The sequence below is a fragment of the Ursus arctos genome, unplaced genomic scaffold (genome assembly GCF_023065955.2).
Source record: "Ursus arctos isolate Adak ecotype North America unplaced genomic scaffold, UrsArc2.0 scaffold_5, whole genome shotgun sequence".
In the NCBI taxonomy this organism is placed as follows: domain Eukaryota; kingdom Metazoa; phylum Chordata; class Mammalia; order Carnivora; family Ursidae; genus Ursus; species Ursus arctos.
Window position 1 is genome coordinate 67,355,547 of NW_026623067.1, and position 288,358 is coordinate 67,643,904.

At 34.1% G+C, this 288,358-nt stretch overlaps 1 long non-coding RNA gene, 1 other non-coding gene and 1 pseudogene across 2 annotated transcripts; 1 reads left to right on the top strand and 2 right to left on the bottom strand.

Annotated features, from left to right (window-relative positions):
- Positions 1 to 10,431: 10,431 nt before the first annotated feature.
- On the top strand, positions 10,432 to 46,694 carry LOC113254976 (40S ribosomal protein S20-like; annotated as a pseudogene).
- Positions 46,695 to 80,423: 33,729 nt separating this feature from the next.
- LOC113255402 (U6 spliceosomal RNA) lies at positions 80,424 to 80,528 on the bottom strand. The gene has a single exon (XR_003316279.1). It is a non-coding gene; the product is annotated as a U6 spliceosomal RNA (small nuclear RNA).
- Positions 80,529 to 93,473: 12,945 nt separating this feature from the next.
- LOC130542787 (uncharacterized) lies at positions 93,474 to 235,712 on the bottom strand. Its single transcript, XR_008957602.1, has 3 exons — positions 235,649 to 235,712; positions 110,685 to 110,835; positions 93,474 to 96,294 (listed from the first exon to the last, which is right to left on the bottom strand). It is a non-coding gene; the product is annotated as an uncharacterized LOC130542787 (long non-coding RNA).
- Between the last annotated feature and the right edge of the window lie 52,646 nt (positions 235,713 to 288,358).

The following is a 288,358-nucleotide window of genomic DNA, read 5'->3' on the forward strand; positions in this document are numbered from 1 at the left end:
AGAATTTAAAAAATTGGGTTTCCAAATCCCACCTGAATTTCTATATATGCTACAGTGTTTACTCTTCACATATTTTAGTCAATGCATTATTAATTACTGCATCACAAATTACCTGATAATATTACTTTTTAAAACAATGAACATGACCTTACAGTTTCTGTGGATCAGGGATTCAGACATAGCTGAACTGGGTCCTCTGGTGCAGGATCTCTCATGAGGCTCCAGTCAAAGGGCTGGCTGGGACTGCAGTCATCTCAAGGCTTGCGTGAGAGAGGATCTACTCCCAAGATCACTTACTTGTTTTTTGCAGGACTCAGGTTCTCACTAGCTGTTGGCCAGGTTCACTTGCCCCATGAACCTCTTTATAGGTAGCTAACAACACAAAAAAAGGTATATTGCAAGAGAACTGGCAACCTATCACTTTTTCCCATATTCTATGCATTAGAAGTGATTTTCTAGGTCTCTCTTTCACACAAGGGCAGAGGATTGCCCAGATCATGAAATCCAGCAGATCAAGCCGATTGGAAGCCATTTTAGATAACCTCTAATGGGGTTAATCATTTATCATTCATTAGCCTTCTAACAGCACACATATATTTTATACACCACGGACCAATTTTTGAGCACTACAAGCTGCTTTAGGTCTAGGGGATACAAAGTTGCATAGCACCTGCCTTAAAATTCTATCTAGACCTTAGTTATTAAATGATTCCTCCATGTCAATGAAGATGAGGGTATGTGAGACACTGGACTAGAATCTGCTCTTCCTTTGTTCCTCTTTCTGTTTTTCCTTTCCCTCTCTTTTAGTCCTAGAAGTTGCCTGCATTCCTTGACTTGTGGGCCCCTTCCATCCTCAAAGCCAGCAATGACTAGTTGAGTCATTCGCACACTGTGCCGAAGTGACACTGACTCTCCTACTTCCCACTTTCACTTATAAGGACCCTGAGATTTTATTAGGCCTACCCAGATAACCTAGGATAATAGCCTCATCTCAAGGTCTGCTGATCAGCAAACTTAATTCTGTCTGCAACTTTCACATCTTCCCTTCCAGAGCATACTCAGGCCTCCTCAGCTCATGCAACTTTAATCCCTATCTCTTCTGCTTTCCATTTGTCTTTTACATATTGTCAGAAGTAAATTTTCAAAATTCATATATGATTGTAATGATCTACTTAAATTTTATCAAGGACACTCCATTTATTATAAACTCCTGAGCCTGGCATTTAAGGCTTTTCACAATTTTACTTGAAACTACTTTTTTAGACTTCTTTGCAATTGTTCCTCTGGATATATCCAGATATATATCTGGAAATATATTCTAATCCCCCTGATTCATTTGCAGTTTACACAGCACACACACGTACTTACATGTCTTTATTCAAGGCTGTTATTAGGTATGCCCTTCTTCTCTTCTGCTTCTTAGGTTCCTATAATTACCCAGGAAAACTGTGAATTCTCCTCAGCTTCCCTTACCAGCTCCCAAACTTGCTTAAGTAAAATCAATCCCTGTCTTGCTATTTCTTCCACATCTATTTAAAAATCTCTATTATAGCAATGGTCTTCCTCCCTCCCTCCCTCCTTTCCTTCCTTCCTGTTTGGCCAAAAAATATTTAGGCTGGTATTTAACTATCTTGCATTGAGCTCCCTGATTTGAACTCAAATGGTACCCTGAATATGTACATATACAGTGTGTGCATGTAGATATCTAAAATTACACTCAGCTTGGACGAAAAGAGCACTGAGTAGTGGGAAGAATTCCCCTTCCAGGGATGTTATACATATGTACATAGCAAGGTCTGGACAACCCTTTATGTTTTTGAGCTTTTTCATCTCCTTGTCACTCTCCCCAAAATAAACCCTCAGGACATCCCTTCTCTGGGACAGATGCTCCCCTGAGAGCCCGGAGACTCCTATCATCAGTGTGATATAGCCACCCAATGCAGATTTAATAAATGTGCAAATAAATGACATTAAATGAAAAATAAAGCACCTTGGCTTTAGTCTCTTCTTTGATGCTTTTCTCCCAGATGTGCACTGACCCATTACTTACATCAAACTTAGACTATAAATCTTGACATTTACATATCTTTGGAGTTCTGTGAGTCAGACTTCACCTGAATAATTTTAAGAGGCTCTTGGGGACAAAAGAGATGGAAAGTTACATGTTCATCCAGAGACTAGATTACATCAATTATTATTACTGGGCTCTATTATCCTGCTACCTGTCTCCCCTCTGTGACCATTTTTATTACATTAAGTTTTTGTTACTATTATTTTTTAATTTGTGGGTACTAAGTGTGCACTATGGTGCAGTACATGACACAAAGAAGTCATCACTCTTTTTCAGGGTTTTGCAAAGCAATTAATCAAGTTCAATATTTAGGCATTAGTGTTATTTTAGACACACACATATATACAAATATACATACTACACACACACAGATATATATGTCAATAAATGAACTGAATGAAAACCCATGTGCTAATACAAAATGATTATTAGCTGCCTGATAAGGACAATTTAAAAGGAAATATATATGACAACTCACAATTTTAAATGATAGTAATTTTTTCATTTCTATGTTTCAGATAGAATTCCAAATAATTAATTTCATGGCACATTCTACAGATGGCCTTTGGCACCATTACCACGTATTTTCAAAGTACCCCATATATTCTACAGTCTCCTCTCAGAGCTTAAAGCTAGAAGATGTCTCAGGTGGACATATCAAAGTCATTTAGCAGATAGTTGAAAAGGATTAGAAAACTAGTCTACACGAATTTCATGGAATCTAGATGTAGGAAGAATCATGGTTATTAGAGGAAGAGTATTTGCATAATTGGTTAGAAGGCCAAGAAAATATGCCATTTGGTGGACCTTTTACACCTTAAGTATGCTAGTGCAGGAGCTCATGACTGGTGTATCTGCCCAACTGCATGCTTTACCTCCAGTGATTAATAAATACAAAAGGACATACTGCAGCAAGTTTAAGTACAAATCAAAAAGGGAGAAATACCAGGCTGTAGCAGTTGTAGGAGTAGATGGAGACAGAAAGAATGTGAATCACCAGACTGGTGATCACCAAAGCCAGATCCCTGTTTTTTTCTGTTATGGTTTCCTGAACTAAAATCCAATCCTGCTTGAGGCCTGGCTTGTGACTACTGAGACATTGTGATCTACTGACCTAATTCCCCCAGAAATCAGTGTCATATGCCTTCAATACTTCATGTATTCTGAATATGTCTCTATTTACAACATGAAGAAGCTAAAGGCAGGAAAAGTAAGAGATGAGAGGTTGAGACAGGAGAAGAACATAAAAGAGGGGAAAGGATGGACAGAGGGAGAGAGTGGGGAAATGAGCAGGAAGGCTGAGATATGGGGGTTTGGGAGAGTCCGTCAATGGAATTAAGAATGTATAGTTATAACTTGGGGGTACTGATTTATTTTTATTACACAGGTAATTTTCAATATATTTTTAACAAAGTTTTGAAAATAACAAAATATTACCTCCAAGGTATTTTTTTTAATTGACTACTTTTTGATGAATTTTAGGTTCCTAGTAAGCTTGTTCAGGAGCCACAATGTTTCCATAAACCCCCACCTGACACATGGTTATTGCACAACCTCTCCTACTATGGACACCCACGCCACAGGGGAACATTTGTTATAGTCAATAAACCTATACTGGCACATGATTATCTAGATCTTTATACTTGTTTCCATAGGCTTGCCTCTTCCAGAATGTCATACAGTGAGAACCATATTGTAGGTAGCCTCTTCAAATATGTATTACTGTTTTATGTAAGAAAAATATATGTAAATTATATGTATTCTTCTGAAACATTTTTTTATTTCAACCTAATACTTACAATTTTTAAAAAAGATTTTATTTATTTAATTTGACAGAGAGAGAGAGACAGCAAGAGAGGGAATACAAGCAGGGGGAGTGGGAGAGGGAGAAGCAGGCTTACTGATGAGCAGGGAGCCCAATGCGGGGCTTGATCCCAGGACCTTGGGATCATAATCTGAGCCGAAGGCAGACACTTAACGACTGAGCCACCCAGGCACCCCATACAAAATTTTATCCATCTTATCCTTCCAGTATGTATATCTGCTTCATACTTTTTAACTCCTGAAGGAATTGTAAGTATTAACTGTAGGCTGGTCCATTCACTTTGAGGGACAACTCACAAATATTAACTACAAATTTTTTCTCTTGAATGTTTCAATCTACTCATAGAACAATCTTCCAATTTCTTTCTGAGGGGTATAAGACAGTTGCCATCCTTATAGGAACCAAGCGGTAAGAGATAAATAGTAGGGTGTCTTCAACCAGTACACAGAATTTCTCTGATTTCTGTATGTTACTCCACCTGGCCTAGTGTCTTGGAGACCACTTCTTCTAGGACAGGAGTAGTTTTCCAGGATAAAAGCTTCCAGGCATCAGACATTAGAGGGTTAGTTACCTGGAAGTATAAAGTCAGGAATATGTGTGGAAGATTCTGGTTTCTTCAGCCATCTATTTTCCGAGGCACTTCCTCACTCAGAACTTTCTGCCGGGAGAACTGCATGAGAAGTCTGTGCTGTAGGCACTTAGTTCTCAGCTTTCTCACTTTTGTATCCACAGGTGTTATCTCCAAAATGTAGCCATCCCTACCTGCTATTTTTCTCCTGTTTTCTTTATCTATATGGGTTCATATTTTATTACTACTGTTGCTATGATTGTTATTATTGCCATTATTGTTATTTTTATTTATTTTCTGTCAGTTAAGTAAAGGTTCTGGGAAAATTTGAAATAAATAGGTTATCATAGTCCTCTGGTGCTATTTTTAAAGGTAGATAATGAAGACATTTTAATTTTTCTACAACAATATTAGTCTGTTTTGTTTTTCTATTTATATCAAATATTAAAATAACAGCATTTCTAAAAATTCATTTATTTCATGAAGATCTGAAAGCTTTGTCAAAATAAAGCCACTTACATTATTTCATTCAGGTATTCATTTAACCAATATTGATTTTGTATCTATTATAGTCTATGCTCTGTTCTAGATACTTAGCATATGCCAGTGAACAATGCATATAAAAATCTCTGCCTTCATGGAATTTTCCTTTTGGTGGAGAAGGGATGAATAATAAGCAATAAAAATAATGAGTAAGTCAATTACATAGTACCTCATGATGTAGTAAATATTATGGCAAAAAAGAACAGTTTATGGCAAGAAGGTTGCATTACTCATTTTATATATAAATATAAATATAAATAAATAGAAATAGAAATAGAAATAAAGAGATGACCAATAGAACATACATGCTAACCAGTTATGTTTATAATTATTATTTATTGAGTATCCATTATGTGATATGTGATACATGTAATGAATCTATGACTAAAACTGATTAGAACAGATTTCATTAAAATCCAATTTTATAAACACATGTTACTATTATAAAATGAACCCTTCAAAAATAACCACAGAATGGCCCTAGTTACTAAGTATACTTTTTAAAGAGTAACCTATGCCTTAACCAAAATGCAAAGAAATGTGAATAACTCGTAAAGTATGGATTTTGTAGTTTTGACTTGGATTCAATCAATTAACAATTTACCATTTTTATAGTGAAGGCATTTTTATAATTTATTTGAATGAGTTAAATGTTAGTCACTTCATATTTGATACAACTAAAGTAGCTTCAAATACTTCCAGCAAAAAAGAGAATCCCAAACAATGTTTTTAAGGAACGAAAACATACGAGGCAGAGTATAATTTCACCTATTTATCAGTAGATGGAAAGTTACTTTTATAAATTTTGTTTGATATATTGAGTGAAAGTACACCTAACTACTTCAACTCAGAGCTCCTAGGGGAAGTCAGATCACTGGATATTCATATACATAAGTAAAAAATATTCAAACACACTTACACTAATAGTATTAGTCTGTTTAAAACATTTGTTAACAACAACAATAACAAGAACAAAACATTTGTTAACAAATAACTTCCTTTGCCACTCTATTCCTCACAGCACCTAATATCATAGGGTGGCTTTATAAAGAGATTGCTGAGTGTAGCTGTATGTGATATGACCTCCATTTGATGTAACTAGCAATTTCTTTAATGGAAAAGTGCTTAGAATTGCACAGCAATTGATTTGTTTTTTTCCTATAGTGGCCAATAAGTGTGCCTACTTTGATTATTGTTGCATCATAAACATATTCAAAACTCCTGAGAAAACAATGGCAATAATGAGAATCACAATTTATCTTTTACAATAGTAAGTTGCACACTATACATATGCATACATATTATACATACCTATGCACAATTAACATAATTAAAATAAGATTTAAATTTTACTTTGAAAATTGGCCCAAGATTACTTTCTATCCAAGAATTTCAAGTGAATTCTCCATAAAAACTTATTTTTATTCTTTCAATTCTATGCTTTATAAAATGGCAGCAAAATTCTACAAGACATACATTACATTCAAAATAAATATTTAAAAAGTTGTAAATGCATATTTTATATGCCTTAATGACTACATGAAGACATTTCTTTCGCAGTGTTTGGCATTCACATCATATAGCTATGCTCCATATATTATTCAAACATTTTAAAATTACAGTTAGTTGATTTCTGTTCTAAGATATTTTGTTCTGTGTAAGTGCTGAGGGTATTTCAAAGCTCAAGAAATGTTGCTAAATACTCATTTTTATAATAAGGAAGAATTAACTTAATCACTGATATAATTATATATACATATGTATATATATTCACATGCATAAATATGTCTGCATAATTATTAATATAATTCAAGACTGCACACAATTTTTAGACAATAACCTTGTGATCTTTATATAGCATTCCTGGAAATAAAAGAATCATTTTTTAAAACTCACAAATGATATATTTTAGATAAACAAAAATAGATTATTTTGGGGTTAAAATTTCACTTTTGAAAGAGTAGCCAAACATTTAAAAAAATTATTTTTAAGTAAGCTCTATATCTAATGTGGGGCTTGAACCTACAACCTTGAGATCAAGAGTCGCATGTTCTACCAACTGAGCCAGCCAGGAGCCCCAAACACATTTTTGCTCCAAATAAATCTATCGATTCATGAAACAGTAGTTAAGGAAAAAGTAGAGATTTTAAATCTAATTGGCATGAATACATTAATAAAGAAAGCACTTCATTAAATAAGTGGCTACGAGAGAATAAAAATAAACTTTCCAGATGTGATAACCTTAATGAAATTATTAGAGGTAGTGCTATTATCACATCAATCTATGTAATTTTTACATGTAAAAATGTTTTTCTTTTACACAATTTTCCTACTCTCTAGGGTTTTTAATACATAAAATGTTAAAAATTTTAAGAGTCTCAGCTTTAATTTCTCTTTGTATTTTTGTCTTAAACTCAGTTATTAACATCGAACCAACACTGTATGCACAAAAAAGCATTTATTTGCCATCAGATATTGGTTCTGGAAGATTTCCATTGCAACTTCACTTGATTTGCTTTTGAATGATGATAACAGTAACAATACCCACCAAACGTGTACAAAACCCCCGGTCCCCAGTTTAGGTGTTTGTATGTGATATTTTATTTAATCATCATGACCACCTTTTTGGGTGGGTATTATTATTAGATCCACCTTACACAAGTGGAAACTAAGCTATAATTATGTTAAACAACTTTCCAATGTTTCATATCTAACAAATGAAGTAAGGAAACTTCAGTTCCAATCTATGGGGTTGCATCAACTATTTTCTTAAAAATACTGAATCTACCTTTATATAAGCATGCGTAAATAATTCCAGACAAATCACTGACTACCTACAATGCGCAAAGGCACTCATTTTATACAGATTCAACATAGCTGGGGAAATGTTACATCGATAGTTAACACTGGAACTTGAATTAAATCCAAATTGTCTGTAGCACATTTAAAAATGTTTATTATATAACTCAAAACTCAAATTTTCTTTGTTTTTATTAATAGAAACTTGCTTGAACACTTTGGTAGAGTCGATTAGCCAGTAAGAAAAAAATAGATCATAAAAAAGACAAACGATTCTAAATATGTTGATCATTTTTGATGAACAAGTATTCATTAGTCAGAACATGTTTTATGCTTTTAAAAACTACTACCTACGATTGGAGGGTATACGCCACTATGATTTTTAAAAAAACTGCTTATGATTTTTCTGTAGGTTTAATGACAAATCACAACATATTTCCTGACATTTTAATCATTATGTATGCTAAATTCATAATTGTGGGTTATATGTGCCAGTGAATCAAAGAAAATATTTAATCCTTAGTTTATTTCATCCTTTCATTTATTCATCCATTCATTGGACAAATAACTTTGAGCATCTACTCCTTCCTATGATTATTCTGTCTGCTGAGGATATATTATGAAAAAGACTGGCTCCTTACACTTAACAGAACTTACATTTTAGTAAGTGAGACAGGCAATGAACAGGTAAAGCACTAAATGAAAGAAATAAATATGATACTGCTTTAGAAATCAATGGGTTATCTGTAAAGACCTTTCAGAGAAACTGACATTTTGAAGGGAAGTAAAGATAAGAAAGAATCTACCAGAAAAGCAATGGTGGGAAATCTATTTCAGGAAATATTATGCTCAAAGCCTCCCAGGTGGAAAGGACTTGGTGTTTTCCAGCACCGACAGAGGACCAGAGCGATGCTGTAGAGGAAGAAAGATGGAACATGGTATGAGACTTGCTGGGGAGAAGGCAGGAGCCTGTCAGGCTAAGATTTACAGGCCAAAGTAAGTAGTGTGAACAGAAGCCACTGATGGGTTGTTAGTAGGGGAGTTATACATTCTGGTTGATATTTTATATAGATAACTCTGGGTCCTATGTGAGAATGGAAGGGAGAGGAATGGGGTAGAAGTGGGGAGGGGATGGGGAGCGATTCAGAGTCTATTTTGATGGTTTGTTTCATAAAATGGCATTTGGACAATGGTGGAGGTAACGGAATTATGAAGTGGATGCATCTGAATTTGCCTACCTTTCCGGTGCAGCTTTTGATCTAATGACTAAAAACATTGCACTCTAGGGAAGGTCAAGGGGAATTCTGGCTGCCTCAGCACCCCATAGCATATGCTGGCTTACTATTCTGTCCACTGCTTAGTTTAAGTGACTGCATTTGCCTGGTAGCTGTTGAAAATAGATGCAATAGTCTGAGAAGCGGGCGAGGAGGAGGGGGGCTTGTCCTGTTTGGCAGAGAGCCCTCTTTTTGCCAACGCTCCTGCTGTCTGCCTCTAAGGCCCAGATCCCCCCGCCAGGCCTCTAGAGTCCTCTAATGAGTACAACTCCTAATAGAAAGAAAAGGTATCTGGGCTGAGATGCATTGAGAATGTCCATTTTCTAAGAAAAATTAAATGATGGCTATGGCTGTTGAAAGAGAACAAGTTCAAGAAATACTCATTTCCTTTGAGGTTCATTGTATCACAACTTTCTCCCATCCCTCTAACTGCTTTTTTTCAATTTCCTTTGAAGGCTTTTTCATCTACACTCTACCTCTAAATATTAAGATTCCCGTTCTCAATTCTAGTTACCCAACACTCTGGCCCTAGGACTTTTCACTCATTTCCAATGCTTCAAATATTTATAAGCAGTAAATGTAATATATCTCATTCAGAGTCATCTGAGTTCCAAATGAGTTTATCCTGTCTCTCAACACCCCCTTCTTAGAAACATCTATAATATAATATAATATAATATAATATAATATAATATAATAATCTGTTCAAAAATAAATTCTTGCTTTTCCCCTACACTGGAGTGATTTCTTCTCTCATTAATGATACTTCCATCCTTCTATGTTTCTATTCAAGTCTGATGTATTAGTTTAAATCTCAGGACTTCCCTTTCTACTACTCAAACATAAAGAAACCATCACCAAATCGTGTCAATTCACTTACCTTAATGTGATCTATAAAGGTGCTCTTGGCCCCTGCCCACCTCTATGGCTTCATCTTGTCCAACTCTCTCCCTCACTCAAATCTTTCCAGCCATCTGGTCTGTGTTCTGACCTCCAATTCTTCAAGCACTTTCATGACTCAGGGTCCTTCCAGAGGCTGTATTCTCTGCTTGGGGTGTTCTCTCCCTCTGCCTTCTTGCTTCTGCTTTGATAAAGGTTAATTTCTACTCAATGTCCATATTGAATTATAAATGTCACTTTCTCAATAAGGTCTTATGCAACATCTTCCTAGTCTAAATTATGTTTTTCTACTACATTTCCCCAAAGCACTTACCACTTTTTTTCCTACATAACCTTTATCATGGTTTGTTATGACACTTTTGTAATTATGCCTAGTTTAACATAATCTCAAACACTAAACCATATGCTCCGTGACAGTATGAATCTTGTCTATTTGCTAACTACTATATCCATGGGTCCTAAAGCTGTTAAAGATTTGGACTTCCAAGGTAAGTACAATAAGAATGCTTTGCTTGTTTTGTTTGTAATGTTGAGAAAATCTTATTTTAAAGAATAATTTCTAATAAGCAATATGAGATAAATTATATTTCAGAATTAACTACATTTTCAGTTAATAAAGAAAAGTAAAAATTAAAGCAGCTTCAAAACATGAACAAATTGTTACAAAGTACAGCAATATAGCATTATAATACCTGTGATTATTGTAATTTTTGAAATTTTAGTCACTTTTTTTAAAGACTTCACATGGCAGGGGGATTATTAAAAATCAATAAGAAGATTTGTAGTCATTGCATTTCCTCACTTTTTATCCTTTTCAAAGTATTTCATGCAAATATGTGTATTTTTCCACTGCCATACCTTTGAGCCAATGGTTGTTTACTAACAAAATGTCATTTCTTTTGTGGTATAGAAGGCACTGAAATTCAGAACTGGATACTTAAAAAATTTCAAGAGCACAAAAATTTTTGAACTTTTGAAAGTTAGCACTATAGTAAGTTGGGTTAATCTTAGGCAATTATTAGATAAACTATTCAATAGGTTATTTAAATAAAACATTTTTAAGTAAATGACAATAAAAGGAATAAGCAGAAATATTGAGACTATCTACTGAAATATTATTTTCAGTAATTCTATTTTTTCCTAAAATTATACAACACAATTTTACTTAAAACTATATTATTTAAACATATTCTAAAGTATGTTGGGATTTTTATCATACTAAATAATAATCATTGATTTGTGATTACCAGATAATAAAGCTTCTAACTTAAAAAAAAAAAGAAAAAAAAAAACAACTAGTGATATTTAGGAGGGTATATATTATCTTGTTTTAGGGAACAGTTTGCTTATTGGTTGCTTTATTTATTTTGCTTTTAAGTAACCGAAATGGAATACTTTTATGCAAATCCAGGGTTATACATTTAGTATGCAAAACTTGGTAGATGAGAAAATAAGATATTCAGAGCAACATTTTCTCATCAACTTAACCTTTATATTTTTCTTTTCTTATTAAGTACATTTAAAACTGCATGAAATCTGAATTTTTTTGTAATAATTTGAAAATGTGGTTTGGAAAATGAACAATACACCCATGATTATATGATTGTGACTATGCAATTCTTTGTAATTTCCTGTATATAATTTACTCCTTTCTTTATAGAATTTATTTCTAGCTGGTTCAGTTTCACTAAAGGAGCATCTGAAAAAAGGAAGATTCTTTACGCTTTCTAATGTAGCAGGAATATCAGCCTTGATAACACCGTGATAGAAGTTCTAGGACTTAGCTAAATGCCCTACTATTGTCTTCCCCTCCTCTCCTCCTGTTTTCCTACAAATTAAAATCCAGTTGCTCTGTCTGTAAAGCAGTTTTCCAGATGTCTCCAAGTCTAAGTGAAAAAACGACAGATGAAACATAAAAACTGAAAAGGCTTAAAAAATGAAAGCCAGAAAAATGAACCAGGTTGGGCTCAGTGTAGTGTGTACAGTCTTGCCTTAATTTTCTTACCGACACCTGTTAGGATCAATATAAATGATAAAACTCAGATCATTAGTCTTAAAATGAAATTCTATTAAAGAAAATATCACACAGTGTAGCTTTTTAAATGCTCACTCATTCAATTTTGGCACTGCCAAGTCATTAAAAAATAATTTTATAGGTCTGTGCAAGCTGAGCCATGGATATTTGTTTTTCCTAAGATCTTAAATATATAATTTTAAATAGTGGGAAAGATGAGCAATAAAGACTTCCTGCAGATAAGAAAATAAAGGATTACAACTACTATTACTTCAAAAGTGATCAAGGTTTTCTTAGGGCCAAAGAAGAGAGAGAAGCCCTGGAGAACTTGCCAACTCTTCCTTAGCCAGGGATAAATATTACAGAAAAAAGAGAATGTAGGGAATGCTGCTTAGTCATCAAAACATACCATCAACATCCAAACAAATCCTGCTTTTCTTTCTTGCAGGATAATGGATTTTATAATTTGAAATGCAAAAACTGCCAAATCTTAACTCGTGTCGCTAAATATATTAATATGTTATTTTCTCTTTCTAATAAACTGTTGCTTTATTTTTCCTAAAGCAAATTCCTTGAAGCAACTTTCCCACTAATATTTTTATTAGCTAATATTCTGAAATCTTCATACTTAACTCCTGCTCTTCTATTCTCGCTGACTGAAATGATCTTTCCCTCTCCATACACGCTCTCTTTCTTGACAGATAGGCCCTCCTGACCACCTCATTTATACTACACTTTATTTATACCCTCACCGCAACTCCTTATTATATTATTTTAGATTGTTTTCTTTAAAACAAATCACAATTTAAAATTAGTTTTGCTATTTGTATTTGTTAATTTTTTGTCTTCTCTTTCATGAGAACCTATTGGCCCAAATAGCATGAACTGATAGATATACTACAACCTAGTGCTTTGAATATTTTCTGACACATAGCAGGTGCTTACTAAATATTTGATTAATTGCAGCATGTGTATTTTTATAAAGGAAAAGAATAGTGGAGGCAACATTTCATTATTTTATATACAGTTTGCAAGAGCATTTTCTTACTTTATCATTCTTGTTTTTACTTAATAAAAACTTATTTTTATTAACTTTAAAATTTATATTTACTTACATCATTTTACTGACTTTGTTAACATTGATGTTAATGTTTTCTTGCCTCTCCAACAACACTAACCCATGTATTTGTCTTCTCCCTTTTAAGTCCTTCCCAGGAACACTAGGCCTACTGGTATAAAGACAGTGTTACTAGTGTTAGTTGAAACTGAAAGAAAACAAAGAATAAAGAAAGGATTGAAGAAAGGAAGAAAAGAAGAAGGAAGAATTGAAGGAATAAGGCAAGTGTCAAGGAATAATTTTTGATATAATGGATCCATTACAGAGGTTTATTCCAAAGAAACATAAAAAATAACCCACTTAATTGAGCAGTAATTATTTTTTAACTTTCTGCTATTTAAGTTTTTTCTCTGTTCTTATATTTTTATTTTTTATAATATTTTTTATTATATTATGTTAGTCACCATACAGTACATCCCTGGTTTTTTATGTACAGTTCCATGATTCATTACTTGCGTATAACACTCAGTGCACCATGCAATATGTGCCCTCCTTAATACCCATCACCAGCCTATCCCATTCCCCCACCCCCCCTCCTCTCTGAAACCCTCAGTTTGTTTCCCAGAGTCCATAGTCTGTCATGGCTCATTCCCCCTTCTGTTTACCCCCCCTTTCTTCTTCCCTTTCTTCTCCTACCGATCTTCCTACTTCTATGTTCCATAAATGAGTGAAACCATATAATTGTCTTTCTCTGCTTGACTTATTTTGCTTAGCATTATCTCCTTCAATCCCGTCCATGTTGCAGCAAGTGTTGAGAAATCTGCCCATTCTTTTGATGGCTGAGTAATATTCCATTGTATATATGAACCACATCTTCTTAATCCAGTCATCTATTGAAGGGCATCTTGGCTCCTTCCATGATTTAGCTATTGTGGGCAATGCTGCTATGAACATTGGGGTGCATATGGCCCTTCTCTTCACTACGTCTGTATCTTTGGGGTAAATACCCAGTAGTGCAATTGCTAGATCATAGGGTAGCTCAATTTTTAACTTTTTAAGGGACCTCCACACTGTTTTCCAAAGTGGCTGTACCAACTTGCATTCCCACCAACAATGGCAGAAATTGACAAGGCAGGAAATAACAAATGTTGGAGAGGATGTGGAGAAAGGGGATCTCTGTTCTTTTAAAAAAAAAATAATGCACAGTAAAATTAACTTTTTTCTTTTGATGCACAGTCTGGGCTTTGGCTCATCTATCAATCTGTGTAAGCACCGTGGATATTTACAGGATTTGAAGTGGTTCTGTCACCCCTTAGAAAACCTCATGCTGTTCCTCTGTAGTCAAACCCTCTCACCACCACTAACCCCTGGAAACCACCGATCTGTTCTTTTCCTTATAGATTTGCCTTTTCTGGGATATAATACCGATAGGCCAATATACTACATAACTATTTGAGACTTGACTCAGTCAGCATACTTTTGAGATTCATCCATGTAGCGTTTACCTGAAGTTTGTTCTCTTTTATTAATGTGTAGCATTTCACCATATGGATAAGTAACAGTGTATGTCCCATTTAAGGACATATTGGCTGATTCCCATTTTTGGTTATTATGAATAAAGTTGCATAAACATTCATAGACAAGTTTTTACATGTGCATAAATTTTTACTTCCCTGAGGTAAAAAAACTAGAAATTGCTTAAAAACTAGAATTGCAAAATAGTAAGGCAACTCTATGCCCAGTTTTATAAGAAATTGCCTAACTGTTAACTTTGTTGCATTTGTATTAAAACAGTGATGAATGTTGCTGATGCTCTACGTCTTGTCAGTAATGCTAACTCTGTGTGCGCGTGCGTGTCACCGTTCTAAGAGGTGTGCTGCGGGATCTCATTGATGGTACCATTTTTCATTTCCCCACTGACTGCTTAGGCTGAGCATCTTGTTGTCTGCTTATTTGCCATCCTGTATACCTGCTTTGTTGCTGCACCTTTACATATATTTTGAAATTGAGTTGTTTACTATTGATGAGTTTTCAGAATTCTTTACATATTCTAGATAGAATTACCTTGCTTGATATCTGACTTGCAAATATTTCCTCCTAGTCTGTTGTTTGTCTTGAGATTTTCTTAAGGATACATTTGGTATAGCAAACATTTTTAATTTTGATGAAGTCCTAATTACCATTTTATTCATTTATAGATCATGCATTTGGTACCACATCTAAAAACTCTTTGTCTAACCCAAGGTTACACAAATATTCTCATGTTTTTCTCACTGAAGTTTTATAGTTATACATTTTAGAATTCAATATATGATCATTTTGAGTAGGATGTGAGGTATAGGTCAAGATTCACTTAAAAAGAAACATGAAAATCTCTAAGTGTGCTCATTTGCTTAAAAAAAAAACTATCCTTTTTTCATTGATTGCCTTTTCACTTTTGTTGATAATCTATTGACCATATCTGTTTAGGCCTATTTCTAGAATCTGTTCTACATCTATATGTCTGTCCTTTTGCTAATACCACATTTTCTTTACTACAATAGCTTTATTGTAAATCTTGTATCAGGTAGTATGAGTCCTATAATTTTTTTCTTTTCCAAAATTGGTTTGGCTATTTTATGTCTTTTCCCTCTTCAAAAATTTTTAAAATGTCTATAAAAACTTGCTGGGATTTTTTTCAGGAATTGCATTTAATGTACATATCAATTTAGGTAAAATTAACATCTTAAGGATGTTGAGACTTCTAATTTATGATACATGCCTTTCCAATTATTTTGGTCTTCCTTTGTTCCTTTTTCAGGATTTTTACTTATCAGCATACAAATCATGCACATATTTGTAAGACTTATATCTACAAACTTCATTTTGCTGGAGCAATTGAAAATATTTTTAAAAAAGTATTTCTAATCATTGATTAGTAGCAATTAGAAATATGATCTCGGGTGCCTGGGTGACTCAGTTAAGCATCTGCCTTTGGCTCAGGTCATGATCTCAGGCTCCTGGGATTAAGTCCCACATCACTGGGCTTTCTGCTCAGTGGGGAGTCAGCTTCTCCCTTTCCCTCTACCCCTTTCCCCCACCCTTTGTGCTCCCTCTCTTGATCTCTTTCTCTTTCAAATAAATAAAATCTTTTTTTTTTTTTTTTAAAGAAATATAATTGTACTTGGCAGCTTGGCCTTGCTAAACTCACTCATTAATTTTAGGGACTCAAAACTTACTAGTTTTAGGAACTCTTGGGTAGATTTCTTGAAATTTCAATTAAGAATTGTATCTGCAAATAGAAACAGTTTTATTTCTTCCTTTACAAACTGTAATTTTTTTTTCCTTATTACACTCACCAGGACTTTAAGAACTATATTGAATAATACTGAGAGTATAAATCCCTGCCTTGATCATGATCCTATGGTAAAAACATTTAGTCTTGCACCCTAGGATGCTATCTGTAGGTTTTTGCTAATGCCATTCATCAGGTTCAGAAATTTCTTTCTCTTCCTAGGTTATCTTAGATGTTGAATTTTGTTAAATACTTCTGCATCAGTTGATAGGGCCATGTTTTTTAAAATTATTATTTAGTCTATTAAAACAGTGAATTACATTGATCGATTTTGAAATGGGAAACTGGCTTAATATTCTAGATAATCCCTATTTGGAGACAATTGATTTCATGTATTTCTGGATTCAGTTTGTTAATATGTTATTAGGGATTTAGTTCCTATGTTTATAAAGGATATTAGTCAGTAGTTTTCTTTCCTTTAATGACTTTGGATGACTTTGGTATCAGGGTAATGCTGGCCTCATTAAAGGATTTGTGAAGAATTTATTTACCATTTATTTTCAAAAGTGATTATATGCAATTGCTATTGACTTAAAAAATATTTGATAGAATTTGCCATCAAGGCATCAGATTTTCTTTTTCAGAAGGTATTTAATCATGAAATAAATTTCTTTATAGAGATGGCACTATTCAGGTTATCTGGTTATTCTTGTGTGAGTTTTGATAGTTACTGGCTTTCAAGAAATTTATGGTCCATTACATTGAAGTTGTTGAATTTATGCACATGGAGTTGTTCATAGTATTCTACTACTTTATATTCCTCTATGTAATATCCCTTTTCATATCTGTGTGAACTGTATAGATATCTTTCTTTCATTCCTACATTAGTTTATGTCTTTTGTCTCTTGTTGTTAATTGTTTTTCAACTTGGCTAGAGTTTATCAATTTCATTAATCTTTTCAACGAACCAGTTTAGAGGCTTATTGATTTCCTCCATTGTTTGTGATTTTCTATTTCACTGATTTCTGCTATTTATTTATTTATTTATTTATTTATTTATTTATTTTTTTATATTTTTCCTGTTTGCTTTGGGTTTGCTTTTCTCTTCTCTATTCTAGTGTCTGAAGGTAGAGCTTATATTACTGATATGAAACCTTTCTTATTTTCTAATATAAGCATGTAATGTTATAAACGCCCCGTCAAGATCCTTTTAGCTGCATCTCATACATTTTGGTATGTGTATCCTTATTTTGTTCTCTTTGAACTATTTCTAATTTTCCTTAAGACTTTCCTTTTACCAATGTATTATTTATATGTCTTGTTGATCCTTCAACTAATTGTGAGACATTCCATATGTTTTCCTGGTATTGATTTCTAACTTAATTTCATTATGGTCAGGGAGCATAATTCATTAAGGTTTGTTTCACAAATATTATGCACTTCAAAATACTATGTATTCTATTTGATATAATAGAGTTATATAAATATCAATGAGTTCAAATCAATTGATAATATTTCTCAAATCTCTATCCTTACTGATTATCTATGTACTTTTCTAATCTATTGCTTTTAATACAGTATTGAAGTTTCTTGCTACAATTGTGGATTTGCTCTTTTCTCCTTTAGTTTTACTAGTTTTTTACCTCATGTAATTTGTACCTCTATTGTTAGGTTTATATATAATAAAGTTATTGTATCTTCTTAGTAAAATAACTTTTTTATTATTGTCAATGCCCAGAAAAGTCTACTACTATGAAGTCTATATTGCTTGATACAAATATGGCCCCTACTGCTTTCTTTTGCTTAATGTTTGCATGGTATATGTTTATCTATCTTTTCCCACTTAACCTATTTATATCATTATATTTAAAGTGGGGTTTTTATATCTAGCTTAGAGCTGGCTCTCTCTTATTTGTCTAAACAATCCCCATCTTTTAATTGGTTTGTAGAGACCATTTACATTTAATTTAATTATTAATATGTTTGGACTTAGATCTGCCCACTCATTCATTACTTGTTTTCTGTGTGTCCTCTTTTTTTGTTGTTCTGTTTCCTCTTTCCAGCTTTCAATTTTGATTATTTAAATATTTTTAGTATTCTATTTTATCTATTGACTTTGTAACCATAACTATGAATAGTTTTTTTTTCCCCCCCATTGGTTGCTTTAGAGATTATAAGATACATTCTAAACTCTTCACAATGTCAAGGATGATGGAGTGTCCAAGATTTTGCCTCATGAAACAGCAAGCAGCATGAACTTTATATTCACATCTGCTCCCCTTTCCTCTCAAATCCCACAGAGGCTACATGAAGAGCCCAGATGGATGCTGTGCACACACTGGGTTTGCACTGTTGCTGAAAAAGTGAGAGATGGGGAATTCACATTTTTATAATAGCCACAAGCATACTTCCCAGGATGGAGATATTATTTTAGCATACTGGAACAAGTAAACCTGTCTTCTGCTCTGGTTAGATACACTGTATTTGTCTTCAAGGCTGTTCAGTATACAAGCATTCTTAAAGAGATATTCTGAAACAATAACTCTGCTCACAAAATATAAAAACACAAAAGACCCACAGACAATTGTTTCCAAAAATAGCCATCCCTCATTTCAATTATATCTCAGCTTCTGTCAAGTTTTCTCATGATACATCCCTCTGTTGGTCACTCTGATTAATGTGAAGTACAGAGTAATTTAATTGGCCTTATTCAGTATTTAATTAAGGCTACTATCAAGAGGACTCCAAAAGCAGGTTAATACCAGTCTTCAGTATCGACCTAAATCATGCTTCTCAGAGTTTTTGAACCAACCAGGTAAACAAAGCCCATAAAACATCACAGTTTTCTTAAATTTCTGTATTGACCTTTCTACCTGGCCTGATGCATCAATCTAGGTACAGTAGTATGTATTAGCTATTGCACATACTGTTTTGGCCCTTAAAGAGGAAAACAAGGTAAATCCTCTCATTCATAACAACACTGACCAGCGAGTTGAGCCTGATATGAATGACTTTCAGTGCTGAGGTAATGCCATTGATAAACACAGCTGAAGTCAAGGATATATTTCATACCACTTTATCAACTTCAACACTCTTCTTGTAGGGAAAACTGCTTACAGGGTGGATGTAGATGATTCAGTTATCTAGGAACTTTCTTAAGGACCATTTTGGAGAGATATCCAGAGTCTTCTGTTAGTGTTTCCTTAAGAATCAGGAAGTCTTTTATGAAAACCCCTAAGGTGTATGTCACCTTGTTTGGGAGAGGGAGACAAATTCATGCGGGGCTCCCAGAGTGCAATCTCGAAGGAACACATGATGACATCACACCCAAGGAAGAAACTGTGATATTTTGCTTGCTTATTTGTTTGTTTTACAAGTGTTGGGACCTATATCATTAAGGGTCATAGGTTTAAAGTTACTCTTAACAGGTCTTCTGACTGGCTCATAAGCCAAAGTATTCCAGCAGGGGTGGGACTATGGTGAGACAAGTAGGGTGACTGGGGTGCAAAATGTAAGGAGTTATTTATTTTCAGGTTCTAGTGCTAGTGCTGGTCATGGGTTTTAATTAAGTTCAAATAATTGAGTCTAGTTCTTTTTTTTTTTTTTAATTTTTAAAAGAATTTTTGAGGGGCTGCCTGAAAGCAATCAGCCCAATCTATCTTATTTATCTACCCCAGAAGCTCTGTGACATTTGCTCACCCCAAGGAATGACAGAGTGACAGCTATAAGAATCGGGATGAAGAAGACATCTGGAAGTGCTGAAAGGTATTTCGAGTGGGAGGTTCAGAAAATAAGGCTATCCCCTGTTGTTTCTAACAGAATTCTTAGAAATATTAAAGGGAATGTTGATTAAATAGTGGTCTTGAGTCATCAGGCAGAAAATAACATATCTAAAAGTCATTTAAAGTTAAGATGCTTGTAATAATTTGGAAGAACCACATCAGGGAGTTTGTTTTTGTGAGGAAATCTTCAGGGGCTTCTTTTGAGTCTAGAATGGAAGATACAAGGGAGAAAAAAAATACATAGAAAATGCACTGCTCTTTTGTTTGTACTTTGTGTTCTGGTTTCCTTTCCTAATTTATCTTTTGCCATTTACTTTTCAGAACACTCAGACAGTTACTCCATATATTCTATTTTGGTTTTGATAGTCAGCATTGTTATAATTTAAAAAACACAAAGTATAGGGTGTCAAGTTAAATTTTAATTTCAAAGAAACAACTATTTTGTTACAATGAGTTTGTCCAAAATACTGTAAGGAGCACACTTTTACTTAAAAAAAAAAAAATGTTGTTTATCTGAAATTAAAACTTAACTGGATGCTCTATATTTTGTGTATGGAATCTGTGAGAGAGACTGAATGGAGTAGAATTATACCATCTTAAAATCAAAACCAAAGCTGTATACCAAAACACTGCTTTTATAACCAGAAATGTAAATACTCAAACTCTTAAACAGTAATACTTAGACAAATTATTTTTGGTACATTTGCTTGATAGAATACATGTGGTCTTTTTAAAAAAGTATCAGAAGAACATTTGATTACATACTAAAATGTTCATACTTCACTACAGGAAGAGGTGTTTTACCATAGCTACCTAGCCAGACAGGTAGACAGATCGATAGATATGTTCTCCTGTACTCTTGGTATGTGCCTGCTGAAACAAAATTTAAATAAGATCCTGAGTCTTATGTCTAAATTTCAATTTAAAAAACCTCATCATACTTAGAACAAAGAAGATCTCAAACTGGATGAGAAAAGATAATCAAGAGTTGCCACCATCAAGATGGCAGAAATGTTGGAATTACCTGACAATCATTTTAAGGTGTGAATCATAAAAATGCTTTAACAAACATTTATGAAATGCACTGGAAAAAAAATTAAATATAGAAATTCTCAGCAAAGAAACAAATAAACAAAAAAAAAATTACAAAGAGTCAAAGAGAAACTTAGTGTGTAATACAATAGGAAAACCAATGAATGGGTTCAATAGCAGAATGGAGAGAACACAGAATCAGTGAACTTAAAAACTTAACAATGGATATTACCCAATGTGAACAATGACAAGAAAATGAAATGGAAAATAAAAAGTGAAGAGAGTCTCCAGGACATATGGGACTATAACAAAAAGTCTGGCAATCATGACACTGGAGTTCCTCCTTTTATAAGGAAAAAGACAACATGGTTGAAAAAGCATTTGTGGAAATAATGATAGAGAAAGCATCAAATATGGTGGATAAACTAAAATTAGAAATTTAGGAAGATAAGTAAACCTCAAATAGAATAATTACACTCAAGAAAATTCACACCAAGACACAAACAGTCAAACTTATGAAAATTAAAGACAAAAAAAATAATAATCTTGAAAACAACCAGAGAGAAATGATACATTCCTTATAGGAGAAAAAACTTGAAATGATAGTGGATTTCTCAGCAGAAGGAACATGTCCTAAGAAGTGACACAGTATTTTTCAAGTGATGAAAAAAAAAGAACTCTGAACCTGGGATTCTATATCCTACACAAATGAAGAAGAAATCAAGACCTTCTAAGATGTGGGAAAACTAAGAGAATTTCTCACAAGTACATGTAACCTGAAATAATGGCTAAATGAAGTTCTCCAAAGAGAAATAAAGTGATAACAGAAAGAAAATATGAACATCAGAAGCAAAGAACTACCACGAACAGAGAAAAGAAATTAGTAAATACAAAATAATTTCCTTTCTACAGTTTTCTAAATTATATTTGAAATTGAAGCAAAAATTATAATCTTATCTTATTTTTTCTCAATGTTTATAGACAATATTTTATTAAGAGTGGGGGAGGGTAAATAGATATAAAGAGAGGTAATGTTTCAACACTGCAATTCATCTGGTAGAGTGTTGACATCAGCAGGCTTTGATAAGTTTTATATATATATATATCATACATATATGTTATTCCTGGACTGGCCACTTGAAAAGATATACAAAGAGATGTTTAAAAACTTTATAGATAAATTAAAATGGAATTCTAAAAAAAATGTTTAAGTGACCTACAATAATGCAGAAAAAAGAAAACAGTGATATTTTTAAAAAGAAAGATGATAACAATAAAAAAGGCAAATGTAAGCCTTATATCAACAGTTACATTATGTATAAAGAATCTAAAAATATAAATTAAAAGCCAGTGGTTGGCAGAGTGGATAAAAAAATCATGACTAAACTATATGATGGCTGTAGAAACTCACTTGAAATATAATGAGATTTGTAGGTTGAAAGAAAATGATGTAAAAGATACAATATGCAAACAACAATCAAAAGAAGCAAGAGTGGCTACATTAATATCAGGTAAAATAGACTTCATATAAAAGACAAATGCTATGGAAAGAGGGCTATTACATAATTTTTAAAGGGTTAATCCACCAAGAAGATATGACAATCTTAAATGTGTACATGCAAAAAAAAAAAAAAAAAAGCAGAAGAAATTCCAGTTAGTTAACATACAGTGTAATATTAGTTTCAGGTGTAGAATTTAGTGATTCATCACTTACATGCAACACCAAGTGAAAAATGATAAAATTTAAATGAGAATTAGACAAATCCACAGTTAAAGTGGGAGACTTCAACATCCTTCTCTATACATGTGATAAAAAATGACACAGAACTATATACACACACATTGTACCAATGTCAACTCTTGGTTTTGATATTATATTCTAGTTACATAAGATATAAGATGCAACCATTGGGGGAAAACTGCATGAAGGCCCTTTCTGTACTATCTTTGCAACTTGCTGTGAATCTATAATTACATTCAATTGTCATTATTCATGATAATTCTGTTCTATAAAGTCACCCTGAGCCCTAAATAAGCAAATACGAACCAATGTCTCTGGAGGAAATTCAGGGTTAGGCTCCTGGGAGCTTCTGGTCACATTCCACAAGTGATTAATACATAACCTTGTTTAATGTATGTTCTTCCTGTTTAAATACATCTTATTTAATATGAAGTTCTTTAAAATAATTATACAAAGTATTTATTTATCATAAAATAGTAACTTAGAAGGTTTCAATGATTTCCTGATGCAGGGTAACACACCCATGAATTTCCTTGTCTTTTAGCTTCAGAACAATACTGTCTATTACATTTTCTAATCAGTCATCATTTCATGAATCTAGAAATGTAGCCACTTTTCCATCTTTTTCATACTTTCATCACAAACAACGTTTTTAGAAGTTACTTCCCAGAGCAGCTTCCCATACAGACTGGCAAAATTTTCGCTCTCTCTCTCTCTCTCTCTTTTTTTTTTTTTGAATGGACCATATTGTCAATTACCACTCAGGGCCACTAGCACTGTAACTCATGCCTGAACCGAGCTAACCTAACACAACATATTTTCTCTCTAAGGCACATCATGACATTCTCGTGCTCAGGAACACTAGACAGTACTTCAACACACTACATTTGGGGGGCAGTTTAAACAACAAAATCACTAGCAAAAAGTACAAAAATGCAAAAAAAACCCAAAAACATGGCACAAAATAGACCATGGAAAGGACACTCGAGTATGAGAGCTCAAACAAGAAGGCAGAGTGTCGCCTTGTTTAGGGAACGTGCGTTTGAGGACTCAAAGCATTTGTTATTCTGTGCGTGTCCACAAATGATCAAGAACTGTGAGTATTGATTTTGAGGCTGCAAATAATGTTAAAAAGAGAAAAACGGTGATTACCAGGGCCTAGGGTAAGGGGGTAATGGGGAACTGTTGGTTAAGAGATACAAAGTTTTAGTTATGCAAGAATAAGTTCTGTAGATCTCAGGTATAGCATAGTGACTTTAGGTAACAATATTGTAGAGCATACTTTTTTTTTAATAAGAATTTTTTATTATGTTATGTTAGTCACCATAAGTACTTGAATTATCTTTAGAGGGTAAATCCTAAGTGATCTCACCACACAGTCATACACAAGAAGTAACTAGGTGAGGGGATGGAAATGTTAATTACCTTGAGTGTGGTGATTACTTCACAGTGTATGCAGATATCAAATCATCAGGTTATACACCTTAAACGTACACAGTAAAAATACTGAGTGGATGAATTTGCAAATACAGATTCCTCAAGGAAAGAGGAAGGACTACTCCAAATTATAGAGCTAAAAACTTAACGATTAAAAAATAAGTGACTGGAGATTGCTGTGCATGAACATCTCACTACCATTCAAAACACAAACCAGCTAGTGGCCTCTCCTGGAATTGTCCAATGCATAATAAGCACAATTATACACAGCGACCATGGGCATTGCATATTCGAGGAGTACATGGCACACAGTTCCACCGTATTTGTAACTGCTAAATTGAAAGCATTCGAGACAGACATCCCTACTGTGGGAACTGCTGAGCAACAAAGGTGAGGCAACAAGTCATTGCACATTATTAAAAAATTCACAGATGTGTTATTTTGGAAAGTGGTCAGGAAACACAAAGCTAAACTGAAGAAACATTCAAAGGAAATCCTTGTCAATTCATGTGGTCCAGTGCTAGTGGGAGAACAGCTTTTAAAAAGTGAGCTATTCTATTATTAAATAGCCTTTTCCGTGTTGGATTTTTTTTAAGTTAGTAAAAAGTGATCAGTACTGGCAGAGTAGATATTAATGAGCTGCAGCAACTGTGGTTTAGCCTTAGAAACTAAAAGGTAAGCAACATATGTGCACTTCCTACAGAGTAAATAAATTAAGCAATTAAATGTGTTTTTCTAAGATCCTTGTCACTTTCCAGTAGATATTAACTCCAAGACAAATAAATTATGAATAAGACAAATGATATTTAGCTAGTGCAAATGTTTATGTTGGAAAATGAAGGATCAGGAAAAAGAAAAAGTAATATGCCCTTTAGGTTTGGCTTAGAAAACAAATTATGTGAAATAACAAAAATATCTTCAGCAAAGATCACTGATGCTTTATAATCAGTTGATGTCAGTCAGCATGGCTATAGAGAGATGGAAAAGAAATCTAAGATAGTAGTCATTAAAATAAAGCTCTTATTAGTTGCCAATGTCTTTATCCACTTACTTTGTCACACATAGGCAAATAAAGGAGATTATGATTTGTTCTTTTAAAAAAGGTTTTAAGTGTGTGGTAACATTTTAGTGACACACTCTTCTGTAACGAATTTAATTAACTACAAGCCCTGGGTTTATTACTGATAATTATCCTACCATTGCTTGCAAAATATACCTGTGGCTAATTCCATTATACTTGTAAGGCAACAGCCCTCTTGAAGATCAATATTCCGTTTATATGTCTGATTTCTGCTGCTGGGTAGGCCTGATTAATTAAGCTTAGTGTCACATAATTTTATTTAATGGATTTAAAACAGGAAAACTTCAGGTCACAGAGAATAGACAGTGATTTCACAGTTCAAAGGTTAGCATTAATGCATTTCAGTTAATATACTAAAATTAGTAATAGCAAGTAGTCATCCCTTGTTAGGTAACTTTTCCACTCTTAACCATGTGAAAAGAAAATGTTCTCAATATATACGTTACTTCAATTGCTAGATCAGTGATTTCACAATGGAGACAATTATATATTTGTGTCTGAACTACTGAAAGAACTTGAACTTTCTCAATTATGTATTTTGTCATCGTTAGTTAAAAACAATCTATATGTGCATTGTATCCTACACCATGAGTTTCTTAAATAACACAGACATCCTTTGAAATAATTAGGGTGAAGTCCAGACTGATTAATGAAATCTAAATTAAAATATTTAAGAAGGGACGTAGTTTCATTACTGTTTTATCTCATCACTGAGTCTCTAATGCTTTCGATTTAGCAGTTACAAAATACAAAAGCATTCAAAAATACTTTTGAACTGCATGTAATGTTGCTAAGCAATTATGAGGATTTAAAATATTTTGTTCCTCAAGAAGTGGGCTTAGTAGTTTTTCATAGAATTTCGTGAAAATCATTAAATTGCATGGTGTACTTCCTTCATCAAATAGTAATGACAGCAATCAAAACTAAAACACTCAAATAATGCATATAGTATGTCAGGCACTTCATGAGCTTTACATATATTCCTTTATTTAATCCTCAGAGAAACCTTATGAGATAGGCAATATAGTCACACTCATTTTACAATTGAAGAAACGGAGGCACAGTAAGATTCAATAACTTCCCCAAGGTCATATAGCTAGTTAGTGGTAAGTTCAAGATGAAAATCCTTACTGCCTTGCTTTAGAGCTCATGTTTCATATCTACACTTTCTTTCCCAAACATTTAGTAACATTTCTGGTAAATTTTAGATCCTGGGCAAGAACTGTCCTCCTGTTTTTATACTTTTTGCCCTGACTCCATTTGATATTTGATGCCCCTATAAATAACCAGTCAGGGAGGAGGTCATTTTTAAACTTTTCAGGAGGCGGGGTACCCTGTAAATGTGAGTGGACCCACATACTAATTTGCGAGACAAATATGTGAATATATACATAAATAGGTCCTTTACACATTTTCATAAATTTAGTCTACAGGCTGCCTGAAGCTTACCTCACAGAGTCCAGTTTAACAACTCTTCCCTATGACCAACTCTGCTGGTCCTGTCTTTATTTAAAATTTTGATATTCTATCAATCATGGATGTCTTTGCATTAAATTTGATTTTTTGAAATGCATTAACACCTTTTCTTGATTATATAGGGTTTTTGTGTAGTTTTGTTTTACTTTGTTTTGGTGTGCAGCCCAGGAATAGGTGAATGAGGCACTGGTGCTCCAGCCTTACAGGCCAAACTTTGAAACAACAGATTTTATTTTGTCCAACAAAGGCAAGGAAAGCTGACTTCTAAGGTCCCTGGTTCTCTGTATATTACTGATCATGTGAATATAAACAGGTGAAGTTTATGGCCAATTTATCCTTAATACAGTAGACTAATAGCTCAATGATTAGTTATTCCTAAATTCCTCATCTTGATGTAATAAAAAAATATTAAAATAAAAAGGACCTATTTCATAAAATACTATTTTTATAAAATTTAAATATTTAAGATGGCAAGTGAGATTCTGTCATTACTAATGTATTTTCAGTTTCTGAAAAGAAAAATAAGTTCTTATGTAACATAATGATTTGGGATTACTCATATGTTTCAGAATACCACATGTTTAATGCTCATTAATGATTACCTATGATTAAAACCTATGAATGACTCATCATTTCCACTTGTACCACTCAACTATAAAATATTCTGTAACAAATCACTGGCATTGTTGCTGAGCCTTAACCCATAGACTTTTGTCCCTGATAAAATCTTAAAGCCCACATACTGGTACAAATTTTCTACCCAAAAATCCACGTACCATACCTAATGAGAGGTCATTAATCTATCAGTCTTTAATATAGGACTATGAATTATTTCATAAGCATTCTATGACAGCAATTTGAAAGAAGAAAACAAAATGAAATTAGAAGAAATTGTGGGGGCACACTAAATTATTAGCTGATGAGAGCCATCTAGTCTTGGCGAGGTATTACAGAAGGAGGTTCTAGAGAGAAAAGGGGACAGGTTAAGGGGTTTAAAACCTGAGGAGCACACACCTAAAAAAGACCTTGGGATAAACAAGGAGAAATATGCTATAATTGTTTCTAAACACTTAGGTTCAATGATTGTCATTAGTGTATGCATTCATTTTGTAATGTAACACTTATTTTTATAAAACAAGATTGCAATGGAATACCTTTGATAGTCAAATAAAGAAAAAAGACAGCATTGGTTATTTATGACTGCAGAATGTAAACTCAGGAATAATACTTGCTGAGCATGAGAGGATAGTGAAAACTTATGAGTAATCAGAGATTTCATTTAACTTGTACAAGCCACCAAAATATTAAATACCTGGAAACCAATATAACTTAGAAATGGATTATAAATCTCTAAGGCTTTGGCTTTGTTAGAACAGGTATATAATTTATACTCTTGGTTTATTGGGAATACTGACTTTTGTATACTCATTAACATTCCTATATTTAGTATGAATACAAGCCTATTTTGAATGTATCCCTAATAGGACATGAATGTGAGATTGAGAACAAGAGGGAGGGAGGAAGGGAGCACAGAGCACAACCACCAGAATTTCTTCCTTTTTTACATATGATTTTCTGAAGAAATGTAATTGGCTTGATATTTATGCACTCATTCATTCATCAGATATTTATTGATTGTCAAATGATCTAAAATTTCTCTGCTTAGACTATTTGGGTTTGAACTCACATTATTGTTTTTCTGCTGAAACTGGTAAAGTTTTATTAAAAAGTTTCTGGTCACTTTACATAAAAAAACAAAATAAAATTATTTCACAATTGTAAAAAACATAGAGAAAAGAATATTCTCTGTGGAAGTTGGTATAATTGTGTTTCACTTTGGTGAGAAAAATCTAGGAGGAATGATGGGTGCCACTTCTGGGTGGAAGTTCAAACAACTGACACGTGCTTCACATGATGTTTTCCCTCTGCCGCAAGACTGGTGGCAGGACTTCTCCCGTCTAAGTGTCAGAGTGAAGACATGAAGTCAGGGAGCAGGGCCACAGATGACACATGACGGGCATATTACATGAGGGAGAAATAAACTTTGGTTGTTGTAAACTACTGAGATGTGAGAGAAGTTTATTTGTGCTGCCACATAACTTAGACAAAAATAACATATTCATTCCTCTATATGTTAAAAAGTTTAACTTCTTTTTAGAGCTAAGAATATTCTAGAAAATTGGTTAATATTATCAAGTGATGGACAACTATTCTCTGAGACACTTTTCGTGATCTTGATCTTAATGTCATTTCCGACTGATTGAAAAAGGAATGCCACACTTACTCTCCATGAAATTGCTTCAAGATTGTTGGTCCTCTCAAACTGTACCACCTAGTCACCAATTACAAATATTACAGGATGTTCTTTTCATCTTGACAAGGAAATTTGGACAGAGGTAAAGATCATTAAAAGAGGAAAACAAAGTGGAATAGGAAAATGTAAAAAAGTGCTTCTCATGTGTTGATAACTTACTGTGACAAACTTTAGATAAATAAATTCTTATACATCCCTTGCTCCTAGAATCTTATGTAAACTTCATTCGCATTCATTTTTCTGACAAACCTACAAATACGGTTGCAAAACCCAACAAATATATATGTAAATGACAAACAAGAAGCTGAAATTTAACACAGTTGTCACTTAACAGGACCACCATATGTCTGAACATTCATTAGGTAGAAAAAACAGTGAGTGAGATTTTGCCTGACAAATAGATCACATTATATCCTGAAGGACAACATTTAAATGAATTGGAATTATCTTTTCGAATGCACCAAAAGCAGTAAAACTCTCAGAAAGGTGGGAGTTTAGTTTGGAATCTACCACAATTTATGAATGATGATAGAAGTACTAAATAGAGGGTATAAATTTTGCAGAACCCCAATATTCTGAAAAATCTTGCTCCACTAAACTCAGATAACTTTTGAGAGAACAGTGATACTGGGGACTATTATGAACAGTTATCACACGTGTAAAATGACAAGTATTAAAAAAAAAAGATACTTATATATATATGAAATAGAATTACTAAAAAAATTAATCCAGAGAAGTAAAAAGGAATATTTTTAAGTGAAAAGTAGCATTTCAAAAATTCACACAAGGATTTCTGCACATTTCATCAAATGTGCATACCTGCTGGATTAAAAAAAGTATCCACCCTGTATAAATTACGAGTGATGCAGTTACTTTACTCGATATAGTGGATATACAAGGTTCAAAATTGCTGTTTTCTGATTTGTCAACTTTGAAACTAGTAAGAAGGACAGGAAAAACTTACTATTCTTATTGTTATATAACTTGAGAAAGCTAAATTATATCTTTTTTGACATTTTTATGTTTTCCTAACCTCAATATTTACACTGGTACTTAAAAATCTATATGAAAACATAATTTTGGAAAATATAAAGCTATTTAGGGGTTTGCAGAAAATGCTGGGATATATCACAGATCAGATAGCAATATATCACTTAAATTTTTTTGAAGTTATAATACCAATGAACTTGAAGCTATGACTCAAAGGTATTAAGTGGTAAGTGGCCTCTAAACTAAAGTTAAAAAACCATAACAAAACGGGTCCTGACAGGGCTGATTTAGGGTATTTCCCACAGCAGATCTCCATTTTCAATCTAACTAAAAATATGACCCCCAAAAGTGGTGGATTCTTACTGCTATCTAACGTGATATCGCCAGCTGTATCTTTAAACTTTAAAGAGCATTTCAGGTCACTGCATGGATATGGACCCTGATAGACTGACTCTAGTAAGGTACTAAAAAAGAGAAAATTACAGATAAATAATTGAGGGGGCAGTAAATTATAAGCCATTCTATTACCAGATACCCTTAAAGCTAACTTTGACATTGATGGAAAATGGAGGTTGAAGGATGACAGACATGTCATATTATCGGTATGAAAGTACATGCATTTCTTTATTAAATATATCAGATGTCTAACCCTTTCTGCCACATGTCAGAGCATGAAAAGGGAAGATTATAGCTGCTGTCTTTGTAGTCCATAATTTATTCTTTTCTTCCAGATGTACCTTTTTGATCATACAATTTATTGAAGCACTGGATAAATCACAAAATGTAGATTAAAAACCAAAAATATCTATTAAAATATACATTTGTCATATTAAAAAGTATAAAATTTAAAATACATAACTATTATACATTTTTTATCAATATACTTTGACAACTGAATTATTATAGCATTTATAGTATCTAAATCTATACTAATTCAATATCATTAAAAATGTATATGAATAAATACTAATTTATACTTAAATTATCTTCACCACTCTTTCAAGAACCAAATATATTGCCTTGTAAACACTTTGTTTTTAAACTCCCAATGTCAAAGTGTAATGTGATTTTTTAAAAATCTTTTTGAAAGGATTTTGTGCACCTCAAGCCAAACTACCTGAAGATGAAAAATACACTTTTCACCAAAATATCCTTTCCATTTTGTAAACACTAAAGGGGTGATGGAGAATAAAGGGTAATGGGTACATTTCATATACTGTTTTTATTAGATGGATACCATCTCCCAAGTAAAATCTGCCAGATTAGAGGTGCTCTAATACCTTAAATTATCTAGTAGCCTTGCCTCTCTAGACTTTGTTGTTGTGTGTTCCGTGGATAGATAAAAGGCACAACTGTGGAGCATAATTCAGTTAGTGGTACATTACCTCTATTACAAGTATATAAAATGACAATACACAGAATCCCCAAATTATCCCTTATTACCTCTTCTGAGACACAGCCATAGCAACAACTGCAAATACCTAGAAAGATTAACTGTATTTAAGTGCTCACTCAACTGGACTTCCAATTCTGTCCTGGGGGTTGTCATGTAAAAATCCCAGCAGATCCCGTGTTTAAGTGAAATGTTCTGTGATTTCACACCAGCTAAGGCTCAAATGGATACTTTCACTATAATGATAGAGATGGACCAGATTTTTCCTCCCTGCTGATTTGAAATTTTAAGAGCTACTAAATTCCTTTTTCTTTATGGTCCTATTTACCCCCCGAATGGGGGGAAAAGCCTAATACAAACCAGTCATCAATAAAAAGCATGGAAGTTGACAAAAAAAAGATGATTTATGAGCTGCATTTTGCAAGATACGACAGTAATCGCTACGTTAGCTTCTGCTCAACTATAAATGATTGTAGGAAATGAGTGGGGGGGGGTGCATGAGGAAAAGAAAAACTTTGAGTAGTGTAGAAATACGAATTAAATGTAGACCTTTAATTCTCCAGGCTTGCCATCAACCGATTTCATAAAACAAACAAACCAACAAACTATACAAAACGTTCAGAAAGAATGAAACTCGGTCTGAGATTTATAAAGTGAAGAGCAGAGAGGCATTGGTGAGTATACGGGCATATTTAAACAAATATAGACTAAACGGAACAAAAATAATAATGCCATGTACGATTAAATATAATGCAAAACTCACATATGTAATAACTAGTATATAAATCAAAAAGGATTTCATCTGAAATTAAGTTCCTTGTATTTCAGGGGTGAGGATTAAATGACAAATGACTTCAGATTTTGAACATTATAAGGGGGCAAAGCTTAAATGGTACATTAACTTTGAAAATTTTGAACATTTAAAACAGATGAACATAAAGGAAGGGGGGAAAGAGAAAAAGGAGAGAGGGAAACAAACCATAAAGATACTCTAAATGATAGAGAAGAAACTGAGGGTAGATGGAGGGAGGTGTGCCAGGGATGGGATAGATGGGGAATGGGTATCACACTTGTGATGGGCACTGTGTGTTGTACGGACTTGATAAATCACTGAATTCTACCCCAGAAACCTATATTGCACTATACAAAATGTAAGGTTAAAAAAAAATCCTTAAAAAAATAATAAAATTAAATAAAATGTTGTATGGTAACCAATAAATGAATAGAATATATAACTCCTAATGTAGTTGAGGAAAACTATAGAATGTTAAAATTATTTAGCGTAAAAGAAGGCAGAAATAGAGAAAATAAATGCAAAGAAAGGCAGAGTATACAGGAAGCACATAAAAGTGATGAAGTAAATAAATCCAAATATTGTAAAAAATAAAAATGTTCTAGTTCCAAAAAAATTTTGAAAGAATAAAATATACAAATTCAGTGGTATATAGTTCACCAAAATATATATTAAAACAAGAATAAAAAAATTAAAAGGAAAAATGGTTGAAAAAGTTATGCCAAACAAAATTTACCAAAAGAAAGACTCAATATTGATAAGTATGCTTTACATTTTTCACTAGAAAATAAGGAGGATGCACTTGAATCTGGCCTGTTTTCACTTGGATCCACTCCTCACTCTCCCTGGTTGTGCCCAGTGATACGGTGTTGTGGCCCTTGCAGGCTCCTTGTCACCTGATCAAAGGGTGGCATTAGCAGGAAGGGAAGAGGTGGGGCAGGGAGGGAAGTCAGAGGGTTGAAGCCCCTGTCTCTGTTCACCAGACTGTGTGTCCCCCAGTGGCCCTCTTTTTCCTGTAGTTGAAGCTTTGGCTGGACAGATCCACCCTGGCTGCTGGACTCAAGTACCTCCCCCTCCTGCGTTCTTCCCCCAAGTCAAAGTATGATAGAGACTTCCTCCTGTGGCTAATCCCTAGGCTGTCTCAACACCTCCTGTTTGGCCCCTCAACTCTCCTATGGAGGATAATTCTGGGTTTTAGATTCCCTCTGTTTGACCCATTTCTTGTGGTTTCTGTTTTCCTGACTGGACTTTGACTTCTAGGCATCACCGTATGATGATGCTTATTTTTTTTTTTTCCACCAGAAATGTGTAACAATTCCAATCTGGTAAATACCTAATAGTGCAATTTCAAAAGATACAACACAAAATTGAGAGAATTACAAATAGAATTAGGTAACCACCATCACACCAGATTTTAACACACGCCAAGCAAAATTTCTTCTTATATACAACATTCTCCTAATCTTACTAGCTGTGAATTCCTATTTCTGAGCAAATTGTGTATAAAGCATCAATTGAAAAACAACTCTTGGGTGCACAATTTTCATTTGTGCTACCCATCCTCATTCTTTTAAGCACATGTGGAATGCCTACTATGTGCTATCACTAGGCACCTGGGGGAGGTGGCATGAGGATGTCTGTGAGAATTTGGTCAATCCACACCATTATGGGATAGAACAAATAAAGGTAGAGATGTGTAAAGTGCCATAGGAGGGAAATTGCCTATGAAGGAAATTAAAACTAGGTCTTGAAGAATAAAAGGAATTTGTGAGGGAAAAAAGTAAAATATTCATCGATTCTTTTATTTATATATCCAAGCTTTCTCATACATTTAGCATGCTGGCCACAATTTCTGGTACTGAGTATATATAATCTAAAAATACAGTAGTTACCTTTATGGAGTTCATAGTCCACTGGGAAACCTGAGACGACTCAGGAAGGACCTACTGTCCAGACTGCAGAAGGGAGAGCTAAGGAAAGCTTCCTAAAGGAGGGGATTGAAATATAAGGATTCTGAAAAATCAAGGGGAGTGTTTATCAGGAGAATGAGAATGGTGGCATTGGTGAACAAGGATGGGAAGTTTCAAGTGGTGAGAAAATACTCCTGCAAAGGAAAACATCTTTTTACTTTCCAGGAAGGAAAGAAGGAAAGGAGGGAGGGAGGGAGGGAGGAAAGAAGATCCCTCCTATATTCCACTACTCCAGCAAACTGGATCCCTATTTCTAAACTCAAGGTTGCCCAGTATGAAAGTTCTGTATCTGCAACACTAGGGTCATACTATTTTAAACATGGTGATATTCTCAAGAGGGGAGAGAACGATTGTACTTCATATTTGAACTCTGCAGTACAATCAGGGAGATATTCTTCCACTTTAACAAATATTTTTGGATTTTTGTGTGATTAGTATCCTTTAAAGTAAAATGGAAAGAAAGTAAATTTCCTAAGCCCAGAAATATCAGTTGTTATTTTAAGGCAACTTTGTTTACTGATGGTTCTAGAAGAAATTGTGAAGCAGGAAAAAAAAAAAAAAAAAAAAAGCAAAACAGAAACAAAAACAACTTTACTTCATTTAAGTAGAATTTTCTTCCTATTTAATTTTTCTCTCCTCAATTTTCCCTCAGGGCATCAAGTGTTTCTTCAGCTCCTCCACATTATCTGAGTCACTGTTTGGGAAATGATACAGAATATGCACTAACCCGAGGTATCAATCATTGACAGATTGCATATTAAAGCCTTTTCTTGTCTTAAAACGAAGGAGTTTTGTAAAATTTGCGGCAGTATTTTTGGTTGGTCTGGCATTCTATAAATCATACCAGGAAAGTGGGAAGGTATAAAGCCCTCTCCTGGGGCAAACTTTCCCACCAATAATCTTACCCTTTCCTGGAAATCTTAAAGGGGAAAGGACCCCCTTCCAATAAAACAGCCAAAAAACCTCTTGTCACAATTTTGTTCTCATTTGCTGTCTCCTTTTTCATGAATTTTGATGCTATCCAGAATCCTTAAGTAAATCAAAATATTGAATCCTGAGTACCCTATAATCTCCATAGAAGTAGACTATAAATTGCAAAAGAGCCAAAAAAAAAAAAAAAAGCATTATTCAAAAGTGGAACAGGGGACCTTGCAATTTCTGAAGAATATAAAATTTTAGAAATCAAGTCTATCCATTTGTACCACCAAGAATCAATGACCTAATTTGCTAATAAAGTTATCTACAACTGAGATGAATATTTGATTTTTGCAAAGTTATTTTTTTGGACTTTGCTTATTCTGTTCCACCTTAAAAACACAACTTTATGTGGCTGAACTAATCCCTTCTACAATTCACTTAAGATTTAAAAGAAGAAAGAAAGATATTAAGAAGTTATAGGTGTATTTTTATACATGTTCAGAGTTATCCTTGTATTTAAAATTCCACAGATGCCAGATTACTGGGAAAGAAAATCCAACATTACCAAAGCAGTAGCATTTATTATTTAAAGCAATACCTTTAAACATGCCCTCTAACTCCCAGACCTGCAAATATTACTCCCCAGAGAGAAATTATCACTCACACCTTTTATGAAGAGCTGTACCACTGTGCTACAGTGCATTTCCCTTATACTTCACAAGAAATAGTTTCACTCAAACAGTAAGCTTAAAATTATTTTGTAGTTTTCCCCAGAATCTTGACATTTCAAGTTTTTGAGACTCCTGTTTTTTTAATCTGACCTTTTCTACCTAAATATCATATTTTTGCATTGAATTTTGATAACTCAATAATGTTTTTAAATGAAATTTTGTGCTTTCGACTTGAAAGTCTACAGAGCAACATGGCAAGAGCCAAGTTCCATTTTTTAATTTAAATTATTTCATGGCTTTGAGCAAACTTTAACCTTTAAAACGGCCTGGGTACAATTCTGATTAACATCTCCACTATTTAGCTTGGTGATTTAGTGGAGATAAACTCTTTCCCCTATAGCAGTGATAAGTAAACTCTTTCTTATCTAAGCCAACTGAAAAAAAAAAAAAATTTCCAGGCCACACGTCCTTTCATTCAATATGGAAACGTTATTATTGATTTCCATGATGCAGGGATAGAGAATCTGTCTAAGTGAATGTAGAGAATATCAAAAAGAAAACTGACCTTTTTATTAGACATAAAATATTAATTTATAGGAATATTTGTGATGATTTTCAGCATGAATGCTTATCCCCTACACTTGCATAGTACTTTAGAGTTCCCAGAGAATATTCGTATACCTTATATTACCAGAAAATAGTATGAATTAGGCATTATTATTTTGGATTAATAGAATCAGAGCCGTGAAATGTGTTGTCTATTCCTGCAGGAAAAATTAGCTCTGATTATAGCACTGGAATCACGTTTACATTACATGACATATTAACTCTGATATACCCTAGATAATCCACCACCAAAGAATAAGTCTTTTCTCATAAACGAAGAAAATGTTTTTAAGAACGTCTATGCTGTGTGACTAAAGAAAGCTGGGGTTTTTATTGGGTTCTAGTATCTAGCCACTAGCGAAAGGGCTCTGCTTTGTTCTCCAGGCCCTGCAATCACCTAGTTACTTGCTCCTTCGGCTTGTCATCAGTCTGTCCATAATTCTTCACTCCAAACACAGGAGCAGATTTCTCCCTTAATTCTACAAAACTCAGCTTAGTTCAAGCTGTAACTCTAAACCAAACTTTACTGAAAGCTTGGAAATAGCAGGAAGAAATTACAGCTCAGAAAAGAAAATGTTAGCACCAGACAGGGGCCATAAATTCTCCTGGATACCACAAAGGATGAGACTTTACAGGGTGAGTCTTTCTGGATCTCTCTTGCCTTATTGGCCATTCTCCTACTATCAGATGGCAAGGACCAGTTTTTCTCCCTCAAGAGCAATGTTTTGAACCTGACTTCTACTTTCATCTTCTCTAGATTGCTGCAATGATGGAGGAAAACGTTATTTTCTACTCTCCCACTCTTGCCCACCTCCAATAAAAACTTTAATAACTTTAGAAATGCAAATAATCCACAGTAAAAACAAATTTTCAAACTATTGTGCAGAATAGTTTGGCTTGAATTACTCTGTACAAGTTTGCGATTTGGTTTTTCTTTTCCATAAGGAAAACACCCATTAATGCTTTTCATTAATTCCAAGAACAGTTTTTGCTAAAAAAAAAAAAAAAAAAAAATTAGAAATTATTGCTGACAAGGTTAAAATATTGTGTTGTGTTTTTCCCCCTTGTGGTAAAGACTGGCAGCTGATCACCAAACCCATTCCCTTTGTTTTGGCCACATTTAACCCAGCCTCTTTTGCAGTTAGGTGTGGCATTTAGCTGAAAGACTGGAAGAGTAAAAAAACACCACTTCTAGACCATACCCACAAAAATCTTTCATGCACCGTTATCCATGCTTTTCCTTTTTGCGGGTTCACGCTGAGGAACATGACAACCTTGAAAGCCACGTATTAAAGGTGGCAAAGCCACAGACAGCAGCCAGCTCTCTCCTATCACATACTGAAGGTGGCAAAGACACAGACAGCAGCGAGGTCTCTCAATCATCACTTGGAAGAGAACCTCCTATCAGGAGCAGGAGCACTGGACTATCTAGTAAAAACAATTCTCATGTGTTAAAGATGTATGGTTTTTTTTTTTTTTTTTTAACATTATATTTCCTTAACTATTGCATCTCTTTTCTATTGAAAAATCGGGTCATTTTTTCAAAACATGTTTCATTGTTTTATGTTCTAGATTCTTTGGCAGAGAAGCAGGGGAAACGATGAAAGCAATCAAGGCCTCAGTCCTTCCTGAAGAGGGATCTCCCTCTTCTGGTTGTTGCAGGTTCTCTTTGCTGGGCTTTAGGACAGCCGGATGAGCTAGCATCAATGCTGTCAATTTACCTGCTTTGTGCCTATAACCCCTGACTTGAGATAAGTACTTACTGCTAACAGGAAACCATGATAGATTACAGATTTTAGCTCCCATACTTTTTGGGCTCTGGACGTTAAGGTAGATCTAACATCAAATCAAAGGTCATTCTCGCCTATAATCCTCAGTTTCTTCCTCAAGTTCTGCCTCCTTTTCATGAGTCTGCTTCAGAAGATGTTTCCTTTCAGTTTTATTGCTTCTTAATTCCGAAAATCTGCATTTGACATTAGATCTCGGGCTTTTATTCAAAAGCAACATGTGCCCAAAAAACCTCATCCCTATTTCACTGTGATACCCTATTAAAGGAAGAAAAACAGTGCATCTTGCCCCAAACTGCATTACCTGAAATTGTAGAATAATGAAAATATAAAACCCCATCCCTCTATTTCTGGTAAAAGACAAGCATGCCCTGGTTAAGGTACAAAGATTTTATGAAGTGTTAACTAAAATAATGTAAAAGAGTCAAGGGGAAGGTAATGACTCTTACTAAATTTCAGTGCTAATTGAAATGAGCAGATTCTTAGTACTGAAAGAAAAAGGAAGAAAAACAGAGAAGAGTAAAGGCACATTGGCAAGAGGTTAGGGATTTCACCTAAATGGGCAAAGTGCGCAAAAACATCAAGGCTGGAGACTTGAGTCATACACCATTCTGCAAACGACAATTAAATTAAACTCTCTCGAGGTTTCATACTTCTTATTAACCCAAAGTCCATCAAAAGAAGTTCTAGTTGCTGTATTTTTTAACTAGTTACCCACTTCTTAACTCTTTAATAAACTTATGCAGATTATGTGAAAAGTCACAAATTCTGTAGAACACCGCAGTGGTTAAGAAATCATCTCTGTGGTCCTATAGATCTGTCTTTGAATCCAAACCCTGCTACTTAACAAAGGGCTGAAAATGTTACTTAATCCCACTAAGCTGCTGTTCTTCACAAGCAAAATGTATAAGACAGTATTTAACTCGTACAGTTACTATGATAATTAAATGAGTTGAAAGAAGGTAAATTATTTACTATAATTGTTGGTATGGGTAAAAAATAAATGGCATTGTTATTCAGTGAATCCAATCTGTCTTTTTGCTCTTGACCTCTCAGAAACATTCAATAATAGTGAAAATCTTGAGACTGCCCCTGTTTTGGGCATCGTCAGTATATACATCCTCCTGATTGGGTACCAGTGGTCTAAACAATAGGAAATACACTCTTTATTGTGACATTCAATATCTCCCTTGAGCCATACTTAGCTATATTTTTCAATATTATTTTCAAAAAATACTCTTCATGAACTTTCATTCCAGTCCAACTAATTTTTTTTGATTCTCCAGATATAAGTCTCAAATTCTAGACTTTTTCATTTCTTCATTTTAGTTCTTCTGCTTGAAACTACTCTCTAAGCTATCATTGCTATATTTTCCATAACCTGAGGGGAATTCCTATACTTCTTTAGAAGTCCAAATTTAGTTGTATCATAGAATAATGCCGTGATTTATCACAATCATAAGTGATTGGATCATTACACAAATTGCTCCTTTTTTTTTTTTAACTTCATGGAAATAACCATAACTTCTTGCCCACTAAGTAATCTTTTTATTGGAGGGATTATGAATATGCTTGGACTAGAACAACGTGATTTGCATTTTGTCTAAGCAAAAAATACCAGAATCCTGATATGGACTGTTGTTTTTCAACAGAGGTGAGACAAATTAATCCAGCAAGTGACATTTCCCATGACATGTTTCATGCCTAGCTTGTCATTGGTAATTGAAACAGAAGGTAGAGTGGTTTTAAACCTTCCTGACTGGATATCACTTTACTGTGGTTTGTCAATTTTTGCTTCTCTTCCTGTTTCCAAACAGTTCATGGCTCAGATAAGAAACCAAAGTTTATTTGGAAAAATAGTGTGGATTGGTTATGGTAGCAGGAGTGATAGAACTAAGATAGAACCTGTGATAGTGGAACCTGCAATTTTTAGGGGCACTTTTAATCTTCTCCTTTTAACTTTATGAACTTTGGGCACATTTCCCAAAGACAAGGACAAGTTGTTTTATGTGCCTTTGGGTTTTATAAAGATTGCTATGAAATTATCAACTGCATGTTAATAAAACTTTTCAAAATACAACTTGCCAATATATGCATGATATCCAACAAATACAGACATTCACTAGAATATTTAATATGAATTTATAACCAGTATCTCTATTTCCTAGAATATTTCAGGTTAAATATTATTCATTTCCACTGAAATATCCTATTAGCTTTTTTTTTTTTTTCATTTTTACTCTTTCCACACATTTGTTTTATCCAAATGAGCACTGTGTGTGTGATGGAAAGAGATAAATTCTCTTGAGGGCTTATGTAAGTTCAGGTCTTCTGAGAAGCAGATTTCAACATGGAAAAAAAAAAAAAAAAGAAAGCACTCAAAAGATTTATTAAGGAAAATGCCTGCCAGGGTGAATTAAAAGGGCAAGAGGGGAGGTGGTACTGAGAAAGCTATCCCACTGCAAGTAGCACTGACCTTAGTGAAAGAGAGGGAAGGAAAGAAATTTGTGGGGGGAGTTTTAGACTATAGTACAGTTGTAGCATGCAGCAAGGCTGTTGGAGAACCTTGAAGGCAACACTCTCCATCAGAGGAGTCCTGTACCTCCCAGAAATGAGCTGCCTTAGTGTGTCCATGGCATGCTTAGTCATCAGCATGAGGAGAGTGTCTCAGCTCGAAGATGTAGATGGATGAAGCCCATCACCCTGGGCTTCAGTCAGTTATGCTCTTTGATGTCAAAGATCTGAGGGAACATTTTATGGCAGCCACAGAACTCAAACTCAAACTCTTCAGTTAAAGAAGAAGATAGGAAATTATACATAAACTTCCTCTTAAGTGAGCAGGTTATGTGGAAGCATTGTCTCATTATTTGGACATTGTTGTTTGTGATGTTTATACTTTTACTGTTGCTTATGAGAACACCCCATTAGTTTTTCCACAGGGGAAAAACAGTAAAGTGCTTAAAATAAATGGATTCTTTATGCCTATCTTTGAGGGCAACCAAGGAAAGGTGTGGGCAATCATAACAAACCACAGCAACTTCTGGAAGAAGAAATTCAAAAGATAGAGTGAAAGGTGTCTCCTTTAAAGTAGTAATGACACAAAGTTGAGCCCTTAAATTCTGTTACAACAGAAGAGGGATAAGAACATAGCCTATATAGTACAAAATACTATATATATATATATATATATATACACACACACACACACACACACACACATACACACACAGTTTGGAATCTACTCACTTTTAAATACTACAAGGTGCAATTTTTGCTTCTAATTTGTAATTTTAAATTAAAATTTAGTGAGCTAATGACAAACGAATACACTTTAAGGATTTTTCTATACATTTCCTCTGTTAGTTTACGTGTAGAATTTCCAAGGGAAGCTAAGAGATACAGTTAGTAAGATGTGGCCAATGAGAAAACAGTCATAATGGTATTCAGAAGATACATGATTATATTCTCACCAAATGTAGTCATGAATTGTGTCAGTGACAAAGAGAAGCTGTTGTTCCTACTAGAAGAGATGAAAGGCACTTGCAAATGCCTTACCCTCTTTTGGGTTCTTCATATCACAATGAATATGCCCATAGATACTTGATATAGTTAGCATTTAGAGATATTTTTCTTCTCCATATTTGCTACTTTCAAGGGGAAATATTTTAGTTCAATAACTGTCATTTTCCTATATATAGTTAATAATAACTAAAATTTACCAAGACTTAGGCAGGTATCAGCATATCCAAATCACTTAATATTCATTTTCTGGTTAAATACTTAAAATACTCTATTATTTTGTCCTTTTTTGGGTTGAGGAGTCTGAAATAGGAAGTTTGTCTGATATCTTGCCTAAGATCCTGTTAGTAGGAACAAAATAATCTATCTAGAGCCTATATCCTCAAACACTTGCTTTACTGTCTCCCTTGTGGCTGCTGAGAGAATGACCCCTACAGAGAGGGCATCTCATGGATTAAATCAGGCAATCAGCGACTACACAACTGACTATTAAGAATTTTTTTAGAGGAGACTCCTGAATTTGGTAAGAAGCTATATAATTTGGATTTAAAGCTTTTAAGATTTTAAGTTTTAAAATTTACTCCATTCAGTAACATACTACCACTAAGGACCAAAAATAAATAAATAAATAAAATAAAATAAAATAAAATAAAGTTTGGTTTAAATTAAAAGTATACACTTATCATATGGTTTCATTCATTTATGGAACATAAGAAGTAGGAAGATCGGTAGGAGAAGAAAGGGAAGAAGAAAGGGGAGGGTAAACAGAAGGCGGAATGAACCATGAGAGACTATGGACTCTGGGAAACAAACTGAGGGCGTCAGAGGGGAGGGGGGTGGGGGAATGAGATAGGCTGGTGATGGGTATTAAGAAGGGCACATATTGCATGGTGCACTGGGTGTTATACAGAAGTAATGAATCATGGAACTTTACATCAAAAACTGGGGGTGTACTGTATGGTGACATAATATAATAAAGAATATTATTAAAAATATAAAAAATGGTATGGAAAAAAAAAAGTACACACGTTTTATCAATGGTATTATTGCTGGGGAGCCTGGGTTGCTCAGTCAGTTAGGTGTCTGACTCTTGGTTTCAGCTCAGATCATGATCTCGGGGTCGTGAGATCAACCCCCACATCAGCTTCTTGCTCAGTGAGGAATCTGCTTGAGATTCTCTCTCTCTCTCCCTCTGTCTCTCCCTTCCCCTCCACTGCATGCACACACACACTCTCTCTCTAAAATAAGGCAATCAATTCATTAATGTTATTATTGCTTAATCAATGCTATTTAGAAGTGTTAGTCATATTTTTGAAAACATGTAAAAGTCTTTGGCTGCAGGACTATTCAAATGGCCAAAATCCAGAAAACTGACAACACGAAAAGCTGACCAGGATGTGGAGCAATAGGAACTCTCATTCATTGCTGCTGAGAATGCAAAATAGTACAGACACTTAGAAGGACAGTTTGATGGTTTCTTACAAAATAAACATGCTTTTACCAAATGATCCAGTAATTATACTCCTTGGAATTTAGCCAAAGGAGTTGGAAACATGTCCACACAAAAACCTGCATGCCAATGGTTACAGCTTCTTTATTCATAACTGCCAAAACTTGGAAGCAACCAAGATGTCTTTCAATAGGTGAATGGATAAATAAACTGGTACCTTAGAAAGGGAAATTTTACTTAGCACTAAAAATAAATGACCTATAAAGCCATGAAAAGACATGGAGGAAACTTACATGTATATAACTAAGTCAAAAGCCAACCTTAAAAGGCTACCTAGTGTATGATTCCAACTATACGGCATTCTCAAAAAGGCAAAACTATGGAAATAGTAACAAGATCGGTGGTTTCCAGGTATTGGAGTGGGGAGGATAAATAGGTAGAGCATACAGGATTTTTAGGGCAGTGAAAATGCTCTGTATTATAATGATAGATACATGTCATTATACATTCATCCAGACCTATAGACTGTACAATACCAGTAGAGAACCCTAAGGTAAATTTGGACTTCAGGTGATTATGATGGGTCAATGTCAGTTCATCATTTGTAACAAATGCATCACTCTGATGGGGGTTGTTGATAATGAGGGAAGATATGCCTGTGTAGGGGCAGGAGGCATAGAGAAAATCTCTGTACCTTCCTTTCAGTTTTACTGTAAATCTGAAACTGTTGTAAAAAAAATTAAGTAAAAAAAAAAAAACACCTTTGGAAATACTGACTTTCATGTACTACAGAGGAAGAGCTTTTTCTCTTGTCTCCCCTTTGTTTTGCAGAATCTCCATTTATCTCTCAGCTTTCTCCTAATTACTAGAGTTCCTCTTCCTGTCAGATGCAGTTTCTCACCCTACACCCATCACATATACACTAGTCTGGTCCTTCCTTCCTACCAGGCTATAATGCCAGTTAATTAGAATGTGGATCTGATGTGCTAAGACATGAGCGGGAAATAGAGAAGAGACATGAGAAAGAAAGAAGGGGAAAAAAAAGAAATACATAACTAATACTACTTCTGCCTATTACCAACTCTGAGCTTTGAGGTAAAATGAATATGTAAAGGACTCGGCTTGAATTTCTCCATTTCTTCTTACTGTTAATAAATCTCTTTATACATTTTCTCTAATTGCAGCCCTCGATAACCTTGAGCAGCAACAATCAAAATAGCAACAGAAGTGAGAAAAGGGAAAATCTCTTCCAACCACAGCTCCTTAATTTCCCAGGATCCACATTCTGTTCCCTACCATTCATTTTAATATTTTTTTTTTCTTTTAGATACTTAATCTGTTAAATAGAAACTTATGAACTTATCTGAGATCCTAATGACCATATTTTTAAATACTAAATATACTTTAATCTCCAAATTATGAGCAGCATTTTTAAATACAACCAATTTCCAAGTTGAAAACAGAATGCAGCTTAATTATACACACACACACACACACACACACACACACACACACACACACATTCAGGCATATTTTTTTCTGGTTCAGCTGTATCTTACTTATGTGGTATAATCTAGTCCAGTATCTTGCATCTAAGGTCCTCTGATCCTGATATCCTGGTAGAAAAATGGAGCATGAATTTGAAGATAAAGGAAAGATCACTGGTTTTAAATCTATATTACTTAAAGGACTCATCTACCACTGATAAGAAATCACAATTTGAAAGTTGCTTATGTTTGTATCTTCTTGTCTTTTGTTCCAAGAAAAAAAATGTAGGAAAGTTATAGGGGAAAAGTTACAGAATACACTACAGAAGGATTATGTGGTGAGATTTCATAAGTAGAAATTCTTGCTGGACATGAGAAAACATACCCATGAGGAAGAACTCATCTCCCACTAAAAGATGCCTCCCCACCCATTAGAACCACAACATGGGCACTGGTCTCACTTTAAGAAAGAACCTAGTCATTTGGTTGGGAAATTTTCCACACATCTGGCAAGGAATAGGAAAAGGATACAACTGAGGGTTTGTTCTCAAGTAAATTGCTAGTGAATGGCAGATTATTTTGCTGAGTGAAGTTTTTCTCTCCAATATTTGATTCTCACAGAAATAACCCAAGTTAAAGAAACCAAAGTAGAAATGTTTTAAAGGATTATATACTATTTGAGCTACAAAAAAATAGAGCCATCAACTCCTACTTAACAGGTAAGAAAATTGACATCTAAAGACATTCATTAATTTATCCATGTTTTCTAATTTGTTTCTAATTATTACAAATCTGAATGCCTAAAAGAAAATGTAATACATTGATTTCATAAAAATTAAAAACTCTGCAGCACACAAATACAAAATAATAATAAAAGTTAAAAGATAAATGACAAACAAGACAAATATTGACAACTTATAAAAAAAAGAATGCTTTTCTTTCCACAGAAAGAAGAGGTTCAAATCAATTGTAGAGGGATGAACAATCCTATGGAAATGAAGCATAGAACATGAACACACAGCTATAAGGAGAACACCATTACAAAAAACTATTCATTTATTATTGAATAAATGCAAATAAAAATAAAAAGAAATACCTCTGCTAATCTATAAACTATGATGGAATATGGAATATGTTTAAATGTTTGATAGCACCCATAGTTAAGGGATTGTGAGGAAACACAATCAGTGGTATACCAGAGACAGCTTTCCCAACTCGTGAGAGCTGATTTGGTTCATTTTTGCACAATTCATTAACTTCAGTAACATCATGTAGGTTGTTTGAAATTGACGTTGGCTGGAGGACTTTTACCGTGGAGTTTGTCAATCGCTATCAAGAAAGGTTTTTGTTTTTTTGTTTTTTGTTTTTGTAGTTTGTTTTTAAGCCGGAGAAGCAATTATTAAGCATTTATCAGCATACCACTATGTATACTCACACTTTAAAATGAGAATTTAACTCTTTGAGGAAGACCCAGTGTCAGCCACAGTGGAGCTCTGGATGCCCTGCTCCTGACTCAGGGCTGTCCGCTCTGGGGGAGGAACAAGTCGGTAAGGATACCACGCCACAGCCAGGCCTCTTAAAGACTCTGGGAAGACACCTGTGGAACCAGAGGCTGTGATTCACCGAATGAGAATTCCTCTAACCAAATGCAAGATAAATCTGTGGAGAAGGTATGTGCTTACTTGATCAGAGGCACAAAGGAAAAGAACCTTAAAGTGAAAGGACAGTTCAGATACCTACCAAGACTCAGAATCACTACAAGAAAAACTTGCAGTGATGGTTCTAAGACTTGGGATCATTCTCAGAAGAGGATCCACAAGCAACTCACTGATCTGCACAGTCCTTCTGAGATTATTAAGCAGATTATTTGCATCAGTATTGCTCCAGGACTCAAGATTAAAGTCACCATTGCAGATGCTTAGATCATCCTTTTTAATAAATTGATTATCAATTGTAAATAAATGAGAATTTAATTGATACACTTCCTCACAAGAGTGCTTTACATAAATCTATAATAAAATTTTGAATGTGTACATATTAACTCAGCCATTTCTCTAAGCTTATCCTTAAACTGTATTTATACAGGTGTGTAAATGTCTATGAAAAAAAAAGATGACCATGTTATCATTTTTTAAAAAACAAAACAAATGGAAACACTCTAAATGTGCAGTGAATGAAAGCAACAGAAAATACTATGGACATGTAAACAAAGGGAAAATTTTCCATTCATTTAAAAATAATAAGGAATTTTCATGTATAATGATATATAAATATCATGTACTAAATATCATTTACAATGAAAAATAAAACAGGCTATCAAATAGACACAGTATGATTTCTTTGTGTTAATAAAATTGTATAATCAAGGGGTGCCCGGGTAGCGCAGTCATTAAGTGTCTGCCTTCGGCTCAGGGAGTGATCCCGGAGTTATGGGATCGAGCCCCACATCGGGCTTCTCCGTTGGGAGCCTGCTTCTTCCTCTCCCACTCCCCCTGCTTGTGTTCCCTCTCTCGCTGGCTGTCTCTGTCAAGTAAATTTTAAAAAAAAATTTGCTTATAAAAAAATTGTATAACCAAAAATAAATAATAAGGACATCTGAAAGGGTAAAAAAAAATGCTAGTTTATGCTATTGCTTTTAGAGAGTGGGACTATATGATATGTCAGGAGGAAAAAAAATACATATATATATACACACAGACACATAGTTTCCCTTCTAATACATAGAATTTTATATGCACACACATATATGACATAAAATTTTATACATATATATTTTTATATATATTATTCTTTATAAATTATCCTGATTTAAATGTTTAATTTCATTAGGCATCATTTTTAAAGGGGAAATACTGCTTTAAATAAAATTAATAATTAAGTAAAATGGTGACCAAGACTTCGAGTTAAAGTATTATCTTTGTGTATGTTTGCTTTAGTGTCATTACTTAGTAGGGGCTAGAATGTAAGGCCATCCTACCAGAAGAGTTTACTCTGACAGCAAAGACATTATTACTCACCATCAATCTGAGAAAAGAAATATGAAGCACTTAGAAATCTCAGGAGGGTAGCCTTATATGGGATGTGGAGAGGTTTATTTTCTTCCTTAACAGAGACTTTGTGATGGAGTAGATGTGTGGTCTATTGAACTTGTCATGAGTACAAGAGTGCAATTAAGTTTGCAGATCTATGTTTTACTAGTGGCACTATAAATACAATATTTTGGAAAATCAGTTGACAATATTCAGTAAGTGTAAAAAAAGTTTTAGTACTAGCTGACCCAGGATATCTATTTCTAGTATGTTTACTCTAAAAATAATCTGAAACAAGGAACAAGCTAATGGCACAAAGATGTCCATCCTAATAGCATTATCCATCTTAATGAAAACTTGAACAGAGTTTAACTGTCCAGCAATGAAGAACTTCTAAACAAAATGAAGCATTACAATCAATGGAACAAAATGCAGTAATCACAACTCTTCAGTATGGGACCATAATAACCATCCTACTTGATAGTTTTTATATGTCTCAGTACACCTTCTAACTTAACCTGATGAAAGTAAACAAATCTAACTACTGACTATGAGTGTTGACTATCTGAAGAAAAGCACCATCATCCACAAATTTACACAGATCTGGTGTCATTCTTTTCATCTCCCCCCTTAAGATTCTCCCATTTTAAATCCATCATTGCATTGATTACTATTATCTACTAAATATTTCTCAAACCTGCATACTTTTCCGCCATGTTTACCATAAACGTACCCATACAAACATCACTTCCTATTTGGACTATTACAATAGCTTCTCAAACTGGCCTTTGAACATCTTAGCTCCTACAATTTTGTTCTTCACATGTAGCCAAAAGACGTTTTCAAACAAAAATCTGACAAAATTGTTGCTCTGTTCTCTTTATTCTTTGGGTTTAAACAAAGAAAGAAATACAATCATCATATTTTCTGCCTTGAGAGGTTTTGCTGAGTTTGTGTCTCTCTCCTCTCTCTCTCTCTCTCTTTTTTTTTTTTTTTTTTTTCAGTTTCAGGTGTAGAATTTAGTGATTCAACACTTAAATACAAAGAACACCTACTGCTCATCATGAGTGCCCTCCTTAATCTGCAGCACCTCTTTAAACCATCCCCTCGCCCATCTCCCCTCTTGGTAAACATAAGTTTGTCCCCTATAGTTGAGTCTGTTTCTTGGGTTTTTCTCTCGTTTCCTCCTATGTTCCTCTGTTTCTAAAATTCCACATCTGAGTGAAATCATACAGTATTTCTTTCTCTGACTTATTTTGCTTAGCATAATACTCTCTAGCTCCATCCATGTTGCTGCAAATGGCAAGATTTCATCATTTTTTTATGGCTGAGCAATATTCCACTGTATATATATAACACCTCTTCTTTATACATTCATCAGTCAGTGGACATTTGGGTTCTTTCCATAATTTGGCTATTCTTGATAATGCTGCTATAAACATCAGGATGCAAGTATCCCTTCAAATTTATATTTTTGCATCCTTTGGGTAAATACCTACTAGTGCAATTGCTGGATCATAGGGTAGTTCTATTTTTAACTTTTTGAGGAAACTATACTGTTTTCCAGAGTGGCTGAACCAGTTTGCACTCCCAACAGTGTAAGAGGGTTCCCCTTTCTCCACATCCTCTCCAACACCTGTTGTTTCCTGTATTGTTATTTTTAGCCATTCTTACTGGTGTGAGGTGATATCTCACTGTGATTTTGATTTGTATTTCCCTGATGATGAGTGATGTTGAGTAACTTTTCATGTGTCTGTTGTCCATCTGTATGTATTCTTTGGAAAAATGTCTATACATGTCTTCTGCCCATTTCTGAACTGTACTATTTGTTTTCTGGGTATTGAGTTGTGCAACTTCTTTATAATTTTTGGATACTAACCCTTTATCAGATATGACATTTGCAGACATCTCCCATTCCAAAGGTCACCTTTTAGTTTTATTTATTTATTTATTTATTTATTTATTTATTTATTTGAGGGAGAGACACAAAGATAGTGACAGCACAAGGGAGCATGAGCGGGGAGGAGAGGGAGAAGCAAGTTCCCCACCGAGCATGGAGCCCAACACGGGGCTCAATCCCAGAACCTTGGGATCATGACCTGAGCCAAAGGCAGACACTTAACTGACTGAGCCACCCAGGCGCCCCCAGCTTTTAGTTTTGTTGATTGTTTCCTTCATTTTTCAGAAGCTTTTTATTTTGATGAAGTTCCAATAGTTTATTTTTTCTTTAGTTTCCCTTGCCTTCAAAGACATGTCTAGTAAGAAATTGCTACAGCCAGTATCAAAGAGATTACTTCCTGTGTTCTCCTCTATGATTTTGATGGTTTACTGTCTCACATTTAGATCTTTAATCCATTTTGAATTTATTTTTGTGTATGGTGTAAAAAAGTGGTCGAGTTTCATACTTTTGCATGTTGCCATCCAGTTTCCCCAACATCATTTGTTGAAGAAACTATCTTTTTTTTCCATTGGATATTCTTTCCTGTTTTGTCAAAGATTAATTCACCATATAGTTGTGGGTTCATTCCTGGGTTTTCTATTCTGTTCCATTTATTTATGTCATCTGTTTTTGTGCCAGTACCATACTGTCTTGATCACTACACCTTTGTAATATAAGTTGAAGTCCAGAATTGTGATGTCTCCAGGTTTGCTTTTCAAGATTGCTTTGGCTACTCAGAGTCTTGTGGTTCCATACACATTTTTGGATTGCTTCTTCTAGCTCTGTGAAAAATACTGTTGGTATTTTGATAGGGATTGCGTTAAATGTGTAGATTGCTTTGGATAGCATAGACATTTTAACAGTATTTGTTCTTCCAATCCATGAGCATGGATTGTTTTCCCATTTCTTTGTCTCCTCTTCAATTTCTTTCACCAGTGTGTTATAGTTTTTAGAGTATAGATTTTTCACCTCTTTGGTTAGGTTTATTCCTAGCTATCTTATGGATTTTGGTGCAATTGTAAATGGGACTGCTTCCTTGATTTCTCTTTCTGCTATCCCATTATTGGTGTATAAAACTGCAACAGATTTCTGTAGATTGATTTTGTAACCTGAGACTTTCCTGAATTTGTGTTATCAGTTTCATCATTTTTTTTGGTGGAGTCTTTTGGGTTTTCTATATAGAATATCATGTCTTCTACAAAGAGTAAAAGTTTTACTACTTCTTGCTGATGTGGATGTCTTTTACTTCTTTCCGTTATCTGATTGCTGTGGCTAGGACTTCTAGTACTGGGTTGAATAAAAGTGGTGAGAGTGGACATCCCTGTCTTGTTCCTGACCATAGAGGAAATAGTTCTCAGCTTTTCCCCAATGGGGATTATAATAGCTGTGTGTTTTTCATATATAGCTTTTATTATGATGAAGTATGTTCCTTTTGTTGAGGGTTTTTATCATGAATGGATGTTTTACTTTGTCAAATGCTTTTTCTGCATCTATTGAGAGGATTGTATGATTCTTATCCTTTCTTTTATTAATGTGGAGTATTACGTTGATTGACTTGTGAATATTGAGCCACCCTTGTGCCCCAGGAATGAATCCCACTTGATCATGGTGAATGATTGTTTTAACGTACTATTGGATTCAATTTGCTAGTATTTTGTAGAGAATTTTTGCATCCATGTTCATCAGGAATAGTGGCCTATAGTTCTTTTTAGTAGTGGAGTCCTTGTCTCGTTTTGGTCTTAGGGTAATGGGTAATGCTGGCCTCTTGGAGTGATTTCAAAAGTTTTCCTCTCACTACTTTTTGGAATAGCTCTAGAATTGGTATTAATTTTTCCTTAAATGTTTGGAAGAATTCACCTGGGAGGCCAACTGGCCCTGGACTTTTGTATCTTAGGAGTTTTTTTTTGTTTTTGTTTTGTTTTTTGTTTTTTAAATTACTGATTCAATTTCTTTGCTGGTTATTGGTCCATTCAAGTTTTCTATTTCTTCCTGTTTCACTTTTAGTAGTTTATATGTTTCTAGGAATTTTCCATAACAGGTTGTCTAATTTGTTGGCATATAGTTTTTCATAATATTTGTTTGTATTTCTGTGGTGTTAGTTGTTATTTATCCTCCCTCATTTGTGATTTCATTTATTTGGATCCTTTCTCTTTTCTTTTTCATAAGTCTGGCTAGTGGTTTATCAATTTTATTAATTTTTTCAAAGAACCACCTCCTGGTTTCATTGACTTTCCTACTGGGTTTTTTGTTGTTCTTATTGTTGTTCCTATATCATTTAGTTCTGCTTTAATTTTTTTTTTTTTTAATTTCTTCATTCTGTTGGCTTTAGACTTTGTTTGTTGTACTTTTTCTAGCTCCTTTAGGTGTAAGGTTAGGTTGTTTATTTGAAATGTTTCTTGCTTCTTGAAGTAGGCCTGTATTGCTATATACTTCCATCCTAGGACCACTCTTGCTCTATCCAAAAGGGTTTTGATCATCATGTTTTCATTTTCATTTGTTTCCATTTATTATTATTTTTTAATTTCTTCTTTTATTTCCTTATTGACCCCTTCATTGTTTAGTAGCACGTTGTTTAACCTGCACGTATTTGTGGTCTTTCCAAAGTTTTTCTTACACTTGATTTCAAGTTTCATAAGAGTTTTGGTCAGAAAATATGAGTGGCATGATGTCAATCTTTTTGTACTTGTTGATGGCTGATTTGTGACATAATATGTCATCTATTCTGAACAAGTCCCATGTGCACTTGAAAAGAATGTGTATTCTGCTGCTTTTGGATAGAATGTTCTGAATATATTACTTAAGTTCATCTGGTCCAGTGTATGTTTCAAAGCCACTGTTTCCTTGTTGATTTTCTGTTTAGATGATCTGTCCATTGATCTAAGTGGGGTTTTAAAGTCCCCTACTATTACTGTATTATTATCAATGAGCTCCTTTATGTTTGTTATTGTTTTATGTAGCTGGGTGCTCCCATGTTGGGTGTGTAAGTATTTACAATTATTATATCTACTTGTTGGATTGTCCCCTTTAGGATGATATAGTGCCCTTCTTCATCTCTTATTACAGTCTATGGTTTAAAATCTATTTTGTCTAACTAAATATTGCTATTTTGCTTTCTTTTGCTGTCCACTTGCATGATAAATGTTCCTCCATCCCCTCACTTTCAATCTGCAGGTTTATTTAGGTCTAAAATGAACCTCTTGTAGGCAGCATATAGATGGGTCTTGTTTTTTATCCATTCCGAAACTCTATGTCTTTTGACTGGAGTATCTAGTCCACTTGCTTATAATTATTGATGGATATGTATTTATTGACATTTTACTTGTTTTGTCATTGTTTTTGCAGATTTTCTCTGATCCTTTCTTGTCTTTGTCACTTTTGGTCTTTCCTTCCCATTCAAAGAGCCCCCTTTAATATTTCTTGCAGGGCTGGTTTAGAGGTCACAAACTTCTTAATTTTAGTTTGTCTGGGAAACTCCTTATCTCTCCTTCTATTCTGAATGATAACCTTGCTGGACAGAGTATTCTTGGCTGCAGATTTTTCCTATTCAGCACATTAAATATATCACGCCACTCTTTTCTGGCCTGCTAAGTTTCTGTTGAGAGAGATGCTGCTAGACTTATGGGTCTTCCCTTGTAAATTATGGATATCTTCTGTATTGTTGCTTGTAGGATTTTTCTTTATCACCATATTTTGCCAATTAATTACAATATGTATTGGTGTTGACCTACTTTTGTTGATTTTGATGTGAGTTTTCTGTGCCTTCTGGATTTGGACGTGTTTCCTTCCCCAGATTAGGAAAGTTTTCAGCTATTATTTCCTCGCATTAATTTTCTGCCATCTTTTCTCCTCCTCCTCCTTTTTCTTCTGCTGGGACTCCTATAATACAAGTGTTATTACATTTGATGGAGCCACTGAGTTCCCTAAGTTTATTCTTATGTTCCATAATGCTTCTTTTTCTGTTTTGTTCAGGTTCATTATTTCCCATTAGTTTAGCTTCCATATTACTTATTCTTTCCTCTGCTTCAAGCCTTGTGTTCACTTCATCCTGTTTTGAATCTCACTCTATTTTTTAAATTTCTGTTTTTAAATTCTTTTATCTCTGCAGTAATGGCCTCCCTGAAGTCTCCCATTCTTTTCTCAAGCCCAGAAAGTAACATTATGATTGTTGCTTTAAATTCTCCATCAGGCATATTACTTAAATCTGCTTCCCTTAGTTTTCTGGTTGTGACCTTATCTTAATTCATTCGGGATGAATTCCTCTGTCTTGGCATTTCATCTAAGTCTCTGTCTTCTTTTGTGCATTAGAAAGCCTGCTATGCTTCCTGCTCCTGAGTAATGGCTTTATGAAGAAGAGGTCATATAATGTCCAGCGCCTGGCACTTCAGGGAGTGTCTCTGGTGTATTCTGTGTGCACTCTGCTGCTGTATTTTGGTTGCTCTACTCCTCAGGTTAGTTGTCTGTAGAGGTCTGCTTGCCTGCAGTGGGCAGTGTTTGGTCCTTGGCCACAATGTAGGCAAGCTTTTACTAGGTGTGCTCTGATCTGCTTGTTAAATGAAACCTGATACTATTTCCTTTAGGACTGAAGCCCTGCAGAACTCTCTGGTCAGGAGACATGATATGGGCAGGGATTTCTGCTGATGTTCTGAGGAAGGGGCCTGCTATGCTGAGACTGAGGCAAACCTGACCAAGAAGGGCAGTACCAGCAGAGTGCAGGGGTGTGCGACATGGTGTAAACAGGTTAGACAGCTAGTCTTGGCACTGCACTGCTTACAACAGGTGGCTCTGTGTTTATGCTGAAAGGTGGGGGAGGGAAATGCACCCAATGGCTCCCTTGTCCCAGGAGAGGTGCCTCCTGAACACTACCTCTCAGAGACTGCACTCTAAGAAGAGAGAATTATCTTTCTCCTGTGTTCCCCAGGCATTTTTCAGATCTCTGTTTCCATCCCCCCAGGTTGTTTGCCTACCTTTTCTTCAGGAGTAGGGCAGGGCCCTTTCTATCCCAGCCAAGTCCACGGACCTTTAAAACTCGTCTTTAAGCCCAGCTGGTTACAGCAACTCACAAAAGTCAGCCCCTCTCATTTTCCCAGCTGATGGCTGTGGTAAGTGTTCTCCTTGTACATCTCTCTGTGTGTTCCTCTCTTTTGCCTTTCTCCAGGACCACAGCTCCTTCTCCTCTGTAGCACCTGTGATCTGTTTCTCCCCCAAACCATGTTCCTGCATTTCCTACCTTCTTCGATGTGGCCTCTTTTCCCCCTCTAGTTGTGCAGTTCATTCTGTCAGTCCTCAGGATGATTTCTTGGGTATTCAGGATGATTTGATAACCAGCTGTATTGGAGGGACAAGATGAGCCTATAGTCTTCCTAAGTCACCATCTTAGCTCCTCTTCTGTTTTGTCAATTTTAACCTAATAATTTTAACCTATTTATCTGTCAGTTCTCACTTCACCATGACTTTGCAGGGGAAACACCACATTATGACTAGAACAGTTCACACCCCCTTGCAACTCTCCTTGAGGGCACTTGGCAAAAATGCAATATTATAGTTGTTGGTAAGAATTTCATATCTAGGCCTGCTTTCCATACCAGACTATCAGTCCCATGAGCAAAGAGACACTTTGGTTCGTTATTTTATTCCTAACTTACAGCAGTATATCAGAAAATAATACTTACTCAGTCATTGTTTTTCACATACAGAATGAAAAAAAAATGAATAAATGAAGAGCAAATAATATAAAAATTATGCACAATTTACATATAAAATGAAAAATAAGAATTATTTTTTTAAAATATTTTATTTATTTATTTGACAGAGAGAGAGAGAGAGGGAACACAAGGAGGAGGAATGGGAAAGGGAGAAGCAGACTCCCTACAGAGCAGAGCAGGGAGCCTGATGCGGGGCTTCATCCCAGGACCCTGGTATCATGACCTGAGCTGAAGGCAGACGTCCAATGACTAAGCCACCCAGGCACCCCTAAAAATTATATTATTATTATTTAAAGATTTTATTTATTTATTTGACAGAGATAAAGACAGCCAGCGAGAGAGGGAACACAAGCAGGGGGAGTGGGAGAGGAAGAAGCAGGCTCATAGTGGAAGAGCCTGATGTGGGGCTCGATCCCATAATGCCGGATCACGCCCTGAGCCGAAGGCAGACACTTAACCGCTGTGCCACCCAGGCGCCCCCTAAAAATTATTTTTAAATAAAAAATTATAACTAGCAGATTTACATTTTTAAAATATAGAAAAGACCATATGATTCTACTCATATTTGGAGTTTAAGAAACAAATGAGCAAAGAGAAAAAAAGAGAGAGAAAGAAAAACGAAGAAACAGACTCAACTATAGAGAACAAACTGATTGTTATAGAGGGGAGGTGCGTGGAGGGATGGGTTCAATAGGTGATGGGGATCAAGGGCTGCACTTGTCATGATGAGTACTGTGTTGTATGTAAGTACTGAATCACTATATTGTATAGCTGAAACTAATTATTCCACTGTATGTTAACTACTGGAATTTAAATAAAAACTTAAATAAATAAAATATAGAAAAGGGTTTGGATGTTTTTGCATATATTGTTAGGAAAAATGATTTAAATCATTTTAGTACCTTGTATTTATTTTATTGAGTTTAGTACATTTCAGGTGGTGAACAAATGTACATTATATACATTTACTCATTTATTTCCCATAGGAGACCATAGGATAATATTAAATATTATCCTTAAATCACACATCTTGTAGTCGATTTGGAATCCTACCCAGGTTGTTCTGACTTCAGGGATCATATTATTAATAAGTTTGTTTCACTGACTTTCATAATTAAGATACTGATTTTATGGGTGATCTTGATCCCCACTGTTTCTCAGATGTTCCATAATGTATCTTTACTAACAATAATAAATTAATAATGCTTCACCCATGCTCAATCCATGTTTATTTTTGCCTTATCTTTCCAATGTTCATGTAAGTTATTTATCGTTTTAAGACCTATGCTTACAAGTGAAACAAAGCTTCAGTGAGCTCGGCATTAACCCATAATCGTACAGCTAGTTCAAACGCAAATTCAAAATGCTAATTCCTTACATGACTATTTTCACCTCTACTCTGTGGCAAGTTTCTGAGTGAGATATAACTGTATCCCTTTGGAAGAAGATGCTTTTTATTCTTAATTTCACCTGTTTCATGATTGTGTTCACCTTCTGCAGAAAAGAAGTATGGAACTGACTGCTATATTTATTTTTATCTCTATTAAACATAGTTGTCTGGAACCAGCATAGCACAATGAAAAGTGTCCTAACTAAATGGCACACCATTTACACTTGAGTATTTTGAACCCAGAAGGTATTACAACATAACTGATCTTTCCTTTTGCTCAGAAATCAGGGATAGTCTGTCTGTTCTTGACAAGAACGTCTATTAGTGCCTGCCACCCAATGAATCAGCAAAACGGTCTCAGGAGTTCTTGACAGCTCTTTGTCAAGCACTCACTCAGACCAATAGTGCATAGTTCCGTGGATCTGACAGAATAAGAGGACAAATGTTAAAGCAAGCATAAAAATAATGAGCAAAGAAAGTTCATAGATACCATTATGATAGTTGGAGTTAAATAATATATGACATTAATGGCTTGAATCTAACACCGCTTCTATTAAAACCTCTTCTTTCCTTGAGGGATCAGGAAACACAATAAATTACAAGCCTTTGGTACATAAAGCATTACAGGCAGATGGATTACTTTTACTTTTAACTTGTGGATAAAATTCTATCAAAAATCTAATGAGCTTTACTTATCCAAATACTTAGAAAATGAATAATTTTTAACTCAGTTTTATAACTTTGCAATTTAAGAGCACTCTGTTTTTGAACGTGTAACTTTTTCTGCAACATGTACCTCGGAATAATTACCTTCCTTCAAAAGTGTACCATGTGATTTCAACAATTGGAATGTAAAGCAGGTCACTATAAACTAAACATTTTTAACTCTTTAGGCCCATAAAGCATCCCATCATAGTGTACCTAGTGAGTAGGGTAAAAAGATCTACCCAAGAATTTATATTATGGCAAAATTTTATACCTTTAAATCTCTTTTGTATTCATGATGATTAATAAAATAGTTAACAAGTGAATACTCTAAATGTATATTAAGGAATAAAAGAAGGAAATAAAAAGAAAATTCATTTCTTCAACAAATATTTGTTTAGTACACACTCTATATCACATTATCTACTAAGCACTTTGCATACATTAGGAAATAAAACTGGCAAAGAGTCAATGCTATCGTATATGTAGACAAAGATATCAAAACTGTCAACAAATGATGTTTCTGAGGTTTTAGAATGATTTGCGTGGTTTTGTGGAAAATTTACTGTTACCTGTGGGAATGGAAGCCATTGGTTTGCTGAGCTTGAGCTACCATAAAATACAGCACAAGTATGACTTTTACATGAAAATGAAAGAGAAGGAATTCCTGTTATGTAAATATGGCTAAAATTTTGAGAGGCATTGAATAAATTACTAAACTTCACAGTTGCTAGTGGAATTAAAGCAACAGAACGCTAATAATAGGTTAGGTGGGGTTTGGAAAACAAATAAGAAATATATAACTCTTTTTTTGAAATCTTATATAACTTTTAATCAGAGAAAAAGTTAAAAAAATTTAAACACAGCCATAAACTTTTTCTTACTTTCTTCAAATCATTATCAATTTCTACTTAGTTTGATGGATATGTGCACATTTATTTGAAAGTTCTTTTTTAGTTCTAACTAGATTCCCCATTCCTATAAGTGAAAACTGTATATAAAATAATTCATAATTTGTGAAAATATAAAACAGTATGTACTAATATCAAAATAATGTATTGCTTATCAAGCTCCTAGTTTATACTTCAAGACAATAAAATATCAACATGTAAATATTATACATATAAAAACAATTGAGTTAAAGAATTCAAATTCAGACTAGGTAGGAAGACCAGTGATAATTTTCACGTAAAATTCTAAATAAATCCCATAGAATAATCTCTGAATGCAATTTTGATAGAAAATAAAATAAAATTGATTTAGCCCAAAGTTTTGGATATATTATCCAAAGAGTGCTTTTATATTCTTTTATTTCCCCTTTATCTCATATAAGCTCTATGATGATCACTTCGTCATAGTTCAATCACTCTTGAAACTTTCTTAAAATCATGACTTTTCTAGTCAGACAAACCTATGCCTGTAGTACCACAGTTATTGCTCTTACTAGTTGTGTAGACAAGGCCAGGTAATTTACACTTGCTACACCCTAATTTGTTTCACTTATAAAGTACACAGAACCTAGAATTTAGAGGTTTTTATTGGAATTACACATATAAGGTTCTTAATATAGTTTTTGGCAGTTAAAAATGAGTCAAGAAAGGTAACTATTATTAAAATTATTTCTATGATTCTTGTCAGTATTATCAGACACTTCCCATGTCTTTATCAGAATGAATCAGGGCCCAAATATTAAAGTAAAGTTGATACTTTTTCCAAGTGTTACCCACTGGATGTTCCCAACAGATTACTATTAAATATCATTTACAACAGAAAACTAAAAAAAAAAAAAAAAAGCTCAAATATTTTAATTCTGCCTCTGAAAACAGCCTTTATTAGAGAGGGTGGTGATATGTACAAGCAAAAGCAAACAAAAGATATATGATTGGAAAATCTCAGAGATATGAGGGAAAAAAGAGGCAAACTATTGCTGTATCACTACTAAAAGGAATGATTATTGCCCACAACTAGAGAATACTGAGACACATTGTTTTATTTCAAGAATAGTTCCCTCAATATCCCTTATTGTGATGTTATTGGGCCAGCCAAGTCACTAGTCCTTTCAAATTATATTTTTGTTGGCCACTTTGTACACCAAACAGTACAAGGGAGAGAGACTTACTTTAAAAAAAAAAAAAAAAAAAAAAGTTAAATGAACTGGGAAGTTCGAAGGAGATTCTTAAGTAAATTTTATCAGGCTGGCGTGCCTGGGTGGCAATAGTTGGTTAAGGACACCACTCTTGGGTTTCGGCTCAGGTGCTGATCTCAGGGTCAGGATATCAAGCCCTCTGCTTGAGATTCTCTCTCCTTCTCCTTCTGCCCCTCCTGCTTGTGATCGCTATATCAAAATAAATAAACAAATCTTTAAAAAATTTTATCACCTTTAAAATATAGCCTTTATATTTAGATAGTCTATTTAGTTTTCTCTATGGATTTTTTTTTTTTTTACTTAATATCTTATTCTCTTTCCAGAGTGTATCTTACTTATTTCAATTTGTTCTTTGATTATTTGAAATACGAGATTTTCTTATTTTGCAAAAATCATCACCTGACATCAAATTTATGTAACAAAAATAATATCAGCTGCTACTTATAATACATAATCATTGCACTCTGTTAAGTGAGTTACAGAAAGCACCTAACTTTTTTCCTCCCAAGAACTCAATAAAGTAGATATTTTTACTTCCATTCAACAAAGGATCTGAAATTTAGATAGGTTAAATTCCTGTCCAAGATCCCACAAGTATTAGTGGTAGACTATAATCACAGAATTTAATTAGAAGATTACCTGTTATATATATAGGCTCTTATTAATGCTTGTTTAATAATGAATAAAAAGAATGAGTGCCAAACTCACATATCAGTTTACTGTGATATTTGATTCTTTAATACACTTTGATTATGGATTCTTTCTGCCAAAGATGTGGTATGGGAAATTTCTTCATATTGCAGCCCATAATTGTACTCCAATATCACACTTGCCCATATGTGAGCTGCATATATATGAGTGAGTTCTGTGCAATTTGTTTTTTCCTAGCAAAAGTCATGAAGTTCATTGCAATAAGTTAATAATTCAGCATGTAATTCTTGAAAACTTTATGGACATGAGGCCTTGCTAAATTTATGTAACTACAATACAGTAGTCATATGTTAGGGTCACCTGGGGAATTCAGTTGGTTACGCATCCAACTCTTGATTTCAGCTCAGGTCATGATCTTAGGGTCATGAGACTGAGCCTGCCAGTGGGCTGAGCACAAGGTGTGGAGCCGGCTTAAGATTCTATCCCTCTCCCACTGTCCCTCCACCAACTCACAGTCTCTCACTCTCTTTCTTTCTCTCTAAAAAAAATAGTCATATGTCTAAAAAAGTTATTGTCTAACTACAGGAGTATAAATCTAATACACTAAGTAATGAGTAACAGGTGTTCCCAATTTTATATTAATTGTAACACTTAAAAATCTTAGGAATGAATGGGATCTTGGAGGACAGATATTTCAGTCTCTAATACAATGTAACAATCCTTCTAAAATACTCTTGATAGGTGTCCAGTTAAACTTTGATTGAATACTTCCAAGGATAAGGAACTCACCACTTAGTAAGGTATCCTTTTCCATTTAAAAAGACCTTAGCTACTATCCTTAGTTTTCATAGGCCTCAGTTCATTCTAGATTCTATAGCCATAATTATAAGTACTATAAATTACTTCTGCAAATTCAAACATAATAGCCTACTCTACTGACTTATCCCTATCCTTACTGATTTTACTTTTAACTTAGATAATACTTAATTGAGAGCTCTAATATTTTGACCTAATATACCTGCTCCAAGTCTGTATAAAATATGCAAGTGTGACTTAATGGCTTATATTACTTGAATGAGGCAATATCTCATTTACCCATTTTAAGGAATGTAAACCACAGAAATAAAAGTTACAGATTGTTTTCCTGTGTTAGCAAATACTGAAGTGGTCTGAATATCTATCAGCAGATAATGAGTGATTCAATTATAGTGCACTAGTAATATGGAATAACAGAATAAAGATACAATTTTCATCCCTCTATCTACCTATTCATAGCAAATACAAGGTTTAGCTCTGGAAGGCTATGTAAGTTGTAGAATGATGTATATATTATGACAACTTTTTTTCACGTTTTATTGTAGTAAAATATACATAAGATAAAATTTATTATTTTAACTACTAGTAAGAACAATTCAGTGGCATTAAATATATTTTTAAAAAAAATTATGTATTTATTTGAGAGAAAGAGAGAGCCTGCAAAAGTAGGGGGAGGGGCAGAGGAAGAGGGAGAGACAGAATCCCAAGCAGACTCCATGCTGAGCATGGAGCCCATTGGAATGCTCAATCTCATGACCCTAAGATCATGACCTGAGCTGAAACCAACAGTCAGATGCTCAACTGACTAAGGCACCCAGGTGCCCTGCCATTAAGTACATTTATAATGTTGTGCAAACTTCACTACATTTTTAAGGAAAGCAGGAAAAAAAAAAGTTACTTGGATTGAATTGGATTTGAAAAGTTAAAATAGTAAACAGAACGATGTAGCTTAACATTCTAGAACATAGGATATAAAAGTGAAAATACATGAAAAATTTGAAATAAGATGTATTTATATAAGAAAAATACACAGAAATCTCTCTTTGTTGAAGAAAGAGCCAAGTTCACAAAAAACAGTTTAGAATGATGAGCAAAGAATGATATCTAAAATAATTATGATGAAGTTTCAGAATTCTAAAAGGGCAAATGCAGCAAACCCAGAACATAAGCTTCACAATGGCTATTACTTTTTTATTGCTCAATTTTCTTTCCTCATTTTAAAGAACAGTACCTGTTTTATATGTAAGTGCTTATTAATAACATTTGTTTAATAAATGAAGGAATGAAAATGAGTCCCAATCTCACATATTAATTATATTCTGAAATCTGATTTTTGACATACTTTGATTATTAATTTTCTGCCAAAGACATGGTGTTGGAGGGTGAATGGCATAATGGAAACTTCAAATAAAAATATATATATATATATAAATTGAGTGTACCTGGAACTTACCTGGATGCTTTAGTAAATACTCAAAATACTATTTTTAAATTGAGTATTACTATGATAGAGCAGGGTGGTAAGACTAGGTGAAGCATCAGAAGTGTCATTTACAGTCAAACCTTCTTAATACTTAGATCCCCTTAATTCCACATTAAGAGTGTACTCTAAGTTATAAAGGGACAATTTTGAAATGTTAGTGAAAATACCTGTAACTGAGTTCTAGCATTGATTTTATATCTGCCTATGATTTGAAACAAACGCTATAATAATGTTGCCTGTCTGCCTGAAGATGTTCTATAGCTATTGAAATATTTTCACTAACGGATGGAACAGGTCAAAAAGCAGAGGTCTGAATGCCCTAGGAGCAATATTAAGCCAATAAAGGAAACTAATTGGTGGATAAATATTCTGCCTCTTGGTGGGTAAACTCAGAAGTGTACTGTACAGTTGCTCATAGTGGGGTTGAATCCCAGTCGACCACTGTGATTAACCTAGTCATGACTGCATTTTTTATTGTTTTTTTTTCTCCCTTTCCTATTTCAATTTCCTTCTCCATTACCAAGGTTTCTAAAGTCATCTTCCAAATAAACTATTTGCACACAAATGCTTTCTCAGACTCAGCCTCTGGTAGACTCTAAACTAAAATAAATTTAATATTATGCAAGAGAGAAAAACTTTTCATGAAATAAAAAACTTTTCATGAAATAAAGATTTCTCCGGGGGGGGGGGGGGACTGTGAAGTGTATAAAGAAAAATACCTAAAAGGCAATTATGGGGAGTTGGGTTTTGATATGTAAAAGCTTTGAAGTCATCACTCCTGTCCATTACTCTTGCCAACCACCTTTCTTGTACAGATCAGGTAAATGAAGTCACACAGCAAACTTCCATCCCCAAATCTAGAGAGATAAGCTTCAGAGAATCACAAATGAAATAAGCTTCCATGGAACAGAAGCCATTGGAGCCATAAATTCGTAGGAACATTCAAATGCTAATTTTGACAAACTGTTGGCGGCCGAATGTGAACTAGTGTGAGAGTGAAAAACTTCTGGGGACCCAGTGTTAGGAGGGCCCCATACTTTCATGGGTTTCACTTCTAGGAACGCTGTAATGTTCTCACATTAAAGATCAGAGAAAAGTCCCCTGATAGCTCTGGCAAAGGGAAGGAAAAATTACCGCTTAAAATACAACCAAGGTATTCTCCATAGAAAAGACTTACTCTCCAGGGAAAAAGAAAACAACTTTCTTACGCCTAAGAGGAAAGTATTTTTACAAATTCAGTCACTCTGGCCTTCATATCTCACCTAAGGGGAGGAAAAGAAACCAAGAAACACTTGTCAGAGTTATGCCAGAAACAGGCACATCAAGGGACTGAAATTTAATTATTAAGAGTATATGCTTATCCTCCTGTACACCTTATTATTACACCAACATGTTTCCAGTAAAATAACAGAAGATCACAGCTGAAAAAGCCGTAAGTCACACAGACTATTTAAGCATGAGTTCTTAGTGACATCCAAACACAATAGAGGAACCAAAATAATGACACTATTTGAAGTTTCTGATCCCTAGAGCTACAGAAAACATTAAATATTACCCAACTCCTAGGCAAATTAACATAAACTCTTCCACTAAAGGTTTAGTTACCTCAGCTTCTATTACCTGATACATAGTGTTTAGCTTTCAATGAAAAGATTAGAAGATATATCATAAGGCGAGAAAAATTACAGTCTGAAGAGATAAAGCAAGCATTAGAATCATAATGGTATGGAATTATCACAGAGGGAATTTTAAAGATTCATTTATTTATTTATTTTAGAGAGAGAGAGCACACACAGGAAGAGGGTCAGAGGAAGAGGGAAAGAGAATCTCCAGAAGACTCCCTGCTGAGTGTGGAGCCTGATGTGGGGCTTGATCTAACACCCTGAGATCATGAACTGGGTCAAAAACAAGAGTCAGATGTTTAACTGACTGAGTCATCCAGGTGCTCCCACAAAGGGCATTTTAAATAATTACAACCAATATGTTAGGGGGCTGCAGTGGAAAAGGAGACAAGACATCAGACAGGTAAAATAAACAGAAATTCTAAGAAAAAAATCAAATGGAAATGGTACAAATAAAAAACACTTAGAAAAATGAAGAATGCCTTTGATGGGCTTATCAGTAAACTGGACATGACTGAGACAAAATATGTGATATGGAAGATATGTCCAAAAAAACTTCAAAAACTGAAATGCAAAGAAAAAAAAAGAAGGAAACCAGAACCAAATATCTAAGAACTGTGGGACATGACAAGAGATGTAACATATGGTGATTAGAATACCAGAAGAAGAAAGAGAATGGAGAAGAAATATTTGAAGTAATAATGGTTAAGAATTTTCCACAATGACAAGCTCCAAACCACTGATCCATGAAGATAAGAAAACAAGAAAATGATAAATAGCAAAAAACTGACATGTAGGCATATCACATACCTAATGTAGAAACCAAAAACACAGCAAAAATCTTGAAAGAATCTGGAGGGCAGGGGGCTGAGATCTAACTATAGTGTATAACAATTGCATTATTATGTAACAAGTGTAACAATTACATTGGACTTTTTGTCAGTTACTATGCAAGCAAAAGAAAGTGAAATATGTTGAAAGAGAAAAATGCTAACTAATCTAAAATTTGATATCCTGCACAATTATTCTTCAAAAACAGAGAAGAAATAAAGAATTTCTCAAACAAAAACTGAAGGAATGCATTGCTAGGAAGTCCGCCTTGCAAGAATTGTTAAAAGAAGTTTTTCAGTACAAAAGAAAATTATATAGATCAGAAATCTGAATCTACATATTTATAGGAAGAGTGTGTCATGGAAAGAATAAATGAAGATTAATATTTTTTTGTGTGTCCTTAATTGATCTAAAATTAACTATTTTAAAAGTAATTACAGTAACAGTATATTGAATAGGTGAAACGGATGACAGCAATATTATCAGAGATGATAAGGAAAAAACTGGGATACTTCTATAGGTACATATGAAACATTACAGTGTTGTTTGAGGGTGACTTTAAATTAATCATAAATTTATATTGCAATCTGTAGGGCACTAGTTTTTTTAAAAGCATAATCAATATGCTAAGAGATGAGATAAAATGGAATTCTATAAAACCCTCAATCAGAAAAGACAGGAAAAGAAAGAAAAAATAAATATAAAAACAAGTGGAATAAATAAAAAATTATAAATGATAGATATGATCCAACAATATCAATAATCATTTTAAATAGTAATGACCTAAATATACCAATAAAAATAGTTTAAAAAGGGAAGACTATGGACAACTCTATGCTCACAAATTTGGTAACTTACATAATATGGACCAAGTTATTGAAAGGCACAAACTACTAAAAATTATGCAATAAGTAAATAAATAAAAATTTGAATTGGACAGCATATGAAGCATATGAAGACCCTCTAGAAAAATAACCTTCTATAAAAGTAAATAAAGCATCAGGCCCAAATGGTTCTACTGGAGAATTCTACCATTTAAAAAGAAATGGTAATCTTCTCCACAAACACTTCTAGAAAACAGAAGCTGAAGAAATGTTTCCTAACTAATTCAATGAGGCCAGCACCACCCTAAGCAAAACCATATAAAACCATTACAAAAAAAGGGAAAACTATAGACTAATATTTCTCATAAACATAGATGCAAAAATGCTCAACAGAACTTTAGCAAACTGAATCTGAGAATATATAAACATAATTATTTGCCATATCCAAGTAGGAATTATTCCAAGTACGCCGATCAGTTGTATATTTGGAATCCAAATAATGTAAACCACCTCATCAACAGGATAAAGAATAAAAAACAAATGATCGTAACAAAACACATGATCTACTTAAGATTAGAAACAAGGCAAGGATCACCCCTCTCAACACTCCAATTCAACATCACACTGGAAGTCCCAGCTACTGCACTAAGAAGGAATAGAAGATACAAGATTGGAAAGGAGTAGACAAAACTGTCTTTGTTCAAAGATGATGAAATTATCTATATACAGAATCCCAAAGAATCTAGAAAAGTTTTCTGCAACTAATTAACAAATATATCAAGGTCACAAAATACAAATTTAATATCCAAAAGTTGATTGCTTTCCCATATGTGAGCAATCAGCAATTGCAATCTCAATTTTAAAACTGCAATTTACAGTATCGCAAAAAAAATGAAATTCTTAAATATAAATTAGTGAAATATGTATAAGATCTATATGCAGAAAATAGCAAAATCCTGATGAATAAAATAAAAGCAGTTTTAAATAAATGGAGAGATACTTAGTTTTCATGGACTGGAAAATGTAATATTGTAATGATGTTAAGTCTTTCAACATTAATCTATAGATTCATCTAAATTATAATCAAAATCTCAAGAAGTTATTTTTTATATACCAGTAAATCCTAAACTTTATATGAAAAGACACACACACACAAACAACACATTACTGACGAAGAACAACAAAGATGGGGAACTCACATTACCCAATCTCAATATTTACTCAATGAAACAGAATAGAGAGCTCAAAGATAGAGCCACACAAATAGAGTCAACTTTTTTTTTTTTTTTTTTTTTTAAAGAAAGGACAAAGGATAGTTTTTTCAACAAATGGTGCTGGAACAACTGGACATCTATATGAAACAAACAAACAAGCCAATCTAGATACAGACCTTATACTCTTCACAAAACTTAACATTGGATCATATACCCAAATGAAAAACATAAAACGGGAGAAAATCTCTATGACCTGGTTTGGGTAAAAGGTTTTAAGATATAACACCAAAAACAAGATTCTTGAAAGTTGACTCTATTTGATAACTTAGATGTTACTGAAATTGAAAACTTCTGCCCTACAAGGGATGCCTGGGTGGCTCAGTTAGTTAAGTGTCTGCCTTTGGCTCAGGTCATGATCCCAGAGTCCTGGGATCAAGTCCCACATCAGGCTCCTTGCTCAACAGGGAGGAAAAAAAAAAAAAAAAAAAAAAAGAAAAGAAAAGAAAAAGAAAACTTCTGCTCTGCAAAAGACACTGTTAAAAGCATGAAAAGACAAGCCACAGACTGGGAGAAGATATATCTGACAAAGGTCTTACGTACAAAATGTACAAAGAATCTTAAACTCAAAAATAAGTAAACGACCCCACTAAAAAGTAGACAAAAGCTCTGAATGGAACCTCACCAAACAGGATATACAGATGACAAACACACATACGAAAAAATGTATATCATTTGTGATTACGGAACTGCAAATCAATACAACAATGAGATATCACTATACACCTATTAGAATGGCTAAAATCCAAAAATCTGACAATTCAAATTGCTGGTAAGGATGTGGAGCAACAGGAACTCTTATTTGTTGCTAGTGGAAATCAAAATGTACCAGGTGAAGGAACATTATTCAATGATAAAATGAAATGCTATCAATCCATAAGAAAATATGGATAAATCCTAAATGTATATCGCTAAGCAAAAGAAGCTACTCCAAAGAGCCTACATACTGTATGGTTTCAGTTACATTCTTCAATATGCAAAATTGCATTATAAAACTGATACAAAGGTCAGTGATTGCCAATGGCTCAGGGGGAGGACTGGTGAGTTCAAATGGTAAAGCACAAATAATTTTGTAGTGTGGTGAAATTCTTCTGTTTGACACTTTAATGATGGGTATATGACACTAGGAATTTCTCAAAACACACAGAACTTTACATCACAGTGAACCACACTGCACGTTTTGCCTTCCATCCAAAGAGTGAGGGATAGAAAGTCAGGAAAACAGAGTAAATCATTGTGTAGAAATCTGACAAACACTACTTCCATCAGATGATCAAGGTTCTCATTAACAGTGATAAGTCATGTAGATAACATGAACCTTTGACATAATGCAATGAGAATGGAACTTTATCTCTATGGTCTTTCTTCCAAAAACTCATAACCTCAGTCTCATCACAAGAAAAATAGACAAAGCACAAAAAAGGGACATTTCACAAAGTACCCTAACTCCTCCAAATTGTCATAGTTATCCAAAACAAGGTAACTGAGAAATTGTCACAGACAAGATGTGCTTAAAAAGACACAACTAAATGCAACCTGGTATCTCAGATGAAATCTTAGAACAAAAAATGTTAGGTCAAATCCAAAGAAATCTGAATGAAATATTGACTTTAATAATTATGTATCAATATTGGTTCATTAATTTTAATAAATGCACTATACTAATCTCTTAATAGTAGGACAAGTGAGTTTAAGGTATATGGTAACTGTCTACTATCAACTTAATTTATTGTAACCCTAAAATAGTTTTGAACAGTAAAATCTATTTTTTAAGAGGCAATTATTGGATAGAGTTGTGGAAAGCATATATAAAATCTAGTAAATAAAATTATGCATTATAACAGCTAGCCAATAAAAAGTTGATATTATAGACATAATCTAATATAAAGAGGAAAATGTATTATCATTGCAATAGATACTAAAAAAGCATTGATCAAATTTAAAATATCAGAATTTAGATGGTCTAGTAATACGACTATTCTCTCTTAACAAGTTCTAAAAATAATAATAAAGCAAACGAGCAACATATGCAACCCTAAGTGTGTCTCATTATAGTGAAGACCAAGGAAGTATAATATCATTGTAATGATCAAAATTTGTGGTTGAAGTATTAGTTAATAAACTCAGACACATATTAAAAGTTAGAAAATAAATTTCAGTTGTTTCACACAAAAAGTTGTCTAAATATACTAATATCAAATGAAATTTTTAGTACTCATATGAGAATTACACGGCTGTATGGATTTCCTAGGGCTGCTATAACAAAAGATCACAAACTAGGTGGCTTAAAACAAGGAGGTGTATTTTATCAAGGTCCTGGAGGCTGAAAGTTAAAAACGAAGGGTTCTGTAGGCTGTGCTTCCTTTGTAATCTCCAGGGAAGATCCTTTCTTGGTTTTGCAGCTGATAGCCTCAGGGGTTCCTTGGCTTTTGGTTAACTCCAATCTCCCTATCTCTGTCTTCATAAGGCTGTCTTCCCTCTGTGTTGTGTTTCTTTGTCTTCATGTGGCATTCTCTTTCCTGCATCTGCTTTCTTATAAGGGCACCAGTGATTGGGTTAGGGTCCCTAAGCTAGTATGGACTCATCTTCACTTCATTACATCTGCAAAGATCTTATCTCCCAACAAGGTCACATTCACAGGTTCTGGGCATTAGAACTTCAACATATCTTTTCTGAGGACACAATTTAAACTATGACAGTGGTATACAAGATAACAACACAGTTGTCTTACACACCAATAACAATCAATTAAAAGCATATTTGTGTGTGAATGTGTATGTATGTGTGCGTATGTGTGTGTGGGTATATTTACATGCATCTCTTCATATTAAGTTTCAAATAACTAAAACATTAGAACATATTTATATATAAAATACATAATAAATATACAAATAGGTATCACTGATAATATGGAACATATACTTATATGGTATTTACTTCTATTAAAAAATATATATCATAGTGTCTCCACCACACTATAGTTCCATGACTTTAGATGATTTTGAAAATCTCTCAGTGTCTCTGTTTTCACAGCATGTAAAATGAAATAGTAATAATATAGGCACCAAGGAGCTAATAGTGATGATTAAATGTGTTGTATTTAAGAATAGGGACTAGCATAAAGTAAATTCATAATAATATTATCTAGTAAATAATTGTAAGAAATGCAAACCCTATGTAAAGTATCATATAAAACTTAACCATGGTACATTAGGAATAATTTATTGAATAAATATTCCCAGCCGGGAAAAACATTGTAAAGATAAACATTTTCCTCAATTATAGATTAATGCAAACTCAATTAAGACCCAATTTCTATTTATGGAAGAACCTGATAATGATAACCATCTGTCATTTGACACAAAATTGTGTAAGAATTATGAAGAAATTTTTGAAAAATAAAGATAATAAGGAAAGAGGAGTATTATAAGATATAAAACATGATTTTAAAAGCTAAATTAAACAGTATGATAATGGTGTATGAATTTATTAGGCTTTAGTATTTAAGTCTCATTTGGATGTTGACAAAGATTTATTTATTTAATACTGCTTCTGATAATATCAATTACATATTAAATATCATACATTGAATTTATATTCAATATGAAAATGATTTTCAGATCAATACGGTCCCTAACTGTATGAAAAAAGTAACAAATCAAAGGCAATTACTTACTAACTTCTCATGGTGGGAAAGTATATATTAATTTAAAAATATTTATCCGGTAATTCCAACCTCTGTAAATTTAAAAAAGGGGAAAAAAAAACTTTTGAATAAAAATATTTACTGAACTTTAAAAGAAAATAACTGGAAGTAATGTAAATACCTAATAACGAAGAAAAGTTTAAATAAACATAGTACATTATTATAACTGAATTACACTGAGTATTATGTAAGCTTTGAAATATATTTTGTGAAATAATGAGTGAACAAAAGCACCTTCCTATACAACTGTAAATGAATTATGAGGATTAAATTAATGTATTCAGTTTGCCCTCTATTTTTGCAAGTAAATAAATGTTTGATAGAAATATATAAACAAATGTAATTATTTTAATTTATTATATAATAAACTTCCATTGTTCATACATCCTAACAAAAAATAAGGGCTATTTTTGGAATTTAACGTAAGCAAGCAAACTTTGATTTATCATTTCAAGATCCCTTTCACTAATACACTGCACTTCATATTCATCTCTACCTAATGTGTTTGAATAGTTCCTTCTGGAAGCACCCTGAAGGCAATCTGCCCTATTTCCTTTATAGGGTAATATTTTCCCTCCACTAAATCACAGGCTTACTATCTGACTAAATATGCCATTTCAAATTATATCAACTTAAACATTACTTTATAAAGTCCCAATATTTTGTAGGAATATCTGACAAGTGTAGAAGCCCCTTTCTACTTGACAAGGGCAGAGCCCTTTCATTGTATACCCAGTATTTTACTCTGTATTACATTGGAGAACAATTGTCTATCTCCCTCAGTGTTGAATCCTCAGGACAAAAGTCAGTTCTGAGCCACGTCCCATGCACTCAATATCAATCTCTAACCATTGAGGTTCATCCAGATCCTACACACTGGCACTTATTCTTAATAATGAACAATTACTAATGAAAAATAAATATAGGAAAGTCTGCAGAATTTAACAAACTTGAAATACATGCAAGGTTTAACAGATGATTCATGTCCTTAATATACTATTGGTTTACTGAGGGAGAAAAAACCCAAGAACCCAAATTATGTGAAATGTGATATATACAGGAATATTAAATTAAGAAAGCAATACAAGGAGAGAAGTATCAAAATATAAATTAATAAAATAGTATATAGGTAAGATAAATAATAATATGCCTAATTTAAATTATTTCTAAAGATCATGTACTCTCAGATCAGGAAATGTATGATAGCACTGCCACATGAAACATAATTAAAAACACATGCTATGCTTAAGCGGTACTTGTATCAAGCCATGTAGAGAAGAGTCTTCAGATATTTGCTATTACCAAAATGGGAATAATATATAGAGTCTAATTCAAAAGAGAAGTGAGGGAATTAATTTTCTAGGTATAATTGAAAATACTATTCACTGAACTAAAATTTTAGAAATTAAAGGGGCGAAAGGTCTATAATATTTCTAAACCTTGGCATTTCAGACCACACAGTTTTTTATTTTAAGGGGCTGTTCTGGGGGCACCTAGTTGGCTCAGTTGGTTAAGTGTCTGCCTTAGGCTCAAGCATGATTTCAGGGTCCTGGGATCAAGCCCTACATCAAGTTCCCTGGTCAGCAGGAAGTCTGTTTTTCCCTCTCTCTCTGCCCCTCTCCCTGCTTCTGTGCTCTCCTTCTCACTCTCCCTCTCAAATAAATAAATAAAATCTTAAAAAAAAAATAAGGGGCTGTTCCGTGCATTGTATATTTACCAGCATTCCTGGTCTCTAGCCACCAGACACCAGAGCATACCTCTCTCTTTATCATTCTATTATGTAGGTTCTTTATTACAACTGTCATAAAGTAATTTTCACATAATATAAAGGTCATATTCCAAGGTATTTTTAGAGAATTAGCAATATTAATCTAGAAAAATAGATATTTACTAGTAAATCTAGTAAAAATAAATATTTACACTTAGAAATATAATATTATATTCATTATATTTCACTCCACATAAAATTGTACCCTGGAAAGGAGAAAAGTGTCTCAGTATTGTGATATATATCAAATACATTTTTATTCAGCATTATATATTGAATATAATCCAACATTTTCCTTTATTTAAAATTACCTATTAAATACAATTGGTAGATTTCTCATTAACTTTTCAAAGATTAAAAAAATAATTACATGGTAGTTTCAGTTATTCTTTATCTGGGTGGTTTAGTTTTCTTTCTAGTATTTTGTGCTGTTTCTACTAAATACATAAGAATATCGCGTGATTTTTTTTTTCTCAATTGCTAACATTTATTCACTCTGTTTAGTGGTTCTCCATATCTGCTTTCTAAGTGACATTTACTAAAATACTGTATTATTCTCCGTATCTCTGTGCAGAGTACATTTATCCTTAATTATTTTATAATTCTTTCCTGCAATTACATCGGATGCTCTTTATTATTAGAGATTGCATTTTGTAGTAGGACATTCTTCTCACTTTTAATTATACTGTCTCTCTTAGAAGAAATTTCTTCCTCCCCTCAACAGTTGGAAAACTTGTTCTCAATGTACCATATGGTCGTCAATAAACTTTTTTATTTCTTCACATTTGATTAATATTCCTGCAGTGTTATGATTAGTAAACACACTACCTTCTGTCATGTTGTAAGTTTAAATTATTGACCTAGTCTAAGCAAACATTTATGACATAAGTCCTTTTATCCTTTTTTTTCAATATAAAGTAAACAGCTGTCTTGAGGAAATGCATATTTTCCCTATATGTTTCCAAAACTAAAGCATTATTTTGAAGGCATTTTAATTTCATGATCCAGCATTAACATTATGAATCTATATTAGTGAAGAATTCAGATCCAAAATAAGACACATAACTCTTTCTTTCATTAAATCTTTGGTATTCTTGACTTTGAACATGGTTGCATTTTGTTGATACATATATATATAGATATATAGATATATACCTATATCTACCTATATCTACCTATATAGGTATACCTATATACCTATATCTATATATCTATATCTGATATATACATATATTCTATGTTATATACAATGCTATACATGTTTAATATAAATAATATTCTATAATTACATTATTTTATTTAAAATAGCAACTATTCTGAGTGAATTTATTGCTACAGAATACCAACTCTCTCTTGCCCTGCCCCTACCCTTTCTTTTACATGCCTGCACACGCACACGTACACACACACACACCCCATTGCTTATTTTGAGGACCCAATTTTTTTTTGTTATACAAGACCGCATTGTCTGATTTTTTTTACAAGTATAACTTACATTGTAATCAGAAAACATTACCTTAAATATGTGAAACATTATGTTTAACCTAAACTAGTTTAATCTCATCTGGGAATTTATTAGTTGACACAACAGGAAGTCCACATACACCCTGTTACTTCAGAAATGGCTAGATTTAATGTCTAAAATAATGGGTCTGAACCCTGCTTTTGTCTCTTAGTTTATTTTTCCTCTCTGATAATTTGATTTTCATGCAGTCTCTTCTCACATGTTGTCAAAGGTGGCTTAACCACAGTTCTTGGTTCACATTTTCCTAATATCTAGTGACTGGAGAAAATAGTTAAAGTGCATTTTTCTCCATGATTTCATTACATTCCTGGAGAGGAATCTGATTGTCCAGATTTGGGTTATGTTTTCATCTCTGAGTTAACAATCCCTGAGTCAAGGCAGACATAATGATGCTGGTTAAGCAGGGGTGAATTGTGGGTGCATCTCTTATGTGGACAAGATAGCAAAAAAATACAGACCACCCAATCACATGGATTTTTTTAATCAGAAAGAAAAAGAATGCTAAATAGATGAAAATAGTAGGTGTCTCTTCCACGTGTGGTAAGTTCTGATCTGGCACAAATGCCTTAACTGTTAACTTCATGAGGGCAGTGTCCATTGAACGAACTGTTGAACACTATTTTGACAAAATGAATCTTTGTTAATAAGATAAATAAATCCAGATGTGTTTTGTCACACTAATATGCCTCTCTCACACTCTATATAATAGGAATTCTAGCAGAGGACAATGTTGTTAAGTGTCTTTTCAGATACCCTAAGATACTCAGAACTCAGGGTAACTTTGTATCCATCACAGAATTAACCAAACTATCCTCATTCTGTTAGATATACTCAGTCCTGCAAACCTGTGGTACTCAATAGAATTAACAAAAAATAGGAGAACTTCACCATACTAATGATACCTTACCACTCCTTGGAATCCTTAAAGCTCAAAACTATGCTGTTTTGTGTTAATCATGTGTAAGTTTGATACTCTGCATGCAAAACCATGGATCTTTCTTGCAAACTGTTCAGAAATACGTCAAGGTGGATTTAACAAAGGATTTAATACCTAAGACTATTTACATGTTTGTTGAATGAATGAATAAATGAAGAAATATAAAATAAAATTTCAATAAGCTATAGATAAATGAGAGTGAAAGTCCTGGTTTCTTTAAAAATTAACCAGAAATCCCTTTGGTTTTGATACTTTGTGAAGTTAAAATAAACATATTAATCATTTTCTAAACTAAAATGTATTAAATATTTTGTTTAGTAATCAGGGATTAAATAATGAAATTGCATCTCCCTGGTACTTGTAGAATTTTTCTGTGCTCATTAACATGAGTCTGAGAATCTGTGATTATGATCCACAATTTACAAGTAAATGTGGAAGGTGCTGGACGTTGTGCAGCTCATGCAATAAACACATACTGTAGAGATCACATTCCCTTAAATAAACAACTGATTTTATCAATTTTAAAAATTCTTATAACTTAAGTAATTTAAGCCATTCATTTATCTTTACCTGAATCTCTTTAAATCAGCTGCTGGGTGGGACATTTACTGTAAAATGTTGCTTGAATTCAGAATGTATTTAGAGTCCCTAAGAGCATACAGAATAGGAGAACTCTGAATAATATAGGAGAAGGATTAACTATCATATAACTCTAATTATAACATACTGGATAGCACTCAATAAAATATTATGGTAATTAACTGAATCCTACATTTGTGTATATAAATAGAATCTGCACATTAGACAAGCAAAGTAATTAGTGTCTTCTACTTGAAACTGATAAATTCTCTTTTATAACTGAAGAGAGTTCGGAAGAGACCAAATAAATTATTCAATGCATTTTAAAAATAAACTAGAGAATATTTTTTAGATTAATGAAAAGATATAATGCAGAGGAACTTAAACTAACTGTGCTACAAAAAAGGGCCAGTATTAAAAGCAGGCATGAAAAAGATCAGAAAGAAAAAAATCTCACCTCAGAAATGTAACAATTAGATCTCAAAATGGGAATAAATTATTGCAGTGTGATTGAATGGAAGAGAAATCAACAAGCCAGAAAAAGCACAGGGTTAAATGGTAGGGGTGAAGAGGACCTGTCCTTAATTAACAATGTCATTTAAGGTTGCAGACATACATGAAATTTGGGTTAAAAAAGTGTTAGGATTAATTTTGCATGACAGCCAGTGCTTGAGAAAACGACATAAGGCATTCTAATCTATAAGTGAGGCTGTGACCAAGATCCTGTTGTGTCTTGAGCTCCTGAAAAGCTAATGACTTGACAACATCCACTAATGTTCACACACAGATGCCCTCCGATAAATGTAATTTATGTTGGATATACATTTCCAGGTTAGGTATGAAAGATGAATGAAAAAATTTCCCACAAATCTTTATGTCTTAAAAATCCAATTTAAAATTTCTTCAGTTGAAGATTTTCCTAACTTTTTGATAGTAGGTAATATTTGCATATTTTTTTCATTGCTAGCATTTATTTTTAAATTAATGACTAAAAGCCTTTAAACATGTCCTAAGCGTCAAACATCCCTCTAATTTTGATTTTTATTCTTGTCCTTACTATTAAATGCCAGAATTATATTTGCCTCAACTCTGTAATTAACGCTTTCTCTCTCTAAGGAGCTTTTAAAACTCAGAGCCTTGGACCTGGCTTTTTATTAGAATTTAATAGAACAATAGCTGAGGAGTTTTTTTTGTTTTGTTTTTGCATATCTTCCAGATCTTTAACTGGAAGGACAGGGAAAATTCCTCAGAATTTAATGAAATGCTTATACCTAGAAAGGGGAATGAAGGGGAATACATTTTATATTTAACATAATTAATTGCTTGGCTAATCTTTGGAAGTTTGAATAAAGTATCTCCATAATTTAACATTTATTTCCATTGGATGAGGCAATGAATGATGTATTATGCTTTATTAACTAGATATCTTTTAATAGGAATAAAAATGAGCAAGAACTAGAGGATGTTTTATGCATAGAGTTGATCATAGAAAAATAAAAATAAACTTCACATAGAAAAATGGTATGAATAATTCAATTAATATTGTTAATAGTCATATCTAAGACATACCAGGGTTTTTTCTTAAGGTTTTATTTATTTCTTTAAGAGAGAGAGACAGAGAGAGAAAGAGGTGAGGGGCAGAAGGAGAGGGACAAGCAGACTCAGCGCTGAACATGAACCCCCACACAGGGCTCAATCCCAGGACCCTGAGATCATGTCTGAGCTGAAACCAAGAGTCAGATGCTTAACTGACTGAGCCACCCAGGCACCCCTAGGAATACCAGAGGTCTTTTTAATTGTTGTTTTATCTGAGCTTAAAGGCTTCACATCAAATTTTATATCCTTTTATGTCCTTTTGTAAATGCTTCAGTATATAGCAAAAAGTTACATATCTTTCTTTACAAAGCATGATATCTGATACACTGTGGGAAATGTGGCTGTAAAATCTATACTAAACCAAAGAAATTATAGTATTTGATATTCTCTCCTCTTGTAGTCAACCACTTAGCCAAGCAATTTTCAGGGTACTTTATTAACTTTAAAGGGCTGAGTGGAGAGTTCTAAGATTGCTGTTTGATTGGTATAGATAAGGGCTGTTATTGGCAGTATTTAGAATATTACAGGTTTTCTCCTCTGCAGATATGAAAGAAATCACCTATAAGTTATTGGGAAAAAAGGAGCTCACTAAAGCAGTAGAGAACATAACTTAATATTTCTCAGATGTACTATATTCTATACTTACAGTATGATATATGCCATTTAATACTTTTACCAATCCTTATTAATTTTAGTTAGGCACTTTATGGGGACATGAAACAGTAACACTATTCCAAATGGCCAAACTGTACAAAAAGCATAATTCCAGTACAACCCATTGTTCATCCCATGGAAAGAAAAATATCTCCTTAGCTTCTGGTTTATCCTTCCTGTGTTTCTTCTTACATAAATAAATGATACGTGTATTTTTTAAATTCCCTTTTTCTATAAAGAGTGCTATATGAAGATGTTCTTTAACACTTCACCTTTTTCACTGAACAATATATCCGCTGGAATTGACTCCACTTTATTTTATGAATATCTTATTTTTTTTCAAGTTTTTCAAATATTTTTCCACTTTTTTATATTAACACACAGTAAAATTAAGATTTTTCATTTATAGTTCTTTGATTTTAATATATGTATAGATTTGTGTAACCATTACTATAATACAAATCAGGCCCAAATTTCCCTTGTGTTACCCCTTAAGTCACAACCTCTCCCAGCTCTTACCCTGGCAACCACTGATCTCTTCTCCCTAACTACAGTTTGGTCTTTATGAGGATGTCATATCAATGCAAATATAGTTTTTAACAATTTGAAGCTAGCTTCTATCACTCAGTGTAATATCTTTAAAATTTATCAAAATTATTTACATACATCAAATTTATTCATTTTTATTTCTGATTAGTATTCTGTTACATGGGTGTGCCACGGTTTATTGATCCATTTACCCACTGAAGAACATCTGTGTTGTTTGCAGGTTTGGGTGATTATGAAAAGAGCAGCTATAAACACTTGTGCACAGGTGTTTGTGTAAACATAAGTTTTCATTTTTCTAGAGCAAACACATATGAGTAGAACTTCTGAGGAATACAATTAGTATAAGTTTAGCTATATAAAAAACTGCCACAACATTGTCCAAAGTAACTGTACCATTTTGCATACCCACCACCAATTTATGCAAGGCCCATTTGCTCTGCATCCTCACCCACACTAGGTATTACTAGCATTTTTCATTTTAACCATTCTAATAGGTGTGGAATAATATCTCGTTATGGTTTTAATTTGTGTTTCCCTAATGGCTCAGAATATTACTGAACTTGTTTCATATGCCTATTTGCTTTCTGTATATTCTATTTGATGAAGTATCTCAAACCTTTGATTTTTTTTTTAAATTGGGTCATTTGTTTTCTTACTATTGATTTTTGAGAGCTCTTTGTAGATTCTGAATAAAAGCCTTTTTCAGATATGTTATCTGCAAATATTCCCTTCCAATTTGCAACTTGGTTTTCTCTTCTATTTTCTTTTACTTTTAATGTCATTTTTGGCATGGATTTTATTTCAATTAAATAAAATTGGTCAATCTTTTCTTTTTTGCATCTACATTTTTACTCATAGTTAGAAAGCATTTCCACAGTCAAAACTAAGGAGGAGTTCACCTATGTTTTCTAGGGTTTTATGTTTTTATATTTAGAGCCTTTGAAGTCTTTGATGTTTATCCTTGTATGATGGTGTGAGATTTGGATCTAATTTTATCCTTTATCAATGGCTAGCCAATTATCTCAATAATGTTATTAAAAAGTCTTTTGCTTCCCAAAAGATATGAGATGCTATCCTCATCTCATACTAAACTTTTATATTTTTTAGTGTAATTCTGGACATTTCCCTAGTTAGCATGTCTACTCATGCATCAAAACCTTGCTATTTTAATTATGAAGGGTCTATATTTTAAGCCCCCTTAGGTTTATTCTTTTCCAAAATTTTTCTTTTTTAAAACTGGTTTTATGTCCGTCTTTGCATGTTTATTTTTCCATGTATATTTCAGTGTCAATTTGTTTATTCTACTAAAAGGTTTTTGGTTCTCCAGTTATTAGTGATTTTCTGTTTATGTTTTCCTGCATTGCTTTTAAGTTTTGCTTAATAAAGATTGCTATTGCATTATTTGATTCACTATTATTTATAATTTTTATATTTTCATTATAAATTTTGGCTTGTACCCATAGATCATGTCCTTATTTTCATGTTTAATGGTTTTAGCTTTGCATCCACTTTGATATCAATATAACTATTCTTGGTTTATTATGGCTAACATTTGTTTGATACACATTTGTGCATTTTTCATTTTTAGTTTTTTGGAAAAAAAATTAAGTGTGGAGGTTATAAGCTAAATAGTCATTTCTTGCTTTGTGAAGCAAATTAAAATGTTTTTAATAGATGAATTAGACCTATTCACATTTATTGGTGTGATAGATTTGTCTCAATTATTACATTAGTTTGATATCGCTATTATATGCATTTCATTACATTTGACACTTATTTATATAACACGTTTCTTTGCTTTTTATTCACTAAATTTGTTTTGATGCTTAGGCATGTTTGCATTGGTTACCGTTGTACGAAAACATGTCTCTATTTTCTTAATCTTTACTAACTTTTTTGTTGACTTATAATGGTATACTTTTTTTTTTTTTAATATGGAACACCTCATGAATTTGCATGCCATCCTTTCACAGGGGCCATGATAATCTTCTATATTGTTTCAATTTTAGTATATGTGCTGCTGAAGTGAGCACTATAATGGCATGCTTAAATGGTATATGTAATGCTAGTAGCAACATCAATAAACATATGCTAATTTTCTCTTCCCCTATTTCCATTCATTTTTTGGTTGCAGTATGTTGTCAGGCACAAATGATATACATCATATAATGTAATATATTCCACCCTCTTCCATACATTCCTTTTAGTCTCCAATCTAGAATTAAGTATATAAAATGTCTACTGTCACTCCTTCTGTTGTCATTGTCCCTCTTGGTTGGATAAAATTCATCTTCTAATAGATTCCTCAGGAAGGGCTCATGGGTACAAAATTCCTTGAGCTCTTGCATATTTTTTGAACACTTGCATATTTAATCCTTTCATGTAACCTTGATAGACACAGTTTTGCTGTTTATGAAATTCTTTGTTCACAATTACATTTGAGTATTCTGAAAATGTTGATCTCTTTCTCAAATTGTTCTTGTTCTCCAAAAATACACGTGATGGAGTACAGCCAATACCTTGGTAGAATGTGCTATTCATTTTTTCACTTACACGAAAGTTGAATTGAGGATGTCCTCTTATATTTATCCTAAGAGCATGGATATTTATAGTTTTATTTTTTTTCCTTCCTTTCCTTTTTTTGAAGGGGTGTGAAGGGCATGTTGCAAGATTTATATTCATACCACCACATTACCTCAGTCATATATTACCATTATAATATTTCAGAAAATATGTAAATGACATATTTAGCTACCAAATATGGAGATAAACATAAAATTCCTAGGTTATTGACAAATCAGCCAGGTATTTTGTATCATGGCATGCTGCAGATAGTGACACTACTGTTTGCTTCTTTTTGCTTATGCAGCATAAGGGCAATGCATCCTATGTAGTTGAGTTTAATGAATGCTTATTGACTGAATAAATCCTAGCTGTTGCTGCATAATTAGTCAAAGGCATAATCCTAGGGTTTACTCATGTAAAATCAATCCAGAACACCAGAAATGATGTTTGGAAAATGTTCTTTTTCTTGGCTGTATAATCTTAAATGTATGCCAAAAACCTAACAGTCAACAAGAAAAGGGAATCATGGAAGTCCAATGGCTGATCTGGTTCTCAGTTTGTGTTGTATATACATAAGGCTCTTTATTACAACTATGCATACGCCTTCATTATCCACCTAATTGCTTTGAGGCAGCCTCTCTCAACGTGGGCTCTTCCGAATCTCAAATGTCTGCAAGGAGTGGAAGGACGAGTCAGCTTTTAAAGTAAAGCAATAACACCATCATTTTGCTCTTTCGAAGCCTTGCTACTCAGTAAAGAATGATGTTCAGATGAGCAGCATCAACATCACTTAAGAATTTATCAAAATCACAAAATTTCAGGTCACTTCCCAGACCTACTAAATTTGAATCTTCATTTTACTAACCCCCCAGGTAATTTATATGCTCAATAAAGTCAGAGAAGCAATGCTTTATATGCATTGGGAAAAACAACGACAACAACAACAAAACTCTAATAAAGATAAAGAAAGGGGTGCCTGGGTGGCTCAGTTGGTTGGACATCCATCTCTTGGTTTTGGCTTAGATTGTGATCTCAAGGTCCTGGGATTGAGCTCCACATCAGGCCCCACACTTGGCAGGGAGTCTGCTAGAAATTCTCTCTCACTGTCCCTCCCCCCACTCATGCTGTCTTTCAACCTCTCTCTAAAATAAATAAATAAATCTTTAATATATATATATATATATATATATATATATATATATATATATATATATAAAGAAGGAAGAAATCAGGGTTGTTTACAACAGAGTTGAATCTAGTCATAATATATTTAACCAGCATCAAGCAAAAGGAAGAAAGGGCTAAAGTAGAGCACAATTAGACACTACCTGCAGACTCAAAAGGCAAAGCAACTGAGAAAGGGACAAGTTTTTCCATATCTAGGTATCTCTTCCTAGCATCTATAATTATACATTTGCTTGAGATTCTTAGGAATCTATAGAAAACACAAGATTTTCATTCTGGACCTACAAATAGCAAGCTATACGAACTTGAAAAAAATTAGTTTGTCTCTGAGCATCAATTTTCTTATGTGTGAAGTAAAATGGTTGGCTAACTATTATTAGTTTGACAATAATGTGAATTTTGTTCTTTACAAAAAAAGAAAAATCTACCAACTCATACCGTATTAGAAATGATGAAGTTCTTCCTTTTTTCCCCTCATTCTCTCTTTCCATGTCTAGGAAAGAAGTCTTAAGGGCGGTGAACATCTCATTTATTTTTAAATCTTCAGAATCAAGCATAATAATGACTCATGGAGAGTTTTCAAATGATGCTGGATGATCAAATTGACACCAGACAATCACTAATGTTGGAGAATTCAGGCATTTCTTACTCAGTAGATATCTGGTAGCCTCTTTCAGTGATAATTTTTTCCCAAGTGTTAATTTAATTCTGGATGTTTACTAAAAGTTTATGTCAAGCTAAGATGTGAAAGATATTGTTCTAGCTTAAGACCATTAACATACAACCTAGTCTGTTAATTTTTGTTTTCTTTTGAGAATATTTCATTTTGTACAAATGTACAACAAATGTCTGCAATGAAAAATGTTTACAAAAGATATGAATTTGCTGTTACGTTACTTGCCTATATTTAGACATAAATGCAAATACTGTTTCATAGCTAATTAATTTGCCAAAATTTAACTATGATGAAATATAAACATTAGTAAATGAAATCACTACATAAATAAAAATAAAAATATTTCAGATGCCAATTATTGACTTCCCTACAAATATTTGTTAGTACAGATTGTTTCTAAAATCTGGACTAGCTGCATGTAGAATGGTAAGTACCTTGGGACCTATAGTCATACTTGAAGTATTATACTGATATATGTCAAAGAAGCAAAGTATTTTAACTTATATATGCATGCATCTGTAATGATATTTCAGGATGATCTATAAAATGCCTAATTTTATCCCAATATTGATAAAGATGCTAACACATAAAAATTTAATATAATGAGCTGTAAGGTAATCAAATGAAATAACCTAGAATCACTAATTATCATCTTGTGGTTATAGGCTTGAGGTCCATCTGCTTCTTAATATCCTGAAAATGTGTAAAAATATGGAAGTGCCTTTATATGACCTTAAAAATATCAGATTTCATTTTCAACATAAAAACAGGACACTCAGAATAAAGGGTAAATTTGTTAGCTTTATTATTGGAAAAAAAAAAAGAGGAAAGTACTAAAATAACTTTTTCTCCAGCTTTGCAATTCATACCAATGTGTCTAGTAGTAGCACTGAATTTTGATGGCCTCGAACAGACATAACCAGAAATTCTAATTAGGAAAAAAGAGGAAAATTTGGATGCTTCATTAATAATTAGAATGTACTCTTACAATATAACCAGAATCAGAGTTCAAAAATAATTCATATTTTAATTAACTTCTTAAATATTTGCATGCAAGTCCAGCACAACTTGATCTTCAAAGACATATTGCATCAGTATTCTCTAAATATTACTGTGGAGAGGTTTAATAAGTTTATGGTTATTATAAGGCTGGAAGTTATAGTTAATTACTTTTTTCTCTCTTGTAACCTATTAATAGTCTTCATGAAAATAAATTAGTCCTTTTCCATATGCATGCATTATCACCAAGCCCAGAGATCTACTGATTACGAGGATAGAATTGAAAGGATAAGAACTGAAGCTCACATTAGATATGCGAACCTCTTCCCTACTTCCACCCCTTATGCCTGAATCTCATACGAGGTTAAAAGTTAAAACTTTAGGGGATTTTTTGTTGTTTTGTTCTCATTCTGAATGTTCACAAATGGGGATACTCATAGTACCAGATTTTAAAAATTATGTTTTAGCAATACTTCTTTTAATTTGTTCTGCTGTATTTTTGTAAACCGTGGAAAAAAATCTTTGATTTCACCAAGATTCAAATGTATTTCTCCTTGCCCTCAGCATTTCACCATAGCTGCTATACTATTTGTTTCTTTTGACTGCTTTATTATTTCATTTTCTCTTGGATACCTTAATGTTTGTGCATGCACATGCTTATGTGTTTGTGCCTAAACAACAAAATAATCCAAGGATGAAGATCAAGATTCAGTTGCTCAAATTACTGCTCATCATAAGTTAGAAAGTTATGGATTAGCTTTCCATCTCCGAATTGTTGAGGAGTTCCCACAGAGATGTGAAGAAAATGAGGCATATTTGTAAAGGCAATTAAGAGTCCTGATGCAGCTAGAAGAACAAAATCATTCCAATGAAAGACATGAAAAGAAGCAGAAGAAAGAAAAAGGACCGTTTTTTTGTTGTTCTTTAAAAAAAAAAAGTCTCCACAAAGAAATCAAAACATTATTTTGAAAACATACATACATCTTATGTTTATTGCAGCATTATTTACAAAAGGCAAGCTATAGAAACAACCTAAGAGCTCATCAATAGATGAGTGGATAAAGAAAATGTGGAATATTTCTCAGCCATTAAAAAAGAATGGAATCTTGCCACTTATGACAGCATGGGTGGTCCTAGAGGATATCATGGTAAGTGAAGTTAGAAACAGACAAATATCCTATGATTTCACTTATATGTGAAATCTAAAAAACAAACAAATGATTAAACAAAGAATGGACTCTTAATTACAAGGAACAACTGGTGGTTGCCAGAGATGAGGTAGATAGGGGAATGGGCAAAACAGATAAAGGGGATTAAGAAGTAAAAACTCCCAGTCATATAATAACTAAGTTACAAAGATGAAAAGTAAAACAGAGGGAATATAGTTAATAATATTGCAATAATGTTGTATGGTGACAAATGGTGACTACTACTGTGTACAGAACTGTCAAAACAGAATGTTGTACACCTGAAGCTAATATAACACTGAAAAAAGGAATATGGCCAATTCTGTGATGGTATAATATAGTTCAAATTTTGATTCATTTTCTTATGCATGGCTTGAAACAAGGTGTAGGAAAATTTGTAACCTGCTTCAAGTTTATTGGAATGGCCTTAAAATTAAATCTAGATCTTTGCTAAAGGAAAGTTATGCACTAAAAGACTATGAAGCTAAATCTTTTAATAAGGAGACTCTCCTTTAAAAAAAAAAAAGATTTTATTTATTTATTTGAGAGTGTGAGTGGGGGGAGGGGCAGAGGGAGACGGAGAGGGAGAGGACCTCAAGCAGAAGCCCCGCCCTCTGAGTGGGGCTTATACATTGCATTTACATGACAACTGAAGTCAGTAAGTTTTGGGTATTTTCTTTTTTCATGTCTATGGCATTGATTTATGTGTATACTACCTTCACAGATAAACTCCAAGTAGCCACCAAAGATAGCATTTCCACTGGACATTCCATTAACAGCAGCCCACTTCATCCAAGTTAATATTTTCCCTGCAATTAAACATTAAAATTGTAGCACAGAGCAAGGTCTTCTGAACTTTGGGGTGACACCTGATTATGGGATTTATTGAGTGATTTTTATGAAAATAATACCTGCAGCAAATAAAGATGTAAAAATGTTGCCTTTATAAAGCTATGGATACTGACTGAGGGATGAAATGAAAGGAAATCTATTCTTTCTCTTTATATTGTGACTATACATTTGTAAATTTAGAGTAGATAAAATATTTCCTTAAATAAATTTTTAAAAGATATACAATATAAATATTAAGATTCATGGACTTCTCTTCAATGAAGCACATAAACAAAGTTAACAGATGGGGTGACAGCCTGGACTTTGATATTTACAACATCTACAACTGACAAGGGATTAGCATCAGGAATTTAGGAGGAACTTTTGCAAAACAACTAAGGAGACAGGAAAAACAACAGAAAATGAAGCAAAGAATACGAATATGCTGAGAAATTAAGCTAGAAAATTCAGATTAAATTAAAACTAAACTAATAAATTCACACTAATGGAAATTCAGATTAATACAATAATGAGGCAATATTTAAGATGATCTGGTTGGCAAAAAATAAAATATAATACCGAGGTTAAAGATCTGGGAAACCTCATTGGCTCATGGCAGAACTGTAAATTGGCTATATTCTATAAAGAAAAATGTTGCAGAACTTGGTGAAGTTAGTTAGGGAGCATACATTAATGTTCCAGAAGTCCATTACTGGGTATTTGCCACCAGAGTCTCTCTCATTGGCATATTATAGGAATATGAATATGCTCATTTTCATGGGGGCAGAAATTACATATAGGAAAATCTAGCTATCTATTTTTAGGGGAAAAATAAGTAGGATACTGTAGATATATTCTATGTAATACTATCTATGCAGGAGTTAAAAGCAGCATACAGCAACTGGAACATATCTTAAACTTGTTAAATCTATTCTTTACCATCATAGTAGAAACCCTATTTTTGTTTGTTTTTTCTTGTTCTTTTGATTTTTTCATCTTCACCCTAAAAATGCTGAATTGCTTTGATATATTTGACTGGTATTTTTTTTTTTATAACATTTTTTTTAACTGTCTTTGTCTTCATTTTTACGATCCTTCTCTTAAAATACAGCTAATTTTAATAACTACTGTTAAATGTAGATTTATTAATGTCATTTAATTTATACTTTCTGGTTTACCTTCTTTCTTTTTTACATTTTTTCTAAACTTTTTCTATGCTTTTTTTCCCTCCTTTTCTGCATATTTTGAATTGATTGATTTATTATTCCACTTTTTCCTCACTAGCTTGAAAGTTATATACCCTATTTCTATTAATTGTGTTACTGAAATTTGAAAATGCATAGTCACCCAGGTTCAAAGATAATTACTATCATTTCCCGCCTCCTGAAAAATACAATAATCTTAAATGGTCCTGTGAACTATACTTATTCTTATCCTGTGTTAAATTCATCTCGTTTGCTTTTTTACCTCAAAGTTAGACATAATTATGATAGTGTTTTACAACTGCTGATATGTAATCCATGTTTATAGTTTTTTCTTAACACTTAGCTTGCATCTCGGATTATTTTATGTATCACTTTGCATTCTCCTCTTCCCTGAGAATATGCTGTAGAATTTTTTTTTTTTAGTTTTTAGTATGCATTTTACTCTTGACCATAAATAATACTTTCTTGCCTATACAGAATAAATTTGCAGAGATTTTTGATGTGAAAGTGTTGGGGTTCAGGAGAGAGCAGTCAAGAAAGACTTTTTGAGATGTCTTTGGTGCAAAAAGGTGTCTTTATTAAAGCATGGGGACAGGACCTGGGGAGAAAGAGCTGCACTGGGGCTGTGAGGAGTGGCCAATTATATACTTTCAAAGTTGGGAGGGGGTTAGGGATAGCGTAAGTCTCTAAGGAATTTGGAAGCAAGGTTTCCAGGACCTTGAGGTGCTAGCTATTTTTAAGAAAAGGTCATTTACTACTGTCCAATAAAACCTTAGTATGAGACCCTTCAGATGTGTATCACTGGGCCATGTGCTTGGAGGACGATTGCTAACATCTATCTTGGGGGGAGTAAAGATAAAGGAATTTTCCAAAAGAATTTTTAAAAGTTAAAGGAGACATACAGGATCCTGGAGGTCAGGCTAATGTAAATCTAAGCCTGCATTTTGCCCTTAGCAAAATATTAACATCGAGGCAGTTAGGTTTCTAGAAGAAGGTCACTCTGTCTGTCTCAAGGACTCATTAATGGGCTGTAAACTGTAAGAAAATTAATTTTTTTTCTAAATCTTTTGCCATTGTTCTCCACATCAATAATTTTCTCTAAGTATTTTGAAGCTATTATTCTACTCTGTTCTCTTCACATATTTATTGTTAAAATATGTTCTGTGTGTGAATTCCCCACATGTGATTTTTTCTTTCTTCACGTATAATTTCTTCTATCTCTTTGATTATTTTTAAGATCTATTTTTTGGTAAGTTTTTGTTACACTAAATTGTCTTTATATTATATCTAGCTTGATATGAACTAATTATACTATTGTACTATGTCTTTGTTGGGATAAGCAGTGACATCAAAATCTGAAAAATTTGTTTTTTGAACTTTTATTTTTAATTTTTTATTTAAATTCAATTTAGTTAACATACAGTGTATAATTAGTTTCAGGGGTAGAATTTAGTGATTCATCAATTGCATATAACACCCAGTGCTCATTACATCAAGTACCCTCCTTAATGCCCATCACTCTGTTACTCCATCCCCCCCAACAAACTCCCTCCCCTCATGCAACCCCCAGTTCAGATCCTATAGTTAAGAATCTCTTCTGGTTTGCCCCCCTCTCTGTTTTTATCTTATTTTATTTTTCCTTCCCTTCCCCTATGTTCATCTGTTTTGCAAATTCATAGAGGATAAAACTAATATGGTCATGTTAATACATTCAGAAGAAACATATTAAGTAAAATGCAGTACCTATCTATGATTTAAAAAACAAAAGTAAGAGCAGTAGAAGAGAGAAAAACATCCTCAATCTGATTAAGATTTTGGAAAAAAAAATATAAAAACAAAGAAACAAAACAACTACAGCTTACATCATCCTTAATGCTGAAAGACTACATGCTTTGATACTGAGAAAAAGACAAAAATATTCACTAACCACTTCTATTTAACATTGTTCTGGAGACTATAGTAAGTCCAATAAGGCAAGAGAATGGAATAAACAAATGAAAGGAAAGACATACACTTTGGACATATAAAAATTGTATATTTACACATAGACATTTTATTTTTAGAAGGAAAAAAGGGAATGGAGATTATAAATGAAGGGTAATATCAGATAATATAAAAAAAATAGAGACATTGACCAATGATTGTAGAGAATAATTAACTCAATGATATAAGCTATTTATCAAGCATATGAAAAGATACTCAGCATCTTTAGTCATGAAGGGAATGCACACTAAAATCACAGTCTGATATTGCTACAAATATACTATGATTTTAAAAAAAGCTAAAATGACTGATAATATCAAATGCTGACAAAGATGGAGGAGTAACTGGAACTCCTACACATTCTTGGTGGGGATGACATTATTACAAGCCTTTGGAAAACAATTTGTCAGTTTCTTATAAATTCACACACAAACACAGTAAATCCATTCAAGAGAAACAAAACCATAAAATGTTCTTTATCCTCAATAGCCAGAAATTAAAATATCTCAGATATACATGAACAAGTGACTATATAAAGGAGCATATGTGTGTGTGTGTACATGCTTGTATGTGAGTAGTTTTGATGCTCCAAAGGACCTGGCTATAGCCAGGTCTTATCCAGTCATAACTTCTTTCCTTGGCAACTTAAACCCAGGTGGAGAGGCTCTTCATAAGCGAGACTGTTAGAATTTTTGACACACATCTGATTTAACCACAACAATAAGAAAAACCTGATTTTTAATAAACACTGACTATAAAAGAAAGTAGCTGCTAGCTCTGTTGAATTAAAAGTAATAATTCATTTGGGTTTTTTTCATTTTTTTTATTTGGATTTTAATAGAGAAACAGTACTAAATTAATAGAAAATACATATCAATTGATTATTAAAAATATACTGATGACAAAAAAGCTTTGTCATGAAAAGCTCCCTTATGAATAATTAATTTTCTTAAAGAAAGATTAATCATTTTCATAGATTTTTGAATTAATGTGAGGTAAAGTTAATTTAGACAATTATGAATCATAATTAATGTAACTATGGCAGTACATTTAGGCTATCGTTTCTGAATCTTTAAATTTAGTAAACTAACTCAGCTAAACAGTGGAGATTCATAACTACACTGGTAGCAGGCTTCTCCCACACAATGGAAGACTGAAGAGAAAATAAAAACAAATACATAACATTGGAAGAAATCCTCAATAACACAGAGTCAAATACTCTGCAGGATTCGGTGACTATTGTCATGTCCAGACTCAAAGCTACACAACTGACAAGACACAGATAATATTCCAAATAGACATCCAAATATTTTTGAAATTGACAGGAAAATAAGAGTACCTCAATTTCTAAAATGAACTGTTGAGGTAAGATGAATGTATCATGTGGTAGGTGAATATGAGCATTTGAAAGAAGACTAAAACACGGATCTTTTTAAATATATAAAGTGTATACAATCTAAATAGAAGTGGGATTCAACATGATGAATTGACAGTAGAAAGAAGACAAGACATAGTATGAGGGGCAAGGGATTTGACAGTCAGCACTTGAAGGTTTTCCAGACCTAGATACAAGATAATTTTGAAACCCCAGTTGTTATGCCTGTGGGAGGCACCTAACTATAAATTATTCTAAATGTGGTGAATAGAGTGAGAGACTGATCCAACCCATCTTCAGGTAATTACTAGAAGACCCAATGGTCTTCAGAATCAGAACCAGGAGATCAAAGTTGGATGGGGGACTTCATTTCACTGAAAGCATAGCATCTAGAGACAGCTGCATACAGTAAGAGGAAAAGGAGAACAGAGAATAGTGGCAACAGATTTTGGAAAATCTAGCTGTCCCCATTTTAGGAGTACTTACATGTTAAGGGTTATGTGAGATTATCTTACGTAAGGAGTAGTGATTTCAAGACCTAACACAGAAAAGGGAGTAATACCTGCTCATCACCTCTAACATCACTTTACTTTGCCTCCGAATGAGCTTAACTACAACAGTGAATAATGAACAGCCAGGTATTAGTAGACTGTCCTCCCCTTCTTGAATCCAAGAATTTTATAAATGTTCCATTATCCAGCATGAAGGATAAAGTATGAAAATATAAAAAGAAAAAAAGTCTAAAAATGCAAACATGCAATGTGAGAACACAACACTTTAAACACAGTGCCATGCAAACTTACTCCCTGGAACTTAGGATATTTTCACATCCCCATCCACTGTAGTCCTTTGCTTCATTCTGCTCCTTACACAGGTCCTCCTTCCTCTCCTTCCCACCTCATTTTCAGAGTTTTCTACTACCACCTTGTCTGATAGAATTCTCAGAATTAGAACTCCTCAACTCCAATAGATGACTACCTGAAAATGTAATGACTTCACTGCATTTGTGTTCGGATGTAATTTCTGGTCATTAAGCCACGATTTGGGCTGCCGTTTCTGTATCTGTTTTGCCCCAAATACCTAATAATTGCCCTTTCCTTAAGATAGCTCTGCCTTAAAATAGGTCTTTCCCATCATTTTACAAGCTTTTAAATTATAAAATATTATTAAAGATAATATTGATCATCCCAGTTATTATGTACTTTTTTCCTTAAAACTTTTTAAAATTGAGGTATAATGACATATATTAATTTCAGTTGTACAACCTAATGATTTAATATCTGTATACACTATGATATGATCACCACAGTAAGTCTGTTATCATCATTCACCATAAGTCACAATTTTTTTCTTATGATGAGAACTTTTAAGATGTACTTTCCTAACAACTTTCAAATGTATAATATTATTTGACCATAGTCATCATACTGTTCATTACATCCTCATGACTATTTACTTTATAACTCGAAGTTTGTACCTCTTCACCTCCTGTACCCATTTTGCATACCACACAACCCTCCTCCCCTATGGCAACCAACAATCTGTCTTCTGTAACTACAAGTTTTATATTTTTTTTCTTTGTTCATTTTTGTTTGTTTTTAGAACCCATATATAAGTGAAATCATATAGTGTTTGTCTTTTTCTGTCTGACTTATTTCACTTAGCATAATGCCCTCAATCTCCACCAATGTTCTTAACAAATGAAAAGATTTCATTTATTTTATGGCTGAAGAGTATTCCAGTGTGTGTGTGTGTACGTGTGTATACATATATCTCTCACATCTTATTTATCCATACACCCATCAGTGAACACTTAAATTGCTTCTATATCTTGGCTATTACAAATAATGCTGCAATGAACATATACCTTTCCGAGTTAGTGTTTTTATTGTCTTCAGATAAATTTCCAGAAGTGGAATTGACAGATCATACAGTAGTTCTATTTTTAATTAAGAAACTTCTATACTGTTTTCCCAACCACAGCGCATGAGGGTTCTCTTTCTCCACCCTTGCTAACACTTGCTATTTCTAATCCTTTTGATGATGTCCATTCTAGTGGATATAAGGTGATATCTCGTTGTGGATTTGATTTGCATTTCTCTGGTGATTAGTGATGTTGAGCATCTTTTCATGTGCCTGTTGTCTATCTGTTTGTCATCTTAGGAAAAAATGCCCATGCAGATCCTTTGCTCATTTTTTAATTCAATTGTTTTTTTGCTTTTGAGTTTAGGAAGTTCCATATATATTTTGAATTTTAACCCCTTGTTGGATATACAATTTGCAAATATTTTCTCTCATTTGGTAGATTGCCTTTTCATTTTGTTGATGGGCTTCCTTTGTTGTGCAGAAGCATTTTAGTTTGAGGTAGTCTCAGTTGTGTATTTTTGCTTTTTTTGCCTCTGCTTTTGGAGTCAGATCCAAAAAAAATCACCAAGACCAATGTCAAGGAGCTACTGCCTGTTTTCTTCTAGAAGTTTTATGGTTTCAGGTCTTATGTTCAAGTCTTTAATCCATTTTGAGTTAATTTTGTTATTATGTTCAGTTAGCCAACATTTTGAGTTAATTTTTGTGTATGATTTAAGACATTGTTCTAGTTTCATTTTTTTGCATATAGCTCCCTAGGTTTTCCAGCACTATTTATTAAAGAGAATGCCCTTTCCCTATTGTATATTCTTGGCTCCTTCATCATAAATTACTGATCATATATGTATGGCTTATTTCTAGGTTCTCTATTCTGTTCCATTAATCTAGGTGTCTATTTTTATGCCAATACCATACTGCTTTGATTATTAGTTTTGTAATATAGTTTGAAATCAGGGAGCATGATTCCTTCAGTTTTGTTTTTCTTTCACAAGATTTTTTTGGCAATTTGGAGTCTTTTGTGGTTCCATACAAATTTTAAGATCATTTTTTCTATTTCCATGAAAAATGCCATTGGAATTTGAGAGGGACTGCATTGATTCTGTCTTGCTTTGGGTACTATGGACATATTTAACAATATTAATTCTTCCAGTCCATGAGAAAGGACGGTTCAACAACCACAAATTAACCACCATGTCTTGAACCTTTTTCATTGTTTAAGCAGGTCAATTTATTCTTGATAGGTCTCACTTATTGAGGGTGTGCAAAGACCTGTCAGTGTTAGGGAGTAAACTCAGACAGCACCTACTTTCAGGCTACTCAGAAGTCAGACCCTTAGACAGCAGCTTTGAAAGTATGCAAAATATATATTCCTGTGGAACTTAAATCAAAAACACTACTCGCCTCCAGACCAGGCAATCTGCAGGTGTCCTCTGTGTGACAGGTATAATAACTGGGGCTCTACATGAGTTGTAACCTCCTTCCTGGGCAGTATTAATGAGCTTTAGTGATCCTAAGGGAAACCCCGAAGATAGCACCCCCCCAGCCTACATTCCCTGAGAGAACTTTAGAAGCCTCTAGATGTGTGGCAAACTTGAAGCATATCCCTCAGGCTAAAGCTTCCAGACAAATAAATAGGCTTATTTCACAGGAATCCTAGGGTACATTTCAGTATCTATTCAGTGCCCTGTTGGTGGTATGCTGACAAGGACTGTCTCTGGTTGTTTCAGTTCCTTAAAATTGCCCTGCCCGTTGCAACAAGAGTCAGGTGAAAAGGGACATCTCCTGTGTAGACCGCACATGCCCACCAGCTGTAGCGAAGCAGAAGAAAAATAGCTTTAGTGAGACAGTGGGAGAATCCTGTAGCTGCATGCACTTGCCGGCACTAGCAAGGTAGAAGGAGAGTCCAAAAAAGGGCACCTGCCAGTACCTCCATCCAGGAGAGAGTCCCAACAGCTCCCTGCCCCTCTGTGAGATGCTTTAAGATTAGCAAACAAATCTCTCCACATATAGTATAGGCACTTTTCAAATTGCTGCTTTTGTGAAAGGCACCAGGGTGAGTCTGAGTGAAAACCCTTTAGGAGCAGAAACTCAGTTCCCTACAGCCCTGTGGGTAAGCCTCATTCATCCTGAAAGCCAGACATTTGGGGGCTTGTCTCTCTAGGGCAGGTCCCAAGGGCTGGGGTGCCTGATGTGGGGCACAAACCCTTGGCTCCTCCATATTTGTGAGATTCCCTCCTGATTATGGGTTGCTGCAACTTGGGTGAGGTTTTTTGTGAGACTGTGCCTCTGCCTCCTCTAACCATCTTGATGTGACTCCTATCTTTTGTTGTGGAAAGGCTGTTCAGCTGGTTTTGAGATCTTTTTCACAGGTAACTGTTCCATATGTACCTATGTTTCAGATTTGGTGTGCCTGTGGGAGGAGGTGGGTTTAGGATTTTCCTACACCACCATCTTTTAACTGCCTCCATGTCCTTTCTGTGATGGCAACAGTGCAGAAAGCAGAGAGCCAAGCTAGCCCATCTTTCCCAATCTAATATGATAGAGTTCCATAAATAGATCTCAGCTAATTAACAACCCATCATTCAGTACTTTATATTGATGCTTATTCAGTGCTGGGAATTCTGTCAAATATTGGAGCTACACTGGTAACAAGGTACATACAATCCTTATATTTAGGGAGTTTGATATTTTAAGAGGTGTATAGGCATTATATAAATAATACCCCCAAAACATTTAAGGAACAATTATACTAGGTGATACAGAGAAATACAGGTTGTTCAAAAAAATATAGATGATAAAAGATACTTTCCAGGGAGATAACATTGGTGAATCCAATTTTTAATCCTATAACCCATATTGTAGTCATATTTAAATTACTTACAAAAAGCAAATTATGCTAGACAGTAGTAGCAGCAGCACATTTTATACTCTATACACTTTCACTGTATTTACATAACACGGAGTGAATTGGAAACAGCAAGTATGCAGTAAAGTTTATCGGTATCCAGTCAAATTGGGTAATTTAGCTCCAAAACAAATGTATCAAAACTATTGGGCAATTATCAAATATTTCCTTTATTTCAGACAATCCTAGGCAAAATAGCAGGATCATTACTGAAATACTTCTTTTAAGAGAAATATAAATTCCCTACTTCGTATATTTTTATCCAAAGATTTCTGGATGACTTAAAAGTCTTTTACAAACACATCAATTTATTCCCATTTTAAAGTTTAAGAATCACAAGCAGCAATTTTAAGCATATCCCATGTTTCCCTCTGCAGCACCATAAAGTTTAAATGAAAATTTGAAACAATTTTGATATTGTGTACCATGGCATTATCTCTACTATTTATCTTTTAATGTAAAACACACTGGTAAATACAAATTCTTGGTGACAAATACCTTCTCTATGTAAAATTTAGGATGAATTAAAGGACTGATTTTCCTAAACATTCTACTACTTCCTTTATATTGTTGTTTTTTTACGTGTAAAAAGTATGCCCTTTTAATTGTGGTTTGTATATAGTAACAGTACCAAGTAGACTCACCATAAGGAAATGATAACCTTGCCAAGAAAGTGTGATCTCCTAACATTAAGTTCCAAACTCCATTCTTTACAGATCTCCTGTTTTAGAAATGTGACAAAACATCATTCTTTCATGTTTTTCTAAAAAAGATTATATGTTTTACATTTATTGTTTAAGGAGATATTTTAGTTGTTACTTATGCTAATTATCCATATACACATTATATATATAATACATATATGTACTAATCATACCAACAGCACAAACACATAATATAGTTATATACTCCATATGTATAGAAACCTGGGTTTGTAAATAATAAACGTGTTTGATAGAGAACTTACGGAATAGGTGAAATTTACTCTGTAGGTGTTTTTGTTTCTTCTTGTTGTTTTCAGTAACCTATGAATATATAAGGAAATTATTCAGACCAAGCAAATTAAAGGATGCAACAGCATTGACTGACAATAGCAAACAGGGAGAGCCTCATTCAATAAATATGCTCGCCAATATTTTTTCTTCTGGTACATTAACCCAAATAAACTTTGGTATTGCTTTAGAAATAAGTAACAAAATTTCTAGAAATACATTTTAAAAAACAAGACTCACGAGAAGTTACACCTGCTACATTGTAAAACAGTTTACTTGAAAGACAACTATATATAACTCTAATGTCTTATATTTATAAATTTCAAATATTTTATATATATTATCTAGTTTTTACAGACATATTAAGAAAGAAAAGATCTATTCTTATCCATATAGCTAGTTAAGCACTTGCTTTCTGAGTAAAGATTTGTTCTATTTTGCTGCCACCATGTTTTATAAAACAGTTTGAAAAAAATGGCAATACTCATGTTGCCATGCCAAGCATATAAAAATCTCTATAGCGGTAAATAACCTTCACTCATTTATTTCATTAATGAAAGTAGCCTACATATGTTTACACAGGTAAAATATAAAGACAGTGGCGTATAGATATTTTATCTCTATAATTCAATGATGTTTAGTGAATGCATACACACATCATTAACAACCAAATTAAGATGAAGAAGATTTCCATCATTCCAGAGAACTCCTTCATGTTCACTTCACTTAGTGCCCAATCCCCCTAGGAAATCCATGTTATGATTTCCATCACCAGAAATCAGTTTTAAGATTTGTTTTAAATTTTAATATAAATGAAGTCATATATTGCATATTAATATGAGCCTGATTTCTCTTACAAAACTTAAGGTTTTTGACATTCATCATTGCTCTTGAGTATTTTGGTTGGTTTCTTTTAAACTGCTGAGTAGGATAGGATTCCACCATATAAATCTAGAAAAATTTATCTTCCCATTTTTAGTTGATGGGCATTTGGGTTGTTTCCACTTGGAGGCTATTAAAACATACCTATAATGCGTATTCATTTATAATTTTATTCATTCTAAACTTGACTTTTTATTCTATTCTGCTTTTTAAGTCAGAAATTAAGAAAATTGATTTAATTTTTTAAATTTTTTTAATAGAAACCACTTACACCAAAAAATTTCTCCTGAACACTGTTTTCACTACCTCCTACAAAATGTACTATATTATATTGTCACTATCATTCAGTTGAAAATAATGTCCCTTTTGATATTTATTTTAACTGAGGGAATATTTAGATGTGTATAGCTTAATTTTCAAATACATGAATATTTTACTTTTTGTTAATAATTACTAATTTTCTTCTCTTTGGTCAGTAAATACATACTCTGTAATATAGCATTTTTTTTAAAATTTAATGAGAATACTTTTATGGCATACCTTATAGTTGTTTTTGTTGAAAATTCCATGTTTGCCTTAAAATGTATATTTTGCTGTTGTTGGGTGATGTGTTCTAAAAATATCAATTAGGGCACTTGTGATGAGCACCATGTGATGTATGGAAGTGTTCAATCAATTATATTGTATACTTGAAACTAATATTACATTGTATTTTAACTAGCTGGAATTTAAATAAAAACGTTTTTAAAAACGGCATTTGTTTTTAGTGTTGTTGAAATCATCTAGTTCCTTACTGATTATTCTGAACGTTCTATATACCTATTTACTGTAATCATGTTTTAGCTATTAAAAACAATTTCTATAATTTGGAACTATGTACATATGTCTCTTTTTCTTTTTTTATGTTTTGGGGTATGTATTTTTCTAACTTTGATATTGAATACCACGTTTCACTTCTGATATTGGTTATTTGTATTCTCTCTTTCTTTTTCCTGATAAGAAGTCTAGATGTTTGTAATAATCTTCTCAAGGATACAACTATTCTGTTCACTAATTTTCCTTATTTCCTCTTTTCACAGATTCTTGTTCTAATTTTTTTTTTTTACTTTTTCTACTTTTGGTTCCATTTTTTAATTTAGCTTTTTAAAAAAGTATTTTCAGAGCAGCTTTCAGTTCAGAGCAAAACTCAGAGAAAGAATAGTTTCACTGCCCTACAAATCCTCTGTGTTTTGTTATTCATCCCTTTATTCCCCCAACACTTGGCATCCACTGATCTTTTTACTGTCTCCCAATTTTTCTTTTTCACAATGTCATATAGTTTAAATCACACAATATGTAGCCTTTTCAAGAATGGCTTCTTTCACTAAGTAATATGCATTTAAGTTTCCTCCATGTCTTTGCATGGCTTGATAATTCGTTTCTTTTTATTGCTGAGTAATATTCTATTGTTTGGATGAACCACAGTTTAATAATCCATTTAACTATTGTAGAACATGTTAGTTGCTTCCAAGTTTTTGCAATTATAAATAAAGACGCTATAAACATTTGTGTGCAGCTTTCTGTGTGACATAAGTTTTCAACTCTCCTAGGTAAATACAAAGAAGAAAAACTGTTGGATTATATGGTAAGAGTATGTTTCATTTTGTAAAAAACCACTAAACTGTCTTTGAAATTAGCTATATCATGCTGTATTCGCACTAGCAATGAATGAGAACCCTGCTGCTCAATACTGTTGGCAGCATTTAATGTTGTCAGTTTTCTATTTTGGCCATTCAAACAGGTATGTAGTGGTACCTCATTGCTGTTTGAATATGTATTTCCTTGAAGACATGTGATGTGGAACATCTTTACATGTGTTTATCTGCCATCTGTATATCTTCTTTGATGAGGTGTCCCATAAGGGCTTTGGTCCATTTTTTTTTAATCAGGCTGTTTTCCCCCCTATTGTTAAATTTTAAAAGTTCTTTTATATTTTGACTAACAATTCTGTATCAGATCTTTTGCAAATATTTTCTTTCAGTCTCTGGGTTGTCTTTATTCTCTTAATATTATCTTTTGCAGAACAGAAGTTTTATTTTTAATGAAGTCCAGCTTATCAATTCTTTCTTTCATGGGATGTACCTTTGGAGTCCTACCTAAAAATTCATTATCTAACCCAATGTCACCTAAGTTTTCTATCTAATTTCTATGAGTTTTATAGTTTTGTGTTCTACTTTTAGATCTGTGATACATTTTTTTAAGATTTTATTTTTAAATAATCTCTACACCCAACCTGGGGCTCCAACCCAGAACCCCATGATCAAGAGTTGCATGCTCCACTGGCCATGCCAGCCAAGCACCCTAGGTCCAGAATCCATTTTTAAGTTAATTTTTGTAAACTGTGTGAGGCCTGTGTCTAGATTTGTTTTTGTTTTTTGCTTTTTTTTTTTTAACATATTTATGTTCAGTTGTTCCATCACCATTTGTTTGAAAAGACTATCTGCTCCAGTATATTGCCTTTGCAACTTTTTCAAAGATCAGTAGACTATATTCATTGGAGTTTATTTATGAGCTCTCTATCCTGTTCTATTGATCTATTCTTTCACCAACACCACATCATCTTTACTAGTGTAGCTTTATAGTAAATCCTAAAGTTGGATAGTGTCAGTCACGCAAATTTGTTCTTCTCTCTCAATATTATATTGGCTATTCTGTTTTTGCCTCTCCCCATAAACTTTAGAATCAGTTTCTCAGTAAGTGCAAAGCAATTTGCCAGGACTCTAACTGGGATTGCATTGAATCTATACATCAATTTGGAAAGGATTGGCATCTTGAAAATATTGGTTCTTCCTATCAATGAACATGGATTATCTTTCAATTTACTTAGTTCTTACTTAAATTTTGACTGAGGTTTGTAATTCTTCTCCAATATATCAGGTATATATTTTGTTAGATTTATAGAGTATTTCATTTTCTTGGGCGCTGATATAAATGGTATTGTGTTTTTATTTCAAATTATACTTGCACATTGCTAATATATTTAAAAAGTGGGGTTTTGTTTGTTTGTTTGTTTTTGTATACCAACCTCGTATGCTCTGACCTTGCTGCAATTGCTTATTAGTTCCAGGAGGTTTTTTTTACATTCATTATTTTAGATTTTCGAGATAGGCAATCATATCATCTGTGAACAAAGGCAGTTTTATTTCTTCCTTCCCAACCTGTATACTTTTATTTCCCTTACTTGCCTTATTGCATTAGCAAGTATTTTGATTAAAGTGTTGAGAAAGAAATTCTTGTCTTGTACCTGCTCTCGGTGAGAAAGCTGTGAGTTTCCCACCATTATGTATATTAGCTTTGGGTTTTTGTAGGTAGTCTTTATCAAATTGGGAAAGTTCCACTCTATTTCTAGCTTACTGAGATTTTTATAAGATAAATGGTTGTTGGATTTTATAAAATGCTTTTTCTGCATTTACTGATATAATTGTATGAGTTTTCTTTTTTATTTAATCCACCAATGTGTTGGATTAATTTCCAAACGTTAAATCAGCTTCACATACCAAGAATAAATCCTCCTCAGTCACTGTGTACAATTTTTTCATAAATTATTGGATTCAACCTGGTAATACTCAGTTCAGGATTTTTTTCATCTTTTCTCATGAGATATTGGTCTATGGTTTTCTTATACTATTTTGTCTGATTTTGGTATGAGGCTAATGTTATGTTTATGCCCTTTGAAAAAAGATTGCAGAGAACTGGTATAAATTGTTCCTTAAATGTTTGGTAGAATTCACCAGTGACTCCCTCTGGGCCTGGTGCTTTCTGATTGGGAAGGGCATTAGTTATTAACTCAATTTATTTAATAGATAGAGGCTATTTAGATCATCTATTTCTTCTTGGGTGAGTTTGGGAGAATGTGTATTTCAGGGAATTGGTCTATTTCACCTAGGTTATCAAATAGTGGGAATAGAGTTGTTCATAGTCTTCTTTTATTATGCTTTTCTCATCCTTGGGCTCTATAGTGATGTCCTTTCTTTTATTTCTGTTATTCGTGATTTGTGTTCTTTTTTTTTTTTTTTTTCCTTAGCCTGGATAGACTTACTAATTTTAATTTTTTTCAAACAGCCGATTTTTGTTTTGTTGATTTTCTCTTTTGATTTTCAGTTTTCAATTGTATTGACTTCTGCTCTAATTCATATTATTTCTGGGACATCTGGGTGGCTTAGTCGGTTATGTGTCTGCCTTCAGCTCAGGTCATGATCCCAGGGTCCTGGGATCAAGTCCTGCCTCAGGCTCCTTGCTAAGCAGAGAGCCTGCTTCTCCCTCTGCCTGCTGCTCCCCCTGCTTTTGCTCTCTCTTTCTCTGATAAATAAATCAAATCTTTTTTAAAAAAAATAATTCCTATAATTTCTTTTCTTCTTTGAATTCTCTCTTCTTTTCCTAGTTTCCTAAGGTAAAATCTTACATAATTAATTTTTGATATTTCTTCTTTAATATCTGCATACTATGCTATAAATTTTCTTCTAAGCACTGCTTTTGCTGTATTCCACACATTTTGGCAAGCTGTGCTTTTATTTTCAGTAGTTCAATGTAGTTTTCAATCTCTCTTGAGATTTCTTCTTTTACCCTTTTGTTATTTAGAAGTTTGTCATCTACTCACCATGTATTGAGGGTTTTTTGAGCTATCTGTTATTGATTGCTGGTTTAATTCCATCGTGATCTGAGAGCAGACACTGTATGTGCCAGAATGTGGTCAGTCTTGGTGTATGTTCTTGTGAACTTAAGAATTCACTCTTTTATTATTATATAATACTCCTCTCTGTTTCTGATAACTTTCTATGCTTTGAAATTTGTCCTGCTTAAAATTTATATAGTTTGGGTGCCTGGCTGACTTAGTTGGTAGAGCTTGCGACTCTTGATATCAGGGTTTTAAGTTCAAGCCCCACACTGGATGTAGAGATTAATTAAAAATAAAATATTTAAAAAAATAAAATAAAAATCATAGTTGCTCCTTTGAATGTTATTAGCACGATATTTCTTTCTCCATTCATTTACTTTAAATCTATGTCCGTTTTTATACTTAAAGTGGGTTTCTTATAGACAAGATAGGGTTGGATGTTGTTTTTTGATCCACTCTGACAGTGTCTGCCTTTTAATTGGTGACTTGGTGCATTTAGATCGATGATCTTCAGAGTGATTATTGTATATTTGGAGTAGTATCTATCTACTTTCTTCTCTTTGTTGCTCATGCTCTTTGCTCCTATTTTTGTATCACACCATTTTTCTGCCTTTTGTGGTTTTAACTGAGCATTTTATATGATTCTATTTTCTCTTCCCTGCAATTCAAATCCTTTAACATTTCTTGCAAAGCAAGTTTACTGGTAACAAATTCCTTCTTTTTTTTTTTTTTTTTTTTTTTCTGATAAAGTCTTTCCATCTCTCTTCACTTTAGAACATAATTTCACAGAGTACACAATTCTGGGGTGGCAATTTTTTTTTTTTTCTCTCATCTACTTTATCTGTTAGAGCTCTCAGCATATCAGTCATACTTGTTTTAAACTCCCTGTCTGATAATTCCAACACCCCTGCCAGGTCTAGTTTTGATTCTTGCTCTCTCTTTAAACTGTTTTATTTTTGTTTGCTTTGCCTGCTAGTATGCCTTGTGTTTTGTTTTTTGTTTTTTTTTTTTTTTTTTAATGATAGACAGACATGATGTACTGGTTAAAAGAAACTAGTACCAATAGGCCTTTAGTAATGTGATGAAAAGTGTGGGGGGCAGGGTAGTATATTATAATCCTATAATTAGGTTTCAGTCTTTTTAGTTAGTCTATGCCTCTGAACTATGAGTTTTGCATGTGTTTCTCAGTCTCTCCACCCCCCATTCCTCCTTAGGTGATACTGAATTGCTAAAGTGTATTGGAGTTGGATGTTTCCCTTTTTCCAGATGAATTAGGCTTTGATGAAACTCTAGGAGATTAGTGTCTGGTTAACTAGTTTTTCCTGAGGAAATTTCTTATTAGGTAGAACAGAGTCCTCTGGCTTATTTCAAAATAATTCCTGTTCCCTTCCTCCTGATGTACACAGGAGGCTATTTTTCTCCAACATAGGCATACCTTGTATTATTACCTTTCACTTTATTGTGCTTCACAGACACTGCATTTTTTTTCCAAATTAAAATGTAATCCTGTGTCAAGAAAGTTTATCAGTGCTATTTTTCCAACAGCATTTGCTTACTTTGTATTTCTGTGTCACAATTTGGTAGTTCTCATAACACATAAAGGTTTTATTATTGTATTTGTTATGGTTATTTGCAATCAGTGATTACGTTTGCTGAAAGCTCAGATGACAGCATTTCTAACAATAGAATATTTTAAAATTAAAGCATGTATTTTTTTTTAGTTACAAAGCTATTGAATGCTTAGTAGACTATAGTACAGTGTAAACATACATTTTATATGTACTAGGAAACCAAAAAACTCATTTGACTTGCTTTTTGTTACCTTTACTTCATTGCAGTGGTCTTGAGCTGAACCTCAGAGCAATATTTCTGAGGTATGCCAGTATTTATTGTGAGAAACAGGCTGAGCTCTTAGAGGTAAAATTCACAAAGCATGGGGCCCCTCTATGATTGGGTCCCCCTGAGGTTTTTTAACTCTCAAGAGTTGTCCACACAGAGTCTCCAGTAATTTGCTGATTACAGTTCAGGTTTCCCACTGGTCATTAGTTCCTGCGGATGTTGCTGCTCCAGCATGTTGTGATTCTATGTATCCACTTGTCTGTTTTTCCAAGACAGGGGAGCAGTGGCTTCCTTGTGACTTCATTTCTCTTAAGAATCTAAGATTTGTTCACTTTTCCATTTCTTTAGCATTTTACTTGTGGAAGCATTTTACTCGTAAGAAACAACTACATGCTGAACCGGAAAACCTGTCCCTTGTTTAGTTCCTTAGAGTGGGCACCAAAGTTCAAGTCACTTATTTGAAATATTTTTTTTTTCTTTCTATTGTATGTCCTTAGTGTTATATATTTAAATCTAAATACCGCTTTAGCTGGATTCCACAATTTTCAGAATATTTTGTTTTTATTTTCTTTCAGTTTTATCTATTTCTCCTAATTTTTCTTTTGATTTCTTTTAATACATGGGTTATTTGGAGTGTTTCTACTTTTTAAATATATTGGCATTTTCCAGATATTTTTGCATTACTGATTTCCAATTTAACTCCATTGAAGTCAGGTTACATTATGTATGAATGACTTGAATTCTCTTAAATTGCTTTATACTCCAGAATATTTTTCTACCTTGGAAAATATTCTATGTGCTTTACGAAGTATATATATTCCGTTGCTATTGAGTGTACCATTGTATAAATGTCAATTAAAACAAAGTAATTGTTTTATTCAAGTTTTCTATAACCTCACTAATTTTCTGTCAGTCCCCTGTATCATTATTGAGAGATGTATTGAAATCCTTGGCTCAGATATAATTTATCTGTTTCTCTTCACAGGTTTACCAGAGATATATAGATATAGATACACACACACACAAATATACTATATATATATATATATATATATATATATATATATATGCACTAATATATATATATAGTATATATATACTAATATATATACTGTATATATATATATACAGTATATATATTAGTATATATATATACTGTATATATATATACTATATATATAATATATATTACTATATATATAGTAAATGTGCTATGATATATATATATATAGTAAATGTGCTATGATATATATATATAGTATATATATATACTATATATACTACCATATATATATATAGTAAATGTGCTACGATATACAAAAATGTTTAGCATTCTTCTTTTATCCTGATGAACTGACAAATTTTTCATTAAAAATCATTCTATCTGTGACGATATTCTTTACCATGAAAATTATTTTGGCTGATATTAATATAGCCACTCCTACTCATCATTAGCATCAGCATGGTATACTTTTTCTTTGCTTTTATCCCTACTCTATTTGTATATTTATATTTAAAGTGTTTTTATTGTAGGCAGCATATACTTGGGTCTTGCTCTTATATACAATCTGATAATCGCTGCTTTTAATTTACACTTACGTGGCTACTTGTATGACTGGGTTTAAATTTACTGTCTTGGTGTTTTTCATTTGTCCCTTTTTTCTTATCTTGCTTTCACCTTCTTTTATATTAATTATTTTTATGTTTCCATTTTATTTCTTTTATTGTCTTATTATCTGTGGTAGGCACAAATCTTAGATGACACCCAATGAACTATGTCCTTATATGACACTCCCTTTCCTCCCACCCCTTTAGTACACACCAGACTTGTGAATATATTACTCCAATGATTATAATACATTATATGGAACATGTGAAAGAACTCTATATTTGTAGTTAAAGTTCTGCTAAACAGTTGACTTTGAGGAACTCAAAGGGAACTCCTCCTGGATAGGCCTGACCTAATCAAATGCACTCTTTTAAAAGATGGTGTAGAGGTCAGAGAAAAGCTCTCCCGCCAGCTTTGAAAAAGCAAGTTTGCCATGAGTTCTGTAGTTGAAAGGAAATTAATCCTTATAACCCCCACATGATCTTGAAAGAGGACCTTGGGCCTCAGATGAGAATGTAGCCTTGGATTATACCTCTAATACAGCTTTGTGGAACCCTGTGTAGAGGACCCAGCAAAAACATTCCTGGACTCCTTACCCAAGGAAGTTTGATAATAGAGTGAGATAATAGGTACATATTATTTAAAGATACTAGGTTTGTGGTAATCTGTTATTCAGCAAGTGAAAACTAATATATTGATTTTAAATCTGTTTTGGTATTTACAGTTTTAATTTAGGGTTCAAGTGTGCATTTTTCACTTATCACCATTTATCAATAAATAAAATATAATTTCAAGTTCTATTTATCAAGAAATAATATATCATTTGAAGAAAGAGAATTATAACAGTATATCGTGGATTTCTTCCTTTCTGACCTGTGTGCTATTGCTGTCACACATTTTACATCTACATAACCCCCCATGGTAGTTTCACTATTTCTGCTTTAGACAGTTAATTATCATTTAAAGAAGTTTAAATGATAATTTTAAAAATCTTTGCATTTATCCATGAAGTTACACTTTCCGGTGTTCATCATTCTTTGGTTTTGAACCAGATTTCCATCTGGTACCATGTTCCTTCTACTTGAAGAACTTCTTCTAGCACTCATCATAGTGCAGTTCTGCTGCGGTGATATATTCTTTTAGCTTTATATGTCTGAAAAAGATCTTTATTTCACTTTTATTTTTGAAATATATTTTTTTCTGGATAAAGAATTCTAGGCAGAACATTTTTTTTTCCCCTTTACGACTTCAAAATCATTTTCCACTGTGTTTTTGTATTGTGTCTGCTCTCATTTTTTTTTTTTTTTCTGTACGCAACATGTCTTTTTCCTCTGGATGCATTACCATTTCCTACTTTTTACTGTTGTTGAGCAATTTTAGTGTGATGTGCTTTGGGGTGGTTTTCTTTATGCTTCTTGTGCTTGTGCTTCTTTAGCTTCTTTGGCATGTACATTCACAATGGTCATCAAATTTGAAAAAAAGATATTAGCTCCTATTTCTTCAACTTTTTATCTGTGTACCTCCCCCTTTCTGTTTTCCTTCAAGACTCCAATGGGATCTGACTTCATCTCCCAGTTCACTCATGGCGTTATTCATTTTTTTTCCTTTTTTCTTTTCTGTGTGTTTTATTTTGTATGACTATTATTTTGTCTCCTAATTCGCTAATCTTTCATTCTTCAATGTCTAATCCGTTAATCCCATCCAGTATATTTTTCATTTCAGTCACTGCAGTTTCTTTCTCTAGAAGTTCAGTTTGGATCATTTTTATATCTTTCGTGTCTCTATCCTACATGTCCATTTCTTCCTCCATTTTCTTCGGCATATGGGCTACAGTTATAATATATCTTTTACTACCCTTACTTACTAGTTCTATAATCTGCTGCATCTGTGGGTCAATTTTGTTTGAATGATTTTTTCATTATTATGGGTTATATATTACTACTTTTTTTGCATGCCTGATAATTTTTTATTGGCTACCCAATATTTTAAGTTTTATCTTTTTGAGTAGATGACTGTTTCGTATGCCTATAAATGCACAGACATATGCTGAAAAAAACCCATACTTTTTTTTTTTTTCCTGTAAAAGAACCTTATCTCTTTTTAAGAATAATTAAGCAAGAGTAAAATATATTTGAAAGACTTAATCACTTTGGTGTTTTTCCTAAAAGTGCTTATTGCTTTACAAAGGTAGGACCTAAACTTGCAATTAACTACTTTGGGTTTGCACATCACAGAAAATGCAACTAAAAGTGATTTAAACAAGAAGGAATTCCATTATTTCATATCAAATAATCTCAGAGGTAATGCATTTTCAGCATTAGTTATTTCAACATCTCCACATCAGTATCCAGATGTTTTCCACATTTTATTCTCCATCTTAAATGTGTTGATGCTCCTTCTCACAAGTACCAAAATCACAACTCTGTCTCCCTCCTCCCTCTGCACCTCCCTAGTCCATCAAGGAAAATCCTGTCTCTGGAGTTCCTGTGATTCTTGCTTATCTTGCCCCTGCTTAAATGCAATCAATCATCACTCTCTGGTTCTCCTCCCCCACAACCCTATACTTCTGTTTTTCCATATATCAGAGCTCATTCTATGCCAAATTGTATCTTCTCCACTCCACTTACACTCTTCAGCTCCGGCACTCTGTATAACTAGACATGATACAAAATGGCCACCAAATCTTTCTCCCCAAATCCTCAGACTTTATGGGGCTATAAAAGGCTATGTCAAGCTTATAGTTCTCTCCTTTAGGACTGGATTGCATAAAACAAGGCACTTCATAATCCAAGTGTCCAAGTGGCAATTGTTTGCTGATGACATCACTGAGTCCACAAAATGTCCTTGGGCCACACTAAGTCAGCTCTTTATGTGCTTTAATGATACATGATCAGTCAGACTGATTGCCTATTATCAATGGTTCAGGCATTAAAATATTTTTCACCTATGATACATAACAGGTAACACACTCATTTGGAATATATGAAACAAGTGTTTCCAACATGTTCTTCATGAATGAAGGAACTTGATGTTATCCTCCTCTTCTAAAATGAACAAGGAGACTGAAAGTGGAAGTGAGAATTAGTAATTTTAATGGAATGCTACAATGTATAAAATCATTTATGTACTTTGATTATTGATAATTTGGTGAAAAATTACTTGTATCATTTCAATGGGTCACCACACTGGGTGAGAAACATGTAAATAATATATATGGTTATTGGGCACTTAACAAGAAAGACTGGAAAATTATACTAATTCAAGAGATTATATAAAATTTAAATGCATAAATCAGGATTTATTATTTAGACAGGCAATTATTGGGTCTTAAAAATAATGCGATTGTTACAACTTTCTACTAATATAAACTTTAAATGTCTACAAAGAAAGTAACCGAATACACAACTAATAGATATATATGCTTATCATTATGTCCTCTTTTCTTTCAAATGGTAGCTATTTTTAAAATTTGGATTAAAAGGTTGACTTTAATTATATTATTATCTTTAATAATTACCCATATAATGAAGAGATATGTTTAAAAAATAAATTTAAACACTAATTTAAAAATATTTGTATTCCTAGTCAATCAGCAAAAATAAAAATCCCAATATACTTTTTTTAAATAACTTTTTATACTTTTAGGAAATGATGTGCTTTCCACATACACTATATTGTTGCTGTATGTTCTTATGAGCAAATTCTTCTGAAAGATAAATAACCATCTTTCCAATCAAATGCTTCTCAGAAAAACAGAAAGTTATGTGGGAGGTGAAAGTATAAATAGAGGACTGGAACAGGGTGGATTTTTGAATAGTCTTAGGAAAAGTAATCAAAATAATATTCTATAACACTGAACATGAACTTTATCACATTTACAAATAATATTACTTAATACTGCAAGTTGTTTCTGCAGGCAAAGTTGGTTAATACTCTTATTTTGTTTATACCTTCACTTCTACATAACTTATAAATATTGGTATGTGTTTTAAAGAAAATTATATATCTACAGATTTACTAAGTAAATTGAATGAAAAATGTCATGTTAAAATGGTGATTATAATAACTTATGCACAATAATAAACAAGTTGAAGCAGATATTTAATATAATTCTGTCAAACATGAGAAGCAAATTGCCCAAGCATATACATATATACACACGTGCATACAACCATACATTAATAACATGAAATGAAACAATATATTTTTTTGTGTTCAGAAATTAAGAGAAATTTAAATTTGAACAATTGAAGGAAGTATTGCAAAAGATAGTAAATTTAGAAAGATTAAATGGATGAAGTTAAGGTAATGTTTAGCAATTTCTGAGCATAAAGGGATACTTTGTTAGATATGAAAATATGTTTTATTTTACCAAAAAACATCAATATTTGAAAAAAAAATTAAATACTTATATTCTGTATAATTCAATATGTTCTATGAAAATAATGTTTTTAAAACTAACACTTTAGAAACAACCAAATTCCTACTTATAAATTACCTAAGTATCTCACAGCATAGCAGTATAATGACTATTATATTTATTAAGATTTTTATTGAATATCTGTTGGTTACATTTCAGATACTCTACCAAGCTTGGAAATGACACTGAATGCAGCAATGAATAATCACATAGTTACTTTCATGGACCTTACTTTCAAATGAGCAAATATATAAACAAATAAACACAAAATGAATTCGTTAGAAGTACTGTAACAAATCCTAACTATGCATTCTATGCATTGTAACTATGCATTGTTTATATGTCACTGTAAAACAATGTGTTCACATACTAATATAAACTTTAAAAGCAAAACAATGTAGAATGTCTCAGAGATTACAAGTATATAATATTGAATATGACAGATGATATTGAATTTCATGTGATTTGAATGACTTTTATTTATTTCTTGTGATTTGAATGACTTTAGTGTTTATTAGATTACTTTAATAGACTTGCTTAAATTCACGTATGAAAAATGGAAACCTGGATTAAATCTAAATGTTGAGATTGTAAATAGTATAGTAGATTATTGAGTATTTTATTTAATTATCATTACAGCCTTGTGACATTACCAGTAAAGCAAAGTCTCTTTAAATTACCTAGACATTATATTACCAGGACTTTGACAGAAGTGCCCTTATGGGTGTATGGCTCTATTCATATGTTATGATGGTCTTTTAATGAAACTCAAGGACAACATCTATTATCACTATTTAAAACATAGTATATGCTTTCTGCTTTCAGCAAGATAATGAAATCATACAATAAAATGCTTCAAGAAACTTTCAGAACTGGTAGCATTTTAGGGTTTTATCAGAGGCTAACTCAACACAATTGAATACTGTGCTCCTGGCAGCTGCCCTGTGACTACAACAGGGGAGATATTGTCTTTCCAGTCTTGCCTACTAGTTTCACAGCACCCCCGGCCCTGAACATACCTGCTGAGAATGCTGGGGTCATGGGTGAATCCAAAGCTCATGCTTCTGGTTTTGGTATAGCTTTAGAGGAGATTTTGGGGGGGAAACAAACCTGGATGGAAATTTACTCTGTATATTTCCTCAGCAAAAGGAAAACGTATCTTCTAAAACCCTGTGTAAGAAGTGAAAAAATAAAAAGTAAAAGAGAACAATTAGTCTGCAGCTATAGTAGGGCAAAAACACAACTTATAAGAGTTAAAAGTCAGTAAATATATTGTAGTTCTTTTCCAAAGAGCTCAACTGAGATAATGGTTCTTTAGGAATGTGTAAGGACTAATAGTACTTACAATTTTTAAAAGCTATCATTTGAGGCGGTCAGAATGAAAGACTATAATGCTGAATTCGAGTATAAGACAAACAGCACGTTTTTGAGATCATAAATCCGGCATGTGATTTTGAGAAGTGAGGTCTATTGGTTTCAGGTGGGCTATTGGTGAGCCTAGGCAAAACATTCTTTAGAATCAAAAGCAAAGCTCATATGACTCAGTATAAATCTTACATGTTTCAAACCTAGTGGGGTTCAAAAGTGAGGAATTTGTTTGCATTCTGTTGCAATACCAATTGTATTAACAGATGTTTAAGGATGAATGTTCCAAACCAAAGGCATTTGTTTGATATTTTCAGCATCATTTTTTTCTACCCACATATGTCAAAACAATTCTGAACAGCATGGTTTCCAAACTGCTAGTAATTTCTTGAGAAGTAACTTTAGAAGCAAAAGTAATTAACTAAGCAAATAAAGACTGTATAAAATTAGAACCTATTCAAGTAGAACAAAAAAATTTTTAAAGCTAGTAAAGAGGGATCATAGATAATTGGCTTAAATTTCTCTTCACATGTATCAATCATCTTTGTACTATTATGGCCTATGTACTGTGATTCAGGTCTTAATAGTTATCATAGTGGAACTGTTTCTGTAGTGGAGAAGGAATTGTTCACCTTTTATATTATCTTTTTGCATAATTTTTAAAAATACAATTTTTTAAATAAAGAAATAGGCTTGGAGGTCAGCACACTATACTTACAGAATCAATGCTGACTTATCACTTGATGTTCTCCAAGGCATGTGATTTTTTCCTCTATTTCCTGACAGTATGAACTATAAACTGTCAATGTGTAGGGCCCAGAGAAGAGCAGCACCATTCTGTGGACAACCATCCTCATAAGTACCTATGTCATAGCAGAAACTCATCATATGGGTCATTCTCTCTACACACAAATCAGGAGAACCAGGTCAGGGTAAGCTATCTAATCCACATTTTAAATTTTTTAGAGCACTGTCCACTATATGGAATCCTCTCCTTTGCAGACAGGCCTAATTATAGTCATTGACAATTATCCAGTGAACAAGTCTTCTAGAACATATGGACATCTGTTTTCTACCCATCTCCTCCTTAAGAATCCAGGTACCTCTGGAAATCTTGAGGAAAAGGCTGGAAAAGAAACAGGCGCTTGGGAAAAGAAATGGACTGGAATTGGCCTTTGAATTCTATAAACAAGGCATTCGTACAGCAATAGAACTCTGAATTGGAACCCCCACTGACCATAATTCTATAGAGTTGACTAGAGCTCTAAAACAAATTACACTGTATAAATATAAATAACTAAGAAGATGAGTTGTATAATTTATTGCTTTATCTTAAGTCTAGTTGGTTATTAAAAATCACAGGAATATTTTTATTTTAGTATTAATCAATGTATATATGTAATTTCATTCTTTTATGGTAACTTGGCCATCAGTTCCCTCAGTATTCAATAGTATTTGCCTAAAGCAAGTACTATTACTTTTATCCTTAAGTTCCAAGTTGCAGATTATGTTCTTATTCCATACCTATGTAATGGAATGGGGAGTTATTCCTCCTTTAAAGAGTATTTATTGATTATTAAGAGTTATAGCTATAATCATATTAAATTCCCAAACTTTGGAGAATGTTGTTTAAAAAAATGCAGAAACCTCACATATTCTCAGAAAAGATAGGATAATTTCATTTTTCCCACACAAAACCATTTCTGTAAATAAATAAGTCTTTTGTAATGTCAAGCAATTGCTTTGGCAAAAAAATGGTACTACAGTATAAAAAATTAATTCAGTTCATAGAAGACTGTTAAAGCTTGTCAAGTTCTATTCCAAAAATAAATAAAGGTCTGTCACTGTAGGGTTCTCAGACTTTAGCAATCTTTCACACAAGATATTATCTGCAATCTCATCGAAAATAAACATGACTACTTTCTACCAATGCATAAAAATATATATTTATATTTTATTCCTTTATGCCAAGTAAATTATTTTGTGTTACTGACTGGTTTAAATTAGGTAATTTGTGAGAAATAAGGAAATCCTACAATAACATGGCTCACAGATTGCTTCAAAATTGAAATGCTGCTATAAGGAGGCTCACACAGCAAGATGTCTTTCTTTGCACAGTAAGAGACCCACCTTTTGTGAAATACAGTCCTGCACAGGTTTATAACACCATGATCTTAAAAAAAAAAAAAAAAAAAAAAAGCAAAAAAAAACTTTCAAAAAGCTGCTCAATATCTACAGATTCTATGAAGCAGAAGTCATGCTGATGTCTGAAAGGTTTCAAAAATTTAGTGTCCAGCAGGGTTCTTCTCTGACCAAATTTTATGCTGAATCCAGTGCAGCAAATTCCCTTTGTGTTTTAGGTCTTCAGTGGAGAATGAATCCAGTCTGACGCTAAAACAGCTCTTCCCTCCTTCACTATCCTCTCCAATCCATCTCCCACATGCTGGGGAAAAGGAAATACTTCTTTTCCATCACTTTAGTGGAATGATGAATTCCCCAATCCAGTGGAATCCACTCTTCAGTTTAAGGGTTTTAAAAACCTATTTGTTGTGTTATGTAGACCCAGGGCCTCGGAAAAACAAACAGGCAAAAGCCCAGCATACCAAAACCTTCCCTGATCTAAGAGTTATGAAACTGGCTGTTGTCATTTAGGACCAATCTATCCATTTATCCCCGTGGGCCTCAGTTTTTTCACTTATATAACTACATAGTTGAACAAGCTAATTTGCCAACTCCCTAAAAGATAATCTGATTCTAAAAAAGAAGTTTTTAACCTGAGTCATTCAGTATTTTCTCTCTGGTTTCCTACATACTAAAAGAGTTGGTCCACCTGCCAAAGCCTAATTTACTGTGAAACAGATTGTTTACAGACATTAGCAATTCAGTAATCACAAACTACTGAGTATATCTTCTAATATTCTATTTCCATGTGAAGTAATCTAATTTTTTTCCACTCTCGAACTGTTAAGAAGATATATCTTCATTGAACAAAAATACCTCCCAGTGACAATTTGCCTTTTGTTATCTGTTCCTTGTTTTCTTTTCTAAATACTAATTTTCAAGGTATTAGAGGAAATGGTGAAATAGACTGAACCCATATTACTATAGTAGTTCTCTCCTTTTTATTCTCATAAAGGTATCTTTTTAAAATTTTTTTCAGGTTCACATAAGCTCACAGCTCTCTCAGACACTACCTAAGAAGAATGCCATATCCTTATCCACAGCATGAACTTACAGTCACACACCACACACTCATCTTTTCACACAGCTGTCCAAAGAACCACTACTATTAATACAACCATGCTTTAGAACATTATTTTTCTCACTATCACTCCTATCTGGTGTATGTCACTGGATTTGATTTTTATTTGGCTAAGTTGGAAAAAAGTACAAATGCGAACAAAGCATAGCATTCTATAAATAGATGCTGCAGGTAGTAACACAATGGACAGTAAGATGGGGACAGTGCAAACTAGATGGTTAGAATCAGCAATACAGAAAACAGGCTAGAATGCTATTTTAAAATTCAACAATTGAGTAATACTCTAGAAATACCGGAAACAAAACAATACCCATGAAAGGCAGGGTAATTGAGCATGCAATAATTAACTTGGTATGTGGAGGAGGGCAGAGTTATCCCTGAAACAAACAAAAAAGTGCACTGAAAGTGTTGCTTTTGCCCAAATAATAACAGATAGAGCTTTCAATAAATGTGTACATTTACATTCTTCAGTGGAGGAAGTACACAATTTAGAGAAAATCTAAAGAACTGGAATTGAACAGGCAATATTATACTTCAGGAAATGGAAAGGTCACTTACTCAAAGACATAAAATGAAACTATATTGATGTCTAGATCTAGGAGGCTATGTACTCAGAAAAATTGCCAGATGAGTGTTACACATCCACAGCCTGCCCTCCCACATACACATAAGCACACTCAAATGTACAAATGCCAGTTTGTAGATGGAGTTGAAAGTAAGAGTAGAGAAAAAGCTTAACTTAGAACTTGAGCGATAATAAAATTAACTTCCAAAGCATATTTTTAGCTTCAAATGCTTGCTAATTTTTTTTTAAAAATGTTTATTTTTGTAAAGTTAATAGGAAATGTTAAGAAAAAGTTTGAATCTATATTGCCTTTTATGGTAAAATGTGACTTTCATTACCGTTGCTCATGAAACTACCCTGCACCGCAAGTCTTTTATACAGAAACTGTACTGGTGTTTAGAGCCCAGAGAATGTAATTCTCTCCACTCTGGCAGTTGCCCCTTGACCACTCACAGATGACAACTTCATTGTGCCTGCTCTGATTCTTAACAAAGAGGACCAAATTATAAATAGTCTTCCATTGATAAGAAATTCTACTCCTTTCTTTTACAAGTTACATTTGTCAAAGTGAATTGAATTAAACAAAAATGCATGCCAGATTCATTATAGATTTTTAAAATATATACTTATCTTATTATTTATATTGCTCCCCATATAATTTAGCCACACTATGAAATGAGCAGTTTAAATGGATTAATGTTTCCTGTTCACTGAGAACTTTAGCATGAAAAATATCTACTACTCCTTAATATCACAGGCTAATTGCTAATATTAACCAGGATTTATCCAGATTCACATTATCTTCTTGCTTTATTTGATTCCTTTGATTTCAACTTATATCCTGACAATTTTTTTTTTTTAAGATTTATTTATTTATTTATTTATTTGAAAGAGAGCAAGAGAGAGAACTTGCACACGTGTGAAGGGAAGGCAGATATCCCGAGCAGACTCCGCGGTGAGCGCAGAGCCCGATAGGGGCTTGATCCCACTATCCATGAGATCAGCACATGAGCCGAAATCAAGAGAGAATGTTCAACCAAATGAGCCATCCAGGCATGCCCTCTGACAACTTCATAGTTATATTTTCATGCTAACCTCTTTCTGGAACTATTGTGAGGATTATCAATTCTTTCCTTATTATCTTCACCCAGATGACCCCTGCCACTGTAGCTAGTCATATCTAACACTGAACATCTCACTTTTCCCTTTGACTCATATATGTTCATTTCTTTTTATTTCTCTCATTTCACTTTTATTGTCATTGACCACTTGTTTTCCCATATCTGTTTGTAGGAACGGCTTTTTCAGTGGATCTTAAACGTCCAAAAGCCTATCTTATTCATCTCTGTATTACTCATTCTATTGCATAGTACAGTTACATAGTACAGAGCACAGAATCTGGGACAAGATGGCCAAGGGTCAAATCTCAGCTATATATTTTAATACTGATGTGATATTGGGCAAATTCCTTAGTCTTTCAATTAGTGTTGCTGTTTTTAATATTAGAAAAAGGGAACAACAATAGTTCCACCTCATAGGGCACTATTTGGAATGAACTGAGATAACACATGTGAAATAAATAGAAAGTACTTAATAAGTGTTAATTACTAATTATTATTACATTTAGTATTATTTCATTTCCATGCATGCCACAGTGGCTAACTATATGCAATGAATGACTAAATCAGTTAATGCAGGCAAACAAGAACTAATTTACCATATTCTTAAAATGTCTTTGACAAATTACTGCAAATACCTGTGTTTGAAAGAAAAGGAATGTGTTACTTCAGATGTTAACTTATTAAATTATCAGTTGTTTATAAACATTTTATAGTCAAGATGTTCTCTGGGACAAGAAAACTACAGGCCAAATCCTAAAGGTATCAAGCATATATTTAGAGATTATTGAAACTATGATCTTTACAATCTCATCTAGAATAGGAGTTAAGTAAAAAATTTAGCTTGGCATACAGTTTTCCCAAACATATTTATTGTTTACACCAAAGAAAAGTTCTCAAGGTATATTCTGCAAAATACTGGTATAAGCAGATAGCAAGGACTTGGAGAATAGAGCTCTCTGGCCAATGGTTTTGATGTTTAAGAGCTAAACAGATTTCTTCATTGCAATACTTCTCAGAACTCTTAATACATTAATTTTCATTATAAGACTTTGAAATATATATGTATAGAACAGAGTTTTTCCAAAATTTATTTAAGCTTTATTTTGATAGCATCCCTTAGGACTAGTGCTCTGTCAAGCAGACTAGGAAAAAATAAATAAACCTATAGTTGTTTATTTATTGGTTTGGCTTAATTCAGCCTGCATGGTAGATACAGTTCCTTATATAAAAGGGAACAGAATACATGGGAACACAATTGGACATTTTGTCACCTATTTATTTTGCTAATATTCTTTCTTGGATTTTGTAGAGCCAGTCAATGGCATAGTCTTAGTTAAGGAAAGGATAAGGATGGGAAAAGTTACAGAAGTAATGGGAAATTTCCTGAGGACTTCTCACTTCCCTTTCTTAGCATATTGTAGATGATACTGTATCTAATGGATTGCCAAATTATCTTTTGTGAGGTCAGTTGAGAGAAAGGTCCTTTAGGGAACTTGGAGTGAGAATAAAACAGTTTGCTTTCCTTAATAACTAAGACAGTGTCATTTATATGTCTTCTTTTGTTCAAGGGGAAAGTAGGCCTCAAAACTTCAATGCATGTTTATTGGAGTATATCTCATAGAAATTCAAGAATTAAACTCATCTGCCTTATGTAATTAAAATTCTTAGGGGTACTTATAATATAATTGAATTATAAGGTGCCCCATGAGCTTTTGAGGGAGAAAACCATAAAACTAAATGGCTCTCTGGCTGACTGCAAAATGAATGAGGCCTCTATAACTCATTAACAAATGATCCCAAGATCCTTAAAACTTGAATAAACAGTCAGACCTCTTAAGAATTTTTGTCTTTCTAAAATCTAAGTAAAACACGTGGTTAATTTCCTTCTTTTCTTTATAAAAATAAACACATGAGCCTTCCAAATGATCCACATTATTTGTAGCTTATTTTTAAAAACTTTTTTCCACTCTAGTTCAAATTAACTTGCTTTCCATTTTTATTTTTAACTGTTTTTCACATTTATGAATGTTTCCCCAGCAAATAACACAGAAAAGGAAAAATATAAAACAGTGCTTATTATGCCACAGGTATGTGTGCACCCACATGCATGTTTGTATTTAATATAAATTTTTCTAAAGGTGTATTACTAACGCCAAAGGATGATAGAGAAAGGGAGAGAGAGGGCGGGAGAGAAAGCAAACATATGTAAAACACACAGAATAGAGAGTTGAATTATGGTCATTCTGAACCTTATCCATTCTTCTTTCTTGCATGCATTTGCTCATTTTGTGGGAAGTAGAAGCTAACAAGATTCCCTCTGATTATTAACCAGCGTGTAGTGCTGTAGGTCAAAGAGGAGAACAGAGACGCCATAGCTGTTTACTCACTTTGTGCATTCCCTCTATCTTTATCACTAGAACCATTCATTTAATTAATGTAATACTTCACTGTAACATGGTATAGTCACTGTAGATACTGGAGACTGAAACATACCAGTGAAAAATAAAGATTGATTTTAAGAAGATTAAAGAAATGTAAGAGAAAACAGCAGATTTGGTAAGGAAATAGAGTGAAAATTACATTAATCCTTTCAGATTAGGTCAAAAACAAATCACCATTACTATTATATTCAATTTCTATTCTCTCATCTCCCACATATCGGAATGGTCATTGGCATATAAAATTGTTGAGTAAATCTGCCCATGTATAAACCCCCAACCTTAGAGGTTTATACATGGGTAGGTTTACTCAGCAATCTTACATGCCAATGACAATACAGGCATGCTGTAGAAGTTTCTTTCCATAGTCCTTTTACTCAGATGTGGCATGTTTATTTTCATTATAATAGTTTTATAATCTTAATTATCTAATGTGTAAGTCCATACACTTTTATTTATTCCAAAGCATCATGGAGGTATCTGTACTACACACATAACCAATATGCTGCTGTAACGGAGAAACAACAAGTACCTTAGAATTCCCAATTCAGTGTCTTTAAAAAAGATTTTACAAAGGAAATGGTAATTCTAATGCTTAGGATATGTAATGAGTACCTCCCATTGTTATTAAATTTGTCATAAGAAGTTCTTTTTAAAAAATTAACAATTTATGAAAACTGCAACCTAAGTGGAATTACATAACATTAAAAAAGGCACATCTTGCTGTTTTTTGTCTTACATTGGCTCATTTGCTTAAAAGAAGGATTAGTCCTTTTTTAAATTTTTTATTAATTTTAAAATTTCAATTCCAGTATAGTTAACATAGAATGCTATAGTCATTTCAGTTGTACAACATAGTGATTCAACAATTCTATGCATCATTACTCAGTGTTCATTATGGTAAGTATACTCTTAATCCCCTTCACCTATTTTATTCCTTTTAAAACTGTTTTGCTTAAGGCAGTATCAGTTACGTTTCTCTTTTGGATACTGTGAATACAGGTTATTTTTACTGTATCTAGAGGGACATACTTGCTACATATCATCTTATTAAATCATATTCTGACAAAAGGCTTGTTTTGTAACAGAAATCAAAATGTTGATTCTAATCCACATTTTTCTTAACCTTCTGAGTGAAACAACATATACATAGATGATAGATACACACTAAGTATAAATTCAGGCTAATGGAATGTTACGAATATTCAAAACCCTTGAGAAGCACTCCTTTTGCTTTCTAGTACACCCACCATTTCTCTACAAGAGGGAAACCAATGCTTTTTTTTTTTTTTTTTAAGATTTTATTTATTTATTTGACAGAGAGAGACAGTCAGAGAGAGAGGGAACACAAGCAGGGATTGGTAGAGGAAGAAGCAGGCTCCCAGCGGAGGAGCCTGATGTGGGGCTCGATCCCAGAATGCAGGGATCACGCCTTGAGCCGAAGGCAGACGCTTAACAACTGAGCCACCCAGGCGCCCCATGCTTTGACTTCTAAACACTATATATATATATTTTTTTTTTTCATGCCTATTTTTGAACTTTAAATAAACTGACTCTTGCATTATATGTACCTTTGAATTTTCTATATCTTCTTTCTTTTAATATTATTTTTGATATAGTCATCATGTTACAATTCACAGTTATAGTTGTTCATTTTTATTATGGTGTACTATTATACACAAATACATATCTTAACATAAATAAGATAAATAAAATAGATTTATTCATGCTGGAAATAGACATTTGAGTTGTTTCCAATTTGAAGTGATTATAAATACTGTAATGAACATTCTTCTACAAGTTTTTCAGTGCACATGTGAATGCATTTCTTTCTTTTTTGAAGGTGTATTTTTTTTCAAGTTTTTATTTAAATTACAACTAGTTAACTAAATCTGGCATAACTGAATCTTAAGATATACATGTTTAAACTCTGTACCTACTACCAAACTGTATTTCCGAAGTGGTTTATGAATTTATGGTGACAACAGGATATAAGAGTTTTCACTGCTTAATATCTTTACTAATTTTAAGTATTGTCAGTCGCTTTAATTTTAGTTATACTAGCGGGTACATAGAAGTATATGTTGGGTTTAATTTGTATTCTCTGATGACTGATGAAATAGAGCACTCTTTCATACACCACCTTACAACTTGAATAACATGTCTCTTCACATATTTGGTTCCCTTTACTTTTGACTCATTTATAGAAGTTTGTTTTATTATACCATAGATATAAGCTATTTATTATATATCCAGCAAATATCTTCTCCTATTTTGTGCCTTTCCTTTTCTTAAAGGTCTCTTTTAATAAACAGATGTTCTTAATTTCAATGCAGTTCAATATATTAAATTGTACTTTTTTGTTTATTCCATTTGGTGTCCTATTTAAAACATCCCTGGCCCCCAAATTAAAAAGATATTCTCAGTATATTTTATTATCTAGACTTTCACATTTTGATTTATAATAAATTTTGAAATGATTTAATGCAAGTTTATACAGGGTCAGCTTGTGATTTTTCCAATAGGTAGTCAACTGAAACAGCACCATTTACTGAGGGAATCATGCCCCCACTTTATATGTCATAACTTCATTATCAATCAGTTCATGGTATCTTTGAATTTCATTCTGATGATTATTAGTATTGTATTATTTAACTGCAATTATTTGGATTTTTTTGTTCTCCTTATTGATTTCTAGCTGAATTATGTTATAGTCAAAGAACGTATGCTCAAATACTTCAAATATTTAAGGACTTTTGAGACTTTATTTATTGCCCAGAATACAATGTATTTTTAATTTTGGATGGTAAATTGTCTAAGTGTACTTAAAAAGTATAAATCTTCCTAATTTGGGGTATAATATTCTATACATTCTCATTAGTCAAATTTGTTCATATCTTCAATCTGTTTGTGTTTCCCTATCAGCTAATAAGAGAAGTACATTAAAAATGATTTCTCTTCTTGTCCTTTGCTAGTTTTGAGTTTTTACTTTGCGTATTTTGAAGACATTATCAAGTGTACACATACATAGGATGTATTCCTGATGGCTTGATCCCTTTATCATAAGAAATGCCCCCTTTCATCTCTAACAAAGTTCCCTGCCTTAGAGTACTCTTTGTCTGGTAATATAGCTTCTTCAGCTTTCTTTTTATGATTACATGGTATTTTTTCCCTCGTTTTAGTTTCAAACTGTGTACTAATTTATTATGCAGTCTGAATATCTAAGTTTATTCAGATTTTTTATTTGGACTAGACATCCCTGGAGAAAAGCAGCCTCAAATATTTAGCTCAGTTTCTTCTTCTACAGATTAACTACAGATTTCTTTGTTGTATTGTTAGCTTTCTAATATCTTCAAATAAACTTTAAAGAAAATAAATTGTATAGACCTTCTAATTATTCTCATGGGGAAGTGTCTCCAAATTACTTATGCAATAACTACCAGAAATGAATTTTATTTTAATCCTTGCAAATATGATACATTTACCTAGCTGGTAACCTACTGCTATTAATGAACATGTTTGATTCTCCTCCCACCAGGCACTCCACAAAACACTCTCCAAACCCAAATTATTTTTTTTAAAGTTGACAGAGAGAGACAGCCAGCAAGAGAGGGAACACAAGCAGGGGGAGAGGGAGAGGAAGAAGCAGGCTCTTAGCGGAGGACCCTGATGTGGGGCTTGATCCCAGAATGATGGGATCACTCCCTGAGCCGAAGGCAGACGCTTAACGACTGCACCACCCAGGCGCCCCCCAAATTATTTTTATACCCCAGACTCGTTCAATCAAAACCAAGATATCATTGTGTGTGTGTGTGTATGTGGTAAGAACACATAAAATGAGATCGACCCTCTTAACAAATTAAGTGTACAATACAGTTTAACATTGTTAATGTTGTTAACTGTAGGCATAATGTCATACAGCACGTCTCTAGAACTTACTCATCTAAAACCAAGGTAACCTTTTAGGTATTCGGACAGATATTAGAAATGTTATCTCAATTTCTGCAAGACATGTTTTTCCTCCTTTGTGTGGCTTTTGACTTACAAATAGTAACCACTGGGTTAAGAAGCATCCATCTAATTTAAAAAAAAAATTGTATTTCTAGAGTTACTTTACCTATTAAAGTCTCAAATTACCAAGTTTTTAAAAAAGATTTATTCATTTATTTTAGCGAGAGAGAGTGTACAAGCTGGGGAAAGGGAAGAAGGAAAGGGAGAGAATCTCAGGCAAAATTTACACTGAGTGTGGAGCCCCATGTGGGGCTCGATCTTATGACCCCAACACCATGACCTGAGCCAACATTAAGAGTTCAATGCTTCACTGACTGAGCCACCTAGGCACCCCTCAAATTACCATGTTTTAAAGTGTTAAGCTACATGCTACTGAATGCTGCATGCTTTATTAACAAAACTAGCGAAACTAGTACAAATCAGGTATATTGTATCTGAAACACTGAAGCCAGGAAGACTTCCATATGACAAAATTGATATCTTTAGCACTTTCTGTAAAAGTGAGGTATCACTGAAAGCAGTGACTCAAGCTTTTCTTTCACAAACACGCTCAATCACTATTTTGAAAGGCATGAGAAAATTCTAGTACTAGAGCATTGGGAAGAAAATAAACTTCAAAGAACCCTTCACATCAGATCTATGTGGCAATTTGAAAGAAATCAATGAATAGAAAAATAAGCATTTATTTTACTCTTCCTTTCTTCTTTTATTGTAATAAGTGAAAGCAATATCTCAAGGCAAAGGTTGGCAAATTGTATTTGCTTCTGAGCATTTAAGTAACCCACCCCCTGGAAAAAAAACACTTCTAAACAAAAATGTAGTCCTTGCAGTTATAGATGTTTTTATTTTTAGGCAGTAACATTTAACCTACGAAACCTTCAGGAGAATTATTCGCAGCAATTTTCTATATTCTTAGCATGACAGACATCAGAAAATATCTCATTTAAACTTTTTAGTATAACCACAGATCATCACCAATTAAGTGAAACAGGAAACTGCCTTGTCAGTATTAACATATTCGGTTAATTGATAACATCCTTACAATAACACCTTTCACAAAACAAATACAAAACCTGAGACAAATGAGGCAGAAATACATTCATATTGCTTTTCAAGGAGAGATTTTATCTTTCAATTAAAATATCTTACATATGTCATCTCTGTTGATAGTTCTGTGATAATCATTAAGAGAAATTAAGGTACAAACTATATATATGGACACACTTTTACAGAAAATATTTAATTTTAAACACAGTTTATGTTAAGTCCCTCTTGCTATTACTTAAAAAGTCAATATATACTATTTTATAATTAAGTGCACTTATGCCATAAATATTTTTTTAAAAGCCATTTTATAAAATACTTAGTCCAGATGCGTTCGAACTGATTAGAAAATACTTCTCCTAGCTAATAGCATTGCAGAAGTTTGTGGAACTAGAGATTTTAGTTTTGTTTCAGTTTTTGACATAATATGCACAACCCTGAGTCCATATGCCCAAAAATGAAACAAATGAAAAAGATAAATCTTTTACTTTAGCAGAGTCATAATATTTCTTTTTCTTTTCTTTAGTTTCATGTTTTTATTTAAATTCCGTTAGTTAACACACACTACAACATTAGTTTCAGTGTAGAACTTTGTGATTCATCACTTACATACAACACGCAATCTCATCAAGTGGCATAATATTTCTCTCACTTCAAAATCTAGAAATGTACAACATAAAACAGAACAAAACACCAGTTGTAACATGAACTGTTTTCATCTCCTGATATCCATTCTTTCCTTTCACAACACACACATACAAAGAAACACAAACACACATGTTCATATATATATTCAAACTTAAAGTTTTCCCATATCATGATAAATCAATTAGTCAAAGTCATTTTTCTTTTGCTCAGCTGACAGATTTTTAAAATTTGATTTGTAATATTTACTGAATTGATTAGATGTTTTGGTATCAGCTTAGCATAATGACAATAGATAAACATAACTAACTTGTGGGGGGTTTTAAAGCACCTGAAACAATTTAATGATGGCTCTCAACATTTATATTTTTAAGATCTGATCCAAATGCCTACTAATTACCAATTTTTATGAGAAGTTAAGGGAAAATTTAACTTCCATTCATGATTGAGTGGAGACTATGTGCAAGGACATCCTAATCTAAAATAATATTTCAGTATCATATTTGAATAAATTTTAATCAGAAATTCAAAGAAATATGTTAGAAGGATTTTTAATATTAGAGAATGACTTAAAAATGGAAACATACAAATTCACCATTTACTAATATTTAGAGATATGAATGTCAAGAGTAATTATTAACTCAAGAACAAAGACTTTTATAATATAAAAAGATTATCATCTATTTCTTGCAAATTTAATAGAAAAAGGCCTAGGGGTATTCTTTTCTAGTTTTACATATGTATGATAGCACATTCTGCACTCAGCACACATCTTAGGAGGTATGTTAGGAAAACTTATCCTCATACCTATTAAAATAAAGGCTTCACTGCTTTTAGAGTATTGTTATTGACATATAATTGTTCAAGAAAAAAGTCAATGCTGTATGAAACTGTCAATATACATTTACAAAAGACTGTAACTATCTGATAGCACCTTCCAACAATAAACACACTAAGCGAAGTAGCACACACTGTTATACTGCAGAGCTAAGGGAAATCTGCAAAAGAAATGAAAAAGTGCTCAAATGTTAGGAAACTGAAGTTGGGATTCGCAATAAGCAAGGCCCAAGTCTGGGAGAGTTTTGAGATTTTCTATAACTTGAAACAGACAGAACTTCTGTTCTGGCATAACAAAAGAAGTGTGCGTGTGAACACACACACACGTGCATGCACGCGCACACATGTATGTGTATGTGTGTGTGTATATATATATGTGTGCGTGTGTGTATATATATGTATGTGTGCGTGTGTGTGTGTATATATATGTGTGCGTGTGTGTATATATATATGTGTGCGTGTGTGTGTGTATATATGTATGTGTGCGTGTGTGTGTCTATATATGTATGTGTGCGTGTGTGTGTGTATATATATATATGTATGTGTGCGTGTGTGTGTATATATATGTATGTGTGCATGTGTGTATATAGATAGATAGATAGACAGATATAAAATATTCACCAAATATTACTAGTAAATAAGTTGGAACTAAGTGTATCAGTAAGCTGCCATTGTCCTGTTAGCACTGATTGAAACTGCTTCGCTTGTCAGCATTTTTAATTACCTGTGCTATTTACCAGCACCCAGGACATTTGAAAGGCATTAGCAATGCAGAAAATAGAGGCACAACACTGAAAACAGCAAACTCTGGATTTTCTTTGGACTTTATTATTTAGCTTTGAAAACAAGTATTTATTTTTAGAGAGAATATTTTTTCTGCTTTACTTCACTCAGTATATATGTTCAGGAGGATGTCACTGTCAATCTTTTCAGGGTGAAACATTCAAACAAAATCTGGATATATATCTGTCAAGGGGAGTCTCAGTGAAGTCAGCTATTTAACTAAATGACCTTTAAGATTTCTCCCCAGAATAAATTCCATCTATTTCATGAGAGGTGAATGGAAACAAATCAATGTTCTTTATAACAATTCATTTTACTCAACAGTAAATAAATATTTAAGGTTCCACTATTTACTCAGAATTGTGTGGTATCAGAATATCATGGAAATGAGATAGATCTGGGTGCCAGCATTACTGTTTTATCATTCTAGTTAGGGAAAAAGATTACAAAGTAAAATTAAGTATTTGCGATTATAGTACTTGTAATAATAAACTGAAATTAAAAGATGCGGATGGAAAAACTACAGAATGGTATAAAACACCCATTCATATAGGGTGGTTATTAGAGAAAATCTCTTAGAAAAGGAAATATTTCAGCTGATACCTAATGGATGAGAAGCCCCTTACGGTGGAAGCGGAACCCTCCTGGTAAAAGGAAAAGCATGCATGTTGACCGTCTGCCTGGCAAGAATTGGCGGTGGCTGATGAACTTAATCACCAGTTGAGCTAGAACACTACACTTGAGAAGGATGGTCATAAATAGTCAGATTGAAAATTAAGGTATCACGACACAATTAAAAAAATGTCCAAAACCCAGAACACTGACAAAATGCTGACACAGATGTGGAGCAACAGGAACATCTCTTCACTGCTGGTGGCAGTGCAAAATGGCGCAGGCACTTTGGAAGACACCTTGGAGGTTTCCTACAAAACATACTCTTACCATAAGATCCAGATAGCATACTCGTTGGTATTTACCAAAAGGAAGTGACAACTTCTGTCCACACAACCCTACACACACTTGACTGTAGGGGCTTTATTCATAATTACCAAAACTTGGAAACAACCAAGATATTCATCAGGTGAATGGGTAAATAATCTGTGATACATCTAGGGAATAAAAACATTCAATACTAAAAAGAAATTAGCTACTTAGCCATGAAAAGACACGAACCTTAAATGTGTATTACTAAGTGAAAGAAGCCATTTAGAAAAGTCTACATAATTTATGATTCCAACTATATGACATTCTGGAAAAGGCAAAACTATGGAGAAAATAAAAAGATTAGTGATAATCAGGAGCTTGGGTGAGGATGGAGGGAAAGGCAGAGGGATACGCACAGAGAAATTTTAAGGCAGTGAAAATACACTTTACGGTACTATAACAAAGGCTACATGTCATTATGCATTTGTCCAAAACCCACAGAATGTACACTACTAAATGTAAACACTAACTGAAACTATGGACTTGAGGTCATTATGATGTGTCAATGTAGGTTCATCTGTTGTAACAACTATACATTCTAGTGGGAGATGCTGATGCAGGGGAGGCCATACATGCATAGGGGCAGACTGTATATGGGAAATCTCTATACTCTCCTCTCAATTTTGCTGTGAACCTAAAACTGCTCTAAAAATATAAAGTCTTTAACAAAAAAACTGCAGTGAAAAGATGTTACAGGGATTTTAATGGAGGTATTAACATGATCTAATGTACATTTTAATGGCACTTTTGTTGCTCTGTGGAGTGTGTAATTGAGGGAACAAGGAGTAGATATAGAAAAGCTGTTAGAGCAGTCAACATGAGAAACTTCTACCTTCTCTATCAAGGTGGTAGCAGTAGAAATTAAAATACATTGACATATATTAGGTATATTTTGTAGATAGTACGATCAATAATTTTTGATGGATTGGGTGTGAGGATGGAGAAAGAAAACACAGAATAAAGATATATTAACAGTTTCTACCATTAAAAAAAAAAAACGAATAGTTTCTACCATTAATAATTGAGTGGATTATGGTACCACTATAACCATGGCTGGGGCGAACATACCTCTCTTGTTTTTCTGAGACAATCCTAATTTACACTTTTATGCTCTAAAGTGTTCCACTTACAGAAAATGATATGGTTGGCATGGTTTTAGAGGGAGTGGAGGTGGTAGTTAGCTTTGTATATGGCTGAGATATATAAATACATTCAAGTGGAGTTTTACATATGTCACAAGTTTAATACATTTTGAAGTAGAGAGTCAGATATTAGATGAATGTATGAACTGAATAATTTGATCAAATTTTGGCATTTAAATACTCTCCTTGGAAGTGCTTGAGATGTGCCTATTTCCTTTGTTTAAAAGAAATATTGTACTTAAGTCTATCTGATTTTATGAATCTCTTGGGAAGTGCCAGCTTTTTAATGAGCATTTTATATTCTCCCACTTCCTTCATGTTTTGAGAACTCTGTCCAGCTAACATAAAATCATGCAAAACCATTTTTATTTTCTTCCTTTCCTATGCTGATAAGACATGATGAGAAAAAATATGCAATTTTGCAATTCTGACTTCATTTCATAGCCATTGTACAACTTCAGGTGTATCTCAAAACTGCTTGAATTTTATTAATTTTATGTAATATGTTATTCAAAATTTTCAAACTCAAGTAAAGTACAAACACCAAAACAAATTTAAAACTTACAAGAATCCTTCTAAGTAACCCCAGGATTCCACTGATACCAATTTGGGGAATATTTCTCCAAGAAACTGAACTATGTATTCTGTAAATCAATCTCATTGGGTAGAAGAAACAGAAATTACAGTTCAGGGCTACTGAGCAGGCTGAACTCTGAGGGTGAGCATACAGGAGAGGAGAGAAACGTACAGAGAAAAAGCTTCAGAAATCCGTATGTAGTACTCTTGTGTCTCTGGCCAAATTATAAGCTGTTTATGTGCAGGATTAAGATTCAGCATGGCCTGGAAGAAAACGTCCGCTGGAGGCCATGTCTTGAATTACAACTATGCTAGCTCTCCTGAAAGGGCTATTCTGGATCTGCCCCAATTAGGCCTCAAGTAAACCTTGACAGAGCAATCTGATCCAATCATAAGCATATTGCCTGCAAGAATAAAAATCTGCAATCTTTAAAGAAATAAAATCTAGAATTTCAACAAGGCATTTATCCAAAAGATCAGAAATTTTCAACAACAAGTTTATATGGCAGGTGAAGAAACAGAAAAGATGAAATCCATAGTGAGGCAAAAACCATCAAAAACAAAACCCAGATACCAGTCATGTATTGGAATTAGCATTCAAGCAATAAAGATTAAAATAATGTGTGAATAAATGGGCAACCTCAGAAAAGAAACAGAAACTACTAAAGGAATCAAATGAAAATTGTACAATGGAAAAATAAAATACCTAAACTTCCACTAGATAAGCTTAACAGTAAACTGGAGACTGAAGACTAAAAGATCTATGAATTTAAAAATATAGCAAACAAAATTAAGCAATGTGAAGAGTGGAAAAAGGAATAAAACAGAGAATGATTCTTTGATGACCTGTTGGACAATATTAAGTAGTCTAATATATGTATCTTGAATCCAAGAATTAGAAAAAAATACTTATAAAGGAGAAAAAAAAATTGAAGAAATAATGGCTGATAATTTCACAGAACCATATGTATAGAACTTATGTTATATTTTAAAATATAAATACCTAGTTCATATTTTAAATATAAAATATAAATACAAAATAAATGTGAAGGTTTGACTATATTAAAATCAGAGAAAATATTTTTAAAATGAGCATGTATACATATGTAATAGGCAAAATTGAAAAATATGGAAAAAAGATGCAACATGTAAACACTAAACATAAGAAAACTTATTTGCCTATGTTGATATCAGGCAAAGTATACTTCAGAAAAAATAATAAACAAGACAAAAAATAAATTCCATAATGATAAAAGGACTTTTCATTAGAAAGATATTAGTCTTAAATATGTGTAAAATTAATTAGATTTTCAAAATTAAGAATCAGACAGATAAAATTGGAGTTTGAATAAAACTCTCTCAGTAATTGCTAAAAAAATAGACAAAAATCACTATAGTTAAAAACACTGCACAAAATAAGCCAACTTAACATTATTGACATTACAGAGCAATATACCAAAACAAAACCAAACCAGTACAAAGGATAGTCTTTGTAAATGCATAAAGAACATTCACTGTGACTGATCATTTGTTTGGCCATAACAAATTTTGATAAATTTTAACAGATGCAATACTTCAAAAAAAAAAAAATAGTTCTTTATCCCTAATAAAATTCAATTAGAAATCAATGGCAAATATATCTTTAAAATCCCCAAATAACAGCAAATGAAATAACATACCTCTAAGTGACTTAAAAATTTTAAAAGGAAAATATAAAATGCCTGAATTTAAAAAGTAAAAATGTAACATGTCAAACTTTGTGAAATGCAAATAATATAGTTGCTGGAAAAAAATATATTAGAAAATAAGGAAGGTTTAAAATCAATGATGCATATTCCACCTCAGAAAACTTGAAAAAAAAAAGGGGGGGGCATACATTAAACATACATTAGGTAAAGGACATAAATAAGAAGAAGATAAGTGTGGATATCAAGAAAACAGAAAATGAACAAAGAGAAGAAAAGAAGTAGGAAGTTCTTTAGATAAGATTAAAGCAATTTAAGAACGACTAACAGAATTATTAAGACAAAAAGAGAGAAAAAAGTTTACGAATAAAGAGAAGGAAAGAGAGGATGCCACTTCAGATTATTACAAGCACAACAACTGATTATAACAAACACATTTATTGAAAAACAGGGCATCTTGGATAAAATGGAAAATTTCCCCCAAATATTGCAAGAATAATGCAAAAAAAAAATGTAATATGTGAAGTCTTTATCTGCAAAACAATCTTGAAAAAGAAGGATAATGTTGGAAGAATTATACTACCTGATTTCAGCTTACTCTAAGCTATGGGGATTAAGAGGCTGGTAAAAGCCAAAGCATAAGCACAGAGACCTATGGAACAGAAAAAAATGACTAGAAATAGACTCATACTGTCAAGTAATTTAAACGAAGGCACTGAAGAAATCAATGGTGTAAGGAAGTTCTTTCCACAAATGGTGCTAGAACAACTTTATATTGAAAAGAATAAATTGCTGTTACCTCAAACATATATAAAAAGTAATTTCAGATGGATCACAAACATAAATATTAAAGCAAAAATTTTAAAGCTTGTAGGAAGAAACAAAATATCTTCATAATTGGAGCTGGCAACATTTCTTTAAAAGGGAAAACAGAAAGCAAATCTACAAAAGAAAAATGCTAAATTGTATTTCAACAACTACAGACACTTATCTCATCAAAAGAACTTTTAAGAAAATGAATAAATAAGCTATATAGAGAAAATATTCACAACTCATATTTTTGACAAAAAAGAAGCCATGTGTACAGAATATATATAAAACTCCTACAACTCAATAGTAAAAATAGTAAAATGCTCAATAGTTAAATGAGTTTAAGAAACACTTTACAAAAGATAATACAGAAATGGATAAACGTTCAATGCACATCTTAAAAATTGTTCAGTATTATTAGTCGTCAAGAAAATGTAAGTTAAAATTACAATAAAATACCATAACAGGTCTGCCAGCATGGACAATTAAAGACCAATTTCACCAGATGTAGGCAAGTATATGGAATAACCAATGGGAGTGCAAATTGGTACAAAAAGTATGACAACTATCTTGGAAGTATCTAATAAAGTTCCATATTCACCTAGGCTGTGACTCAGTAACTCTGTTCCTAATTAACCCAGGTTAATAAAAATGTATGTCAACAAATGTATTTGTACATGAAGGCTTATTAAAGCTAACACTCATAATAGCCAAAGCTTGAAACAAATCAAACATCCTTTGTCAAGAGATGAGTCTTATAAAAAAGAAAAATAAATATTATACAATGCCAGGAGACAATGAACTACAAATACCCCCAACAATATGGATAAAATTAAAAAATATTTTGCTAGAAGCCAGCCTCAAAAGAGCATGCATTTATGAGTCTATTGTTACACTCATGAATTTCTACAACTACAGGCAAACTAATCATTTGTGTTTGAAATCAGAACAGTGCTTTCCTCTGGTGATTGATCGGGGTTGATGAGGAGGAAGCACGAGAAACTGCAAAGACAGAAACTGTTGCATAGGGTTATAGAGTACCTCAGTGTACACATGAATGTATTTGTCAAAACTTGTCAAACTATACATATAGCATCTGTGCATTTTAATCCACGTAGATACAAAATCTTGTGGGAGGATGTACTTACGTCCCCAGTATATTTTGTGAGTACTTGTTTTTTCCCTTTTCCTATATAATTTGTGTCTACCTATCTGTCTTTCTGTGAGCTCTCCATACACAGAGTTAATATATTAGTCCTTACCACGTGGATAGCCGGTGCATACTTACTGAAAGAAGGATAAAATTTTAATTAGGGAATTCAGAAAGCAATACCTCACACTGAAAGATGATTCCAATAGGGGAAATGTCAGACAGCACGAAAGAGAGATGGAGTAGGTGGGAAGGCAACAGTGGTTTGTTGGAACCAGCTGGTACCGGCCTGACAGAGCCTATTATGCATATCCCATTCCCAGTATCCATGGAAAATGGCAAATGTTTCCAACCAGAGCTGCTCCTCACCACCTATTGCCCTCTCTGGAGTCTCTTTACCAGCAATGCACTGAAACTGAAATTATCTTGCTCTATCTCATATCAAAACATTATACAGTCATCTGTACTTAAAAAATCCATTTTTAAATTTACATAAAAATACTAGAAATATAAATTAGAAATATATTTTGAATTTTAAAAGTCTAAGATTCTTTATAGAACAACAACAAAAAAACCCCAAAACAAAAACAAACTAAGCCTATTCTAACATGTTGGCATACTTTCTAAACTATCCATCTTTTTCCCAAAGAATTTTATTTAAAAAAATCAAATATCCTCATAAATAGCAAATAAACATATACTTGGCAATATGGGACAGCATTTTAGTGTTAGCCACTCCTTTAGCACAAAAGTTTGGGAAAATCTGTACTTGCTTTGAAAACTTTTTAAAACCAATGCATGTAGTTTATTGTTGAAAAATTCCTTTTCGAATTGTTTTTCACTGAAAATTAACTTCACTTTAGAAGATAATTTGAACATGCTTATAAGGTAACTATTTTCTTAACTGGAACAGACATTGATTTAGAACTTAGAGTGATCTGTTCTACTTCATTATTATACAACAAACATACTTAAAGGGTTTTCCTATGTAAAGAAAGGGAAATAATCATCCTTTACAATCGGCGTGTTTTAAATCTGTGTTTCTGATTTCTCAGACCAAGGAATGACTGAAATTACTAAAATTTACCACAGAGTTCTGAAAAAAAAAAAAAGAAAGAAAGAAAAGAAGTTGGGGGGAGCGATCCTAGAATATTTAAGAATATCAGATTCTACTGAGGACTAATTCCAGAATTATTATAAGACAAGATCTTCATTTTCTATTTTATCATAAAATTTAGGATATATTCCTTTTAATCAAGCCTCATCTTTGACCAGTTAAATTACGTGGGGGCAGGGGGGGCACCAAGTGAAATTCATGCAACTTACTATCCAAATAGGACTTGATGCAAAGATGGTGATGGCAGTTTTCCCTAGAATTATAAAATCAGGCCTCCACCAGTTTCTTCTTGTCCCCAAGTGCCTGGCCTATTTTAGGACCTAAACTATTTCACTTGGGGTTATGTTACCATCTCCAGAATGTTGAATACAAATATTTCATTTATTAACTTATTTACACAGTAAATGTACTGAGCGATGTTTACGTACTCAGCACTGTGTAGATACAAAGGAAATATAAAACACGTAATCTTCCTTCAAGGACCTTAAAGTCAATACAATTAAATCATAATTCCAGTATTCAACATCCTGTCCTCTCAACTAACTAGCTTAGGAAAAATGGTCAGCTTAGATGGTCAAATGAAAAACATGGAAGGCATAATATGTAGCAGTGTTGTTAAATACACCTACAAATAAGTATACTTTATCCCTACCACCAAACAACTTTTCCTAAAATTCAGGTTTTGTAGGACAGAGATAATAAACTAGATAACTACTAGAGTTTCAGTCTTTAAAATTCAGGTAAAAGTAGCTTGGCTCTCATTCTAATATTGACCAGAGTTAGAAGGGAGTGAGATGAAGGAGCTGACACTTCACCAATCACCTCTGATTCCAGGTATATGGGTACGCTTCACTTTCAGTTATTTTTGCATATTGTATATTCTTGCTTCCATTTCTTTCTGCTCCATGTTGATCACATTTGGACACCGACCCATTTTATTTTTATATCCCCCAAACTCCATTTCCTACTGAAATTACTCCAGATAAAACAAAAGGAAGAATGTTTATGCACACTCTATAATAAAAGGATAATTCATGGTGGTACATCTTGAAGATGCAAAGAGACCAGACTCCTGTATACTTCCCATTGAACTAAGTCACTGGGAGAAGAAAAGAGGCCATGAAAATATAGACTACAACTCGGGTTAATAGTACACAGATTTCCACATATTTATAAAGACCTGCCTGATATTTTTCAACAATTATGAAACAAATCATATTGGTGAAGCAATTAGTCAGCAAGCAGTGAGAAAACCATTCTTGGAAACTGAAAAGATGGTAATGCGTGCTATATATTGTTCATTTACTGCAAAATATTTAATATAATTTAATTAATTTAAACTGTGGTATTTTGGAAGGTATATGTTCCAACTTGCTAACATGGTATATACTAACAATGGCTGGGGAAGAGAAATCAGGCAGGTAATCATTTAAATAGCATTTCTTGAGCACATACTTAGAGCCATGACTTGCATTCTATCTCATACCAGAGGTCAAAAGAAAAAAAAAAAAAAGAAAAAAAAAGAAAAAAAAAAGAAAGAAAAACCCCACAAAAACAAACGAACAAACAAACAAACAAAAACCCTATAGGCTATGACTTAATAAGTTTATAACCTAGTTGGGGATACTAATCATAATAAACATAACAGTAAGATAAGAGCTAAATAGTGGTTTGCACAAAGCAAATGATACAAATATAGGCTTATCAGTCCCAAGGTAGTGGTGCAACTGATTTCACAAGTCTCATTATAACTATGCACCGATATTTCAGTTCTTTTGGGGGGACTTGGGGAACATCATAAGATTGCATTTCTCCTCCTAAGGTTAAGTGTGCCCATATCAATTAAATATCCCCCAGCAATTAAGTCTCTAAGTTCACTAATTTCCCCCGAGTTCACCCCTTGCTAAAGACAAAATGCTCTGGCATATTTCAAAATCATTCCTTTACCCCTTCTCCTGCTGAAAGCACAAGGGGATTTTTGTCAGATAACTACTGTGGGAAGCTAGTTGAGTTCCTGTAGTTTCTGCAGGCAAATCTCTTAATATTACGAGACCCCCTTCTATGACTGTGTATCCCTCGAATTTTTAATTCTCTGACTTGGCCCCACTGAGTATCCATCCATTTGTCAATCATAGTTCAGGTTTTCCTACCCTGGCACTGGTTTCTGCAGTGCCTTCTGTTCAGAGTATCGGCTCCAGTGAGCCATGACTCCTTGAATTCACCCCTCTGTCTCTCTAATCTTGAGGGCAGTAGTTTGCCCTGTCCTCCCCAAGTGTTTTTGATTTTTCAGTCTGTTCAGCTTTGAACCTATTGTTAGATCAGAGTGATGACTTCCAAGTTCCTTATATGCAGAACTGGAACCTGGAACTAAAGTGCATCCTTACCTTTAAGTTCAATGTCATGATTAAGACTTTAGTCTGATACCCTTTGGGAGAGGGTCAGAGTATTTCTCGTAAGGGGAAATGTACATTGAATATATGAGACATGGTCAGCCCAACATTAGGGATCTTTCTAATTATCCTTCTTCTAAGCATTTGATAACACTGCATTCTCTGTATAGAATTTGACATGATCATATAACTTTTATTGGCTTATAAAATATTATTGGAAGTGACAAAGCATTTTACATATCCATACACATTAAGATTTGTGGGCTAGTGAAATTATCCGTTTATGATAATTTTCTTCAACTATCAATGCTAGATCTGAGGGAATGCACATTATCAAGGCATTAAGTAAATATTGGTTAAATTACTCCCCATAAAGAACATACTAACATAATACCATGTAGAATGCATGACAGTTCTCATTTCATTGCATTATCTCTAATACTGCACCTTTTGTGTGATTGTGCGTGTCCACATATTAATAGCTAACAGCATGATCTGTTATTTTTCCTAAATACTCATTTTGTTTTTTCTGAAGTAAATATTTTCATATATTTTGGACCAATTGTATTTATTCTTCTGTGAACTGCTATTCTTTTGCTGTGTCTATTTTTCTGTTATAACAGTGTGGTTAAGAACACACACTTTTACTATGATGAGAGGCAAATGTTTCATTCCAATCTCTGTATTGAAACAGATTGTGTGGCCTTGGGTATTTTACTTAAAATTTCTGTAAACCTCAGATCATTGTCACTCAGAGACCCAAGATGACAGATGTTCAATCTTAATACATGATTCAGAGTCACCAAAGCAGGGAAAGGGAAAATGGTGAATTGTATACTGGCTCTTAAAGTTAACACCTGGAAGTATTATTCAACACTTCCTTACACATTATATAGATCAAATCCAGTCAGATGGCCACACTTTCTTTCAAAACGGATACATGGATATACAATCTTATTATGTGGCAGGATTATTTCTGAACAGCCCCACAACTACCACAATCTGTTGGCGTAATGTTCAATGACATTATCATGTTCAAAATCCACGGTTTCTGGGTGATGTGCTATAGATCTCTCTCACATTCTCTCTCTCAATATAATTTTAGTTCAGCATATCGGGTTTTGATGATAGACACATATTCTCTTTACTTTAAAAGATTTTATATAATTAAAAGGTGCCACAAAATGAGTTGGATCTTTCCTCTGAAATACATTAGTCCATTCAGAGTTTTTGATAATTGGTGTGAAGGCCTTGATTTAATCCTTCTGTAAGACTTACTCCCAATCAGCTTTTATAGCTCAAAAGCCTATATATCTTTCTACTTATTTTCTTACTTCCATGATTGTGGTTGAGAAGCAATTTCCTCTTCCATCCTGGCAACTGACTTTTCTTTCATATTCACATAAAATCTTTTTTTCTAAAGATTTTATTCATTTATTTATTTAGTTGGGAGAGAGAGTGCACACAAGGGGTGGGGGAAGGGGGGAGCTCCAGTGAGGGGGTGGGGAAAACAGGAGCAACGGGAGGGGCAGAGGGAGAGGGATAAGGAGACTCCCTGCTGAGCAGGGAGCCCACTGCCAGGCTTGGGCTTGATCCAAGGACCCTGAAATCATTACCTGAGCAGAAAGCAGAAGCTTAACCAACTAAGCCACCCAGGTGCCCCCTAACATAGACCTTAATGGTACATGGTATACGGGAACTCTCTGTGCTATCTCTGCAATCTTCTTAAAATCAAAATGTGTTTAAAATAAAAATGTTATTTTAAAAAAGTATACATATTTGGACTATATAAAAATTACATTCTAGAATTCAGAAGAAATGAAAACTTGCTTTTCTGTTAGTGATTTCAACTTGTTTATAAGATCTTATTTCGGTTGATGTGAGGGAAAACATTAGCCTTTTAAATTAAGTTAGAGTCTTCTTAATTATAATTTAGTTTCTTTTAGGTTACTTGAACCTATTCAAGTTTCTAACCCCTCTCCTCTTCTTTTGTTTCTGTCTTTGGGTGGCTCTGGACATGGGGAAACTTACTTGCCATAATGATAGTGGGGTGTAAACTCTGGTTAATATAAGCACGTCTAGGATATCACTGGCTTTTACCAACAAGATACCCAGTTCTGGGTTTATTAAGTCCTGAAGTCTCCTTTATTACTGTGATATGGCCCCCAAACTGTGTTCTAAAATTTTAGCTATATACTTTGTATTCAAGTCAGTTTTATCTGATATAAATGCAGTCAAATTTCTTACGTTTTTATATTTGTTTTAACTTTTACTTTCAACTCAGGTCTTTATAATTAAACTGCTTCCCCACATCCTCTCCAACACTTGTTTTTTGTCTTTTTGATAACAGCCATTTTAACAGGCTTGAGGTGCTATCTCATTGTGGTTTGATTTGCATTTCCTTGATAATTAGTGATGTTGAGCATCTTTTAATGTGTCTGTTGCCATCTGTATGTCATTTTCTTTGGAGAAATGTCTATGCAGATTATCTGCTCATTGTTTTCATCAGAGTTTTTTGTTTTTGTTTTTTGTGGGTTTTTTTGTTTTGTTTTGTTTTTGCTATTGAGTTTTTTCTTTATGTATTTTGGATATTAACCCCTTATTGTATATATGATTTATAAATATTTTCTCCCATTCAGTAGGTTGCCTTTTCATTTTGGTGATAATTTTCTATGCTATGCAGAAGCTTTTTATTTTGATATAGTCCCATTTGCTTATTTTTGTTTTTGTTTTCTTTGTTTTTAGAGTCAGATCTAAAAATTCAACACCAAGATCCATGTCAAGGAGCTACTGCCCATGTTTTCTTCTACAAGATTTATGATTTCAGGTCTTACATCCAAGTCTTTAATCTGAGTTAATTTTTATGTATGGTGTAAGACAGTGCAATCCATTCTTTTGCATGCGGCTGTCCAATTTTTCCAGCACTGTTTATTGAGGAGTCTGTCCTTTCCTCATTGTATATTCTTGGCTCCTTTGTCATAAATTAATTGAACATACATGTGTGAATTTATTTCTGGGCTCTCTATTCTGTTGCATTGATCTATGTCTGCTTTTATGCCAATACCATATTGTTTTGATTACTAAATTTTTTAAATTATAGCTTTGTTGTATAGTTTAAAGTCAGAGAGCATGATACCTCCAACTTCATTCTTTCTCATGATGACTTTTACAATTCAGGGCATTCTGTGGTCCCATATAAATTATAAAATTATTTCTTCAAGTTCTGTGAAAAATGCCATTGGGATTTTGATCAGGATTGCACTGACACTGTAGATTAGAATAGCTATTCTCAAAAAGATAAGAAATTATAAGTGTTGGATAGGATGTAAAGAACAGGGAACCCTGTGCACTGTGGGTGGGAATATTAATTGGTGTGGCCACTATAAAAAACAGTATGGCGTTTCCTCAAAAAAAACAAAAACAAAAACAAAAACCAGAAAAATAGAGTTACCATGTAATCCAGCTATTCCATTTGAGTGTTATTTGAAGAAAACAAAAACACTCTCTTGAAAAGATAGATGAACCCCTATATTCATTGTGGCATTATTTATAATAGCAAAATATAGAAATGACTTAGGTGTCCCACTGATGAATGAATGAGTAAAGAAAATGTATACACACACACACACACACACACACACACACACACAAAATGGAACACTATTCAGCCATAAAAAAGAAAAAATGTCATTCATCACAACATGGATGGACCTTGAGGGTATACACTAAATAAAATAGTGTACACACAAATCGAATTTATATGTTGTATACCTGAAACAAATAAAATGCTATATATCAACGTTACATCAGTAATTTTTTAAAAGTGCCTCCCTTATAAATACCACAGAGTCAAGCTTGCTTTTTTAGCTAGTTTGGCAAACACTGCCTTATAATCAAACAGCTTAATTGATTATATTTAATTAATTATAATTAATTACATTTACAATTATTGATATGTAAATCTTTAGCCTAATTTCTTTTTTTTACATCTTTTCTGATTTATTCCTTTCCTTTAAATTTGCTTTTGTTATATATATCACATATTCATATATATATGAATATATTATATATGTGTTATACATAATATATACACATAAGTATACATATCAATTCCATACTTATCAATTGTATATATAATATATATTACATACATGTATTATATATGTGTTATATACACACACACACACATATAAATTACATGCTTATCAATTCCAGTGTTTTGGGCTTTTTTAGCCATATTTTCTTTTAGTATCATTGCCCTATGGCCTGATGGATTTCTTTTAGGCTCTTTATGGCAGTGTCTGTTGAAGAATAATTCTTTCAGCTGGTGTTTGAAAATGTTTCTCTCAGCTAGTGTTTGAAAATATTTTCAATTTTTGTCTTATTTTTGAAGGACATTTTCGTGAGATATCAATTCCTGGCCATACTTTTTGTCTCCTTCATTGTCTCAATAGTTTCTTTAATGAAAAATTAGTTCCTGTTTTTATTGTTTTTTCCCATACAATGTCCCTTTTTTTTCCTGGCTACTTATGTTAATTCTCTCACTTATTGTTGGTTTTCAATAGTTTGCTTATAAGATGTCTAAATATTGCTTCCTTAGTATTTAGCATGATTGAGGATTACTAATCTTCCTGAATCCATGAGCCAATAGTTTAGCTAAAATTGACAAATGTTCCACCAGCAGTACTTTAAACATCTTTCCATATTCTCTCCTTCCTTTCTGTATGGGGCTTGAATTACACAGTTAGAATGCTTGATATTGCCCTACGTCTCACTGAGGTTATGATCCTTTATTCACATTGTTTTTTTTCTTTATATTTTAGTTTACATCATTTCTATTGCCTGTTTATTTATTTTTAAAGATTTTATTTACTTATTTGAGAGACGGAGAGAGAGCATGAGTGGGGTTAGGGGGGTGAGGGGAGAGGGAGAGGGATAAGCAGACTCCCCACTGAGCAAGGAGCTTGACATGGGACTCAATCCCAATATTCCAGGACCATGACCTGAACTCGAACTCAGTATCCTGGCCAAAGACAGATGCTTAACTGACTGAGCCACCCAGGTGCCCCTCAATTGTCTCCTTATTTATTTATTTTTTAAAGATTTTATTTATTTATTTGACAGAGAGAGAGACAGCCAGCGAGAGAGGGAACATAAGCAGGGGGAGTGGGAGAGAAAGAAGCAGGCTCCCAGTAGAGGAGCCTAACTTGGGGCTTGATCCCAGAATGCTGGGATCACGCCCTGAGCCAAAGGCAGATGCTTAACGACTGAGCCACCACTATTGTCTCTTTAAAGTTCACTTATCCTTCCTTCTGCACTGTCCTTTTGGTTATAAGTGCCATGTAACAAATGTTTTATTTCAGAAATTGCATTTTTATTTCCAGAATTTTCTTAGAGTTTTTACATTTCCCTAAAATTTACCATATCTTTCCCATATCTTTACCTGTTATATATAATTCCATAAAACCTTTCATAAATTTATCAGTTTTTTTACAGACATTTTCTGCTAATTCCAACATCTGGGTTTTCTATGGCTCTACCTCTATTAATAGTTTTATCTCTTTATTATTAATCACATTTTCCATTTCATTTCCATTTTCATTAATTTTATGATTGTGTACTGGCCATTGTTGCTGAAAGAATGTTGAAATTCATCTAGGCAGACAGCCATTTTATAAGTGGATCACCTGAGTTCACTAAATGCTTGTTTTTAGTCTTTGTTAGGGTAAATGTTTTGATACTTTCCTTAGATCTGGAGTTCAGATCTCGTTTCTGAAATATGGTTAATATTCCTAAATCATGGCCTATCTGACATTTTAATTGAAAGTCCAATGTTTCCAACCTAGCAGATCTTAAATACTAAACTGTTATCCCATGTAGTATGCAGAATTTTCCATTATCTTTTTTTTTTTTTTTTTTTTTTTTGCCTTAAAGTGTTATTTTCTCTTAGGTTTCTTAGAGTCATAACCCTCACAGGAGCAGTTTAGCAGTCAACCAACTATAGATGGGAATTTGTATTCAGATTAGGGTTTCCCTCTTACAAACACTGGAATCCCTGAACTCTGATCCCATAAGACAGCATTTACTACTTGAGCTATGTTTCACCATTGTGTTTCACTGTTGTTGTTGTTGTTGTTGTTTTAAGATTTTATTTATTTACTTGAGAGAGAGAGAGAGCATGAGCAGGTGAGGAGCAGAGGAAGAAGCGGACTCCCCTGCTGAGCAGGGAGCCTGATGTGGGGCTTGATCCCGGGACTCCAGGATCATGACCCAAGTGCAAGGCAGACACCCAACCAACTGAGCCACCCACACACCCCTCACTGTTTTTTCTCAATGGAGAAGTCAAATGTTTCCCTTCTTTCAGAGACTGTATCTTAAGTTTCTTCCTACTTTTCATCAACTTGTACTGCCTTCAGGTAGCATTTTTTGAAAAGAGAGTATGAGTTTATTATTCTCATAAAAATATTTAGTCTGATATAAGCTACTCTACCAATACCAGAGCAAAATTTTTAAAAAATATAAATATTAATATCAAAATAGTAAGATAAAATAAATTTCCATGTATCCATAATCAAGTTTTAGTAATCATCAATCTTTTGGAAAACCTGTTTCATCTATCCCTCCACCCACCATATACATGTTTTTATCTTTTTCTAGATCTCTTTTTACAGAAAATCTCAGAAATCATGTTATTTAACCTGAAAATATTTAATACATATTCATGAATGTATACTAACCATATAATAATCATATTTTAAAAGTATCTGAATATCATAAAACATCCAGCTCATATTGACATTTGCTGAAATGTCTAATTTTTTGTAGTTGCTTTATTTGAATCAGACTCTAACAAGATCAAATTTGCATTAATTTGACTGACATGTCCTTTAAGTCACTTTTAATCTATCCATTATTATGGATATATATTTTATATATATCATATTTAATGTGGTTGTTGAATAAACTGGGGAAATTGTGTTGTAGCTTTCAGTTTTGAAAGATAACTATCAAATATGGGAGACAATGTGAACATCAAAATGCTCTTAATTTTAAAAGCCAGGCTTCCAAAAGAGAACAATAATTTGTAATTTTGATGCTTGGCTTTTTAAATCAAGAGCAAGTGTTGTAGAATGGAAAATATGAAGTTTTTATGCTGAAAATGATGTAGAAGAGAGTAAATGGTGACACAAGGCCTTGGTTTGAGGTAATAAATTGGAATACAGGCAAGAGAAAACCATAATATAAGTCCTATATGTTTAAAGAGAACTAAAAACTTATCTGTATATTAATACCCAAGACTGGTACCAGAAAAGCCATAAATCGATTAGGTATTTCTTAAAAATATTGTGCCTAGGTCATGGGTTTGAAGAAAATGTTGGGATTAATGAACAGAAGAAAAGCGTTATAGGGACTGTCACTGTATTAGAGAAGATTTTCCAAAAATTTCCCTTGCCCCTCCCAGCACCCATTTAGTCAAAGTGACTAGAAGCATGAAGCTGGATCCAAAAACCACAGGACTGAGATAGGAAATAAGCAAGGTATTTAGACTCTATGAAGAAGAGCCATGATAGTTGTTCACTGATACCTGTCACAAAGGCTGATAAACTGAGCTCAAAATATTATTTGAACAAGATGTGCTGCTGGGATGCTCAGAAGGACAAAGAATGAGACTGGATAAGATTCTACTTCCTCAAAGGTAGAAAAGCATGTGACTGCCACTGCTATACTGGTACTTTATGTGAAAAAAGTGGGAAATAGGTACAATCCTAAAATGGTGATTGACAATCCTAAAACAAAGAGAAATTAACTGGCTTTCTCAGAACTCCCAAATCATTGGAAATAGTATCTCAAAAGCCAACTGAATTTCAATTATGGAGAAATAAAATGAGTTACCTCATGTGACTGACAAAATAATAAAACCCAAAAACATAAGATTAATATCAGAAAATTACTCTGATTTGATATGCCTAAAACTAAGCATATTTCATGACTGGAAAATTTAATGTTAAATAATTAGTTGGCACCTAAGCTTTCTAAATTCATACATACATTTTCAAGAAATTGAGATGAAAGTTCTTTAATGCAAATAAACCAAATGTCTGATATAATTCTGGCTGAGGGACTGAAAGCTTGGAAACAACTATACTATTTTCCAGAAAAGGGGAAAAAAAAATTCTGGACTTATTCATAAACCTAGAGGGTTCAAATAAGAAGATGTCCTCATAAAATGTCTACGTGCAGTTTTCCATTTTTCTTCTACACTCTCTTCCAATCAACCTTATGAACAAAACAGCAGCTGAAAGTAAACTATAAACACACTACCCTCTTCTATATGCATCTATATATTAGCTATTATTGACCATGTGTGATAAGCAGGAACATGGGTGTCAAATCTCATATTCTATAACAGTTCATTGTAAACTTTGTATTTTTCTTCTGAATTATGCTAATATTCATTTTAATATTTGTTGAAATTCTGGAGTGTTGTTTCACAATCCCTCTCTCTTTTCCAGTTGATCTCCTCTAGATGTGTGTGGTCAAGGGAATAAAAATTCTAAGAGAGACACTTAAATGTGGCTTCTAGGTCAATGCTCTGACTAAAACTGTCTTCCTTGATTATAATTTAAAAACCAGATAAAGAATATATTTCCAGGTTCAGGCTCCACAGCTTTATCTTAGGGGATTCTGAGTCTGGTTTTTACCATCAATGAAGATAGCTTCTCTGAAAAGATCTCTTTTTACAGACCTCTTCTGTATATATCTATATATTGTTTCATGTCTCCTCATATTAGTTTCATGTCTCCTTAAAAAAAAAAAAATGTTTCCTTAAGTTCTTCAAGTAAGTTTAGTGAGTCCTGCATAAGAGAAAAGTATTCTTTATGCTAATGATGTCTCTCTGGATTCTGATAAATATAGACCTATTTAAATTTAAGATTGATATGTCATTCTGTGTTGTATTGAAAATCCACTGTTAGATAAACAGTTCTGCTGACTATGTGTAATTTAACTCCATACAAAATCTGTGGGATACCAAAATAATGCAATTTTTAAAATCATAATTGGAATGTCTTAAATTATGTTCTCAATTCTCAGAACAATGATTGTCATATGAATAGATTTATGCAGTGCCATTTTCTGTTTCATTATAGTCTTTGTCATAAGAAGGATGTGGTAGAATTTTAATGTCTCATACATTCTGTCAATTACAGGATTCTACTATACAGCTTTGACCTTTTCAGTGTTCTGTGATTTGATTGGCTGCTCACTGCATTTTCCCCTTGCTTGCTGTCCCACTAACCTGTAGGGAAGATATAGAATGGGCAGCCAATTAAAGTGCAGAATATTGAAAAGGTCAAAGCAGTACAATATGTTATCAGTACTCAGAATACATCAGAAACTAACCAGATGTTGTAGTTGTTCTACAAGGACAAGGAGAACTTTTTTGTAAGGCAAAAAAATGAGCAAAAAACAATCACCCCACATTTCAGTTGACAAATTACAGTCATATTTTTTCTGAATAGCTCACTTATTTTTGAAATTAAGAAGCGTAAGCCCATTTCAAAAGTGAATAAAAAGTATAGTTTTAACAGTTCAATCAATTTCTGTGAAAATGTAAAGCATTCATGCCTATATACCTGAATAGATGCAAAGAAAATATCACTATCAAGCACCCCCGGTCTTCTTTGCTTTTTCTTTTTTTTACTATGTAACTTTAATTTGTTGTGGTATTTCATTGGTTTTAACTATCATGGTTGTACAGTCTTTATTAAAGAAAGTATAAATAATACTACAGGACCTATCACATAATTTAAAAATTTAGTCATCTTCCTTTTTCAGAACTTTTCCACTGCCAGAATACTCAATTCTAACCTTTAAAAGGTTATTTAATTACCTATTATTGTGATGAAAACTATGATTGTTGGTTTATTATATCATGGCAGCATTGCATTCCATGTCCACTTTTGTTACTCACTCATGATTTCAATTATATTCAGTGTCCCCAAGAAATAAACTGATTTTAAGTTGATAATTATGACATAGGCTTATGTACCTCACATTAAAAACAACCAGCAATATCAGCCAGAGATTTTACTTCCTCCTCTAAATTTTATTTTGCCTGTTTACCATCTTTATTCCAATTTTATGTCTCTTCTTAGTCAATTTGTTTAGACTGTTTGAGCAAACACTACTCACTAGAATTTTATATTACACAGAATTCAATTATTCCAGAATGTTTTAGAGGCAACCTAATAACACCTGGTGTTGAACAAGTTTGACTACAATTTGACAGCAATGACCTTATGCAGATATAAACTGAGTATCTGTTCCAGCCCAATAAGCATTCAGAGAGAAACATTAATCACATAAACTTTTAGTTTCTTGTATTCTTTTTTGTAGTTATCATTTAAATTGCTTAGAACACAAGTATTTACAATATACAGATATATCCTTCTCTCTATTTGATTAATCTCTTCCTTAGTCTTATTCTCTATATTTTGCTTACTTACTTCTCACACAATAAAGGGTTCAATACCACATTTGCACCATGCCAGAAAATTATATTTAAGGATAAATATTTCATTATCAACTCTCAGAGACCTCCTGTTTCAATAAAAGTCAGGTCCTATCTTCAGAGCAATGTGGGATAATCAAATTATTAACTTTTAAAACAACAGAGTTTAAAATAAATTTCTCTGCATGCGCTTGTATTTCTAAGGAACAAGGGTAACAATTCAGAGGGAGGATAGAATACTAATCAATCAATAAATGTATATTTTACTGTCACCTACAATAGTAAGATATTATCAGATGTAGGGGCGCCTGGGTGGCGCAGTCGTTAAGCGTCTGCCTTTGGCTCAGGGCGTGATCCCGGCGTTCTGGGATCAAGCCCCACATCAGGCTCCTCCCCTAGGAGCCTGCTTTTTCCTCTCCCGCTCGCCCTGCTTGTGTTCCCTCTCTCACTGGCTGTCTCTCTCTGTCAAATAAATAAATAAAATCTTTAAAAAAAAAGATATTATCAGATGTAAATACTATGTTTTAAGAGAGAACATTGGGCAAATGGAGTGAATAGGGAAAACATAAGTGGAAGTACATTGTAAATTGAATACTGGAATGATGATAGATAAAATGAGAGAAAAAAATGGGTTATATACAGTGAAAAGAAACTAAAACATATAAAGGTGAGATACAGCAAGGCTAATAATTAAAGTGATAATAAAGGGTAGTAGGGAGTAGTTGGGGGGATGACATAGAAAGAGCAATTCAGTGTTAGTTTCGAGTGTGCCAGAACAGAAAGCTTGGCATCCATTATATTTTAAGAAGGATCAGGGGTATGGTATAATTATTGCTGTGTAACATTTATTAGGAGGTTAGTTTTGTAATATAGGTATGAAGTAAACAGGATTTTACCTAGTCTGACAAAGGTAAGACTGGAGAGGCATTAACGTGTTATAATAATGCAAAAAAATTCAACACTGTATGATGTGTTAAGTTTTGGAACTCTAGCATTTAGAACTGTTTGTCAAAAGCTGCTTCATTCATTCATTCATTCATTCATTCATTTATTCATTCATTCAGAAATTAAGGTGCTAAATGGTGCTACACAGGTCATGGGAAAGATCAGGGAAAACATCAGGGGAAGTGTATCATCAACTCTATCTCTAGTTTCCTTAGAAAAAATTTCAGTTCCCATGGATCTTACCTTCTTCTAGCAGGTAACTGAGATCAAACAACTACAGGGGGGAAATATATATAAAATGCCAAGTAAAGACATTAATTAAAAAGAAGAATGATAGCAAGGGATAGAGTAGGGAGGAGAAATATTATTTTAGATTAAGTGATGAGGGAAAAACTCTACATAGCAATGCTATTGTACCAGACATGAGAAACAGATATTATGGAAGAAGAAAATAACAAAATTCTTTGATTTATGACAATAAATTTATATTAATTTTTACATAACAAAATGCAAGTTTTATTTCTAAGATGATTTTGTGGCATTATAAATTCCATAAATAATGCCTTAGCAACTTTTCCTCATGAGAATATATTTTTTGGTTCCCCCTAAAGTATTCAGGTGCTTAATATTCTTAGGTTGAAACCAGAAATAAATGTTTGTCAGTGATCTGGGAAAGTCTAATTCTAGAGCTTCTATGTTCCTGATGAGAACTTCTTACTTTTTAAAACTGTACTTAAACCTGATGTTAAAATTACTATTAGGCAAAAAATAAACAAAACAAAAACTTAGTGCTTTCATTGATAACAGGTTTAAATAATCTTCAAAAGTAGCATAAGCGTTTTTTCTTTTAAAGATTTTATTTATTTGAAAGAGAGAGACAGAGACAGAGAGACCATGAGCGGGGAGAGGAGCACAGGGAGAGAGAGAAGCAGAAGCAGACTTCGCGTTGAGCAGGGAGCCCAACTCGGGGCTCAATCCCAGGACCCTGAGATCATGACCTGAGCTGAAGGCAAACACCTAACCGACTAAGCCACCTAGGTACCCCAAAAGTAGCATGACTGGTTTGAGTAAGTGTAGTAAAAATCAAAATTAATTATGAGAAATAGTACAGAATCCCCATGCTTTTAATTAAAAGTCTCTTTCTCTGCCTTCCTCTTTGTCTCTCTCAACATCACTCTCATAACCATCTTTTTTTTTTTTTCCTTTGGACAAGTAAAAAAAAATAAACTTTTGGAAAATGGACTACTTGACACAACCAAAATAATACAGTTTGATTTCTCATTTAGTGAACTCAGTTTTCCAAGTGATACAAACAGATCATTTTATCACATTGGCTAATAATTTAATGTAAAAGATATATATGACATAAAGAGGTACTTCACCTTTCCCTAACAGATCAGCTACTTCTCACTTATATATTTTGGTTAACAGCATCATAATGTACCCAGTTTTAAATCTTCTTATTGAGTACTGTGCCCAGTTTCCCTTCTTTCTTCTCCTGTCCCAAGCAGAATATATCTTTTTATAACTAAAAGAATCTTGAGTAACACAAACTTCATTGGCTCCTCCCTGCCTAAGAGTTCCAAATATTAGACATGTAAAAAATACCTGTCATGATCAGGTTCTAATCTGTCCTATGTAATTATCCCAGAAGTTCTTTAGACATTTCAAATAAAATGGATGGACTGCAATTCCCCAAAGTTTGTGATGCTTTTCCTCTATTTTTGTTTTAACAAAATATAAAATTCTGCCTTTTTTGTGTAAGTCAAATTCTTCTGCATCTTTCAAGATATAGCTTGTCTTTCAGTAAATCTACCTTCATAACTCCCGGAAAGGTACTACTCTTGCCTCTGAAATTTTACAAAGTTTGGTACCACTTTCTGGCATTCACCATGAAGGTGGTATAATGTAGTGGTAAAGAGCTTGGAATTGAGAATTAAAGAGCTTGGTCTCAAATCTTGGAAATGTTATTAGTTCCATGACCTTAGTTAAAATACTTAACAATTTGAAGCCTCAGTTTCTGAAACTGTCTTAAGAACCTGTTGCCAAATGTGTCCATTAGACAAATAACAACAGACACAGATTTTTGGCAAAATGTTTCAGTGATGTGGTTCTTTTTTAATGAGTTACTTGGTGAATTTTCTTTCTATAAAATGGCTTTTGATAAACTGATTTTGGGTGTTTTGGTTTTATAGGACTATATTAACAAAATACTATAGGCTGGGTGCTTTAAACAACAGAGATTTATTTTCCTACAGTTCTGGAGGCTAAAAGTCCAAGGTCAAGGTGTCAGCAGGTTTGGTGTCTTCTGAGGCCTCTCTCTTTGGCTTGCAGGTGGCTGCCTTTTCACTATGTCCTCACATGTTCTTTCTTTGCATGTACATCCTTGATGTTTCTTTCTTGTATGTTCAAATATCTTCTAGTAAAGACACCACTAAGATTGGATTAGGACCCACCTTGAGGTTCTCATTTTAACTTAACCACTTCTTTAAAGGCCCTACCTCCAAATAAGGTCACATTATCAAGTACCGGAGTTAGAACTTCAAATATACAAATTTTAGGACATACAATTCAGCCCACAAACAGCTAGTTTAACTACAGCAAGTTCAAACGAAGCCTTGTCCAATGGGACTATTAGATAATCAGTGATATGTATAATTATTGGTGTTAATAAGTAGAATTAATAACTTCTGCATTTAATGGAAAATTTTCCAGGAGTACTCAACAAAGATACAGACATATTCCTTTAGCTCCAGAAATCTCCTGTTGGAGAGGAGACATCAAATATCATTATTTCATAGAGATTATCTGATTACATTTCATCTTTGTATAAGAGGTATATGGTCTAAGCTTAAAAAGAGTTATATAAAACAAGTCTAGGGAAAACAATTTAAATTGTAAATTATTATTTTAATATTGATTCCATAAGTGGTAAATTTAGAATTGGAATGATGTGGTACTATGTTTAGAAAGACAAAGACTAAGAAAAAATGTATCCAGAATATATCTAATTGCTATGAAATATATGCTTATATATACATACACACATATTGTTCTTTGGCACTTTAATAGATTGTGTTCAAGACACAAATGGAGAAAAAATATTTCTTTGAAATTGGGTAGAAAGATAAAACATAGAGAACTAAAACAACAAAGAATACAGCGGAAAGGATGTCTTTGATAATAAGACTTTAAAGTTTGACGGGAGTTAGGAAAGCAATGGGGTTATGTAGATGGTGAAAAGTAACAGAGGAAATTGTAGGCCAGAATATCAAGAGGGATTGGCTATTGTATAACAAGTAAGTTTCCTCAGTGGAAAGCTAGAAATGTTCTAGAATCAAAGTTGAAAGTACTAAATGTGTCTTCCACACCTCTATTTTTCACTTTTAACTAGAGTAGCTGACATTCTAGTGTGTAGTCCAAGATATAAAACTGGACCACTCTCTTTAAAGAGGTGAGTGTTTTAATATGCTTCTTACTTTGGCTTTGTGGGAGCCTACAACATCAGTGTAAGGCAAATTCTGAGTTAACATAAGGAATAGAAAATTTAAAAGTAGCTATTTGAAATTACAAAAAAAAAAAAAAAAAACCCAAACCAAAACCAAAAAAACAAAACGAAACAAAACATATTGCCAAAATGAGAAACTGAACACAAAGGATAGATGATGAAGTAAGAAATATCTTCTTAAATATCCAGCAAAATGGTAGGAAATATGAAAGTATAAGAGACATAGTAGATCAATCTTGAGTTGGTGAAAAACTGACGCACTGTGTGAGAACAAAAGAATAGAAGAGAGTAATTTAAAAAAATAATAAAAATTCCCAGAGTTAAAGAAAATCATCAGTTTAATAGAGCCCACTAGTTGCTATAGGAAAAAAAAAAAAAAAACAGTACATCTTTTTGGAATTTCAAAGTACGGAGAAAAAAAACTAGGCATTCCAAGAATTTCCAATGACTAGGAAAAAAGTTTACCAACAAAGAAATAAGTATTAGATTAGCAATGCTAGAACATCAGAACGCGTAAAGGCAAAGAAGCTAATGCCTTCAAATTAAAAAAAAAAATATATATATATATATATACATATATATATATATATAGGCCCAAGTATATAGAATTTTCTAACCACAATTAAATGTGAGAGAGGAATGGAAATATTTCAGATACATGGTATGCGATAGTATACTGAAGTATTAATTTATGCACTTTCCTTCTCTATGCTTCCTGGGAAGTGATGCTTCCTCTAGTAAACTAGAAGCATTCACAATGCCACAGGAAAAATTATAATGGCATTACAGAAATGCAAAAATGTGCAAACATGATAGATATAAAATGGTATCTCAAGGTTGTTTTAATTAACATCTTTTTTATTACTAGAGATTTGAGTATATCTTATACTTGCATCCGAGTCTCCTACTTTTCTAAGTTTTTGCTGTTATTTTGCATTCTACTTTGATCTGTACAAACTCTAGTTATATTCTAGATATTAATCTTTGTGTTCTTGAATATAAAAATCCCCTTTATTGAAAAGACTTCCTCTATTTTTCTTCTATTAATTTCAATACTATTGTTATAACCTTTAGATCTTTAACCGCATAGACTTTGCCTTTGTATACCGCATTAAATGGGTATCCAACTATAATCTTATTTATATATGAGCCAGTTTTCCATCAACATCACATAATCAATCTTTTATGCGGTGTCACATTTATTTTTTTTATCATGTTTCTATACTAAATTTTAGTTTCTAAGCATTCTTATGAACATGGTTTTGAACTATGCCTACATATTTGGTAAATTAAGTCTTTCTGTACCAAACGTAGTCTTTGCTATTGTTTTACAAATCTCATTATCAATTTATGTATCTATTTTCAAAGTTAATTTTAGAATCTATTTTTCAAATTCCTTAGAGAATACCAGTAGAAATTTACTGAATTCCATTGATTTATGGTTTAATGTGAAAATTCATGTTACATTATATCTGTTGATAAATATTATATGTTTTTATTATTTTGTGTGTTGTTTAAAAGTGTTTAATGTGTAGTACAAATTTGATGGTCTTATTTTGGGTAATATTCACCAGTTTATAGATCCATTAAATAAAATAGGATATGATTTTATATACTTTGTAAATATAAGAAATAAATTTTTCTACTGATGCATAAACAGATTAATGTAACTGGTAATTTCTGTCAAGTTCCTAGAGCACAAAATATCCAGTTAATTAGAATAATACGCTTCACATTATATAGACCCATAAAGCAATTCTGACAGAATTAATGAGCAAAGGAAGGTAGATTCAGGAATTTAATAAATTATTAAGTGGTTAATAACAGTTATTTTGTGAAACCATTCCAAACATATCCTAATTATCAGTGAAAAATCTGTTGTACAAAATACAAGCATTTTCTTTCCTACAGTGTAATTTTTGCGACAAATACTGTCTAATTTCAGCAAATCTATGTTAATGCTGTATTTGGCAACAAGGATTAGGGCATTTGTTTTGCCTTTTGCTAGAATAATCTAATCATTGACTCTACTTTTTAAAACAAATTGATATAATGATTGTCTCACTGGAATAAAATGTCATGATTAGCTTAAAGATAATCATTGATAAAAAAAAATTACCGAAGAAAGCATCTAGATGTTGCCTTCAAAATTTCTTAATAGTTATAATCCAGAGGGTTTAAAACAACTACTCTTTCTGTTATTGCATTAACTTCTACAGGCATAATGCTATTATTCATTATAATGAGTTAAATGAACTATGACTTCATGATAATACAATTTAATTATAAAATACCAGGAAGAGCAATCTAAAACATGTTTTGAACTCCCTCTGAGGGCATCTCTCCCTATAGTAGACAACTTGGAGTGATAGAATATGGGATTGCTGTTTTCATCTTCTGGAATGCAATTAATTACTTGAGATGGTGGCAACTGTGTCTGGTTTTTATTAGCTATCAATTTCTTCGATCAGTATATTCTTCTAGATTGGCTCCCTAGGGTCTTTCTTCTTCTTTTCTTTTTTTTCTCTTTTTTGTGGTGATATATTCGCTCCATCATGTTTTCTTTATGCTTCGCTCATGTTCAATACAGGCAGTGAAATGCAAACCATCATTTACTCTTACATGATGCCTTTCTTTGTACCTATTCAAAACTTGTCTCCAAATCTAAGCTATAATTTGAAGGAAAGTTGTACACTTCAGCCATTTTCTGTAACATATTTAAGAGTGTAAAGCTAGGCTAAAATAGCCTTTGTGACAGAACTTAGCCTTGCTTTCTTTTCTGAGACTTTATTGAACGTTCTGTTCAAAGGTTTGTCCTTTGGGTTGGGGGTTGAACCACATTCTGATTGAGTGATTCACTTTGGATGCAGCACGTTCCCTGACTCTATATGAGGCATTGTAGCCTTTATTTACTATTATTATTTTTTAATCAGACTGAGTTATCATTATTTGTCTACCATTCCTCACACATTTTTTTTTAAGATTTTTTATTTGAGAGAGAGAGAGAGCACAAGCAGGAGGGGCAGAGGAGAGGGAGAGAGGATCTCAAGCAGACTCCATGCTGAGCATGGAGCCTGATTCAGGGCTCAGTCTCATAACCCTGAGATCACAACCTGAGCCGAAACCAAGAGTCGGATATTCAACCAACTGCACCACCTAAGCACCTCCATCTCACGTATCTTTACCTTAAAGCTATATGGCTCCCATCAAAAGAAAATAAAAAATAACCCCCCTTAGCACTCAACTTTCTAAATTTGGAGTTATTATAAGCATTTTCAAAACACTGTCCACTCACATTGTATTTACTTGTCATGTCTCCTTAGTCTCCTCTAACTATGACAGTTCCTTAGTCATTCCTTGTCTTTCATGACCTTGATACTTTAGAACAGTACTGAACAGTTATTTTGCAAAAGTTTTCTATATCTGTTTCTTTGGTGTTTTACATTATTAGAATGAGGTTATGTATTTTGGGGAAAATAACACAGAGGTGATAGGCCCTCACTGCACAATATCAGGAGGTACACAGTATCATCATGATTTATTACTGGTAATGTTAATCTTGATCACTTGACTAAAGTGTCTATCACATTTTTCCATGGCAAAATTTCTAATTTTTTCCTTTTGTAATTATTAAACATTTTGGGACAGATACCTAGAAGCTATGCAAAGTTTTTTATCCAGTTTAAACTTTTATCCACTAATTTTAACATCCAGTGGTGAAATTGCCTGTGGCAATTATACTCTTGTATTTTAATAATGATTTTCTAATTCCCTACTGCTTTTACATCATTAATTGGAATCCTTCTATAAGGAAATGTTTTCTCTCATTTATTTATTATTTATTTATAAGACTATGGACAAATGGATATTTCTTATGTTTTTTGGGTTATAGTTCAATACTATCCCTTTTTTTTTTTTTTTTAATTTTGTGGCCAGTGGGAAGTCTTTCAGGTCATCTATGATGCCCTTCTGATAAATGCCCATCTTTTTTCTCTCCTTTTTTTTTTTTTTTTTTTTTTTTTGGTCTTTCAAGTAATTCAAAAGTTCTGGAATGACCCTTGCCATTTTCAGGTTTTAAGTAGTCAAATCTCTATGTTCTCTACAAAGATACCCATTTGGTACAGGTCCATCAAAACAGAGATGGAAGAAAGGAGCACTGGGGAAGGGGCTGCTATTTCAAAAAGAAACTGTGCCCATACAACCACAGAAAGAGAAGGGATTAAACAAAACCTGAGCTTGCATGGTGGCTATCTTTAGCACATTTGCAGTATTATTTATAGTTACTCAAACTTCCTGACAGTGTTCTACCTAAATCTGGTTCTGATGACTACCTAATCTCTTCTGAGTGTGTTCTTTCTTGCTGTTTTATATGCCTTGTAACATTGTTGTTGAAATCTAGTCATCTTGTACAGAATAGCAGAAATTGAGATAAATAGGTTTTATGCCTGGAAATGGAAACGCTTTGCTAGGCATTTAGTGGAGGGAGATGTTCAAGTCAATCTACTTAGGGATTGGTCTGGGTCTAAATTTGTTGTTGCCATTGTTTATAGGTATCTTTTGTTTTAGGGTAGGATTTGGCTTATCAGAGCAATGAGTGTTTGCTTCTGATTTTTGTATTGTGCCTCAAAAGTAGTCTCCTTGGGGGTGCCTGGGTGGCATAGTCGTTAAGCCTCTGCCTTTGGCTCAGGGCGTGATCCTGGTGCTCTGGGATCAAGCCCCACATCAGGCTCCTCCGCTGGGAAGACTGCTTCTTCCTCTCCCACTCCTCCTGCTTGTGTTCCCTCTCTTGCTGGCTATCTCTCTCTCTGTCAAATAAATAAATAAAATCTTAAAAAAAAAAAAAAAAAGTAGTCTCCTTGATTGCTCTTGTTCTTTTCCTCTCCCTCTCCTAGCGGTTTTCTATTGTTACTTGTTATTAAAAGCATGTTATCTTGGCAATCAGTGGTGGAGGGGAGGGTACTTTTTCTGTTACTTGGATTAATCCTGCATCTTACATATATATGTGTCTCAGGGTCTTAAGAGTGTGGCTTTTTTGTTTCTCCTGCCCCTTTCCCAACTATAATTTGGGGCCCAATATATTATCTCAGAATTCCCCAGGAGTAAGGTTTATTTTTTTCTACTCTTCCCTCTACTCAGATGCAATGAACTTTCACAAATGCTCTAAGGAGAACAGTGCTCACTGTCCTTTTGCCCACAGTTTAAAGCTCTTGTTTGGAAGTAAAGATAAGATTGGGCAGAACTTCGTGCACCTTCTATAAGATTTCTATTCCTCTCCCCTAGACCTACATCACAATGCTTATTTCTTAAGGTTCTTTCAGATCTTCTGTGTGAATGCCCAAAGGAGTCTGTGGAGAATGAACCTCCAAGATGATCTGGACTCCCACAGGTTATGAAACTCCTGAACATTTCATAATGTCCTACTAACTCATACTTGATCTTAGACCATTTGTCAATTATTCTTTGTAAAAAAAAAAAATTATCTATTTGAGAAAGAGAGAGAATGAGTGGGGGGGGGGCAGAAGGGGAGTGAGAGAGAAGCAGACTCCCTGCGGAGCAGGAAGCCCAATGTGGGGCTTAAACCCGGGACCCGGAGATCATGACCTAAGCCGAAGGCAGACACTTAACCAACTGAGGCACCCAGGCACCCCTAGTTGAACTTTTCTTACTGCTATCTAGTTGAGTCCACCCAAAAAGAAGCACTTCTCATCTTTCTATCTGCCAGTGCCATCTCTCTTTACATTTTCAGTCAGCTGACTGCTCTGCAACTTCAGCGACCCAATGGGTTTTTAAGAAGTAATTTTTCACTGTGAGAGTGGGACGAGGTTCCTGTCATATCTTGATATTCCAAGCTGGCAGCTGGAAGTATTGTGGTGAAATTTTGCCATAGTAGGAACTACTAGACTTGGTTGCCATCTCTTATTTCTCATAATTCAGTTGGCTAAAGCTAATCAATACTCATGGCTATTGACAGGACATGGGTGATGTTATTTGCATTTTATGGTGGAAAATGAATAAGATGCTAAAAAGAAAAGCTCAAAATGTGATGCATATTAAATTCTTGAAGACTCTAAAATTCAGGAAATAAAATTTATATTGCTTTTTGCAACACTGCTTGGTGCTTTTTCAAATATAATAGGTGTGTAAAAAATTAAATGCAAATTTGTAATAAAGATCTATTATGTTCTTTAAAAACACTAAATAATGGTGACGGTCACCCCAACACACACACACATATAAAGAAATACAATGTCCTACTGAGAATCGGTTCTTATAATTCAACATTGAACAACGTTAGTTCATATATTTCAACTACCATCTAGTTAATAAACTGTCCAATATATAACTCGGGAACTCTGGGATACTGTTTTAATGGCTCTACGAAGCTTCCAGAATATGCAGCTGTGGGACAGTGATGTTAAAAAAAATAGTATCTTGTATAGGGAAAATGACTGTAAAGTGACAGTACAATGCATTTAGAGTTAGAAAAGGAAGGGATTATATGTTCAGAAGGCCTAGTTTTAGGATCTGCCAAAACATTTTTCTTCTCTGAGCAAGTAAGAGAATTGTATTTACATAACTTATATTTTTAAAAGAAATTTAACACTTGATTTTTTTTTCTCTTATTTGTTGTTGATCATGAAGAACTCTCTCCTGGCTAAGAATGTCACTCAAAAAAACATACTCTGTATACAAATACTACTTTGGGACATCGTTGATACTGTACTTGATTTCTCTCACATTAGGTATTCAATTTTCTCTAAGATAGCAATTTTTTCAAGTTTTTAAAACATAACATTACTTTTGTGTATTTGGTAATTCTATTTTGAAAATGTGACAAACAGCACCAGAGATTAAAGGATAGTGGTGATATGAATGTTTGTTTTTCTAATATGTTGGCAAGATATAATAAATTAAGTAACTATGAAAATACCTAGACTGAGAGAAAGTAGTTGGCATTTAAAAGAATAATTTTTGTTATAAAAATAAAATTGCAATTCATCACCTGTATTGAGCTCCTCTATAACAGCTGATCCATCAATATATATAATCTATATATTATTAAATCTATATCTAGATATGTATTTTATTTATGTCTATTTTCCATTTCTATGATTTTAATATCAAATGCTGGTTCCTGCCTTTAAACATTAGTAATTCTTTCTTGGTGCTGTCTTCCATTCATGATGACCACATATAACTATTTGTTTTTTGTGCCTCACCTGGTGAATTTTGTTAAATGGTTTGTTGATATACCTATAAAACTTTTATTTCTCAAAAAGAAGTGCCTATGAAGTAAAAATAATGTTATAAATACAAACACCATACAAAAGTCAAAAAAATATAATTTTGTTTTGAGAAAAGAAAATTTTCTGCTCTAACGTTGCCACCTAAGTTATATTTAGCAAATATTAGAATATTTTTATTCACTGAGTACATGTTAAAATGGCTATGGATAATAGTCTCCATTAAGTAAAAAAAGGGGGGGGGGAATCCTAAGAGGAAATGAATAGTTAATAGTTTCTAAACAGTTTCTTTTATATGCTGGATAGATTTTTTCTATTCTTATATGACTATCAAACTTTTTTTAAAAAATCTAAGTTCAGTGTCCGAATTGTCCCAAAAAGATGATGCTGACATACCATAGATATAGCATGTAAAAATATTGCTGAAGGCATCATCCTGACTTTTTTCTAAAGTATGTACTGCCATTGTACTTCTAACATCATGGCTTACATCATAACTGAGGATTTGTGAAGTAGATATAATTATGTATAATTAAAATAAAACCTTGTTGAAAGAAATGATGATCTCATTACTTTTATTTATCCAATGTTCTAGAAGAGGAAAAATACTGATTATCTGGATGTCTCTACATATCTCTTCATGTCTACATATATTTAATATTCTCAAGCATCTCTTAGTTCCCCCATGTGTCTCATATTTTCATTCATCTTTTTTTTTTCCTTTATTCAAAATCCTAGGGGTACCTGGGTGGCTCAGTCGGTTAAGCATCTGCCTTCGGCTCAGGTCATGATCCCAGGGTCCTGGGGTCAAGCCCCACATCGGGCTCTCTGCTCAGCGGGGAGCCTGCTTCTCTCTCTCCCTCTGCCTGCTGCTCTGCCTACTTGTGATCCCTCTCTCTCTCTCTCTCTCAAATAAATAAAATCTTCAAAAAAAAATATAGTATACTTTCTCAGGTCTTTCCTACTGAACTAATGCTTTTTTTTTTCTAATATCAGTATGCTGTTAAGTGCTTCCATTACAATCTCTCATTTAGGAGTCATCTCATCGCAGGATGGTATGCTGTAACCTCTCTTTACCTCTTTTTCTTTTTGTTTTTGCTTCACAGATATTACGTTCTCATGATCTTTTTTTAGAGCTTAAACCAAATACTGATCTTCCTTCAGTTAAGTCATGTCTTCATCATGTCTAGCTGAGAGTGATCTCATGTTCAATAATGTGGTCCTTATACTCAGGAAGAGAAGCCCCTGTCCTGGGCCTCAAACTTTGGAAGTCCTCACTTTCATGCTCCAGGTATCTGGGAATCCAGCATTTCCTACTCAACCAGAGACTTGCCTGGGTAGACAGACATGCCTACAGCAGGAGCAGGATAGTCAGGAGTGGGAAAAGAAGGGATATAGGCACTCCCTAATGTCTGCTGTGGAACTGTCAACAGTCCAAGAATTTCAAATTATAATTTGGATTTACAGATCTTTATGGAATTATATTTTTCCAAAATAGAAGATAAAATATATTGACATTTTATTACCTTGTTTTATGACTTTTAAATACTTAGACTTATGGTTTATGAACTTCTATTCATGTTCTTGCTTTAGGCACATGTAGATATCCTGGATAATCTAGGCATCTGAAGAAAAAAGTTATGTTCCTTGAAGGAGGTGTACAGAGCCTGGAATCCTCAGGGCATTATCTCTTATAGGACACACCTCATAGTACAAGGGCTTCCTAATGGACAGATAGGTAAATACAAATACACTCCTCATAGGGCGCCTGGGTGGCTCAGTTGGTTAAAAGTCTGCCTTTGGCTCAGGTCATGATTCTGGAGTCAAGGGATCTTACCCCATGTCAGCAGGGAGTCTGCTTCTCCCTCTGCCCGTCGCCCTGCTTTTGTGCTCTCGTTCTCTCTCTCAAATAAATACATAAAATCTTAAATAAATACATATATACATACTAACATACATACAAAATACACTCCTCAGGAGCAGTAAGCTAGTCTCTTCGAAGAACGTATAGAACTTCTGCTGACCTGCACTCTTAAGTGACACTCTGAAAAATGTCTTCATGCCTGTGTTTTCTGTACTATTACTGTGGGATTCAAATTCCTTCTTTAATCAGTATCTTCTCACATGTAAGAGGGGCTATTTTAGACTTAATTTTTCCCTATTTTTAGTCCTGCTGCACACTTGATCTGGCTATTTTTACCCCTAACCTGTGATGATGAGCAAAAGCTTAGCAGTTGTTGAACATAGGTCTCATTTTGAGAAACAAACAAACAAACAAACAAACAACACACACTTAGATTAAAATTTGGTATAGGCAAGAAATGTCAAAAAGAACATGGTATCATGAAACTCTTAGTTCTAAAACTGTGTTTAAAAAATTATTGTTCTTTGTAGCATAAGACTAAGATAAACAAGGGATATTTACAACCAAGTGAGATAAGCAAAGATCCCCGTTAACTGAGGAGTCTGGCCGTAGCAAAGGTACTCAGTAAGATTAAACATAGTGACTATACTCTTCTTTATGGTAAGTTGCAGATTCTTATCCTATGCTTTCTCATTTTCAATATAAAGAAGATAAGCATTCTGAAATGCCAAATTGTCTCACCACAGCAACCCCTAAATTTCACAGAATATAACTGATAATTTGAGTTGGTTGTTAATACCTAAATTTCTGAGTATTATCTCTATATACTCAATAATATTTCTGGGGTAGTTAGGGAGTGAGAACAGTTGAGATTTCTTACATCTCAATATCTGCTTCAAATAAGCTAATATTAAAATTGTGACACTTTTCTACACAAACACACACACGCACACATACACACATGCATACACACCACATATACACATGCACTTGTTTCTTCTCCACTACATTCCTAAAAGGAGTGACAGAATATAAATAAAGACAAAACACAAAATTATATGTCAACAAATTATTCTGCGACCAATGTAATGCACATTTCAGTGATGGAAAATACCTAAATAATCATCAAACCATGATATCGTATGCAACAGGGCACACATGAACTTAAGCTCACTCATCCTATTAGTCACGTACAAATATAAAGTCCTATTGGGCAAAGAACATACCAAAAAACTGCATAAAAAAAATCTGGAGTCTATGGAGAAAGAACTCACTATAACTAAAAAGAATGTGGGGCACCTGGCTGGGTCTAAAAAAAATGACTTAGCATCGTGGAATGAGTAATTTTGAGCAAAATATTGAACCCATAACTCAGACTATCCTCTCCTCCTATGAACAGGCAACTTTGCTCAAGTCTAGGTAGAAATATCTCTTTTCATGTACTATCTTATGAAGCACCGAAACACAGGGAGACCAAAAGAGAAGATGTTTCATGTATATTTGTACATTTTATTTATTATTTCTTCTGACCATACAGTTTTAAGATGCTGTCTTATGTTTGGGAAAGTCCAAGCTGATGAGTCTTGGTGACAGAGCAATAAACACTTTCCCACCTAGAAGCTAAAAGAAATGTTGTGAACTCACTGTCTCAGCTTCCTCTGCACCTTAGGCACAGGCACATGACCTCAGCTCAGTTAATCAGACATGTAACATGATACTAACATGCTGACGTGGGATGAGGGATGGAAATATCTATCTCTTGTTCTTTCTCTCTGTAGCCACAGTAGCAGTAAAGTTTGGTTCCTTTAATATAAGTGGAAGCAAAGCAAACCTCTAGCATCTAGTTCTATTAAGCAGCAGATGCAGTATTTTTTTAAAGATCAATTTTTATTTTTGCTTTTTAATTTTTTTAGAAACATAAACTTGAGCCTTGTTCTCCAAGCCTCTCAAAAAATCTGTGGGTTGCCCCATATCCTTTTAAATTCCTTTTCTGCTTAATCACCCAGTTAGCCCTCAGTAATTCCAAATATGAATCCAAACTGCTACAAGACTGTAAAACAAAGGCAAAATTTAAGGATTGCTCTTTCTTCATCAAACAGGATTAAATGTTGCCTGGTATTGGCACACTGCAATTTACTCCGAAACAATAAAAGCCAGAGATAGCTCGTGGTATTAACGTCCGCATTGGTCCTAAAAGCAGTGGCCACAAACTATGATAACTTGGCACAGCAATGCCTGCAGTTTCAGCTAGTACATTTTGGTAGCGGTAGCAGTTTTGGTGAATGCCTTTTGATCTAAGTGGTTTTAGTTGAAATCTGGCATTAACTGATACCAAAAGTGACAAGATAATACCGTTGGCTCTGAAGGCAAAGGGAGATGGTGCCCTTGTTTTGACAGGCACTAGTGGCCCTGAAGGTACCTTTCTGTGACTACCCAAACACCCACAGGTAGCTAGAAAAGGAAACTGCCACATAGATGGTAGTAAAGAGAACCTGCTCGCAAGTCCTGTTTAGACAGCTCAAGGTAAATCCCTGAAATATTTGGGGATGAGGGATAGTGGGGCTTCAAAGAGAGACAGAATTCCAATGAATTCTCTGATAGAGACCAGAACTACAAAAATATTCTTTATTACTAAAAACAATCTGAATTTTTATTGATTATAAGATCCCTGCATTTTATACGTAGAGGGAGACATGAGAATATATTTGGGTGGAAAATAAGCGTTAATAAAGGTATTGGGGTGTCTCCCAACGAATGGCTTCTGACCAAAATTTTATAGTGCTAAAAGGACATTCATTTTCTTTATAATTATTTATTAACAAACTTTTGTATGCTTTGTGCTGTGGTGCATGTAAGCAAATACATGAAGAATCGTATGCAAGAGATGGCAGGAGAAAAGAGGAGGTGAGAATTCTAGGAAACTTTCAGAAAGGTAATCGTATAGAAGAGTACATGATGGAAAATGAAGTACATGATGGAAATGAAAATGATCAGAAAGAGTCCTAAAACTAAAGTAGAGAATCTAAACCTTCAAAAGGCTTGATTGGTTTTGTTGTCAAAGGGATCTTTGAATGCTTAAAAATTCATATTTGTATGAACTACAGAATATATTAATCTACTGAGGATTTTCTATAAATGTCTATTGCAGATTTATCATCCTATTTTGTAAATTAACTCTCATCACACTTGCTTCTCATATGAATATTTTTCCTGTCTCTGCTTGCTGTTTATTGGATCGAATAACTGACATTTTGATGACAAGTGCAAGTGCTAGTACTTGACTGAGCTGTTCCTGCAGCATTCAGGCACTGAATTTGTGTGGAAGCCTTTCCCATTTGAGGTTCTAATTCAAATCACAAATGAAAGTTCTGAATATAAGGGATTATGAATAGAACAGCTCTGTATAGATTCATTACAAACTAAATTAACCCATAGACTAGAATGGAAAGCTAAGGACATCTTTCAATTAGAACCAATTGGCTGCTGAAATAAAATTTTGGCAGCTAAAGAATACAAAGCAGATTGCAGAAAATAAGCCCCATGAGGGCTTTATTTGACATAAACACGAGTTTCTCATGTCATTCTTAGTATGTAGCTATGGTAATTTCAATTACTTTTTAGCACTTTAAAGTGCTTGCCTTTTTCCAAAAATTTTCTATTTAAAACCAATATCTTCTTGAGACTTAGTTTGTTATAATCTATTTTAGTTTTCTATAAATTTGGGATGTTTTATTTTATGAAATATGCCACAAAATGTACTCTAAAACAAAAGTTATCTCTTTCAGTATGTATTACATAACTTTGAAAATTTAGAATTTTTCTATTTAAAAATTTGTTTAACATACACAATGAATTTAGTTTTAGTATCTTTTTTCAAATGTCAACTTATCAAAATTTCCCTCAACCTGTACCCATTGACTAGTCATGCATTACACTTGTAATTGCTGAGTTCTTGTGTACCCTTATAGGTGGATTGGGGGGGAGAAATAAAAGAAAATGTATTTATTAGTAAAGGAATGTCTCATTTTTAATGAGTTGAGTCCTTCTGTTGGAATAAAGAAATGTTTCCAATCGTGCAAATTCTTTATAAAGCTGGGAAAGTTTTCATGTAAAGGATATAGAAAATAGGCACCTTATGTATACTTCTTAGTTTTTCAAAAAAAAATTATTTTTTCAAATATTATGTCTTTTATTGTCTTTTCTCTCATTTTTATTTTTCCCTGATTATTTTATTTCTGATTCTCACATTAGAAAGGAAGAGAGATAAAACTCAAATATAAACATTCCAAGCACAGATCCTCAAGGTCTACACAGTCCAGCAAAATACTAAGTGAACTGCCTGAAATACTTGGGAGTAATGAACAAATCTCTATTATCATGTTTATTGGTACCTAACAGAACTTATAAGATTTCTAGAAAAAATGTAGGATTTTTAAAACCTTTCCTACAAATATTTTCCAAATGGTATTACAGTTTGAAATGCCAAACATTCGGGCCTGATTTTTTTTTTCATTTTGTTAACATTATGTAATTCCAGATGACTGTAGGAGTTTTAATAAATTATCTTGAAAAAGTCAAAAGATTATAAATTGTACAGATATACATAAATTTAAATAGAGATAAAAGATGTCTGATCCGAAGGTGTTTTTTTCTTAACTTCCTTTAGATGATGATATTAAACTAAAATCTTTCAATAATCAAAATTGTTATTCTCTGGTTTATAAAATGTAAGATGCTAATGTAAAATTCAAAACAGAAAATAAAAGAACAATTTAAAAATCAATATCTACTAGTTTTAACTATTTTATTTACATATATATCATTGGTATCATGAATATGGTGGTTAAGTATGAATTAGGACTACAAAAGACAATAGCTAAAAATAAGGCATGCCTAATTTATATTCTCTTTTAATGAGAATATCTTTATCTGATACTGATATATTCATCAGAATTTTGAAAGAAAATGCAAATTCAGGAAATAATAATTACCTTAGAACTTTAACTACAAATTGAACAAAAAAGACTAATATTTTTTTAGTCTGCAAAGCATGACACATTCACACCTTAAATATATTTATTAATATATTAAGGCTAATTTATTTTTCAAATCTAACACCTGAGGTTCCAATGCCATCTGATGCTAATCTTAGTTAAATTCTTCAAGAAAACTATTAATTTTTAAGATTTTTATTTATTTATTTGTCAGAGAGAGAGAGCGCATAAGCAGGGGAAGCTGCAGGCAGAGGGAGAAGCAGGCTCCCCGCTGAGCAAGGAGCCTATGTGGAACTCTATCCCAGGATCCTGGGATCATGACCTGAGCAGAAGGCAGCCATTTAACTGACCAAGCCACCCAGGCGTCCCCCAAAAAAACTATTAATATTTTTGATCTTTCTGTTCATTCATTCATGTGGTATTCATTCACAAAGGAGGAGTTGTTGAGGACTTGCCATGCAGTTGTGTGGGAACTCTCTTGGAGTCTGTGTTTATTCCTGTGAATCTAAGATAATGAGGAGAGCGCTAGGAATAACAACGGAGAAAAGTAGAAGAAGTCTGGGTCCTTAAGGTGTGGAGTAACCACTCTCTAGACTTTTCTTCCCTGTGGGAGGAAAAATAAATAAACTTTTATCTCATTTAAGCTACCGTTACTTTGCGGATTAATTGCGGCAAATAATACATCTTCTGATTTGCTGACTACTATAAAACAACAAAATAAAATAGGAAAAAGTGTTGAATGGGTAAAAAAAAGAAATCAAAGGGTCTGTGGAGTAATGAAATAAATCAAAGAAAGTAAAATTTCAGAGAAAAACTAAGAAAATAAAGACCTAGACTTTTTTGTTATCTTTACTCCGCCTTCTAAGCAAGTGAGGAGATACAAGGGAAAAAAGTTTTAGAGTGAGGATGTTGTGAAACAGACTGAATGAAACATTACAGCATATGTTCTGCTTAGAGGATACAGCAGAGAGGAACTCAGATCTGCTGATTTTCATTGCTGGGTAAGGGCGGGCTTGATCATCGGAGAAGAGCAGAGCTTTAATCAAAGGCAGAGAAAGAAGATACATTCTGCCAACAGCCAATGATCTTGAAAGAGAACGCTGAGCAACAGATGAGAAGCTTAGCTTCAGCTATAGATTCCTCAATCAGTCTAGTAAGACCTTAAGCCAAGGACCCAGCTAACTATGCATGTCTTTTGGATAAAGCAGTGACAGATGTCTTTAAAGAGGGTTCTTTGTATCATTTGGAAAGTTCTTAGCCATCATCAAATATATATATTCCCAGCATTGAGAAATATAATTAGCCCTTGGTATAAACTAGAATAACTTTTGCTTAAAAAGGAGGAAAATCCGTAACATGTATAACTTTAATTCCTTAAAATGGCATATTTCTGAAAATGAGGTCATATTAAAGGTCAAATTATGTAACAATATTCTGAACATATGCATTACCTTCTCTCTCTAAATTTGAAACTTATTTCACACTATAGGACTGGCTCAATAGCTATTTCAAATTATATACCAAATTTTATCAATTGATGTTCTCTAGTTCTCAGGAGGTCTATACTAAGTGTTATAGGGGAAAAAAAAAATTAAAAGGAGGAAGTTCTCCACTCTACAAAGCTAAATATTTTCGAACATAACTTTTAAAATCTCCTGCTTTTCTACCTTTTACTACCTCTGGCAATCTTCTCTGAACAGTACTTTCAAGTACTTTGTGCAACACCCTCCTGAGCCTTGGGAGCCTTCTCTTTGTATCCTTCAGTGTCAGACTTAACTTGAGGTATTCTTTTAACTAGAGGGGACAAATACATCATTCCTACTACCAAGCTGTGGGGACAAGCAAGTGATCCATGTGGCAATACCATTTGGCCTTCTTGATTAAAAATTTAGTACACTTACAAGGAAAGGGAAGAAAATAAGACAAAGAAGCAGGATGCTTTTCTCTTTAAAATATGCTAATTTGTGTTAACTGGAAAAATTATTTTAACTTATCTGACCTGGAGACTATAAATAATATTAAATTTTTTACTTTCCTCTATTTCATGCATGTAGTACACTTCCCAATTTTACTTTGAATTTATACAGAATCCCAAGATACTGAGTCAACAACTACACACCTTTTCTTCAACCCTCATTAATTCTCTGCTTGCAGCAGATGTTCATCTCAATCGTATATAGAAGTGACCACCAATTCGCAGATAAGGGAATTAGAATATGAATAAATACATTTACAACATTTAGGAGTCAACATTTCTGTCAATTTTCTTGAAGGTATATAGCAATTCAAAACACACAATTTAGTTATAATGAAAATGTTGCCAACTTGATAACAACAATAAAGTCATTGGCAATTTTGTTGTTTAGATTTGGTCTTTCTAAATCTAAATTAAATTTTAATAAGATAAGGTAACAGAATAATATTTTAACATTTTGAAATCCGTCATGATGATATAATACTTATCATTTTCATATTATTCAAATACAGAAACTGAATCTAAATATTACTAGGAAATGTTAACAAAATAAAACTGCTAACATCTCATAAAGCATCAGTTCTCACGCACGACTTCCAACTTCCCTAGCAACTATGGTAAAGTAAACAAACACAGCTAGCCAGGTAGATGCTTAACAATAATCTTTAAACTTGCTGAATACATTCAAACCTTTGGCTTTCACTTAGGCATTTAAATATTTACATAATGTACTGTTTTAGGTATGTCTCTCAAGTTATTATACTGACAAATCCATATCATTTAGGGCAAAAGTACTCAGTTATTCAAATTCTACTTATGGGGTTTCTCTTAAATAACCTTTCTAAATCAAGAGAGGAGAAAAGGCACTATGGCTAAAATTTGTTTGCAACGTAAATAGCATTTATTGGTTAGTCTGGCATGACATGTGTTAATCTGTTATTAAGCTAGTTTTATAAAAGACTTGTCACTCAGTTCTGTGAGAACGAACAGAGTGACAAATGTTATGTCTGCTGTCTCATCCAGGGCTTATACCTCTGTTTGGGAATATAAAATGAGTGGAGTATCAGTTCCTTTCCTTGTCTGAAAGCAACACAGAAAAATAATTTAGCTGTATTGGTGCAGGCCCACCTCAACACACACACACACACACACACACACACGCACACACACACACACACACTGCCACCACCACCATCACTACGTGCAATGACTCAGCTTCAGAGGAAAGAAGACACATGCCTGCTTCAATGAAGAGAGACAGAGATGGAGAATTTCTCATCATCTGTAGCATTTTTTTCAACCTGAAGAACCAGAGAAAAAAATCTTTAAATATGAACTTTAAAGATTTCATAGTGAGAACACAGCAGTGCAGCTCTTACTATTTGTCATTTATGGTCAAAGGTAAAATTTTAAAAATGTGATTTGGGAATAATATTTACTGATATTTCTAGGTAATAAACAAAATATTTCCTTTCCTATTATAAGCCTTTGAAAAAATATTACAAACAGCAGGGATTCATTTATAGATTTGACAGGAAAATTTCTGGCTAACCTTGGTGTCTTTGAAAAGGAGCTAAATTGCTTCAAGGCTACATATGGAAATGGCTAACAATACATTCTGTTACATCTTACAATAAAGAAAGCTTCTAATAAATGCAGTGTATTTCTTTCTTTACAGATGTGATCTGGAGACATTTCATGCAGAAGAAAAGTAAACGGGGATGGGGGCTTTGTGGTGATTGCTGCCAGCAGCTGGAAAGAGATGACAGTTTGGGACATTTTTCTTTCTCCGTGTCCACTTTCTTGGGCCCTTCATGTCAACCTGCAATTCTATGCCTCTATGACCATTACACTCATATCTTTAGAAGCGAAGAAAAGGGAAGAGAAAATTGTGTCTTTTCCTTAACCAGAAAAATGTGTCTTCTTTTTTCCCAGGAGGGAAGTGAGCTTGGCTAATTTATTTAAGGATAAATATTTTAACTGACATTTACTATATTCATTACACTTATGAAATAGATAATAGTTGTTACTGAGCAGAACTTAGTGAATTAAAATATGTAAAATATTTTGGTGACTCATAATACAGTATCATCCATAAAATTCTATTCAAAATGTAACAAATTAAATGAATGGAGCTATTCATCTCAAATTATGAAGTAAATTAAAAAGCATGTTGTAAGAAGGCTTGACTGGAAGATCATGATAAGCTATTATGCATACATTTAGTAATTGAATGCAAGCTATTACCAAATACCTTGAATAGCAAGTAATTTAGTATATTTAATCTATCTTAAGGGGAAAATAGTCTCCACAGATTTAAGAAAAACTATTTATACTTCAACAAATATTAATATTGCATTTGAACTAAAGAGCAGGAACACACTACACACAGGAAACCATTTAACCTATTTCCCTTTGTCAAAGCACATAGCTATCAAAGTCAGACTATTCTCTTTTATGTCCTTTACTATCTTGAAGAGAAAAGGTCATGTCCATTCTCTCAAAAACATTTTTCACAGAGCTACCATTGTAAAATTTTAAAAGATTATATCTTATATAGTCATGAACTATTATAGCTGAAAGAGACCTTAAATATTTAATAAAATTTTCTAATTTTAGAGATGACTACTTGAGTCAAAAAGGTGTACCTAAAGACATGTAAACCATTACTGTGAAGTGAAGACGAGTTAGTTTTTTTGACTGTTTCCTTGGCTCTGCAGAAGCTTTTTATCTTGATGAAGTCCCACAAATTCATTTTATCTTTTGTTTCCTTTGCCTTTGGAGATGTGTCATGAAAAAGGTTGCTTTGGCCGATGTCATAGAGGTTGCTGCTTATGTTCTCCTCTAGGATTTTGATGGATTCCTGTCTCACATCGAGGTCTTTCATCCATTTGGAGTTTATCTTTCTGTATGGCGTGAGAGAGTGGTCAAGTTTCATTCTTTTGCATGTAGCTCTCCAATTTTCCCAGCACCATTTATTGAAGAGACTTTTTTCCACCGGATGTTTTTTCCTGCTTTATCAAAGATTAGTTGCCCAAAGAGCCGAGGGTCCATTTCTGGGTTCTCTATTCTGTTCCTTTGGTCTATGTGTCTCTTTTTGTGCCAGTACCATGCTGTCTTTGTGATCACAGCTTTGTAATACAGTTCGAAACCCGGCATTGTGATGCCCCCAGCTTTGTTTTTCCTTTTCAACAGTTCCTTGGCAATTCGGGGCCTTTTCTGTTTCCATACAAATTTAAGGACTATTGGTTCCAGTTCTTTGAAAAAATGTCTTCGGTATTTTGATTGGGATAACACTGAGAGTGTAGATAGCTCTGGGTAGCATGGACATTTTAACTATGTCAATTCTTCTGATCCATGAGCATGGAATATTTTTCCATCTTTTTGTGTTTTCCTCAATGTCTTTCAAGAGTGATTTATAGTTTCTAGAATATAGATCCTTTACTTGTTTGGTTAAGTTAATTCCAAGGTAACGTATGATTTTTGGTGCTAATGTAAATGGGATGGTTTCCCTAATTTCTCTTTCTTCAGTCTCATTATTTGTGTATAGAAATGCAACTGATTTCTGAGCCTTGATTTTGTATCCTGCCACATTACTGAATTGCTCTATAACTTCTAATAGTTTGGGCGTGGATTCTTTTGGGTTTTCCATATAGAGTATCATGTCATCTGTGAAGAGAGACTTTTTGACTTCTTCTTTGCCGATCTGGATACCTTTTATCCCTTTTTATTGTCTGATTGCTGTTGCAAGGACTTCTAATACTATGTTGAATAATAGTGGCGGGAGTGGCATCCTTGTCGTGTTCCTGATCTTAAGGGAAAGGCTTCCAGCTTTTCCCCATTGAGAATGATATTTGCTGTAGGCTTTTCATAGATGGCTTTTATGAGATTGAGGAATGTACCCTCTATCCCTACACTCTGAAGGGTTTTAATCAGGAAAGAATGCTGTATTTTTTCAAATGCTTTTTCTGCATCTATTGAGAGGATCATATGATTTTTGAATTTTTCTTTCTGGATAAAATCTAAGACACCCATCGATTTGCGAATGTTGAACCACCCTTGCATCCCAGGGATGAATCCCACTTGGTCATGATGGATAATCCTTTCAATGTACTGTTGGATTCTATTAGCCAGGATCTTGTTGAGGATTGGCGTCCATATTCATTAGGGAAATTGGTCTGTAATTCTCCTTTTTGATGGGGTCTCTGCCTAGTTTGGGGATCAAGGTAATATTGGTCTCATAGAATGAGTTTGGTAGCTTTCCTTCTGTTTCTATTTTTTGAAATAGCTTTAGGAGAATAGGTATTATTTCTTCTTTGAATGTTTGGTAGAATTCGCCAGGAAAACCATCTGGGCCTGTTTTGTTTTTTGGAAGGTTGTTTATCACTGACTCAATCTCTTCATAATTAATTGGCCTGTTTAAAAAATCAATTTCTTCTTGTTTCAGTCTTGGTAGTTTATAGGTTTCCAGGAAAGCCTCCATCTCTTTCAGATTGCTTAATTTATTAGCATAAAGCTGTTGATAAAAGTTTCTAATAATCCTTCCAATTTCATTGGTGTTGGTTGTGACCTCTCCTTTTTCATTCATAATTTTATTAATTTGGGTCCTTTCTCTATTCTTTTGGATAAGTCTTGCCAGTGGTCTGTCAATATTATTAATTCTCTCAAAGAACCAGCTTCTAGTTCTGTTGATCTGCTCTACTGTACTCCTGGTTTCTAATTCATTGATTTCTGCTCTAATCTTGGTCAACTGCTTACTCGTGCGTGGATTAGGTCTGTCCCTCTGTTGCTGTTCCAGCTTCTTGAGGGGAGAATATAAAAACTGCATTTTAGATTTTTCTATTCTTTTGAGTGAGGCTTGGATGGCTATGTATTTCCCCCTTACGACTGCCTTTGCAGTATCCCATAGGTTTTGGACCGTTGTGTTTTCATTCTCGTTGGTCTCCATAAATTGTTTAGATTGATTTTTTATTTCCTGGTTTATCGAATCATTCCTGAGCAGGATGGTTCTTAGTCTCCAAGTGTTTGAGTTTCTTCCAAATTTTTCCTTGCGGTTGAGTTCCAATTTCAAAGCGTTGTGGTCTGAGAATATGCAGGGAATAATTTCAGTCTTTTGGTATTGGTTGAGACCTGTTTTGTGACCCAGAACATGGTCTATTCTTGAGAAAGTTCCATGGGTATTAGAATAGAATGAGTATTCTTTGGTTCTGGGGTGTAGTGTTCTATATATATCCATGAGGTCCAACTCGTCGAGTATGGCATTCAAAGCCCTTGCTTCTTTGTCAATTTTCTGCATGGGTGCTCTGTCTATTTCTGATAGTGGAGTGTTGAGGTCCCCTACTATTAATGTATTTTTATCTATATGTCTCTTTATTCTGGTTAAGAGTTGGCTTGTGTATCTTGCTGCTCCCCTGGTGGGGGCATATATATTTATAATTGTCATATCCACTTGTTGGATACATCCTTTAAGAATAATATAGTGCCCTTCTGTGTCTCTAACTATAGTCTTTAGTTTAAAATCCAATCTGTCTGATATGAGAATTTCTACCCCAGCTTTCTTTTGAGTTCCATTGGCATGAAAGATGGTATTCCATCCCTTTACTTTCAGTCTGAATGTATCTTTAGGTTCAAAATGAGTCTCTTGCAGATAGCAAATGGATGGGTCATGTCTTTTTATCCAATCTGCAACCCTGTGGCGTTTATGGGAGCATTTAGGCCATTTACATTGAGACTGAATATTGAGAGTTATGATTTTAATGATGCCATTTTGCCAGTATAGTCTTTGTTTCTATCGATTGTGACTTTCTGTTCTGTATCACTCTTGGGGCCTTTTTACCTTTATAGAACCCCCCTTTATATCTCCCACAGGGCTGGTTTCATGGTTACGAAATTGGTCAATGACTGGCGATTCTGGAGGGTCTTTATTTCTCCATCAATACTGAATGGCAGCCTTGCTGGATAAAGGATGCTTGGCTGCATGTTTTTCTCTGAAAGAGCTTTAAAAATGCCCCCACCCCCAACCCTTTCTCTCATTCCAGGTCTGTGTAGACAGGTCTGACGTAATTCTGATACCTTTGCCTTGGTACGTGAGAAATTTCTTTGCCCTTTCCGCTTTCAATACTGTATCCTTGGATCTAATATTTGCGAATTGCACTATGACGTGACGTGGTGTAGGTTTGTCATGGTTGAGCTTGGGAGGGGTCCTCTCTGCCTCTTGGACATGAATGTTTGTTTCCCTTGCTAGATTAGGGAAGTTTTCAGCTATAATTTGTTCAAATATCTCTTCTAGACCTCTGTTTTTCTCCACCCCCTCGGGGATGCCGATGATTCTGACATTGGAACTTTTCATTGAGTCAGTAATCTCCCATAACCTACATTCCTGAGCGTGGATTTTTTTGAGTCCAGCTTCTATTTTAGCTTTTTCTTCTACTAAACCATCCTCCAATTCACTAATACGTTCTTCTGCCTCAGTGACCCTGGCCGTCAGAGCCTCTAATTTTGACTGCATTTGGCTCATAGATTTTTAATTTCTGCCAGATTCACTCTCATTTCTGCCCTTAGAGATTCTGTAGTCTCATTAACATTTTCGTTAATACTTTTTTCAAGTCTACACATCATCTTGACCATTGTTACTCTGAATTCCATTTCTGATAATTTGGTTATATCCATATCCATTAGTTCTGTGGCAGAGGCCACAGTCTCATTGTCTTTTCTTTGCTGGGGGGGATTTCTCCTTCTCGTCTTCTGATGAGGAGAGGTTGCGGAGTTGTCCAGAGCCCAAATTATTGACCAGGACCCAGGCCGTGCGCCCTTGTTTTATAGGGATCTTAGGGATGTGGGCTTCTTGATTTTTCAGCCTGCCTTCTGGGGGAGGGGCCTGCCACACCGATACTCAGGCAACCCTGTTTGGGTAGAGTATCTGTGTCCCCTGCGAGGGGGTATAGAGATGGGCACACTGTGAGCCAGTATTTCCAGGCTTTTGTTCTCTGGCGGCTTTCTCTGGCGGTTTGCTGTGCCTCTTCTGAGAGTCAGAGCAGCAGTGGCCGAATCTCAGCCTCTTTCTCAGAACAGAGGGATCGGGGACCGTTCTCCATTGATGTTCTGGCCACTTTAACTCTGTTTCTGTTGGTGCTGCTCAACCCTGCAATGTCCCGGGATGTGTGCCCCACACTCGGTGTCCCAGCCCACACTTCCAGGGCCGGTGCATCTCTGTCTTTTGTGTTTCTAACACCTCCAGCCGCCAGCGCCCCCCCCCCCCCCCCACACTCCCAGAGCTTCCGGTCTCAGTCCGGTTCCAGTGAGCACTCCAGAGCTCCGGTTTTCAGTCTGGTGGCGCACGTTCCCCGGCTCACGGTCTCAGTCTGCTCTCTCGCGGGTGCCGGTCCGGGAGTCCGCCCGCTCCCCCGTGCAGGTGGCTACCGCTTCCCCGTGCCCGAACGCGGCGGCTCCCTCCCCCTTCCGTTTATCTTCTGATATCTGTGCGAGGTTTCACAGCTCCCCACTTCGTACCTCAATACTCATCACTGGAGATGTTCATTTGTAGAGATCCAGGTGTATCTTCCTGCGTCTCAGGCTGATTCCGTGGATGTTCAGGCTGGTCTGGTACCTATCCAACTCGACTCGGGACCGGGTGAAAAAGGGGTCCCCTACTCCTCCTCCATCTTAACTCCCTCCCATAGTATCAGACTTCTAATGAATTATAATTTTGCATGTATTGTTTTCTGTGATAAATTACTTTTATACTCTCCCTTTATAGTATTTTATATTTATGTAGAGAACCCACTATACAAGCAATGCATAGAAATATAGCAGATAAAGCTATGGGAACATTTTTAACACTTTTAAAGTTTAGGCACATATATTTCTTAGGTAATTTTAGTTCAGACTTGAGTAAATTAAATTTTTTAAAAGGAAAATAAAATAACCTCTACACTCTAACCAGGAAGTAGGATAATTGCATCATTTAATCCTCACCTGGAGACATAAGTATTATTACTCAACACATATATTTATGAAGTAAATTAGCAACAGAAGTGTTAAGTAACTCACCACAAAATCCGAGCTAGCAAGTGTCTGAGACAGAAATTAATCTCATATGTACATTCATGTATTAATTTTCTGTTAAGCTGTCAGGTACAAATAATAAGGTTAATCAAAAATTTTGCCTCATGGCACAGTGGTCACTGGTCCATATAAAGGCCTCTTTTTATTTATTTTATATAAGTATAAATTTGTATATAATCAATTTCTATGTATTGTAATATAAGAACACAGAAACCCAGCAAAAATAGAATCTAAGACAGCAAAAATCTCTGTGTAGTCTAACCTCATCTTGTACCTTCATCTTTTTGTCCTTGAGGCAACCAACATCCTGAACCTAATGTTATTACCCTACCCTCTTTTTATTTCCATTCATCTCCTAAAGAGTATATATTATAATTATTTTAAAATGTAAGATGAATATTATGTTGAATGTAATCTTTCAGATTTAAGTTTCCACTTATTGCCCACATTTAGTCATTTCATAGCCTGTTACTGGACATATATTCATTTTGAGTACTGATTATATTCTATATGTTGACTATCCCCCCTAACTTTAAATTTCCAGAAGTACATTTATTTGAAGATTTATTTATTTATTTTTGAGAAAGAAAGACAGAGAGAGCAAGCAAGTGGGGAGAGGGGCAGAGGGAGAGAATCTCAAGCAGACTCTCAGCAGAGCACAGAGCCCAAGGTGGGCTGGATCTCACAACCCCTGAGATCATGACCTGAGCCGAAACTGAGAGTCCGACGCTTAACCAACTGAACCACCCAGGTATCCCAAAAAGTGCATTTCTTTAAAAATCTGCAGCATGTTACCAAGAAATGAACAATTCAAAATAAGCTAATAAGGGTGAAATGTTTTAAAAATTTCGAGAAGAAAAACAATGTAAAAGAAAAAATGCAGGATTATCATATATTAACTATTATTCATTTGGAATTAATTATGTTTTTCCTTAAATAAGCTTATACCTGATTACTTCTGCAGAGGAGTCCATTTATCTGTATGTAAATTGTAGGGATGGTCCAAGTGCAGAAATGAATCAGCATAATTAAGGGGCTTTATCTGTGGTAACGTATATTAAACCATTTCATTATATTTTATCATTAGATTTAAATGCTGTCTGTGAAAAATATTGCAGACAGGATTTCAGAAGATTAAAAATTGTACCCTATGAGGAAAAGGTAGCTACAAACAGTTTAACTCAGGAGTAGTCTCCCCTGTAAAGTAACTGTTGGAGCAGGTTAGCAGGGTAGTCTTGGGTTTATTAGTAGGATAGATTGCATGTTGACTAGAGATTACATAGGAAAATCTCTAAGAGGCAAAAATTCCCATTCTAACTTCCTACTCTATAAAATGGAAAAACAGTACCTTCATCGTGAAGAATCAATAAGAAAATATGTGCAAATTTCCCGACTGTCTCATTACAAAATCTATAAGAACTGTGAATATTATTAAATTTCTGATACATACTTCTTATTGAAGGACTAGAAATCTCCTAGATTAAAAAAGAAGTATGGGTACTTTTACAAATTAGCTTTTAAGGAACAGTGTTAGAAACCAATTGTATCAGACTGATTCTCAGCAAACAGGATCCGACAATAAAGAATGAATTTCAGAGGGTTTTACGTCCTCAACGGATGACTAAAAACATGCAAGATACTGCTTACAAATGGCCAGGATTCCACAGAAGCCACTCATTTATTAGCAAGGAAAGTCTCCCTGGAGATTAACTGTAAATCTCATATAGCTACCATCCTGCCTGGAACACGGGGAATTAATAACCATATGACTTGTCTTTTCCCCTACCAGTCCTCTCCCAAAATCCAACCCTTCCTATTAGCAGCATGCATAGATCATTCACAATATGTCTAAAAGAAGAAAAACTCTGACAAACTGCATTTTGTAACTCCTCTTGAAAGACTTTTTTTTTGTACTCATTATGCATTTAAAGAAAAGAGAGTGCAAGTAAAATAAGGGAAGGGAAGGTATCCCTCCTATGTTAGCTAGTGACACAGTGATTGGTAGGATCATTGAGGTGCAACATGATGAGCCCAGGTCTGCCTGCCTAAAACTACCATGAAATGAATTAAAACAGAGGTCCCCAGCGGGCACAATAAAGTATGACAATAAAACTATTGGGTTTTATGTTCTTTTAAATTAACAGGACGATTAAATGAGGCAAATTTAAAATGGCTTTAAAAGAGTTTCAATAGTATAAAGGCAAGAAGTTAAGACTTTGACCATGTTTTTTACTCTCTACCTTCTGTTAATATGTCGTAGTACAAATTCCCCTTCACAGACCATCTGTAAATCTCTACTTAATAGGCCACAGGATTTACTAAAAACAACTCTGAGAGGAAACTGCCTTAAGTTAGAATGTTTTCTTAGAATTCACCCAACTTTTTATTTTACAGAAAAACTGGGATTGTGGGCTGACCTTTCATTCTTATTTTGACAAATGTGTAAATTAATTTACTTACAGTTGCATTCCTATACATTATTCAGCCCTTAAATCTCTATATTTTCATGCTTTCTTGCCTTCTGCTCACCTCTGCAGTCCTGAATTTATTCAGCTTCTTTTTAGGGTATGAAACTGCCCTATAATGAAGGGCAATCTGTTTAGAGCATGTTTACATATGTGTGCCTAGAATAGCCAAGGCATTACAGTAACAAGAGACTCACCCCTTTATAAAGCTGCAGTGTGCCTGAATGTTTCTTCCTGGATCATGTGGCCCTCCAAGGGAGTGTAGCCCCACAGCATGCATCAGACAGAAGTATGAGCACTTTAACAGGAAATGCGTTCTTTCTATCTTACTATATCCACCCTTCAATGGGCCATTAATTGAGAAGATTTTATGGCATTGTAACATTGGCTTTTGTCGGCAGAATAAACAAACAAACCTGGATCTATAACTGAAACAAAGCTTAGTGAAATAAAATCCTAGAATAGAAAAATACATATATTCTTTCCATGATTTTTTTTTTTTTTTTGAAGGTTTAACTGAAGTGATGCATATAAACTTCTTAGATATATGCCTGGCAATTGGTAAGAGCTCACAGAGCTATTTTATATTAAAAATTTATTATAACTTTTAAGAATAAATAGGAAACAAGGTTTGAGGGTTAAAGTCTATGTCATAATGCATTGTGCTGTTTTTCTCTCACACAATTGTTTCTATTTACAAATGACATAAAGTCTACATCTCCATTGGGGGGGGGGACCTTACACATAAATTAAAATCACCACTTCAAAATGTAGAAATGAAATGACCATAACAACATCCTTAAGGCCGTGATCCTAAATTTCAATTCAATAACATTAAATTAAAATTATATTTGGTATAGAAGGAAAGCATCTAAAGATTTCACTTAAATCAGATTAAAAGCACTTAGGCGCAGTTATCACTAGCATGCAATCTGAATCACTTGGGATAAAGCCTTCGCAATTGGCTTAACCACAGGCAAAACAGCAACTGAGTTCTAAAAATCAAAATTTAGATGAGTACTTTTGTACTTTCCAGTTAAACACAGACAGGATAAATTATGTTCCTATAGTCCATAGTGTAGACAAAAAATGAATATACATGTGTAGAGATTTTATCTAGAAGCTTCGAATCAATTTAAGAGCTTAACAACATCAATTTTTCATTTATCCAATATGGGAGCTATAATGTTAATTTATACTGGAAAATAAAATTCTTCCTCTTTTTAAAAATACCATTCCTTTTGAATACTACAATAATCATGTACTTTTTATAAAAGTTGACATTATACTTAAAAAGAAGAGTTTTATAAAGCTTTGTTTCTTGGAAGATCAAACAATATAATTTTATAGGCAAAGATAATTCACATAAAATTCACAAACCTTCATATTAGTGCTGAAACCTGCATCAGAGCTAGTCATCTCATCATTTGAATATTTCTAGTGGTGGAAAAACCTCTGCTTTTTTAGGTGGCATATTCTAATTGTTCAGTCTCTCCTACAAAAAAAAAAAAAAATCTGCTTTCTTGAGATAGAACATTTAAGTTTTAAGTTTAGTCATTTCATGCATTTATCTTACTTATCTGGTCTGTCTCAAGAAAGCAGATTTACTTCTCTAGTCTCTGATGACATTAGAGTATCTAACCTTAGCTGAATTTTCTTTACCTTTAGACATTTCCAGAGTCCTCGACCTCTAGGTCAATCCAATATTAACTATGTTCTTTTAACTGAAGCCCTTATTTCAACTATGGAGTAACAAGTGGAAAGAAAACCTGGATTGTTATCTTCCTTGATCTAAACATTTTTTCTTGTATTAATAGAGTCTGATTTTGTTAGTCAAGCCTTACTTGAATCACAGTAATTATTGGCATATATTACACTTGTAGTCCACCAAAACTTAGGACTTTTTTCACATTAGGTATGTACACAGAAGAGCACACTAGGTCTATGTAATAGATTTTGCATCTAAACGTGGTATTTTATATTTCACCTTTCTTCTTTTTAATCAAAGTTTTCATGATTTCAAATCATCTAAATCATACGGAAATATTTTTTTCAACTCTTAACTATCCTTTTTCTTTTTAGTACTGTCCTAGACAAAATTATATTTATAAGGACAGCTGATGTGTTTATTAAGGTCTTTGGTAGAAATGGGTTTATTATAAACTTTTGCAAAGTTTTCCAGTTTTTGACATTTGGTGCATTATCATTATAAACATTCATACTTGTCATTCTGTGTAAATGTGCAAGCTTTTCTCTAGGGTACATATCTTCACCTTTTCTAGATAATCCCAAACTTCTTCAAATATTATACTTCCAACACACTGTATAAAGTGTTTTATTGGTTTCTATCTTTGTCAACATTAGGTGTTGTCAATTTTTTTTTAAAGGATACTTTTTTTTTTTTAAGATTTTATTTATTTATGTGAAAGAGAGACAGTCAGCGAGAGAGGGATCACAAGCAGGGGGAGTGGGAGAGGAAGAAGCAGGCTCCCAGCGGAAGAGCCCGATGTGGGACTCGATCACGGAACGCCAGGATCACGCCCTGAACCGAAGGCAGCCGCCTAACGACTGCGCTACCCAGGCACCCCAAAGGATACCTTTTTTAAAAAAAGATTTTTTCATTTGAGAGAGAGAGAGACAGGGAGAGCACAAGCAGGTGGAGAGGTAAAGAGAGAGGGAGAAGCAGACTCCCCACTCAGCTCAGAGCCCACTATGGGGCTCGATCCCAGGACCTGGAGATCATGATCCGAGCCAAAGACAGACACTTAACCAGCTAAGCCACACAGGCACCCCTCAAACTTTTAAATCTTTGCCAATCTGGTGGATATGTAATTGTAACTTACTTTGGTTTTATATTGTATTTCCTTAATTTTTTATAGTGTTGAGTCCTTTTCATAGATTTACTGGCCATTTGGAAATCATAGAGTGAAAAGAGGTAGCATACTGGAGTCAGGCAAAGTGGCTTCCAGTAATGAGAGATTATTTACTAACTACTGATTGAAAATATTTCCTTTTAAGGAGACGATATCTAAGTTATTTTTTTATTCTTTTTTCAATTTGATTATCCATCCTTTTTTCTTATTAAAATTCTGGTCACCTATCATCAGAACATTAGCCCTTTCTGATTATGTGTGTGTTATATAAGCTGGTTATCTGCACCTTATTTTTACTGTGTTTTTGGATAAAGGGAATTTTATAATTTTACTATGGGCAAATTTAACAATTTGTCCTTTATAGTCAGTAGTTGTTTCTGGAAAACAACTTAACTCCATTTTCAGGTGCTGGTATACTATTTGGCTAACTCCAATATGCTTGTTCTTTACATTCTTTATGGCTTCCAAAGTTCATCTTTTGTGTGGTTCACATATCATGTTTCTCAGTTTCATGGATATTTGCATTGAAAATTTTGTGGCTGAGTGGGATTTTAGAGAACATTAAATCTAGAGTTTCTCCAAGTGTCACTCATGGTTTACATGCATTAGAAGAATTTAGGGAGATTGTAAAATATGCATTCTCCCACCCACTAAACTAGGTCCATTAGAATTTCCAGGTTCCCAGATTCATTCACACACACACACACACACACACACACACACACACACACACAGAGACACGCCACACACGCTTTTTGTCCTTTTGGTTCCTAAAGTTTGAGAAATACTGGGTAACCCAAACAGCTTATTTCAAATATACAAGAAGTAGGATCCAGAAAAAGTGACTTAATCAACACCCTTCATTTATTAGTGTCAAGGATAGAACTAAAACCGCAGTGTATGTAAAAAGATATTCTCATAGTGTTAGAGTAGACAGTTAGTAATGAGTAGGGATGGAACAGAAAGACATCTATTAGGTATCAAAGGGGAGTGAGACAAACTGGTGCGGTTAGGAAATCCCTGGGGGCCAAGGGCTAACCAATGTCATGCTGTATCCTCAGATGATCTTTCCATCATTATAATACCATTTACATTGTGGTTTTGGAGAACCTCTACCCCTAAAATCACCATGACAGTTCCAATCAATCCAAATAAGGATAGGAAAGGGTTGGTACCTGGATTCCTAGAAAAGGCATGCCCTAATGAATACTCCTCCCCTAATCACTCAAAACACAGTAACAACTTGTAGACACAAGAAATTTGGGGCAGTTGCTCCCTCCAGCCTCCCTGCTCTTCCTCAAAGAGTGTACTTTTGCTTAAATAAACTGTTCCACTTGTACCACTCACCCACTGTGTCTACTCTTCCTTGAACTCTTTCTTGTGACGAGACCAAGAGCTGCCTGCATTCTCTTTTAGATGAGCTGGGTCAAGTCTTTAGGCCCCCGGGGTCTCCACAGTCCATCAGGCAACAGTACGTGACTGTTCCTTTGGCTATTTTCTCCTACTTCACCATTTCTCTTAATCAAATATACCAAACCTTTGTTTCTAGTTACTAACTTTAGTGGAGCTCTTAAAAACAAAAAAACAAACAACAAAATCTGCTCTTTATCATAGTAATAGATATATAGCCGCCCACAGTGCTACCCAGCTGGACTACATTTTTCAGCATCCCTTGCAGTCATATATGACTGTATTTCTATGAGTGGAATGTAAGCAGAAGTAATGTCTACAAATTTCAGGCCTGGTACTTAATACTTTTGACATCTCTCTGCATGATCTTCAACCCCTTTTTTCCTGTTGGGGTAGGCAGAACAATCCTAGGGTACATGGTTACAAATAATCAACAAGCAGAGACATACTGCTGACTTTTCTGATCTCTTGCAAACTATTAAATATAAGATAATTGAATTTATATGGTTTTAAAGTTATTGTATATGTGAGTCTCACTGTAATAGCAATAAGCATTAACTACTGTTTGAATGTTTATAATAAACAGGCAATTTTACTGCTTTAGCAAGAGGATCTATCCATGTAATCAACATGCCTGTTTATCCTATTTAACTTTAGATAAGAGAAAACCAAGGTGTTTTCCAGGAAAAAAAAATGGCAAAAGGAAGTATACTGGATCTAAAGTTAATTGACTAGAAAACAAATGCTTGGATAATTCATGTACATATCCGATTTTAACTTAAAATGGTGCTACCATGGCCTGATACCTTTCAGAGATTTATTCACAGTGAAAAAGAGAATACACTTCTTTGCAACAGTGTTTTTTTTTTTTTTTTCCTTCAACTTTTAAGTGGTATTTGAACTGATGGGAAATTTAAAACTGTGCTGGGACTCTATCAAATAAGAAGTTGATGACTAGAAAATGTGGCTGTTAAATGTCACATTACTGTCTTCTGACAATCTTCTGTCTTTTGGAGCAAGTTTTATAGCCTGGCTTCACTTGTAAAACAATTTAATAGAATGATTATAAACATGTTAATATTAATATAAAGGATTGTAGGTTACTTTAGAAAAAGTTGAAGAAAGCTTCAAGAACTTTGGTGGCAAAATGCAAGGAAAAGTTATAAAACACTGGTAAAATATGTTACTCTAAAAAGTTTGACATTAAATGTTTCATTGAAATTTTGCTGATAATCCTTTATGAATTCATATTAAATGAGGAGGCTCTTTTATGTAGGAAAATAACCTACAGCAGTCTTCATACACTTCCATGAAACTGTCATTGAAAGGTTACTGATATCTTTCTATTTTACTTCAATGCATGACCAGTGGAACTATTCAGCTTTCGGTAATATTAAATTAAAAGCCTCATAAAAGTTTTACTCTTTAGAATGCTGATATTTCTTAGTTAATATATATGTGAATATGCAGGGGGATATGTATGTAATAGGAGTTAACATAAACTAAAAAGCCTGTTTCATGTAACTGATCTGTCCTAAAGCTACAGTATATTGTTAGTGTCCAAAATCTCCAATATTTTTGAAAATCTGCAGTTAGAAATAGTGTACATCATTTAAAAATAAGTTCTTTGGAAGTCTCTATTTTCTGGAAAAAACACAGGTACATTTGAAAAAAAAATCAATACCTTAAAGTGGTCTATTTTAAACAAAGAAATTATTTATATTACCTAAGAATACTTTATAAGTATACTTTAATTAATTGTATTTAATATTCTCCATTACGTCTTAACATTTTGCAGGTTTTTAAAAGCTTTCAATTGAAAATTGTAGTTGTACTCAATTATATTTTATTCAATTATATTTTAAAACATACCATATTAGTATAATGAACCCATAGATTCAACAATTATCAGCTCATAGCCAAACTTGTTTCACCTATAAACACAGCTTTCCCCTCCCCTTTATTGCCCAAACACACTGGATTATTTTGAAGCAAATTCCATGCATGGTATAAGTTTATTCATATATATGTCAATGTAAGTAAATGTCCAAAATGTAAGAACTCATTTATTAGTGTATACCATAGTGTATTTATCATACATACAAAATTTAAAAAATTCTTAACTTTTAATGAAACAATTCATATTTGAAGCAGAGTCAAAATAAGAAATAAACACTGAATTAAGGTATGTGTCTTGTTACTTATTTTATATTTGGCCCTATATCCTCAAGCTTTTAAAATCAGAAAAACTGTCTTGAAAACTCTAAGAATTCCCCAAGACTTGGGCTGATTTGAAGTAGTTTTTAAAATATATTTTGTTATTATAACATAAAATTAATTCAGGAAAGCATACAAGTCAGAAGAAAAGAGGCTGATTACTTTTTACGAATTGAACACACTTTTCTATGAAACCACTATTCTGATCAAGAAACACATTCCCTCATCTCTAGAAGATGCCTCATAGCTCTCTTCGTGACACCTCTTCTCATCCCCAAAGGTAACTACCCACCTACTTCTAATGCCATGGATGCACACCCTGTATTTTAATTTTAAATTTATCTTTACGGCCTCATGAACTATATATTGCTCTGTGTCTGGTTTATTTTACCCAAAACCAGGCTCATGTGATTTATGCATTTTTTTTTGTGCACAGTTTTTGTTTAGTCTCTTTTCTAAATAGTATTCCACTGGGGGGGGAAAGAAACATATTACAATTTATCTATTTCTCTATTAGTCTAATATTGATAGACCTTTTGTTGTTTCCAAGACTTGGCTATTATAAATATTTCCACTAAGAAAATACATCAATATATCTTTTGTTTCAAACATTTCCATATTTATGTTGGCTGTATTCCTAGGACCAAAGTGCTAGGTCATAGACTATTTGCATTTTTAACTTTAATAGCTATCTCCAAACATTTTTCAAAGCAGTTATACCAATTTTTATTCCCATCAGCAGTTTATTGAGAATTCCAATTACTTCTGATTCTTGCCTAAAGATGATATTACCAGATTATCAGACTTTTTACTTTGACCCAGGCTTGATTGTCTCTACTGCTATCTTATTTGGGTTTATTTAAAATTTTTCTATGGCTCTTAAGATTGATAAATTTTTCATCTGTTTATTGGCCATTTGGTAATCAACTAGCATTCTGATATTGCTCAGGGTCCATTTTAACAAGAATATTTCATTGGTAGAGTCATGTATTTCCACAAGGTGGCACATAACATCTACATATCTTCCCTTTTATATATTGATGGACTTTGATAAGCATTGCCTAGATTCATTATTCTACTAGATGTTGGCAAAACAATGACATTCAAAATCATTTATCCTTCACTTTTAGTTGAAATGTCTCTTTAGAGAAACTTAAACTTTCCCTCATCAGTTATTTGGTTTTCATGATATACTGTTCATGTGGGAACCAGAGGTTAAAAAAAAAAAAAAAAAAAAAAAAAAAAAAGTATCTTTGTTGTTTACTACTTTTCAGAATAATAAGATGTTAAATTCTCAAGTTCTTCCTGCTTTAGGAGTCCTAAATTCTAGTTTATTTTTCTCTAGCCCCACAAGACTGAAAATATCACCATTTCACATCTTCCCTAGCATTTTACAGAGGAAAAATTAATGACTTCTGACATACTTGATACATTTCAAATCACTGAAGTTATTATTTTTATTGATGTTCAAGTACCCTCTCTTTGGCTCTTATCTTCCCCCCCTCAAAGAGCCCTGTTTCCTTTTAGTTATAGACTATATCTGATGCTACAAGTGCTCATAGTAAAGGCTTTAGTCCTTGTTTCTAGGCCTATTCAATGAGTATAATCGGGAATGATTAGAAAGAAAGAGAAAATACATTATGGGCTCACACTTACATTTCCAAAACAAATTTATATTTCAGTTACTTCATTTAAATTCAGGTTGTTATGCTGATAATTTTGGATATTATCAACACTACCAGAATTGTTTACATTATTCTAATATCACTTGTAATACTTCGTGTGTGTGTGTGTGTTTGTAAAGTTATGCTAAAAGTTAATGAGCATACAGAATAATTGACCCCAAAGATGTCTGTGCTCTGTTCTGTAATTACTTTCCATCGCAAGAGATGCTGCAGATGTGGGTAAGGGCACAGAGAGGATTCTGCATCATTCAGATGGCCCACATGGGTCCTGAAGGGTGGTACAACATTTTCAGTTGGGTTAGACTGATGAGATAGGAGAAAATAGAGAAACGACACGACAACGATTTGATCCACTACTGTTGTCCTTGAAGACAGAGGAAAGGGGGCACAAGCCAGGGCATGCAGCAGCCTCTAGAATATATGAACAAACCTAAGTTTACAGTCAGCAAGAAAACAGGAACCTCAATCTTACAACCAGAAGAACTAAATTTTGCCATAAAGCTCAATGAACAAGATTCTTGGGCAACTTGCTTTTCATCCAGTGATACCCATACTAGACTTCTAACCTACAGAACTACAAGATAATAAATTTGTGCTGTTTTAAGCCACTCATTAGTGGTAATTTGTCCTGGTAGCAATATAAAAACTAATACAGTTAACTTCAATTCTTTTCTTTCTACTTTACTTTTGGGAATCTTTTTTCCATTTTGATTTTATTTACTTTGTTTTATGGAAAATATTCACATGCTAACAATATAAAATCTATAAAACAAGATATTCACAGAGAAGCCTAGTTTCTATCTGTCCCTCCAGCCTTCCTTTTCTTTCATATTTACATTCTTAAAGATTTAGTTATATTTACTCAAGCAAAAATACATAAATATTCATATTTCTATCCCTAAATCTTTCATTTTTAAAATTTTTTTAAATTAACAAACACTAAAAGTGGCAATTTTGGTGTACAATTTTATGAATTTTAATACATGAATAGATTCATTTCACCACTTTCACAATTAGGATATACCTAATTGTGAACAAGGAACCATTGTTCATTCCATCACTCCCAAAACTCCTTTGTGCTATTCACTTAGTGGGAGGATCAACATCCCTTCTCCAGCCGTAACCCTAGTAACCACTGATTTGTTCTCCTTCACTACAATTTTGTCTTTCTGAGAATGGAATAACTACTTCCATTTAGTATATAAACATCTAACTATTCTTATGACCAAAAGCCATATTCATAGGACTTTATTGGAGAGAAATGAAATCGTGTTTCTAAAATTTATGTATAGAATTATTCATATTAGCCAATCACTGAAAACAACCCAAATCCTAATCAAAAGAATAAAAAATCAAATCATGTTATATTCATACAGTTGAATACTTCATACTTCAATAAAATGAATGGACCACTGATATAACAATAATGCAAGTATCTCAGTAACATGTTAAATGAAAAAAAGCCAGACAAAAAGTTAACATGCTGATAGATCTATATATATATATATCACTAATATACACATACAGGCAAAACTATTGTATGGTTGCAGAAATAAGCACAGTAAGAATAGTAGTTGCTCTTTGGATGGAGGGTTGAACTGGAAAGAAACATAAGGAAGCTGCTTGAATTGATGAAAATATTCTATACTTTGACTGAAATGTCATAGTTAAAAAAGTTTATCAAACTGATTCAAATGTGCACACAAACTTTTTGCAATTCACTATATGTAAATTACACCACATTTGTATATAACAGGAAATTTCAAAAGAAAAAAAAAAACAGGCAAAATGAGAAATTTCCAAAAATGATGATAAAGTCACAGAAAAATCTTAAAAGCAGATGGAGAAGAAAAGGCATATTATCTTCAAAAAAAGAACTGTAAGACTGATAACTGACTTTTTAACAGAAATGACAAAAACCAAAAGTCAAGTAACAAACATACTGGCATGCTTAAAAACTGAAAGAATAATAAATAGCTACAATTCTAAAACAAAATATTGTAGAAGTCTGAATGAAATTAAAATCAAAATCAGATAAAAACTAGAAACAGTTGCCAATAGAACTACAGATAAAAAAAAAAAAAAATATTCGTGAATAAAACCATGAGAATCCAGACAGAAATAAATAGCAATGTGAAACTATAAATACATGTTGACTATGATCTCTTTTTTTATTTTCCATTTAAATACGTGGCAACAATAAAGCAAGTGTTGGGGGTCATTATTTTCTTTTCTATCATTATAAAATAGAGAACACTGATACAAAGTAAAATAAAAAACCTAAATACTCTTATATACCTTAACTAAATTAGTTACTACTAACAGCCCAGAAGGCAGGCTTAATTGGCTTCAAAAAGTCTATTTTCCAAATATTTGAGAGGGAAAACAAAACAAAAAGACAAACGATGAGCTCACACAACCTCTCCAGAGAATTTTTTAAAGACAAAACTTGAGCTGGACTTCACAAAAGCGGCTATCCAAATTTCTAAGAGGTGTCTGACAGGGCATTCAACTTTTTAGCCATCAGGGAAATTCCAATTAAAATCAAAATATTATACTACAACAGATCCATGAAGTGGATAAAGTGAAAAAGACAATACCAAATTCTGGTAAGGATATGAAGCATCTGGAATTCACATACTTTTCATATATAAAATGGAATAAACTTTCAGCAAACCATCTTCCCAGTTTATATTACTGCTATATACATGCTTCATAACCTAAGCATTACACAGCTAGTTATATATCCAGTGGAAATGTAAACTAATGTTCACCAAAAGAAATGTAGAAGTTTTTAAAAGATAAAAAGGCAATAACCAAATTATCCAACATCAACATATTTATCAATCGTAGAACTGACAATAGTAATTGTGTCACATTCTGACCAAAAAAGTACTCTTCAGCAACAAGAATGAATCAATTCTTCCTATACAGAAAGGCTGGGGTGACTCTCACAAAATAAGAAGCAAATAAAGCTATTCACAAAAGACAAAATTTCATGTGTATCAACTCGCCAACAGACAAGACCATCTTACTAGAAACCAGGAGAGTGATTATTCTTAGGTGAATAGTGAAGGAGGGACCATGAGGTAAGCTTTTGAGGTTCTGTTTTTATTTATTCTATTCTTTTTTTTTTTAATAATGATTTTTTATTATATTATGTTAGTCACCATACAGTACATCCCCGGTTTTCGATGTAAGGCTCTATGATTCATTAGTTGTGTATAACACCCAGTGCACCATGGAATATGTGCCCTCCTTAGTACCCATCACCGGTCTATCCCATTCCCCCACCCCCCTCCCCTCTGTAGCCCTCAGTTTGTTTCTCATAGTCCATAGTCTCTCATGTTTCATTCCCCCTTCTGATTACCCCCCCTTTCTTTATCCCTTTCTTCCCCTACTGATCATTCTAGTTCTTATGTTCCATAGATGAGAGAAATCATATGATAGTTGTCTTTCTCTGCTTGACTTATTTCACTAAGCATTATCTCCTCCAGTGCCGTCCATGTTGTAGCAAATGTTGAGAACTCATTCTTTCTGATTGCTGAGTAATATTCCATTGTATATATGGACCACAACTTCTTAATCCAGTCATCTGTTGAAGGGCATCTCGGCTCCTTCCATGATTTAGCTATTGTGGACATTGCTGCTATGAACATTGGGGTGCATATGGCCCTTCTCTTCACTACGTCTGTATCTTTGGGGTAAACACCCAGTAGTGCAATGGCTGGATCATAGGGTAGCTCAATTTTTAACTTTTTAAGGGACCTCCACACTGTTTTCCAGAGTGGCTGTACCAACTTGCATTCCCACCAACAATGTAGGAGGGATCCCCTTTCTCCACATCCTCTCCAACAATTCTTGTTTCTTGCCTTGTCTATTTTTGCCATTCTAACTGGCGTAAGGTGGTATCTCAGTGTGATTTTGATTTGAATTTCCTTGATGGCTAATGATTTTGAACATTTTTTCATGTGTCTGTTAGCCATTTGTATGTCTTCATTGGAAAAGTGTCTGTTCATTTCTTCTGCCCATTTTTTGATTTGTTTATTTGTTTCTCGTGTATTGAGTTTGAGAAGTTCTTTGTAGATCTTGGATACCAGTCCTTTATCTGTAGTGTCATTTGCAAATATCTTCTCCCATTCCATGGGCTGCCTCTTAGTTTTTCTGACTGTTTCCTTGGCTGTGCAGAAATTTTAATCTTGATGAAGTCCCATAAATTCATTTTATCTTTTGTTTCTCTTGCCTTTGGGGATGTATCATGAAAAAGGTTGCTTTGGCCAATGTCGTAGAGGTTGCTGCCTATGTTCTCCTCTAGAATTTTGATGGATTCCTGTCTCACATCAAGGTCTTTCATCCATTTGGAGTTTATTTTTGTGTATGGTGTGAGATAGTGGTCAAGTTTCATTCTTTTGTATGTAGCTGTCCAATTTTCCCAGCACCATTTATTGAAGAGACTGTCTTTTTCCCACCGGATGTTTTTTCCTGCTTTATCAAATATTAGTTGCCCAAAGAGCTGAGGGTCCATTTCTGGGCTCTCTATTCTGTTCCATTGGTCTATGTGTCTGTTTTTGTGCCAGTACCATGCTGTCTTTGTGATCACAGCTTTGTAGTACAGCTCGAAATCCGGCATTGTGATGCCCCCAGCTTTGTTTTTCCTTTTCAACAGTTCCTTGGAGATTCGGGGTCTTTTCTGGTTCCATACAAATTTAAGGACTATTTGTTCCAGTTCTTTGAAAAACGTTCTCGGTATTTTGATCGGGATAGCATTGAAAGTGTAGATTGCTCTGGGTAGCATGGACATTTTAACTATGTTAATTCTTCCGATCCATGAGCATGGAATATCTTTCCATCTTTTTATGTCTTCCTCAATGTCTTTTAAGAGTGATTTATAGTTTCTAGAATAAAGGTCCTTTACGTCTCTGGTTAAGTTAATTCCAAGGTAACGTATGGTTTTTGGTGCTATTGTAAATGGGATGGATTCCCTGATTTCTCTTTCTTCGTTCTCGTTATTCGTGTACAGAAATGCAACTGATTTCTGAGCATTGATTTTGTATCCCGCCACGTTACTGAATTGCTCTATAACTTCTAATAGTTTGGGAGTGGCTTCTTTTGGGTTTTCCATATAGAGTATCATGTCATCTGAGAAGAGAGACATTTTGACTTCTTCTTTGCCGATTTGAATACCTTTGATCCCTTTTTGTTGTCTGATTGCTGTTGCAAGGACTTCTAGTACTATGTTGAATAATAGTGGCGAGAGTGGGCATCCTTGTTGTGTTCCTGATCTTAAGGGAAAGGCTTCCAGCTTTTCCCCATTGAGAATAATATTTGCAGTAGGCTTTTCATAGATGGCTTTTATGAGATTGAGAAATGTACCTTCTATTCCTACACTCTGAAGGGTTTTAATCAGGAAAGGATGCTGTATTTTGTCAAATGCTTTTTCGGCATCGATTGAGAGGATCATATGGTTCTTGAGTCTTTTCTTGTTGATATGATGTATCACGCTGATTGATTTGCGAATATTGAACCACGCTTGCATCCCAGGTATGAATCCCACTTGATCGTGGTGGATAATCCTTTTAATGAACTGTTAGATTCTGTTAGCAAGTATCTTGTTGAGGATTTTGGCGTCCATATTCATTAGGGAAATCGGTCTGTAATTCTCCTTTTTGAGGGGGTCTTTGCCTGGTTTGGGGATCAAGGTAATATTGGCCTCATAGAATGAGTTTGGTAGCTTTCCTTCTCTTTCTATTTTTTGAAATAGCTTTAGGAGAATAGGTATTATTTCTTCTTTGAATGTTTGGTAGAATTCCCCAGGAAAACCGTCCGGGCCTGGAGTTTTGTTATTTGGAAGGTTGTTTATCACTGACTCAATTTCTTCATAATTAATTGGCCTGTTTAAGAAATCAATTTCTTCCTGTTTCAATCTTGGTAGTTTATAGGTTTCCAGGAAAGCCTCCATCTCTTCCAGATTGCTTAGTTTATTGGCATATAGCTGTTGATAAAAATTTCTAATAATCCTTCCAATTTCAATGGTGTTCGTCATGACCTCTCCTTTTCATTCATAATTTTAATAATCTGGGTCCTTTCTCTTTTCTTTTGGATAAGTCTTGCCAGTGGTCTGTCAATTTTATTGATTCTCTCAAAGAACCAGCTTCTAGGCCTGTTGATCTGCTCTACTGTACTTCTGGTTTCTGCTTGATTGATTTCAGCTTTAATTTTGGTCAACTGCTTCCTTGTGCGTGGATTAGGCCTGTCCCTCTGTTGCTGTTCCAGCTTCTTGAGGTGAGAATATAAAAACTGCATTTTAGATTTTTCTATTCTTTTGAGTGAGGCTTGGATGGCTATGTATTTCCCCCTTAGGACTGCCTTTGCAGTATCCCATAGGTTTTGGACTGCTGTATTTTCATTCTCATTGGTCTCCATAAATTGTTTAATTTGATTTTTGATTTCCTGGTTTATCGAGTCATTCCTGAGCAGGATGGTTCTTAGTCTCCAAGTGTTTGAGTTTCTTCCAAATTTTTCCTTGTGGTTGAGTTCCAATTTCAGAGCGTTGTGGTCTGAGAATATGCAGGGGATAATTTCAATCTTTTGGTATCGGCTGAGACCTGTTTTGTGTCCCAGAACATGGTCTATTCTTGAAAATGTTCCATGGGCATTAGAATAGAATGAGTATTCTTTGGTTCTGGGGTGTAGTGTTCTATATATATCTAAGAGGTCCAACTCGTCGAGTATGGCATTCAAAGCCTTTGATTCTTTGCTTAGTTTTTGCCAGGGTGTTCTGTCTATTTCTGAGAGTGGAGTGTTGAGGTCCCCTACTATTAATGTATTTTTATCTATATGTCTCTTTATTCTGGTTAAGAGTTGGCTTGTGTATCTTGGTGCTCCCCTGTTGGGGGGGCATATATATTTATAATTGTCATATCCACTTGTTGAATACTTCCTTTAAGAATAATATAGTGCCCTTCTGCATCTCTAACTATAGTCTGTAGTTTAAAATCCAGTTTATCTGATATGAGAATTGCTACCCCAGCTTTCTTTTGAGGTCCATTTGCGTGAAAGATGGTACTCCATCCCCTTACTCTCAGTCTGAATGCATCTTTGGGTTCAAAATGAGTCTCTTGTAGACAGCAAATGGATGGGTCATTTCTTTTTATCCAATCTGCAACCCTGTGGTGTTTAAAGCAAGAATTTAAACCATTAATGTTAAGACTGAGTACTGAGAGATATGCTTTTAATTCTGCCATGTTGTCAGTAAAGTCTTTGTATTGGCTGTGACTTTCTGTTTTGTATCACTCTTGGGGCCTTTTTACTTTTATAGAACCCCCCGTAATACCTCCTGTAGGGCTGGTTTCGTGGTTACGAAATTGGCTAGTGACTGTCGATTCTGAAATGTCTTTATTTCTCCATCAATTCTGAATGACAGCCTTGCTGGATAAAGGATCCTTGGCTGCATGTTTTTCTCTGAAAGAGCTTTAAAAATGCTCCCCCAACCCTTTCTCTCATTCCAGATCTGCTAGACAGGTCTGACGTAATTCTGATGCCTTTGCCTTGGTACGTGAGAAATTTCTTTGCCCTGGCCGCTTTCAATACTGTATCCTTGGATCTCATATTTGCGAAATGCACTATGACGTGACGTGGTGTAGGTTTGTCATGGTTGAGCTTGGGAGGGGTCCTCTCTGCCTCTTGGACACGAATTTTTGTTTCCCTTGCTAGATTAGGGAAGTTTTCAGCTACAATTTGTTCAAATATCTCTTCTAGACCTCTGTTTTTCTCCACCCCCTCGGGGATGCCGATGATTCTCACATTGGATCGTTTCGTTGAGTCAGTATCTCCCGTAGCCAACATTCGTGGGCGTGGATTTTTTTAAGACCATCTTCTATTTTTATTTTTTCCTCTATTAACCCATCCTCCAATTCACTAACCCTTTCCTCCGCTTCGGTGACCCTGGCGGTCAGAGCCTCTAGTTTTGCCTGCATTTGGCTCATAGAATTTTTAATTTCTGTCAAATTCGCTCTCATTTCCGCCCTTAGGGATTCTATATTCTCAGTAACATTTTCCTGAATACTTTTTTCAAGTCTACTCATTATCTTGACCATTGTTACTCTGAATTCCATTTCTGATAATTTGGTTACATCCATATCCGTTATGTCTGTGGCAGAGGCCACTGACTCACTGTCTTTTCTTTGCTGGGGGGGGGCTTCTCCTTCTTGTCATTCTGATGAGGGGAGGTTGCGGGGTTGTCCAGAGCCCAAAATTATTGACTGGGTCCCAGGCCGTGCCCCTTGTTTTATAGGGATCTTAGAGATGTGGGCTTCTTCTTTAAAGATTTTATTTATTTACTTATCTGAGAGAGGGAGACAGACAGTCAGCAAGAATGGAACAGAAGCAGGGGAGTGAGAGAGGAAGAAGCAGGCTCCCAGCGGAGGAGCCCGATGAGGGACTCCTTTCCAGAACGCTGGGATCACGCCCTAAGCCGGAGACAGGCGCTCAATGACTGCGCCACCCAGGCGCCTCCGGTTGTGGGCTTCTTGATTTTTCAGCCTGCCTTCTGTGTTCTGGGGGAGGGGCCTGCCGTGCCGATACTCAGGCAACCCTGTTTGGTTAGAGTCTCCGTGTCCCCTGCGAGGGAGGATGAGGATGGGCACTCTCTGAGCCGGTATTTCCAGGCTTTTGTTCTCTGGCGGCTTTCCCTGGCGGCCGGCTATGCCTCTTCTGAGGGTCAGAGCAGCAGAGGCTGCATTGTCACAGAACAGAGGGATTGCGGCCCGTTCTCCACTGATGTTCTGGCCACTTTAACTCTATTACTGTTGGTGCTGCTCAACCCTGCAGCGACCCGGGATGCGCGCACCAACTCGGCGTCCCTGCCCTCACTGCCAGGGCTGGCGCGTCTCTGTCCTTTGTGTTTCTAATGCCGCCAGCCACCGGCCGCCCCGCGCGCTCCCGGATCTCCCGGTCTCAGTCTATGCCCGGTGAGCACACCTCGATTCCGGAGTTTCGGGAGAAGCCTGGTGGCGCGCGCACCCGGTTCAGGGTCTCAGTCTGCTGTTTCGCGGGTGCCGACCGCGAGTCTGCCCCCTCCCCCGTGCAGGTGGCCCGCCAGCCGCCAGCCGCCCCGCGCGCGCTCCGGGAGTTCCCGGTCTCAGTCTGGATCCCGTGAGCACACCGGGATTCCGGTGTTCCGGGAGATGCCTGGTGGCACGCGTTCACCGGTCTCAGTCCGCGCTCTCTCTCTCTCGGGTGCCCTCTATGAGTCCGCCCGCTCCCCCGTGCAGGTGGCTGCCGCTTCCCGGAGCCCAAACGCGGCGGCTCCCTCCCCCTTCCCCTTCCGTTTATCTTCCGATATCTGTGCACGGTTTACAGCTCCCCTCTTCGTACCTCAATACTCAGCGCTGGAGATGTTCATTTGTAGAGATCCAGATGCATCATCCTGCGTCTCAGGCTGATTCCGTGGTTATTTAGGCTGGTCTGGTACCTATCCAGCTCGACTCGGGGGACCGGCTGAAAAAGGGGCCCCCTACTCCTCCGCCATCTTAACTCCCTCCCTATTTATTCTATTCTTTATTTAAGTATTGGCTTCACAAGGCTGTTCACTTTGTGAAAATTCATGGAAAAATACACATAGATTTTCTGTAGGTAGGTTACATGTTATTAAAATACTTAAAATATAATTGTTGGGGGCACCTGGGTGGCTCAGTTGGTTAAGCGACTGCCTTCGCCTCAGGTCATGATCCAGGAGTTCTGGGATCCAATCCCGCATCAGGCTCCCTGCTCAGCAGGGAGTCTGCTTCTCCCTCTAACCCTCCCCTCTCTCATGCTCACGCTCTCTCTCTCTCTCTCAAATAAATAAAATCTTTTTAAAAAATTGAACTGTTTTTATATTTATCAAATTCTTTCAAAATTATTATTTTCTTTCTCTGTGTGTGTGTGTGTGTGTATAGATAGATAGATAGATAGATAGATATAGATATATATAGTTGTTGTTATTGTTCCATCACACAATTCTAAAGTTGTTAGATATAAGATGTGTATTCTTTTTTTAAAAAAAGATTTTATTTATTTATTTGAGAGAGAGTGAGGGTGCACATGGGTGGGAGGAAGGGGCAGAGGGAGAGGGAAAAGCACACTCATATACAGAGCAGGGAGCCTAACTTGGGGCTCCATCCCAGGACCCCAGGATAATGATCTGAGCTGAAGGCAAACTGACTGAACCACCCAGGCACCCCTCAGATGTGTATTCTTGATGATAGTTTAAAATTATTCTTAAAATGTTTATAAAGTTTATTAGTTTTATTAAAAAGCTTATGTCAAACTTTTCAAAAACTATACAGTTATCACACCAACCATCATACTGGATTCTATTTATCATACCCTTACATATCCCCACACAACTAACACCCCATATACACAATGTGCACACTCCGTTATTTGGGAAATATGATACACATCAAACAATATCAACAATCTAAACAACTATATTTCAATAAAACAAATTTGTTACTCACTTTTAATTCCTTATAAATTTATTTCTGATCACTCAGTACATAATTCTTATAGCTTTTATAGTAAAAGAATATAAATTCTTGATAACTTTCTTCTCTGGTTATAAAATAGTGAACATTAAAACTTGCATAAAACGGGCTATAATAATGTTTTATTATTTTGAATATATTTCTGAGGTTGAAGAAATTGGAAAATCAAGGTCAATGTAGTTATCTGACTTTTAATATCTGAAGACAATAAATTTCTTTATTTGAAGGTAGAAATTATCTTAAAGATTTATATTTTCACCATTATAGTTTAATCATTCAACACTGCTAAATCAAATATTCTCCAAGAATCAAAGTTATCTCTCAAATCAATGTAATGTCATATATACATGCATGTACGCATGTGCATGAACGTGTGTGTGTGCATGTGAGTCAGAGGTGTGTGTGTCTGTGTAGATCAGAACTGAACTAAGCCAATTCTGTTCTTCAATCTCCAGTTATCTAAGCTTAAAAATTTTTGCTTGCTTTTGAATTTGACTCACACAGAATGATATATATGCTCTTTTCTGTGTTACTGCGTGCCTGCTTAGTTATTTGCTTGTGAGAATCATTTATTTTTTTGTTGCAACAATATTTATTCTTCCTGAAGTATAGAATTCCTTATATAAATATACTACAACTTATTTATCAGTTCCCAAATATGATCCTGCTATTTTGCAGGGTTTTTTTTTTTTTTTTTTTTTTTTTTTTTTTGGCTCTCCACTATTTAATTATATTTTTAAGTTTTCACACTAAGTTATTACAAGCTGGCAAACTGATGAAGTATTTACTACATAAAACTATAACCATATATTTCCACACACTGTAAGTATGTGATTGTACTCACATTAATACTCATCATTACTGCCAAAATCACATATTTAAAAAAAAAGTATCAGGGCCCCTGGGTGGCTCAGTTGGTTAAGCGTCTGCCTTCGGCCCAGGTCACAATCTCAGGGTTCTGGGATGGAGCCCCGCATCGGGCTCCCTGCTAGGCGGGGAGCCTGCTTCTCTCTCTCCCTCTGCCTGCTGTTCCCCCTGCTTGTGCTCTCTGTCAAATGAATAAATAAAATCTTAAAAAAAAAAAAAAAAAGGAAGTGTCAACTATTAAAATATTGAGTCACACATTTCAAAAGGCATATAAAATAATGAAGGTTTGTTAAATTTATTAGCAGAAATCCACTGTTCTTTTTTACAAGAGAGATTTGGAAGAAAGGGAAAAATACTCTTAACACAAAAGTATCTGGCAAATAACATATTCTAAGTAAGTATGGAGAAAGTAGAGGATTGTTAAAAATTTGATTATTGTTTTTTTACAATAACAAAACATCTTTTTTTAAGAACGATTTACTAGCTAAAGGACACATTTTATGCATTCTACACAAAACAAAGGAAACAGTTTACTCGTACTATGTATTAGTCTCAGTCCCATTTTTTTATGCTCTCTATGGTAAATTATGCCCCAAAGTGCAAATATTAAGTCTTTTTTTTTTCTGTAGATATTAGAGGCATGTGCTCTGTGCAATGTGGATATGTCCATAAACTTTCAAAACAGGTATTTTTTTTAATGAAGTTCCCTAACAACAGAACATAAGATCTCTAGAAAGACACTAAGTTATCACTGTGAAACTTGGTAAAAATCAACAAAGCAATGGTTGCACCAACCTAATATATACTGGAAGAGATGGGGTAAATGTAAATAAAGAGCGAGCAAATAAATAGATGCTACTTTCCCTGAAATAAGATCTAGAGTGTTGTTCATAGTTCTTGGGGTCTTAATTGTATATAACACTAAAAATATACAAATATTGTGCTTCTTATTTTGTCACCTAATGCCTCTAAATTTTGTATACATTCATTAGTTTCTGACATTTACAAACTACACTGCATCACTACCCATATTCTTGTCTGTACTCTAATCAAAAGTCAAGCCAGTACCTCACAGTTGAAATTTTACTTTCACCTTGATTTTTTAGACTCAGCTCTTACAGTTACTTATCCTTTCCTTTTTGCATCACCAGTATCTCCCTCTCTCCTAGATTATACTCATCAGGAATATAAACATACTATAGAAACACCCACAATTTAAAACAAAAACAAAATCAAAACTCTTCCAAGATCCAGTGTTCCATCAAGCTATTGATCTTTTTTGACATACATATATATACACACATAATACATATATATAATACACACACATATACACATGTATGTCTGTATTTTTAATATCCTTGGGAAAACTTTGAACAAGCTCCACAATTGAGGTTGTATTTCCTCAGTGCACATTCACTCTAGAACCCAAATTAATCTCAATTCCATTCTCAACCTCTTCATCAAAACACTGCTGTATCATGATCTTTGACAATCTTTGTAGCCATAGCCACTAGCCACCTTTTTCCCTCATATCATTTGAAGTTTTAGTAGATGTTATTCCATTATCCCTTAAAATATATCTTCTCAATTCTGAGAAACAATCCTCTCCACATCTGCTTCCTACTTCCAATCCTAATTTCCATTTTCATATCTTCATTTTTACTCTTCCCTTCTTCTGTAACATCTAATCTGTTTTTAATGTCATCTGCGGTATTTATCTCAGATATTATAATTTTCTAAGAATCTGATTTAAATATTTTAAAATATCTTTCATGTCCCTACTTCATTGTTTTCCCTTCTTACACATGTGTAACACATAACTGTTTTAATGTCCTAGTTAACTAATTTTATCATTTGTGTTATTTGAATCAGTTTTAGTTGACTGATTTTTCTCCTCATTATAAGTTGTTTCCTGTTCCTGTGGAAATTAATAGTTGTTTTTTTTTTTATTTGATGTCAAACATTGCTAATTGTACTTTTATATGATGGATAGTTTTTATTACTATGCATATTCTTCAGCTTTGTTTTGGCAAGTATTTATTTTAAACAGCTGGATTATTTGGTTTTTGCTTTTAAGCTTTGTTAGATAGGACCAGGATGACATTTGATCTAGGGTTAGTTTGGTCTCACTACTAAGTTAAAACCTTAAACTACACGTCTAGTGAATTGTGGGATTTTCTACTCTCACTAGTGTGATTATAATTTATCTCAAACCTGGTGTAAAATCCTGTACCTGATAGGATTCCAATCCTTTCAGATAGGTCTTTCTCTGGCCTCAAGTAGTTTTCCTTAAATAGATGTACTGGTCTAGATCCATATGAACACTCAGCAGCCTCTCTGCAGATCTCTGGAATTCTCTGTCCATGAGGCTCTCTCCTTTCTGATACTCTAAGCACTCTAGTTTTAGTCTCCCCAGATCCTCAGTTCTGCCTCTTCAACTCAGGGTATTTGTCAGGCTCTTTCTAGTTTCCCCATACTTGTACTACATCCTGCAAACTAAACTCTCTCCAGGTAGGAAGCTGTGACATAGTACAGCTTACATATTTTGTGCCCTAATTCTTGGAGACAACCTACATTTATTGTGTGGTGTCTACTGTCTTGCATATTTTGTCAAATTTTTTGTCTTAGGTGGAAGGATATATCTAGTCCCTATTCCCCATCTTTGAGAACATCAAAAGTCTTAGTCTGAGTTTACCCTAATACTGAATCAGATATATCTAGGACACAGGGAGAGAAGACTGGCTTTGCCAGGGACCTAAGGATCTGAGAAGCGCTCATCTAGGGCCCAAGGCAGTACTAGTAACAATAGGGCTAGGAAAACAGTTTTGACCCATAAGAGACTGCCTAAGACTTTAAATTGGTAATAGACAAATTAGTTGGGTACTTACAACACTTGTCCCAGACAGCGGCTAGAACATGCACTGAATGTAATATCCTATTAAAATTTTATTTTAGAGGAAGCATGTAAATCTGATTGAAGAAAGAAAATATCCGGGACATCACACTTTTCCTTTCCCAATAGGAAAATTAGAGTAGGAAATGTATAGTTGCCTTTGCAAAGTGGCTGCATGAAGTTCCATATGAGAATTTCTTGTTGAAAACTGCTGCAGGATTACTCATTTTATTATTGATGATATAATACACTTTAAGAAAAGGGGGGGGACACACTTTCTTTTCATCTGGGTTAATCCAGTGTGACCATAAGTTAACTAATATTTGACAGGTGACAAACCAAGTTGGGCATATTTGGTTTGTGTGAGGAAACCTTTTGTTACTTTGGAGGTTTTTGATACCTTGAGGTTCTGCAAACTTCATGTAGTAGCAAAGAATCTATATACATTTGTTGTATCTTTGCTCTGCTTAGAACCTGTTATTTTCTGAGACTAATTCATAAGTATTATGGCTGTGCCCATGGTGAGAACTTTCTTTTTTAATAAGCGCTCATAAGCTGTATATTTGTAACAATAGGTTAATCACTACTCTTCTCTTATTCTATCATAACTTAGTTATGATGCATTCACACTGCATTGCTTTCTCCCTTGACCACTCACTTAATTCATTTAATCATTCATTCATGCATTCATTCATTCACCTACCCATTAATTTATCAAACATTAATATTGACCCACTGTCCTTTTTCCTAAGACCTTATTATTGAAACTGAAATTTAACAAAATAATTGAAACCTTACCTTTGCTTTACCTTCATCTTCATTCTTTTATTTACAGAATTAGATTAGCTATTTTTGTAGAAATGTTTCATAAACACAGTTTAATTCATCTTTATAAGAACATATGAAAGATATGTGAGTGCAGATTAAACTTTGTTTTTTGAAAATCAGTGCCCAATCAAAATTTCTGAGATTCTGACCTAAGAGGGAAAGTAGTGATAGTCTTTAGCCTTGTACCTCTATCCATCAAGAGTAATTCATAATCAGGACTGAACAGAGGCCATCAGGTAGCAGGATTTATCTTCGTTGGCTGTACTATCCAAACAAATCTTTAAAAGCAGCTAATACTTATTGACCACTAACTATCCCAGTCTTTGGCACAAGTTTTTTTTTTTTTTTTTTTCCCGTTTTGTTTAATTTTCAAAACAGTCTCTTGAGCTAAATACTACTCTTAAACATAATTTTTCAAATAAGAAGACCACAACTGAAAACAGTTAAAAAGCTTTCCCATGTACACACACAGGAAGTGTCAGAGGTAAGCCTAGGTCATTTCATACAAAAGCCATACTCTTAACCAATCTGCTGTATTATCTTCTTAATTCATTGATGGTGCCCAGAATCCCAGTCTTTCTATCTTTATTGGTGCTTTAAGTCTTGATTCTCTTGACTTATGAACTCACTTCTTATTTCTTAAATCTCTTGTTTTGTTATATGCTTGTAATGTTATTTCTTTCTCAACTTCAATACTGATGGCCTACTGCTTTTGCCTCTCAGGATTATCAAACAAACCAGATCAAATGGAATTCAGGCAGTTCAGGGCTTCTCTTGTAAACTCAGATGGCAACTCAGCAGAATTCTTTATAAAAATAGATTCTTTTTTTTTTTTAAGATTTTATTTATTTATTTGACAGAGATAGAGACAGCCAGCGAGAGAGGGAACACAAGCAGGGGGAGTGGGAGAGGAAGAAGCAGGCTCCCAGTGGAGGAGCCTGATATGGGGCTCGATCCCAGAATGCTGGGATCACACCCTGAGCCTAAGGCAGACACTTAACGACTGAGCCACACAGGCGCCCCTATAAAAATAGATTCTTAAAGGAATATATTAAACAGCTTTTCATAGTTATTCCAGAAAATAAAGACTGGCCGCTCATGGACTAGGACTTAATATTACAGATCTGCTTCCACTAACAATCAGGTAGGGCTCAAACAACTAGTAATTTTTAGTTAAGATGCTTGCTTATTTCTTTAAAGTCTTCATAAAATATTATAGAATCTTCTTCTTCCTCCTCTTTAAGTGTTTGCAAACTTGCCCACATGAACTGTGACAGAAGTCTAAATGCTGTTTCTTTATATTCCCTTATGAGGTCAAGAAACCTCTCTTTATATCTAGTCTCAGAACAACCTTAGTTATTAATAATTTCCTCAACTAATTATAAAGTCAACACTATAACTACTGATGTTCTTAGATGTTCTTCTGGAAAATATTTTCATTTTTAGACTCATAAAATATATTATTTATCTCCTCTACTCTAGAGTCTTCTTTACCAAGTTTCTTTGGTAAGCTTTTTCCTTTTTGTTTCCTTAAATCTTTTCTCCATGTAATAATGGCCATCAGAGTCTAAGCACTTAAGGAAAAAACAAGCAAATTACATAACCCAAAACAAAGAGAATAAAAAAGTTTGGACTGATTATCCCTATTTCTCCTTTTTCAGTGACAGATTAACTGTCTTTATTTTTTTGTGCTTATTTTTATCATGAGTATGGTATTTATAAAACTGGATAAAAACAAAAATGAAAAATATGAAAAACACAACTCATATTACCCTTGCACAAGCACAATTAATATTTTACAATATCAGTTTCCAACTTTTCTTAGCATTGGTTATTTTTAATTCAGTTTTAATCTTATAATTCTTTGATCACATATATTCTTGAATACATTTTTAATCATGAAATTTTAAACTAGTTATCTCTCTCCTTACAGCATACCTGTGTGAAAATTTAAATGTTCCACGGTTTCAAATAACATTGAGACGATTTTTCATATTTGATATTTTTCCCTTGGTCTAGAACTCAGAAATGGAATTGTTAGAGCAAAATAAATGTGTCTGAGCCTGTATTTAGGAATTTTATGGTTCTATTGGGAAAGGCCCCTTATATTACAAGTGTATCCGATATTCATGAGAGACAGTGGTACCATAGAAGAAGGTACCATGAAAGTGCTACAAGTTCATGTAATTTACATGTGTCTTATGATCCTGTTCCTGCTTACTTTAACATTTGTTTCCACTGTGGAATGGTTAGCTGTTGTGCCTGTCTGACCTTACAACTAAACAGACCTAATTATACAAGCTCATGATGAACAGTTCTACATTCTTTCTGGGGGCACTCAACAACATATCAGGAGCTATTTTTTTAAAATAGAAAAAGGTTTTTTGGCAGCATGATGGTCCTACTCCAAAACCTTAGGAAACTGTGCTCAGAATTTCCTACTGGGCTACCAGAGACTTCATACCACATTCTCATTTGCCACTTCTACTTTAGCCATATCAGATTTGCTGGATCGTATGGCTGAATTGTCAAGAAGCTTGTACCATAACCTGGATTTGCTCCAAATCTTCTCATAATCTAATTCCAATCAATACTTGCAGCCTATGGAGTCCTCTAACAATGGATCAGAGTAGGTTCTCAAGTGTGGGATATGCTGCCTCCCAGCTCTAAGAATCCCATAATATGCTCTCTTTCTTAGTGGTAGGTGGTGAAAATGCAGACATCCACAAAGTTCTCTGCCTCATTCCAGTCCTTAGTGTCCCATTTTTTTAAATATCAGAATCCTAAATCTAGTATAAGTGACCTGCCAAGGTTGCAATTCCAGCAGTTTTCACATCTTCCTGCTTTTACAATTAGACTCTCGCCTTGATTTTCCCTGCTGGTCTCCTTAAGCGCATGCACAGAGGCCCCATGTGTTTCACACCATGCCTTGAGTTAATAGTTGGTTGATCTGAACTTAACATTTTCTTTTCCAAAACTTATTAAGCAGTTAACAAAAGTCTTCTAATTAAACAATTCTTATAATTAGTATTTCTTCACACTGTTAAAGGGCTATAAACTACCTTATAACCTGAACTTCATTTTCTATCTAGATATTATCTCAACCCACCAGATAAGATTCTTTGTAATTGTGATGGTACTGTCTACTTGGAGTTGTCTTTATCTTTATTATAGGTAGGAATGGGGTCATGATTTTCATCTGATGGACAAATGATCCAGTCCCACAATTCCAATGAGGCTGTCTGCTTTCTAGGCCTACTCTTAGATACTGACTTTCTCAGTCTAGGTTTCCCCGAAAGTTGGGCCTGAAACTGCCGCTTATTGAAAATACTTTATTTGGAAGTTATACCATATGCTCAAGTGAGGCATAAAGGCAGAAATACAGACAAGGAGGGAAAGCCAATAAAAGCATACATTATTAAGTGGCCATTTCTATCTATTACTGGGATCTTGTTTAACAGCCTAATGCAGTGGTTATCAGAACTATCTACCAGGGGAACAAATAGAAATGTTCATCCTTTTACTTTTATCCTGCCTTTGTCAAGAGTAGTCTTTTCCCAGGTAGCATTAATTCCCTGACTGGAATGCTCATGCCTGAGGAAGAAATGGTTCCTCAGACACTCCATGCTAAGATCTCAGAGAGGCTCAAAGGCAGTCAACAAGAACTGTGAATATCAGATCGCACCTGTGTGAATCTAGTCAAAGTGATCATTGAACTGGCTGGGGTATGGAATAACAACCTAAAGATTTGAAATGGCATGTGAGAAATGTCGGGTGTAGGTCATCTTATTCTCTTTTACCTCTTCCTTTTCCCTTATGGAGGACAAAAGAGAAATATCAATAGGAACTCCTTCTCTTTCCTTCTTTTAAATTTTGTTTTCCCATTATTTCATATGGTTCTAACCTTCTTTAGCCTCATTTAAGAAAAACAGCAACTTTTGCCATGAACTCGAATTCAATGGATGCCAGGTTTCAGAGATTCAAAGTAGGATGTGGGGAAATTAAATACATAAAATATATTTTATACATATTTAATACATATATATCTACAGATTTTGCTAGACTATATTGTCCTCCTCGTATATGTAGCATACTCACATTTATTTCAGTCAATTTTGACCTAACTTGAGTTCAAACTGAGTTATTATCCTTTGCTTTCCTTTCTTGGATTGCTGCAAGGACTTAGTAACTTTCATTTCTGCTTACCTTCCATCACTCCATCAGTCATATCTATATAATCACACTATATGTTACCCCTTGATAAGCAATTTTCATTGTCTTCACCATAGCCCTGCCCACAGTTTGTGAAATGGTACGAATACTTTCATTTTATAAACAAGATCATGGTTATTCAAAAGAGGTAAATAACGTGTATAAAGTCAAATTGTAAATTAGCTATGTAGCCAATATGAAGAAGATTTTATCTATTAGTTCTCAAAGAAGGTAAATATTTTATCTTATTCTATGAAAATTATTAAATACTAATCTAGCCAAGTGAAATAAAAAAAATAATTGCACAAAGAAAGAAAAAAAAATAATTTAGCACCTCTGTGATTTAGTTTCTTGCTTGTGTATGAGATGAAAAATTGAGATAGCTTCATTAGATGATCTCTGAGTCCATTCCAGCTCTAATATTCTGTATTTCTAAGTAAATCCTGTCCTTGTTATTACAAGTATTCTGTTCTTTCTGATATTGACCCTGATTAATAAACTGACCTTGCTTAAAGAGAGAGTAGGTAAAGAGGACAAAATTTATTGTCAGCATTTTAGCTTATCCACATGAAAGCTAATAGCAGGAAGCAGATATATATCACTAGTGACATGGAATGAGCTCTTAAATGAGAAAATGAGACGGCTCTCCTTTAATTCCGAGCGACATGGTCTCTCTGGCCTGTATTTCACCACATACATGCTTCATTCTTTTCCCTGGGTACACAGATCAGATTAGCATGCTCACAGCCAAATAAGTCATCTCAACCAAGTTTTGCCATACTTACTAGTTTAAGTACATTACACAGAGTAACTGAAATTGCTCTGTCTCAATTCCAAATTCAAGAAAAGAAGTTTAGGACTGGTCTGATTTCAGCCAGGTATCTGGACAAATCAACTGTGACGGGGGCAAATCTCATAGCACAAACTTAACTGCCAGAATGCAAACCTGTTCAGAGGGCAGAGTTTTGTTAAAAGTTTGGAAAGTGTGGATTGAGAAAACACTCTGATGAATCTAGCACACAGAGAAATGATGAGATTATTTCAAAAGGTACACGGAATGAATTGCTAAAATTGATAATCTTCCAACCAGCAAATATAAATTTCACAATGTTAGAAAAAACTCAACGTGATATGTAATAATGGATTTCTATGAAAACAATAATCAATTCCTTTCCATGGCATTTTCTCCATTTGAACAATGAATTTCGTGTCCATATTTGTTCTATTCATCTACAGAAGAAATGCCTCCTATAAAAAAAATTATTCCGAGTAGTCACAGACATGTGCACTACAAAGTTTTAAAGCCTCAATATCTCTGACTAATTAAACGTCTCTCTGATATAGCCAGTGGCAGGGGCTCTCATGATGATGCTAACGACCTGTGAAATCTAAGCAGCTAAGAAGTTCTAAGAGCACAAATTGGGAGCATGGAACCATAACATAAAGACTCAGCTATTCTTTTTAACATTTAGGGTTTACTGTAACCAAATTGAAATATAATAGTTTGGAACTAAATTTCTGTATGAAAAACTCAAGCTTAGTGTGAAATGAAATTTAACAAAGTAGATGTAATATGAATGTACTGAAACAAGTGTGGAGAATAGAAATGCTAATAGGCACTTAAGTGCATGCTATTAAAAAAATGAAAATGTGGGAAAAGTAAGAAATTCCTAAGAAAAAGCTAAAGCTGTTGTATCTGATTTACTATTACAATATTTCCTACCTATCAACCATTTGGATAGTTGTATGAGATTCTATTACTATAGAAATATCATACATATATATATGATATATATACTATATACTATATATATACACTATAGAAATATCATATATATGTATATATATTATATATATACTGATACATATATAATAGATTCTAGGTTAAATTCAAATTAAATCCAAGCAATTCTCTCCTTTCCATTATTAAACTGAGAATTATAAGCCACTGATTGTTACTCCTCAGTAAATAGAAGTCTCAATTGATACATCAACTAGATATTAGTAGCAAAGGGAAAAATGTATTGTTTTAAAAAAGACATTTTTTAAGGTAACAGGAAAAACAAATATTTTCATAAAGAAAGTGGGCTAAATTCCCATTTTTGTCTACTGTATATAAAACACTTAAAAACTTCAGTCAGTGAGTTAGAAATAATATTAAACAAATGATGGTTACAAAAATATATAAAGTATATGATAACCCCATGCGGGGAAAAAAGCTACTTATGAACACATAATATGATAAAATAATTTTTTTATATCACATATTAAAATCTCTCATTGCTATAGCATTCTTCAGTTTTCAAATCATGGACACATACACAATCTGAATTCTCAATTTAAACAGCAGAAAGAGGAAGTATAGGTAGACCAGGGAACTGAGGTCAAAGGTGCTGAGTTGTCACATGGTTGAGGTTGGGGTCAGAATTTATTATCTCATGATTATTTTTTACATAAAACTGAGAACAATTTCCATTTGGATTTATAATACCTCTAATGCCCATTTCCTGACATCATGACAATCCTATGAGAATAGACACAACAAATTGAAAATGACAATCATTTCGTGATGGCAGGCCACATCAGAGTTATGTTCATTACTACTTTAAGGGGCAAAGAAAATGAGCATTTGTTTTATGAGAATTATCTCATTCTTCTTATATTCAACAGCTTAATGTGAAGTGAGGAGTTATAAATACTTTTATTTTACTCCTAGCATTGTTCAGAATAGGAGAAGTTCTTGAAAACTGAATCAATATTATTTGAGAGGCAAATAACTTATGTGTATTAATGGGTAGAGTTTTGATGCTTAAGTTAACTAGTCTTTTAAGAGATTATCTAACAATGATACGCGCAATCACAAAAGTAAGTGACATAGTAGCATCAAGGTCCACCTTCTCCTATATTCCACTTCCTGTTGCAAGATAGGACATTTTCATGGCCTAGTTTCCCCCCGGAGATGGATGTGTCTGGTGTAATTGACACTTCTTGACTGTGATATGTTTCCTTCAAATAGAATGGGAGTCTAAAAATGGGCCTTTTTCTATTCTCCAAGAATTTCAATTAAAGGCTCCAAGTCAGACATGATTAATGATATAAGTTACCACTTTCTAAGAAACATAGTCACATATTCAAAGGATATACTAAGAGGTAGCTAAATGATCTGGCGATCATCAACCTCAATAGCCTAATGAGAGAAGACTAGTGATTTAGTAGAGGAAGAGTTTCTTTAAAAAGAATCCCAAAACCCATAACTGCTTTAGTGGTTTTTCCTCTCTGTCTTAATCATGAAGGACAGAAGAAGACTGCACCTCCTATAATTCAAGCCAAATGAAAAGGTAGTCAAAAGAATCAGTAATAGAAAGTTTGATGGTTTTTAAGAAGAGAAATAAACATCTCACTGTCTACTTGAATGTTGAATGAATGACTGAGATGTATAGGCCATGTAACTATTGGAATAGTTGAAAGAGATTCTTGGGAGAATTAACAAGAACCGTCTGATGTTTGGGGGAGAGTCATAGAGACTGACACCTGACTGATAAAGTCTGAAGACAGAGGCTGACTTGAATATCTCTGGCAAGAAAATTAGAAAGAAGACCAGTTGCTTTCTGAGGTAGTGGGCAGGGGGTTGAGTTTCCATGCTTTAACTCCATGAAAGGCAACAGAGTTTCAGATGTCATGAAGAGATATTGCTCAAGAAAACTCTCTGGATAAAGTGATATTAGCAGAGGGAGGGAGATCATCACTGTATCAAAGCTGAGGGAGTATGACAAAAGTCAGTTGGAGAATACAATGGCTGTGTTAAAAAATGGTTAGAAAGTCCAAAGGAATCTCCATTAATTGACTTGAAAGAATCACCTATATGCTCCTTAAAAGAGACAGGATTCTAAAAATGTAACTGACTTGCCAAGAGAGAAATGCAAATTTAAAAAGGCTAAGTGAGGGGTTCCAGGGTGGCTCAGTCGGTTAAGCATCTGCCTTCAGCTCAGTCATGATCCCAGGTCCTGGGACTGAGCACCACGTCCAGATCTCTGCTCAGAAGGAAGTCTGCTTCTCTCTCTGTCCCTGCCCCTACTCATGCTCTATCTCTCTCTCTCAAATAAAATCTTTTTTTTTTAAGGCTAAATTAATAGATCCTTATTCTGATTCTGAAATCTCTCCACTTAGTTCAATCTTGGAGGAGCTAAAATCAATAGATGAGGGTTAGGTACTGGAGGTTGTAAGAAGTGAGTGAAATAGATCATGTATCCACTCTCCTACTGCTCTCAGTGAGCCAGCAATGAGGTATGAGACTACTGGTTGGGGTTTGTGGAGGTGGGGTTGTGGAGAAAGAGGGAAGGCTAACATTTTGAATTTGATGAGAGATTAAAACTTAACATTAGACTTAGGGGTACACTTAAAATGTGAAAGTAACACTGCTTTTTATTTTTATTTTTTTGAAGATTTATTTATCTTGAAAGAGAGAGAGAGAGAACAAGCAGGGGGAGAGAGAGAGAATCTTTCAAGCAGACTACCCACTGAGTGAGAAGCCCGATGCCAGGATCTGTCTCACAAACCCTGAAATCACGACTGAGCCAAAACGGAGAATCAGATGCTCAACTGACTGACCCACCCAAGCATCCATAAAACTGCTTTTTAAAACTGCTTCCAACATAAGCTCATTCAAGAGCTTTTGTACTCTCAAGGTCCAACCATCACTGGCTCATCTGTATTTTCTTCTTTAGGAAGATGAAATTTAGTAATACTACTGTGGTCATAGTACTGTTCCCCAAATATTTTGTCTACCTACCTTCTCCACAATGTACTGTGGCCCAAAGATATATTAGTGGTATGTACCACACTGACAGAAGGTTTAATGGACTGATCATGATTCATCATATTTACTCTTTAGTAATCAGGGATAAATGTATTGAGATGATGCTTCGGAATATCTGGGTCACCATATCACTTGCCATCAACAGATTTCATAGTAAAACACATGCCATTACCATCCCTTGAAACAACCTTGGCTCATTTTATCCTCTCAGGTGTCAAAGTTAACTTGAATTAATTTTCTTATTATTTTCAAAATTCATTAAAATATACTCTACCTCTTTTTTCTCATTTGTTATATGATAATTTTCTGTTCCCTTTATAATGAATCCCTCATCAAGGATGGCTCTGAAGCCACATACTCTGTAATTAAAGTAAACAAATGAAATTTCAGTGTGGACCCTTCTCTTATAAGGAACTCAACTGCACTCAAAATTGTTTGCATTACTTATTTAAATGAGATATTTCATAAAAATAAAAATTTCAATACAATATTTAATGAAGAAAGTAAAAAAATGACATTACAGTGGATATGATGTAAAGGCTGCTAAAAAAGTCTAAACTGTGAAAGACTTTTAGATATAAGTTTTTCTCAAATATATATGGTTATATATTCACATCCACATATAGTTATACCATATATGTGCATTGTTGGAGAAATATAATTAAAAGTTAAATCTTCTACCAACACAGAAAACTTCTCCACAAAGGCATACGAGAAAGAAACCAATTTTGTTATTGAATTAGAATTAAACCAGAATGTGATATGCATCAGAGGCAATCTGCTAAGAGGCTGCAAAAGCAGAAACAAATTTTACACTTTTATATAGCCAAGCAGATACAACTCATTACATACATGTGCTCAAGATAAACAAAACTAGTTCTCAAGTAGGAGGACTTTACAACACCATTTGGCACACCTAGCTCATTCTAAATTCACTGGGGTGGTCATCTATGTTTTATAATTGGTTTTGTCCAAAAAATAAAAAGTAAAAAATAATCAAGTTCTCACATCTTTATGACAGGTGGTAGGTAATTTTGGAGCTAGGTGGCTTGCTGAAGTTAGGTTTCTATCTTCCCATGGAAACTGCGTAATCAGGGTGCTTTCTTAATGATTACATTTTAATGAGCTGGTTCCCAGGCCCTTGAGAAAGGTATTCCGGAGTTGCAACACAGACATAAGAAGTCTTATTTAGCTTTTATATGAATTTTATATGAATTTATACATTTTAAAGACACAGGAAAAAAAGTTATAAGTTTTCTTAAGTAAGAAAAGGGAGAAAGCAAAGGGAGCTGGGAGAGGTCTTTTCCCTTATTTTCAGCAGGGAGAATTAAGCTTCTTATTTTTAATTAGTATTCGCCCTTACGATGTTATGTGTAGGAACTCTCCTAGCCATTGCATTAATTTAAGAAGTAACAGTAGTTCACGATCTTTTTAATTTTAAGAAAATAAAGCATCTTTTATTCTTCCAATATTTTAAGCTCCAAAGCAAAATTAACTTTAGAAAATCTACTTCAGGGTAATCATTGAAATAGACTTTGCTTTCTCAACTTGTTGTCATGGTCTATTGTCAACAATGCTTGCTAATATATAATTTAAAAATACCTCTCTAAGCTGTATATCAGAGTTTCTTATGGCACAGGATAGCATTTTTTAGTTCAAAATTTTAAATGTAAAAAAAAAAAAGAAAAATTTACGTTGATGTATTTAATGCATAAAATACATGTGAAGATAATAAGTGCACTGATCAATGATTTTTTTACAAAATTAACAGGATGAAACCATTACATAGAACATTAACAGAAGCTCCGCTCACACCTGTTACCACTCACCATGCTTCATCAAAAGCAACTACTATCCTGAGCTCAATAACCAAAGATTTGTTGTGCCAACTTTTGAAATTTACATAAATGGAATATAAAGAATTCACTCTCTTATGTCTGGCTTCTTACACTTATAATTATGTTTGGGAGATTTACTTCTGTTGTGATGTGTAGAATGCAAAGTTCATTTTCAGTGTTGTATGGTAATTCACTGAAAGAATCTTCCATGATTTATCTATCCTGGCATTGATAGATATTTTGGTTATATTAACTTTGAGGATACAATGAATAATGCTACGATCAATAATGCTATATATGCCTTTTGTGGAACATATGGATCCATTTGTTAGGTATATGCCTAAAAATTGAATGGCCAGGTCATAAGATATGAGCTCATTCACCAGTGGTTGATATTGGCAACCATTTCCTAATGTAATTATACAAGTTTAACTTTCCTTAAACTGCGTATAAGAGATTCAGTTTCTCTAAATCCTAGGCAATACTTTCTCTCACTTTAGCCACTGTCTCACTCCATTTGGGCTACTAGAGCAAAATTCCACAGATTAAGGTAGGTTACAAAAAACAAGAATTTACTGCCCACAGTTCCAGAGACTGGGATGTCTGAGATCAAGGCACCAGAATGATCTGGTGAAGGCCCTTTTCCTGATTCATAGCCAGCACTCTTCTCATGGTGCCTTCACCTAGTAGAACTGGCTGGGGAGCTCCCTGGGCTCTCTTTGTAAGAGTATAAATCCCATTTATGAGAGTTCCACCTTCAGGATCTAATCACCTCCCAAAGTCCCTACCTAATAATAGCACCATCTTTGGGGGTTGGGATCTCAGTATGTGAATTTGGGGTGGGTGGAGGTAGGGACATACATTCAGAGCACAGCGGCCACTTGTTGTGTGAATAATGGCATTTCATCATAATTTTATCTTGCATTTCCCTAACAAAGACAGACACAGAGAGAGGGAAACAAAGATATAAATATCCTTGTGTGTATATTTGTGTGTAAAGTACTTAATTTTTTTTTCTATTGCTTCTCTAGACTTAAATTATGAATGAAGTTCTTTATTTGGGATACATATATTGCAATTAACTTCTCCAACCCAGAGACTTGCTTTTACTAATAGCAGTGTCATCTGACAAACCAAAAGTTATTAATATTAATACAGTACAATTTGCCAAACTTTCTACACTTCCTTGTCTTTTAAAGAAATGTTTTGCTATCCCAATTCATGAAGACATTTTCCCACATCTTATTCTAAAACCTTTATTAGCTTGATCTTTCACATTTTGATGTGAAATTCATCAGTAAATTTTTTACTCTTTTAAATTCCATATGGAGATATCTAATTGACTGCCATTTATTGGAAAGATTATTTCCCCCAAGTGCACAATAATAACACCTTTGTCATAAATCAAGTAATTGTATGTGTATGGGTCTTTCTTTAATAACTAGCCTGTTTTCTTTGGTATACTTACCTATTATTGAATCTTTACATAGCTAGTTACCATAGCTTTATAAAGTATTCATCAGTAGGCATACAGCTTTATTTCTCTTTTGGGCCTTAACTGTGTCTGCTGAGAAATCTGCTGTCCATATTACTGCTGCTCCTTTGAAAGCTGTCTTTTTATCTGGCTGCTTGTGATATTTTTTTTCCTTTTTCTTTGGTTTTCAGCACTTTTCCCACAATATGTGTAGATGTGCTTTTCCATACATTTATCCTGCTTGGGTTCCATAATGCTTTCTGAATATGTAAGCTGATGTGCTTTTGTCAATAAAAGGAAATTCTCGGCCATTAACACTTTAATATTGTTTCTGTCCTGATTTCGTTCTGTCCTCTTCTCTTCTGCATTTGCCATGCTTTTATCTGTATGATTCAGCTTGAATATTTTCTAATGATCTATCTTCTAGTCCATAAATCCTCTTCTTGTCTGTACAATTTAGTTAATACCATATATTGATTTCTTAATTTCAGTTATTGCATTGGTCAGAAATAGAATTTCCAATTGATTCTTTTTATAATTTACTGTCCTCGGCAAAATTAGTCTTGTCTTCTCTTTTCTTAGATATGTTAATCACAGTTAACTTAAGAATCCATATTTGAGGATGGTAATGACTTGATCACCCCTATGTCTATTATCTGATTTTTTTCCCTCTCGGCTCTATTTTTTTTTTTTTTTATTCCAGTAGATTCCTGACTGAATGACACTGTAAATGAAAAATATAGAGGCTCTATAGGACATTATCTTTCTCCACAGAGGGAGTACCCCACCATAATCCAATTATACTGAGCTGGGTTGCTTTTTTTTTTTAATAAAAATACTTGCCGAACTGGTTTATCATCCCTACTGCACAATAACTCTCTAAGAGCCCTACATGATAGTACCAAGTATTTACTACTGTCTTACAGCTTTAGCAGGTCTTGAAATTCAAAGTTTGTCTCTTTAATAGTGTCAGACCCTGGAAAACTCCACAGATGAATCCAGAGTACTGGCACCATTTTTCTTAAAGCACATGATACTGAAAATGGCCACACTTCTGACTTCATGCAGGACTTCTCCTGTTTTATACTAAAATTCCAAAACAGAAAATTCCTTCTGACACTGTTCTACTTCATGGAAAAATCCAGTATTTCAAAACAAGAGGTAATATGTCATCTTGCTTTAAAGTACAGTTTATAAATCAGACAAACCAGGTGTGATTCTAAGCTCTCTGACTTAATAAATGAATGACATTCGGTAAGTAACATGTCTGTGACACTCAGTTTTCTTATCTATAAATTAGAAATAAAAATGGTAGTCACACATACATTATTTATAAAGTCTAAATATTATTTCATTTTACAGCTTTTTTTTAAGTTTATATACAGTATTTCAGATATTTTATTTTTTTTTTTTTTTATGTCCTGGGAACACATCAGTGAACAAAATAGTCAATAAACCCTGCCTTCAATGGAGTATACAATCTAATGTGGGGAAAGAGCCAATAAAAAAAAACAGGCAAATAAATATGATATGTCAGACAGTTGTAGGTGTTATGGAGGAAAATAGGTGACCATGACTCTGAAGGTCAGTCATCCTCCTCCCAGCCAATCCTGTAATTGCCTAACTGGGTCATAAAAAAAGTGATCATGGCAGCAGTGGTAGATGATAATGGAAACAGAGTATAGGATTCCCACTCATCAGAGCAGAGCTGGTTACAACCACTGCTGAGTACCAGTGTGCCCATAGCAGAAACCAACACTTAGCTTCTGTTATAGCACCATTCCCTGGGATTAGCAGCCAACTGAACTGTTTTTTCCACCAATATTTTATTCTCACTAGAGTAGACATTTACCCTAGACATGGATTTTCCTTCCCTGTCTTCAATGCTTCCACCAAAGTTACTATCCATGGACTTATCCATACCTACCAGGTTGGTATTACATACAACATCATTTCTGATCACGCAATGAAGTTTGGCAGTGGCACACATCCATGAATTCACTGAATGTACGTGTTCATTATTATCTTGAAAGAGCTGGCTTGATAAAACAGTATAATGGTGCTACGAATTCTTACTTATGGTTATACCTTGGTTGTAAAACCTTACAGATGTGGGACATTTATTTCTAGGATGTGATATTTGCTCTAAATCAGCAGTGTGTGTGTGTGTGTGTGTGTGTGTGTGTATTTCAGCAGTGTGTGTGTGTGGGTGTGGGTGTGTATATATATATATACATACATATATGTGTGTGTGTGTGTGTGTGTGTGTGTGTATCTCCCATAGCTAAGATTCATGAATCTGTGAATCAAAGGGTAAAAATGAGAAGTACCTCCTTTCACTATTACCACAAGGGATCCATTAGGGAAGGGGAGGGGAGAGGAGGGGAGGCGAGGGAAAGGGAAAGGGAAAGGGAGAGGGAAAGGCAAAAGGCAAAGGGGAAAAGGGAAAGGGGAGGAGAGGAGAGGCGAGGCGAGGAGGGGAGGAAGGAGGAAGGGGAAAAGGAAAGGAAAGGAAAGGAAAGGAAAGGAAAGGAAAGGAAAGGAAAGGAAAGGAAAGGAAAGGAAAGGAAAAAAGAAGATCTCTTGCCCCTATGACTTTAGGTTCTAATGGTCTAGAAGTCTTAAATTCAAAAGCAGGACTTCTTATACCAATGGCAAAACAATGATTCTACTGAACTAGAATTTGAGATGGCAACCTAACCACTTTTTAGCTCCTCATGTCAATAAATTGTATTGGTAAAAAAGCAGGTTATAGTTCTGGTTGGGTAAGTGACTCTAATAATCAAGGGAATAGTGAGTTGCTACTACACATTAAGGACTCAGAATAGTATGTCTAGAAAACAGGTGATTCCCTGGGAGGTCTCTTGATACCCTCAAGTCCTGTGATTAAAATCAATGGAAAAGTTGTACCATGTTAAGGAGAAGCATTACTTTATTTAGTTTTTACTTGAAATTAGTGTGTTTAAAGAGATATATATGGGTACTAAGTGAGAAAATGTGGACTGTACTGACTTCATAATATGTTAATTCAGCAAAGCAGAACTACATTTCCCTGGAATAGCCTTACCTATATGCTTTTGGCAAATGCAGGCCATAAGACACACTTTTGCAAAGACTGGAGGAAAGAAATGAAGCAGCAAGTCTATTAATCTTTATGTGCAAAAGGTACAGCAAGGTCATTGGGCACTTCTGAGCTCACACGTGTTGCTTTCTGCTGGCCAAACCTATAAGGCAGGGAGGTAGGGATGTGGCAGCAGCAGGTCTGCAGCTGATACACATTCCCCTGGAAGTGTGTGTTCCAAGGCATCATGAGTTTTAGGATCCATCAGTAGATGTCTTTTTTTATTGAATGTTAGGTAATAATGTTAATAAGATATTGGATCACATGGAAATCATGAACAACAAATCAATCTCAAATACCTAACCCATAAAATCATATTCTGCCTCTGAGCTCTATAAATCTTACAGAAGACCAGCATGAACTCAAAAGCATTAGCCAGTGTTTACTATATAGATTCATCCCAGAATTCAGGCCACCAGGATAAAAATTAGTACAGTGAAGCAATTTCTTATTGAATAGGTATTTGATAGCCTTTATAAATTAATACAGTATTCGGGGACTAGCTCAGAATGAGAAAAAGCTTACAAATTTTTTGATGATGATAATCACAATGTCAACCATGCCGAGTGATCTGCCTCATTTTCTAATCAGGCATTGGGTATTTAGTTATTGACACAATATATACTGACAAGTTACCTGATACATTGATTAGATGTTCTTCCCGTTATTCTCCTGCTGTTAGTAATCATTATTTATGTATTATTCTGAATAGTTCTCACTAGGCAGTAACAGTTATTGTACATTCATAAGTTCATAAATGTCTATGATGGAGGCATTTAAACTCACTGAAGAGAAGGTCCTTATTTGATGACAGAGAAAATAGAGGCTAATAAAAGAGAAAAAAAAAAGTTGTCATCCAGAAATAGACTAAATTCTCTAAGCAGAAGACAAAGAAATAGAAATAGGGCATACATACAAGATTTTGTGTATATGTATGTCAAAGTGTGCATTTCTGTTCATTTTTACATTTTGTGATGCCTCGCTTTTACTGTGCAGTACCAATAGTAAAGTAAGAAGATATGGTTAAAATAGGACCTATAAAGGGTAATGGTGGATTCATGTGTTGTTTTCAGTAGAAGAATATAATCCTAATTTGCACAACAAGCAGGGATTTGTTTGGCTTGATATTTTGAATTACTATACATTTATGGTAAAAAAAAAAAAGTGGCCATAAATCTGCATATCAAAGATAAACAAGGATCTGATAAAAAAAAAAAATGCATCCAGTTACCACTTTTGGAAAAAAAACCTTTCCATTAGTGAAGTATATGGCCCATAAAATTAATCCTATTACATAAAAAGTATTTAAAATATAATGCATACCATTTGAAATTAAACACTGAATTAGCCAATGTTATTCTTACCTAGTAAGGTGCAATAATACCTTTTCCTCTTTGCAACTTTAAGATCTGCATCACAAATTGGTTATCTGCAATTGGCACTATGTAACAACTGCTATGCTCAAAAAATTTAAGCCGAAATATTGACTATGTCATACTAGTCTTCTGGAAACGTCATATTTATAGAATACAGAAGTCAGCCAGTAAGTCATTCATTCATTTAAATATCTATTGAGAAACTATTACATGCTAGGTTATGAACTGGTAATACCACCATATACTATGAACAGGTAATAAAATAACAAATATGCATCTCTTGTCTTCAAGAAACAAACAGTTTAGTGGAAGTGGTAAGACAAGTAAACAAAAAAATAAATACCAAAATATGGGAGGAGCTCTAAAAAGGATGTGCAGTGTGCTTATGCAGGGAGCAACCCAACTTTGGAAACTCAAGGAAATATTACTGAAATTAGTATCTGAAAGAATCTTTACACAGAAAAATAACAATTTATTCATTCATAATTAAAAAAAAAAAAAAAGCTGCCAGAAGACTGGATGCCTATACAATCTTCTTATACCTTCCTACAGATAAATCTAGAGCAAACCAAAGTATGTTGAATGGACATCAATTCAGAACAAAAGAGTTAGATAAGTCAAATGCATAAAACATAGGCTATTATAGTTGGGTGAATCCACCTTTCATTAGCAGCAGACCACATGCCTGTTGATCATATAACCTGACATCTATCTAGACATTAAGGATGCCAATAAAAGAGTTTAAGGTGTTTGACTAAAAGCTGCAATGGGGTAATGCAATGGGGCAAAACTGTTACTATTTATTTTTGAGATTTCCTCTTTTCTATAGGTATAAGGCAGATCAACTCCTGACTCTGATCATGTCAAAGGGTTTAAAAAGTAGTCAAGATTTTATTTTACAAAAAAAAAAAAAAAAAGATTTTTATTTTACAAACTTTATAAGGTATATACTTTGTAATCGGATGAACATCAAATTAGTAACACCACATCAGAGTCATACAATTTAATACTGTTACAGATGTCAGGCAAATCTCTTAATTCCTTTGTCCTGCATTTAAACCACTGAAAAACAAAAGCACTAAATTAGACTATTTTATCTTTCCAAACTTGCTTTTAATCATTCAGTTCCATAATTACTGTAAATAGTTTGTAAAAATTCAAGAACTACTTCTATCTCCAAATCTGCAGTGAAATATTCATTATCAGACTGGACTGAATTTTGCATTGCTAACTTGAAATGTACCATGATTATGAAATATTAATATAAATGAGAACTTCTGGTTTATGGTCCAGCATGTAAGAAATTTGAAAGTCATCATTCCATTCTACCAAGAAAAAGCTGAAGAAACTGAAAAATCAACAAACTCTCTTTAATCTGTCAGAGAAGTGAGATCACAGGGAAAATTGTTCCAAAAATTGGAGAGACAGACAGGTACACCCAGAGAATCACAATCTGGAGGAGCAGGCTCCTCAGGAAGCAGTGCTAGGGTAAAGGAACTTGAGACTATAATTGATGAATTGCTGGAGACTAGTGTGGACAACTCTAAGAGTTAAAAACTCCAGGAAGACCCAGTCATCTGGGAACCCCAAAATTAATAAGTTTTACCTTCTGAATCTTTACCAGGTTCTCACAGTGAATACTGGAGAAAAATCCCATTGTGCTTCCAGTAAGGGGGAGAAGAAAAGGAACCATTTAGAAATAAGCCTGAGCATTCTGTTGTTTTTAATAAGGCCTGCCCTCAGGAGGAACTACTGAACTGGAGCCTGACCTGTCTGGGTTTTATCAGAACTTAATTGATCTGGGAGAAGGAAATACTCAACTTCAACCCACTCTAGACATACCATCCAACCTAATGTGGAAGTAGGGGAGGACTGATAATCATGTGTATGTCACAGTCCAGAGGCACAGCCTAGAAGACTGAAACCTATTTATTACTATGCAATACTTCCCTTCTCCCCACACCTTACCACCACATTACTAAAGACCTACTTATAGCAGTTCCTTTTGCCCAGTACATTATGCCCAGCCACCATATTTATATATATGTGTGTGTGTGTGGGTGTGCATATATATTTTATATATATATATAAGATACACAAAAGGAAAAAAAAAACACAGTTGGAAGAGATAATCAACAGAACAGACTCTGATATGGCCAGAATGTTGGAATTATCAGCCTGGGAATTTAAAACAACTATGATTGATTTGATAAGGGTTTTCATGGATAAAGTAGACAGCACAAGAACAAATGGGCAATATAAGCAGTGAGATGGAAATTCTAAGAAAGAACCAAAGAGAAATGCTAGAGAAAAAAAAAAAAATACTGTAACAGAAATGAAAATTGTCCTTGATGGGCTTATTAGTAGATGATGCAGCTAAGGAAAGACTCTGAGTTTTAAGGTATCTACATAGAAACCTCTAAAACTGAAAAGCGAAGAGGGAAAAAAAAGACTGAAATAAATAGAACAAAGTATCCAAGGACTGTGAAACAACTACAAAAAGTGTAACATACACATAATAGAAATAGCAGAAGGAGAAGAGGGAGGGAGGGAGGGAGGGAAGGAAGGACGATATTTAAAATAATAATAACTTAACAATTTCCCCAAATTATGATAGATATAAACCCACTCATCCAGGAAACCCAGAAAAGACCAAGTAGGATATATGCCAAAAAACTAAACCTAAGTATAGCATTTTCAACCTATAAAAAAAAGCAAAGATAAAAAAAAAAAAGCCAGAGGGGGTAAAAAAAATTCTTACCTATAGAGTAGCAAAAATAAGAATTACATACAGCTCCTACTATGAAGCCATACAAACAAAAAGAAAGTGAAGTGAAATATTTAGTGTTGCGAGAAACAAAAAAAAGCAACCTACAATTCTGTACCTGAAAAACTGTTTTTTCAGAAATGAAGGATATGTAAAGAGTTTTTTCAGAAAAGTAAATTTAAGGGAATCTGTTGCCACTTGCCTTGAAGTAAAACTGTTAACGGTAAGAAAGGAGAGAAACTGGAATTACATAAAATAATTAAAACTACAAAAGGCAGAAAAAAGAGTGGAAGACAAAAAGAGAAACAAAGAATAAGGGCAACAAATAGAAAACAGTAACAAACACGGTAGTGTTCCAACTTTATCAATAATCCCTAAACATCACAATCTAATTGCACCAATGAAAACAGATTCTCAGAGTGGTCAAAAAACAAGACCCGACTATATGAAGTCTACAAGAAACTCACTTTAAATATAAAGACACATATGTACTAAAAGTAAATGGATGGATAAAGATATACCATGATAACACTAATCAAAAGCAGGAATAGCTATATTTCAGATAGAGCAGACTTCAGAGAAAGGAAAGTTATCAGGGATAGAGTGTTGTTATATAATGTTAAAGGGGTCAGTGCATCAAGAAGACACAATGATCTTTAATATGCATATACCTAACAACACAGCATCTAAACACATGAGGCGAAAACTGATAGTACTGCAAAGAGAAATAGATAAATCCACTATAATCGTTAGACACTTCAATTCCTCTGTCTCAGAAATGGACAGATCCAGCAGGTAGAAAATCAGTAAAGACATAAATGAATTCAGCAAAACAAACTGGATATAATGAACAACTAGGAACTACTTCATCCAACAAAAGCAGAGTACACATACTTCTCAAGACCACATGGGACATTTGCCAAGACAGACCACATTCTGGGCCATAAGACACACCTTAACCAATTTAAAAGAAGAGACATCCATTTCCGTTCTTAGACCACATTAGAATTAAATTAGAAACTGATAATAGAATGATACCTGGAAAATGCCAAATACTTACAGAGGAAATAACACACTTTTAAAAATAACATGCAACAAAAAAGAAATCTCAAGAGAAACTGGAAAATATTTTAAACTAAACATAAATGAAAACAAAACTTAAAATTTGTGGGATGCAGAGAAAGTTGTTCTTAAAAGAAAATATATAGCATTGAATTCATGTATTAATAAGATCCGAATCAATCATCTAAACTTTTACCTTAGGAAATTTTTTAAAAAGATCCAAAGTAAGCAGAAAAAAAGAAAATGTTAATAAAATAAAACCAGAAATCTATGAAATGGTACACAAGAATTCAACAAAGAATATCACAAAATCAAAAGCTTATTTTTTAAAAAAAATCACTGAATAAGATTTTTATTTCACACAACTAAAGCATAGACCTATTTAATTAGTATTTGTATTTAGCTTCCAAATACCAATTAAACAGGCACATCTTTTTTTTTTTTTTTTTATGTAGTGTTCCATGATTCATTATTTGCATTTAACACCGAGTGCTCATTACAACACGTGCCCTCCTTAATACCCATCACTGAGCTAACTCATCTCCCCCTTAGTCAGTTAAGCATCTGCTTTCTACTCAGGTCAAGATCCCAGGGTCCTGGGATCCAGCCTGTGTTGGGCAACCTGCTCAGTGGAGAGTCTGCTCCCCACCCCTGACCCTCCCCCGCTCATTCTCTCTCTTTCTCTCTCTCTCATTCTCTCTCAAATAAAATCTTTAAAAAAATAATTTAAAAGACTATTAAAAAAAACCTCCACATTCAATATATGAATTTATAAAAACTAAACATTTTCACAAGATAACTGATAAGTAAAGGTAATTTAATTATAATATGAATGACAGTACAGTTTCCTTTCTGACTATGTTGAACACAGCTATTTTTCAGTATAAACATTGCCTTTGAAAACCATAATTTTTTAAATAATTTTTAGGAATTGAAAATCATAAGCAATTACACATGGCAGCACACCTCTGTATTAGAACTTCCAAGTGTTGAGGCTAATCCTGGCACTGGAGTTGATCACAAAGGATTTATATATAAAGACTATTAAATGTTTTCCTTTCCTGAGCAAAGAGAATTTTAACAGTTCTTAATTTGCTTTTGTTAAAGCTACTGGTGATTGTGTCTTCATGCCAGGCTGCAGTGATAGTGATAAATGGTGTTGATGCCTTAGGGTGATACCTAAATAAATTAGCTGGTAAAACTAAAACTGTGCTCATTTTCAATTTTTAATACTGTGTAGTAGTGATGGCTGTTCAGACACCATTCAATTGGCTTTGCTTACTCTGTGATTTAATTGTTTATAAGAAATTAATGAAAATTTAGAAATGTATAAGAAGGGAGAAATGTGCTTTTACTACAAATATTGCGAATAAGATGCTAACAGGAGTCCAGGGAGCCTTAGGAATGTTAAAGCAATTGCATTTAAAAGCTTTTTCTTTTTTTAAATTTTATTTTACTTACTAAGAGACACAACTTTTTATCAGTAGAATATAGAAACTCAGCTCATGATGAAGTATTATGAGATTATAAATCTTGGAAATGAGAAGTATGCAAAAACATATAGAAACATACTGATAATGATGTTATTAATTTATCTTTTAGGCTTTCTCCTTTTTTGTATTCTCTCTTTTCAGGGTGTTGCTAGGTGAATAATTAAGGTTACATCATTGTTACCATTATCATGGTGCAGCATGTGCTTTTGCCAAAAAAAAATAAATAAATAAAAGGTAGTAATAATTTTCCTGTTCATATCTGTGTTTATTTACTATATTACATATAAAAATAGAAAAGGAGAGAAATCAACTGCAGGAGATAAAAGTGTAATTTAAAAAATAAATCTCAGTATATAACTATAAGGCAAAGAAAATTACAAGCTGTATGTTCCTCGAAAACTGTTAAACTACAAAGAATGCATGCCAATAAGGAAGCATCATTATCTGTTAATTTACTTACAAAAGGTTAAAAAAAAAAAAAGAGCAAAAAGTTAGAAGAGGTAAGACTCTATAGAACCGGCACCCACAGACCATTAAGCAATATTTCAGGTCAAAGTGCTCTCCTACAAAATCTTTCTAAAATCCAAGGGAACATTAGAATGTGGTCTCTTTTCATCTTAAACAAGAATTTGTGCTTACTGCTTGCTGCTACATTTAAGAGGAGTTTTTTGGTTTTGTTTGTTTGATGTCCTGGAGGGCAGTTTTGCTCACAGAAATGATTATTGGGGTTTATTTCAGTTTAAATAATTTCCAAATTAGGGGAACCTGGGTGGCTCAGTCGTTAAGTGTCTGCCTTCAGCTCAGGGCCTGATCCCAGGGTCCTGGGATCAAGGCCCACATCAGGCTCCATGCTCCACTGGAAGCCTGCTTCTTCCTCTCCCCCTCCCCTCCCCTGTGTTCCCTCTCTCGCTGGCTGTCTCTCTCTCTGTCAAATAAATAAATAAAATCTTTAAAAAAATAATAATAAAAATAAATAATTTCCAAATTACTGACATTACAAATCTTAAAAGTCTAGATGTACAAAATTCATTCTAGGTAATTCGGACTATAAAATACAGCAATCGCCTTTAGGTAGCCTTTGCAAATGTTTGAGGTGATTATAAAATCCATACACTTTCAACTATTTTCAACAATCCTTACATATTAAAAATATTTAATTTCCTTTATTATTTCTATTAATATCCTCATGTACTTAATCTCTTCAGTATTATAAACAAAACTTGTATTTATGATAAAATTTGAGGTCTCTCAAATATATCTGTACGGTAATATTAATTAGTAAGGTTTTACATAAAAGAGTGAACCTATAAGATTACACCAAGATGTTGTCTGTTAGTTTTCTTTCTTATATCTGAATACCCTGTATAGTTTTACCACATTTTTGTTCTTTAATTTTTACCTAAGAGACATATTTCTAGTTTTGTCCATTATTAATAAAACTGCTATATTTTTGTGCACTCATTACTCTTAGGTATTAAATGAAAGAAAAAGTCACAAAAGAGTGTATGCTCTTACAACTGTTTAAAGTTAAAATTATTGAAGATGCAAGGGTTTCTTATCACAAAAATATTAACAGAGAGTTGTGACCCTTTTAAACATTTCTATACTTATATATCTTTCTGGCCTGAAAAGATGTTAGGATCCTAAGATAATAATTACATAATTTCAAACAATTTGGGATTGGTGGATACAAACTGAGGTTGCCTAAAAATCTATGCTGCTGCCAAGATTCTTTAGGTTATTCTGATTGGATAACTGAACCCTATTTTTTCATTCCATATCAATGACTTCACAACCCAAAACAGATGGTTCTGTAATCCAAAAGTATTATATTCAAGTTATACTTATCCAATTCTTCATTCACCAAATGAAATCTGTAACAATAACCTAGTTTTCTATACTACCTAATTAAAATTCTAATTCATTTGTTCCTCAGATACGTTAATGACTTTTTTGTTTAATTCTAGGGGCCTATGAATTTGAGAAAACCCTGCAGTTCTTTATATGAATCCCATTTCTTAAGGTCATATGATTTCTATAAATAGTTGTATCACTTCTGATAACTAATAACTCCATAACTCTCCCATTGCTTCCATTGTTTTTGTTGTTGTTTTGCTAGAACTCCCTAGGTCTATTTACTCATATTTCATTTTTTAAATTAAAATACATTTTATAATCTACTAACAAAATAATAAACAATAAATAACAATTTTTCTCAAAGAATATATTTAGGGTCCTTTTAAAAACACTTATTTTTAACATATTTAAATATTGTATTTCTTATAAGCAATAACACCAACTCATTAACATGCTGATAATTAAAATATATTGTGCTAGTGTCTGTATTTTTAATTTAATTACTTTTAATTTCTATACAAGACTGTCTTTGAATTACTGCCCTATTTCCAAAGATCCATAGTACAGTATGTTATAAAGATTAAAGGAAATCATTTCTATTAAGAGTCTGGAACAATAATTAGTACCTGTAAGGGCTTTGTAAAATCAGCTGCTTTTATTTAAGATGCTATTTCTGAGGTCTTGAAAGACTGATTGTTAACCTGCTGATTTTTTTCTTTTCTTTTGCATTTCAAAACTATAGGCCAAACTTCCCACAGTAACTTTTTTTTTTTTTTGTAATTCTATTTATTTAAAGTTCAGAAACAGGCAAATCTCAATTATACAAAGAAAACAAAGGGAAATGATTAACAAATTCAGAGTAACTCTTTTGTAAGGGCACATTCCTTCCAAGGAATCATGTTTCAAAACTTCATTTTTCTCATATAGGATTAGCTTCTCTTCCTTAAGGATTTATTGTCATTGTTTACACTAAGATACACAGAATTAAAAGAAATCCCACATAAAAAGAGCCCAAATGTTCAATTAAAAACATTTAACTGCTGATCATTTATATGAGATGAAAAATCCCTGAGGATGCTGGAAACTGGTAATAGCTTCATGGATATAGTCACCTATTATACAAGTCTCAGATATAAAAAAGGTTTTAAAATTAATAAATGTCTATGCTGCAGGGCCTAAATGAGACAAACTACAAATGGACTATGCAGATACCTTTTTCCTCCATAATGATTTCAAAATGAATATTGTAATTTAATTTTACCATTAATATGAACACATCATAACATGCTTTTGGATTTAAAAGTTAAAATTAAAATTGAAAAGAATAATTTCATCAAAAAAGTGGTTTTCCAGAAAGCAACAGCAATTAGGTATAATATGTGCAGTGAATTCTTCAAATTTTCATATTAAAAGTGAATAGGGTATAAATAGAATAAAAATGCAAAGCACAGCAATGATTATTGTGTTATAATTATCAGCATGCTCAAGGCTTGGTTCTCAGAACTCATCTCTTACCTATTCCCAGTGAGGCCTCTCTGGACTAGAAACTTGCATATTCTAATGCACAACCTATAATTCTACCTGGGAAGTGGTCTAACTAATGTTCAGTGGTTGCTGCTATTTCTCTGGCATGTGTAATTAATTTTGAAAGCATTTCTTCTGATTGTAGCACCAAATTTTAAATCAACATAAATTAGCCATATGAGAATATGGGGAGAAGGGGCAACCAAGGAATGTGTTTTGCCACCATGATGCTAATATTGCTGACATCACCTTCATGTTTTTATTTGACTCTTGAAAAATCATCATCATTGAAACCTGCCATACCATTAAAATATGCTAAATTTATATTCCTTAAACATTCTCCCTAAACACTGCAACAATAAACTCAATTATCTGGGTCTTTCTACTCCTAAATGATAGGGAAGCACACTGCAATCTGTTGGTTCATAATGTAGAAATTAATTTTGGTTCCACATGGCTAACAACAACTGGTTCTTACAGTGAACACAATGATTATGTTTCCTAGAAATGTAGCATCATAGTTATCTCTGCTTCTATCAGATTAGGGAAAATGTTCTTGTCAAGGCTGTGGTTTCCCACCTCTTGTTTTTATTTTCTTGGTAATTTGTAAAATGTTCTATTGTTAACCAGTCCATCTGGTTCAAGCGCTTTTTCTTTGCTTTACATGTCCTTTTTACAGATCATTGACACTGAATAGATTGTTTCTAGTTAATGCGACTACTCAGACTGAATTATAGAAATAGTATCCACAAGGGATCATTTCACCCTACTACATAGGACTATACATAAACTATCATAGCAAGACTGTTCTGAATATTAGAAATCTTTGAGAAACAACCAAAGACTTTTTAAATATGAACTTAAGGTATATTCTTTACATGCCTTACAGAAATTATTTTGATCATTTTTCTATTTGCATAATCCTCAATTTTGAAATGATCCACATACCTAAAACTGGTTTTGTGTTTTTGGTCTTGACATATTATTTCTATATAGCTTTACCTTTGATTTGTCCCTCTACAAGTATTCTTCTAAAGGTGCCTGCACAATACTGTCTTCTGGTTACAAAATAAAACATCTACTCCCTGCTAATGTGGGTACTCAGTAAGCCACTCAGATAAACCAGCTGACTCCTTCCCATGATCACTAAATAGTCAATGACACTTACAAACCTGTTTTATAGGAATACATAGTTTTATGGAAAATGAGTTACATATAAAAAGAAATATATAAAAAGTTGAGTTCAACTGGATCATTCTTGAATATTAAAAATGAAAGATCAAGTAAAATAAAAATAAGTAATACTAAAACATAAGCTTTAATTATCATTTTACTTGCTTAGTTATGCCTACAATTAATTCAAATTTCCAACTTCTTACTCATGTACTTATATTTTTAATTTCAAAGTTTAATCCAATAAATAATTTATATCCTTAACATCACAAGATTATTCTTCTCTTAGAAGAAAGGGAGATCTCTCCATTGGAATTAAAAAAAAAATTACTCTGATTCTAATAAATTTCAAATATATCTTTAACATTTAATATAACATTTTATAAGTCTTAAAAAATATTCTGAAGTTTCTTCTTATATTATTTTATTAACAGGAGTTAATTGGTAAATAAAGCCATTGAGTTCTTACTATATGCCTGCCAGTCACTGTGATGGTAGGTTGACAATCCATACATAGTCCTTTGTTTCCAGCTTTACTGAATTATAAATGACAAAGTTGCAAGATATTTAAAGTGTGCAATGTGATGATCTGATATATGTATGCACTATAAAAGAATCCTCATTTGGAGTTATGCCATCATTGATATTGACACTATATTTCTTTTCCATTTTATATTATGAGGTCTTTCTCATTCATTTGAATGAAACAGTTTTGCGAAAAAGCAGATATATGTTTATCTATTTATTCCTACCAAAATTTTAAAAATCACTTAACATATGCCTAATTGTGAGTTTCTATAAAAATGACCTGTTTGTGGTGGGTATCTCTAAAAATTAATTCAGATGATAAGTAACTGAAATGTTTTCATATGGATTAAAGAATTATTCCCCTCAGCACATAATCATGGCTTTATGTCTCCAATATTACACAAAATCTCTGAGGCTTGGACTATGATGGTCAAGAGCTCTATTGACTAAGCAGTTATGGACAAGAAGGGGGAAAAAAAAATCTGAACCTAAAAAAATGGTTTGATTTGCACAAAAAGTAGTTCTTTACTAATTAACTAATTAATTAGGGTCAGAGACTTCTCTGAAAAGTTTCCAGGCACCCAAATATCCATATACATCTGATAAAGTCATCCATGATTATTGCATTCTAGGTTAACGGTCCATGTTATGATCTTCCCAATTTCCTGTTCATATTCTGTGTGCTGACACTCCAGTGCTGCATTCCCAGGGCTTATGGTTCTTCCCTTAGGCCATACAGTAGAGATAAAATAAAAAGGGAAGGTGTCATGATACAGATTTAGAAGAACACTGTACTAAAGCCCAAAAAAGTAGTCAAATACTGACCTTGATATTGACTAATATGTGATCTTGGTTCAAATATTTAACATTTGAGTTATTTTTTCCAAAACAGAAGTATTGGAACTCTCCCCATACAATATTTTAAAGATTATATGAAGCAATGAATGTGAAAGCCACTAGGTCAAAAATAATGAAGAACATAGTAATTCTTCCTCACTGAAATTTATATTATTTTAGACTTTTATTCTCTAGCTAAAATTCTGAAAAAGTATTTATCACTGCCCTAGATAACTCATTTACGTGAGCATTTAACAACCTATTAAAATAAGTTCTGCCACTGACATGTATCACTTTCTGAGAGGTAGAGAAAATGTTTGAAACTTCTAGAGCACAAGGGTGGCAAAAGTTAATTAATCTGTTCTTTGGCCTTTAGAGATCCACTTTAGTATAGAAATGCATGTAACTCTAACAACTTGAAAGAGTTAATGGTTCCCTCTAAATTGGTATGACAGATTACTTAAAATCTGGAAAACATGGTCTGTCTTTTTATTCATTTTTCCATTGTTCTTAATAACTAGAAATTTATCAACATAAATGAAAAGAGGATCTTCTTGAAATTTACATGTATGTATATGTATATTTTATTTTGTGTCTTTATATATTCCAAAAAGGCCCTACTTTAATTATGTCTGCATATATATAATCTATATATGTATATGTACCTATATAAAATAATGTGTACATATACACACAAACGAAAAATACAGAGATACTCTCGTAACATATGTTCTGCCAAAAAAAAAAAAAAAAGACATTTTAGGAAGTATGTCATGTTATGATAAATACTGCTATAATCCATAAATATTGTTATGTATATAAATTTTTGAATAAAAAATATATTCATGAATCATCTCTCATGTCCAGTGAAATTGTTTAATATGTTGACAATATACTGGACATGTTTATGATCAACTTTTTCTAGTTTTAGATGATGTTAATTTATCTAAAGTTAGTTTTTATATTGAGAAAAAAAAAGTTAAACATTAGCTTACATATTTGGCAACATTCAGTAAGACATGTGATTGATACCTAGCAACAATACTCATTTAGATCAAAGTAATATAATAAAATATTTCTTAAGGCAAAATATCATTTTACTTGATAGAAACAAGCACCCATAATTAAAAGTAGTGGTTATTTCCCTTAAATATATTTGCTATAGCACAGGCATGACTCCAGTGTTCTAATCCTGTGACAACAACCCCTACCTAAATTTCACACATGTAGATATCATTTGGAATACTCCCTCAAGTGGCACTGAATACTTCAACTTAATATAGCATTAAAATAAACAAACTATATGTTTAATCGATATGGTAGGTATATGGAAATTACAAGAAGCAAACCTTTAAAAGAAAGCTTACCCCCCTCCAAAAAAATAGGGGCACCTGGGTGGATCAGTAGGTTAGGCTCTGGTCATGATCAAGGTCATGGGATCAAGCCCCATACTGGGTTCCGCACTGAGCCTTCTTAAGATTCTCTATCTCCCTCTGTCTCAGCTCCTCCTCACCCCTGCTCACACTCTCATTCGAAAATGTTAATAATAATAAGCTTACCCTACAAGAGTAAAATTTTTATTTAAATCAATAGTATACAGTGGTTGAGATTAAGCAACTATGGAACTAACATACCATAAACAAACTGATGACTTAAAATATTTGTAAACTGCAATTTTTATGAAGGTTACTAGCATATAAAAAGGGGAGTATGTCAATATCATATATCCACAGCTAGAGAAGGATAAATATGTTAGTATTATAAATCTACAGGCATATCATGCTATTTGAAATGACAAACTAATCAAGGTAATGCTGGGTTATATTGTGATAAACTAATTCTCAAATCTCAGAAGCTTCAAACAGTAAAATTTTTATCTCACTCATACAAAATGAGATGTGAGTCTAATCACTATCCAGAGCAATACATACTTAGGGATTCAATACTCAGCCAATACTAAGGCTAATCTTATGTTGTGTCTGTGCCATTTCATCCTCTGAGCTCCACATTTGCTTCTGAGAAGAAAAAATACAGAGATACATTTATGTCCTTCTGTCTTGGTCTTGCAGTAACACACAGCACTTCTGCTCACATTTCACTGAAAGAATAAGTAACATGCCTCCAAACTAATTGTAAAGGTGGCTGTGATATCAATTAGCACATGGATATCCAATGAGCACAGCCTCTGTCACAGATGTTCCTTATTATATTATGGTTGTTCTTATTACTATGAAGTACAACTTAAAAAAAAAAAAAACAAACTGGTTAGTGTGAAGTATCCCTCAGGCACTGAACAACTCTGCAACACTTGGGGGAAAAAATAAGAAGTTCAAATCTAAGGAGCAGAGCTTAGAATTTAGTATAACTGCTTTCATATTCGAGACTTTTGGGTGTTAACTTATATACCCAGCAGTTCTCTTTCTCACTTGCCAAGAATTTACCAGTAGTATGATATGCTGTACAAAGAATGGTGTTATACAAATTTTCAAAATCAGTATTTATAAATTATTCATATATTTACAAAATTTCTCTTTCAAAACAGTTTCATTCATCTGATCTTGACAACATAATTCCACCTAAAACTTGGCATTATTTACCAGTAAATAATCAACTGGGAACCAAACTTAGTTATCCTTACAGAAAAGAGAATAATTGGTTTCACACATTGTATTAGGGATACAGAAAATATTAAAGAATAATTGTATTTGTGTGGCTTTAGAAGCCTATTTTTATTACAGCTTGCTTGTAAAAATCCCCAAATTGTACTCTGGACTTCTTTCTATGCTTAATATAGAGGTCTGTGATTTTCCATTAGCGAATATAAAGTCAATAGAAAGCATACGGAATATTTCCATACATACTAATGTGAATTATGCTTTTACAGTACTGTAAGCTCATCTCTTACTGCTTTTTTTTTCAACTTTTTTCATTCTTCTTAGAGTGTATATTAAAGTTAATACCAGGTATCATGAAACCGTGGTAAGTGTTTACAATAAAAAACCAATGACAAAAAGCCCCTACATGTAAGTAGGTAATGGCTTTGTCACTTACATGTAATTATGTAAAATATATACTTTCTATATAAATTAATATGTTCCAGCGAGAGAGCAATAACAACTTGAGTCCAAGAAGTACTACCTAGAAGTAGATCTGCCTTTTGAATGAAATAATTTGTTGAAAAAAAGCTTCATATATAAATAATTGTTGTCATTGATGTTAATACTGTGAGTACACTATGTGTCAGTCGCTATACTGAGTATTCATTTAATACAATAGTATTTCCACATTATAGATGAAAAAACTGAGGAAAGATAAAATAATATTATTGCACTGCATATACTAATTATATGTGTACTTAGTAGCTTTGTGAGTACTTCTGTAAAGCAATGTGGACAAACCCTATGATTATCACTCCTCAGTAACAAGGAAGTTTGTCTCTAATGCACTGTTCTTCAAGCTTTGCTTTAAACTGTCTAAACCTATTCTATATCATATACAATAATTTTACATGGAACCCAATAAATAGGATAGATGAAAGTGGAACAGCTGTGGTAGAACTCAACATATTTTTGCCTATTCTTGTGGTCCCTGTTCTACTGCTTAGAGATGAATCTTTTGAAAATGATCCACATTAATTCCAAGAAAGGCCTCTAGTGAATTCTCTCCTAAAAAGATAAAGAACTGTTTCTGCTGAAAATAACTTTAAAATTCTGCTAATAGATAAAATTAGAATAGTGCACACAAATTCACCATAGTTACTTCTATAACGATTTATTCAACTTTCAGAAAGCCAAAGTAGTTTGGCTTTAGGAGACCCTGTGGCTAAGAAAATCTAAAATCTTAATTTTTTTCTTTAAATATTGCTACAAAAATTTTAATTTAAATGTATTCACTTTACTGTTTGTATTTTGATTAATTTAAGATAAAATGATTACAAAATAGCCTTAAATATTACAAAATTCCTTGAGGATGGGATGTGTCAGTAAAACAAATAAATAAAAAGCTATAACTTCCTAATAAGTTTGAAAGCACTTTATGAAGCAATTTCTGGGGGGGGAAAAAAGTTTCCACAGTCTATCTTCCTTAAAGAAATACAACAAATACTCTGCATTTTTCTATCTCTGCATGTTGTGTCTGGAAGTGATGCCCCAAACTGCCTGATGATGACACTGATGATTGAAGAAATACTCTTACTTCTGAACCTGAATTTATTTTATGTAACATGATAAATCTACTGTTTTTAAAGCAAGTTTGAATTGGTATTTTCTGTAGCTTAGAGCCAAGAGCATTCCGGTATCTTTTCTTAATAAACAAAACCTTATTCGATTGTGACACTATTATTGAATTGTGCCCAGAGTTTCTTACTGGTCTTTGTTTGAGTCTTCTTTGATACTTTACACATTGACCTTGGCCCAGAATATGGTTCTTTTTCTCTTTATGCAATTCATGATTCTCACTCATTTTTAAAGACGTATTTCAGATGTCTCTTCTTAAACTCCTGTGATGCTTTACCCAATTCTCAGGCGGTTAGTTTCCATTCATTTTATTGTGATTCACCTGCAAATATTCTATACTTCTCTATTCAATGTGTTCTATTTTCATTTCTTTGAATTTCGAGGACATTTATTTTAATCTATCTACACAATGCCAGGAACTAGCACTATGAGATATATCAAATCTTTAATAAATATTATAAAAATTTTAATTAAAGAAAAGCAATTATTTGGGAAATTATTAAGTATCTACTGGGAGTGTTACATATAACAATTACTTTAAACTATTTTTATTCTACCTGAACAAACTCTCTAAAAGAATGAATAGGACTTTAAAAATAATGTCTCCACAAAACTGAAGAAACATTCTAATAAGAAAATGCTTTCACAATTGCTGACTTTTCGAAAGAGACAAGAACTGCTATTTGAGAATTGGGCTATAAAGGAACGAGTTAATGTTCCAATGAAAATTCCTAGGAGGCTGATACAGTCCATTAAAATGAGGGGTATTTGGTCACTTCACTGAATTACTTTAGAGAAAACCTGAGGTCTTGATGAGTCTTCCAGAAAACTACAACATTTCAAAGACCACACAATGCTGTTTAAGAATGACTTCAAACTTTTTTTCTATAAAGCTAATATGTAATTTTTATTATGTATAAGAGATTGTCAATATTCACGTATTCATTCCTTTTACTTAAGAATCCCAAATAGAAAGAAAGCTCTCTTATGATGGGAAAACTTCCAAAAAGAGAAAGCATGATGACAGGCTATAAAAAAATTTGGATTTGAGTTTGTTTTATCATACTTACTTTACTGAGAAGTCTAATAGTAATATTATCAATAAATTAATAATTTTATACTTAAAATTGAGGTCCTTAATTCCAATAACTAAAAGCTTGTACAGTTTTAAATCCCAAATGATAGTGTAGCTATTTCATTGTCAAATGAATATATACAATAAATGAAGGAAATGTACTGAATACATCTAAAGCAGGCACTATGCAGAGTGTTCCTACAATAAGAAAATATTTATGAAATGTAGACTTCACTATTACATAACATCTGGGAAGAAAAACATAAATACAAAATTACCTAAAAATTTTAAATACTATATGATAAATGTGAAATACCATACAAGGAGTCAGAGTTAGGGTCTTAAGCTTATAAATACCTTCGTGACTTTTTTTCTTTAATCAACAGTGGCTTCCTATATAAATTTAACTACAGTGAATGATAGAATAGTCTTCCATTACTCCAGACAGAAGCTGAACTATTTTATTGTTTTCTCCAGTAACTGTAAGTAATGATACATCTCTGGTATCAAGTTAATTATGTATTTTTTTCTTGATTTAGTTTCCAAGTATATTGATATCTTTTAAAATGTTTTACGGCTTGTTTTATTTTGTTCTGTTCTCCTATCACCTTTATATCCCCCCTTTCTCCCTCAGATAACAATCTGCCCCATCATTCATGAATATGGGGCAAGATTATAGCAGAAAGTACACACAAATGCACTCAGGTATGTAATGATATGTGATGTGTGTGTATATATATATATATATATAGTATATACATAATGACTGTACTGCAAACATATGTGTGTATATAATGCATATATAATATATATATATGCGCAATGATACATATGTAATGTTATGCATATAATGCATATGTATTATACGCAATGACTATACTTCATTGGTTAGAATTATCTTCCCAAAAACAGTATGAAATCCTTAAGGGCAGAATATATGGATTTAACTGTTTGTACACACTGGATATCATGCAGCTTACTACTGATTACATCACAGAGACTCAGTGAATATGTTTAATTTGAACAAGGGGTTATTGCTACAGTTTCTTGTTATGATATTGAGGAATGAAATCAACTATAGTTTCATGCACAGCCTGTGTCTGTCCCAAATGTGCTTTAGTTTTATCTTTTCAAGTTTAGGAAAGGATTTAAAGATGCTCTTTTATTACAAAAATTTTTACTGTCTTGCTCCCAGCACAGAATCAAAGCAAATGACTAGATCTATTCAAAATTCAAAGTACAAAATATAGACATAAAGAATAGGGCATTTTTTTACCAACATAATCTGATAGCAAGAATAATTTGGGAAAAATGTAGAACACTTGAAAGATCTTGATTTAAATATCCACAGGCAATAGTACCAGAATTATATTTATAATGTGTATTTTAACATATATATATATATATATATATGTATATATATACACACACATATATATACGATATATATAGGAGATGCATATTATATAAAAGAGAACAATTAGAGGGCTTTTCAAGAATATAACTGCTCCTCTCAAGTATGAATTTTTAAAACTTCAGTGGAAGGAGTATCTTATGTTCTTACCGAACGGAGAGGGTTTGGAGGTCATACACCATGACTCCCACATTCTTATAGGCCTAAGTCTGTGGATTCCCTCATTCACATCATACCAGGTAAGCTCTAGCATCTAAGGCTCATTAAACATAGGCCACAGTGAGTCAAAGTTTCAGTCAACCAAATAATAAGCCACCTGAGTCACCTCTAGTGCATAAAGTAATACATTAAGTTCAGAATCTCTAAGAAATTCACTTACATAAATAGTATTTGTGTCCTCCTGAATTCATTTAATATGTTCTCTGGGTTTCTGCGGATGTAACAGCAAAGTGTTGAAATTCTTTTGGTGTTTAAGCAATTTCTTTCTGGGTCATAGTGTACATCTTTCCTCCCGGAACATTGCAAGATTTGACACTAGTTACGGGTCTAACGGTAATAAGGAGTGATTGTGATATGTCTTGAATAGAACTGGCATCCATTCCTTCTTAAGGATATAGAATTTACAAGCAAAGAAATCCCAATCTCCTCATACATAGGAGGGCAATCTACTACTAACAAGTGAGACTAAAAGTGATAATAGGAGATGAAGATTTCCCATTTCATCTACATCTATCTGTCAGAAGTTTCCATTTCAAGTTTAGTGTTTCCCAATCTATGCCCTAACTTTAACCTAGAAAGCTGATAAGATTGAATTCAACTAATACTGTAACTCAACATGCCACATAATTACATTTTTGGTCTTTGATTTCTACCTTTACATATTGTCTTTTTGATTTTTCAGCAACAGACCTGTAGCCTCTCAAGGAAATGCTTTATTTTTTCATACTGTGACTTGAACTCAGAGTTAAGGGACCTGAGCTTGTCATTTGCTTCCAAGTCCTGCAGTGCCCACAGAAGAATCTATCTCACACCACACTTCTTATAGTTCACTACAGCCATAAGAGACAAGTCATTAGACTCCCAAGGCACTTGTTTTATTGATTTTTGTTTTAACTTATTCTATTCAAATTCAATTAGTTAACATGTAGCATATAAGGAACGTGTTTTAATTAGCACGTCACCACAATCAAACACTCACCATAGCTTGATTAAATATGATGCCACTGAATGTCCTGGAATATTAGCATCCTATTCTAATTAGCAAGGAAGTTAACACTGTGTTAAAGCCCAATGATGCAACAAAACCAATCCCCAAATCCCATCTTTGTGGGTCTATCTCCTGGGACCATTATTACCACCAATTCTATATTAGTTAGGGTCCTGTCAAGGAACGGAAACCACACAGTACATCTGAATAGGGAGAGTTCATAATAAAGATTTATTAGCTAGTAACAGAAATTAAGCCAAATAAAGAATAAAGGAATATCAGATATGGGGGAACAGCTGCTACCAATATGGCTGAGGCAGAATACTCCAGGAAGGAAAAGGTTTGAAAGTTCCTCTACATATGGCTTACTTATGATTCTATTGGAAGTGGTGGCATGTCTGTAGCCAATAAACCACAGAAACGTTCGCTATAGTACTGCAGGCCAAGCAGGCACACAGAAAATTGCCTGCAGAGGTTAGGCATCAAAGAAACTCTCCAGGAAGTTGCCCACAGGGCCGCTGCTGAGTTAATGAGAAGATGACTGCAATGCCTGCAGAACTTTCTGGGAACTGCTTGCAGTAGTGCAGTGGAACTCACTGCAGGTGAGCACCACTGGATGTTCAATATGCTCCCCAACCATCGTGTCAGTGGGCACAAGGAAAACGTTTACAGATTCTAACTCCCACATTATAAGCAGCTCAATAAAGAGTGGTTTGGGAGCTGAGAGGCAATAATTGGTAACTGGCACAGAAGCAGACCCTAAGTGGTCTATATGTTGAAATTAACAGATACTTTAAAATAACTATGATAAATATGTTAAAGAAAAGGTAGAAACTATGACTATAATGATGGAGAATTACAGATGTAGTATAAAAGGTATTTTCAAAGACTATGTGGAAATTTTTTAAATTAAAAAATAAAGTGATATCACAAATAATCTATTCAACAGACTCAACAGAGGCCTGAAGAAAGTAGAATAAAGTTTTAATGAACTGGAAGACAAGTAAATAAAAATCACCTATATTAAAATGAAAGCCAAAAATGAAAGAACAAAAAAAGAATTTTAAAAAATCCGAAATATGTAGGATCAAATCAAATAGTCACACATATACATTATATGACATTCCAAAAGACAAGAGAAAGAGATTTTGCAGAAGATGTATTTGAAAAATAATGGCTAAGAATGTTTCAATACTTTTGAAATGCCAATTCCCTCCAAATCACTTGATAAACTTAAAATAACCCAATGCAATCTCAGTAGAATTTTCATAGAAATTTCACAGAATGAATTTAAAATTTATATGAAAATGAAAAGATCTGTCATAGCCAAAACAATATTTAAAAAAATGAAGAATTTATACTACTTAATTTTAAGACTTACTATAAACCTACAATAATCAAGGGAAATAGATAAGCGGAATAAGGGAATTTAGAAATAGACTTACATATACAGAATCCACTGTTTCATAATGAAAGGAACTGAATTCAATGAGAATTTAAGTTTTTGTTTTTTTTTTTAACGTTGGTGCTGGAAAAAAATGGACAACTATAGATTAAAATAAACCTCAATTTCTATCTCAGTTTATGCACAGACATTAATTTGAGATGAACTGTACATCTAAATGAAAAAGCTAAACACATTACGCTTCTAGAAGAAAATATAGGCAGATATTTTCTTGATTTTGAATGAGGTAAGAATTAATGGAAAAAACAAAAAATACATAAACACTGGATATATGTGACTTGATAATAAAAATTTTCTCTGCTCATCAAAAGAGAAATGAAATCATATGCCCATATAATGCTTATATAAGAATAAATATGCTTTATTCATAGTAGATGCAAATTTGAAACAATGCAAATGTCTACTAAGTGGAAGAAAAGATAATATATTGTGCTATATATTCAAGTATCAACAAAAATGTACTACTGATATAAAAAGAAATATGGATGAATTCTCCAAAACACTATGTATATAAAGTACAAAAAAAGGTGAACACAAAAATACTAACTATAGTTATATAGCACTCTACTTATTCACAATCTTTCAAAGATACCAACATATATATCAGTGTGTGTATATACATATGGATAAATATGTATATTCATACATATGTGTTTATTCGCACACATATGTATCCATTATCTTTCAAATAAATTACAGGATCTTAAACATGTTTCTAGAAGTAGTAAAATTATTGAAAATAGGACTGTCTGGAAAACTACGTACCAGTCTTCCCTTTTGTCCTTGTGAAACCACCTTCTCCTTACCATTAAGCAACTTCATAACCAAGATATTTGGCTTTTAGTAGACATTTATCTATGAATCCATGGATTCACTCACTTAGTTCTCCGCTGTCTCCATAAACTCACTTTGAGAATTTCCCACTAGAGTATAAGCTCCATGGGACAGGGATTTTATTTTATTTGTTTACTGTTAATTTCTGAGCTTCTAAGAAGGCCTGGATCCTTAAGCATTTGTTAAACAAGTAAAAATTTACAAACAAACAAAACTAACAAAGCAAAGGCACAAAAATGTTTTTGTCCTCAAGTATTTCAAAATATTTTGGAGCAAATGAAGTATTATATCCTTTTATGGACTGTAGAGAACTTTCTGTTAAGGAATTAGGTTCTTCTCTTAGAGCTCATCTATTCCCTTACCCTCTATTCCCTGTGGGCAGACATATTCGTCAGTAAATAAGAGAAGATGTATTACTTTTAATTAAAAGTACACATGTTACAAGATAACCAATAGGCAAAGCAGAGATAAGATACTAGTGGCCTTGATAGATAGCTGGTCTCACTGAGCAGCTCCCTCTTCTTATCTCACTTGCACATTTATCAAAGGGTTAGCTTCTGGCCTTGAAGTGTGGCCAGGAAGGAATCTCAGAGGCTGGTTATTTGATAGTGAGATGACATACTTATAGCTCTTGACCCTGAACACTCCAACAGTGTCCTGGCTTGTGTAAATTTTGTAGTTCTTGAAGAGTCTGAATTATGCCGTTCAAAATGACTCCTAAACACTTTCTTTTCCTTTTAGTCAAAACAAAGGATATAATAGCTCTGATAAATACGGACTATAAAGTCTGGGTTTTTTTTTTTGTTAGAATTACAGGCAACAGGCCCAGTGTTTGTTTGGCTATTCCCACTTTAACATTGTTTGGGTTACCAGAAAAAAGAGAGATAATGAGTAATTCAACCTGCCAACCAGGGGAAAGCCAGGGATCTTGAAAACTTTATGTTCTTGTCCATTACTTTTTACTCAGCAGTCTCCCTTTGGTTTCTTAAGACTGAGATAAAGAGCCATTTCCTTGTCATAATGGCTTACCTGCTAGTGGGAAATCCTTGTTGGATATATATATATATAATATCAGATGGTGCCTTTTGTGAATAGAAGGGTGTATATGTGCCAAGCTTTAAAAACAGACCATTATAAAATAGCAAACTTCAAATTAGGGTATATATAACCTAGGGTTACATGAAGATTTTCTGAGGAAACAAAAACAATCATACATATGCTCTCATGAACTAAGCCTCCATGAGAACAAACCAATGTTCCTTCTTTCTCTTCTCCGCTTAAGCAGTCTTTTTCAAAAGATAATACCGCAATTGTGAATTGTCCTACTATATAAAACTCATCAAGGGCAGAAATAAAAGAGATGATTCAAATTTCTGACTTAGTGTCCAGAAAGTGAATGATAGTAATGAAAAATATTCTATATATATATATATATATATATATATATATATATATATATATATATATATATATATATATATATATGAATTGAAAGAATATTCATAGATTAAGTTGATAGATTATTCAAAATATGTGATAATCTGTCATAATATTATTCTGGCATATAAATCAGAAAGCGTCTGAAGAACTGAGTGACACTGCCTTTTAACAACATTCTTCCCATTCTCATCTATATTTTTGTTAAAATTGTTCATAATGATTTATACATACAAAATGCAAAAACAGGAATTATACTGATCCTAAACTATGTATCAATTGAGCAATATGTGATATTAATCCACAGATAATTTTTAAAAATTCAAATAACTCCATCTGAAACATTTTTAAAATCTTTTTTATAACTAATAATTATAACAATGTATACTAATTTTATCAATTATATACTTATAATAATGATTAGGATACCTTAGGAAGAAAATGAACTTCAAACCACATTAGCACACACACACACACAAAAATTCAAGTTTTATATATAGTCTCTTGGTAATAAACTATAAAAGGTTATTGGTAAAAGGTTTGGCAATATAAATATATTAGAATACAATTCTATGTGAAAGGTAGAATAGAAATATAAATTCAAGGAGAAAAAAGATATATAATGTTTGTTAAAGGAACAGTTTTTCATGTATTTTTAAATGGATAATACTGAATATCAAACTATTACTTAAAGTATCAATACGTGTGGTACACTGAAATTTATAATCTCTGCAACTATGTATATTTATGATATGGTTTTCTAGGTTAACTTAGAAATGTGAGAAAAGCACTTTTTGTTTTTAAAATCCTTTCAGGGTTTGCCAGGAAAAAAGACCGAAGGTCACTGATATAAAGCATTCTGTGATAGAAACTGCTATTGTTACTTTGCATTTTTCACTTATTTCTTGTCATGATATAATTCTTGATTTTATCAAAAGTCAATCACCCAGCTGGTGATTTTATTTGCTCCTTCTCATGTATCTAGCTGTGAACATGCAACCCAAAGAATATGGGACAAAATGGTGTACGCAACTTCTGCATGGTCACCCTAAAGGAAATTGCTTGCCTGTCACTTCATTGTCACTCTTTCAAACTCTTCAGCAATGGCTCAATAGTCATTTGGACTCCAAAACAAAAACCACACATGAGAGAGATCAGGGCCATTGGCCAAGCCCCAGAGAGCTCACCTCTGATTTTAAACATGACTGAAATAAATAGGTCTCTTATTTAAGTTACTTTTTGGAGTGTTTTTTATTTACAGCATCAATGTACTCTAAATAATGTACATGTTAAGTAGAAAAATAAATAGAAAAGTAAACAGCTATATTATTTCAGAAGATATAAAAACGTCAATATGGTATAGTGAATATAGTACTGAATTGTACTGAGTATAATGAGCTTGTAACCCAGTCCTAGCTTTGGCATGATAAAGTTGTTTTCCTTTGGACAAGTAATATTGCTTCACTAAAGCTGTTTCCTAAGTGAAGGGAATGGATCAGATATCCTTAAAGTCTTATTACTTAAATTACAGTGCTTTTCTTTTTGTAGAGAAGATCAGAGGAAGTTTCAAGAGAAGTTATTTAAATTGGGCCTTGAACAATAATTTAACGAATGCCCTAGGAGATCTGAATCACAGAATAAAAGTACAAGTCTCCTGGTGTCCACTAATAATCTACATAGGGTAGAATAAATTGAGTTCATAGGACAATCATATTCTTAGAGCAGAGATGTGTTTATTGAATACAGCAGCTCAGAGGAAATGTAATGGTTGCTTAACAGATTACTAACAGTATCTAACCCATTCTTATATTTAAATGATCTTGTAATTCTAACTCTTATCAGACTCCAACATATGAGACAAATGATGGTAGGCTGACGCTGATCATAGCAGTGATAAGGTGATTTCATTCTGTTAAAAACAAACAAGATCTTGACAGCTGGCAGTTGAATACGAGAAAATCAGGAATAAGAGTACTAGAAAATGAGGAATGATTTGCAAGTTCATTTAAACATAGATAAAATGTTAGTGGGGTTTATAATGAAAGTGCATTAGCTCTTTTAACTTTTAAATGATTTAAATTATGTAACACTATAAATTATTAAGCAATTTGATATAGGGAATCATATATAATTTGTGTCAACCACTAGGTTTTAAAAGCAAGTTTTACAAAAACATTGTAAGTACCTATGATGTACATGATTCTTCATTAGTTTTTTTTTTTTTTTTTTTTTTTTTTTTTTTTAAGATTTTGTTTATTTATTTGAGAGAAAAAGAGAGAGAGAAGGAGTGCAAGCAGGGGAAGGGTCAGAGGGAGAGAGAGAGAGAGACTCCCAAGCAGACTCCTTGCTGCTCATGGAGGCCAACATGGGGCTCAATGCCAAGACTGTGAGTTCATGACCTGAGCTGAAACCAAGAGTTGGATACGTAATTGAGTGAGCCACTCAAGTGCCCCCTTCATTAGGTATTTTAACATGTGTTCTTACTTAAATTTTAAAATGACACTATTAGATTATTTTCCATGTTATTAGAGATGATTAGGCTGAAAATCAGAGAGCTAAATAACTCCTTAAGATTTCAAAGCTGGGAAGTTCTAGTGGCAAGATTTTTACCCAGATTCTATTAGATTCTAAAATTCATGTTTTTCCCTTACAGCAAATTATTTTGCCTACACCTATCTTCTTTCAACCTCTGTCCACTCTTTTTCCATATCAAATCTATTCAGGAAACCGTAACTGTATGCAGTTCAAATATAATAATTTGAGGGGTTCCTACAGCTATATACCATCTAGCTACAGACCTTTCCATCCTCCTTGAAAGACTCCTCAGAGTCCTATAGAGTCCATAATGCTCCCCTCACCCCTGACGGCAAGAAACATTGACCTGTTTCTGCCACTATATTTTAGTTTTTGTTTTATACAAATGGAATCCTACAGTATATGCTTTTGTGTTTCTGTTCTTTCATCCAGCGTGATGATTTTTAGATTCATCCACGTTGTTGTATGTCTCATAGCTGTTTCCTTTTTTACTACTGAGGAGTGTTCAGTTGTATGGATATGTCATGTTATTTTTCCATTCAACTACTGATAGACATTTAGATTTTCATATTTTTGTATATTATGAATAAAGTTTTTGTACATACGTCTGTACAAGTGCTTATGTGGATACGCTTTTATTTCTCTTGGGAAAATACCTAGAATGAAAAATGTCTGGGTCCTGTGGTAGGTGTATATTTAAATATTTAAAAAACAGACAAAAGGTTTTCCAAAGTGGTTGTACATTTTACATTTTCACCAGCAATGCATTACAATCTAGCTCTGCTACATCTCAACACTTATCATTGTCACTCTTTTTAATTTTAGCCATTATAATAGATTTTCAGAGATGTCTCTTTGTGGTTTTAATTTTTAATTTTGTGGAAGTTATATGAGATTGAGCATATTATGCTGTATTTACTGGCCATTTGAATGCCTTTTGATCAAATGATTTACTATTTTAATTGTTTTTTGACTTACTATTGTTGAGCATTTATTTTTTACATCCTTTGTCAGATATATGTATTATAAATATTTTCTACCAATCTAAGATTTATTGATTTCTTAATGTTGAATACTGAAGAGCAATCATTTCTAATTTGGATAAGTCTGCATTTTGTTATGTTGGTTCTTTTATGTTTCATGCTTTTGTTGTATTCTACAAAATCTTTGCCTATCCTATCCAAATATGTCATGATTTCCTCTAGGCCTTCTTCTAAGAGGTTTAATGTTTCTTTTGTATCATATTTTGCTTTCTGATACATTTCAAATTAACTTTTTATGCATGGTTGCATTAATTTTCATTGCTGTCATAATAAAATACCACCCACTTTGTGGCTTAAACAATATAAATGTATCATCTTAAGGTTCTGGATCTCAGGAATCTAACATGGATCTCACAGGGTAAAAACTAAGGTTCTGTCAAGGCTATATTCCTTACTGGAGGCTCTAGGGGAGGGCTCTGTTTCCTCACTTGAGTTTTTGGCAAAATTCAGTTTCTTGTAGTTGTAAAACTGAAACTGCTGTTTCTCTGTTGGCTGTCAGCTGAGGATGTCTACAGGATGTCCACATTACTTGCCCTGTGGCCCTTTTCTCCAATTTCAGTGCCAGCAACAGTGAGTGGAATCCCTTTCATATCACATCTCTGACTCAGGCAGGAAAAGTTCTTCACTTTTGAGGATTCATGTGATTAGATTCAGCCACCTGGATACTCCAGAATTATTTCCCCATTTCAAAGCCTTAACTTGATCACACATACTAATTCTCTCGACATGGAGAGTGATGCAATCACAGGCTCCAGGGATATGCATTTCTGGGAGGCCATTATTCTGCTTACAACAATGGCCAATAATATCTTTTTTTCTATAATAAATACCGCATTATTTTAACATCTCAAGTTGAAAAGATTCTTCTTTCCCCATGCAATTGCCTTAGTAATTTTGTTAAGAATCATTTGACCAGATATGTTTGCATCTATTTCTGGAATATTCACTTTGCTTAATTTCTCAGTATGCTTATTCTTTCATCAACAGTATACTATATTGATTACTATGCCCAGAAATTAGGTAAAATAAATCTTCCAACTTTGTTTTTTGGAAAACTGATCTGACTATCCCATTTTGTTTGCATTTCCACATACATTTTCTCATTACTTCTTTACACTTTTTACAATTTATCTCAATACTATTCAATAGTTTTTAGTATAAAGGTCCTGAAAGTATTTTTTTCAAATATGTTCCTAATTATCTTATGATTTTGGTAATATTGTAAATATTTTGAAATGATACTTTCCAAGGGTTTGATGCTAATATGTAAAAAACAACTGATGTATTTTATATTAACCTTCTATCCTTTGACTTGTTAAATCCATGTATTAGTTCTAGTACTGGTTTTATACATTCTTAAGAATATTATATGCAAACAAACCACATTGTTTACAAATAGAGAGTTGCTTATTCCTTTTTGATGTTAATCTTTTTCTTTCTTTCCTTATTACAGTGACTAATATCTCTATTACAATGCTAAATAGAAATATTAAGAGTGGATATCCCTTACCTTATTCCCAAACAAGAAGTGTTCAATATTCATCATAAAATAAGATGCTAATTTAAGTTTTCACAGCTGCTCTTTATCAATTTGAATTCTTCAAATTCCTAGCTTGCTGAGTCTTTCTCATTAATGTATGTTGAATTCTGAAGATCTTTAGCTATTGTTGTTTTTTATCTATTAAGGTGATTGCATGGTTATTGTGCTTTATTCTGTGTTAGTCCAGGTCTTCTAAGAAACAGATGCTAAAATAAGATTAAGTATACAAAGATTTTATTAGGAAACAATGAATGAAAGAATATCGTGAGGATGCTGGGGACTAGAAAACCATCAGTCAACACAAGTCTGACACTATGTGCAGAAGAGATGGATAAAAGATTGAGGAGAAGTATTCTAGAATGCAGTGGAGTCTAAAGACATCTGCGTTAGGACATCAGGGAGTTCTCAGGTCAAAGTATCCCTGGAAAGAGTCCCGTGTCTCCTAAAAACAAGTCTGCTTTGTATCCCTGCCATGCCTCGTCATTGGCTGGGAGCAAATGAGCAATGGATTTCAGAGGGTGTCAGGTGAGGCCCACTGTCAACTTCGCAAAGTGTAAAAGCTATCTTATCATCCTGTGGATCAAAGCTAAAAGCTAACTGGAATAAGAAAATAGAACACAGCCCCTTTTTGGTATCTTTGCAGCATGCACAAGCCTCAAACAGCATATCTGCAGAATTTTTGTGTTAAATAATTATCTTACTGATTTCTTCAGTAGTACTTTATTTGATTGTTGCCTTCAAATACAATCCTAGGTGATATCATAGATTAAATTTTTAACATAGGGTCTGGTACAGGTACTATGACCTTCTTTAGTAGATATTATTAGTAGGACATCTACCAGTTCTACTAAACCAAATATAAAACACTCAGAAGATATTAAAATTTGTTTTTTCTTAATAACAAAGACTTACCTTAAACATTTTTGCACAAAACAAACATGGTGGGTCAAGAGTCCTTTCCTTGATAGACATTACTAAGAGATAAAAGCCACTATCTTGAGGATAATAGGGGCTCATAGGCCCAAATACAACATAACTGAAGAATAGAAGTTCTTCAAAAGAAAAACAGAAAGTGGACAATATATATCACCTGAAGAAGAATTACTGAAGCAGTGAGGAAATAATTTAAAATAAGTATATTTAATCAGGAAGAGGAAGATATTAACATGTTAAATCCTAATGAAATGAAGAACACAAAAGGAGAAAAATATGGAAAAGAAATAGCTGAAAAATGAATTTATGAGTAAAACAATTATAGGGGGTAAATTTCACAGAAAATGTTGGGATAAAGAGATAAATAACACAAAAGAAATTAATAAGTATAAATAACAGAAGCATAAATATCCAAATAATATTGATATCTTAAAGAGGAAAACAAAAAACAGAAAGGAGGGTTAAAATTAAAAACTTGATAAATTTAAAAAAAAAAATAAAAAAAGAATAGAAAGAATAGAAAGGAGGAAATAATGTAGTAATAATGCAGTAAAAATTTCCCAGAGTCTGATAAATCTAAACACCTAAGACTAAATGTAGTTTATAGATCCCTGGTAGGTAAGAGAAGGAAAAAGTTAAATATATAGTAACATGTTAGCATTTGGTTACAAATAGAAAATCCTAAACTTCTTAATAAAGCTTATTGAGCATGGGTGAGAACAATTTGTCAAATATAAAATCAACAAAGGATTTATCTCTAGACTATACATGGAAATACTTCAACATGAATAAAATAACAAGCACAATTGAAAATCACGTGAAAGATACGATCAAGATACTGAGGAAGACATCTGAAAGTCTTATGAGAATATGAAGGAGTGCTTACAATTTTAATTTTAATAAGCACAAAAACACAAACCAAAACAAAAATAAGAAATCACTTTACATTTCTTATACTGGTAAAAATTTAAAAGATGAAAAATATTATTTATTGGGGAAAAGTGGGAATATTTAAACTAGCATGGATTATAGTTGGGAGGTATACACTGGCCATCTGGAGAGCAATCTAGTACTATTTTGTAAGATATCCTATAACCCAGAATTTTGGCTTTTTAGTAAATGCCCTAAAATATATTCAGCAATATAATGAAGAATTATTTGTGGTATTGGGGACTGAAAAAAGTTCAGTGTTACCAATGTAAGAAAGGTAATAATATACTGTGGATAAAAATACAGAGTATTATGGACAGTTTTAAGAAATGGATTCAACTTATGTATAACAATATAGGCGAAAAGAATTTTTTAACATAATACCAAGTGGGAAAAAAAAGAAAAAAAGGAGATATATAATATCATTTGCCAGAATAAATGTCTGTGAATAGGACACAAGACACAATTTACAAGAATGCACGCAAACTAAAAGATAATAAATAGAATAACTGCCTAAAGAAACAGAAGGAAAATAGAAATAGGGGACAGAGACAAAAAGGCATAGTAAACTAAACAAGAACATGGCCTTTGCTCAGACCAATGTTGGTAATAAGCCATGATTTCAGGAGTATGATTAATTCAACTTTGTTCACTAGAAATGGAAGGAAAACAAAAAAGAAAGAAAAAGAGCAAAGATATTCCTTACCATGACTAAGTGATTATCCAAAGCTTTACATTTAAGCAATCAGGATAAAATATATATTTGTAAAACTCTGAAAGCTTATATGGTACTTAGCAATTTTATTGCAATTTTATCATCTCATTTATACCTTGGCTATGGATAAAACTACTTCTTTACATAAGTTTCTGGGGTGCTCTGAAGATTAAATTCAGTAATGCAGATAAAGCAATTCACAACTGCCTAGAATAATGAGAGTTCAAAAGTACTGGATATATTAAAAATAGAATGATAAAGGGGCATTAAAACAGTAAAAATCAGCTAAATTAAACTTTTAAAAAAATTTGTCTCAAATCATGGATAGTATTACCACTACTTAATCCTTATTTTACCATTTAAGTATGTGACTAGTTCCAACAGACAAACCTTCATAAGGGCATAATTGAAATTTTTAAGAATGAATCTTCCCATCTGGGTTCATTGGTTCTTATTCAGTAGAAACTGTCACTTCTATTCTCTGAGTCATCATATGCTGCATAAAAATTAGCTCCTTAAACAACACATCAAGTGAATTTTTTAATCAACGTTATAGTTTGATGGATATTTGCTTGCATGCTCTTTTTGTTTTGGTTTTCTTTTCTCCTAAAATCACTAAAAAACAGAGTTTGTATTTTCAAATGGTTTTGGTTTATATTTTCATACCATACTTCTTCTGAAATCATAACAGTGATTAACAATCTCATTAAATATGAGAGATGGTGGATATATCTAAACTTCACAGTGAAGAAACAATAGGCCTTAAGAAAAAGTTTGGATAGGCATATAAAGATCATTTCATTCTTAAGCTGCTACATTCAAGAAGTAAACACAACTGAAGCCCTTAAATAACTTCCAGTTTGACCCTATCTAAATATGATGATTACTCATTTCTCACACAATAGTTCAACTGTTCTAGCCTTTCTGAGAATATATTTTCTACAAATTGCTAGGAGCAAATACTGTTCAGGAACAAGTATTGTCTGGGCTATTATTCTTAGTAAACTCTCAGAAATCAAGCATGATCGACTACCAGTTGATTCTGGAACTCAAAATGCACTAAGCGGGGCGCCTGGGTGGCACAGCGGTTAAGCGTCTGCCTTCGGCTCAGGGCGTGATCCTGGCGTTACGGGATCGAGCCCCGCATCAGGCTCCTCTGCTATGAGCCTGCTTCTTCCTCTCCCACTCCCCCTGCTTGTGTTCCCTCTCTCGCTGGCTGACTCTCTCTCTGTCAAATAAATAAAATATTAAAAAAAAAAAACAAAAAACAAAAAAAACAAAATGCACTAAGCAAGCAGATGTTAAATGTTCTTAGGCAAAAACCTGTGATAGAGAAACATTCCTCACACTCCCTTTAGGAATTCCCTTCTATATATATATATATATATATATATATATATATATATATATCACTCTTTCTGTACCCAGCAGTAACTTGACATCATACTCTTTCCTAAAATAATGTTCTCAACGTGTAGTGTTAAAAACTCACACAAGAATGACCTCTGGTTTGTTAAAAATTCAGATCATGAACTTCATAACAGACCTTATAATAAATCTTATCTCATTCTATAGGCTCTGAATACTTTATTAAAAAAAAAATCTCAGTTGGTATTATATAGACTATATTGAGATCCTGCTCTAAGCATTCAGGGCTTGTGACTAAGTTTCCTCAAATCCATGAAGATCCCAAAGCACAATGCACCAAAATGTAGCAGATATTATTTTAAGAGTAAATCAGAAGACTCTAACTTAATAGTCACTATATTACTATTAAAGAAAGTTAATACTGGTCATTGAAGAAAAAAACTAACAATCATGAAAGGTTAAATGGTTTGACACATTGTCAGAGTACCTGAATTTACATTTGTTCAACTGAAGATAAACTTAACTGAGCAGTTATTGATAAGTTTACTCTGTCCCCTACAGCAAAGGAATCTTCTCAGCAAGAATAAAGTGCCTCTGTACATGTGCACGATGAATCTCTATTTCAAAATAAATCAATCCTCTTGAAAGAAGATTGAGAAAATAGTAATCAGAGAAGTTATGGTTACCTTTCTGAACTTTCTATAGAAGAGTGGTATTTCTCGTGTGTGTGTGTGTGTGTGTGTGTGTGTGTGTGTATATATATATATATATATTTTTTTTTTTTTTTTTTAAGAAAGAGAGAGAGAGAGACAGAAAGAGCAGGGAGGCTCTCCCCACAGAACCCAAAGCATCATCTGGGCCAAAATCAAGAGTCAGATGCATGACTAGATGAACCACCCATATGCCCCTTTTGAGTATATTTTATCTTAATTGTTAGATAGGCAGAAGCTGCCTCAGATTATAAAGATCAGAAATTTCTACTTTTAACTAATTTTTCAAAACTTTGAAGTTTGTTTCAAATAATTAATCCATAAGTATAGCTTTATATCAAATAATACTTGTTTTAAGTCTGACTACATTGTTGTTTTGATAAGCTCTCTCCTCCATCAACATTTACTCATAAAATCTGTGCCGATTCTTACTAAATTCCTTGGTAAAAATAAGCAAACTTAAAAAAAAAATACAACAGACGTTATGGATTAGTCAAAGAAAACCCAAATGCCTGAATATATGTTGTATCTGTGCAAAGTCTGTGTAATATGCTGTTATAATGTGTCAACTTGGCTAAGATGAACTATATTATATTCCCTAGAATTACCTTTCTTATAAGTTTCTGGCTAGGAGAGGCCACAAGGAGAGTTCTCAGAGATTTGGAGAGCAAAAGGGAAGCAGCACCCATTTTGCAGCACAGGTACACATTGTTGCTGATCAGCTCATTCACCTCACTAGCATGAAGGGGACGCTGGGCATGCAATAGCTCTCTCCTCTCAGGATCAACCATCAGTTTCTCTCACTCCTGGACCATGTGTGTGTGCTTACCTCTGGGACAAAGGGCCCTATCATATGCAGGAGACTCCTGTCACCAAGGTCAGGAGCAATAAGACCAAACTTGGGTCCCACTGGGGCTTCAGCTCATGCTTGTGGGTTCCAGCCTGACCTTGATCTTCCCCATTTTGCATCCACCTTCCTTTCCTGACTGCCTGCCCTATGGATCTGAGCCCTGGTATCAGATGTGGAGACAACAGTAGGACCAGTTTCCTGTCACATACGCATTAATATATATGTATGTTTGTATCTCCTATTGGTTGTGCTGCTCTGGTTGAACCCTGAGTGATAGTATATGTATTGTGTGTTCTCACAACTATCTTATGAAATAATTTCCTGTATTATCCCCATTTAGAATATGAGGAAATGGCACCAGAGGTCAAAAAACTTGCCTAAGGTTGCATGGCAAGTAAGTAATGCAGTCAGGATCAGAACCAGTCACGTAAGCCTTATTAAAAAAAAAAAAAAAAAAAAAAAAAAGTAAAAAAATTACTGTTTAGCACAGTAACACATTTAAGTATATAAAACTGGTGATACACAGTAGGTACTCTCAAGATGTGATTTTTCCCTGACTGGGTGACTTTCCACACCAAATGTCTCAACAAAGGGTGCAAGGATCCTTATGAACTGTATAGAGCATGCATCCACTAAACTTGCACATAATGAACAGGAAACACAGTCAATGCTTTGTTTTTGTTATCATTGTACTGTTCTCTCAAGGTGAACCAGAAATGAATGATTAATCACCTGATTACATTTGGCTTTATTTATGAAATCTCACACAATCAATAATTTATTGCTCTCTGGAAAAAGTAACTCACAGACAGTGAAAATGTAATGTTCCTTTCTTCCAGGAAGGAAGAGAACATGTGCTTGATTTTTTGGAGATAATGGGGTAGGGGTGGAGGTGAATTTGACAATGACAAGAGACTGCCTAATCTTAAGTAGAAGAAGGGCAGCAGTAAAGTTTTGGGGGTTTTTGGTTTTACACACTCAAACACAAAAGGCTCATTTCTAGCTAACATATAAAATAATTTTCAATGAAATAGAATGTTATCCATTAACTAGCAGTGACAACATTGGTTTTTTTTTCTGTTTTGTTTTTATTTCAAATTAGAATTTAACTTGCCTAGAAACAATGGAAATAAGGTACCTGGAATTTTTAATATGGCCACTGACTCCAACTGTTCTCATGTTCTATCACGTTGATTTTTTCTTAGGCCAATTTAAGAAGGACAAGTTTGTGGCATTTTTTTACTCATCCCTTTTTTTTGTTTCTTATTTAGCTGTCAGAGAATCATTTAAAATTAAGGAAAAATGTGTATTTTTCCTTGATGGGGGCAAGTAGTATCATATTTGGCATGTTGTATAAAAAAAAAAAAAAAGCTAAGCAATCATGCAGAATTCAAGGGATATAATCTAAATTTCTCAGAAGAGCATACAATACAAAAGGGTTTCACACACTGGGTCAGCCAGTTGACTATGTTAAATTTGGTTCCATGATCTACATCCAGAGACCCTCGGTCAGGGATAAGATGCAGCTGGCCATACTATAGTTCCCCAGAAAATTCTCCTAACGTGCTAATGACAGAGAATCAAGAGGAATGGGTTTAGGAGAGAAATGGGGGGGGGGGAGGTGGAGAGGGGACGCGGGGGATAGTGAAAATGGAAGTTCACTGGAGAACTTCATTTGGACTCTGTTTTCAGAACTCTATTCAGACTCTTGTCTATTTTTGTGTCAGACTGCTGGCCATTGTGAGACCTAAATGCAATCCTGCAGCTAACAGTGAAAACAATGGCTGTCTTACTAGAAAGACCAGGACAATGAAATCTAGGGTACCTACGGCATAGCTTGTTTTTACTACTTCCTTCTTGTAACAATGGAGCCTTGACCTAACTTCACAAATCGTACTTTCACAGTTTCAACCCACTGCTTCAAGGAGTAAGTTTCATGTGAAGTGGGTCCTATTTGCCTTATAAGATACTGTATCCCCAAAGCCTGGCCCATGGCAGGAATGATTATTTACTCAATGAGCTATTTTTATTAATGAATGATTGAGATAATCAAAGGGAAGAGAAAAGAGTATATTTTATTTGGATTATCTTATTGCTTGTTTGTTTTAGAAAGGATTGATCTACACTAACTTTGCATCTGGCTTCATCTTTTTTTTTTTTTTTCTTCAAATTAAATGTCTGGTTTCATACTTTCACTGTAACCCTAAAAGGAGACAGCTTAGAATTTGTTTTCAGCTACTGATAACCACTGCAGGTTAACACTAAGCAGTGGCAGAAGTCCAAACAGCTATATCAAAATGATATGTAAAGGTGTAGAATGTGTTGTCTATTTTAGTACTGATGATAGCATACTTAACCCTTATAAAGAAAAAAGAAAATCACTGCATTAAAAAATGTGTCTACTTTCACATTAAAAGACTAAAGACTAGGGGCGCCTGGGTGGCACAGCGGTTAAGCGTCTGCCTTCGGCTCAGGGCGTGATCCCGGCGTTATGGGATCGAGCCCCACATCAGGCTCTTCCGCTATGAGCCTGCTTCTTCCTCTCCCACTCCCCCTGCTTGTGTGCCCTCTCTCGCTGGCTGTCTCTATCTCTGTCGAATAAATAAATAAAATCTTTAAAAAAAAAAAAAAGACTAAAGACTAAATAATCTTGGTAAAAAGACGACTAAAATGATTTCTTTCCAATGATTTTGGCAGTTGTTGGTGGCCTTAAATATACACTTCCTTCCATTTTGTGTGATATGAACTCTTGGTATTTTAATTGTATTTTTTTTCCGAGTTAACTTTTCCCCAGATTTGCATCTACAAGTCTGTGAGATGATATCTCTCAGAATAGCATGCCTAAATGCCACCTGTAAAAACAGCAGGAAAGCAATATAGTGAGGAACAAAACAGCAGGTAAGATACTGTTTGTGTAAGTGCCAGCTACATATTTGTTAAAGCTAATGAGGTGTAAAAGGTAATGCGACTTTTCCTCATCTTGTCCAGAATCTGGAGGCATGTTGAGAAGTCAGTCCCAAGAGAGAGGGATGGAAAATTGCCTAGATTGAGTAAAATCAATGGTCAAGAGGAAATAATGACATTTACTTCTTTAGTTTACTATAACCAGGTGCCAAGTTAATAGAACAGAATGTGTTGGTTTGTAAGTCTTCAGAGATGCCCACTGCCATATGTGATAACGGGGCAGTTTATTCTTTTAAGTTTTATTGTAACACCTATCAATGCTGAAGAGAGATCTAGATGGATGTGTCAAGTTTCTCTTTTAAGCTGGGCACTGAGGAGTGCATTATGATGGATTCCATCTTGAGGAATTAAACTGCCAAAGTAAAAGGAGGTCCTATTTCATTTCTTATCATCAGCTAAATCAGAGATATCACAGATACTGTGAGATCAAGTCCTAAATATTTTCTATCTTCTGTTGCTCATATTACAAATTATCTCTCCTCTTGCTCCAATAAGATAGATCTATGCTTACTCCTCAAAAAAATCAAACTCTATTAATATATATTAAGCCAACAGAGACAATACTAAAAAATAATGGTTTGAACCCTGTGTACAAATTTATAATTGTCTGTGTATCACCTACTCACTATTGGGAATTTCATAAAAATGTCTTAAAGGTAAAATGATTTGAAAATTCAGACCTCTGCTGATACACTTTTTTTAAATTCTCCTTTTCTATCTCATGATTCTCAAATTTTAGCATACACTTAAACTATGGAAGTTGTTTGTATATGCAGAACCATGTATATGTTGAATGATTTGAAAAGTTTTATTTTGGCCCATAGGCAGACCTTTTGGCCTAACTCCACCTAAAAAGCAGTCTAGGCTGTGTGAATCTGGGAACAAAATTTAAGAATTTAAAGAAAATGTCTCGAAAGCTTTGTAATGCTTTCTCACCTTTGCAATCCTAGAAGTTATGGAATCGGCTTGCATGATTGTAAGCAATGCCTAGGAAACCAAAATCCATATGGCAGGCCATTGAAAAGTACAGCTGGAATTCTATGGCATGAGCTATAGGAACACACAGGCAAACTTTGTTTTTCAAAGAAGCCCCAGGTCTGTCCTTAAGGCCTTTCAGTTGACTGAACCAATTCTCTACCCTCCCCCCCAGATCATCTATTACAATCTCTGTAATTAAGCCAACTGATTACAGATATTAATCACATTTACAAAATATCTCTACATCAATACCTAGATTAGTGTTTGAAGATAACTGGAGACTAAAATCTAGCCAAGGTGACACATGAACCTAACCAATGCAACTATTATTTCCTTCAACAATAGAAAAACTTATATTTTTTCCCAAGTAGCAACTAAATGATATTGACGAATTGTTTTAAGAGCATATAGAATGAAAGCCACATTTTGTTTTTCCCAGATTTTTTTTATAATAATCATTTGTTCTTTGGAGAACCATGGAATGTCCATGTATTTTTAAATTTTGATTTGTATTATGGAAAATTTCAAGCATACACAATAATGCAGGAGATAATACAATGAAGGCCAATGTACTCATAATCCAACTTCAGCAATTATCAACATTTCATTAGTCTAAAATACATTATACACATGTACTCCTGCCTGGATTTGATTCTTGATGTATATAAAGTATGAGGAAACTTATCTGGTTGAGGGGATAGCAGAGTTATGTTTTTCATTTCCATCCAGGGGATAACCTTTGTGAGTAAAAAGATGGCTAAAATAACCTGCACTATTGTTTTCTTTCTCCTTTAAGTTTTTCCCCCTGGTGAATGGGTTGAATTTTATGACACCACCATTTATTGAATATATGTAAATTGCCTACTGAATAATACTTTATTTTTTAAAAATATTAGAGAAAGACAATAGTGAGCAATAAGAAACCTAGGTAGATAGGATAAAGATGCATCTTACTGTTTTTTTAATGATGTAATTTAAAAGTATATGAAAATAACCCTTTTAGTAACATAACAAAAATAAAGTTAGTGTTTGAAATAGGACTGAAAGGTAAGGTGGGAGAAAAGACAAGAAATGTACTTATTTATCCTTTATACATTTTCAGGCTATAGCACAGTTGATGAAATGGTGGATGCCACATTGCTTTTAGTCAGCGCTGTATTGCTTTAATGTAAAACTCATGCTCAATTACCATTTTCCCTCTGAAGGTTTAAATGAGCCAATGGATTCTGAAAAATGTCCTGGCAGCTAGTCTAACAAAGTTATAGTGTTAAGAGCAGTTGAGATTTCTCTAATTTGTACCAGAAATAGGTATGTTAGAGTCCATGGGGAAGGGAAGGAAAGCTCCTTAAAATTATTTAGTAACAGAAGTGAATGCCACATGATTATTACCCTTGTCTTAGGGAAATATGCATGATAATGTATTCATTATTGATTCTTTCTCTGTAGGACTCCTGCTTTGGCTCATTGCTCATTTTAAATGGCTCAGTAAGTCACAAGAGTTGTCAGTGCTTCCTCCCTTAGCTTTACATCATTTGTTTACAGCATCTGCTCAACAATAGCCTGCTTTATGGATGAGCTCCTATAGATTGTGAGGATTTAATGCATAATGCAGGTGTATATTAAATCTGTTACACATATGTCATGACCACAGTGGAATTGTTTGGAGACAACTGTAGATAACACTGCGTTATTTTATTTTGTATCCCAAAGGCTTAGCATGGTGCCTAGAACATAGTATGCACTCTATGAATGCTGTTGAATGATGGATGTGCAAATGAATTAATTAAATAAAAATATAGAAAAAAAAACTAAACTGATTTTCAAACAAAACTGCACAGTGGCATATACTATTGTCCTCTGCCTGCAATTCCAAATAATCTAGCTAATTAAACATCCTCTTCAAGGACTAGCTTGATCCTCATAAGCCTTACTTGATCACTTCATCAAATGTTATTAAATACTTTGACTAATTAGCTGCACCTTATAACTTAGTTGGAGAAAGAAAATAAATCATGCACTAATCATGTATAAATAGAAAAATAAAATCATATAATCCAGGTATGTACTGTGTTTTACTCTTAAAAACTACACTGTTAATGTTTGGATTCATGTGCATTAAACGTAGATAAATTGCTACTCACCACGAGTAGCAGTCTCTCCCCAAGCACCTTGTAAACAGGATACACAGGTTCTCATCATGATGCAAATCTGTTGAAATATAAAATTTTAAAAGAGCCCATTTTAAAATTTTCCGTTTTAAAAGGACTCTTATTTCAATTAACTATTTTTTCGATATAATAAACATACACTTAAAAGGGAATAAATATTGAGCAAAAGTTAGAGTTTTTTCATCAATTCATATCATCTAGCACAATCTGATATATTAATACAATTCTTTTCACTCGAAGGTTAACACTAAAATGATAGTAATCATTTTTTGCAAAAATAAAATGAAAGTCATAACAATATTAGTATTTAAATTTATTTCTTAAACTAGATTAATTACTAGTTCTCTCCCTATTCCTCCAAAATTGTTCAGCTAAAATCCCGTATTACTTCTAAGAACTACTTCTTTTGATAAGGCTGAAATATGTTGTCCGAATTATGAATTAACCCAAGAAAATCTCAGTGGAGGAGTAAGCGATGTCACATTCATTAATCCATTCAATCCACAAATACTGATATGCTAATTGCTGGGTTTAAAACAGATTTTATTTCTCGTCCACCGCTGCACTGCCTCTCGGCCGGAGCCCTTTTCCGGGACCTTACCTGGCGGGGACACTGGGAAGAGGAACCGATGAATTGTGACTCTGAGTGGGGGAGGGAGTAGTAACATCTCCACAGGAACTGAGGTTTGCTTCTTAGGTGGCGCGAGCCAGACTTTTTGTGGACAAGTCGGAAGGAAAGGGCCTCTGGCACCCAAGGCACCTGGGAGCGTCTCCTCCCAGGATTCCCCTGCCCGGCCGTGGAACTCTGAGATCCCGCGAGATCGGCTTCCTCTGAGAGGAGTGGGTTGCCGGAGAAACGGAGGGAGCTGTGCCTCGGCCAGATTCCACAGTTCTGTGAACCACGCCGGACGATCGCTGAGCGCGTCCTAGCCTATCGTCCTCTTGCCCCTCCGTCAAGATCCAGACTTACTCTCCCCACACCTGAAGCCACAGATCATTAGTTAAGAACTCCACTGCTTCATTTTCTTTTCTTGGAAACCCCACACTCCACCCACCACCTGGACCACGCCCAGTGGGGCAGAGGGCTTCACCCATGGAGGCCCCCCGCCACACTCCACCCCAGAGAAAAAGAAAGAAAAATGCATATTAGGTATTGAGGTGAGGGAAAGAGGTGAACAGGGTAAGGAAGGCATATTGTGCCTTCACTCTCCAGCCCCACAAACATGTCAAGGAATCAAAACCCTGGTGGGTGGTAATATCAGGCCCTTTATGCTGGGTCAGAGTGGCAGCTCTAGGTCTGGGTCTAAGGCATCATTCTCCACCATTTGAAGGCAAGGGGAACCTGGTGGATATTGGCACAGGAGGAGAGAAGTCTCTGATGCTGGTCAAGTATCAGTCATTAATGAAGGTGCATTTCAAACCCCAGGGCTACAAAAAGTGGCAAATCTTTTCCAGGCAGCAAGTACCCTTGATGTTTCCATTGGTAAATAAGGTAAAACGCCCAGAATTATAGGACCCGTAGTAAAATCTTACCTAGAGTGATTTCCACAATGATTGAGCTAAATACAGTTGCAAGTTTAAAAATACTCATTTAATGAGATGACTTATAAGAGGGATCGTTACTGAGGCTTTCATGAGATCACAACCAAGGTGCTGCAGATTTTAAATTAGCGTATGAGTTTGAATTGGTCTGTTCCTTGAGAAATCATAAATGCACCTGCTTTATAAAACCAATGAGATCATAAAAATACAAGTCTCCTGAACCTCTTCCATCTCTCAATCTTCCCTTTAGATTCACCCTCATCGCCACTGTTTATCCTTTTGTTCCACTCATGATTCTGACTATCTTCCTTAGCCTCTTCTTCTAGCTTTTAGGCAGTTGTTTACATCATATTCCTGGCTACATGGATCTGGTCATAGGGGTCCAGGAGTGAAGTGAAGACGTAGCCTTTCCTATTTATAGATCCTGTAGTCTTTAGGAGGAAGAAAAGGAAAATGGAATAAAAGAGAGGCTTTGTTATAATGCAAATTCAGAGTGAGAGAATTAAGGTCTATAGGACTAACACACTCTTCTCTTGCTAATTCTGACATCGTCCATCCTTCATAGCGTAACACCCATTGTCATGATTACAGACCTGTAACATTTTGCTTTGTTCTACCAAACTTGGTATTGACCAGACCTATAGAAGATAGAATGCTAAAATATCCCTCCTAAGGAAGTGGAAAAAGAAGGACTGGAAGAAAATCCCATCCTGCTAAAGACAGGGGGAATCTTTAAAAGTTATTCTCACTAGACCTTAATTACAGTAAATTTATTATGTATGAAAGAGTGGATGAACTGAAGAAGTTGAAATTGGGCCACTATAACCTGTTTTCTTAGTTATAGAAGCATTTTTTGAAGGAAGCTTTTTTTTTTTTTAATTATTAATACAGAGGAGGAGTGCAGTCGAGCCATTGCATAAGTGGCTATGTTTTTATACAGGCAGAGGATCTGGTTGAGAAGCTTTGGCTGAATACGCAGGGTAGCTCTCCCGAGTGCACTTGTCTGGATAAGTGATTCAAATAAAGACCCAAAGATTAGATTGTGCTGTGCAAATACTTAGTCTCCATCTAAATGTTGCCATTGAGCTGGATGGAAGACTGGGCTATATGACTTCCTAAAGGATCACCCCATCAGAATGAACCAATTAAACAAGGAAGCTTTGTTTTCCATATATACATAGAAACAACTAACAATTTATTTTTGATATGGTAACTGTGCTTATCTTCTTATTAGGTGAGTAAAATAAGGACTTCTAAAGCATAGCAAGATAACCTACAAGTGGATAATATTGAGAAAAAGTAAATTTGCTAATGCTTATTCAGGTCAGGTGGAAGGAAGACTGAGGGGGTAGTTAAGTCTCTAATACCAGTAATAAGCCTTTCAGACCAATCCATATAGAAAGTTTTTCATTCTTCTTTAATAACTCAATGATACAGGTCTTGGGGATAAAACAGAAGCTCAAGAGAGAAAGAGTCTAGATGTTGATTAATAAGGAAGCTGTCTGAAATGGATAACACATTTCATTTGGAAGTGAGTTTTATCTTTATCTTTTAGAACTAATTGCAGAATTTCTTGCTAGAAATATAGAGGTGCTAGTTACAGTGAATTTATATCCTATCTCTTAATTGATAAAGTTTAGACAGAAGGGGTAGATAAAGTAGGTTCACTTTTTCGACTAGATTGAAGAGTTAAGAGTGAAAGGAGAAGAAACAGGTGAAAGTACAAGCAACAGAAATAAACCATGTCGTATCCAATTTGTGCAAGTAACTAATTGAAAATAGAACCAGTGCTAGAATTAATCCAGCACCTTTCTTTGCATATCAGTAAAACATTATAATAAAAATAGCTTTGGGAGGATTAATAATTAGAAAATTTAACGGTACACAGTTTTCAAAATATCTGCATTTTGGAAAATCATTTCATAATAACAAGGATTGAAAGATGTTTACTTCTAATTATTAACACCCTGTTGGTTTAGAGAATAATGGTAAGTATAGTAAATTCCCATATTAACAGAGATGACTTATGTAGATAAGAAATTTGATTGGCATCCAAATTCAGAAAGTATAATATTTTAGTATTCAACTTCATGAAATACTATGGAAGCATCATCATTATAAATTCCTTATTACAATTTAGTTGCTGCTTTTAATAGCATTCAAGGCTATTATTGTTGCTATTTCATTAGAAATCAAGGTGTATAAAGCTTAAAAAAAAAAAAAAAAGGGATGTGAGGGCGATCTGGCTGCAACATCTGTCACCCCATGGATCGCCAGGGTTGAACGGGCTGATCTGGCTGGCTAGACTGGTGTCCTTTCCTCCCTCGCAGCTCTGTGTACATCCTTCCCAAAGCTGCATGTTCAGATGAAGGGGACAACCTTCTGTGATAGAGGAGGACCATCCTTTGGTCAAGAGTAAACAAGTAACTGTGCTCCCCTCCTAGAAACTTCAAACAAGCTCTTAAGGTCCATTTGTAGGAGAATGTAGGGTAGTCAAGCTTCCAAGACTCCAGACACATACAAGTGAGGCACTGCATGGGGCAGTCTGCCATTCTTTCAATTAAAAACCATAATAATAAATTTTTTTAAAAATTAAAAAAGATGCCTCTGGACTGCAAGTCCTGGGATGAGTCTAGTTGTCCAGCTTTCACTTGAACTGAATAACGCCAAAACAACATATCACAGTGCTGACTGTGGGGCATAGATTTCTCTTTCTTTTATGCCTTTGAAACAGAAATTATAGAATCATTACATTTGGAATAGAAACCAACACACAAAGAAATTATATTTTTATATAAATTATGGTATATTTTAGTCATTTGAGTAGTTGCAAAAGTGGTATCTTTTGAAATGATTTTTATTATTTCTTTTTCATAGTATAATATAGTTTTATTTGCTCAATATTTTCCCAAACTTGCCTTTAGGGACAACATGTATATAATATATAATTCTAATTTAAATGTCATATAAAACCATTGGTTTTTATTATTAATATTATTATAATAACAAAACTTATTTAAAAAGCTAGGTACAGATATTTGCTCTTCTTCATTGTGGTTGTGTCAGAGGAGTTTTTTGTTAGGTAAGATTTACAATATCCATGAGCATGAAAATTTTTTACTCCTTTCTCATCCATTCTCAGAGAATATAAAAAGCTCTTTCACTTGTGCCATGGCAAGAAAAGAAGGATTTAAAGGAAAATAATTAGAAAGACTGAACCAACAGGAAAACAAAAACAAAAACAAAATACTTACATCAGAGTAATCAACGTGGATACAATAAAAGTTTCTGGGATAAAATGCTTGTTTAGTGAAATCTTCATAGGATGTTTGGATGGATGAGTCCTATTTGATAAGTCTAACTCAACCCACTTATTTTTCATAAAAATAAGCCCAAATTTTAATAACTTTCCTAATTTTAAGAAATTCTGTCTGTTATAATGTAGTTTGACTTTTCATGTGAGGTAATACATTTGAAATATATGATTATTTCTGATAAGGATCCATTATCTAAAATGTATAAGTAACTCTCACAACTTAATAACAAAAAGACAAACCAATTAAAAAACAGGCAAATAACTAAAATAGATTTTCTCCAAAGAAGATGTACAAATAGCCAACAAGAACATGAAAAGATGTTCTACATCATTAGTCATTAGGGAAATGCAATTCAAAACACGAAATACCATATCATATTGACCATGATGGTTATAATCAAAAGTATATTGCTCATGGTAATTCAAAATGATGCTACCACACAGCCACTGTGGAAAACAGTTTGATGGTTTGTCAGTCAAACAGAATTACCACAATTCCACCACTAAATTGACATATTCACCCCCCCAAAATTTAAAATACCTACACAAGGAAGTACACGTACATGCACGCTCATAGCAGTGCTATTCAAAATAGCCAAAAGACAGAAGCAGTCCAAGTATCTATCAATGGGTGAATAAAAAAACAAAATGTGATATATACTTAAAATGAAATATTATTCACCCTTGAAATGAGGTACTGGGGCACCTGGGTGGCTCAGTCAGTTAAGCAGCGGAGTCTTGATTTTGGCTCAGGCCATGATCTCATGGTCGTGATATCAAGTCCTGCATTGGGCTCTGCACTAGGTGTGGAGCCTGTTTAAGATTCTCTCTCTCCCTCTCCCTCTGCTCCTCCCTCTGTCTCTCCCTCTCTAATAAAAAATAAAGTAAAATAAAATATCTTTAAAAAGCAATGAGGTACTGATAAATGTTACAATGTGGATGAACCTCCAAAACATTATCCTAAGTGATAACAGCCAGGTACAAAATGCCCTCTAGTGTATGATTCCATTTATATGAAACATTCAAAAAGATAAATCAATAGAGATAAAAATGCACATGGATGGTTTCTGTGGGCTGGGGTGAGTGGGGAAGGAGAGAAACTGCTTGATGACTAGGGGACTTTGCTTTGGAATGATGGATATGTTTTGGAACTAGATAGAGGTGATCATTACAAGACACTGGAAATATGCTAAATGCCACTGAATTGTTCCATATGAAATGGTTAATTTTATGTCATGTAAATTTTATCTTAGTAATTTCAGTAAGTAATACGTCCTCTAAATATTTCATCATAGATCCTTTAAGAGTATACTAAATTGGTGTACTTGTATATCCAGCTTCATTCTCTTTGTTTCATTCATTTTATTGATTATAATCAACACAATCTCTAAGTATTGAGTTTACCTGCCTGACTGAAGTGATCATTGATGTAAAGGCATGATGGTGTACTGAGTCCGTATTTACAAGAGTTATATACCTAAAATATGAGAATTACTGACTCTTTAAATGGTGTTAGAACAGCCTTATGTCCTAGATTGTAATATCAAAGTCTTAAATGCCTTAAATATTAACACTCTGAACTAAGGGAGTCAACTGGGTTATTAACTCTGTCTATTCTTACAGTGAATTATTTCCAAGACCTTAATACAATTCATCCAGGTATGAGATACAGAGATTTGGGAAGGGTATTGATGAAGAATGTTCCCCATGCCTCCTCTCACTTCCCCCAACCCAAGAAGGTGATCTCCTGGCTTCAGAGATATGTTGTGATGTTACTTCTGAATAAAAACTGGGACTGGAGACTTCAACATAGTACTTTGAAATTCTTTAGTATATAAAAGTAAATATTATGACCTAGCAGCCTTTTTTTTAAATTTGATTTTCAGATATCAAAGAAACAGAGCAACAAACAATGGAGGGCAATGCCTATTCCTAACATTTTACCTATCTTCTTTTTCATCTGTGTACTTTCCTAAGATAACCTCATTCATATCCATTTGCCCTTTACATGTGGGTGTTCAAGGATCTCACAACTTGTTTTGCAACTTTTATTTCCATGTTGATCTCAGTACTCATACATATAACTGTCATCTGGACAAATTTGATGGATAGATTCTTCTAACTTAGTATTTCTGAAAAATTAATTTATCATAACTCAGTTCTGGCTTTATCTATATATGATGACTGAATATTCCTGTCCCCCCAAATTCAGATGTTGAAATCCTAATCCCTAATGTGATTGATAGTATTAGGAGTTGGAGCCTTCAGGAGATGATTAGGTCATGAATGGAATTAGTGTATTAAAAAAAAAAAAAGTCTCCAGAGTTCTCTAGCCCCTTCTGCCACGTGAGAGACAGCCGTGAGAAGACGGCCATTTATGAGCCAGGAAGCTGGATCTACTGAGTCTGCTGAATCTGATTTCCCAGCCCTTAAGCCTGTGAGAAAGAAATCTTGATTGTTTAAGCCACCCATTCTGTGGTATTTTTATTATAGCAGCCTGAACAAACTAAAACACTATACGAGGATTTAGTGCGAAGTATTGTGTTAGGTGTTAGGGATACGGCAGTCAGCAAGACAGATAGGACTTTGAATCACAGATATCAAAATACAGACACAGTTACAGGGAAATTTGGATGATTTCCAGTTGATCGTATCATCCTGAAGGCTTTGTATATTTAGTAACTAACACAGAGTAGTTCCTTAATAAATATATCTAAATAAAAGTTTGAATGTTTTAAAGAAATTAAGAATGACATAACTATTTCAGTGTAAATGAGACTAATTGATAGTCTAAACATTTTTTTATTTGCCTGCTTTGATTGCCTTTGTGAAGTTCTGGAGGTCCCCCAAACCATCCTCACTTCTCATACCAACTGCAAGTTTGGGAATTCCCAAGACCATAGTCAGGATTAATTATCCACTAGAGGCACTCACAGAACTCAGAAAAGCCATTATACTCATGGTTATGATTGATTACAACAAAAGGATAAGTTAACTTCAGAGAGGAAAGATGCACATAGGGCAGTCCTAGAGACACCAGGACCTTGGAGCTTCCAAGTTCTCCTCTCCTAGTGGCACTGCACATAAAACCACCTGTTTTCCTATCAGTAATGTGTAATAATACACACAGAGTATTGACAATCAGAGAGATTCACTTGAGTCTTGGTGTCCAGTGTTTTATTGGAACTGGGCCATATAGACATGGTTGACTCCTTTTGTGGCTGAACTCAGACTCCATTCCCTCTAGAAGTTGAGCTGATACCATGTGGCCAAAGGCTGCCCACCATAAATCACATTGTTAGTACAGACTATCTGGAATGGACCAAATCCTCCAGGTAAAGAAGCATTCTTTTATCAGGTAGGACATCCCAAGAGCTTAGTGGTTACCTCTCAGGAGCTGAAGCCAATGCCCAAAACTCTTTTGGGCAAGTTATACATTCTTAGTGTATTTATGCAGAAAAAGTACCGATGACACCATTCATTGTTTCATATTCCTCTGGTAACTGATTGCTTACAAGAATATTGCAAATTAAGCTACTACAGAAACCTTTGTGCTACTTACATTAAAGATTAACACACAATACATTAATCAGAACACAAAGTAGATAAATACATGTATGTGTATACATAATTAAATGTTATATGTTTACAACAACAAACTGTGTATAATTAATATCTTCAGTTCTGAATTTAGAAAATAAATTATTGGTAGATAGATACACAGAAATTTGAATATCAGGGGCACTTTTTTACCTCTCTAGACATTTTTTCTTAGTAAGTAATAAATGAAAGCTGAAAAAAATTTAGTTTCATGCTTGTCTGCCTTCCATAGAGCAGGACCTGTTATAATAGTAGCATTTTGCACACAGTAGTTCAACTTAGATTTTATTGGAGAAGGAATGTAAAGAACCTTGTCTAACTTGTGTGTACTGGTGTATTAGAAAATGAAGATATGTAGTTACAACTTCACAGTCCATTGCTCAATTGTTCTAAGACTGTGGAATTGAAAAAAAAATCGACTTCTAGAAAATTTTTCAAAAGTAAGGATGATTAAAAGCAAACTGGGAGATCTTTTTTTTTTTTTTTAAACAGTCTGATAAATCCTGATGCTGCGCTATTTGTTATAGATTTCAATTGTCACACCTGCTACTACTCTCTTAATGTAGGTAAAAACAATATTACCTTTCAATCTCTTAGGAAGTATAAAAATAAAATAAAGGAATGGAAGCTATACTCATGCAAATAAAACACTTTGGTCTTCAAATTTCTCCAAATAGAAAAAAAAATGTAAAATACATTTTATGTGTCAAAGTCTCTTTTATAACATAATCTAAATAGTCTTAAAAGTTCGGCATTTTTTATTTATAAAAATCAACTCATTGGGACACCTGGGTGGTTCAATTGGTTAAGCCTCAGCCTTCAGCTCAAGTCATGATCCCAGGGTCCTGGGATCAAGCCCTGCATTGGACTCCCTGGCCTCAGGGAGCCTGCTTCCCCCTCTCCCTCTCCCTGTCGCTCCCCCTGCTTGTGCTTTCTCTCTTTCTCTAATACATAAATAAAATCTTTAAAAAAATCAACTCATTGATGAGTACATCAGAAATGTCTATTAGTCCAAAATGGAGATGCTGTGAATACAGAACAGAAGAGGGAGGGGGGATGGGAGGGAGAGGAGGAGAGAGAGAGAGAAAGAATTCTCTGATGGTCTGTCCCTAATCATTATATAATCAGTAATATTAAGAGAAGTCATATTCTCTAAGAACAATGTTAATCTGTAAACAAAAGAAAACCATCAAGTTTTTAAATAGTCATAACTCTGACAAATATGACAATATAAAACATACAACAAATACTTCTAATTTTTTCTTCCTTGAGCAAATAATTAGTGAACAAACTAAATAAACAAAAAAGTCACCTTTTCAATGAAATTACAGAAATTTAACCTAATTACAAGGCCTAGAACTTTTTTCTAGTCTTAAAAAGCATCAATTTTAAATAAAACAACTTTATTTTTAATTTATTATTTTAAGAAGGAAGAGAAGAAATTAAGCCAACACTTCTAAAATAAATTAAATCCATTATGAGTCAAATTCACTTAAAAAAATTAAAAAGTAATATTCAACTTTCAGGTCATTTCATTGTAAGGAAAAGAGAAAATACACTTTCATATAGTATTTAGACACTTTAGTTTTTTGGTGATGTATACTTTGGACTTCAGCAAGGGTAAGAATATCAACAGCAATACTGAAATAATTTTCAAAGTTCTGAATATAGCTTTTAACACATGATTAAAATGGAGACACTTCATAAGTAGGAGATACAGGGACCAGTCAACTACTGGCATCCAAAAAGGGGTGTGTGTGTGTGTGTGTGTGTGCTAATTTCATTTCTTTGAAATAAAAGTAATTATATTAATAAAATCTGTACAATATCAGTTCAGAAGTTTTACAGTTGGGTAAAAATGAGGAGAGAAAATATGGACAGACAATGATTACAGCTAGCAATCACACAGAACGGAAAACTAATATTCATTTAAAGCTTTTGATTCTAGAAGACAATTTAACATATACCATTTCCTTTTTTTTCACAGCAAATTTACTCAGTTCTACCAAAATACATTAGGTAAGAAAATGTTTTCAATATCCACATTTTACTGCTGTTTACGCTGAGGATCAGAGATTAAGTAACTCAGGGTCATCCAAACAGGTAAGCAGTGTACTAGGGCTTAAATATAAATTTCTCTCAAAACCCATCTTTTTCTATTAAACAAAACTGCCTTTATCATACTTTATGAACCCCAAGTCAATACCACTCATCAAAAGAGAAAATTTAGACTAGTCTGTGTCAGCTGTTACCAATCTCCAGCTCTCTAATGCCTCGGACAAGGCAAATATTTACTCCAACACTATGTAATTTATTCCAAGATATTTATCATGACAAATAAACCAAAGGAAAACTGAGCGCAAAATCAGAATTTAAATTAGAAATGTCCTGTGCATTAGAACTTCTGATATGTGGTTATAGAAAATTATTAAATAAATGACATAGAAAAAAAAAACTGAAACAGAAATTTTCCTTTATCTTTTAAATTTAAATAAAGATTTCTTAGTTCCTTTTATTTTTTTTTTCTTGTCCTCATGAGAAACAGAATATATTTTAAAATAATGCTAAGGAGCATCTCTACCTTTTCATGATAATTAAAAGGGTCAATTTTATCTTCCTATGTGACAAAACAAACTTAATCATTACTAATTTTGTAAGAAGCTGCCATGTGCCAGAAAATTATCCTATTATAATTACTCATAACACTTGAAGAGATACTCAGGATGTTATTTATTAGACAATTCAATTTTCCTAGATTCTAATGGTTCATTTTAATTTAATATGAATGACACTTTCTTAGCTTGCTTGGTCAGCAAAAGAAGTTTGTACAACCAGGTAGCAGTGTAGGTATGACACTGAGTTAGACATTCATTTTTACTGACACCATAAGCCTTTCAGATATTTAACCAACAACCTCCTCATTGGATATAGAAAAGTTATAGTTAACACAGATGGAATTTGCTAATGTTTAATAATCCATTTATTAACCATCATTTGGAGTAGAACGAGCAAACTAACACTGGCCTGAGCATTAAAGGAATATAATCTGATAAAAAGGTGTCTTAATCTTAGAAAAATCAGAAAAAAAATCTTTAAAAATCCTTAAAAACATACATTCTTCTTATCTTTGGTGGTTTAATTTCTCACACAGTCATGACTTCTAAATTGCTAACCGGATTGATTTGTAAAGTGAAACACAGATAATTGATGTGTATGTTGTTAAGGATGACAGCCAAATGATTGAAATAGTTCAAGGTGAAATTCCTAACCTTTCTATTTATGTTTTGAGACTTGATCCCCTGTCTAATGTCTTCACATGTTGTTGCACACTAGTAAATGGAATTGGGAAGCTGAATCATCATTCATTCAATCTTTGTAGAGTGATGCTTAAATAGTTTATTGGTCTGATGCTTATTTATTTTTCAATTCAAATTATTTAAGTAATGTGTAGAATTTTCCCTATTTAGATAACAGAGTTTGGGCGTATTACAATAACCACTTTTACCATACTGAAGATAATAAACTAAGACCTCAAAGAGATATTTTGTGTCTTTATGTAGGGATGAAGGGATCATATTGAAGCTTCTTTATGCTAAAGTTCTATTAAAAAGTGTCTGATACTTCTAGTATCTCAAGGAAATTAGGAAAATACACCCTAATCTTGCATTTTTAAAATTTAACATTTACTGAACTACTAATTTACAAAGAAATATCCTGTCCCATAATGCAATGTAAGTATTGTGTCTGTCCCTTGATAGTAAATGTAGCAGAAAATATAATACAAGGTCAGTGACAAGGGGTTACAGAAATTCAAACTTTAAGGGATCAGTTCTGCATGGCAGAGGTGGTAGATCATTTGTCAGATGGCCACAATTATTTCTTTACCTCTATTCATGTCCCTTAACAATGTGATTTTGCAGTTTCCCCAGTAATAGGTAGAATATATTTTTCTACCCCTCAGATGTGTACTAGCTTAGTGATTACTTTGGCCAATACAAAGTGACAGAGTGATGCTGTGTCAGTTTGAGACCAGGCTTTGCATGCTTCCACTTTCTCTGCAAGAACCTGGCCATACAACCATTGAGCAGGACTAGGCTAGTCTTCTGAAAAGTAAGATAACATGGGAGAGAAACAAAGCAGCCAATACCAGTCTGACTCCCAAAGCAGAGCCATTTAGCTGACTGTCAGTGGATGCATGAAGGAGCCCAGGCATAACGAGAAGAACCACACAGTTGGAACACAGATTCACAGTAATCATAAACAGTCACTGTTTTAAGCCACTATGTGTGAGGTGGATTGTTAGGAAACAACAGCAAACTAATAGAGCAGATCAATAAAATCTTCTTAAAGGTGGCAAAATGTATGCTAAAAATTGAAAGTCTGATGCACAGGGATGAAGAAGATGTGCTAGAAGGAGGACTTTGTTTTTCACTAATGCTATGGAGTAGATATCCTGAGAAAATAAGACTTCATTTTTTTTTAATTTCTGATGATACTTTTCATAGATTTTTTTAAACATTTTATTTATTTATTTATTTATTTATTTATTTATTTATTTATTTGAGAGAGAGCATGAGCAGGGGGAGAGGGAGAAGCAGCCTCCCTACTGAGCAGAGACCCTAAAGTGGGACTCTATCCCAGGACCCTGGGATCATGTGCTGAGCCGAAGGCAGATGCTTAACTGACTGAGTCACCCAAGCATCCTCAACAATTTTTTTTTAATGTTTTATATTTACTTTGAGAAGATAGTATAGAGAGTTCCCATATACTCTGCATCTAACTTCCCCTTTTTCAAATCTTGTCAGTATGGTCTATTTATTATAAGTAATTAATATTGGTACGTTATTTTTAACTATGGTCCATATTGATTCAAATTTCCTTAGCTTAGCCTAACAGCCTTTTGCAGTTTTTCTATCACACCTCGGATATCACATTACATTCAATCATCTAGTCTTCACAGATTTCTGTTGGTTGGGATGGTATCTCAAACTTCCTTGTTTTAAATGACTTTGACCGTCATGAGGTCAGGTGTTCTGTAGAGTGCCTACCTACTAGAATTTTTCTGGTGTTTTTTTCATGGTGTACTGGGGTTATAGGTTTGGAGAGGAATACCACAGAAGTAAAGTGCCATTTTTCTCACATCATATGCAGTGTATGACTCTAATACCAGGGTATCAACATAATTTTTCATTGTTGATGTTGACTTTGATCACCTGGATTAAGTGATGTTTGTCAGGGTTTCCCACTGTAAATTAACTCTTCTCTTTTTATCTGTACTCATTAGAGGCAGTCACTATGCACAGCCCACACTGAAGGAGTAGGAAATTATGCTCCCCCTCCTTTAGAACACATAATTATGTGGATTTTTTTCATGGGAAATTTGCCATTTCTCCACTTTTTTTTTTTTTTTTAATTTACTCAGTCATTTGTTTATATCACCATGGACTCATGGGTATTATTTTGCACTTTGGGTTATAATCCAATACTACGTTATTTTGTTGCTCATGTTTTTCTCACTTTGGCCATTGAGTTGTTAACAATCTTGGTCCATTTGATCCTCCTGAAAAGGATAAGCCTTGTTTTATATAATTCGGAGGCTTTTAAATTTCATTGTCACAATCTGCTATCATTAAGAGCGTTCTTTTAATTAGCCCCATGGTTTTAAATAACATCTAAAAATCAATGACCCATATTTAGAAAGCTATGTCTGTTGCATTCCCACAAAATCTTAAGGAACATATCCAACACTTCAGTTGGAGGTAATGTTAACTAAGATCCACCACTATCCAAAGACTTCTCTCCACCTCCCTTGCTAGAACCTTTATGCAAGCAGTAGGCTCCCCTGACAAGAACAAACCTAGACACTGGCCTCTAAAATGATAGTTGCAATTTCCTCCTGGACTTTAAAAATGATCCACACACACCAGAGTAGATATTTTAAAATATAACTGAGATCACACTTCTACCATATTTGAACACCTTCACTTGTTTCTCACTAGAATAAAATTTAGACTTTTAACCACACTTAAAAGGTCCTACATGAGATCCCCCCAGCCATTCCCTAAGTCACTGTGACATTTGAAGAAATAGGACTTCATTGTGTTTTTTGAAAATGCTCCTGTATTTGACATTGGTTTGTTTTTTTTTTTTTTTTTTTTTTAAAGATTTTATTTATTTATTTGACAGAGATAGAGACAGCCAGCGAGAGAGGGAACACAAGCAGGGGGAGTGGGAGAGGAAGAAGCAGGCTCATAGCAGAGGAGCCTGATGTGGGGCTCGATCCCGTAACGCCGGGATCACGCCCTGAGCCGAAGGCAGGCGCTTAACCGCTGTGCCACCCAGGCACCCCAATGGTTTGTTTGTTTTTCTCAGCTTTAGGCCTTTTCATTTGCTTGTCTTCTGACTGTAAGAACTTTTTTTTTCCAATCCTTCACTTAACTAACTCCTAACCATTCTTTAGTTCAGGCCCTAACTCTTCAGAGCGAATTGCTTTCAGCGCTGAAACCACTTTTCCCAGGTCCTGTCCATCAAACTATCCTGCTTATTTACAGTACGTTCAAATTGCAGTCTTAAACTACCTTCTTTGCTAAATAGTACATTCTAATTTGTCTTCTGTCTCCTTCTGCTGGAACAAGAGGCTGGTTGTCCCTGTTCATGTAATATCTAGAGCAAGGACTATTGTACACCAGTCACAGATTAGCTATTGGAGAGATTATATTGAATAAATTAATGAGTGAATAAAATAAGTATTGTAACTTTGTATGGTGTCTTTGTCCTAAAACCTTGGATATGGAACAAATACCAAAAATGAGCACACTGTTTTTGTGTCAGTTTAGAAAAGAATTTTTTGTGAACTTAATTTTCAGCTGAAATTAATCAAGGCTAACTTATGTTGAGCAGAGAGGTGGAAATTGAAGTATTTACCATATAACATTATTTTTTTCAAAGTGCACTGGAAATTGACAGTTGAGGTCATTCTACCTTGGAAATAATTCAACAACTTTACTAAAATCATGAAGACCTTTACTTAAATGGGGGAAAGTATCGCTTTTAATACCTTAATCTAGGATACACGAGGTTATTTATCTAATGACAATAAACCTTAATAAATCTGATACATAGAAAAGTTACTCTTATTTGAACGTATTATTATTATTATTAATTTGGCTTTATTTCCTGTAAGTTTGTAGGCCAACTCTAAAAAATAATTTACATCTGTATAGTAATGTGTTTTGTCCTTGTTATATTTAAAAGCTGGGATAACATTCCCTAGAATTTTTATTTTTGAAGACTTTCCTTGTTTATTTGGTTTGTGTGGTTTTCTTTTCTTTTCTTTTTTAAAATATAGACAGATTGAGATATTTAAATTCGGAGAAATCTACTCTTTTTAAATGTACAAATTAGTGAGTTTAAACAAATGTGTGCAGTATCATAACCACCCTGCAATCAAGACAAAGAGTATTTCTGAAACCTCAAAAAGTTTCTTGATGTTCACTGTAGGTAATTTTCTCTCTCCAAACCCAGGCCCTGGGAACCAGTTATGGGAAGTCTTTTTCTTTTGGTTTTGTACTTGACAGAATACCATTAAATGGTATAACAGTTTTAGCCTTTTCTATCTGTTTTATTCAAATGTCCTGCTGTTTTTGAGATTCATCCTCATGGATACGTTTTGCAGTAGTATGCTCTTTCCATTGTTGAGTAGTATCCCAAAGGATGGATGCACCCCAGTTTGTACACTGAATCACCCAGTCAATGGATATTTGAATTTTCTCTAGTTTCAATAATTATGAATAAATCCACCGTGTATCTATCAATGCAGAGGTGCTTTGGGGGACATCTGTTTCATTTATTTGAGAGTATGGTTCTTACTATATAATATTTTGACCCTTATAAAAAAGTGGGACCTGGGAATTATCGTATTGTAATAGTTAGACAAAACTTTTCTCACATGCACCCTTTAACACCATCTACTACTGACATACTTACCATTCTTTTTTTTTCTTTTCTTTTCTTTTTTTTTTTTTAGACTCAAAGTGAAAACTGGCCACCAGTGAATAGACAGTTGCCTGAAAACATATTTAGGTTATTTGCTATACATTTCTTTAGTTCATTAACTATACCTCTAAAGACTACGTTCACATGCTTAGTATAGGCAGGAAATGATCTATTCAGAATAAACATAATTGGGTACAGAAAATAAAAATTTAATTCATCTGGTGATTTAATTTGTTATTTCATAGAAGCAGATAATTTTACACATATATTTATTTAATTCTTATTTGAAGTTTCAAGTCTATAACTTTTTTTTTTTCCTTGTTTTCTAAGAAGAGATGGTAGAACGCTTTCCCTCCTGGGATAGCAATATTTCAACGGAAACGAATTTTACTTCTTGCATGGGCAAATATGCCAGGGAATTCAAACTAAATAGGAAATTATCTACAACACAAGAATTTCCTTGTCATTCCATCTCTTACATAAAGAAATAACTCTGGAGAATATAATACATATGAATATTGTATGGTTAGTTTTGAAAGAGTAAGAGACTCTATTTTACCATAAAATCAAAGAGAAAAGCTAAATATTAACACAAAGATATTATGGGACTAAAAGAGGGTCTCTAGTACAATTATTCTTTAATATTTTCACCCTGACATACTAGAATTATCTTCCCCAAATACTAGATGCCTCTAAATAATTACATTTAAGCCATCCAATTAAAAATTCAGAATAAAATGTCAATTCTTGGTAATGCTATGAGCTATTCCACTCTACTTTCCTGCCTAACGATCCATCACTACTTGTATATATCTTACAGTCTAGGCACAGCTTGATTTATGATCTCTGAATGAGCCATGCAATTTTTCTGTTTTATCAGTATGGAATGACCTTAATTTTATTCCCACTTTATATCCATGCCAATGCATTAAAGAAAAACCTGAATGTCAACTGCTTTTTATTATTTCTTGTACCTATATCTTACTTTTTTGCATTGCAGCCCCATAACCTGTGGCTTATAATTTCAGGATGTATTTCACTAACATCTAGTGAAATTAGCTATTTAAACATGGTCCTTTATCTCTCCAACGGGAGCATAATATAGTTGAAGGCCACTTCTTGAAGGGATGAATGCTATGCAAAGGGATCTACTAAAGAGTGAACGCAGAAGTAACTATCTTTTAATTTAATAAGCACAGGCAATGAGGGAGATGCCCTGGTATACACTGATAATTCAATGCTATTTTGATGCGGTTCTGAGTCGGGTCATGCAAAGGAGTAAAAATAGGACAGATGAATGACGAAGAGAATGCTAATTTCTACCTGATTATACAAGCCTGACTCATTTTCATTGGTGTGATAATGAGTTGAATAAGAAGGTGACAGGGACAGAGCAATCTAGTTACATCCTGAAATGCAGTCATGATTCAGTGATATAAATTCTTCCTCAACAAGCCTGTTCCACATCACCTCAGCCTTCTTACAGCTAGAAAATAAATTAAGTTTTATGACCAAAGAAGGACATGCAAGTTAAGATTACTAATTTATACCACTTATATTCACCATAATTAAAAAGTCTAATGTTACTAAGTATAGGCAAAAAATTAAAACATGGATAATTCTTATTCATTGAAAATGAGAGTTTAAACTGGTACAAACTCTTTAAAAAATAATTTGGAATTATCTTGTAAAGGTGAACATTTATAAACTTCTTACACAGCCATTTTACTCTTCAGTGTATGGCTTAGAATAATTGTTCTATATGCACCAAGATACATGTGCAAAATTTATTTGCCTGTCCATTTCATAATAGCAAAAAAAAAAAAATAGAAACAACACATTTTCATTGACTTGAAATGGACAAGTGAATAATTGTGTTTGCATACAATGGAATATTTAAGGCCATGTAAATGAATGAATAATCTCCTACAGTAACAACATGGATGAGTTTCAGAATTGCAACGTTGAATGAAAGGAATAATAACAGAACATTATATATAATATATAATATTATATACAATATATATAAATTTCACATTTTTAAAGCTCAAAACTAAGAAACACTAAATGATATATTCCTTAGGAATACCAGATATATATGGGCATTTTTTTAGTGCAAGTGAGTAATGGAAGCAAAATTCCAGGTATTGGTTTATCTCCTTAGGAAGCCAGGTAAGGTAGTGGAAATGAGGTCTCACTTCAACAACACTGAAAGTGTTCTGTTTTATTATTGTTTTTATTTGGCTTCGTATTGCATATATCTACTCATAATTTATTTCAAATGTTTTAAATATTACAAATGTTTTAAATTGAATATCGAAAAGGGTAGCTTCTTAATAGACATTTGACATTTGTATGAATCAGACGTCAAAAATAAAAATCCAAAGGCACTGTTCAATAGAAAATTGAATTACAAAACAAATAAAGCTTAGTATTTATTTTTGCATATGTCTTTGGAATGGAACCATGCCTTGAATTTTTTTATTCTTACTGGAATTAAGTTACAAACTTTAAACAAATACAAAATAACAAATATAAATACTATAAAAATGAAAACACAGGGAAAGATATTGTTTATATGTAGTAAAAATAAACAGAGTGATGACAAAAAACATACACTAAGGAAGGTCTACTTGTTGCAACTGCAATGGTAGTATATTCTTCAGCTTTGTGTTTGGCCTATTAATTATATTAGGAATGAAAATACAAGCAATAATGTAAATATACACCAATTTTACAATAGATTTAAAGATATAAATGGATTGTGTTACCAAACAGAAATGGATATTTTAAATAAACTTTTTGAGGGACAGATAATACATTGATCAAAAAGATAAATGGTTCTCAATATGCCTTTATTAATAACTAAATGTCTTAAATTTTTATTAGCTATATTATTATATATAGAACCACAAAGTGTTTCTCAAATATGGAAAATTTTGAAGGTCAAAGGGCTTCTCAGCTAAATCTTTAATATTTAGGGAGATCTGGGTGTCTCAGTTGGTTAAGTGTCCAACTCTTGATTTCAGGTCACGATCTCAGGGTCCTGGGATGGAGCCACGTCTAGGGCTCTGCACTCAGTAGGAGTCCGCTTGAGGATTTCCCTCTCTCTCCTTCTGCCCCTCTCTCTCTGCCCCCTCCTCTGCATGTGCATGCACATGCACACTCTCTCTCTTTCTAAAATAAACAAATTTTTGTAAAAAATCTTTATTATTGAAAAGCCCTATCACAAGAAAAATTATTTGAGAAGACAACTACCACAGAAGGAAAAATGTTGTTACACCATGATAGATAAAAATAAACTTCACCTTTAAAATTCAAATCTTGTAAATACGCTTCAAGACTGCTCAAATATAAAGAAAAGCCAGTCTATAGAAGGACAAAAGGATCCTGTGAAACCCACAGGGGAAATGTGGTGACGGAGGGTGGGGGCACAGAAAGAGAGAGAAAAGGGTAGAGGGAGGGAGGAAGAGAGAGAGAGAAGGAGAGAAGCATGGAAACAAAGTTGTAAATATTTTGCTTTGCCATCAGGTTACTCAGGAAGTAATTTGTGTTTAAACAAAAAAGGTCATTAAAGCAATACTTAAACCTCCTAGCATTTGGTTGAAACATTTTCTCATCAAATGATTAAAGAAGGACCAATTCACAGAAAAGTAAATAAAATACTTATTCATAAGCGCAAAGTTGTAATTTTCCCACTGAAGGAAATAAAATAGTCATTCTCTAGCTAGCCTCTGTCTATATATGCTCAGTGGCTCCAGAAATTTTATGCTAATTTTTATGCCCCCATACAATGAGATGATACATACAGTCATACACACATACGCACACCCACATCCCACCTCCCCACACACATAATAATCAGTTGCACCATGACTCAGCTTTTATTGGCCAGTGGTGTCAGGCTCTTTTGGAACCAGGTATGTGGGAGAGACCGTAAATAATGTTATTACATGAAAATAATACATTATTCTGCTGAATTTGAAAATAAAATTATTATATAGAAATGCAGAAATGAAGGCCAGATGTGAAATAACTTAAAGTCACACAGCTAATTAAGGAACAGAATGGAAATTTGAGCCAGTTTCACGTAAGTTTTGTTTTTGTTTTCTTTTTTTGTTTGTTTGTTTGTTTTTAATTAAAGTTACTAGTCTGGTCTATTTTATTAGAACAATGATTCTCAATATGACGCCCCTAGACAAACAGTCTCAGCATCACTTGGCAACTAGATGGAAGTGCAAATCCTTAGGTTCCACCCCAAACTCCTGAAATAGAAACTCTGAAAGGGAAGTCCAGGAATCTGTTTTTAATAAGCGCTTCAGGTGATTCTGATGTATACGGAAGTAATAGAATCCTTGGCTCAGCTTTTGACAACTGCCAGTAATAAACTCTGTACTCCCGAATCAGTTCATTGAGTCTTAGTGTCAAGCAGGGTACCAGGTACCTGCTACCAGTCCCAGGAGTGGATTCCAAACACTTCCACCCACTGCATCTTGATATCTGACAATACTTCACTCACACAAAAAAGAGACAGAGCGAGATCTGCTTCAACAGTGGGCATGGGTTCCCCATGGCCAGCGGGTCCCTTGGCAGTGGGAGGCCCACACAGGTCAATCAGCCTAAACACATCCCTCCCTCTCCGCGCGGTAGTGGAAGAAACCCCCTTCTGTTCTCCTCAAGGAACAGATTTAACAGTGGGATGGCCCAGGGGCTTTGTACCGTGTGACCCATTCCTACATAAGATGATAACCCCAGCACAGGCTGTTGGGGCTCCGCTCTCAGTAAGAAAGTGTTCCAGGCCCAAGGCTCATTCCCGAGCAGCTGACAGGGAGTCCAAAGACTGCACTCATGACACTGCCTTTTTCAATGCCTCATGTATATTTCTAGAGACATATATTGTCAAGAAGGTATTCTCTTAGTGAGAACAGAACCAGTCAAGACATTCCCTCAAATTATAACCATACACTACAAGAGATGAGAAAAGGAACTCTATCAATAGCATCTAATCCTATTTTTTTAAATTGTTTTTTGTAATTTCTTTTTTTATGGACATATAGCTGATATACAATGTTACATTAATTTCAGGTGCACAACACTGTGACTCCATACCACACATTACGTAATGCTAATCATGGTAAGTGCAGTCACCATCTATCATAATACAATATTATTAAAATCTAATTATATTTTTTATGCTGTATTATCTTTTTTTAAATAATATTTATTTTGTTATATTAGTCACCATACAGTACATCCCCAGTTCTTGATGCAATGTTCCATGATTGTTTATTTGCATATAACACCTAGTGCACCCTGAAATATGTGCCCGCCTTAATACCCATCACCGGCCTATCCCAATCCCCCATCCCCCTCCACTCTGAAGCCCTCAGTTTGTTTCCCAGAGTCCACACTCTCTCATGGTTCATTCCTTCTTCTGTTTACCCCCCCTTCATTCCTCCCCTCCCTCTCCAACCGATCCTCCTATCTCTCATGTTCCATATATGAGTGAAACCATATGATAATTGTCTTTCTCTGCTTGACTTATTTCACTTAGCATAATTTCCTCCAGTCCCATCCATGTTGCTGCAAATGTTGAGAAATCGTTCTTTCAGAGGGCTGAGTAATATTCCATTGTATATATGGACCACATCTTCTTAATCCAGTCATCTGTTGAAGGGCATCTCGGCTCCTTCCACGATTTAGCTATTATGGACATTGCTGCTATGAACATTGGGGTGCATATGGCCCTTCTCTTCACTATGTCCATATCTTTGGGGTAAATACCCAGTAGTGCAATTGCTGGATCATAGGGTAGCTCTATTTTTAACTTTTTTTTTTTTTTAAGATTTTATTTATTTATTTGACAGAGAGAGACAGCCAGTGAGAGAGGGAACACAAGCAGGGGGAGTGGGAGAGTAAGAAGCAGTCTCCCAGCGGAGGAGCCCGATGTGGGACTCGATCCCAGAACGCCGGGATCAACTCCCTGAGCTGAAGGCAGATGCCCAACGACTGTGCCACCCAGACGCCCTATTTTTAACTTTTTAAGGGACCTCCACACTGTTTTCCAAAGTGGCTGCACCAACTTGCATTCCCACCAACAGTGTAAGAGGGATCCCCTTTCCAAAGTGGCTGCACCAACTTGCATTCCCACCAACAGTGTAAGAGGGATCCCCTTTCTCCACATCCTCTCCAACATTTGCTGTTTCCTGTCTTATCCATTTTTGCCATTCTAACTGGTGTAAGGTGGTATCTCAAACTGGTTTTGATTTGAATTTCCCTGACGGCTAATGATTTTGAACATTTTTTCATGTGTCTGTTAGCCATTTGTATGTCTTCATTGGAAAACTGTCTGTTCATATCTTCTGCCCATTTATTGATTAGATTATTTGTTTCACGTTCATTGAGTTTGAGAAGTTCTTTGTAGATTTTGGATACAAGTCTTTTATCTGTAGTGTCATTTGCAAATAACTTCTCCCATTCCGTGGGCTGCCTCTTAGTTTTTTTGACTGTTTGCTTGGCTGTGCAGAAGCTTTTTATCTTGATGAAGTCCCACAAGTTCATTTTTTTCTTTTGTTTCTCTTGCCTTTGGAGAGGTGTCATGAAAAAGGTTGCTGTGGCCGATGTCAAAGAGGTTGCAGCCTATGTTCTCCTATAGGATTTTTTTTTTTAAAGATTTTATTTATTCGACAGAGATAGAGACAGCCAGCGAGAGAGGGAACACAAGCAGGGGGAGTGGGAGAGGAAGAAGCAGGCTCATAGTGGAAGAGCCTGATGTGGGGCTCGATCCCATAACGCCGGGATCACGCCCTGAGCCGAAGGCAGACGCTTAACCGCTGTGCCACCCAGGCGCCCCTCTCCTCTAGGATTTTGATGGATTCCTGTCTCACATCGAGGTCTTTCAACCATTTGGAGTTTATCTTTGTGTATGGTGTGAGAGAGTGGTCAACTTTCATTCTTTTGCATGTAGCTCTCCAATTTTCCCAGCACCATTTATTGAAGAGACTGTCTATTTTCCACTGGATGTTTTTTCCTGCTTTGTCAAAGATTAGTTGCCCAAAGAGACGAGGGTCCATTTCTGGGTTCTGTATTCTGTTCCATTGGTCTATGTGTCTGTTTTTGTGCCAGTACCATGCTGTCTTTGAGATCACAGCTTTGTAGTATAGCTTGAAATCTGGCAACGTGATGCCCCAGCTTTGTTTTTCCTTTTCAACAATTCCTGGGAGATTCGGGGTCTTTTCTGGTTCCACACAAATTTAAGGGCTGTTTGTTCCAGATCTTTGAAAAAATGTCATTGCTATTTTGATCGGGATGGCATTGAAAATGTAGATTGCTCTGGGTAGCATAGACATTTTAGCTATGTTTATTCTTCCGATCCATGAGCATGGAATATTTTTCCATCTTTTTGTGTCTTCTTCAATGTCTGTCAAGAGTGATTTGTAGTTTCTAGAATATAGGTCCTTTACATCTCTGGTTAAGTTAATTCTGAGATAACATATGATTTTTGGTGCTATTGTAAATGGAATGGATTCCCTAATTTCTCTTTCTTCAGTCTCATTGTGTATAGAAATGCAACTGATTTCTGAGCATTGATTTTGTATCCCGCCACATTACCGAATTGCTCTATAATTTCTAGTAGTTTGGGGGTGGAGTATTTTCGGTTTTCTATATAGAGTATCACATCATCTGTGAAGAGAGACACTTTGACTTCTTCTTTGCCGATTTGGATACCTTTTATCCGTTTTGTTGTCTGATTGCTGTTGCAAGGATTTCTAGTACTATGTTGAATAATAAAGGCGAGAGTGGACATCCTTGTCATGTTCCTGATCTTAAGAGAAAGGCTTCCAGCTTTTCCCCATTGAGAATGATATTCACTGTAGGCTTTTCATAGATGGTTTTTATGAAATTGAGGAATGTACCCTTTATCCCTACACTCTGAAGGGTTTTAATTAGGAAAGGATGCTTTGTCAAATGTTTTTTCTCAATCAATTGAGAGGATCATATGGTTCTTGACTCTTTTCTTGTTGATATGGTCTATCACACTGATTGATTTGCAAATGTTGAACCAGCCTTGCATCCCAGGGATGAATCCCACTTGGTCTTGATGGATAATCCTTTTAATGTACTTTTGGATCCTATTAGCTAGGATCTTGTTGAGAATTTTGGCATCCATATTCATCAGGGAAATCGGTCTGTAATTCTCCTTTTTGATGGGGTCTTTGCCTGGTTTGGGGATCAAGGTAATACTGGCCTCATAGAATGAGTTTGGTAGTTTTCCTTCTGTTTCTATTTTTGAAACAGCCTCAGGAGAATAGGTATTATTTCTTCTTTGAATGTTTGGTAGAATTCCCCAGGGAATCCGTCAGGCCCTGGACTCTTGTTTTTGGGGAGGGTTTTGATCACTGCTTCAATCTCTTCATAATTAATTGGTTTGTTTAAATAATCAATTTCTTCCTGTTTCAGTCTTGGTAGTTTATAGGCTTCCAGGAAGGCATCCATTTTTTCCAGGTTGTTTAATTTATTGGCATAAAGCTGTTGATAAAAGTTTCTGATGATCCTTCCTATTTCATTGGTGTTGATTGTGATCTCTCCCCTTTCATTCATAATTTTATTAATTTGGGTCCTTTCTCTATTCTCTTGAATAAGTCTGGCCAGTGGCTAATCGATCTTATTTATTCTTTCAAAGAACCAGCTTCTTGTTCTGTTGATATGCTCTACTGTGCTCCTGGTTTCTAATTCATTGATCTCTGCTCTATCTTGATCACCTGCCTTCTCGTGCGTGGGTTAGGCCTATTCTTTTGCTCCAGCTCCAGCTTCTTGAGGTGAGAATATAAAAACTGCATTTTAGATTTTTCTATTCTTTTGAGTGAGGCTTGGATGGCTATGTATTTTCCCTTTAGGACCGCCTTTGCAGTGTCCCACAGGTTTCGGACTGATGTGTTTTCATTCTCATTGGTCTCCAGAAATTGTTTAAACTGGTTTTTAATTTCCTGGTTTACCCAATCATTTTTTAGCAGGATGGTTCTTAGTTTCCAAGTGTTTGAGTTTCTTCCAAACTTTTCCTTGTGATTGAGTTCCAGTTTCAAAGCATTATGGTCTGAGAATACGCAGGGAATAATCTCAGTCTTTTGGTATCGTTTGAGACCTGTTTTGTGACCCAGAGCATGGTCTATTCTGGAGAAAGTTCCATGTGCATTCGAGAAGAATGAGTATTCTGTTGTTTTGGTGTGTAGTGTTCTATATATATCTATGAGTTCCATCTGGTCCAGTATGTCATTCAAAGCTCTTGTTTCTTTGTTGATTTTCTGCTAGGTGATCTGTCTATTCCTGAGAGTGGAGTGTTGAGGTCCCCTATTATTAATGTATTATTATCTATATGTCTCTTTATTCTGGTTAAGAGTTGGCTTGTGTATCTTGCTGCTCCCCTGTAGGGGGCATAGATATTTATAATTGTCATATCCACTTGTTGGATACATCCTTTAAGAATAATATAGTGCCCTTCTGTATCTCTCACTACAGTCTTTAGTTTAAAACCTAATCTGTCTGATTTGAGAATTGCTACCCCAGCTTTCTTTTGAGGTCCATTGGCATGAAAAATGGTTTTCCATCCCTTCACTTTCAGTCTGGATGTATCTTTAAGTTCAAAATGAGTCTCTTGCAGACAGCAAATGGATGGGTCATGTCTTTTTATCCAATCTGCAACCCTGCGGCATTTTATGGGAACATTTAGGCCATTCACATTGAGAGTAATTATTGAGAGATTTGATTTTAATGATGTCATGTTTCCTGTGAAGTTTTTGTTTCTATAGATTGTAAATTTCTGTTCTGTATCACTCTTGGGGCCTTTTTACTTTTATAGAACCCCCCTTAATATCTCCTGTAGGGCTGGATTGGTGGTTATGAATTCCTTCAGTTTCTGCTGATCCTGGAAGGTCCTTACCTCTCCATCAATTCTGAATGACAGCCTTGCTGGACAAAGGATCCTTGGCTGCATGTTCTTCTCAGATAGAGCTTTGAAAATACCCTGCCAACTCTTCCTAGCCTGCCAGGTCTCTGTAGACAGGTCTGACATTATTCTGATATTTTTCCCTCCGTACGTAAGGATTTTCTTCCCCCTGGCCGCTTTCAAGACTGTATCTTTGGATCTAATATTTGTGAATTGCACTATGATGTGACATGGTGTAGGTCTGTTCTCATTGATCTTTGGAGGGGTCCTCTCTGCTTCCTGGACACCAATGCTTGTTTCCTTTGCCAGATTAGGGAAGTTCTCAGCTACAATTTGTTCAAATATCTCTTCTTGACCTCTCTCTTTCTCCACCCCCTCAGAGATGCCGATGATTCTGACATTGGCACGTTTCATTGAGTCAGTAATCTCCCGTAATCTACATTCTTGAGATTGGACTTTTTTGAGGCAAGTTTCTGTTTTAACTTTTTCTTTTACCATCCCATCCTCCAATTCACTAATTCGTTCTTCTGCCTCATTTACCGTGGCTGTCAGAGCGTCTAATTTAGACTGCATTTGATTCATAGCATTTTTAATTTCTGCCAGACTTGCTCTCATTTCTGCCCTTAGAGATTCTATATTCTCATTAATATTTTCATTAATAGTTTTTTCAAGCCTACACATCATCTTGACCATTGTTACTCTGAACCCCATTTCTGACAATTGGTTATATCCATATCCATCAGTTCTGTGTGACTCATTATCTTTTCTTTGCTGGGGGGGATTTCTCCTTCTTGTCATTCTGATGAGGAGAGGTTGTAGGGATGCCCAGAGCCCAAGTTATTGACTAGGACACAGGCAGTGTGCACTTGTTTTATAGGGACCTTAGGGATGTCGGCTTCCTTATTTTTCAGCCTGCCTTCTGGGGGAGGGGCCTGCCGCATTGATATTCAGGAAACCCTGTTTGGGTAGAGTTGCCTCGTCCTATGTGAGGGGGGATGGGGATGGGCACAATGTGAGCTGGTGTTTCCGGGCTTTTGCTCTCTGGCGGCTTTCCCTGGTGGTTTTCTGTGCCTCTTTTGAGAGTCAGAGCAGAGGTGGCCGTATCCTAGCCTGTCTCAGAGCTGAGAGATCGTAGTTCACTCTCCACTGAGATCTCTTGGCCACTTTAAATTCGTTTCTATCAGTGCTGCTAAAAACCCTGCAGAGACCCGGGATGTGTGCCCCACAGCCTGTGTCTCAGCCCTCACTTCCAGGGCTGGCGCATCTCTGTCCCTTGTGCTTCTAACATTGCCCGCCGCCCCCGGTTACCATGCACACTCCCGAGCTCCCGAGCTCCCTGTTTCAATATGGTTTGCACGGGCTCTGGAGTGCCAGTTTTCAGTCTGGTTGCGCGCACTCCCAAGCTCTTGGTTTCAGTCTAGTTCGAGTGTGCGGGACAGAGCTCCGGTTTTCAGTTTGGACACGCGCGTTCCCAGGCTCACTGTCTCAGTCCGCTCTCCTGAGGGTGCCGGTCCGTGATCCAGCCCGCTCCCCAGCACAAGGGGCTATTGCTTCCCAGCGCCCGAGCATGGAGGCTCCTTCCCCCTTCCGTTTATCTTCCTATATCTGTGCGCGGATTCAGAGCTCCCCGTTTCGTACCTCAATACTCAGCGCTGGAGATGTTCGTTTGTAGAGATCCAGGTGTACCTTCCTGCGTGTCAGGCTGATTCTGTGAGTGTTTAGGATGGTCTGGTATATATCCAGCTCGACTCGGACCAGCTGAGAAAGGGTCTCCTACTCCTCCGCCATCTTTTCTCCTCCTTGCAGAAAGTGGTCACTTTTCTGTTCATAGAGTTTCTGCTACTCTTTTCTTCATTCTCCAGTTGCGTTCATAGGTATTCAGAATGGTTTGGTAACTCTCTCGCTGAATTCCTGGGACCAGACGAACTTTAGGTCTCCTGCTCCTCCGCCATCTTGGAACACCCTCTATGCTGTATTTTCATCTCGTGACATTTATTTTATAAGTTTTTATTCATTACCTACCCTTTTGCAAATAGTACATCTTGTTTGTCTTTCAGATTTCTTTTGGTTATCTTTCTATACATTTCTACAAGTATGTATGCCTTTTCCATTTGAGCATTTCATATAAAATGCACTTTATTAAAATGGCAAATAAATTTATTTTTTTTCTGATTTGAGAACTGCAACTTAAAAAATAATGCTATACAACACATCAAAGAGTTCTATAAATGAAATAAAAATAGAACAAACAGACAATATCTAGTCGATGAGAAGTTAGGGCAACAGGAACCTCATAAACTCGACATGCCAGGTAACTACTTGACAATGTCTAGTAAAACTATATGCATATCCTATACGTATATACAATACGTGGATATACAAACCTAGGAATATATGCAAAAGAAATCTGTATACATATTCACGAAAAGACTTGTAGAGAAATGTTCACAGCATTATTTTTCTTCCAATTCCTGAGACAATAAAACCCCAAATGCCCATCAACATAATAATGGAGAAATAAACTGTGATCTACTCATACAATGGACTACCATTCAGCAAAGACAGCGATTGAACTATAACTATACCAAAAAACCTGGGTGATTCTTACATACCTCATGTTGAGGCAAAGCAGTCAAAGACATAGAAGAGTTCATTCAATATAATTTATTTATATCATGTTTTAAAACAGGCAAAACTATTCTACATTGTTAGAAGTCAGGGTAATATTCATTCTTATTGTGAAATGTAGTGGCTAGAAGAGGGTGTGCTGACGATATTTTGTTTTTATTTGGGTGCTGGTTACATGAGCGTATTCACTTTGTGGAATATCACTGAGCTGAACACAAAATTTGGAGTCTCCTGTTTGTATATCGTACTTGAGTGAAATACATAAAAAACAAAAATAAAATGGGTTCTACGGCCCCATATATTATAAAACATATCAAAAAGTAAGTTGATAAGTTTTGAAAATAATTACCTAGTCTCTTTCGTTTAATATTTACTGGCCAGAATGTGCCATTTCATATCTGCCTTCAGGATGTGGATTCATCATTTAAATGAGGAAAAAAATATTTGAACTGGAGCTAAGTATATGTGAATATATCTAAGTTCAAAGGTCAGCATGTATTGGAAAGTCTGAATCTTTCCAAACATAATACATACTTTTACTCAAAATAGTTTGGAACAGGATGCAAGTATCATTTAAAGAGACAGCTATAAAATCCTAAGAGGCAGAATGACATTATTTGAACTTTAATTTTTTTTTAAATATTACTTGTAAATGTAGATATCCCTATAGTTCTTGGATTCTGATATTTTTCATTATTTTCCAATGAATAGCAATAGTTAGGGTCATTAAAATGAGAATGTGTTGGACTAAATTGGACTAAATTCAACAAGATTTCAAGATCAGGTATTCGTAAACTACTACTGAAAATACTGCTGAAAGAAGGGCAACTTTGATTGACTTGTTTTCAAAAGGTTTTTCAGCCAAACACTGCTACATTATATCCAAAGCTAAATGTTGCTGAAATGATTCTCCCTAGCTCTAATAAGATATTACATATTAGCTCTAGTAAGATATTACATATTCTCTAAGCTAGGAATTTTAAATGAATTTTCTGCTAGGCACATGTGTGGACCACAAGCTCTAAAGAAATTATTTGGTATCTCAGGAAATTTTTCTGGTCCTGTGAATGGTTCAGAGATTGATTGTTCACTACTGCCTGCCAGTAGAGAGTTTATGGACTGTTTGCTTATTTCAGATGGTATAAACTTTGCCAGCAACAAAGTTTCTTGCAGAATGTCTCCTCAAGGAAAAATGCATCAGCATCTTAACTGTGAAGGCGAAACAAGATTCAGTTTTTTATATTAAACTATAGATTTTGAGACTCTATTGCAGAAGCTATCTATTTTTTTTTTTTATTTCAAAAAAGAAAATGGTTTGCTACATATTACATGCCTGCCCAGGAATAGAGGCACAGAGAGAGTTCTCTCATATTACTCACATTCGTATTATCTCCAGTTTTCCTTTTTTTTTTTTTTTTTAAGATTTTATTTATTTATTTGAGAGAGAGAGAGAGAGAGAACAAGGGCACAAGCGGGATTAGGGTCAGAGGCAGAGGGAGAAGCAGACTCCCCACTGAGCAGGGAGCCCTATGTGAGGCTTGATGCCAGGACCCTGAGACCATGACCTGAGCTGAAGGCAGACAATCAATTGAGCCACCCAGGTGCCCCTAGCTCCAGTTTTCAATGTTAGTTTTTGTTTTGAGCGAAACATTCTACATTGTTCCTAACGTTTGATTGGAATAGGATTTTTTCCAAATATATTTGCAGAATTATTTTTTTTTTCATTCAAACATTTAATAATAATATATATATATATATATTGAACACTTTACTGTGTACTTGTCATTGTTTTAGCTGCTGGAAATATACAAATATATGGCACAGATACAAATCTTAAACCTTAAATTGCTAGGTTCAAATCAGTATTTACTGGTTTTATATATTTCCAGTTACTTTGTATATGTGCTGCAGATCCCCCCAATGAGATGTTAATTTCATACTCTCTACCCACCCCGATTCCCACACTGACTCCCTCCATACCCTCTCTCTCCCAGGTCTTGTCAAACACATTTGTGTATTAAAAGTTTCTAGTCCCTTGATAAACAACTGCTATTCTATATCTAATCCAAAATTTTTCAGACTCATAAGGCTAGAGAACTAACGTTATGGGATATATTTTGGTATGTTTTAATCTCACTTTACCTATAAGAAAATTGATGAAACAGTGAAAAGATTTATTAATTTTCATACTGCTTTCTTTATAGTCTCTTTCTCAAGTTCCACACTGAAGTAAGTATTGTTTATAAATTAGGTCAAATTAGGGATGCCTGGGTGGCTCAGTCTCTTGAGCATCTGACTCCTGGTTTTAGCTCAGGTCATGATCTCAGAGTCCTGGATTGGGCCCCTTGTGTCAGGCTCCGTGCTTAGCAGGGAGTCTGCTTGAGTTTT